The 205220-nt window shown below is 47.3% G+C and overlaps 48 protein-coding genes and 2 non-coding genes across 50 annotated transcripts; 21 read left to right on the forward strand and 29 right to left on the reverse strand.

Moving 5' to 3' along the window:
- Nucleotides 1–45021: 45021 nt before the first annotated feature.
- On the forward strand, nt 45022–46299 carry N0V89_002544 (uncharacterized protein; the record flags this gene model as incomplete). The annotated part of the gene is made up of 1 exon (XM_056211353.1): nt 45022–46299. The coding sequence occupies one exon, from the start codon at nt 45022–45024 to the stop codon at nt 46297–46299; it is 1278 nt and encodes a 425-aa protein (XP_056074826.1).
- Nucleotides 46300–46975: 676 nt separating this feature from the next.
- On the reverse strand, nt 46976–48232 carry N0V89_002545 (uncharacterized protein; the record flags this gene model as incomplete). The annotated part of the gene is made up of 3 exons (XM_056211354.1): nt 46976–47412; nt 47465–48090; nt 48144–48232. The coding sequence occupies 3 exons, from the start codon at nt 48230–48232 to the stop codon at nt 46976–46978; spliced, it is 1152 nt and encodes a 383-aa protein (XP_056074827.1).
- An 815-nt stretch (nt 48233–49047) lies between these two features.
- Nucleotides 49048–51356, forward strand: N0V89_002546 (uncharacterized protein; the record flags this gene model as incomplete). Its single annotated transcript, XM_056211355.1, has 2 exons — nt 49048–49402; nt 49462–51356. The coding sequence occupies 2 exons, from the start codon at nt 49048–49050 to the stop codon at nt 51354–51356; spliced, it is 2250 nt and encodes a 749-aa protein (XP_056074828.1).
- A 3827-nt stretch (nt 51357–55183) lies between these two features.
- Nucleotides 55184–56005, forward strand: vps29 (Vacuolar protein sorting-associated protein 29; the record flags this gene model as incomplete). The annotated part of the gene is made up of 4 exons (XM_056211356.1): nt 55184–55240; nt 55301–55315; nt 55411–55824; nt 55889–56005. 4 exons carry the CDS (start codon nt 55184–55186, stop codon nt 56003–56005), a joined length of 603 nt encoding a protein of 200 aa, XP_056074829.1.
- Nucleotides 56006–56481: 476 nt separating this feature from the next.
- N0V89_002548 (uncharacterized protein) lies at nt 56482–57594 on the reverse strand (the record flags this gene model as incomplete). The annotated part of the gene is made up of 1 exon (XM_056211357.1): nt 56482–57594. The coding sequence occupies one exon, from the start codon at nt 57592–57594 to the stop codon at nt 56482–56484; it is 1113 nt and encodes a 370-aa protein (XP_056074830.1).
- A 3065-nt stretch (nt 57595–60659) lies between these two features.
- Nucleotides 60660–61124, forward strand: N0V89_002549 (uncharacterized protein; the record flags this gene model as incomplete). The annotated part of the gene is made up of 1 exon (XM_056211358.1): nt 60660–61124. The coding sequence occupies one exon, from the start codon at nt 60660–60662 to the stop codon at nt 61122–61124; it is 465 nt and encodes a 154-aa protein (XP_056074831.1).
- Nucleotides 61125–64165: 3041 nt separating this feature from the next.
- N0V89_002550 (uncharacterized protein) lies at nt 64166–65505 on the reverse strand (the record flags this gene model as incomplete). Its single annotated transcript, XM_056211359.1, has 2 exons — nt 64166–64471; nt 65209–65505. 2 exons carry the CDS (start codon nt 65503–65505, stop codon nt 64166–64168), a joined length of 603 nt encoding a protein of 200 aa, XP_056074832.1.
- Nucleotides 65506–67384: 1879 nt separating this feature from the next.
- Nucleotides 67385–69133, reverse strand: N0V89_002551 (uncharacterized protein; the record flags this gene model as incomplete). The annotated part of the gene is made up of 2 exons (XM_056211360.1): nt 67385–68876; nt 68964–69133. 2 exons carry the CDS (start codon nt 69131–69133, stop codon nt 67385–67387), a joined length of 1662 nt encoding a protein of 553 aa, XP_056074833.1.
- A 787-nt stretch (nt 69134–69920) lies between these two features.
- Nucleotides 69921–73666, reverse strand: PBP1 (poly(A)-binding protein binding protein; the record flags this gene model as incomplete). The annotated part of the gene is made up of 5 exons (XM_056211361.1): nt 69921–70129; nt 70180–72621; nt 72672–72945; nt 73004–73190; nt 73494–73666. 5 exons carry the CDS (start codon nt 73664–73666, stop codon nt 69921–69923), a joined length of 3285 nt encoding a protein of 1094 aa, XP_056074834.1.
- Nucleotides 73667–74611: 945 nt separating this feature from the next.
- On the forward strand, nt 74612–77844 carry BUD6 (Bud site selection protein 6; the record flags this gene model as incomplete). The annotated part of the gene is made up of 4 exons (XM_056211362.1): nt 74612–74785; nt 74878–74911; nt 74962–77430; nt 77474–77844. 4 exons carry the CDS (start codon nt 74612–74614, stop codon nt 77842–77844), a joined length of 3048 nt encoding a protein of 1015 aa, XP_056074835.1.
- A 1651-nt stretch (nt 77845–79495) lies between these two features.
- On the reverse strand, nt 79496–80638 carry LST8 (TOR complex subunit lst8; the record flags this gene model as incomplete). Its single annotated transcript, XM_056211363.1, has 4 exons — nt 79496–79942; nt 79991–80486; nt 80536–80557; nt 80617–80638. The coding sequence occupies 4 exons, from the start codon at nt 80636–80638 to the stop codon at nt 79496–79498; spliced, it is 987 nt and encodes a 328-aa protein (XP_056074836.1).
- Nucleotides 80639–82849: 2211 nt separating this feature from the next.
- On the reverse strand, nt 82850–84682 carry PTC2 (Protein phosphatase 2C 2; the record flags this gene model as incomplete). Its single annotated transcript, XM_056211364.1, is given in 8 exon segments — nt 82850–83169; nt 83189–83290; nt 83363–83623; nt 83673–83879; nt 83926–84010; nt 84061–84134; nt 84191–84503; nt 84647–84682. 8 exon segments carry the CDS (start codon nt 84680–84682, stop codon nt 82850–82852), a joined length of 1398 nt encoding a protein of 465 aa, XP_056074837.1.
- Nucleotides 84683–85945: 1263 nt separating this feature from the next.
- N0V89_002556 (uncharacterized protein) lies at nt 85946–88196 on the forward strand (the record flags this gene model as incomplete). Its single annotated transcript, XM_056211365.1, has 4 exons — nt 85946–86308; nt 86353–87327; nt 87379–87450; nt 87510–88196. 4 exons carry the CDS (start codon nt 85946–85948, stop codon nt 88194–88196), a joined length of 2097 nt encoding a protein of 698 aa, XP_056074838.1.
- An 887-nt stretch (nt 88197–89083) lies between these two features.
- On the forward strand, nt 89084–90334 carry POR1 (Mitochondrial porin; the record flags this gene model as incomplete). The annotated part of the gene is made up of 6 exons (XM_056211366.1): nt 89084–89167; nt 89229–89262; nt 89312–89400; nt 89454–89481; nt 89626–90134; nt 90185–90334. The coding sequence occupies 6 exons, from the start codon at nt 89084–89086 to the stop codon at nt 90332–90334; spliced, it is 894 nt and encodes a 297-aa protein (XP_056074839.1).
- Nucleotides 90335–90654: 320 nt separating this feature from the next.
- N0V89_002558 (uncharacterized protein) lies at nt 90655–91886 on the reverse strand (the record flags this gene model as incomplete). The annotated part of the gene is made up of 2 exons (XM_056211367.1): nt 90655–91357; nt 91840–91886. 2 exons carry the CDS (start codon nt 91884–91886, stop codon nt 90655–90657), a joined length of 750 nt encoding a protein of 249 aa, XP_056074840.1.
- A 1-nt stretch (nt 91887) lies between these two features.
- On the forward strand, nt 91888–93427 carry MAP2 (Methionine aminopeptidase 2; the record flags this gene model as incomplete). The annotated part of the gene is made up of 4 exons (XM_056211368.1): nt 91888–91927; nt 91988–92991; nt 93060–93308; nt 93371–93427. 4 exons carry the CDS (start codon nt 91888–91890, stop codon nt 93425–93427), a joined length of 1350 nt encoding a protein of 449 aa, XP_056074841.1.
- A 482-nt stretch (nt 93428–93909) lies between these two features.
- MPP10 (U3 snoRNP protein) lies at nt 93910–96170 on the reverse strand (the record flags this gene model as incomplete). Its single annotated transcript, XM_056211369.1, has 2 exons — nt 93910–94668; nt 94722–96170. 2 exons carry the CDS (start codon nt 96168–96170, stop codon nt 93910–93912), a joined length of 2208 nt encoding a protein of 735 aa, XP_056074842.1.
- A 3077-nt stretch (nt 96171–99247) lies between these two features.
- N0V89_002561 (uncharacterized protein) lies at nt 99248–100333 on the forward strand (the record flags this gene model as incomplete). The annotated part of the gene is made up of 1 exon (XM_056211370.1): nt 99248–100333. The coding sequence occupies one exon, from the start codon at nt 99248–99250 to the stop codon at nt 100331–100333; it is 1086 nt and encodes a 361-aa protein (XP_056074843.1).
- A 1276-nt stretch (nt 100334–101609) lies between these two features.
- Nucleotides 101610–103287, forward strand: N0V89_002562 (uncharacterized protein; the record flags this gene model as incomplete). Its single annotated transcript, XM_056211371.1, has 3 exons — nt 101610–102236; nt 102285–102869; nt 102916–103287. The coding sequence occupies 3 exons, from the start codon at nt 101610–101612 to the stop codon at nt 103285–103287; spliced, it is 1584 nt and encodes a 527-aa protein (XP_056074844.1).
- Nucleotides 103288–105067: 1780 nt separating this feature from the next.
- Nucleotides 105068–108224, reverse strand: N0V89_002563 (uncharacterized protein; the record flags this gene model as incomplete). The annotated part of the gene is made up of 7 exons (XM_056211372.1): nt 105068–105483; nt 105538–105721; nt 105775–105900; nt 105958–106189; nt 106362–106672; nt 106848–107794; nt 107978–108224. The coding sequence occupies 7 exons, from the start codon at nt 108222–108224 to the stop codon at nt 105068–105070; spliced, it is 2463 nt and encodes an 820-aa protein (XP_056074845.1).
- A 3110-nt stretch (nt 108225–111334) lies between these two features.
- Nucleotides 111335–111903, forward strand: N0V89_002564 (uncharacterized protein; the record flags this gene model as incomplete). The annotated part of the gene is made up of 2 exons (XM_056211373.1): nt 111335–111442; nt 111493–111903. 2 exons carry the CDS (start codon nt 111335–111337, stop codon nt 111901–111903), a joined length of 519 nt encoding a protein of 172 aa, XP_056074846.1.
- A 1612-nt stretch (nt 111904–113515) lies between these two features.
- On the reverse strand, nt 113516–114304 carry SIW14 (tyrosine-protein phosphatase siw14; the record flags this gene model as incomplete). The annotated part of the gene is made up of 1 exon (XM_056211374.1): nt 113516–114304. One exon carries the CDS (start codon nt 114302–114304, stop codon nt 113516–113518), a length of 789 nt encoding a protein of 262 aa, XP_056074847.1.
- Nucleotides 114305–115641: 1337 nt separating this feature from the next.
- On the forward strand, nt 115642–116916 carry N0V89_002566 (uncharacterized protein; the record flags this gene model as incomplete). Its single annotated transcript, XM_056211375.1, has 1 exon — nt 115642–116916. The coding sequence occupies one exon, from the start codon at nt 115642–115644 to the stop codon at nt 116914–116916; it is 1275 nt and encodes a 424-aa protein (XP_056074848.1).
- A 5224-nt stretch (nt 116917–122140) lies between these two features.
- Nucleotides 122141–126433, forward strand: N0V89_002567 (uncharacterized protein; the record flags this gene model as incomplete). The annotated part of the gene is made up of 1 exon (XM_056211376.1): nt 122141–126433. The coding sequence occupies one exon, from the start codon at nt 122141–122143 to the stop codon at nt 126431–126433; it is 4293 nt and encodes a 1430-aa protein (XP_056074849.1).
- A 1870-nt stretch (nt 126434–128303) lies between these two features.
- On the forward strand, nt 128304–129541 carry N0V89_002568 (uncharacterized protein; the record flags this gene model as incomplete). The annotated part of the gene is made up of 3 exons (XM_056211377.1): nt 128304–128544; nt 128594–129028; nt 129216–129541. The coding sequence occupies 3 exons, from the start codon at nt 128304–128306 to the stop codon at nt 129539–129541; spliced, it is 1002 nt and encodes a 333-aa protein (XP_056074850.1).
- A 206-nt stretch (nt 129542–129747) lies between these two features.
- On the reverse strand, nt 129748–130176 carry N0V89_002569 (uncharacterized protein; the record flags this gene model as incomplete). The annotated part of the gene is made up of 1 exon (XM_056211378.1): nt 129748–130176. The coding sequence occupies one exon, from the start codon at nt 130174–130176 to the stop codon at nt 129748–129750; it is 429 nt and encodes a 142-aa protein (XP_056074851.1).
- Nucleotides 130177–130451: 275 nt separating this feature from the next.
- Nucleotides 130452–132315, reverse strand: N0V89_002570 (uncharacterized protein; the record flags this gene model as incomplete). Its single annotated transcript, XM_056211379.1, has 2 exons — nt 130452–131695; nt 131742–132315. 2 exons carry the CDS (start codon nt 132313–132315, stop codon nt 130452–130454), a joined length of 1818 nt encoding a protein of 605 aa, XP_056074852.1.
- Nucleotides 132316–132998: 683 nt separating this feature from the next.
- Nucleotides 132999–133781, reverse strand: N0V89_002571 (uncharacterized protein; the record flags this gene model as incomplete). The annotated part of the gene is made up of 1 exon (XM_056211380.1): nt 132999–133781. The coding sequence occupies one exon, from the start codon at nt 133779–133781 to the stop codon at nt 132999–133001; it is 783 nt and encodes a 260-aa protein (XP_056074853.1).
- Nucleotides 133782–134998: 1217 nt separating this feature from the next.
- N0V89_002572 lies at nt 134999–135100 on the reverse strand. The gene has a single exon. It is a non-coding gene; the product is annotated as a tRNA-Pro (tRNA).
- A 1074-nt stretch (nt 135101–136174) lies between these two features.
- On the forward strand, nt 136175–137023 carry N0V89_002573 (uncharacterized protein; the record flags this gene model as incomplete). Its single annotated transcript, XM_056211381.1, has 3 exons — nt 136175–136375; nt 136433–136744; nt 136802–137023. 3 exons carry the CDS (start codon nt 136175–136177, stop codon nt 137021–137023), a joined length of 735 nt encoding a protein of 244 aa, XP_056074854.1.
- A 6362-nt stretch (nt 137024–143385) lies between these two features.
- Nucleotides 143386–144555, reverse strand: N0V89_002574 (uncharacterized protein; the record flags this gene model as incomplete). Its single annotated transcript, XM_056211382.1, has 2 exons — nt 143386–144240; nt 144295–144555. The coding sequence occupies 2 exons, from the start codon at nt 144553–144555 to the stop codon at nt 143386–143388; spliced, it is 1116 nt and encodes a 371-aa protein (XP_056074855.1).
- Nucleotides 144556–145637: 1082 nt separating this feature from the next.
- Nucleotides 145638–147229, reverse strand: FOL3 (folylpolyglutamate synthase; the record flags this gene model as incomplete). The annotated part of the gene is made up of 2 exons (XM_056211383.1): nt 145638–145781; nt 145952–147229. The coding sequence occupies 2 exons, from the start codon at nt 147227–147229 to the stop codon at nt 145638–145640; spliced, it is 1422 nt and encodes a 473-aa protein (XP_056074856.1).
- A 776-nt stretch (nt 147230–148005) lies between these two features.
- N0V89_002576 (uncharacterized protein) lies at nt 148006–149256 on the forward strand (the record flags this gene model as incomplete). Its single annotated transcript, XM_056211384.1, has 1 exon — nt 148006–149256. One exon carries the CDS (start codon nt 148006–148008, stop codon nt 149254–149256), a length of 1251 nt encoding a protein of 416 aa, XP_056074857.1.
- Nucleotides 149257–153151: 3895 nt separating this feature from the next.
- On the reverse strand, nt 153152–155187 carry CHS3_2 (Chitin synthase, class 3; the record flags this gene model as incomplete). The annotated part of the gene is made up of 3 exons (XM_056211385.1): nt 153152–154262; nt 154305–154478; nt 154535–155187. The coding sequence occupies 3 exons, from the start codon at nt 155185–155187 to the stop codon at nt 153152–153154; spliced, it is 1938 nt and encodes a 645-aa protein (XP_056074858.1).
- A 66-nt stretch (nt 155188–155253) lies between these two features.
- CHS3_3 (Chitin synthase, class 3) lies at nt 155254–155964 on the reverse strand (the record flags this gene model as incomplete). Its single annotated transcript, XM_056211386.1, has 1 exon — nt 155254–155964. One exon carries the CDS (start codon nt 155962–155964, stop codon nt 155254–155256), a length of 711 nt encoding a protein of 236 aa, XP_056074859.1.
- A 3896-nt stretch (nt 155965–159860) lies between these two features.
- On the forward strand, nt 159861–161087 carry N0V89_002579 (uncharacterized protein; the record flags this gene model as incomplete). Its single annotated transcript, XM_056211387.1, has 2 exons — nt 159861–159864; nt 160396–161087. The coding sequence occupies 2 exons, from the start codon at nt 159861–159863 to the stop codon at nt 161085–161087; spliced, it is 696 nt and encodes a 231-aa protein (XP_056074860.1).
- A 4970-nt stretch (nt 161088–166057) lies between these two features.
- N0V89_002580 (uncharacterized protein) lies at nt 166058–167498 on the reverse strand (the record flags this gene model as incomplete). The annotated part of the gene is made up of 8 exons (XM_056211388.1): nt 166058–166185; nt 166241–166352; nt 166405–166550; nt 166603–166788; nt 166843–167061; nt 167116–167189; nt 167241–167275; nt 167325–167498. 8 exons carry the CDS (start codon nt 167496–167498, stop codon nt 166058–166060), a joined length of 1074 nt encoding a protein of 357 aa, XP_056074861.1.
- An 894-nt stretch (nt 167499–168392) lies between these two features.
- Nucleotides 168393–168878, reverse strand: N0V89_002581 (uncharacterized protein; the record flags this gene model as incomplete). The annotated part of the gene is made up of 2 exons (XM_056211389.1): nt 168393–168710; nt 168765–168878. 2 exons carry the CDS (start codon nt 168876–168878, stop codon nt 168393–168395), a joined length of 432 nt encoding a protein of 143 aa, XP_056074862.1.
- Nucleotides 168879–169698: 820 nt separating this feature from the next.
- On the forward strand, nt 169699–171296 carry GLR1 (Glutathione reductase; the record flags this gene model as incomplete). The annotated part of the gene is made up of 3 exons (XM_056211390.1): nt 169699–171057; nt 171195–171224; nt 171282–171296. 3 exons carry the CDS (start codon nt 169699–169701, stop codon nt 171294–171296), a joined length of 1404 nt encoding a protein of 467 aa, XP_056074863.1.
- A 3106-nt stretch (nt 171297–174402) lies between these two features.
- Nucleotides 174403–177247, reverse strand: N0V89_002583 (uncharacterized protein; the record flags this gene model as incomplete). Its single annotated transcript, XM_056211391.1, has 7 exons — nt 174403–175090; nt 175138–176185; nt 176242–176420; nt 176474–176638; nt 176695–176944; nt 176998–177064; nt 177113–177247. 7 exons carry the CDS (start codon nt 177245–177247, stop codon nt 174403–174405), a joined length of 2532 nt encoding a protein of 843 aa, XP_056074864.1.
- A 1177-nt stretch (nt 177248–178424) lies between these two features.
- On the reverse strand, nt 178425–180467 carry N0V89_002584 (uncharacterized protein; the record flags this gene model as incomplete). The annotated part of the gene is made up of 1 exon (XM_056211392.1): nt 178425–180467. One exon carries the CDS (start codon nt 180465–180467, stop codon nt 178425–178427), a length of 2043 nt encoding a protein of 680 aa, XP_056074865.1.
- A 2060-nt stretch (nt 180468–182527) lies between these two features.
- N0V89_002585 (uncharacterized protein) lies at nt 182528–183656 on the reverse strand (the record flags this gene model as incomplete). The annotated part of the gene is made up of 4 exons (XM_056211393.1): nt 182528–182765; nt 182930–182974; nt 183027–183524; nt 183574–183656. The coding sequence occupies 4 exons, from the start codon at nt 183654–183656 to the stop codon at nt 182528–182530; spliced, it is 864 nt and encodes a 287-aa protein (XP_056074866.1).
- Nucleotides 183657–184479: 823 nt separating this feature from the next.
- On the forward strand, nt 184480–184568 carry N0V89_002586. The gene has a single exon. It is a non-coding gene; the product is annotated as a tRNA-Arg (tRNA).
- A 1199-nt stretch (nt 184569–185767) lies between these two features.
- Nucleotides 185768–187501, reverse strand: HXT5_2 (hexose transporter hxt5; the record flags this gene model as incomplete). The annotated part of the gene is made up of 2 exons (XM_056211394.1): nt 185768–187171; nt 187220–187501. The coding sequence occupies 2 exons, from the start codon at nt 187499–187501 to the stop codon at nt 185768–185770; spliced, it is 1686 nt and encodes a 561-aa protein (XP_056074867.1).
- A 1056-nt stretch (nt 187502–188557) lies between these two features.
- On the reverse strand, nt 188558–189831 carry N0V89_002588 (uncharacterized protein; the record flags this gene model as incomplete). Its single annotated transcript, XM_056211395.1, has 4 exons — nt 188558–188671; nt 188726–188850; nt 188904–189473; nt 189528–189831. The coding sequence occupies 4 exons, from the start codon at nt 189829–189831 to the stop codon at nt 188558–188560; spliced, it is 1113 nt and encodes a 370-aa protein (XP_056074868.1).
- A 1870-nt stretch (nt 189832–191701) lies between these two features.
- N0V89_002589 (uncharacterized protein) lies at nt 191702–193006 on the forward strand (the record flags this gene model as incomplete). The annotated part of the gene is made up of 3 exons (XM_056211396.1): nt 191702–191789; nt 191854–192099; nt 192147–193006. The coding sequence occupies 3 exons, from the start codon at nt 191702–191704 to the stop codon at nt 193004–193006; spliced, it is 1194 nt and encodes a 397-aa protein (XP_056074869.1).
- Nucleotides 193007–193648: 642 nt separating this feature from the next.
- KEX1 (Cell death protease) lies at nt 193649–197984 on the reverse strand (the record flags this gene model as incomplete). The annotated part of the gene is made up of 6 exons (XM_056211397.1): nt 193649–195016; nt 195064–195150; nt 195203–195461; nt 195946–197351; nt 197402–197762; nt 197815–197984. The coding sequence occupies 6 exons, from the start codon at nt 197982–197984 to the stop codon at nt 193649–193651; spliced, it is 3651 nt and encodes a 1216-aa protein (XP_056074870.1).
- A 1091-nt stretch (nt 197985–199075) lies between these two features.
- On the reverse strand, nt 199076–199930 carry N0V89_002591 (uncharacterized protein; the record flags this gene model as incomplete). The annotated part of the gene is made up of 5 exons (XM_056211398.1): nt 199076–199132; nt 199183–199301; nt 199352–199462; nt 199519–199536; nt 199600–199930. The coding sequence occupies 5 exons, from the start codon at nt 199928–199930 to the stop codon at nt 199076–199078; spliced, it is 636 nt and encodes a 211-aa protein (XP_056074871.1).
- Nucleotides 199931–201058: 1128 nt separating this feature from the next.
- N0V89_002592 (uncharacterized protein) lies at nt 201059–201637 on the forward strand (the record flags this gene model as incomplete). The annotated part of the gene is made up of 3 exons (XM_056211399.1): nt 201059–201094; nt 201196–201279; nt 201335–201637. 3 exons carry the CDS (start codon nt 201059–201061, stop codon nt 201635–201637), a joined length of 423 nt encoding a protein of 140 aa, XP_056074872.1.
- A 1657-nt stretch (nt 201638–203294) lies between these two features.
- GLE2 (RNA export factor gle2) lies at nt 203295–204457 on the reverse strand (the record flags this gene model as incomplete). The annotated part of the gene is made up of 2 exons (XM_056211400.1): nt 203295–204140; nt 204191–204457. 2 exons carry the CDS (start codon nt 204455–204457, stop codon nt 203295–203297), a joined length of 1113 nt encoding a protein of 370 aa, XP_056074873.1.
- Nucleotides 204458–205220: the final 763 nt, after the last annotated feature.

Here is a 205220-nt window from a genome sequence, read left to right on the forward strand (position 1 = left end):
TAAAGGGTATTAATTCCTAATACTTTCTACCTTTAGAATTACTTAGCTCTATTTATAGAATAGTAGTTCTATATATTCTAAGTCTAATACTATTAGCTACCTAAGTTAGTAACTTCTCTAATAGTTCTAGTAATCTACCTACTTTAATAGCTAAGTCCTAAGTAATTAGGTTAAATGCTAAAGTAGAGTCTATAAGGGCTTTAATAGTACTAGACTATAGCTTTATAGAAATTATTAGTATCCTTTCAGGGTAATAGTATAGCTAATTAAATAGGCTACCTTAATTAATTACTTCTAGTATATATTTAATATAGCTTATAACTAAATAAATATAGGTAAATAGAGTAACTATTATACCTTTTATTTTTACTCTTTTTCTAACTATTCTCCTTTATCTTATAATTACTTTATATCTCTAGAATTTAGAGTAGCTAGCTTCTCTAATATTAGGTAGTTATATTAGAGGTAGTTTAGTTTCTTATAATAGTAATATACTAAGGGACTAGTATTTAAATTTATACTAGATTACACTCTTTTAGTTCTAATTAGACCTTTACCCTACTTATTATATTTCTTAAACCTCTATTATAGTCTTTTACTCTTTTTAATATTTTTCTTCCTCTTTTAAGTCTATCTAGCTTTTCTTATTAGAGAGCTATTCTTAGGAACTCCTTTAGAAAGTTATTCTATATAATAAATAATTAAGGCCTAGAATTTAATATTAGTAACTATTTTCTTTAAACTAATAGGTATAGTTTATAATCTTTAGTAGATTTATAGGTATAGATATTCTATATAGTCTAACTTCTACTATTCTATATCTATTATTTCTAACTCTTCCTAATAGCCTTAAATATAGTCTAGAAGATTTAGTAGACTCTAACCTAGATACTAGTAATAGTATTTTAGCTAGGTATATACTAATTAGTACCTTTTCTCTAGAAATTCTAGTACTCTAAGTATTTTTAACTTAAGTACCTTTTAGGTCTTCTTCTATAGTAGGTCTTTTACCTATCTAGACTAGACTTTAGTTTTCTAGTTAGTTCTTAGAATATTACTAGTAAATTAGAGAGTATAGTTAACTTTTAACTATTCTATAGTAAAGTATATACTAGAGGACTAAAAATATAGTTTATAATTATCCTTCTAGTAATTAAAGTTATAATAGTCCCTCTAATTATAGTTATATAGCTATTTCTATATTAGTAAATATAATAATAGAAAATTATAGCCTAAATATAATAGACTTATTATCTTTATTAGTTTAATAAGAGCGCTTAGGTCCCTAGCTTTAAAATAGGCCTATATAGCATTAATATATTCTAACTTAACTATATTTCTTTAATTTTTAAGCTATTTTTGGGTCTGAACCCAGATCCAGGCCTATAGGACCATATAGGACACTTATAATAAGAGAGAACCTTTTATTCCTTTTTATACTTTTTTTATTCCTTTTTATACCTTTTCTATACTAACGTAGCACTAACTAGTAGTAAATTAAATACTAACATACCTCCTTAATATTCTTATAGTATGCCTAGCGCTTTCTAATAGTAACTTAATCTCTCTAGGTAGACTAATAATATCTCCTATACTTTTTATTCTTACCTACTAATACCTTATAACCTAAGTAATATACTATAGCACTCTTAACTATATCTACTACGTCGTTATTAATAGCTAGTTAAAATATAGTAACTACCTTAAAAATATAAGGCTAAGTAAAAAGCTAGACTAGAAAAATAGAAAGTTTATTATAATGAAAGTAATTAACTTATATATTATAGAACTAAATATCCCTAGTAGTATATACCCTAAGTTTTATATTAATAGGCTAAAGTTATTACCTAATAACCTACTACCTAGCTAAATTACTAATAATGCTTAACCTAAAGCTATAATTACTAAGGAAGGTAAGGAGGAGTTTAATATGGTAGATATTTATAAAGAAAAGTAGTTTTAGAATAAAAAGAAGGTTAAATACTTAGTCTAGTAAAAGAACTACTTATAATAAATATAGAAACTTTAATAGAACTTTAACTAAGTAACTATACTAAATAGGTAAAAGAAGTATACTAGACCTTATTAGAATAAAGCTAGATAGCTCCTACTAAGGTTTTAATAAGAAATCCCTTAAGTTTTACTATATTAAAATAATATAGAATATTTAGTATCTAAAAGTTTAGTACCTAAGTAGGTCTAAAATACTAAACTTAAGAAGAGAGTCCCTAGTAGCTATAATAATAGAGAATTATACTAATAACTATAATATACCTACTAGATAATAAAACCCTAACTAGCTTCTACCTAGAAACTTAGATAGAAAAGTTAAAAAAACTAGCTTAGAACTCTACTATCTACTTTAGATATAATAAATACTAATTTTACTATTTTAGTAGATATACTCTAGATAAACTATACTAGGAATTCTACTTTATAAGTTATAATATTTATAGGTAGAGATAAATTAAAGTAAAAGAGTTTAATTTATAAGCTTAAGCTATAAGGCTAAAGGCCTTAGTAGTAAACTAGAAAAAACTACCTAGAAATTATTTACTACTTCTTATAAATTCTAAGATATAAAGTAAAAAAGCTTATAGAAGAATATCTATCTAGAGTAATAGATCTTCTTTTTACTATATAAAGATCTATAAAGAGTGTAGAGTACTCTAGCTAAGTTAGAAAAAATTTAAAGTTATAAACTTTATAGAGTAGTATAACTTATACTATTTAATAAAACTATTATTAGTAGGGCTAGAGCACTAAAACTTCTTATAAAAGTATAATATATTTTCCTAAAAGCTATAAGATATAGTAGTAATATTAGTAGGTAACCTTTTAAGAGTATTAATAAGTAGGTAAGTATTAGAACTTAGAATTTAGAATATTAGTCTAAAAACTATAATAGATAACCTAAATACTTACTTTATTAGGGATAGAAGCCTTAATCTCTATAAAATTACTAATAACTTAATCTAGTAAAACTTAAATAGGCTCTAAAACCTTACTTAGAATCTTCTAAATACCTACTAGAGATATACTAGTACTTTTTAACTTTTTTTTAGCTAGAAAAGCTTTCTATATACTAGGTATAATACTTTTAAGAAAGTTATAGGTAGTAAGTAGATAAATAAAAGCTTTATACTCTTTAAGCTTAGAGTATAAGAGGCTAAAGTACTAAATATAAATATTTATAAACTTAGTAAGGTCCTTATTCTTAAGGTAGAAATAAAGTTAGAAAATAATATTAGAAACTACTCTAGATAGAGTTAAAAAGCTCTAAAACTTATAGAACTAGTATATTTATTAGTGCTACTCTTAGTAGTTATATAAGAATAATAAGTAAAAGTATTCTTAAAGTAAAGCTAATAGGCTTAACTATACTTAAGGTAAAGACTATAAACCTAATTAATATAACTAATAAGAAACTTAGAAGTAGTCTTAATATTAAAGTAGAATATAAAGTTTTTAGAGAGACTTAGCTTCTTAAACTACTAAAAAAAAAAATTAGAAAGAACCTAAAAAGCTCTAAGAATATAAAAACTAATTTTAATAATATTAGGTACTAACTCTACTACTTTAATAGATACTATTTTAACCTTTACTACTAAGTAAGTCTTAGACTTCTTCTTAGGTAATATACTAAACTACTATAAGCTAGGGTACTTAGCTACTAAAGAAGAATAAAAGCTAGCTATTATAAAGTAAAGTAGAAAAGCTATAAAGTAGCTAAAGAAAAGGTAAAAGTAGATAATATAAATAGAAAACTAAAGTAGAAAAGTTATAAGCTACTATAGAAAGTTAAAGTTATAGGTAAAAAGAAGAGAAATAAGAGTATGAAGTAGATTTATTATAGTAATAAATTAAGTATTTACTCTATAGTAAGCTAATTATAATAAGACTAGTAAATAAAGATAACTATAGAACTTCTTTAAGGTAAATAATCTTAAAACCTAACTATAAAGTAAAGTTTAAATACCTACTTAGAGTTATAACCTAAGCTATAGTAGTAAACTATAAATAGTAACTAAAAACTTAGAATATTAGCTCTAGAAGTTAACTAAGTAAAGTAAATATATTATAAGAGTTTAAGGGTTCTAGATATATTTAAATTTATCTATTAGATAAAGTTTAAATATACTAGGTAAAAGTAAATAAAACTTAAATAAATAAGTTACTATATAAACTAGAAACTTAAAATATTAAACTAGAATATCTACTAAATAAGATTAATATACTTATAAAACTTAGGGAACTAAATCTCTTATACTTAGAATTATAGTTTTTAGCTAGAAATAGGCTAAGGGTTTAGAGACCTTAAACCCTAAGATCTTAATATAGACTAAAAATAATATAATATTAAGTTACTCTTCTCTATTCTTAGACTATTTATATAACCTAGTTCTATATAAAAAAGTAAGGAGGGTATATAAGAAGCTAAGAACCTTATTTTAATACTTAGTTATCTAACCTTTAAACTTTAGTATAAGGTAACTAAGCTACTTTTAAAATATATAACTTAACTTAAAGTCTATTAGAAACCCTATTAATTTATAAAAGTATTCTTTTAGTATATTTAGCTTACTAAGCACCTAGCCCCTTACACTTTACTCTAAAAAAAAAAAAAAAAAAAAACTAAAATAAATATTAGAATTAAATTATTCTAGAATACTAGACTTATAGAGTATACTTTTTAGACTTTAATTCCATTTTTAAAGTTAAAATAGCTCTAATATTAGGCTAGAAATAATTTATTTAAAGTTATTTTATTTAGACTTTAAATGTTAGGACCTGCGGTGCATAAGCGTTAAATACCCTATTTAGGTGCTAACTAGGCCTAGAAGGTAGAGCCTAGCGTTTATTAGCCTATCTTAAGGTATAAAGGATAGTAACCTATCTAAGAGATTTAGATAGTAAATTATTTATCTAATTATCTACTACCTACTTTAGACTTTACTAATATCTATATTACTATATAACTATAAACTTAATATTTAATTTACTCTCTTATATGATATAAGTAGCCTAGATATATAGGTAATTATAGAAATAGGATTCTTAGGCTATAGTATTAGTAAGATTTATCTAAATAAGGGAGTTATTACCCTAAAAGGAGAAGGGGAGTTACTCTTTTCTTCTATTTCTAGTAATTTAGATAAACTTATATTAAATAATACCTATTTAGACTAAACTATACTAGAACCTTTTAAAGAGCTAGTAGATATATAAAAAGCTTTTTTTTTTTTTTTTTTTTTTTTTAGAGTAAAGCTACTATTATAACTACCTAATAGTAAAGAAATAGCTAGTTAGTACTATATATTAACTATAAACAGCTCTCTATTATATTCTATATATAATAAGATAAGAAAAGAGATAAGAAATAAGAAAGGTATACTTTATAAGGTTCTAGCTTACTAAGGTAGGTTACTAAGACTAACTAACCTAAATACTAAGGCTTACTAGCTTAATAGTTTCTCTACTACTACTAGAAGGTCTAACTAAGTTACAGCTCTATACCTCTAGAAAGCTATAATAAGTAGTATAGTATACTTCTTAGTTAGGCTAATACTAAGTATATATTTATATAGAGGTCTTGTAATATTAAGATTAGTAAAAGGAGATAATAGAGAGGCTCCTACTATATCTATTAAGTACCTTAGTAGTAGTAATATCTAGTTATTAGGAAGTAACTTATAAGATAACTAAGTAGAAAAGGTATATAATACTTTAAGTAGTAATAGATATTCTATTCTATCTATAAATATTCTAAATATAGTAACTAGATAACTAATTAAGGGTAAAGGCTTTAACCTAGCCTATACTAGTAAAGAGTTTATCTCTATTAATAATGTAGATCTAATAAAGCCCTACCTATATATATAGCTTATAAGTATTATATATAGCCTTTAACTCTAACTCTAATAACCCCTTACGCTTAGTAAAAGGATACTAAAGCTTATAGTTTTAGAGAACACTTTTATAGAGCTTATTAGTAAGTTAAGTATACTATTATTATATAATATATTACTAACTACTTATATAGGCAAGCCTCTATAGTAGACGGCTAGGAATAAGGAATTTATTACTAACTAATAAAGGGAGATTATAGCGTTTCTTTTAAGTCTAGAAAGGGTAGCTAATCCTAAATAGGTTAAGGTTAGTTCTTAGGTAAGACTTACTAAGGAAAGGAGAAAGGGTTCTTATTAATATAGAAGTATCTTATAAAGTGTAATAAGTTAATAAGGGAGGCCTAAGTAAATCTAAATAATAGATTAAAACTTAGGTTAAATATAAGTATAAGGTCTTTATACTTACGCTCTTATATACTTAGCTTAGGTAGTAGTTAACTATTACTTATTAACTATTACTTATTAACTATTAGTTACGTAATATCCTTTTTAGCGCCTAGTGGTATAGTTAAAACGTGTGCCCTACCTAGGTAAGCTAATAGTAAGCATTATTATAATATAAAATAAGGTTCTAACCCTTACTTAGGTCTGGATCCTAACAGTTTCTTAAGAACTAGATAAAAGGCTATACTAGCTTTATAGTATAGGTAATAGTATATAAGGCTATAAAGCTAAAGTGGCTTATTAATATAGAGGCCCTATTAAGGGTATTAGTATAAGTAATTAGGTATACCTTATTTTCTACTCTTAGAATAGAAGTATTATAATAGTAATAGTTTACCTATAACTCTTATTCTTATTAGGCTAGAGCTAAGTTAGCCTATATAAACTTAAAAACTTTTATAAACTTCTATACTATCTTTTTTTATAAATTAGAAATCTCTTTATTTAGTAGTTAGTGCTCTAAGCTCTCCTTTATCTAAGCTCTTTATAGGTTCTATATTCTAACTATAGAAGAGAAAGAAGGGGCTTATTTTAGTTAAAATAGCTACCCTCCCTTTAATTACTATTTAGGCTAGGGGTAGCTACTTTATTTAATTAGACTATTAGTAGTTATAGTAGGCTTATAGGTAGGCTTCTAGTATAGAATTTATTCTCTTAGTCTAGCTATTAGTCTAAAGGTATTTAGTAGTTAATAGTTTCTAATTAATCTTTATAAGCTTATATAACTTTATCTAGAATAAGCTTATAAACTATCTACCTGTATTTAAGGTTATAGAATCTAGGAGGAAGTAGTTAGTAACCTAGTATTTTAAGAAAGCTACTATAACTATTTTAACTTAGCCCTATAAACTTAGGGTCTTTACTAAGCCTATTAACTATAACTATAATATTTATATAGTTATTACTATATAATAAGGTAATAATAAAGTGTATAGTAATATATTTCTAAGCCTAATTAGGGAAGAGTAAAGGCTTTAGTAGTTTTTATTTTACTTTCTTTTAAGGTTTTATTCTTCTATAAATATTATAGTTCTTTATATATTAGTAGATAAGGTTAGATATACCTAGAAAAAAGTAGTCTTAGAAAAGAATCTTATATATATTCTTTTTTCTAAGTATTCTAAAGCTAGGAAGTAGTATATAATAGTAATAAAATTAGTTTATAATAATTCTAATTTAGGTATCTACCTCCTTCATAAAAGTATAGGTAATTTTAGGGCTTAACTTTATACTTTTTAATACTAACTAATAACTTCTAACTAGGTTTAAACCTCTAGGTATCTTCCTTAACTACTACTTTTATAGCTTAGTAGATTATATTATTATCTAACTCTTCTATAGTTTTTTATATAGTAAGGAAGTTAGGTTCCTTAGGTTATTATATAGTTAGCCCTTTAATAGTTAGTATTACTAGTACTAAAAGTTCTAGCTCTAACCTTTTAGCTTTTTTATCTTTCTATAGTATTAGGTTCTTTAGGCTAGGAGCTAACTATATATACCTCTAGGTAGTTTTACTTATTTAGGGGGTTAGAATTTTTAGTTTTAAGTTCTTAACTTCTACTAGTCTCTAGGAGTACCTTAATAGATATAATAAAGTAGTTTAAACTAGGTCTTTAGAGTTATTACTAATTACTATAAATTTCTAAAAAACTAGGGTTTATAATCTATTTACTATAGAGATTTCCTTTAAAAGTATAAAGTATCTTAACTTTAGTCTCTTATTATTAGCTTCTAATAATAAGTTCTATTTCTTCTATAAAAGAGTATTTATTTATAAGTTAACTACTCTAAAGTAGTATATAAATATTATATTCTATTTACTAAGTATATTAGCCTAATAGACATATCTCTTATTAAGCTTCTATTACTAGGTAAAGTATATAAGGTTCTTATAGTTAGTATATACTATAAAGTACTTTATAGCTTAGTATATATAGTCCTATTCTTTAATATACTTAATTACTATAAGTATCTCCATATTATAGATAGTATAGTTATACTTAGTAGAGGTATTCTTAGCTAAGAAGTAAGCTACTAGCTTTAATATATCTTTATAGCTATATTAGGAGAAGTAGCTACTAGTTAACTATTTTAAAGTATTAGTCTTTAGAACTAATTCTAGTTTAGGGTTAAAATAGGCTAATACTAGCTTAGTATAGAAAACCTTTTTTAAGAAATTAAATACTTTTTATTATTCTTATTTCTAATAAAACTCTACGCCCTTACCTATAAGTTTTATAAAGGGGCTTATAATAGTAGAGAAGTTTTTAATAAACCTCTAATAGAAGTTTATAAACTTAATAAAGCTATAAACTTTTTATAAATTAAGGCCTTTTTTATTTAATAATTACCTTAACCTTTTTAAGGTTTATACTTACTCCTTTATTAACTTCTATAATAAACCCTAGGTACTTAGTTCTCTTTATATAGAATTTAAATTTCTTAATATTAAAATAGAGTCCTATAGCTTCTAGCTTCTAAATAACTAATTAAACTTTCTCTTTATAGTCTTAGTAACTTCTATTAGAGAAAATAAGTATATTATCTATATATACTAAATAGAAATTATCTAGGTATTATTATAAGGTCTAGTTAATATAGTACTAGAAGGTATTTAGTATATTAGCTAAGCTAAAAGGGACTACTAGCTACTTATATAGCCTAAACTAAGTTTAAAAAGCTATTTTTTTATTCTTCTCCCTTAGTAATTCTAAGCTTATAAAATACTTAGATTATATTAAGCTTAGTAAACTACTTAGACTTTACTAGAAGCTATAAGGTTTTACTAATTAAAGGGAAAATATATTAGTTCTTTTTAAATAATATATTAAGTACTCTATAGTTTATATAAAACTATAACCTACCCCCTAGCTTTTTAGTAAATAAAACTAGTATAGCTATACTAAACTTACTAACTTAAATAAACCCTTTATTTAAGTACTTAGTAAGTTTCTTATAGAGTACTAAAAGCTCTTCTTTAAATATATTATAAAATAGGCTATAAGGAATATTAGATTATTTCCCTTTAATCTTAATAAGTAAAATAGTATAGTCTACTCTTAAGCTATATAGGGGAGGTAGCTTATTAGCTTATTTCTAGCTAAAGACTTACTAAAAATCTTTAAAGGCTTTAGAGAGGGCTTTTTTAGAAATCTACTTTTAGTTTTAGAATTAGTACTTTCTAAATATCTTTTAGTAAGGCTAAAAAAACCTATAATCTATTTTTTGTTTTTTATTTCTCTAGTTAAGAGCTATAAATACTAGTACTATAATCTCTTAGGTTTTATACTTTAGTCCTTTTCCTTTATAGTTTCTAATATAGGTACCTAAATAGCTAATCTAGATAGACTTCTTTATAGGGACTAAAGTTATAAAGTTCCTTTTTATTTATAAAAGCCCTAAGATTAGGTTATAGGTATTATTATCTAGGGATATATATACCTATATAGTTTATATATAGCTAGCTAAGTTAACTTTAAACTTTACTATTTCTTAAATTTATAGGCTTATACCTTTAATTTCTTTTACTTCCCTAGGCTTAGGTAGAAATATATACTATAAGTAAGCTCTATTTATAAACTTATTTAATATAAATTTAAAGGTTAGATACCTAGAATTAATTAAAATAGATATAAACTTAATATTATTAATAAGTAAGTAGTATTAAATTTAGCTATAACCTTTAGAACGGGTCTAGACCCAGATCTAGGCCCATAGGACTATATAGGATACTTATAATAAGAGAGAACCTTTTTCTATTCCTTTTTATATATTTTTTATTCCCTTTTATACCTTTTCTATACTAACGCAGTACTAACTAATAGTAAATTAAATACTAATATATCTCCTTAATACTTTATAATATACCTAGCGCTTTCTAATATACCTAGCGCTTTCTAATAGTAACTTAATTTCTCTAAGTAGACTAATAGTATCTCCTATACCTTCTATCCTTACCTACTAATACCTTATAACCTAAGTAATATACTTTAGCACTCTTAACTATATCTACTATATTATTATTAATAGCCTCTCTTATTTATATAAATTCCTATAATAGCTCCTCTATGTTAATAAGCTACTTTAGTTTTATAGTCTTATATATAATTACCTATACTATAAAGCTAGGCTTACCTATTATTCTACCTAGAATAAAGTCCTTAATCTTCTCCTACTAAGTAGTAATAAACTTTCTATTCTTAGACCCCTACTATAGAGACTTACTTATATATTCTATATTAGTTAGTAATATATTATATAGTAATAGTACACTTAACTTACTAATAAAATCTATAAATATATTCTCTAGGACTATAGCTTTAGTATCCTTACTTTAGGTATAAGGTTAGGCTATTAGAGCCTAATATTATATATAATACTTCTAAGCTTTTTATAGAGGTAGTAGTCTATTAGGTCTACTTAGTTAATAGAGATAAATGTTTTACTAGTATAGGCTAGGTTAAATCTACTACCTAAAATTAGTTATCTAGTTACTATATTTAGTTATAGATAGAATAGAATATCTAGAGGTATTTATAGTATCTTAAGCCTTTTCTACTTATCTATTTTATAAGTTAATTCCTAATAACTAGATTTTACTATTATTAAGGTGCTTAGTAAATGCCTTTCTTATCTCTATTTATAATCTTAATATTATAAGGCCTCTTTATAATAGTATACTTAGTATTAGGTATAAATAAGGAGTAGCTATAACTTAGTTACCTAGTATAGTAGAGAAACCTCTAAGCTAGTAAGTCTTAGTATTTAGGTTAGTTTTAGTAACTTGCCTTAGTAAGCTAGAACCTTATAAAATATACCTTTCTTATTTCTTTCTCTTTTCTTATCTTATTATATATAGAATATAACAAAGAGCTATTTATAGTTAATATATAGTACTAACTAGCCATTTCTTTACTATTAGGTAGTTGTAATAGCAGCTTTATTATTAAAAAAAAAAAAAAAAAAAAATAAAAACCTAAGTTAGTAATTACTAAAAATTTACAAAACTAAACCTAATATATAAATCTTAATTAGAGATTATAACTATACTTAAATTTTTTAAAATAGAATATAGATAAAATACAGCCTTAAGATTATAATAATATATTAGGATAATAATCTAATAACAATCCCTTAGTAGGGATAATTAAGATATTTAATTTAGGTAAAAAATTATAGTATAAAGCTTATAACGCCTCTATTATATATATATAAGCTAAATAGGGGTACAGAATAAGTAGGCTAAGAGCTTATAATAAAAGTACTTAAAATAAGGCTAAGTGTAAATCTCTTAATTAAGCTTTAGCTAGAGATCCTTAATATAGTAGTATAGTTATATAGAATAAGTCTAAGTATAAAATATAGATATTAATTACTAAAAGAAGTTCTCTATAACTAGTTTTATTAGTACTTTAGATACTTTAAACTAGCTTAAATTAGAGCTTTAATAATTAATTTATACCTAGACTAGAGTAGAATTTATATATATAGCTATTAAGCTTACCCTCTAGATAGAGATTAAGTAGCTAGTTATAATTAAAAAGAATTTAAAGCTAATCCTTAAACTTATATTAGATACTTAGTTAGCTATAAAGTATCTAATATTTATAAAATATAGGTTCCTATACTTAACTAAGTAATTATAATATAAAATTTAACTTTTAATAAGTTATACTTCTATAAAGAAAAGGCTAATTAGGGTATTTCTTAGGAAGAAGCTATAAAGAGTATTAAAATACTCTATACAGAAGAAATTAATAATATAGAAGAAGTATATAAAGGTATTCTTAATCTTTTTTCTAAACTTAATAAGTAAGTAAACTAGAATTACTAATTAAACCCTAATAAAAATCTTAGAAGTAATAAATCTAGGTAACCTAAAAGCTTACATAAACTACTAAGTATTTAAGAAGCTAATAATTCTACTAATATATAAGCTACTAGCTAGTCTAGTAAGTAGCTAAAAAGTTATATAGATTAGAAAGAGATTACTAGGCTTATAACCCCTAAAGTAATACCTTAGCTAGTTACTTTAGGGTATAATTAATTAAGAGATTATAAGAATTTTAATAGCTACTAGGAAGAGCTATAGCCTAGAAGAGCTAGCTAGTTAAATTCTAGGAATATAATATTCTAGAGCTTCTAGAGCTTAGTCCCTACCTCTTATACTAACTATATTAACTTAACTAAGCTAGATAAAGTAGGCCTACTACTAGTTTACTAAAGGTAATAGTAGGCGTAAGCTCTATAATTAAGAATAAGTAAATAGATATAAGAAGAAGTACTAAAAAGAGATTTTCTAACTAGTATATATCTACCTAAATAAAGACTAAAGAGAAACGTAGATCTAGATAATTAGCTAGGGGGTAGAATATTAGGGGTATATATACTAATTATAGATTTAATATAAAAGAATAATCTATAGAAAGACTTTAAGTATACTTTCCTACTAGAAATAGAAAAAGTATAGAATAAGTAATACCTATATATTATAGTTAATACTATTTTTATAGTAGTAATACTTAATAAAGGATAGGAAGTAAAGCTTTCTAATTAAATCTATAAAGATAACCTCCTACTAGAGCTTATATTATAGAAATAGCTCTATATATATTTATATAGATAGCTCTTTATCCTTACTACTTATAAGGAGATTAAAACTTTATAAAAGAAAGGAACCTAGACTAAGATTAATTAATTAGAAGTTAAAAATAACTACTTCTACTAAAATAGGTATTTATATATAAATATAATTAAAATAGGTAGTTTAAAAATTATAAAGCTTAAATAGTTATAAGGGGTAATCTCTAAGAGAAAGATATAATAAATTTAATATATATAATAATATTAGTAGCTTAATCTTTTAGATTAGTAATAGCGATTATAGTAGAGTTTAATATAGAGATTATCTAATATAATATAGTTAGAGTATTTTTAAATATAAAGATTATAATAAATAACCTAGTAGTCTATAAAATACTAGATAGATTTAAGAAGGATTAGAAGTATATAAAGCTAAAATAAGCTTTATATAGACTTAGAAACTTACTACTTCTATAGTATAAAGAGTTCTTAGAATTACTAAGAGCTTAGGGGCTTACTATTTTAAAAGAAGAGCTATACCTCTTCTTTAATAAGGATTAAAAGATCTTTATTTTTTATATTAATAATATTCTACTACTCTACTATAGAGAGTATAAATAAGAGGTTTAAGAGCTCTAGATAAAGATTAAATAAAAATTTAAAATTAAGTATTAAGAGCTAGTTAAATAGTTTCTTAGAGTAAGAGTAATTAGAGATTAAAAGAATTAAACTATTATACTTATTTATAATATATATATTAATAAAATTATAAAGAAATTTAATCTTAAAAATTAAAAAGCTTTTTAGAAATACCTCTACCTTTAAAAGAGCTTATAAAAATAAAAAAAAGTAACCTTATAAAAAATTAAAGTATACTAAAAATATATAAAATTTGTACTCTATATAGTAATTATACTAAAACCTAATATTATATATATATAGTCTTAAAGCTCTCCTACTTTCTAATAAATCTAGGCCCTAAATATATAACTACTATTAAATAAGTAATTATATATCTTTAGAAAATATATTAGTAAGTAATCTAATATAGAGGCTATAATAGCCCTAACTTATTAATTTATAGAGATACCTCTTTTATAGATAACTAAGAGATAAGAAGATTATTATATAAGTATATAATTTTACTATTTAGAGAAGTAATTATCTAGAAAGCTATTTATTAAAGTACTATCTCTATAACTAAAGCTAAACTCCTAGCCTTAGAGTATATAAGTAAAGAAGCTATAATACTAAAGAGGTTTTTTATAGAGCTTACTTTTAATCTTAAAGAGTACGCTGGTTAGCTAGGTTAGGGTTACTAGACGTAGGTCTAGGTTAGGTTATAGGTTACATAGACACTAGGTTAGGGTTAGGGTTAAGTTATACTAGCGTAGGTATAGGTTAGGGTAGGATTACTAGTATACTAAGTTAGGGTTAGGTTAGCTTATATAAGACCTAGCGCTTAGTTATCTCTATTTAAATATATACGCTAACTAAATATACTTTAAATAATTATATTATATAATAGAAATATTATAAGATTTTAGATATATATATAAATAGTAAAAAGGCTTATTAATTAAATTATAATAGATATTAATTATAGCTATAGCTCTAGCTCTTAATAATATCTAGGCCTTTTTTACTTTAAATAAGAAACCCTTCCCCCTACTTCCTTATCTACTATTATATTAAGAGTTATTATAGTAATTAAGATAGGTGTAACGGGGCCTCTAGGACTCTATTACTAGCCGTGGCCCTATTGGGGTTCTGGTGAGAGATGAGTAGCGTGTAGGGTAGTAGAGATTATATATAGTATAAATATTAATTAATTACTACTATAAGAATATATTACTAAGGACTTAATAGTAATCTTCTATAAGGAAACTAGATATAGAGAACTATATTATAGATTAATAATAAAGGCTTACCCTATAGTAATCTATTATCTCTATATACTACTATCTAATAATGGCTCTATAGGCTCTATCTATAGATCCTTATAGATCTATAGATCCTAGCTCTATAGCTCTATATTCTTAGTATCTATAGATCTATAGATCTAATTACGTAACCCCTTACGTATTTATATTATACTTAGCATTTAACCTATAATTATATTCTTCCCCTATATAATCTAATTAGTTACTACTATTATTAATATAATTTCTATAGTTCTATTATAGCGTAGTAGCTATAACACTATTTCCCCCTTTTAAGTCTTTAGCCTAAAGATTAATCTATTATAGGGGTAGTACTATATTAGTAGGGTAAGCCCTATTATAAGTTAGGTTATTATTACCCTCTATACCTTCTTATAAAACTAATAAACAACTTACGCTTACTAATAAAATTAGTTATTATAAATTTCTTACTATGCCTTACTCTTACTATAACTAGTTAAAAATTCTATATAAGCTTTCTTTACGTAATATGCGTAGGCGTTCTACTTATAAAGCTTATATCTATTTAAATATCTATAGTTCTTATAATATTAATAGTATTTTAGTAGCTAAAAGTATATTATCTACTACTATTATTCTATCTATACTAATTATTTATAGTGTATAATACTAGTTATTCCTAAGCTAAAATTTAAGCTAAACTTATTAAGGCTAAGAAGGCCTAGAAAGACGCCCTAGATACTACTACTACTACTACCTAGCACTTAGCTAATACTTATTTAAGGATATTATAGTTATAGAAATAGAAGAAGCTTCTTAATAAGTAGGAGGATTATTAGTTAGCGTTCCTAGAGGCTAAATTAGATTAGAAAGAAGTAGAGCTAAAAGCTACTAGTCTATAGAATAGTTTTAAGGAGGGTAAAGTAGTCTTTTAAGATACTACTTATACCTTCTCTAATAGTAGTATTCTTTATAATTTACTATAAGGTAGTCTAACTCTTAGTCTAATATCTCTAGGCTTTCTTTAAGAGATTAGTTTAACTAAAATTCTTTTAACTTTTTAGGGTAGTTAAGATTACTTTCTAGTTCCTAGGTATTATTCTATAGGTTCCCTTTCTTATTACGTCCTAGCTATTTAACTTTATAGTAGTTCTAACTATTTACTAGTTAGTATCTATTAATACTTACTACTTCCTATTCTTCTTACTATTCCCTATATATATCTATTTTATAAACTATAGGTTCTACATCTTATAGTGCTTTTTCTAATAAGGCTATATAGAATACTAGGTGTATTTTTATATTATTTAGGAGGCATAGTTTAAATAAAACTAAGGTAATCTACTTAAGGACCTTATATAGTCTAATTTTTAGATAGTCTAGTTTATTTAATAGTTATTTACTAGTAATATTTTTTTATAGTAGCTAGACTTTCTCTCCCTTCTCTAGTATAGGCGTAGGCTTATACTTAAAATTATAGTATTTACCTATCTTTCCCTATAGGAATATAGCATCTTACTAGAGTTAGGTATAGATTTATATAATTTTCTTTACCTAATCTTCTCTATCTATACTCTAGGATCTTATTATTCTAAGCACTTAATAAGCTACTAGGTTAAATCTATAGTTTATAAAGAATAGTAAGACTCTAGTAGTACTATATTATAAGCTATTATAGGCTAACTATACTATAGGGAGTAACCCTACCTAGTTATTTTATTAGTAGTTTAGGTAACACCTAAGAAACTATTCTACTATCTAGTTTATTCTTTTAGTCTAGCTATCTATTTATAGATAGTATGCTATAGATATACTATATTTAATACCTATAAGGGTAAATACTATCTACTAGAACTTAGATATAAAGCGTATATCTCTATTAGTAATAATTTTATTAGGGGCACTATGCTATACTATTACTATAGAGGTAAACTAGAATACTATATATTCTACTTTACTAACTTCCTTATATAGTAAGAAGTAAGCATACTTAGTTATTTTATTAATAATAACTATTACTCTATTATATTTAACTTTATTATCTAGATTCTTAGACTTTAGTAATCCTATTATAAAGTCTATTATAATAACTCCCTATAGTCTACTTAGTACCTCTATAGGTTATAGTTACCTATATAGTGCGTACCTATTTAGTTTATTTCTATAGTAATCTACGTAATCTCTAAGGACTTCTATAACTATCTACTAGGCTTAAGAGAAGTAGTAGTTCCTTATTAGTTATTCTAGTGTTTATTTAATCCCTTAATAGCTGTGTGCTAGCACCTTATAGAATTATTATATAAATTCTCTCTAGATTTTTACTAGAATAAAGATCCTATTAAAGACCTTATATATATTATCTTTATACTTTATTCCTACTAGTAAGTAGCTTATACTTTTCTTATTAATTATAGTTTCTTTCTAGATCTAATTAAGCTATACACTAGCTTATATTTCTACTATTACTATAAGCTTAGGCGCGTTATATATAATAGTACTATTAGCGTTAAACTTAAGTAAGGCCCCTAATACTTCTATCTTTCCTTAGAGGTCTAGTTATCTACTTAGGGTATTAGCTCTAAGGTTTTCTATTCCTCTAGTATATATAATCTTAAAGTTATATATTAATAAGGTCTATGCCTATCTTACTTATCTAGGGCTAAGAGCTTTATTAGTTATAAATCCTATTAGGTTCTTATAATCTAAGAATATAGGTGTCTAATATTTAGCTCCTTAGAGATATATTCTCTATTCCTTAAAGGCTTTAACTATTACTAATATTTCCTTATTATAGATATTATAGTTAAGTTCTATAGTCTTTATTTTTTAGGAATAATAGCTATATAGGTATTTTTTATCTATTTTTAGGTCTTACTAGAGTAAGTATACTCCTATAGTAAAATTTAATATATTAGTTTTAAGTATTACTAGGTAGTGTAGGTTAAAGATTTATAGAATAAGTTCCTTTATAAACTCTTCTTTTAGCTAATCTATTACTTATTAGTACTTATCTATCTACTTAAAAGGGACTTCCTTCTTAGTTAACCTTATTAGTAGTTCTATAATCCTAGTCTACCCTAGAATAAACTTCCTATAATAATTATAAAATCCTAGAAAGGACTAAATATCTTTAATATACTTAGGGGTTCCCTACTTAGAGACCTCCTATAGTTTAGTTTATTTAATTTTAAGTTTCCCTAGTTTAACTATAAACCCTAGGAAAATAGTTTAGGGTATATAGAACTTATATTTCTTAAGCTTAAGGTATAACTTAGCCTTACTTATTTATTTAAGCACTTTCTTAATATGCCCTTTATATTATTATTTATTTATTAAATAGATTAGTATATTATCTAGGTATACTATTATATATTCTTCTAGGCACCCTCTTAAAATAGTATTAATTTATTATTAGAATACTACTAAGGTATTAGTAAGCCTAAAGGGTATAATTTTATATTTAAAGAGTTCTAGCTTAGTTTAGAAGACTATTTTCTACTCCTTACCTTTCTTTATCCTAATTTAGTAGTATATATTTTTAATATCTAAGTGTATAAAGATTTTTATATCTTATAACTAATCTTATAGGTCTAAGATTAGTGGTAGTGGGTATTAATCTTTCTTAGTTATAGTATTAGTTTTTCTAAAATCTATATAAAATTATAGTTTAGGGTTATCTTTTTTCTATAAATATAACTCTATAAGCTATAGAAGATTTAGAAGGTTAAATATACCCTTATTTAAGGTTATTTTTAATATATTATTTAGTAACCTTAAATTCCTTTTCTATAGTCTTATAAACTAGCCCCTATATAGGTTATTTTCCTTCTTCTAGCTTAATTTTATAATCTTAGTCTATATATTCTAGTAAGTAACCTTCTAGTTTATTAAAGATATCTGTAAACTCCTAGTATTATACTAGAATACCTAGAATTTATTCCTTACTAGTGGCTAGCTAATAGGGGTACTTAATTCCTTTAGTTCCCTAATAGATAATTAGATTAACTTACCTTAGCTATAGTATTCTAAGAATTATATTCTATTAGTTATCTATTTTAGCTAAATCTATAATAAAATTATTAATTACTAATCTATCTAATAGGAAGGTTCCTAGCGTAGTTTCTATATTAATTTACTCCTAGAATAGTAGCTTCTTAATATTATATAGGGTCTATTATTCCCTTTTATTTATATAGTAGAGCCCTTCTTCTTCTATAAAGTCTTTTAATATAAAGTTCTAGGTAGCTCTACTATTAATTATAGCTTAGATAGGTCTCCCTTAGTATTCTCTATTAAGTATTATATATAGCCTAAGTATCCCTCTAAGGGCTTCCTTACCCTTTAGCTAATACTTAGTCTAGATTTTTATTACTATGTGCTTTAGGCACTTATTTTCTAGGTATTTATATTATAGTTATCCCTTAATATACTTATATAGTAGGAGGGGTCCTAGAGCTAGTACTAGGTATCTACTAATTTTTTTTTCTAAATACTATCTATATACTTTATCCCTTTAGATAAGATTATTATAAGAGTTATCTATTATTTAAATTAGAAAGGCGTAGTGTTTCCTCTTTAGTACTAAGTATATTAAATAATTATCTACTATATATAATATCTATAAGAGTTTATAATGCGCTAGATATTTAGTTAGTATTTAGGGGTTATCCCCTTTTATAGGTTTAATCTTATCCTCTAAACGTTATTCCTTAATTAGAATCTAGTATTTTATTATAATTTAGGGTATATATACTTTGTCTACCTACCTAATTTTATTAGCTATTTAAGTCTAGATTTAACTATCTAGTATCTCTACTACTAGAATTATATTCCTTTTAACCTACTTATTAAAGCTAGTAAACTTAGTATTTCTTAGGAACTAGATCTTCTAGCCCTTATAAACTTTATAGATTATTTCCCTATATAAGTTTCTATAAAAAAAGCGTATTTCCTTAATTTACTATCTAAAGTTAGCTAACCTAATTATTTTAGCTACCTTAAGGGCTAGTTCTTCTAGCTAGAAGTATTCTATTTCTCTAATATAGATATTCTTTCTAGGAGATATAGGTACTTCTGTTACGAACCAGATAACGGTGGGGAAGTTCAGGCGCTTATAAAGGTAGAAGATGCAATGGCTAGGGTTATAATAAGATAAAGACACGCTAAGTCGCTTAGATAGTAGTTACGTAACTTACTTAGCTACTTAGGGTTCCTAAACACCTAAGTAGCTAAGAGCTATTATATAACCTACTTAGTTATTTAGGGCCCCTAAGTAACTAAGCAAGATCCCTATATAGGAATATAAGGATAAACCTTTATACTTATATTTAACCTAAGTTTTAATCTATTATTTAGATTTACTTAGGCCTCCCTTATTAACTTATTATACTTTATAAGATACTTCTATATTAATAAGAACCTTTTCTTCCTCCCCTTAGTAAGTCTTACCTAAGAACTAACCTTAACCTATTTAGGACTAGCTACCCTTTCTAGATTTAACATCTTAAACACCCTTAATATAACTATAAGGACTCCTACTTCTTCTACGGCTTTAGATAATAATGCTATTACTCTAATAGGCAACTCTAAGAGTAAAGTATATAAACCTAATTTATATTATAGTAATAGAAAGCATACTAATATCTAGCTTCTTTAGTTAGACCTCTATTTCTTTAAACTTAATAAATAACCTAAAGACAAACAAAAGGTTATCTTCGTAGCTACTTATATGCAAGGTAATACTAGAGAATAGATTTAACCCTATATAACTAAGTATCTAGAAATAGACTATAACAACAAAGATAAGAAATATATAGATAACTATACAGACGCGGTTAACATTATTAAAGACTATACTAATTTTAAGAAATACCTTAAATAGATGTTTGGAATTACTAACAAAATACCTATTACGGTACGAAATATTTAAACTATAATATAATAATAATTAGTAGCCAAGTATGTAGTAGAGTTCTATAAGAATGCTGTATAACTTAACTAGGATAATAAGTTACTAATAATAATATATAAATAAGGTCTTAAGAAACCTCTATAAGAAGAACTTCTATGTAGTAGAGGAATTATTAGAACCCTTAATAAATTATACGACAAATTAATTAGGATTAATAGAGAATAGTTCGCACTGTAATAGGAATTTTAATATAACCTAAGGAACATTAGTTTTAGACAACTAGCACCTATAGTCTATAGGGTGCTACTAAAAGGACCTTAATGCTAATTACGAGACTCCTATAGATACTAGCTAATAGAAGATGTCTAGTTTAACTACTTAGGCAAAGGAAAAGGAAAAGGACTAGGCTTTTATAAGCCTAATACGCATATCTTAGATAGAACCTAACACTAGGGGACTAAGACTTATACATATTTTATATATAGCAAACTAGGCCATATTGCTAGGAACTATAGATCTAAGAATAAGGTTATTAGGTAGTTAAATATACTTACCGTCCTAATAAAGGAGATTAAGGACGAAGAATAGACTATTATAAATGCTATTAATAACCTCGCACTTAATAATAAATCTAGATTAGAGTTATTAACTAATTCATAACTCTATAAGGACACAGAAGAAGAATAATCTAAAATAGTAGATAAGGAAGTTAAGTGGACACTAACACCTTACCTATAGTTTAAAGGTAAAGAAGTAATCTTTACTAATAGAGTAAACGTATAGGAATACTTAGATAAACTACTAATCTAACTATAAGATAGAGACATATTATTATTACCTATAATAATCTTACTATTATTCTCTATACCACTAGAAGCTTATAATAAACGCCGACTAGAAATTATTATAAAGGAAGATAGATAATAGGCAGATTATAGATATATATAATAAGACCCTAGTAAACACTTCTATAATAAGAACCTAAACTATTTATAAAAGTACTACCTAGACTACTAAAACCTATAGCACTCGAATATCTAATAGATTAAATATAGATACGACTAGTGCCCAACCCACTATAGAGCTAAGGAACTATATAGAGGTAATTAACTACTAAATAAATAATAATACTATTAGGAATAGTATAATTACCTAATTAATAAATGCAATAAACATTTATAGAATAAGTAAGAAAGATTATACTTTCTAAGTATAAATAATGCGTAAAATGTAGTAACTAGTACACTCTATAATAGAACATACACCTAAGATAGATGGCAAACTTGCCTAAATATTAATTATAGTAGATACTAGGACGATAAGTGTATCTATAGATTTAGTAAGAACCCTAACTAACTAAGGATAGTTATTAACATTTATATAGAAATAAGTATAGTATAGAAAGGTGAAGCTTCTAAAGAGAAACTATAGTAGAAGAATAACTATAGTAGAAGAAGAGAAGGGCAGGAGTAAAAGAAATAATAAAAAGGGAATATAGACTATCTAGCTCCTAAGAATAATTCTTTTTTAGACTAAATCCTAGCCCCTAAGGCCTAAGAAACCCTTAAAGACCTATAGATAGGCAAGGAGACGCTATTAGAGAGTTAAATACTATTAATAGTAAGGTATTAATTAAGCTACTAGTTTAGCTTAAGGAAATATAGATTAAGGTACTATTAGATTTAGGTATATTAGAAAACTTTATATCCTAAGAAGTAGCACTATAAGCAGGACTCTAGCTAATACTTAAGGACAAAGCTTATTCTATCTATATTATAAATAGAAGCTAAATACTAAATACGCTATATATTACTTATAAAGTTACTACTATACTTTAGATCTATAGATACAGGGAGACAATCACACTTAATATACTAGATAGATCTAGGTATAATGTTATATTAGGATTACCCTAGTTAAGGAAGCATAACCTACATATTAACTAGGGTTTAAGAACGCTATCCTTAGAATGCTATAAATGTATATTATAAGCTAAGCCTACGCAATAATAGAGATTAATAGTAGATAAGAGTGTTATTAATAATATAGACTTATAATAGAAAGTTAAAAAATAGAAATTACCCTTAGTAGACGCTAGTAGGAACTACTAGGTTATAAAGTATAAGAAGAAGAAAGAAAGCACACCCTTAGAAGTACTAAGAGAGTATAAAGCATAGACATATATATTTATAGAGAAGGAAGAAAAGGCAAACCTACTAGAATATTAACCCTAGAATTATATAATTAACCTAGAAGAAGGGAAGACGCCACCCTTTAGACCACTATATAGTAAAATAGGAGAAGAACTCTAGAAAGAATATAAATTTATTAAGATAAACCTAGCAAAAGGATACATTAGACTATTAAAGTTACTAGTAGTAAGTCCTTTTATATTTATTAAGAAAAAGGATAGATTAGACAGACTATATATTAACTACTAAGTAATTAATAACATAACAATTAAAAACAGATACCTATTACCTAATATCTTAGAACTTAGAGATAGACTCTCGCAAGTAAAAGTCTTTATAATAATAGACTTAAGAGACGGATACTACCTAATTAGAATAAAGAAAGGTAAAAAATAGAAGATAGTGTTTTAATTACGCTATAGACTCTTTAAGTACCTAGTAATGCCTTTTAGACTTACTAACGCACTAGTAACCTTTTAAGCACTTATTAATAATATACTCTATAAATATTTAGATATATTTATTATTATATATATAGATAATATTCTTATCTTCTCTAAAAATAAATCTAACTATACTAAACATGTATAGATAGTACTAAAAGCACTAGATAAGGCACACTTAAGGATTAAACTTAAGAAATACTAATTTAACGTTAAATAACTTAAATTCCTAGGACACGTCGTTACTATGGAAGGAATTGAGATGGCACTAAGTAAGATAGAGAGTATTAGAAACTAGCCTATACTAAAAACTATAAAAAATATCTAAGAATTCTTAGAATTCTATAGATTTAATCAATAATTTATTAAGGATTATATAAAGGTTACAATACTATTAATAAACCTTACTAGAAAGGATACGCCTTTTAAATAGATAGATAAGTGTGGAATGTTATTCTAACTCCTTAAGATAGTATACATTATAGAACTAGTTCTTGTTTATTTTAGGAACGATAAACCACTATAATTTAAAACTAACGTAAGTAATCTCGCACTAGGAGCATGCGTAAAATAAGAATAAAATAGTAAATAGCACCTAATAGCCTACTACTTATGCAAATTTAATAACGCAGAAACATAATATAACGTATATAATAAAGAACTCTACGCTATTATTAAAGCCTTAAAGCACTAGAGAATATACGCTCTTAGCTATTTAACACTAGAAATCTACATAGATTATAAAAACCTACTTAGGTTTACAATAATAAAAGAACTAACACTATAATAGCAAAGATGGTTATAGACTACTAGATAATATAAGTTTAAAATTATCTATATAGTAGGAAAGGAAAATGGATGAGTAGACGTACTTAGTAGATAAAGTAATCTAGTAGGAGAAAAGGTTAAGACCTACTTAGTAATCCTTCGTAAAAATAAAAACGGATCTCTTAAACTAATAGTAGAACTTAACTAACTTTTAGTTATAAACTAAGAAGTACTAAAGTAACTACAAACTAAGATTATTAGATAATACCACGATAACCTAACGTATGGACACCTAGGCATTACGAAAACATTAGAATTAATTTAGAGGAACTATACGTTTAGAGAAATTAAGGAAGCTGTAATAGTATATATCTATAAATATATAGACTACTAGAGAAACAAATATGGCACACACCTTAAGTATAGAGAAATATAACTAATTAGGATACTAATAGTACCTTTTAAAGACATTACTATGGACTTTGTTATAGGAATACTAGACTTAATTAACCCAGCCACGAAAACCTTGTATAATAGCATTTTAGTAATTATATATTAATTTATAAGCTATATTAAATTAATTCCATGTCTAAAGAATATAATAGCTAAAGAACTAGCTTACCTCTTTTAAGATAAGTGGGTTAGACACTATGGTATTCTAAAGATAATTATTAGTAATAGAGATAAGCTCTTTATATTAAACTTTTAGATAATGTTTATAGCACTTATTAGAATAAAATAAAAACTATCTATAGTATATTATCTACAGATGGATAGAAAAACAGAAAGAATAAATTAAACTATAGAAATATATCTGCAAATATACTATAATAAATAGAAAAATAACTAGGTTTTACTACTACCTATGGCACAATTGGCGCATAATAATAAGGTATTAATAGTAATAAAGCAAACACCTTACTACGCTATACATAGAAAATATCTAAATCTCTTTAATTAATAACTACTAACGAATATCAACGCAAAAGAAGCCATAGATATAGTAGATAATATAAAAAAAATACATAATAAACTCTAAGGAAACCTTAAGAAAGCTTAATAGTAAAGTATTTTATATATAAACTAGAAACGAAAAATAGCACCTTAGCTAAAGAAAGGGGATAAAGCATATCTACTTATAAAGAACCTTTAAACTTAAAAGAAAAAGTATAAGAAACTAGATTATATTAAGGTTAGACTATTTTACATTTCTAAATAAATATTACTAGTAAACTATAGATTGGAATTACCACTAGATGTAAGAATACACCCTATATTCTATATATTACTGTTAGAACTAGTAGACCCTAAGACACTAGTTAAAACTACCTTCTATTATAGAGCTAAAGAAGAAACTAAATTTAAAGTTAAAAGTATTATACACGTAAGAACCTATAAAGGAAGCTAATAGTACCTTATTAAATAGAAAGGATACCTAGATAGCGAAAATACTTAGGAACTAAGAAGTAATCTAGATAACTATTAATAAGTGGTTAAAGAATATAAGTAAAACTAATAGAACTAGTTGTATAATAGAAAATGTAGAAAACATACCTAGCCACTAGAGATAAGAGGAATATTTTCTTAGAAATTAGAAGGAAGATTATCTATTACTAACTAAATAGAGGGGCGAAGCTCCGCAGAACTAGTGGGCTAAGTAGGCTAAATAGGATCTTTATTTAACTCTACTAACACTATACTTTCTACTGTAATAACTTTACTAGTACGCTTCTTATTCTATAATAACTACTTCTTTAACTAATCCTCTTTCGCTTAAGCTATATATATAGCTTTAAAAGTAGTATCCTACTTCTTTTATACTTTATCTAACTGCGCTTCTAACTTCCTCTTCTTAGTAACTAACTAAGAAAACTTATTCTAAGTAATAGTAATATTATACCTTAAACTTTACTTCTAACACTTACTACACTTTCCTAAACTAATGTAGACCTTATAAACACAGGCGTATAACTAATAGAATAAGCACTTTAATACTATAATAATACTATAGTTTTTAATAGTAAAAATAAGGTTATAATAACGCTTTATAGGATAATAGTTAGTAGGCATAATTCTTTAAGGGCGAAGAATAAGAAGGGGAGGGATAATATTATAAACTAGATAATAGTAGGGAAGTTTAGGCGCTTATAAAGGTAGAAGATATAATAGCTAGGGTTATAATAAGATAAAGATACGCTAAGTTGCTTAGATAGTAGTTACGTAACTTACTTAGCTACTTAGGGTTCCTAAACACCTAAGTAGCTAAGAGCTATTACGTAACCTACTTAGTTATTTAGGGCCCCTAAGTAACTAAGTAAGATCCCTATATAGGAATATAAGGATAAACCTTTATACTTATATTTAACCTAAGTTTTAATCTATTATTTAGATTCACTTAGGCCTCCCTTATTAACTTATTATACTTTATAAGATACTTCTATATTAATAAGAACCCCTTCTTCCTCCCCTTAGTAAGTCTTGCCTGAGAACTAACCTTAACCTATTTAGGACTAGCTACCCTTTCTAGATTTAATAACTTCTTATATAGGTAATAAGGAGAAGGGTTTCTCCCCTTAGAGGGTTAACTAGAATAGGGTATTAACTAATTTATCTAAACTACTCTTCTATTCCTTATTATCTAACTTACTATTTAAGTCGCTTATATTAAAGAATCCTAGGACTTAGGTATTTTATTCCTTAAGCTATAGAATTATTTATCCTTCTTAGGTTACTACTAACCTTTTATTTATTAGCTAGTATCCTATATCTTTCTTTATCTTTATATATAATATATATATATCCTAGGAGTACTTAGCCTAATAGGTAGCCTTATATTCCTTACTATTAGCTAGTTTCTCTTTAGTATTCCTTAAGGTTTATTATTTCTTTAGTTCCTCTTTAGTACCCTTTATAGACTTATCCTAGCTTTTACTTAGGTAGTTCTTAGCTATATAACCTTTTTTACTATAGCTAAAGTAGGTACCTTCTTTATATTACTTCTCTTTTATTATATCCTAACTTAATCCCTTTTCTTTATTAGCATTTAAAACTATTAGGTCCCCCTTATTATAGGTTTTATAGTTTTAGCTATTTATACTATATCTACTTTCTCCCTTATTATCTTATTTCTATAGAAATAACTTGTCGTCTACTTAGATAGCTTATTTAATTATTATAGGTAGAGTTATTAGCTTCTCTATTCTAATTATTTTATACCTAATATCTAACTTTAGTCCTTTATAGAACTTTTATATTAGGGCCCTTTCTCTATAGTCTAAGACCTTATTAACTAGCTACTTAAATACTAATATATAAGCTGCTACTATTTTAGTTTATTAGAGTTTTAAAAGCTTCTATTTAGCTATATATTCCGCATTAATATTACTAAAGGTTAATTATAGTTTTTCCTTAAAGTAAGTATAGCTTATAAAGATAAGGTTAGTTTCTATTTTCTAGTTATTAACTTAGCTTATTCTCTAATCTATAAGGTAACTATTAAACTAGTCTATTACTTTTCTAGTAAAATAGGTAGCTATATAGGCTACCTTCTAGTCTTTATCCCTAAGATATTCTTAATTTAGGTCTAGGTAAAGAGATATTAAGGCTAGGAATCCCCTAAGTTTAGTTTAAGTACTATTAAACTTCTCTAGATCTATAAGTTTTAGTAGTCTATTCCTTATTCTAAGTTCTATATACTAGATCTATTTTTTTATTATATTATTAGCTCCTCCCCCTATTCCTTCTAATATAACTCTAACTTACTTAACTAATTACTTATAGGCTTCCTTAGCCCTAGTATTTTCTTTATTAAGGTAGTTAAGTTATTCCTTTATCTAGACTAGGTCTATTAAGTCTAATAATATTAGTTAGTTTACTATAGGAGCTATTATTAATACTAGTAATCTAGGTATATACCTATAGAGACTCTTAAGATATAATTATTAAAGTGTAATAGGGCCTCTAGAACTATATTACTAGCTATAGCCCTATTAGGGTTCTAGTAAGAGATAAGTAGCGTATAGGGTAGTATAGATTACGTAGGGTGTAAATATTAATTAATTACTACTATAAGAATATATTACTAAAGACTTAATAGTAATCTTCTATAAGAAAACTAGATATAGAGAACTATATTATAGATTAATAATAAAGGCTTATCTTATAGTAATCTATTATCTCTATATACTACTATCTAATAATGGCTCTATAGGCTCTATCTATAGATTCTTATAGATCTATAGATCCTAGCTCTATAGCTCTATATCCTTAGTATCTATAGATCTACAGATCTAATTACGTAACCCCTTACGTATTTATATTATACTTAGCGTCTAACCTATAATCGTATTCTTCCCCTACATAATCTAATTGGTTACTACTATTATTAATGTAATTTCCGTAGTTCCGTTGCGGCGTAGCAGCCGTAATAATAGGTAAAGAATTATTCTTAGTATATATATTTATAGTAGGCCTTTTATATCTTATCCTAAGTATATAGTTAGTATTATACTATAATAAATAAATATAATAACTACCTTATATACTATTAGTTTCTATATAGGATTAAGAATAGTTATATAGTTAAATAGATACCCCTACTTATTATTAGTCTTAAAGTAGTATTTACTTAGTTTAGCTCTACTCTACTTAGCTATATTCTTTACTACTATAGGCTATTCTATATATTCTACACTAAGTAGGTCCTTATTATCTAAATTAACTACTATCTTATCTAGAAAGTTAAAAAGGTAATTATATATAAGCTAAATGTTACGGCTGCTACGCCGTAATAGAATTATAGGACTTATATTAATAATAGCAGTAACTAATTAGATTATATAGGGGAAGAGTATAATTATAGGTTAGATACTAAACATAATATAAACACGTAAGGAAGTTATATAATTAAATCTATAGATCTATTAGATAGAGCTATAGAGCCTATGTTATGGCTACTATACTATAATAGAATTACGGGACTTACGTTAATAATAGTAGCGACTAATTAGACTATATAGGGGAAGAATACGATTACGGGTTAGATACTAAGCATAATATAGATACGTAAAGAAGTCACGTAATTAGATCTATAGATCTATAGGATAGAGCTATAGAGCCTAGATCTATAGGATCTATAGGTAGAGCCTATAGAGCTATTACTAGATAGTAGTATATAGAGATAATAGATTACTATAGGGTAAGCCTTTATTATTAATCTATAATATAGTTCTCTATATCTAGTTTCCTTATAAAAGATTACTATTAAGTACTTAGTAATATATACTTATAGTAGTAATTAATTAACATTTACACTATATATAATCTATACTACCCTATACACTACTTATCTCTTACTAGAACCCTAATAGGGCCACGGCTAGTAATAAAGTTCTAGAGGCCCTATTATACTTTAATAATTATATCTTAAGAGTCTCTATAGGTATATACCTAGATTACTAGTATTAATAATAGCTCCTATAGTAAACTAACTAATATTATTAGACCTAATAGACTTAATCTAGATAAAGGAATAACTTAACTACCTTAATAAAGAAAATACTAGGGGCTAAGGAAGCTTATAAGTAATTAGTTAAGTAAGTTAGAGTTATGTTAGAAGGAATAGGGGGAGGAGCTAATAATATAATAAAAGAATAGATCTAGTAGATAGAACTCTAAATAAGAAATAGACTACTAAAACTTATAGATCTAGAGAAGTTTAATAGTACTTAAACTAAACTTAGGGGATTCCTAGCCTTAATATCTCTTTACCTAGACCTAAATTAAGAATATCTTAGGGATAAAGACTAGAAAGTAGCCTATATAGCTACCTACTTTACTAGAAAAGTAATAGACTAGTTTAATAGCTACCTTATAGATTAGAGGATAAGCTAAGTTAATAACTAGAAAATAGAAACTAATTTTATCTTTATAAGCTATACTTACTTTAAGGAAAAACTATAGTTAACCTTTAGTAATATTAATATAGAATATATAGCTAAATAGAAACTTTTAAAACTCTAATAAACTAAGATAGTAGTAGCTTATATATTAGTATTTAAGTAGCTAGTTAATAAGGTCTTAGACTATAGAGAAAGGGCCCTAATATAAAAGTTCTATAAAGGACTAAAGTTAGATATTAGGTATAAAATAATTAGAATAGAGAAGCTAATAACTCTACCTATAATAATTAAATAAGCTATCTAAGTAGACGACAAGTTATTTCTATAGAAATAAGATAATAAGGGAGAAAGTAGATATAGTATAAATAGCTAAAACTATAAAACCTATAATAAGGGGGACCTAATAGTTTTAAATGCTAATAAAGAAAAGGGATTAAGTTAGGATATAATAAAAGAGAAGTAATATAAAGAAGGTACCTACTTTAGCTATAGTAAAAAAAGGTTATATAGCTAAGAACTACCTAAGTAAAAGCTAGGATAAGTCTATAAAGGGTACTAAAGAGGAACTAAAGAAATAATAAACCTTAAGGAATACTAAAGAGAAACTAGCTAATAGTAAGGAATATAAGGCTACCTATTAGGCTAAGTACTCCTAGGATATATATATATTATATATAAAGATAAAGAAAGATATAGGATACTAGCTAATAAATAAAAGGTTAGTAGTAACCTAAGAAGGATAAATAATTCTATAGCTTAAGGAATAAAATACCTAAGTCCTAGGATTCTTTAATATAAGCGACTTAAATAGTAAGTTAGATAATAAGGAATAGAAGAGTAGTTTAGATAAATTAGTTAATACCCTATTCTAGTTAACCCTCTAAGGGGAGAAACCCTTCTCCTTATTACCTATATAAGAAGTACCTATATCTCCTAGAAAGAATATCTATATTAGAGAAATAGAATACTTCTAGCTAGAAGAACTAGCCCCTTAAGGTAGCTAAAATAATTAGGTTAGCTAACTTTAGATAGTAAATTAAGGAAATACGCTTTTTTATAGAAACTATATAGGGAAATAATCTATAAAGTTTATAAGGGCTAGAAGATCTAGTTCTAAGAAATACTAAGTTTACTAGCTTTAATAAGTAGGTTAAAAGGAACATAATTCTAGTAGTAGAGATACTAGATAGTTAAATCTAGACTTAAATAGCTAATAAAATTAGGTAGGTAGACAAAGTATATATACCCTAAATTATAATAAAATACTAGATTCTAATTAAGGAATAACGTTTAGAGGATAAGATTAAACCTATAAAAGGGGATAACCCCTAAATACTAACTAAATATCTAGCGCATTATAAACTCTTATAGATATTATATATAGTAGATAATTATTTAATATACTTAGTACTAAAGAGGAAACACTACGCCTTTCTAATTTAAATAATAGATAACTCTTATAATAATCTTATCTAAAGGGATAAAGTATATAGATAGTATTTAGAAAAAAAAATTAGTAGATACCTAGTACTAGCTCTAGGACCCCTCCTACTATATAAGTATATTAAGGGATAACTATAATATAAATACCTAGAAAATAAGTGCCTAAAGCACATAGTAATAAAAATCTAGACTAAGTATTAGCTAAAGGGTAAGGAAGCCCTTAGAGGGATACTTAGGCTATATATAATACTTAATAGAGAATACTAAGGGAGACCTATCTAAGCTATAATTAATAGTAGAGCTACCTAGAACTTTATATTAAAAGACTTTATAGAAGAAGAAGGGCTCTACTATATAAATAAAAGGGAATAATAGACCCTATATAATATTAAGAAGCTACTATTCTAGGAGTAAATTAATATAGAAACTACGCTAGGAACCTTCCTATTAGATAGATTAGTAATTAATAATTTTATTATAGATTTAGCTAAAATAGATAACTAATAGAATATAATTCTTAGAATACTATAGCTAAGGTAAGTTAATCTAATTATCTATTAGGGAACTAAAGGAATTAAGTACCCCTATTAGCTAGCCACTAGTAAGGAATAAATTCTAGGTATTCTAGTATAATACTAGGAGTTTACAGATATCTTTAATAAACTAGAAGGTTACTTACTAGAATATATAGACTAAGATTATAAAATTAAGCTAGAAGAAGGAAAATAACCTATATAGGGGCTAGTTTATAAGACTATAGAAAAGGAATTTAAGGTTACTAAATAATATATTAAAAATAACCTTAAATAAGGGTATATTTAACCTTCTAAATCTTCTATAGCTTATAGAGTTATATTTATAGAAAAGAAAGATAACCCTAAACTATAATTTTATATAGATTTTAGAAAAACTAATACTATAACTAAGAAAGATTAATACCCACTACCACTAATCTTAGACCTATAAGATTAGTTATAAGATGTAAAAATCTTTATATACTTAGATATTAAAAATATATACTACTAAATTAGGATAAAGAAAGGTAAGGAGTAGAAAATAGCCTTCTAAACTAAGCTAGAACTCTTTAAATATAAAGTTATACCCTTTAGGCTTACTAATGCCTTAGTAGTATTCTAATAATAAATTAATACTATCTTAAGAGGGTGCCTAGAAGAATATATAATAGTATACCTAGATAATATACTAATCTATTTAATAAATAAATAATAATATAAAGGGCATATTAAGAAAGTGCTTAAATAAATAAGTAAGGCTAAGCTCTACTTTAAGCTTAAGAAATATAAGTTCTATATAACCTAAACTATTTTTCTAGGGTTTATAGTTAAACTAGGGAAACTTAAAATTAAATAGACTAAACTATAGGAGGTTTTTTAAGTAGGGAACCCCTAAGTATATTAAAGATATTTAGTTCTTCCTAGAATTTTATAATTATTATAGAAAGTTTATCCTAGGGTGGACTAGGATTATAGAACTACTTATAAGGTTAACTAAGAAGGAAGTCCCTTTTAAGTAGATAGGTAAGTACTAATAAGTAATAGATTAGCTAAAAAAAGAGTTTATAAAGGAATCTATTCTATAGATCTTTAACCTACGCTACCTAGTAATACTTAAAACTAATATATTAAATTTTACTATAGGAGTATACTTACTCTAGTAAGACCTAAAAATAGATAAAAAACACCTATATAGCTATTATTTCTAGAAAATAAAAACTATAGAACTTAACTATAATATCTATAATAAGGAAATATTAGTAATAGTTAAAGCCTTTAAGAAATAGAGAACGTATCTCTAAGAAGCTAAATATTAGATACCTATATTTTTAGATTATAAGAACCTAATAGGATTTATAACTAATAAAGCCCTTACCCCTAGATAAGTAAGGTAGGCATAGACCTTATTAATATATAACTTTAAGATTATATATACTAGAGGAATAGAAAACCTTAGAGCTAATACCCTAAGTAGATAACTAGACCTCTAAAGAAAGGCTAAAGTATTAGGGGCCTTACTTAAGTTTAATACTAATAGTACTATTATATATAACGCACCTAAGCTTATAGTAATAGTAGAAATATAAGCTAGTATATAGCTTAATTAGATCTAGAAGGAAACTATAATTAATAAGGAGAGTATAAGCTACTTACTAGTAGAAATAAAGTATAAAGATAATATATATAAAGTCTTTAGTAGGATCTTTATTCTAGTAAAAATCTAGAGAGAATTTATATAATAATTCTATAAGGTGCTAGTACACAGCTATTAAGGGATTAAATAAACACTAGAATAACTAATAAGGAACTACTACTTCTCTTAAGCCTAGTAGATAGTTATAGAAGTCCTTAGAGATTATGTAGATTACTATAGAAATAAACTAAATAGGTACGCACTATATAGGTAACTATAACCTATAGAGGTACTAAGTAGACTATAGGGAGTTATTATAATAGACTTTATAATAGGATTACTAAAGTCTAAGAATCTAGATAATAAAGTTAAATATAATAGAGTAATAGTTATTATTAATAAAATAACTAAGTATGCTTACTTCTTACTATATAAGGAAGTTAGTAAAGTAGAATATATAGTATTCTAGTTTACCTCTATAGTAATAGTATAGCATAGTGCCCTAATAAAATTATTACTAATAGAGATATACGCTTTATATCTAAGTTCTAGTAGATAGTATTTACCCTTATAGGTATTAAATATAGTATATCTATAGCATACTATCTATAAATAGATAGCTAGACTAAAAGAATAAACTAGATAGTAGAATAGTTTCTTAGGTGTTACCTAAACTACTAATAAAATAACTAGGTAGGGTTACTCCCTATAGTATAGTTAGCCTATAATAGCTTATAATATAGTACTACTAGAGTCTTACTATTCTTTATAAACTATAGATTTAACCTAGTAGCTTATTAAGTGCTTAGAATAATAAGATCCTAGAGTATAGATAGAGAAGATTAGGTAAAGAAAATTATATAAATCTATACCTAACTCTAGTAAGATGCTATATTCCTATAGGGAAAGATAGGTAAATACTATAATTTTAAGTATAAGCCTACGCCTATACTAGAGAAGGGAGAGAAAGTCTAGCTACTATAAAAAAATATTACTAGTAAATAACTATTAAATAAACTAGACTACCTAAAAATTTAACTATATAAGATCCTTAAATAGATTACCCTAGTTTTATTTAGACTATAACTCCTAAATAATATAAAAATATACCTAGTGTTCTATATAGCCTTACTAGAAAAGGCACTATAAGATATAGAACCTATAGTTTATAAAGTAAATATATATAGGGAATAGTAAGAAGAATAGAAAGTAGTAAGTATTAATAGATACTAACTAGTAAATAGTTAGAACTACTATAAAGTTAAATAGCTAGGACATAATAAGAAAGGGAACCTATAGAATAATACCTAGGAACTAGAAAGTAACCTTAACTACCTTAAGAAGTTAGAAGAATTTTAGTTATACTAATCTCTTAAAGAAAGCCTAGAGATATTAGACTAAGAATTAGACTACTTTATAGTAAATTATAAAGAATACTACTATTAGAGAAAGTATAAGTAGTATCTTAAGAAACTACTTTACCCTTCTTAGGACTATTCTATAGACTAGTAGCTTTTAGCTCTACTTCTTTCTAATCTAGCTTAGCCTCTAGGAATACTAACTAATAATCCTCTTACTTATTAAGAAGCTCCTTCTATTTCCGTAACTATAATATCCTTAAATAAGTATTAGCTAAGCGCTAGGTAGTAGTAGTAGTAGTATCTAGGGTATCTTTTTAGGCCTTCTTAGCCTTAATAAGTTTAGCTTAAATTTTAGCTTAGGAGCGACTAGTATTATATACTATAAATAATTAGTATAGATAGAATAATAGTAGTAGATAATATACTCTTAGCTACTAAGATACTATTAATATTATAAGAACTATAGATATTTAAATAAATATAAGCTTTATAAGTAGGACGCCTAGGCGTATTATATAGAGAAAGCTTATATAGAATTTTTAACTAATTATAGTAAGAGTAAGGTATAGTAAGAAATTTATAATAACTAATTTTATTAGTAAGCGTAAGTTGTTTATTAGTTTTATAAGAAGGTATAGAGAGTAATAATAACCTAACTTATAATAGGGCTTACCCTACTAATATAGCACTACCCCTATAATAGATTAATCTTTAGGCTAAAAACTTAAAAGGGGGAAATAGTGTTATAGCTACTATACTATAATAGAATTATAGGACTTACGCTAATAATAGTAGTAACTAATTAAATTATATAGGAGAAAAATATAATTATAGGTTAGACGCTAAGTATAATATAGATATATAAGAAGTTACGTAATAGAATCTATAGATCTATAGATGCTAAGAATATAGAGCTATAGAGCTAGAATCTATAGATCTATAAGAATCTATAGATAGAGCCTATAGAGCTATTATTAGATAGTAGTATATAGAGATAATAGATTACTACTAGATAAGCCTTTATTATTAATCTATAATATAGTTCTCTATATCTAGTTTTTTTATAGAAGATTACTATTAAGTCTTTAGTAATATATTCTTATAGTAGTAATTAATTAATATTTACACTCTATGTAATCTATATAACCCTATACGCTACTTATCTCTTATAAGAAACCTAATAGGGCCTTGGCTAGTAATAGAGTCCTAGAGGCCCTGTTATAGAAAGCTTATATAGAATTTTTAACTAATTATAGTAAGAGTAAGGTATAGTAAGGAATCTATAATAACTAATTTTATTAGTAAGTATAAGTCGTTCGTTAGTCTTATAAAAAGGCATAAAGGGTAATAATAACCTAACTTATAATAGGGCTTACCCTACTAATATAGCACTACCCCTATAATAGATTAATCTTTAGGCTAAAGACTTAAAAGGGGGAGATAGTATTATAGCTACTATACTATAATAAAATTATAGGACTTACGTTAATAATAGTAGTAACTAATTAGATTATATAGGAGAAGAATATAATTATAGGTTAAATACTAAGCATAATATAGGTATATAAGAAAGTTACGTAATTAGATCTATAGATCTATAGAATAGAGCTATAGAGCCTAGATCTATAGAATCTATAGATAGAGCCTATAGAGCTACTATTAGATAGTAGTATATAGAGATAATAGATTACTACTAGGTAAGCCTTTATTATTAATCTATAATATAGTTCTCTATATCTAGTTTCCTTATAGAAGATTACTATTAAGTCCTTAGTAATATATTCTTATAGTAGTAATTAATTAATATTTATACCATACGTAATCTATACTATTCTATACGCTACTTATCTCTCACTAGAACCCTAATAGGGCCACGGCTAGTAATAGAGTCCTAGGGGCCCCGTTATAGTAATATAAGAATAATAAGATAGTAGTTCTATTATATTAGATTATTTAGTAGTAGTAGGAGCTTATAAAAGTTTAGGTATATAAAAGGCTAAGTAGGTAATAGTAATAGTAATAGTAATAGTAATAGTAATAGTAATAGTAATAGTAATAGTAATAGTAATAGTAATAGTAATAGTAATAGTAATAGTAATGTAAATCTATATAAAAGAAAAAGGGTAACTAGTAAGTTATAAAGTAAATAAAACGCTAGCTATTACGGCTGCTACGCCGCAACGGAATTACAGGACTTACATCGATAACAGTAGCGACCAATTGGATTATGTTAGAGAAGAATACGATTATGGGTTAGATGCTAAGCATAATATAGACATGTAAAGAAGTCACATAATTAGATCTATAAATCTATAGATGCCAAGGATATAGAGCCATAGAGCCAGGATCTATAGATCTGTAAGGATCTACGAATAGAGCCTATAGAGCTACCATTAGATAGTAGTATATAGAGATAATAGATTACTATAGGGTAAACTTTTATTATTAATCTATAATATAGTTACCTACATCTAGTTTCCTCACGGAAGATTACTATTAAGCTTTTAGTAACACACTCTTATAGTAGTAATTAATTAACGTTTATACCACATATAATCTATATAACCCTACACGCTACTTATCTCTTATAAGAACCCTAATAGGGCTACGGTAAGTAATAGAGTCCTAGAGGCCCTATTATACTTTAATAATTATATCTTAAGAGTCTCTATAGGTACGTACCTAGATTATTAGTATTAATAATAGCTCCTATAGTAAACTAACTAATGTTATTAGACCTAATAGACCTAGTCTAGATAAAGGAATAACTTAACTACCTTAATAAAGAGAATGCTAGGGCTAAGGAAGCTTATAAGTAATTAGTTAAGTAAGTAAGAGTTATATTAGAAGGAACAGTAGGAAGAGCTAATAATACTATAAAGAAATAGATCTAGTGGATAGAACTCTAAATAAGGAATAGACTACTAAAACTTATAGATCTAGAGAAGTTTAACGGTACTTAAACTAAACTTAGGGGATTCCTAGCCTTAATATCTCTTTACCTAGATCTAAATTAAGAATATCTTAGGGATAAAGACTAGAAGGTGGCCTATATAGCTACCTACTTTACTAGAAAAGTAATGGACTAGTTTAATAGTTATCTTATAGATTAGAGAATAAGCTAAGTTAATAACTAGAAAATAGAAACTAACCTTATTTTTGTAAGCTATACTTACTTTAAGGAAAAACTATAGTTAACCTTTAGTAACATTAATGCGGAACGCATAGCTAAATAGAAACTTTTAAAACTCTAATAAACTAAGATAGTAGTAGCTTACGTATTAGCATTTAAGTAGCTAGCTAATAAGGTCTTAGACTACAGAGAAAGGGCCCTAATATAAAGGTTCTATAAAGGACTAAAGTTAGATATTAGGTATAAAATAATTAGGATAGAGAAGCTAATAACTCTACCTATAATAATTAAATAAGCTGTCTAGGTAGACAACGAGTTATTCCTATAGAAATAAGATAATAAGGGAGGAAGTAGATATAGCACAAATAGCTAGAACTATAAAACCTATAATAAAGGGGACCTAATAGTCTTAGATACTAATAAAGAAAAAGGATTAAGTTAGGATATAATAAAGGAAAAGTAATATAAGGAAGGCGCCTACTTTAGCTATAGTAAGAAAGGTTATATAGCTAGGAACTACCTAAGTAAAAGCTAGGATAAGTCTATAAAAGGTACTAAAGAGGAACTAAGGAAATAGAAAACTTTAAGGGATACTAAGGAGAAACTAGCTAGTAGTAAGGAATATAAGGCTACCTACTAGGCTAAGTGCTCCTAGGATACGTACATATTACATATAAAGATAAAGAAAGATATAGGATACTAGCTAATAGGTAAAAAGTTAGCAGTAACCTAAGAAGGACAAATAATTCTATAGCTTAAGGAATAAAATGCCTAAGTCCTAGGATTCTTTAATATAAGCGACTTAGATAGTAAATTAGATAAAGAGGAATAGGAGAGTAGTTTAGATAAATTAATTAATACCCTATCCTAGTTAACCCTCTAAGGAGAGGAGCCTTTCTCCTTATTACTAGTATAGAAAGCACCTATGTCTCCTAGAAAGAACATCTATATTAGAGGAATAGAGTACTTCTAGCTAGAAGAACTAGCCCTTAAGGTGGCTAAGATAATTAGGTTAGCTAACTTTAGATAAATTAAGGAAATACGCTTTTACTACAGAAACTTATATAGAGAAACAATCTACAAAGTTTATAAGAACTAGAAAATTTAGTTCCTAAGAAATACTAAGTTCACTAGCTTTAATAAGTGGGTTAAAAGGAATATAATTCTAGTGGCGGAGATGCTAGATAGTTAAACCTAGGCTTAAATAGCTAATAAAATTAAATAGGTAGACAAAGCACATATACCCTAAATTATAATAAAATACTAGATTCTAATTAAAGAAGAACGTTTAGAGGATAAAATTAAACCTATAGAGGGGGATAACCCCTAAATACTAACTAAATATCTAGCGTATTATAAACTCTTATAGACATCGTATATAGTAGATAACTATCTAATATACCTAGTACTAAAGAAGAAATACCACGCCTTCCTAATCTAAATAATAGATAACCTATATAATAATCTTATCTAAAGGGACAAAGTACATAGATAGCATCTAGAAAAGAAGGTTAGTAGATACCTAGTACTAGCTCTAGGACCCCTCCTACTATATAAGTGTGTTAAGGGATAACTATAGTATAAATACCTAGAAAATAAGTGCCTAAAGCACATAGTAATAAAAATCTAGACTAAGCATTAGCTAAAGGGTAAAGAAGCCCTTAGAGGGATACTTAGGCTATATATAATACTTAATAGAGAATACTAAGGGAGACCTATCTAAGCTATAATTAATAGTAGAGCTACCTAGAACTTTATATTAAAGGACTTTATAGAGGAAAAAGGGCTCTACTATATAAATAAAAGGGAATAATAGACCCTATATAATATTAAGGGGCTACTATTCTAGGAGTAAATTAATATAGAAACTACGCTAGGAACCTTCCTATTAGATAGATTAGTAATTAATAATTTTACTATAGATTTAGCTAAAATAGATAACTAGTAGGATATAATCCTTAGGATGCTATAGCTAAGGTAAGTTAATCTAATTATCTATTAGGGAACTAAAGAAATTAAGTACCCTTATTAGCTAGCCACTAGCAAAGAACAAATTCTAGGTATCCTAGAATAATACTAGGAGTTTACAGACATCTTTAATAAACTAGAAGGTTACTTACTAGAATATGTAGACTAGGATTATAAGATTAAACTAGAAGAAGGAGAATAACCTATATAGGGACTAGTTTATAAGACTATAGAAAAGGAATTTAAGGTTATTAAATAATATATTAAAAATAACCTTAAGTAGAAGTACATTTAACCTTCTAAATCTTCTATAGCTTATAGAGTTACATTCGCGGAGAAGAAAGGTAACCCTAAACTATAGTTTTATATAGATTTTAGGAAAACTAACGCTATAACTAAGAAGGATTAATACCTATTACTACTAATCTTAGACCTATAAGATTAGTTATAAGATATAAAGATCTTTATACGCTTAGATATTAAAAATGCATACTACTAAATTAGGATAAAGGAAGGTAAGGAATAGAAAATAGCCTTCTAAACTAAGCTAGGACTCTTTAAATATAAGGTTATGCCCTTTAGGCTTACTAACGCCCTAGTAGTGTTCTAATAATAAATTAATACTATCTTAAGAGGATACCTAGGAGAATACGTAATAGTATACCTAGATAATATACTAATCTATTTAATAAATAAATAATAATATAAAGGGCACATTAAGGAAGTGCTTAAATAAATAGGTAAGGCTAAGCTATACCTTAAGCTTAAGAAATATAAGTTCTATATAACCTAGACCATCTTTCTAGGGTTTATAGTTAAACTAGGGAAACTTAAAATTAAATAAACTAAACTATAGGAGGTCTCTAAGTAGGGAACCCCTAAGTATATTAAGGATATTTAGTCCTTCCTAGGATTTTATAATTATTATAGGAAGTTTATCCTAGGATAGACTAGAATTATAGAACTACTTATAAGGTTAACTAAGAAGGAAGTCCCTTTTAAGTAGATAGATAAGTACTAATAAGTAATAGATTAGCTAAAAGAAGAGTTTATAAAAGAATCTATTCTATAGATCTTTAACCTACGCTACCTAGTAATACTTAAAACTAATATATTAAATTTTGCTATAGGAGCATACTTGCTCTAGTAAGACCTAAAAATAGATAAAAAATACCTATATAGTTATTATTCCTAGAAAATAAAGGCTATAGAACTTAACTATAATATCTATAATAAAGAAATATTAGTAATAGTTAAAGCCTTTAAGGAATAGAGAACATATCTCTAAGAAGCTAAATATTAGACACCTATATTCTTAGATTATAAGAACCTAATAGGATTTATAACTAATAAAGCCCTTACCTCTAGGTAAGTAAAATAGGCATAGACCTTATTAATATATAACTTTAAGATTATATATACTAGAGAAATAGAAAACCTCTAAGCTAATACCCTAAGTAGATAACTAGACCTCTAAGGAAAGGTAGAGGTATTAGAAGCCTTACTTAAGTTTAACGCTAATAGTACTATTATATATAATACACCTAAGCTTATAGTAATAGTAGAAATATAAGCTAGTGTATAGCTTAATTAGATCTAGAAGGAAACTATAATTAATAAGGAAAGTATAAGCTACTTACTAGTAGAAATAAAGTATAAAGATAATATATATAGAGTCTTTAATAGGATCTTTATTCTAGCAAAAATCTAGAGAGAATTTGTATAATAATTCTATAAGGTGCTAGCACACGGCCACTAAGGAATTAAATAAACACTAGAATAACTAATAAGGGACTACTACTTCCCTTAAGCCTAGCAGATAGTTATAGAAGTCCTTAGGGATTACGCGGACTACTATAAAAATAAGCTAAATAGATATACACTATATAGGTAATTATAACCTATAGAAGTACTAAATAGACTATAGGGAGTTATTATAATAGACTTTATAACTAGATTACTAAAGTCTAGGGACCTAGATAATAAGGTTAAATATAATAGAGTAATAGTTATTATTAATAAAATAACTAAATACACTTACTTCTTACTATATAAGGAAGTTAGTAAGGTAGAATATATAGCATTCTAATTTACCTCTATAGTAATAGTATAGCATAGTGCCCCTAATAAAATTATTACTAATAGAGATATACACTTTACATCTAAATTCTAGTAGATAGTATTCGCCCTTATAGGTATTAAATATAGTATATCCACAGCATACTATCTATAAATAGATAGCTAGACTAAAAGAATAAACTAGATAGTAGAATAGTTTCTTAGATGTTACCTAAACTACTAATAAAATAACTAGGTAGGGTTACTCCCTATAGCATAGTTAGCCTATAATAGCTTATAATATAGTGCTACTAGAGTCTTACTATTCTTTGTAAATTATAGATTTAACCTAGTAGCTTATTAAGTGCCTAGGGTAATAAGATCCTAGAGCGTAGATAGAGAAGATTAGGTAAAGAAAATTATATAAATCTATACCTAACTCTAATAAGATACCATATTCCTATAAGGAAAGATAGGTAAATACTATAATCTTAAGTATAAGCCTACGCCTACGCTAGAGAAGGGAGAGAAAGTCTAGCTATTATAAAAAAATATCGCTAGTAAACAACTATTAAATAAACTAGACTACCTAAAAATTAGACTATATAAAGTCCTTAAGTAGATTACCCTAGTTTTATTTAAACTACGCCTTCTAAATAATATAAAAATATACCTAGTATTCTACGTAGCCTTATTAGAAAAAGCACTATAAGACGTAGAACCTATAGTTTATAAGGTAGATATATACGGAGAATAATAAGAGGAATAGGAAGTAGTAAGTATTAATAGATACTAACTAGTAAATAGTTAGAACTACTATAAGGTTAAATAGCTAAAATATAATAGAAAAGGGAACCTATAGGATAATACCTAGGAACTAGAAAGTAATTTTAACTACCCTAAGAAGTTAGAAGAATTTTAGTTAAACTAATCTCTTAAAGAAAGCCTAGAGATATTAGACTAAGAGTTAGACTACCTTATAGTAAATTATAAAGAATACTACTATTAGAAAAGGTATAAGTAGTATCTTAAGAGACTACTTTACCCTCCTTAGAACTATTCTATAGACTAGTGGCCTTTAGCTCTACTTCTTCCTAATCTAGCTTAGCCTCTAGGAACACTAACTAAGGATCCTCCTACTTATTAAGAAGCTCTTTCTATTTCTATAACTATAATATCCTTAAATAAGTATTAGCTAAGCGCTAGGTAGTAGTAGTAGTAGTATCTAGAGCATCTTTCTAAGCTTTCTTAGTCTTAATAAGTTTAGCTTAAATTTTGGCTTAGGAGCGACTAGTGTTATATACTATAAATAATTAGTATAAATAGAATAATAGTGGTAGATAATATACTCTTAGCCACTAAGATACTATTAATATTATAAGAACTATAAACATTTAAATAAACATAAGCTTTATAAGTAGGACGCCTAGGTATATTACGTAGAGAAAGCTTATATAGAATTTTTAACTAATTATAGTAAGAGTAAGGTATAGTAAGGAATCTATAATAACTAATTTTATTAGTAAGCATAAGTTGTTTATTAGTTTTATAAGAAGGTATAGAGGGTAATAATAACCTAACTTATAATAGGGCTTACCCTACTAATATAGCACCACCCCTATAATAAATTAATCTTTAGGCTAAAGACTTAGAAGGGGGAGATAGTGTTATAGCTACTATACTATAATAGAATTATAGGACTTATATTAATAATAGTAGTAACTAATTAGATTATATTAGAGAAGAATATAATTATAGGTTAGATACTAAGTATAATATAGATATATAAAGAAGTTACGTAATTAGATCTATAAATCTATAGATACTAAGGATATAGAGCCATAGAGCTAGGATCTATAGATCTATAAGAATCTATAAATAGAGCCTATAGAGCCACTATTAGATAGTAGTATATAGAGATAATAGATTACTATAGGGTAAACCTTTATTATTAATCTATAATATAGTTACCTACATTTAGTTTCCTTATGGAAGATTACTATTAAGCTTTTAGTAATATACTCTTATAGTAGTAATTAATTAATATTTACACTATATATAATCTATATAACCCTACACGCTACTTATCTCTTACAAGAACCCTAATAGGGCCACGGTAAGTAATAGAGTCCTAGAGGCCCCATTATACTAGCCATTAAATTAATTATATAAGAATACTTAGTATAAGTAAAAACCTATTTTAGATTATAAGTACTTATATATATTACTAATCTAGTATAGTCTCCTATATAGTAATTCTAATTAATTAGCTTATTTACTAAGCTTATTTTCTATAATACTATCTTTATTCTATAATTACTTAAAATAAGCTTAGTAATTTTAGAGGCCTCTACTCTTACTTTAATAATAATTATAATAGAAAGCTATCTAGGGTAGCTAGGAGTCTCTATAGAGATATATAGCTACTAAGCCCTAAGTAAGGTACTAGTCTTATTTAGAAAGTACTAAGGTCTAAGATATCTACTAAGGCCTCTACCTTAGCCTAGTAACACTTACTACTACGCTAACCTACCTATAATCTCTTATATAGTAATTCTATTTAATTCGCTTACTTACTAAGTTAATTTTCCTTAACACCTATTATTAAATTCGACCTTAGATATATTAATATATCCTATTTTAGTGGCCGTTGCTAGGTGCCTAAGTATTTGGCGATGTTAGCTTACCTCATCGCGCACGAATTATTTCCACCCGTGTTAACGTCCTACCCGTCGGAGAAGTCATAGTGGGGAGCGCTAATGTTGTATAGGAAGGCGTTCCCTCACAACGTAACGTCACCAGCGCATATATACTTTCGTAGTATCACGAAGGTGGACGTTAACCTGTGTTCGACAAGATGGTGTCTATTTCCGATCTTCTAGCATGCAAACCTCTTGACTTGAAACCTTATGAGGAGTTGTACAAACATTATCATGCCAACCCGGAGCTGTCCAATCAGGAGAAAGAGACGGCAGCAACCACAGCAAAGCATCTTTCGAGAGTCTCAGATATTAAGATTACGACCAATATAGGCGGCTATGGCCTTGCAGGCGTTTTCCATAATGGTTCTGGTCCAACTGTCCTCCTTCGCGCCGATATGGATGCACTGCCCGTTAAGGAGCTGACGAATCTTCCCTACGCGTCTACAGTGACACAAGTCAGCCAACGAACCGGCGACGAATTGCCCGTAATGCACGCCTGCGGCCACGATCTCCACCTCACTTGTCTATTGGCCGCTACCGAGCATCTCTGCGCCGTGCGCTCTTCGTGGTCAGGCACACTCGTTGTTCTCTTCCAGCCTGCCGAGGAACGCGGCACTGGCGCTCAAGCGATGGTTGACGACGGGCTCTACGACAAAAACAAGCACAACATCCCAGTACCTGATTATGTCTTAGGTCAGCATGTAATGGCGCTTCCAGCAGGCAAGATCGGCAGCAGGGTAGGCACCATTATGGCAGCAGCAGACAGTTTCAAAGTGACCGTGTTCGGCCGCGGCGGTCATGGCAGCATGCCGAACCGCACAATCGACCCCGTTATGATGGCGTCGAACATTGTAGTCCGACTGCAGAACATTGTAAGTCGAGAAACGGATCCAAGCGACATGGCGGTCGTAACGGTTGGATATTTGAGAGGCGGGCACACCGAGAACATCATCGTCGACCATGCTGAGCTCGGCATTGACATCCGAACTATCAACAAGACCACGCGCGACAGAGTCATTGCATCTATCAAGCGCGTTGTTCATGCGGAGTACATTGCCGCTGGGGCGCCCAAGGAACCCACCATCGAAGAAACGCGGTTCTTCCCTGCGACGGACAATGATGAGGACATGGAAAACAAGCTTGCTAGCAGCTTTGGGGATTTCTTTGGCGACGCGTTTGATCCGCGAATTGCGCGGACGAATGCAAGTGAGGACGTCTCAATTCTGGCTACCAGTCAGGGAAAGCCCAGCCTGTTCTGGTTCTTTGGAGGCTGCGATCCTGACCTTTATGCGCAGAAGGAGAGGGAGGGAAGGTTGATAGAAGATATTCCGCAGAATCACTCGAGCGGTTTTGCGCCAGTCATTCAGCCCACGCTGAAGACGGGGGTGGATGCGCTTTGTGTGGCTGCATTGACGTTTCTTGCGAGGAAATGAGTATAGTGATAGTGAAGTAATGTTACATCATGGAACAGCAAGTGGTAACTCGCGCTACAACCTACTGTAATCTTAGCGGCACCGGGCATCTCCTACAAACTCGCAAAGCCTAGCTCCACCACCCATCCCATCAAGAACCTCGCATGCTCCAACGCATGCGCAAAATCCACACGATCAATCGTATCCTCCGCAGGAAGAACTTACAAACTCCCATACGCCATCTCTCTTTCATTTATCATAACACTTGGGAACCCAGCACGGTTCGCATTCGTATGATCACTGCAGGCATACCCACACGTACCATGTCTCTCTGCTTACGGATTATGGAATTTATGAGCAAACAATATTTTCCTAACTGAGATTGATAGTAGACTACGTAGTCATCTGACTCTATCTCATCCATGGATCTAATTTGGGATGATAGTGACCAACTCATCTAGGATCTAGGAGGGAATGCTGTTCCCCAGGTGTGTCCTAAAATGGCAGGTGCTTTAGACTGACTCTGACGTAGATGAACATGGAACTGTTCTAACAATACGAGAAGCTGCCGACGAGACGAATGATTGCCTATGTGAAACATGAGAGAACCGATTAAGACGAGCAATGTACAAATGCTGGCTATGTTCGAGGTCGATGTCTATAATGTTATACACAAGCTACTTCATATGCAGATACTCTATGCCTTTCCAACCTCAGCGAGCGACTCTCTCAACGCATCAATGGCCTTGGTGAGATCGCCGCGGTTTGGATCCGTAACACTGACACCCATATGACCTAATCGGATGTACTTGGATGCGATCTCCTTGTGCAGACCACCGGCGAAAACGACACCCTTCTTTAGCAGGCTAGGGACCACATCCGGTGGGGTGACACCCTCGGGCAGAACGATGGCCGTCATTGTATTAGCCTGGTTCTCAGGCTTGGTAGCAAGCTGCTTCAAGCCGAGGTCTGCAATTGCCTTCTTGACCTTCTGGGAGGCGTTTCTGTGGTCGGCAAAGCGCTGGTCAAGCGGCCGCGACAGGATCTGTTTAAGGGCTGTGTCGAGGGCGTGGATGAGTTGAGGGGAGGGTGTGGCGAAGTAGGAGGCCTTCTTGGCTTCGTAGTTTTGCATGACTGCAAGGCTGTTAGATCGCGCTGAAACAGGTGTAAAGTGAGTTTGTCTTACTTGGCAGCCAGTTCTTCCACGATCCAAAGTAGGAGTTGGGCCTCGTCTTCCTTGCTTTGAATACCTCAATGGCACGGCCAGAAGCCATGAGCACACTGAGACCGGCAGGGCAGCCAATGGCCTTTTGTGTAGCCGTAAGGACGACATCGAGCTTCCACTCGTCGAACTTGATCTCCTCGCCACCGACACTGCACACGCCGTCAACCACGACCAATGTGTCCGGGCTGACTCTGTGCACAAGCTCGCTCAGCGCCTTGACCTCGCTAAGCACTCCCGTGCTAGTGTCGACGTGGGTGACGGTCAAGACCTTGTATTTCTTCTCCCTCAGTGCCTGCTCGACCTCGTCGAGCTGTGGCCGGTCCCCGATGGCTGCCTTGAGCTGTGTCGCCTTCACTCCGTATGTCTCGAAGCAGTCGGCGAACGAGTCGGCAAAGTATCCAGTATGCAAGACAAGCGCTTCGTCGCCAGGCTCGGTGAGGTTCGCAGCGACCTGATCCCAGCCGAGCGTACCCGAACCGGAAAGGACGAAGGGCTGCGAGGCGGGGTCGGTGGTCTGGAAGAGCTTGCGCAGGTTGGACAGAACATCGCCAAAGGTGCTGACGAAGGGTGCGCCGACGTGCGATTCACTGCAGAGGTCAGCATGTCAATGACGTAAGTTTGAGTATGGTGCCGGGCGTACCTGTAATGGCTCATAGACTGAAGGACAGCATCGTCGAACTCGATTGGGCCCGGGATGAGCAGGGCGGGATGCGGCGGCTGGCTAGACATTTTCTTTGGTGTTCCCTCGTCAATTGGTTGCTCAGGCTCAGGTGGTTTGCGTGCTGTGTTTCCTTGGTCGTCTTCGAGATGTGCACTTCGCTCGGTAGAGAAGGGTGTGTTGAGCTCGAGGAAAGGTCTAGCGTCGAGATGAGCAGAAAAGAGACTGAGACGAGAGGTTGGGCGTGAGGGAGCCACGGTGACGGATGCGGAGTTAAAGGCGCGGGAATGGATGTTGCGCGAGGGGTAGAGACGGGAATTCAAGGCTCCCAGGATACGGCGCGGGGCAGCCAGTTTGGCGGTGCGAGAGGGGCAATGCGGCGAATGCTCGGGGTCGGGAGGGATGCGATAGGTCGGAGCGAGCGATTGCTTGCAGAGACGTCCTGTGTGCGGTATTGGTTGTGCTGTGCTGCTCGGTGTCTGCGCAGCTGGCTTCTAAGTTTTCTCGACCAGGTGCCGGAGCGTTCCCGCGGGATGTCTGGGAGCAAGGAGCCGCCGGCCGCTTCTGTACCGGTCTGATGTGCCGCCGAATTTTCCGTCGCAATGCACGCGCAGTTGCAGATGCGGTGGGGCTCCGCGACGCCTCGGGACCATGCTCAGCGACCCCGGACGGGACCTCGGAGCCGCATGGGCACGTGACTGTCGACGGCGACGCGCGCTGATTGGCCAGTGCTTTGTTTACGGAACTTGCAGCCATGTAAACATCGAAGACCCTGGCCGTCCACACATCTGAGCGGCACGATAGCGCCCGCACCACCGTCTCGTCCATGCGCCCCAGCATTGTATAACTACACACCATCCTAGCACCACTATCGAACGCTCCCGCAATGCGCGTCACTCGAGCGGCGTCGCGCGTGGAGCATGCGCAACACGCCGACGGCGACATTGAGACCAACGACGCGTCAATCACGCGTACCGATGTTCAAGACCGCGTTCCATTGGGTCATGTCTCCGCTAACAACGTCCTCGACCCCGACTCCACGGACGCGCCGGCTAAGAAGATGGCAGTGAAGAAGGGCAAAGCAAAGGGCACTGCGCAGAAGGGCGCAAAGGGGAAGAAGGCGAAAGCTGCACAAGACGAGGAAAAGGATGGGCCCCTGGTTCCGGATGACGGGCGTCAAGCTGCAGGTAGCCCCGCGAGCGATGCCGCTGTCGACGAGCTGGCCGGCCAACCCATCGAAGGTGCGTGCCAGCAGCGCTTGCGACCTGTCTTAATGTGCGCTGCTAATTGTGGGGTATAGATACGGCCCAAGCTCCTGTCGGCGAGGAACAACCTGCAAGTTCTCCGTCGCGTGCGGTACGCATGACCCGTCGTCAATTGGCTAAGCAGGAGGAGGACTTCTCGCGTTCACTTCGCTCTAGTGGTCCACTCCAGTCAGAGGCAGTCGAAGTAGACACAACTGCTACTGCCCAGGAACCTTCGCCATCCGAAGTACAAGAAAAACGAGCAGAGAAACTGGTGACAGAGGAAGCTACTAGACGATCGTATGCAGAGATCGTCCCCGAGTCGGCCGAAGAGCCTGCCGAAGAGCCACGTGCGGCTTCCGACCTCAAAGCATCACAAGACCTGATGGAGGAATTCTCACAGGCGCAAGAACAAGAGAACATCGATGACCAGGAAGGTACGGTCGGGCCACAAGTGGAGGTTGTTCCAGATACTGTGGAAACGGAAGTAGAAGAGCCAGCAGGTACAATTGCTGATGACCCCGAGCAAGAGGTTACGACTCCCTCTCTAGAAGTGACTGAGCCTGAGCCAAAGGTGTTGACATCCCAGAAACCTCTTGAGGACGCTGTGACCCCAACGACGAGCGTTACACCTAGCCGAGCTATCTCCCGAAGTTCTACCAGGTCTGCCTCGAGGACACCTATGCGCTTAGAAGAATCCATCGGTGCGATTGATGATCTCGAGGAGGCTCTCGAGAACGTCGGAAGGTCTCTTCCGTCATTCGACCAATTGGCTGACGACAAGTCTCCCAGAAAGGCAAAGTTCACCAGGACTGCAACTCCTGGCAAGTCTCCACGGCAGACAGCTCAGAGAACTATAATGAGACCTAAGGACTCGAAAAGCCCAAGCTTGACGGCCAGGTCATTGAAGCCAACTGGATTATCGAGAGCATCTAGTGTACGCGCACCTCCCAAGGAGAGAACGGGATCTGAAGGGGCCACGGACTACTTGGCTTCCAGGCGTAGGCCCATCATCATGACCTTTGCGCCTCCGCCACCTCCGGCCAAGTCGACCAAGGCACCCACAACATCTGAATTCCAACTTCCGGGGGAAAGAATAGCTGCAGAGTTGAAAGCCAGGAAAGAGGAACGCCTCAAGAGAATGGCTGAGGCAGGAGCACCGAGACCACGACTTATCAGCATGCCGCCGCCCCCTAAATCAACTAAACCACCGACCAAGTCTGACTTCCGACTTCCAGGCGAAAGCATCGCCGCAGAACTCAAAGCGAAGAAGGAGGAACGTCTCAGACGGATGGCTGAAGGTGAGGCCACCACCTCTCGTCAGATCAACCTTCCTCCGCCGCCAAAATCATCAAAGCCTCCCACAGTACCAAAGTTTCAACTTCCTGGCGAGAAGTTCGCGGCAGAGCAAAAAGCACGGAAAGAAGAGCGGCTCAAGCATGAGGCAGAGGAGGCGGGAGCCGCGACAAAGGCTGCATTCAAAGCCCGCCCAGCACCAGTCCGGAGGTCGGTCATCGCGCCCGTCCGCCAGACCGCAGCAAGCCAAGCACGTGAACGGTTAATGAGCAAAGAAAACATATCTGACCCGACTGTCCAGCATCTGCAGCGCTCAGGCTCTGTAACAGCCAACAAATCTAGCAGCATTGTCCAGGCACGCTTGGTTTCCACGTCTCCTTCTAAGCGCAACAGCGTCAAGATCAATCCCGATTCTGCGAAGTTGGGTCCTGCAGGTGCTGCGGCGCCTCAGAAAAATAGGGGCCGCGAAGTCTTTAATAGAGACAAGCTCGAAAAAGATGCACGTGACAACGAGCGTAGGGTGAAGGAAGAGTCGGCGAAAAAGGCACGCGCTGAGGCGGCTGAGCGCGGACGTATCGCTAGTCGAGAGTGGGCAAGAAAGCAGATGGAGAAGAGGCAAGAAGCGGCTAGGCGAACGAGGGAGGCTGCAGCGTAGGCAGATGTACCTACTAGTTTGTGCTGAGGTGTTCACTGTTTTCAAGAGGGTTGGACGGATGTTGATCTGTATTTGTGTTTTGATCAGGCGTTGCACAGCGCTGGTGTTTGACTGGCGTTATCACGGTTTTGAGCATGGGACTTGTATTCCTTCCGACTCGCTTCTTGTCCAGAGCTCTAGCTGCTTTGATCGCCATCGGGATCTAGGACTGACAGATTGAATAGTTCGTTCAGGTGCTTGGACTTCGATCAAGAGACTTTCTGATGATGTACAGCGATTGTACGATGAGCACAAAGCTTGACAGAGGCTGTCGACTAAGCGATCCTTCAAGATCTACAATTGTCATCATAGTCCAAGATCGCCGAAGACCATCCGTTGTGTGTGGGTCCTTCACATTAGCTAGCTTATCGGTTGCTCTTACCCTGTGCGCGCAGATTGAGCGGTAGACATGATAGCACAGTAAGCTCACTACTCGGATCAACGAAGGAGTGAATGCGCCTAGTGTTGTGGACAGTTGAGCCTGGTAGTAAGTTTGCCGCGCAATCGAAGTAATCCTCGACCTCCCGCAGAGCAACCGTGTTTTTGCATTGGGTGCACTACCAGTAGCCGGCTTAAGGGTCGTCATGAGCGCCGGTGAATGTGAAAGACGAACCCCGCACCTTCTGCTGCGCGCTCGCGCATTCTGTCGCGGGGGCCCCTCGACCTTACAAAGTTCTTCATGAGCCCTCTCAGCACCTCACAAAACAGCTCGACTGCTCTGGTCTTGAGATGAAGGTTCCCGTTCGCGGCATTCCCCTTGCAGAATGTGACCACTGCGGAAATCCTGCGGATCTGAATTCGGTCGTCAAGTTTGTGGAGGCAGTGTTCGACGCGAATTCCAGCATGCGTTCCACTGTTGAAGCTGGCCTATCACTGATGTATGGCATACGCGGCTCGTTCCCAATGGACGGAGAACTTGCCGAGCATACGATCGTTCAAAATTTACACTTGGAATCTCGAGTTATTCTGCGGCGCTCAGATGTTGTATCGAGACTCAAGGGCGTGTCCACTGTTTCACTTTACAATTCTCAAGTCTTGTGACCAGTAAGTCACGTAAAAATCATGTCTGGTACCACGTGTGGCTAACAAATCCTCATAGGTGAAGAGACCAGTTCTTCCAGCCAAAGGCCTACAAAGTCGCTTGGCCAAATTCTCTTAAGTCTAGTCTTTCGACAGCTTGGTGCCCTATTCTAACGTCTAAAAATGTTGGATTTAATATAATTAAGCTAATAATTGGCCTCCATAGTACATACAATGGCTGAAAATACATGAGAAGGTATCTATGCAATAGGAATGCGATGGAGGAACATCTTCAAGGCACCGAGAATGGTATAATTGATATCCTCTACATACTCTAGGTCGTCCTCAAAAAGGAGCTTTAACGGCGTGGCGGGGTCTTCATATGTGACGGAAGTACAATCTTCCGAGGACATCCCTAGGACGCTAGGCCTTGCGATAAATATGCGCAGTGCTCAATCGAGTTCTAGACCATTCCCATGTACCTTGTGCGGATTACATAGTAGAAATGCTCAGTCAGAATAAACTAGGCGAAACCAACAGTTACGGGATACTCCAAAGCCGTCTCGGAGCAGACGAGACCCATAGTGGGAGTGGAGGTCGACCAAAGGTTTGTGTACTGGATTCAAAGCGGATGAGCAGATACCAATTTGGGGAGGTGGTGGTGCGGACCGCAATGACGAGCTGCTGTGAATCAATGGGGAACCGCTCAGAATGCCACCCAATTAAATAAATTCCGTAACAATGGCCACGCATGCGGCTCTGAGACAGAAATACCATGGTCTTCGACCTTCGAACCGCATCCGAATTTCCATTCCTACAACATTAGCAAGCGAGATTTTCGTTCTTTCTGCGCCCGATGATTGGAATATGCATCAAGGACCGCACAGCGCCTGATACTTATTCGCTACACGGTCAGATCGTTTCATTTTGTCCTGTATGTACTAGCGCACACTGCGCTATGTTCACCTGATCCGGGCAATGATAGCCAGTTTCCCCACATCCATGCGACTAGACACGATCCGGTTCGTGGGGCACCTCACTATTCATACTCGCTCTAGGCATGTGTTGATCTGAAAGGTCACCCGAACCTGTGACTTTTCTAAACCCCACACTATCTGGTCGCAAGCTCTTCTGAGCATACCCAAGAAAGACCCTCTAGGACACATCGACAACATGGCGACAGACAGCCATTGGCTTGCGTTCAATGCTTTCACAAAGACCAGACACTCAATCTCATAATCGCCATGGGCAAGGCGCCGACAAGAATATCAGGGGAGGCGAATTAGGACCCCAGGTGACAGGTTCTCGTCAGTGTTCTTTTTTTGGAACATTAGCAATGTATTTTTCTTTCATATCCCGAGGCGAAATCCACCTTGAACATGTCTCAATAGCGAATTGCGCCGACATCAGTAATACCGACCAATACCTCTTTCACTGACCCAAAATATGCCTCAATAGAGCGACAACCAATCATTTCGGACAACACACAATTCAGCCTCATTGTGACGCCTCTTCCGCTTAGTTCCCGAGCGCTATTGTGGCTCTTCTCACTGTCACCTCCTCTTTCTATATAAAAGGGCCTCTGGGTCACCTCCTGTCAATCACCCACCTCCCAATATCCATTCCATCGTTTGAGATCTCAACAAAACACTCATTCTGAGAAGCTCAAAATGCATTTCCCTATTACTGTTCTGGCACTCGCTGCCTTTGTGTCCACCTGTGTGGTCGCTGCCCCCGTCGCTGAGGCCAGCCCGGTCGGCAAGCGCGAGGCTGAGGCCGAAGCCAACCCAGCATGGCACTCTGGTTTTCGTCGTCTTCCAGGTCAACCAATTGGCAAGCGTCAAGTCGAGGAGGATACCGAGGATGTCGTCGAAGACGAGTAGATCAACCCTGTACCACAAGGAAAGCTGGGCAGGATAATCCGCCAGTATGCGGGAGGAAAGTTCACTTGCGGTGTTCTAATATCTGATTCATAAAGTATCTTCACCTCTTACTGTCATTTCCATAGTGATCTTCGTTGTCACCTATAACAGCATGTAGAGATAGACCATGCAAAATTCAATAAATAGCATGGTTTTACTTTCCCAAAAGATTCCAAGAAGGTGATAATCTTTGGAGCGGCGTAATCGTCTACAGTGTAGCACAATGAGCAAATAAAATTTGGGAGGTCTTCACAAGCGTACACTCTGTGTTAATCCAAGACCTACAATACCGACGTTCTCGTTGAATTGTGTCAGATCTTGAGTGATACCACGGCTCACGCTCACCCATGGCCTTTGTCACTGACCCATGTATGGCCGACTCGGCTTCATAATCAACATAGGCTCGATGGTACTGAAGGAGACAACGTTTCGAACGCGCAAACAGCTGAGAGTGCACTTGCAGACTGTGCACAAGCTGACCACCGAGGAAACAGAGCGCATACTCGAGCGCATGCTGTTCCATGTTTGATCAGAAGTGTGTATCCTGAAATCCATATGAAACGAAATGTATGTGTTAGCAGATTCGAATCGCCAAGTTTGCAGTTGAAGATCCAGAGTTCACACATGGGGAAAGCTGCAGGCCATTACTAAGCGAATATTCTGCCGTGCCATACCGCCCTAGGTCGACCGCATAGCTCCAGCCCGAGGCATCTCTCCGCAGACACACTTCGAGCTTCCCGACCCGGACTTCGGTTTCGTAGTTGTCATAGTCTCAACTTTCATTCTTTGAGTTCAGTCTACCTCCCGATCGTCCGAGCGCCGCCCATACCACGCGGAGCTGCCGCAATGGCTTCGCGACTTGTGTTGGTCCTAGGCGACCTCTTCATACCAGATAGAGCTCCAGTAAGCTCTCCCATGTGCGCGCGCATGTCGCTCGACCTCACAAGCTTACAGGGTGCATAGGATATACCTGCGAAGGTACGTTGAAGACCTTACCCAACCACAGGTCCACACCAGAAACCTACAGTCTAGCGCCGCTCCCGTGAGCTCCAGCTAACAAGTCCCCACTGCAGTTCAAGAAGCTCCTCGCTCCAGGGAAGATAGGCCAAATCCTCTGCCTCGGCAACATCACCGACAAAGAAACCTACGAGTTCCTCCGCGGCATCGCGCCCGACCTACAAATCGTCAAAGGCGACTTCGACGTCGAAGCACCCAACCTCGCCCTCTCAAAAGTAGTCACACACGGCAGCCTACGCATAGGTTTCACGCACGGGCACACAATAGTGCCGCCTGGAGATGGCGACAGTTTGCTCATAGCAGCGCGGCAGATGGACGTCGATATTCTGCTGTGGGGCGGCACGCATAAGTTCGAGGCATATGAGATGGAGGGCAAGTTCTTTGTGAACCCAGGGAGTGCGACGGGGGCTATGACAACGGGGTGGTGGACAGAGGAGGAAGAGCCTGTGCCGAGCTTTGTGCTAATGGATGTGAGTTTCCCCGATTGCTGGTATGTGGAGGGCCTCCCGAGGATGGAGACTGACTGCGGAGCAGGTGCAAGGGGACGTTCTCGTGCTGTACGTGTACCAGTTGCGTAAGGATGGAAACGGCGTGGAGAACGTTGCTGTGGAAAAGGTCTCGTTCCGCAAGAATGGCGGTGGGGCGTCATGATCGTTTACTAGATCTGGCTTTTTGCGGCACTGGCTGTGCATAGCACATGCATACTTCATGGAAATGATGAATTGAGGGTCAACTCTGTCTGTTGTGGGAGCGATTCACAAGGGCTTCGGCGGCTAGAAGCAGCATCTATGCGGAACGCTACCGCATGTTTGCGTTTCAATTAATTATCAGGCTACACAACTCGGTTGCGGCTGAGATCTACTAGGATCTAGTGAGCATGACATGCCGCTGGAGAGGCCGTCACGACTATGCACGCCGCCGAATTGTCTCAATTCCTCGTGGGCATGCTCGTCCGCTTCTCGTTTACCCCACATTCTTTCCGTCTTGTGCGCAAGAGTTGTGTCACCCGCCGGTGAGGCTCTGTCACACCGTCTTTCAGGCTCTCGCCTTGCACCACATCTACAGCCCAAAGGCGAAAGTGGCCGTAATGTCGGCTTACCCGTCTTGGGGTGTTGCAAGATACCCAACTAGGTCCTCCGAGCTAGCACGGCCTTTACAGCCTCGTTCACCTTGTCGAATACTTCGGGCTGCGTGGCGATCATGCCATAGTTCTTGTCGCCCAATATGCGCCTCCCGTGGGAGAAATCTATCGATCCTCCATTGATGTCTTTGATAATACCCCCTACTTCGGTGAACAGAAGCTGTCCACCAGCATGATCCCAGACATGTGTATATCTAGACTTGTCAAGAGGCAACCGCAGCATGACGTCTGTAGCACCTAGTGTCAGGGCAATGTACTTCATCTGCTGGCTCCAGATGACGGTACCAGGCCACTTCGCACCGAGTGCTTCAGCGACGGTCTTGTGCTCGGCTTGTGAAAGTGACGTCTTGCCGAGCGTGCTTTCGATGAAGTCTAGATCTTTGTCGTCGTTGCCGCCGGCGTTTGATCGAAAATCAAGCTTGGAAGGTTCGCCGAGACCATGGCTAAGTATGCTTCGGACGTGGGCGCCCTCATCGCGAATGGCAGAGAGCAGGACACCAAAGCCGGTCTCGTCAACAAGCTCTTCGTGGACCTTGAGGTTGACTGGATTCTTAGGGTCCAGACGTAGGTTGGGGCACCCTATCGCAGCAACCTGCTGCACGCCATCCACGAGCAAGCAGAGACAGACTGCATACTGATTCCCTGTCATGAAAGTCGCGGTCCCATCAACGGGGTCCATGACCCAGACGCGCCCCTTTAACTGCGCGTTGGTTCCGCGGTCAATAGCATCCAGCATCTCCTCCTTGGTGGCGGGAAATATCAAGCTCGCATGACCGTTTTCTCGCTGCTGCACGTGCTGCACGTCGCTGATTTGGGCTTGTTGCACGAGTTGCCAGACGCGGTCCGCGAGGCCTTCGTCCTCCCTGAGCTGGTCGGCGCTCTCTTCGCCAAGAAAGGCGTCGGCTGGGTACACAGCGTGCAGGGCGGAGATTATGATTGCTTGGGCGGCAAAGTCGGCGATGGTGACGGGAGAGTCGTCGGCTTTGGTCTCGGCTGAGACGCTGTTCTGCAGGGAACGCAGCACCGACTTTGTGAGAACCGATGCGGCGTGGACCACACGCAGCGCAAGCGCAAGCTCTTCACTGTATTCTGCAGGCATTGTGGGCGGTTCGTGCGGGACGTGGAGAGATAGGCGGCCGCCTGGCTTGCGTGCTGTCCGCTATCGTGGCCTTGAGCTGGGGTGGTCAATTGGTGCAATTCGTGTGAGGTGACGTTTAGGGCCTTCGGTAACCGAGTCGTGGTGTTGAAGCCATTGTCGGAGCGGGAAGGCCCGACCCTGATGCACCTGCCAGCGGTTCTTTCTCCACATGGGCTCCGAGCGACGAGTTCTGTGGGACATGACCACACCTGTCGGCGGAGAGCCTGCTTTTCAATGGGTTTCGTTGTATCATGTCATCGGAGTCCGAGTAGTTGAGGTCGTCGGACGTCTCAGCAACCAACGCCCGACAGACGATGCGGAGGAGGCTCACACATGTCGCCATCAACCGGCGAATCAGACCTTCCCGAGCACTCCCATCCGTCGTTGATCGCACGGCCGACGGGCCGACTCGGGAGATGGCTGGCCCAAGCACAGTTCACGATTGATTGCCCATGTTACACTGCGTCAACGAAAGCTCCCGGGCGCTTGCATACGGCGCAGACATGAATAGCCAGGCTGTGTGCCTAGAACGACATGTTCTCCTTTGCAGCAGGAAGGCACTCTAAGGCATACAGCGGGCGGCACGCAACACGGCCCCAGCGTTGAGCATTCCGTGCCGTTATGAGGTCCCTCATGTCGTGCTTACGACCCTCTCCCCGCACCGTGGAGCGCTCCTTTGCGGAAGCCGGCATCGCGACGCCCCGCTCGGGCCCATTGGCATGTACGAGAGGCTCCTCCCCTTCGATCGTCGAGGATCCTCTGCGTGCGCGATATCGACTCGAGCGTGTATGCACCTTCGAGGCACGCAAGGTGCTGTCGCTGCGGGATAGCCACGGCACCCTGTCCATGTCCAGTGACCGCAGCGCTACTTCGGACACGGGCTTGACAACGAGGCTGGTCTGAGGTTTCGCAAACATTGTTGGTTGACGCTCTGTCCTCCCGCTGGCGCCGACTCTCTCCGCACACGGGGCGTGGTGCAAATGTGGGGAAGCTCAAGCCTTCGGACCCCATGACACGCTTCGTCATTCATTGGCCCACGACTCGTAGCCCTAGGCGTCGCACAACGACTCCCCTTCGTCCACAATGCAACCAACGGCACTCTCCGCAAAAGAGGGGTAAGCAGGGCGCCTCCAGCACGCTGAGATAAGGTATATTGCACGTCATGTTCCTGCGCATGGTGGGCCAGTTCTGGCTCTCCTTCACAGCTTGGAGATGTGGAAAGAGCAGCGTGGGGGTCAGCAATGCGTCGTCTGTGCCACGGTGCATATCGAGTCCGACTGCCATTCGCCAGCGATATGCAAGTCACTCGAAGAGCGCCCAGCACTGGCGGGAGGGCATGAACTGCAGCGATAGCGAGCAGGCATCCTTCATTTCGCTTGTTGGATGCAGAATCGCTCTTGAGCAAGATCCACCGTACCCACCACGGTGCTCGCCACCACGCGCGCCAGGGGACCAGACGGTACGAACAGTGGTTCTGTGCGCTGCCAATATTTGCTCGGGCCTGGCCAGCTGCAAGACGAGTGCATCCAGATTTGATGTCGTCCGTCGGTCCCGAACGAGAGAGGCGAGCTGCCGCGCCCGAAGCGAGCCACTGAGCGCCCCGTATGGTGGCCTGCCTTGATTGTCGCCGTCGGATCAGTATATCGAATCGAGTCGGAGCGCCTCCATTCTGCAGCAGACACCCTCCACGGTGCTCGCTGTTGAGAGATAGCACCAAAGGAGACAGCCAAGATCGTCACGGGTGTCGCGGGTATCTGATATATGGAGATAGCACGCAAACAGTAGCAGTGAAGATATGGTGTGTGAGCATGGCCATGGAGCTAGATAACGTCGCTTGCGCTGCGCGATACAGTTCGTGGCCATGCTGGTTCGGGTTACGACGAGATCATCCGGGCCCAGGTGAAGGTGTTCGCAAAGATAGCGATGCCTCGCACCAGGCGCACGAGGCGGGAATCGCGCCTGACAAGGACACGATTTGCCTTTGCAGCCAGCGCCCGTGGGAGACGGACTTGGTACGTACTCTTTCGGCACCGCTGCAGGGCTGACACGGTATAGCACAGCGCAGTACAGTAATCAGTCGGACAGTCCCTGCACGCACGGCTTGCACAGCGTGCGGTCATTGGCCTCAGGCATGGGGCAGCGGTGGCGAGCTCGAGCAGCGTGAAGCGTTGGCTGGGGGTGTGTGCGGTCTGGCTGCCCACTCAGCAGGCGAGCGACGCGCACGGCAGCAGCGGGGCTCTGGCATTGCGCAAGCCATGGCAAACATGGCTCATGACCGATGAAACCGATGCCTTGCTCCCTTTCTCGTTGGGGTCACGCCCTGGTGGACTCGCCGTGATTGCAGCTAGTCTGGGTACCTACATTTGCAACTTTCCGTCATCTGTCCGGCGCAGGGCAGGCCTGGTGACTAGTGCTGCTCTTGGACATGTCGTCAGGCCGGGAAAGGCGTGAGGCCGCGCAGCTACCACACGTCCTGTGTCACAAGCAAAGTCTCCTCGTCGTCGATCGGCTGATGCTGCCATGACGGTCCCCCCACGGCCACACGCGCTGCATGCCAATCTCGCGGTGCGGGCGAATGGGCAGCGTGCAATCGTGGACAGGCTGCTGCTGCTGCTGCTGCTTGCTGAGGGGGCCATGCGTCAGTTGCAGCGTAGCGCGCGTACAGCAAAAAGACGGCGCGCGGTCCACGCTGCGGTCAAGTGCGGAGATGCTGGTCTTGCATCTCGGGTGCGACAGGCCCTGTCCATGCTGCATGGCACAGGCCACTGATAGGCCGACGTGGAGCTCTGTGTGCCTGAGGGTCCGCCATAAGACCATCTCTATCGCCCGCTCCCGTTCTCCACCGAGCGACACACCATCCGTGCATCCTCCCGCTACACCCCTCTGACTCTTGTTCATAGTCTCCCAGCTCGCCCCGAAACAGTCACCACCTGTCCACACCCGCCCCTCAGCCAAGCGCCCTGCCGCCTGCCAGCCGCCGTATATAGCTGGCCTCGTTGCCTTGTTCCCGCAATCACGCCCACGAAATGGCTTCCAACATGGAGTGGTCTCCCGACTTCTGCCTCTCCTGCGACCGCCAGATAGCCGAAGGCGGTGCCTACTGCTCGCAAGCATGCCGACTAGCAGACCTGGAGAAGGCCAAATCACCCTCACAGCTGTCTTCGTCAGCCTCCTCGACGGGCTCGTCAACCAACGGCTTCTACCTCCCACCCGCAGTCAACTTCTCCGCATACAAGACACCGACACCGTCGAGGGGATTCGACACATCCTACCACTATTACCCCACCAACAACGGCACCTACTTCGCACCCACGGCGTCGGCATCTCAATCACAGCATCAACAACGCAGCCTCACACCCTCGTCTTCACGGTCGTCGTTAGCGTCTGCTCACTCCCAGACGACGGGCATCTCCGCTCAAGCAGCGAGTCAACTCAACTATTACGCCCGAAACTTCGACCAGGTTCGCGAGATCAAGAGAAGGATGACCTAGGGCAATCCACCGCCCACCGCCATCCACTGTTCTGACGGCCTTTGTTTGTGCCTCGTGGAGTTTCCGAAGCACTAGCCTGGGAGGCTGCTCTACTCCCTCAAGCTATCATCGTTTGCGCTTGCTCGCTTTACCACCGCATATCCACACCAGCGCGTTACCATGACGCTGGGACCCGGCGTTTGTTTCCCACTCGGAGTTGGGCTTGTGCATGGGCCACGGCTATGCAGCATACAGTTTCGTCTGCAAGTTTCCATTTGTTATCCATCAATCTGCTTAAGGCAGTGTACCAAAAGCATTATTCTGGTGTTTGTGTTGGTTGGCTGGCTTGGGCCGCTCTCGGAGCACAATCTGAGGGAGTCATCTAGCCTCTGTGTTATTAAGCGTGTGTCGGATAGTCTAGGTCTGGGGGTCCTGCTGGCAGCTGTACATGTAACGGACAGCACTCGGACATGGAGCCATTGGCGCAGGATTGGCTCCCACCACTTTCCATTATAACGCGACGGCGTTTTCCTGTTCTACATACCCCATAGTCTTAGGCAGTTCTCGCCACGGCGGCAATTGAACAACCAGCCATGGCTGTAGTCATGGCTAACAAGACCATGTTAGCTCCTCCACGATGGTCTGCGTTCTGTTACCAGAACCGTGTCCATGTATCGTAGTCCAACAGCAGTGCTCCCGAGGTCAAAACGACGTCACGTGAAGAGTGACGCGCACCCTGTCTTCGGTCCCGTCTTCTGGGCAGCTACTGTATGGAGGTTTGGGATGGCGATAATGCAACCTCGCACACTGATGCGCCCCTTGCACGCAGGGCCCAGACGCGCGCAATGCGTCTACTGTGGCGTCTCCAGGCTGCTCTACTGCGACTCTCTCACCCAAAGCGGGCAAACGGCGCAGGGCGTCGGGCGCTTCCTCCTGCTGGGTGTTCAGCCGCGTGCAGAGTTTTCACCAGCATCTGGTCAAGACCCAAGCAGCGCGGTGGTGTGAGCGGCCCGCAAGAGGCAAATGTGCAGATGGCAGATAGGCAACTCCTCAACGAAAACGAGGGTTCATCAACCACTGCGACGGTTCGTTGGAGGACCTCTGCGGCGGGCTCGTGGTGCTTCCGCGCTGCACGCCCCCTGCGCTTTCGCCTCTCTGCTGCGCGCCGCGGTGCCCCAGCATTGGCTGCGTGCGGTGCATTCGTCGTGCGGTGCATGGGCTCGACAAGAATCCTTCGCAACCCTTGGCCTTCCCCGCACGCACGACGGCCCGAGACGAATCGCGACGGAGCAGGGGCAGCCAGCTTGCAAGCAGCCGATGCAAGCCCTTCCTCTCGATGCTGCGGCATGGGACGCCAGACATGGACAGCAGCACTCGCCAGAGGCCATGTCGCAAACGACGCACGCCCGAGGCAGCGCCTGCTCGGAACCCGACCACGGCTTCGTGCCGTGGCTGAGCACCGGACTCGACGGCAAAGTGCTGTGCGACGGGATACACAGCACGCTGCCCATGCTGGCGTGACTGAAGTCTCCGAGATGGCGCCATCAAGACGATCCGCAGACGGTCCGCTTGTCCACGACCACAAGAAGGGCCGACCAACGGGTCTGCCCGCCCAATCCCCACTTGCAAGCCGACCCACCCCAGGGTCCGTCACTCACGACTCTTGCCCAGCACACGTGTTCGTCTTCTACACCGGACATCCAACGTCGACCACACTGTCCAATATTCGAGTGGGTTTGCACGGCAACAAGGGCAAGAAATTTTCTTCCACACCGGACGCACGCGTCGGAGGCCCTGCGCGCTCCGTGCTCTCGCTTGTGTTCCGGTGCAGGATGACTCAATGGTGAGCGCTGGCCCGTCGCCCGACGCACAAGACCTGGTCGTTGCATGCTCAGCGGACGGAGCATCGGCGCCTTGTTTGCAACAAGGGACCCCTCCGGCCCGTATGCATGTTGAAGAGCAAGTTGCAATCTTTACCGTGACGGCGGTGCGGTCGCGTGTCGAGAGTACTTGGTGACAATGCATCTGTCGTCCGGAACAGGCCGGATGCCTTGAACATCGATATCGGCCATGCAGCATGTACAAAGACAGCCAGTGAAAAGCAGCTGGTGGTATCAATGTAAAGGCTCCTGCATCATCGGAAGATTCCATACATCATCAGCAATCTAAAAGAGTATAGTCGGCGCTTTTCGATTGGTCAATCCTCCATCGCCCCGTGCCATCGATACTCCCGCTCGACTGCAGGTACAGAAACCTCAGGGCAGGATTGTTTCTTCAGCGATCGGTCCGAGTGCCGGATCGGCAGGGTCTGAGCCTCTTGCAGAGAACGTCAACAGAGACACACAGCCTTGGCTCAGCATCCCCAGCAACAGGTGCTCTGAGCAGAAGACCGAGATGGGTAGCACGAATTGACTGGCAGGAGCAGCCGAGTGCTGGCCTGGCCTAGGTAGCGCTTCGGCATTGCACAACCATGTTGTCCGCCTTTAGGCTGAGTAGTTCTTCAGACTCGAGCTCCGCTGTTGGAGGAGGCTCTAATTACCATCCTACCAGAGCAAGGACACGGCAAAATCGAGCATCGCATATACTCTGCGCAGGATGCGAACATGAGGCTCCAATACATGCAATGATAGATTCGGAAGCAGGTACGCCTAATTCGAGAAATCACTGACATTGCTAGCTTGCGAAATGTCAACGTAAAGACATCCACGGAGCCCATTTCGAAGATATACACGGTTGAAGAGATCAAGGCAATTTACATGTCGATTATTCAGCATGACACGTAGTACGGTGGATTAAAGCTTCAATTATATCTCGGCTTGAACATTCATGGTACACAACGTCTACCACTGTCAAACACCCGATACACAAAAGCTACGCATTTCGGCTTAACAAGAAGCAGATAATGCCCCACTCCCAAATTCAATCCATCACTGGGGGTAATAGTCGAAGCATTTAATAGCTCTGAAATCGTCTGGCAACATGTCCCTGGGTACGCCCGGGCAGATGATTTTACTGTAATACATTAGTCTTGTCCACCATCCCTCGCTAGTCGAGTCTTTGACTTACTCGGGATAGATCAGGTTCAGGTGGCGCGGGTTGGGAAGCCTCATGACGGAATTGCCCGCACACTCCTCCGTGGAATACAGCATGCAATGTCCACCGAGGTCGGGGCTAATGTTGGTGACACTGGCCTGGTTCTTCTGGCTACCAGCTGCATGCTCCCTGAGATAGTCGGCTGTGAGACATCCTGTAGCCTCTTGTGCGGAGTATGTGCTGTCGTAGTCTGCTCTGGGATAATCTGGCCCTTCTCCAGGCGTGAACACGTGGATGGAAATGCCACCGGGTTCTCCAACATGGCACAATGCCATCTGACGGGATGTCAGGCCTGCGTTGTGGAAAGCGCGTGCTTGGACGAGGCAGGTAATGGTTGAGGAGATCAGGAGGTAAATGATGGTGTACATCTTGACGACGTTTAAAGGTAATAGGTCGTTCGTCGAGTGTTTTTGAGTATAGCAAGGCAAATGTGAGAGCAGTATTAACTTGTGCTATGGGCATATGGAGTACACAGATTTATAGGTAAGGAGGGATCTCTTAGTAAAGAAGACCCTGTGCGACTCTTGGAATTACTCCGCAATTCTGAAGTGAAGAGCGAACGTTAGTCACATTACAATGAAGAGCGAGCGTTTGTCACATTGAAGTGAAGAGCGAGCTTTTGTCACATTAAAGTGAAGAGCGAGCTTTTGTCACATCAAAGGGCCCACTATAAGCTTCGCACCCCCAACCTGAAGGAATAATTCGCTCTTGTTTGATTGAAACAAGGGCTACTTAACTCCACACGTCACACCGCTGCGCATGAAAACCTACATGGCAACCGGCCTCTCTGCACCGCAATTTCACAATCACTCTAACATGTTTAAAGCGAGGTAAACGCCGTCTAAGCTTTGTGATAAGCGTGCCCTGCGAGCAGGTACTGAGTCAGAAGATGGACGGCGATGACTCACAGCGTCCCAAGCCCTGAGCACGGAGCTGTATGATTCAACCCGAACATGTTGTCCCTCCTCTCCACATAGGCCTCCAGTTGTCCATCCGCAGTATATCCTTTCACAATCTCAGGGATGCTAAGGGAAATCGAGCCGTTCTTCGACCTGTATGGCCACGTGTGAAATGTCTTGCTATGCATGTTATCGAGAATTTTCATAACCTCCTTATCGACATTGTCAGGCATGCCAGGCTCGACTAAGAGCCCGCTGGTGACCTCGTACTTGTGCGAGTGCCACAGCTCCCTTTCGCTTATCGGCAATCCCTCGAAAGCTTCGCCTGAGATCGTGTTCTCAATTCCAGCGAGCCGAGTGGGGTTGGCGTCCGGCACCTGAAACGTGCGCTGGATGATATCCGCAGACATGATGCTGCAGTGGTGGTTCGTGTGCAACACCTGATCGAGATGTCCAGAAATAAAGTGAAAGTCCTCCAAGAAGAGCACGACGGATGACGGGCCGATCAAGCCGAACTGGTTTGCTAGCTCTGTTCCGTCGGAGACGACTGTGCCCGCGAAAGTGAGGAGAGTGGCCGCAATCAGCAGAAGGGGTTTTGAGCAGTACACTGTTAATTTGAAAATTGCGGAGATTATTGATGTCTTGTGCGACTGAATCAAGCTGGTCCATGAGTATCGTGCAACCAACGCACGCTTATACATCCACCCTGTTCACCAGAATCTGTACTTCGGTCTCTCGCCGGTGATGCGAAGTTTCTTCGAGGTGCTCCATATTGTTATCAGCGAGGTCGCGGCGACGTCACCATACTGCGGGACCTGGCAGCGCTGATCGGTGATGGTAAGCAGAGTGGTCGTGACCTAGTGAGTGGATAGAGAGGTAGGTAATAGATTTACGTCCAGCTATAAGCTTCTGCTCTTAGTTACAAAGCCTCCCATGGGACATAAAGATGCGCCGAGCACCTAAGGTGAAAACGTGTTCTACGTAAGCTGCTGCCAACCTGATGGGCAGCCTGTCCAGGCGTCCGTCCTTGTCCGATCAAGGATCTCTACGCTGTTTTGTCTGTGAATTGCTTCTTGCTTTCTTGCTTGTAAATCGATGTGGCCGAAAGCCATGTGCTGCGTCGTGCGCCTACATGCCCTTGCTACCTATGTAGTGAATGGAGAGCCGATGGCGGTCGCATCACATTCAAAGGAGACTTAGCTAGTCATGCGAGCCATTGAATATTTCAGGGCTGTTGGAAGCACATGGGTGTTGATTCCGTGTTCTCCACAGCGTCTCGCCTTGGTAATGCAGCTCTCTGCGTGCTCATGTGTTGTCCGCAGCCACCCTCGCTCAATGGTCAAGCGTACGGGATGTGTTGGCAGCAATGTTTCCAGAACATGAATATATCATATTCCCACGCCTGAATGTTACTGGTGCTGTAGAATCGAGCTTTTACGATCGCGTAGTCCAGGCTATTCTCTTATGGACCACCCGAGGAGTCCAGAAAGATAGGTACAGGAAGGCGAGACGGAGGCTTCGATTAGAGATCATCCTGTCTGATCGGTCATGAATGCCATGCCCGAAACATAGAAGGGCCATCGGAGATCATTGCGTGCAGTAAGCTGGGCAACGTTACCTAGGTAGATATGCTTGGCGAGCACGTTAAGAATTTAACCTCCTGGCTTAACCCCATCTGCAGAACCATCCAATCTCCATCACTCGCATACATTGACGGCCTGCGCTACAACTCCGAGGCCATAAAATGCTCAAGTGCGCGTTATTGGTGGGATCAAGTTGGGTCAAGGGTAGAGGAACTCACTCTTTAAAATCCAGGTCGTCGCCGATTGCGATGGGGGAGGAGCATCTTATAGATTGATTGAGTACCGCATTCACGTAAACTTGCGTGATTGACACCATACTAGGCACCTTTTTGGCTAATGTAATTCTGATGGAGTCTGCGTCGGCATACTGTGATTATATGGGAGAGGAGTGCTCTCACTGGAAGGTAGAGTTCCCCTGAAGTATGTGCTATGTCTTGATAACCTTCTGAACAGCCATGTTCTGACCCTTCGAAGGCTTTGAATTTATTAAAGGGAAAGGCATAGGATTATCTCTTTTTATCTTATAAATGAGGGGAACGCTACCTGAGTCGCAACCTACCTCAATACACGTCCTACTAAATCAAGATCGTCTCACAGTCAAGTTGGGAACTATGATATAGGCATCCGAGTTACCCTTCCTTCCGCTTGACCCCACCTCGCCCTCTCTCTCACCCTTGTGACACTGTCCTCGATCCCCACCCATCCCTCAAAACCTCCCCACATCTTCCAACCCCAACCCTGCAGTTTCAGGGTAAATCCTCTTAACACTTACCCACGCACCCACACACACTAGCGCATACAGCGCAAACGTCCCCATTGGCGTGAAGAACTGCATCATAGGTAGGAAAGTAAGTCCCACGAGTGTGTTGGAGCCCCAATTCATCGCTGTCGCGAGTGAAGAGCCCAGCGAGCGCACGGAGAGTGGGAAGAGTTCGGATTGCTGCCAGGGTACGTTGCCCAGTCCGATGGCGTACCCGGCCACGTAGATGACCATTGCGACGAGGATCATGAGTGGCCAAACCATGCTTCCCTCGTCTCGGCCGCGCAGGCTGTTCGACTCCATGGGTACATCGAGGAAATTAAAAGCCACGGAGCAGAGAAGGAGACCGAGGACCATAACGGGGATGGACAGGAGGAGGATGCGACGGCGGCCAATGCGGTCGATGTAGTAGAAGGCTACGAGGGTGAAGAGGAAGTTTGTGAGCGCGATGGAAAGGGAGGCTAGGGTGGGGGAGTGAAAGCCAACGAGGGAGAAGATGGTGGCGGAGAAGTACATAAGGGAGTTCTGAGGGCGGTTAGTGTCTGAATTTCTTAATTGTTGCAGGGTGCAAGGATCGAATATGCCAGGAATGGTTGCTGTAGCACCACAATAGCGAGGAACTGGAGAACTTACAAACCCACAAAGCTGCTGAGCACCCTGAAGCATACATGCGATGATGAGCGCCCTCCTGTTTCCTCCGATGCTAACTAGCTGCGTGAAGCTCTCCTGCACTCTCTCGATCTTTGCAGCCCACCCTTGCTTAGCAGGCCCAATTACTCTTCCTCGGGTAGCATACTCCTCTTCCATAATCTCCCTCTCCACTCTCCTAAGCACACTGTCCACGAGCCTGTCCGCGTCCACACCCTCACACCTCTCATACACCTTTATCAACACGCGTCTAGCTCTCTCTCTCTGCCCACTTCTGGCAAGATACCTTGGTGTCTCAGGCATGAGGAATAGCAAGCTAAACTGTACTAACGCGGGTAATGCTCCCAGCCCCACTATCCACCTCCAGCCATGGACTTTTGTCGAGAACAACCAGCCGACAACATACGCAACCACTTGACCGCCTGTAATAAATAGACTGGCAATAGTCACCATCCTCCCCCTCCACGGCCCCGGTGATAGTTCCCCAATATACAGCGGCACGACGAACGAGGCGCTTCCGACCGCCGCACCCACGACACTCCTCCCCGCAACCATGCCCCACACACTGCTCGTCCAGGCCTGCCACAGCGCACCAACGACGAAGAGAATATCTGCACTAAGGATAATTGTCTTGCGGCCTAGCGCATCGGCGAGGACGCCCGTGAGCGGGGAGACGAGGAGAGCAAAGAAGGACGTCGCGGAGGTGATGAGGGATTTGTCGAGGGTAGTCAGGAGGCGGGAGGAGAGGTCTGATTTTACGGAGACGAGGGTTGAGGATATGACACCGGTGCTGCATCCGTGCTATTAGCTTCAACTTCACCATGCCGCACTTAGCGTCGCAATACAGTATGTAGTTGAGGAAATATAGAGCACATACTCATAACCAAACAACAGGCCCGACACCCCAGCGCAGAACGTAAGCACCCAGATAAACCTCCCCGGCTTCACCAGCGCACCTTCGTCCACGTCGACCCCTTCCTCAAAATCGTCATCTCTCGGAATGTCGGGACCGCCGGCAATGAGCGGTTCAGCAGCGGTATCGGCCATGCTCGGGGAAGCCAACGCTACAGACGAACTCCTGCGACTACATCCAGAGAAATGTCATAAGAAAAAGTCGTGCTGTGGTCGCGTGCGTTGGGGAGGACGTCGGAATGCCATCGTCTCGGAACCGCGTGGTCAGGGTCTCACGCACGGCCCTAGCTTTTCTAAAATGGCAGTCAAAGCCGCCCTGAAATTGCGAGCATGCCCTTTCGTGCACACCACAATCATAAGAACATGACACGGTGATTGTACACTTCAGTGCGCTTCACAAGATCTTCAATTTCCGACATGTTGGTTGGCTTAGTTATATTGCTATAGCAAGACTTGAGTGACTTGGATACGATCCTGGGATGGGACATCCGCCTAATCGCAAGCTCCTACCCCTTGCTATCGTACGCACTGAGCTGCCATCTCCGTACGAAAACGCCAAAGCGATTCTTTGACCCACCCGCCCGTGGCCAGTGCAGGTGCGGTCGAACGAGCTTGAAGTTGATGCCGTGAACAAAAAGAAGCCTGGTCCAAATGCTTCCCATGAGCTGGACTCCCCGTCACTGTGATGAGTCCGAGGCGGTCTTTAGACGCTGCCATGTGCGCCCAACGCCGGTCGCTTATGCTTGATTTTGTAGCCAAAAAAAAGTCGGATGTCATATCGCCTACGCTAATGCAGACCCAAAAGTTCGGTGAAAGAGCCATCGTACACGAGCGGGATAAGACGACGCCAAGCTGCGGGCACCTTCGAAGTCGTTACAAAGCGCGACTCTTCAAGTGGATGCCGTGCGATTCAAAGGGACATTCACTTAACCTCCTCGCTCCCCTCTGGACCATGATTAGTGGGGCCAGTCGGAGGACCTTGAGGAGGTAGCGAGTGTTGAGGAATCATGGGCTGTGAGTAGCTACCGCTTGGAGTAACTCGATGTGGTGCTTGAGGGAACTGGTGATGCTGATGCGGGGATCCATAGTGAGGCTGATGAGATTGAGGGAAGGGACCTCGCATGGGTGTCACTGCAATTGTGTCAGTTGTTGGTCGGAGCGAAAAGCATTTCATCACATACTGGAGCCAGGCGGGACTTGAGTGAACATCGGCGGTCCCTGCGCGCCATGTTGCATGAACATCATTTGCTGCCCAGTATGACCTTGCTGTGACCCCTGGTGAGCCATCATGGGAGCTCCTACCCTTGGGCTATTAGGGTACCCGTTCGCACCAGGACCCGTTGGCATCTGACCAGGGTATTGATTGAAACCAGAGGGCGGGGCTCCTGGATACATCTGCATCGGTGGATTGGTAGGCATGCCCATGTAAGGCCCGTTTGAAGGCTGATTCGTCATCATTTGTCCACCCATACCAGGGCCGGGAGGAGTAACAAATTGAGGACCGCCGTGTCCAGCCCTGAGCGCAACGTGCTGGACATTCGGGCTCATGCCGTAGGGTTGCATAGGCACTTGCTGCGGATAACCTGACATAGGCTGCGGCTGAGAACCGTACATATACCCAGGCATGGGACGAGGTGACGGGTGTACCGACGATGTTGAATGAGAGAATTGCATGTGTTGAGCCTCGAATTGGTGTGGACCAGGGGCGTGGTGTGGCTGCACAGGTGGATGGCGAGGGGTGTGATGTGGCGTTTGACCTTGAGGGACACCCTGGGGTCCTTGGAATTGAGGAGGCAATTGATGCTGGTGAGGCACTGGACCATTGCCAATCATGTGTGGGGTGGACAGAGGCTGGGTTGCGGGGCGTTCGAACATGTCTTTGTAGCCCTTGTCCGTGTTCGCGGTAGGGAAGTCCCAAGTAGGTGGAGTGTGGTACGTGGGCTGAATGCCGCCGTTGGTGGCGTACTGGCGGGCTTTCTGTGGGTCCTCAGCGGACTCCTTGCGTAAACGCAAAATGGGATTAAAGAACTCGGCAAGATCCAACGGCTGCACAGTCGGATGCTTGCCGCCAAAAAAGCTCGTAAGTTGGACCTTGCGGGGAGGCTCCTGTCGCGACGCTGAGCCTGGCCTGGGACTCGAGTGGTTGCTCGGCTGTCCACCAGGCTGAAATGCATTCGCGGTGGGCCTGAACTCGGTCGCCCGGACGTTGAACTTTGGGGTTGCACTCGAAGAAGTTGGCGTTGGTACACCGCTAGACGATGCGGATGGGCCAGTAGGAGGGGGTATGCGCATGTCTTGGACGGGAATAGGTTGAGGGATGCCGTTATATGGCACATTGCCTTGTTGCTTGTGTTGCTGTTGGTTCAATTGTAAGCGTGTGCTCAGCAAACCATGGTTTCGCGGTGCCATCTGGCTGATATTCTGTTGGTGTCCAGTTCGCTCGCGCATCGTCGCGGATCCGAATGGAGCCTGTCCTGGTCGAGGCCTCTGGATTTGCTGGCGATCAACAGAAGCGTTAGATGATGGCTGCGGTACATCAGCCTTGGCGTTCGCAGGTCGAGGTACTGATTTCGGATCAACACTAGCGGCCGCGGGTTTGGGAGGAGTGGCCTTGATTTCCTGCACTGTTTTCAGAGCCTTTTCGACGATTTGTGCCTGTTTGACCTCGTCTTTGGCAAGTATAGGAACGAGGTCTGATGGAACAGGGGTGTTCAGCTTGAAGTTCTGGGAGAACTTCTTCAGATCGTTCAGCTTCACAGCCTTGGACTCGCGCTGTATGGTACGTTGACGCTCGGACATGCGCAGCTTTTCAGCAGCAGAGAATTGTTTGAATGAATCCAGGACTTCGTGCTCAACATTCGCTGTCGCGTTCTGTGGTCTACGCTGAGTCCCACCCACGGTAGACTTTAGCGTAGTGCTAGGTTTCTGTGCCTGATCAAGGGCGGGCTTAGTTGTGGGTGGGGCTTTTGTCTCCGCTTTGGAAGTTGCACCACTAGAGGGCTCTGCCTTAGGCACGCTTGGTACTTCGGCAACTTTAGGCTCTTCAGTCTTTGGGGGCTCAGTGGTGATGGGCTTCTCAGTCGTAGGACCTGCCGTCCGCTGTGTTGACTTCGTCTCGGGGCGAGCCAATTGAGACGATATGATGGCAGGATCGACGGGAGCGCCAGAAACTGTAGGTTGGCCGGACGGAGGCTGACGCCCAGGCGGGGTGTACTTGTTCGACGTTCCGCTGGTGAGAGGCCTGTGTACTCCACTGTACAAGTCTTCTTCGTCCACGCCCTTGTCGCCGCCAGCCACATTCTGGCTTCGCTCTTCACGAACGTGCGCATTGAGAGCAGAACTGCCCTCAATCTCCCGAGCCTTCTTCTCGGCAAGTGCCGCCCTTTCGGCATATTGCGGATGGCTGCGGTCGATGGTAGTGGTATACAGGTTCTCGTCATAGTCGCTCCGAACGCCAAAGAGCCGCTCGTTCGTCGCGAACTGATCCCAACCGCTTGATTGGCCAGATGACTCAAGAGACAGGTTTGCACTGGCATCTGACGACGGTTCCCATTTCTGAAGAGTCCTTTCGCGGAAGGCTGCGTTACCGGAGATGTCCGTGTCGGTGCGGAAGCTAGATGCGCCTGATCATGGTGTCAGCAGGCTTTGGCTGGTTTGTCACTTGCTCACATACCGTTCTGGCCCTTCGAGTGTGTCTTATCAAGGACAACGCCATTAACGTGGAAATCCGCAACGTCTCCCATATCGAAGATCATGACATGGTCATCGCCTGAGCCGATGTAATCGTCCGATGGCTCGCTGTTACCGTTCACATGCGTGTCGTTTGCTGCTTGGACCTTTTTGACCATCTTGAAGACATAGCGCATCTCGGTCGGATCGAGATTAGTCCCCGAGAGCACGCCTGTGTATGTCTCGCCATTCTTCAGTGTTATGTTGCCCGGAAGCCCCTGGACGCACTATATTAGATCTTGCCCTTAGCGCGATTGCCACCAGTGTGAAACGCACCGAAAGATTCGCGAGCAGGTACATCATCCTGTCATTGAGATGTCTCATGGGTGTGATGGTCTCGCCGGAGAGCGCCGAAGCGGGTTGCGACGGTCTAGGAGCGTTGACCACACCGTTGGTGTTCTGGTTTGTAGAGCGTTGTGTAATGGGGTTGGTGCCCTGCCATGCTCTGGGTTGTGATGGTTTCCTGGAAGAGGGGTCTCGAGTCAGCGCCGTGGGCACGAGCAGGGAACAGGGATTGGCACGCAGAAACAGAAGGTTGCAATGGCAAAAGGACTGCGGCAGTGCGAGGGTATACTGTGTGCGGGATGAGAGCGTTGCACCGTGGCTCCATGTGACTGATTGCACGTCACACGAGTAAGTACCGCTGGACGCGAACTTGAACCGACGAGCTCTCGAGGCGTGGGAGAGAAAGCGGCAGGACCCGTGGGTGGCCGCGTGCAAAGGGGAAGACAAAACACGGTCGGGGTCGAATACAAGGGGAGCTTACTTTTGAGCGGCATCGACAGGACTGCCAGCCTGCTTGCGCGCGCCGTCGGGGCCTCTAGCCGAAGTGTTCATTTTCAGTTGTGCTCGGCCTGCAGAGGAATTCGAGGATGCGGGGTTCAGAGGAGCGTTGACATGGGCGCCGTTGGTGGACGTGGCCGCGGCGGTGCTGGACATGGGCGTGCCGGCGTGAGGGCAGCGTGCCTCTCCGGGATGGGGAACAAGGCGCAAGGCAGCGCAAAGGGCCCAATGCTAAGAGGGGCACTGGCGAGGAGGAGAGTCGGCGAGTGTGTGCCTGCGATGGACGCGGTCGGGCAGCTGAGCGAAGGGGCGGGCTGGTGTACAGTGCACGGGTGATGCGAGTTGCAGTTGCAGTTGCAGGAGAAGGCGCGGTTGACGCTTGGCGCTTTCGAAATAGCGGAGGCTTCCTGTAGTGCGCGGATCGACAATGGTGAAACGGCGCGGCCCCCAACCCAAAGGTCAAGACGCGGCGGGCGGAGCGCGGAGCGGGAGCTAATGGCCAAGCACTCGCGGCGACGCAGAGCGCGATCGAGTGCAATTGCGCGCTGCAGCGGGGACTGTTTGGGCTCGGTCGCGGAGGCGCAGGTGCAGGCGCAGGCGGAGGCGGAGGCGGAGGAGGAGGAGGAGCAGTGGTAGGAGAAGTGATAGTGGTAGTGGAGGAGTTCGCGATAGCTTTACACAGGCAAACGTCGAGAAATTGGGTACGCTCGGAAGCTAGCAGTTCCCAAGCCACACTTTGGCCTCGTACCCCGAACTGGTCTTTTGGAGATGGTGCGTGCTTAGGATTGTGCCGTCCATGACTTGTACGTATTGTCTTGGGTGTGTCGCAGCAGACTCCCGGGACTAGCCATCGCTCCTGCCCGTCACACAAACAAGCACCTTTCGCACGGCCTCCATCTTGAAGCACAGTCGAAGTCTGCGCCCCCAGCATCCATCTTCTAGCACTGACTGTGCAACGGCGTCTCAAGCATCCTTTAGCAAGAACCAAGGCGAACGTGCGTGCAGCGACGCTAACATCACCCGCCGCCTGCCAAGCCATTTCACGTCCACCTCACCATCACTCGCGTTACATGCTTCCCAGCACCGCACGCCACATCGCCCATGCAGTACGCCTCGTCCAGTGCGAGTACAACAACTCCTTCGCGCGACTCAGAAGCCACGCTCTACCCACCGTCCACAGCCTCCAGCATGACTCTGAGCGACGAGTATGCACCTTCCCAGGGCTCGAGTAAGGGTTCGTCGCGCGGAGCACATGCCCGGCGCGGCCAACAGACTGTGAGTACTCTCCTGCCACGCGCCCGATTGCTCCGACATTCCTGTCGAGCCCCATGCAGGACTTCTGTAGCTAACCTCTCCCCGCTATGCAGCCCCAACAGCAGCTCAGCCAGATCGAGAAGTCAGGTAGCTTCACCCCATTCTGCTCGCCTCGTGTCACCGCTGACTGCTTGTAGTCACACACCTCCTCGTCGCAACTAAGCAACTACTCGAAACCCTCACACTATGGTCCCGAGGAACTGCCACCGAGAGCGAGGTCTCGGATGTCTACGTACGCCTGGGCTATGAATTCAACATCGCATCCCGAGCGTTCAACGCTATTGGAGTCGACACACAAGATCTTGGAAATGTTCCAGAACTGCTGCGCGGTATCTTGGAGGAGACACTTAGCCAGGAAGCGTCTCAGGCCAGCCTCGATAACTTCCTCCCACGCATACGAGACATCATAATCAATCTGCTACATGGCTTGAAGAAGAAGCAACAGCGCCTCCGGCAACGAAATGGCGCCCCTATTGGAGGTAGCCCGCGGCAAGGAAGCGTTGGCAGTGTGGGAGAGGTCGAGGAACCTCAGCAGGCACGCGCGGCCAGCACTCGTCTGCCCGCGCGCCAAGAGAGCGACTTGATTGAAAATGGCCCAGACCTGCCTCCGCGATCGTCTTCTGTACCCGGAAGAGCGTCGCCGACCAAGTACGATGCCTTGCCCTCGAACCCAAGAGCAAATCGCACAACGAATGCCAGCCAGCTGTCGACCGATTCTTCTCTGTCTAGCACTACCGCGCAGCAGATACCCGTAATCGCCCCGTACCCTTCAGAAGACCCCATGCCAAAGTCGCCCGACCCTCGACAACAGCAAGATTGGCCGGCCAACTTTCCTCCCCCTCCGCCGCCTCCGAAGCAACAAGATGCGCTGGCAGCGCTGCAGCGAGGTGGAGAGTTGGAAAGAAGAGCTTCGCGAAGGTTCTCGGCATATCAGATTCAGAAACATCTGGGCACGAACGGGATACCCATGCCGCCTGTGCAGAACTCTCCCATACCCAATCGCGGAAGAGACGTTCGGGAGTCTATGAACGCTGTTCGTGTTAGGGGATCAGTGCTTCACAGCCGGCAACGATCCAACGCTCGACCCGCTGTTGAAACCCAGTTCGACAGAACCAACGATGTATCCCGGCGTATTTCCGAAGAGAGTTCTCGAAGCTCTGCACTGAACGTTCAACCTCCACAAGAACCTGCGCCTGAGGACAGTCCTGTTGCAAAAACACCCGAGGACAAGCTCGGTGCCCCAAAATACCCTGAAGGCGACACCCCTGAGCTTGGAGCCACGCTCAATGGCCCCTTGGTAGAACCTGCGGGACTACCCTCGGAATCGCCAGTCAAAGAGCCACGAAAGGCCTCCAGTATACCCGCTCGAATGAACTCGCGCCGAACGAAGACCCCATCTCCATCGCCACAGCCGGAACCATTCGTACCAGAGCAATCGCCACAATCCGGCAAGGAGCTCACGATTTTCTTGCAGTATAAAAGTAAGATCCGGAAATACGTCTTTTCGGACGGCGCAGACCTCAACCCTGGGAGATTACAACTTGCATTCATTGAAAAGTTTGCATGGGATACACACCGTAATGGCGAGCTCCCGGAGATTCATATTCAAGATCCTGTCTCTGGCGTGCGATACGAACTTGAGGACATGAACGACATCAAAGAGCGATCAGTCCTTGTCTTGAATGTCGAACAACTTGACGAGGTGAAGAGTCATATTGACGACAAGTTCCACGGTCTGAACCGCCTCGTGGAGAACATCAAAAGCGTTGTCGAAGACCAACAGTCGGCAATTCAGCGCGTCGCGGAACGTCAACAACAGACGTCCAAGGAACTTGCGGGCATCGCTGCTGGTTCCACTTTGTCCTCTGCCCGTGCTTCAACATTGTTGACTCCCAGCTCTCCCATGCCGACCGGAGGCTCTTCGGAAGTATCACTTTCGTCCGCAGCTCAACTCAACGAAGTCCAGTCACTGCGGAGAGATCTCGCTGTTGTCAAGCAGACATATTCGTCTATGGTGGCCGATATCGAAGCAAGCATGTCTGCCATCCGGACTAAGGCCGCCGCCGTGAAATCCACCGCCGTGAAGGCCGCATTGCCCACACTTGAGGGTGACACTGGCCGTGCGTATATCAACGATGGCAAGAAGACGTTGCAAGAAGACTCGGAGAAGATGGTCACTCGCGTAGACGATATTCAGGATCTTATTGAAGACTTGCGCAAAGATGTCGTCACTCGTGGTGTCAGACCGTTGCCGCGTCAGCTTGAAATCGCTGCCAAGGATCTTTCGAAGGCCACTTCCGAGCTCAAGAGGCTGCAGGATCTTCTGGCGAAAGAAAAGCCTTTATGGACGAAAATTTGGGAGCAAGAACTCCAGACTGTCTGCGAAGAGAGAGATCTGCTCTCAATGCAGGAAGACCTGGCGGCTGACTTGCAAGACGACCTTGAGAAGGCAGCCGAGACCCTTGAGCTTGTGGAACAAGCGACCAAGCAACAGAACTTGCAGACTGAAGATGGTAAGGGGCAGGGCACGCGCTCGGCCTCTGGGCGTAATTTGCTGCATGCGGTCGCCTTCGATAAGGCTGTTGATCCCCGTCAAGCTCGAGATGGTGTGCTAGGAGAGGTGAAGGCTTTGCAACCAAACCACGAAAGCCGACTTGAAGCTATTGAACGCGCTGAGAAGGCCCGACAGCGCGAACTTGCAAACCGGGATGGGGGGAGAGTTCAAGAAGGAACTTGGCGAGTTTGTCGGAGAAGGCAAGCTCAAGAAGAGCGGCGGAGTCGAGGAAGTAGAGCGCCTCCGTAAAGCGAAAGATGAGCGCGCCCGCAAGGAAAACCACGAATTGCAAGCTGCGCGAGCGAAAGCTCGGGCCGAGAAACAAGCCGCTGAAGCAGCAGCGGCTGCCGCGGGTGCAATGAACGGAGACGGCACAGAAGAGAAACATGGCGAAGCTGCGACGGAGGAGGCAGACCAAGAAGCAAACGAGGAGCGGTCACCTACCCCTGAAGGTGGCGGCGCATAATCTCTGAGCTCAACAACCTTGCTTCGTGCTAATACGATGCTCGATAGATTCCCTACAACCCACGTACACGGTCCGTCCTTGGGTAAAGACTGGCTTATCGCTCCACGGGCTTCACAGTCCTATCCTCGCCGACCTATCGAAAGAGAAGCCTAGCAGCTCAACCATCTGCCTCGTAGACTCCATACATCACGTCGACTCCGATAGCCCTCATACTTCGAAACCTGGCCCCGCACTCAGTACGCAGGGCACCCCTACACCATCCGCGCTCTCACAGGTATCTACGTCTGCTTCAACGACCCGCCCGGAATCGAAGCAAGAGATGCCTGAGCATCGCATTTCCCGCGCCGTGCTCTTCGGATCCCGCGATAAAAACCAGCCCAGCCCTCGGACACCGTCGTCAGGCCGCGCGAGAGGCAAGACTGTGCCGCTCCTGGGGAGCAGTCCGAAGACACCTGAGAGTAGCGGAGGCAGGACAAACAGCGCGTTGAGCTGGACGCCAAGTACGAGCTCGAAGCATCTTACAAATTGGTTTTCCGGGCTCTTGGGACGGTGAAGAAGCAAACTTATATTGCGTCGGACGGGAGTAGTTTCGGGTTGTATACTTTGGAAGGTTAGTATTAGACTTAAAGTGTGTACTTCTCGCATCAGTAAGTGTCTTGTTACAAGTTAGTAATTTTTTCTCTCCTCCTATTATCTCTTGTACATATTTGTTTTGTTGTCATGCCTGTAGCTTGTTGCTTGGCTAGACGATGCACGGAGTTTGTTCACTGCGAGCGTTCTTGCATGGCGTTCTTGAGGGCCCCTATCCTTTGGACTTGCATGGTATTGTGAGCGTCTTATATACATTTTGTTTTGTTCGAAATTGCCCTGTGCAGGGGCATGAGCATGTGTATATTTAATGGTGGCAGCATTTGGCGGTAGTGTTTATCAAGATGAATGGGCTGGGATGGATGATGGGGGACGGTAAGCGATCAGATCAGAATGTACGTGATACGCCCTGCTGGTGGAAGGTAATCATGCATTCTAGCCTTTAGCATTCTTTTACTCAGTTTCGGAGCAGAGAACTTATTGCTAAATGCAGCCTGACTGGGTTTAAAAAACGTGTATGTGTATCGCTATACTCATACATTGGTCATAATATGCACAAAACTCAGAACTCCTCACGAAAGCTATCGTTGATTGCATCATCCTGATCTCATCACCATTTCGCTCTGCCTAAGAGTACCAGTGTCAAATGCCATGCCGAAATCGCTCTTATCTTCTCTGTCCGTTCGACAACCGCCATCCCTACGCTAAACCTTTCCATCAGGACCGGGGCGGTTCGCAATGTGGCTGTGATATCCACAGCAGAATGTCCTTCCACCCTCTCTTCCTGGCCAAACGCACGTGGAAGAACGAGCCATCATTTTCGGTCCCAAATCGTGGTCGAACGCATAGCATCGAAGGATTTTCGGAATTTTATCATTGATGCCCCTCCAATCAACGGGCTCCGCACGCATGACAGTCCTGTCCAATAAGCCACAAGAATCTCGAAGATGGCATGGAAGACAAGTTGTAGTGCAATGTAAAGGCCAAGAACAAAGGGAAGCGATAAGTAAGGAATTTGCACTTACACTTCCTGTTCCTGATCGTCCACTTTCTGTTCGTACTCCTAGTTACCAACAGCTGTATCGTTCAGCGCGACGCACACAGCGCCCCTGTGATGTCCATTGTACTGCCGAATGATGCTCTGGCTGTTCAGCTCCCATAACCGCGCATAGTGGTCGGAGCATGCAGTCACCAGGTAAGCAGAATCGGCGGAGAAGGCGCAGTCCCAGACCCAGCGCTGATGTCCGTGGAGCGTCGTCTCAAGTGGGAAGGCGTTGGCGTCACGGTCGGCGGGGCCCGGGAGGTTGTCCTGTACGGTCACGTTGTGCGGCTGCGAGGTGTCGATGGACCATATCCTAGCTGTATGGTCGGCACTGCACGTAGCTAAATGGCGCACGTCGGGCGAGAGCAGCACGCGCGTGATGTAGGTCTGGTGGGCGACGAATGTGCACACGGGTACGAGCGAAGTGACTTCGCCCCGCTGGACCATGCGCCAGACGTAGACCTTGCCCTGGTGAAATTAGTACACCAAAGGGGTGTATGGAACAAGGAGACGTACGCTGTTATTACCAGCAACCAACATTGAGCCATCGCTCGCTACTGTCACGCTAGCGACGGATACATCGTCCTCGGGAATCAGCTGGTGTGAGCACTTGTTCTCGCCTAGGTCCCAGATGCGCACGTTTCCTCCACGATCGCAACTAATTAGCTCACCCTGGTTCGGGTGGATGACCACATCATTGACCGGGACGCCGTGTGTATAATTGCGCTGGACGCTGCCTGAGCGGGTATCCCAAATCTTAACCGTGCCGTCCTCAGAGCTCGTTACCATCCATTTGCCTTCGCAATGGAAAGCGACGCCCGTGATGTTCGATGTGTGGCCCTCGAAGGTAAGCACCGGATTGGGGTTCGTCGATTTGATTTCGTACAGCTTGACCGTGTGGTGGCCAGCTGCGGCAAGGAAGCGCTTGTCGGGCGAAATGCACAAGCGGTTCACTTGCGAGTCTGGGTGGGGGATCGTTCGTGAGCAGATGCCGGAGAGCGCCTCCCAGAAACTAGCAGGTCAGTACCTTGCGCGGGCAGCTGGTTCGTAGCTTTCCGTACCGAATTGTGTGGTCATACCCCGCTGTAAACCGTCAATACCGCGGTCCCCTGAGGTAGAGACGAGGTTGAGAAGCTACTCACCAGTGCAGAGGATGACCGACATGCTGGGGGACCTGGTGGAAGGTGGGCGCGCAACGGCAGAGGTGCTGTGGACAAAGTGTCGGTAGGCCTAAGCCGACATGGTGCGCAACGACGAGAAGATGTTGTGTGTTCGATGGTTACGCGGTCGACTTGCGTGAAGCTGTACTGGCTTGGCGGGGTCTTGGAGATTACACGTGCTCCGATTGGTCGAAGCGCGTCCACTACGGTCAGTTGCTTTGGGAATGTGGACGTGTATTGGCTGCGATTTCACAGCGCGACCAGAGTGGGAGCACGTTACTCTGTGCCAGTCATCTACGTGCGGTAGTAGCTGGCGGTGAACATTCCTAGAGCGCATCACACAGCTAAGCTTTTGGAGCCCCACATGAGCCATTAGCTTGGGCTTCAGCCCAGTCCGCATCGGGGCGAACCTTTGGACGACACCTCCGCAGCGGAACGTGCCTTCCTTTTTCCACTATATCTACTTCGTCAGGATGATTTTCGCTTTGCACGTTTATATTCGAGAATATATCATGCATCCAGGAGTGATTCCAAACGCATAAACGACGGCTCTGTGGCGCAAGATGCCGGACATTGACGGCTATCGGAACAGGGTCCAAGCTACATAGCTATGACCAAGTGTTGAAGCGTCACCATGGCTCTATGCGCTCCCGTTATTCCCGATGAACCTGAAAGCCTTACACAAAGACTGTCGTTATCTTGATATCCGCATTGACCGAGCTAGAAGCTCAGATACTACTACAGTATCCTCAAATTTCCGTTCTCGATACCAGACTCTTCTCGCTATCTCGTTGCTAGTACTGTTTCTCGGGCTATAAGAAGCTCTTCATATTTACTGCGTTCTAGCGTCCCAGAGCCGCATGGCTGCACTTTCAAAGACGCATTGAAGAGCTCATTTACACGCCTGCAGACTCATCAAAAGCTTCAACTCTTACCGCGATGGATCCCAACAATTCCAATTGCGAGTCCCGCTCCACACCTCAATACGCCTTTATCAACGCGAGAACTTCTGGAAGTCGAACGTGGGCGAAGTCCCCCCATGCAACCCTTAGCCCGGCGAGCTCGAGCGCCGAGCCCAGCGTAAGCTCATGCAGAATGGCTGGTACTATGCTTCCAGCAACGCTGGGTATTTAATTTCCTATCCCACTGCATCTTCCGATCCAGCCATTGCCCACTATGACATATTTACTGATCGAAATATGCACAGGCAATCCCACACCCACACTGCCAACCGCCAATCCTTCTACCGGCACCGCATAATCCCCCGCATGCTCGTCGACACAAACCATCGCGACACCGCGCACTCCATCTGGGGTCACTCCGTCTCAGCCCCAATCGGCTTCGCCCCCATAGGCATTAATAAAATCTACAACGACGCCGGCGAACTCAATCTGCCATACTGTCTCAGCACCGCTGAATCGCAGCCCATCGAGGACATTGGGAAGGCGAATGATGAACTGGCAAATGGACGGAAGGGAGTGGGCGTTAGGTTTTTCCAGTTATACATGCCTCACGATGACGAATTGACGAGGTCCTTGCTGCAGAGGGCGGTGGACAATGGGTTCACTGCGTGTATTTTGATGCGGTCCAAAGAAATACCCACTTCAACCTAAGACGTCTAAGCTGTAAGCTGCTCTGGATTGTCTACATATATGTATTAGCACGAACCCTAAGCTTTGGTATACTGCTGTGACCGGCGCCGCACTTTTGAAGGAAATGTAATTCATTGCATCCTACCTGCCCGCCAACGTACATTGCCCATCGATGTCAATTCGCGATCTATGAAAGAAGTGCATCGCTCTCATACCCTCAGAACAGGGAAGGCAAGTCTCAAAGAGTAGTATAGTAAGAAAGAGGACGACGACATGCGACGCCAGGTATCAATTCGTGCTGAGGCCCTGTTTGGATGAGGTTGTTCGTACGCTCATATCTCATGCATCGGGAGCCTTCGCTTTGATCGGAAGACCCCGTCAGTGACTCTGCCTTGTCCATGCCCGTGTATGCTTGCCAAGTCAAGCCCAATCCCCGGCCCAGAAAAGCCCGCCACCCACCGCATTAAAGTCATAAAGTGAACCATAGTTACCGGAAGCCGAAGCTCTCCCCAGCCCAAAAGCAACTTCAAGCCAGGTATGACCAAAACCACGGGCGCGTACAGTGCGCGCTCAAGAGCTTCTCAGCGGAGACTTGCTCAAGAAGACCGTGCAAGAATAGTTGGTTACTTTTCACTTACATCAGTGAGCTTCTCTGGCACAGTAGTATCCTTTTTGTCGGCAGATGGCTCCTCTGACTTTTCTGTCTTGACAGATGAAGGTGATTCCGTGGTCTCTTTCGCGGAGCTGCCTTGCGGCCCGGGTGTCTCTCCACGTGCATTCTGTGCTGAACCGTTAGACCGGTCGACTTGAAAATCGCGGTCTCTATCTTCATCGTCATTGTCGAACATGTCGGCGTCGGCAGCTTCAGTCGTTATCTCCGTACCATCACCAAGAAGAATGATGCGGCCGCCTCCGCCTGAGGAGTCAATATGAGAACCGAGACCTAGCCTAGGGTAACTCACCACTCAATCCACGGTTGCCCTGAAAGCGACCATCGAGGTCCATGTCGATGTCATCGGGGCTATCATCAATCCGGTGATGCACTCCTGGTCCGCGGAATTCGGCTAAGACTTTATATTAGATAATGTGCTATTCCCTGCCTTCTGAGGCAGGAGAGGCAGGATCTTCAGACTTGCCATATTCTGGCGGAGCGCAAGGTCCCTCTCCATTTGCAACTCTCTTTGCGATATCTTCATACCACTGCTCCTTCGTCCGTCCATGCAGAAGACCAATGACGATCATTGTCATGTTGTCGCAGCCAACACCGCCAGTGTCACTGTTGCTTGCCAGACAGTTGTCCATCATGTTCTCACATATAGATGCAAGATCCTGCTTCGCAACGATACCGCGTCTAACGAACTCGATAACAGCTTGCGAAGACTGGCAATCCCAGATACCTATAGAAGTGTAAGCAGCCTAGCCATAAGAGGAGATGGGAACCCTTACCATCGCAAGCAATGACCAGGAACTCGTCGTCTTCACTAATGTCGTGGATTTCAACATCAGGGTAGGCGGTGACTATCTGTTGTTCGGGTGGAAGCTCGGCGCTCTTCTTGAACTCGAAGTCTCCGATAGCTCGAGAGAGAGCGAGGTTGCCGTTGACACGTCCAAAATCGACAAAGCCCCCAGCAGCCTGGATGCGTGCTTTCTCGGCTGCCTATCATCAGATGTGTCCTTCATAGCAGCGAAATCAACGCACCTTCATTCTGGGGCTTGTGGTCGTACGATAGGGGCTTTGCCCGGCCTTTGATGCCCAGTACACTTCGTGAATCACCCGAGTTGGCCTGGCGCTGTCAACTTTCGCTGTGCAGAGGAGCTGCGATATCTCACATACCACGTAGATCTTGTCTTTGGAGATGATGCCGACCGAAGCGGTACAACCCGAGACTTCTTCCTCGTACTTTGGGTCTATTGCCAGCGAGTCAGCGCAACCACTCGAGGCTGAAGATGTTAAGTCAACGTACCGCTGAGTATCGCCCGGTCCGTCGCTAGGAATCCGTCTTGCAGGGCCTTCTTTACATCGCCTTCTTTGAACGCTTCCTGCTTCGCGACGATCTCGTGCAGGTGCTCGCCTGTGTATATCGCTACCTTGTCGCCGCCGTGACCATCGTAGACGCCAAAGAAACTCAGTCGCTTGTCTGCAGGCGTGGGCTTACCCTCCTCGCTGAGGGCTTGCAGGTCTAGGATACACGCGTGGGCATCCTCCATGCTGATTCGCCATCCCTGCATCGAGGACACACCCCAAATCAAGTCGTCGCCATCGCCGCTTTGAGATTTCTAGTAGACTATCAACAAATGGTCCAGCAAACCACAGAGAAAGGCCCTCGGCGCGCACAGTCGCGCCGACGACCGTTGCCAAGGCAGGCGGTAGGGTCAAAGTGCGCAGTGCGGGGGCGGGGAGGGGCATTTGGCAGACATACCTTCTCGACGACGGGCTCGGAAAGGGTCTGACCCATTCTGTCCGCGGCCTACAAGGACGTGGAGGAGTGAAGGAGGGAAATGTCAAGGCGGAGCGTGAATGGCTTCCCGGGCATAGAATTGTGTAGCGTCACTGGATGTGGGGTATCGCGACGGGTAGAGGATGGGCGACGCGGATATATGTCAGGTCGGCGAGCGGACCAGACGAGGAAGGCGGAGACGGAAGGTGTCAGGGAGAAAAGCAACGGTCTTTGCGGACCACGAGGGGGTTTGCGAGTGCAGGTGTCTTGTGTGATGGAACTCTGCTCTCCGAGAGAACGAGACCACTCGCACTAGTCCGCCTTGGGCGGTGCAGTGTGGCTGATCGTCATTGCTCTGTGCTCTGCACGCTGTGCTTCGAACGCTCCAGGGCGCACTTGTCGGTCCAACTTTGTCCCAGAGGTTCTCCACCCAAACAGTACCAGTGAACTTTCGGTCTCTATTTTGATGCTGGAGGTACTCTGCAATACGTCGAATCGCCACAGGTTCCAGAAGAACCATCTTCTCGGAGCGCGTACACCCAAGTCGGCTGCTGCTGCCTAGGACGGCCTGCCTCGCATTGCACTCTTTCAATTGCGCCTCAGGCCGTGTATTTTCACTCGCGTGCTTCCGGTCAGACGGGTTTCACAGCGAAGCGCCCCGGCGGCGGGTGCGGCTGCGGCTGACAGACGCGCAGAGTTTTGCACCGCACAAACGTCCTGCGTCTAGTCGTTAGCGAGAGCAGTGAGAATTGTCTGGGCGCCGCATAGCGCCATGTGAGCATGCAACTTGAGACTTCTTCGGTAGTCTCACAAAAATCTACAAGTTGACATAGCTCGTCTCAATGTTGGTACAATTGCTTTGATCAACAACCGTCACCAGGTTATCTTGAAGAGCGTCCAAAACCCCCAGTCACGAGGAGATGCAGCTTCCAAAATTAGCTAATCCCTGTGGCCTATAACATCTCTGCTCCATCTCAACATGGCCACGTGCAGCGTCTATCATCTATCTCTCGGCTGCAAAGCATAGTGACGCTTCGACCGCCAAAACCAGAGAGCCCAGGTTCATCTGCAGTGGCTGCTTGCGAGGTCGGCGCTGTTCAAGCTTCTGGACGCGTTGCGTTGTTGGCATCAGTGCGTGCCTCGGGACATTCACTAGCGTGGGTTGACGCCGCATCATTGGTAAGAGCGACCGAGGCAATGCTATCATAGATCTACTTGGGCCTCCGAAGCTATCCGTCTTGTCCATCTCTCCCATTACTTCTACTTTATCAAGAGATTACAATGGCACCGACACCAGACTGGGTGAAGCAATTGAAGCCTTCGGGTCCGCAGGGGTCTGAATTGCTCGCCGCCGAGCGCGGCAAGAGCGCCATACATGTAGAGATGCTACAGCAGTTGCTACTCACACAAGATGTCATTGAGAGGAGGAATAAGATTCTAGGCATCCTGAAGTCAGAGCCGGTCTTTGACAAGTCGTCCAACTACTTCTCCGGAAGAATGGAGCGTTTCGAGCGAGCCCTCGCCCGCGAGAAGAAGCTCCAGCTTTTGAGGCGGAAGCACAACTGGAATACAGACGAGCTCCGAACTGCTTACGAAGCTGTTGGAGAGCCTGGCCCCTATGCCTTACACGAATCCATGTTCAAAGTAGGTAATGCACACCCTTGAATTGCCCAGGGCTAACCAATCAGATCACCATTGGCGAGCAAGGAACACCAGAACAGCAGGAGAAGTTCCTGAAGCCTGCCACAGACTACAAGATTATTGGCTGCTATGCCCAGACAGAACTTGGACATGGATCTAACGTCCGTGGGCTGGAGACGACCGCGACTTGGAATCCTGAGGACAAGTCCTTCACGATCCACTCGCCACATCTCACCGCTTCCAAGTGGTGGATTGGATCTCTTGGTCGAACTGCCAACTTCGCTTGTGTCATGGCACAGCTTTACATTGGCGGTAAGAGCTTCGGCCCTCATCCTTTTATTGTTCAGGTCCGCGACTTGAAGACACACGAACCGCTGGAGAACATCCACGTGGGTGACATCGGGCCTAAGTTCGGTTACAATACGATGGATAATGGTTTCCTACTTTTCAACAAGGTCAAGGTGCCGCACTTCAACATGCTAGGCCGCTTCTCCAGAATCGATCCTCAAACCAACAAGTACGTCCGGCAGGGCAGCCCATCCCTTATTTACGGAACTCTCACTTGGGTTCGGTCGACCATCGTCATGCAAGCTGGCTCCGTCCTTGCCCGCGGCGTAACTATCGCAACCCGCTATTGTGCCGTCCGACGCCAATTCCAGGACCGTGATGCACCGCAAGGGGAGACGGGCGAGAACCCTGTCCTCAACTACACGATGGTACAGATCCGTCTACTTCCACTCCTCGCTGCCACTTTCGCTTTGCACTTCACTGGGAAAGGCATGATGAACCTGTATCAGGAGAACCAGAAGCGGATGAACGAGAGTGGCGCGAAGCGGGAGTCAGACAGGCGAGGTGCTGGACCTGAAGAGATACAGGCAGGTAGTGATATCCTCGCAGATCTGCACGCTACTTCCTGCGGACTCAAGGCTCTCTCGAGTACTATTGCTGCTGAAGGTCTTGAAGTATGTCGCCGAGCTTGTGGTGGTCACGGATACTCCGCCTTCAGTGGTATCGGCTCTTGGGTAAGACGCTACATCAACTCACTTCAATGACGGTCAGCTGATCGCGAATAGTACGCTGATTATCTCCCCACCGTAACATGGGAGGGAGACAACTACATGTTGACCCAGCAGGTGGCTCGTTATGTGAGTCGCACAGCGCATCGCCTCCTTTACGTTCGCAATACTGACGCTGTTACCCCCAGCTTCTCAAGTCCGCCCGCTCCGTCCTTTCCGGCGCAAAGCCAACCAATGACACCACCCGCATCCTAGGTGACTTCTGTGCTCGCTCAGAGATCGGATGTGCATTCGACATCCTCGGCTCCGACGAAGACCTTGTGTCGGCCTTCGCCTGGCGCACCTCCTTCCTCACCTTTGAAGCCCTAAAGCACCGCGACGATCTTAAGAAGCCCTGGAACGACCTTCTTGTCGACTTCTACCGCCTCTCCAAGGCCCACTCGCAGTATCTCGTCGCTAAGAACTTCTATCAGGCGCTCAAGCACGGCAACATCGGCAGAGAGGTTGACGCCACGACCCAGGATGTTCTCTGGAAGCTGTTCCGCCTCTGGGCGCTGCACACCCTTGAGCAGGAAGGCTCCGAGTTCTTCGCTTCGGGGGCGTCGTCAAGGCACCAAATCAGTCTGGCTAGGACGAATGCTGTGATGAAGCTGTTGAAGGAGATCAGACCGCATGCGGTGCGCCTGGTAGATGGTTGGGGCTTCGATGACTGGGTATTGGATTCTTCGCTTGGAAGGTTTGATGGCAAGGTCTACGAAGACATGTTCTACAGGGCGAGTGAGCTAAACCCGTTGAACGGGGTGACTGTGGATCCGTACCCGGAGAACGAGGTGTTGTTCAAGAAGGTGGAGCCGTTGGCAAAGAGCAAATTGTAAGGATAGGACGACATGATGAGGGAACTAGATTGGCGGCAAGACACGAGCATACGCAGTAGATTGTACTATAGCGGACCAAGATGGTAGTAGAGCATTGCATGTAGAGTAATTAAGGAATGAGTTACATCCACGGGCCTATCTTTAGCTACGCATGCTTTTATAACTCAACGACTTTACTTACATTGGACATCGTAATGACCTAACGGCGGCATGTTTCGTTGGAGGACAAGAAGACGACGTGCCGAATCGCTTTTCTCTAGATAGGTCCAATAGTGGCAAACCGTTTGTGATGCTCCACTCTCTCGCCTTCAGTCTATGTTTGGATGCTTTGAGCGTTGGTACCGAACCATAATTTTCGATGATCTCAGAATATCGACCTGGGATAGATGTAGCACCTTTTCCTCGCCCACGTTTCGCTACGACAGATGGCTGCAAGCAATGCCAGCTAGGCAAAGAGCCAGGCGCGTCACGCGGGGGGTCTGGTAGGCGAGTAGGTCCGAAAAGGGGTCGGCTGTTTCATGGGCACAGTAGAGCAGCTTGCATCGCAAGGCGTAAACTGAAGGGTATGTGGGAACAATGAGACGATAAGTGAGAGAAAATGGGGTGATAATTGTTGACGGGTTGACAAGCAGTAAACGACATTTCAGAGAGACCGGTATTGGAAAGTAAGAGGGAGCGGGTACGCGCCAAAGCCTGCCCTCCACGTTCTCGGTTGTCTGGTCGCGCTTGCCCGAGCAGAGACCGGAATTATCCGCGAGCGCCTCCTTAGTGCGCGAGGACCTACCTCATCTTGCGTTGTTTTCCCTCCCAAGCTCCGCAAAACTTTACCATCATCAACACCCTCAAACCACATCTTTCCCCACCTCTCTCTCCACCACACATCCATCATGGCCGATGCCTACGTTGCACAGAAGATCGCTGCGGTCCTCCCGCCGCCCGCTTTCAGCGACATTGCGAAGTCATCCAACGACGTACGCTCTCGCTGAGACCGGACAGCTCACAGATGACACAATTGGCTAATCTACTGCGCAGCTCATCAACAAGGACTTCTACCACGCTGCTGCAGGTCAGGCGCATCGTTCGAAGTCGCATTGCGCATGCTAACGACCGCGCAGCCCAGCTCGAGGTCAAGCTCAAGGCTCCCAACGGTGTCAACTTCACCGCCAAGGGCACGTCGGCGCATGATGGACCCGTCTCTTCCTCGGTACGTTGCAAAACATCCAAGACCTCAGAAGCCAATGCTAATCGTATCAACAGCTCGAGGGCAAGAAGTCGCTCTCCAACGGTATAGACCTCCCATTTTTCAATATTATGATACCTGTCGCTTTACCCGGACGCATACCCATGTATATCTTTCATTCGTGTCGCCCTCCAGAAGCAATGTCAACTACGGGCTACTCAATACACATGCTGACGAAGCGCCGGACAGGCATCAGCATCACCCAGTCGTGGAATACTGCCAACCTCCTCGCCACCAAGGTTGAGCTCAATGACACCCTCGCCTCTGGCCTGAAGACTGAGATCCTCAACAACTTCAAGCCTGATGCCGGCAACCAGGGCCAAAAGGTCAACTTCTTCTTTAAGCAGAACAACTTCCACGGCCGTGTCTTCGGTGATCTCAAGGCCTCTGGCGCCGTCAGTGCCATCGCCGATGCTGTCCTGAGCCACGAGGGCTTCCTCGTCGGTGGTGAGGTCGGCTACGACGTCCAAAAGGCTGCCATCACCAAGTACTCCGCTGCCGTCGGTTATACCACCCCCATCTACAACGCCGCCATTACCGCCACCAACTCTCTCAGCGTCTTCTCCGCTGCCTACTACCAGAAGGTCAACACCGCCGTTGAGGCTGGTGCCCGCGCCACCTGGGATTCCAAGGCCCAGGGTGCCGTTGGCCTTGAGCTTGCTGCCAAGTACAAGATCGACCCTGCGTCGTTCGCCAAGGTTAGTAAAACATTGAGTGTTCTATGTGAAATCTCTGACACTTTCGGCAGGCCAAGATCAACAACCTCGGCATTGCGTCCCTCGCCTACAACACCAAGGTCAACAGCGGCCTAACCTTCGGCGTTGGTGGCTCTTTCGATACCCAGAAGCTCAACGAGTCTGGTCACAAGCTCGGCACCAGCTTTACTTTTGAGGGATAAGCGCGCCGCGTTAGATGGCAAAAGTGCGGAGTTTGGGTTAGACGAAGATGTTTGGCTTGGTTCTATAGCGAGTCGCTTCTCTGGCTGGCCGTACAGACATGAGCGATGTATTGTGGCTTTTAGCATGTAAAACTATTTGTCTCAATGCATCTCTAATACTTGTTCATTTCCAAGACCTCTGTCTTCGTACCATTAATGTGCACGCTACTTGTACAGTATGTGATATAATATTTACAATTACAGCGCGAATCAAGTTACCTCGAAACATTATGCGCACAGGAGGGCTTGATTCCGCACCTTGGGATGGCCGTCTTCTCATCTCATGCGTTTGCCTTCTTGTTTCCTTCGGTACTGTTGCTGAACATCTTGGTGGCAGCGGCGGCAATGCCCACGACAGTCGAGACGATGATGAAGTTGGCTAGCATGCCGCCTCTATCAAACTCTTGGGGTATCTCGGCATCCCGCGCCCTCCGCTTCCTCGCGCTGATGTGTTCATGAACAGTGTCGTGAGTCTGTTTGTGTTTCCTGTCATCGAAGTGCGGGACCTCGTTTCCTTGGCCTGCTTGGCCCGGCCCAAACCCTTCTCCAAACGCGCCGTACGAGTCAGAGCTGGTATTTTGTTCCGTTTGATGCCCCGCGTGCTGGTGCTGGGCGTACTCCGCGCGTTTTGCGGAGTGTCGCCCGTAGCCGCCGGCTTTGTAGAAGGAAGGCGGGGGACCGCGGAAGGTGCTGCGCTTCTTGTTCAGACCGCTGGCGGGGCGCGAGCCTGCGTAGGACGCTGAGCTGTAGCTGCCCTGCGGGTGGTCGCCGGCGTGGGGACCCCAGCGCAGCGAGCGGGAGGAAACGTGTGACAGCTGGGCATCATATTGAGCGCGTTTCTCGGGGACGGAGAGCACATGGTAGGCCTCGCTTATTGCGACGAAACGCGTCGAGGCGTCGGGGTCAGAGGCGTTGTGGTCGGGGTGGTGTTTCTTGGACAGTGTGTAGAATTGGCGTTTGATCTCGCCGGCGGATGCATCCTGTCTAATCTCTAAGATATGGTAGTGGTTGGGCGTCTCGGCCACGCGCCGTCGCGAAGAGACATGGAAGGCGGCGGTTTGGAGGGGAGCGGGAAGGCGTAGGCGGTTGCTGCGACGGCGGAGTGGAGGAAGCGTGTGTTTGGTGCGCGAGGTGCGCGCAAGGCATGAAGCGCAGATCCAAAGGGCTCTAGGTTGCGGGCGATGGAGGAGGGAGCGCGGGTGCAGAGGCATGGTCCATGGCTTGACATTCGTGGAGGAACTGGAAGTGGGCAGGGCAAGTGTTTTGTGGGCGTTTGAAAGCCAGCCAAGCCCCGTACCTTCGGGACATCTTCGAGACGTCATCCAAAGGCAGGGATCCAGAAGGCTTGTATCAGTTTAGCGAAAGGCAATTCGAGGCGAGGCCAGAGTGCTGGGCCAACTGCGCGACCGCCCGCCCAATAGAAGCGGGGCCCTTTTTGACTGCATATAGAGCCCTGGGGCGCCGACTTCTTTTTGTTCTTCGCCCTCGCCCGCGAACACGAAGCAGACGACATCATGGCGGCCACAGCAGTGGAGGCTCTCGACAACCTCAAGTGTAATCCACCCCTTCCCACAAACCCCGCGTTGCAAGAGGAGCGCAACTGACAAGACGCAGTGGACGACTCTAGCATCAAGGCCCCCAACGGGGTCCTCAAGAACGGCACACATAATGGCGATATAGACCACGAAGACTCGGACGACGACGCCGAGGCCGACGACGGTGCCCCCGAGGCTACCGCAGAAGGCGCCGCAAAGAAAAAGAAAAAGCGCAAACCACGCAAGAAGAAGAAGGCCGGCGCATCTTCAGGCCCCAAAGTGCAGACTTCCCCGCCACGCGTTCCTGTCCACGAGATATACCTGAACGACTCCTACCCGGCGGGAGAGACGCACGAGTACCTCAACGAGAATGCGTTCCGCACGACTAGCGAGGAGAAGCGCCACCTCGACCGCATGAACCAGGACTTCCTGACCGACTACAGACGAGGCGCCGAGGTGCATCGCGAGGTGCGGCAGTGGGCGCAAAATTGGATTAAGCCGGGCATGTCACTCACCGAAATCGCTGAGGGCATCGAGGACTCGGTGCGCGCGCTCACAGGACACCAGGGCCTGGAAGAAGGTGATGCGCTCAAGGCCGGTATGGGCTTTCCTACGGGTCTGAGCATCAACCACTGCGCCGCACACTACACGCCCAACGCAGGCAACAAGATGGTCCTCCAGCAGGAGGACGTCATGAAGGTCGATTTCGGTGTGCACATCAACGGGCGCATCGTCGACTCAGCTTTCACTATGCACTTCGACCCTACGTACGACAATCTGATCAATGCGTGTAAGGACGCGACCAACGCTGGTATTAAGGAAGCTGGTATCGACGTGCGCATGTCGGATATTGGCGCCGCGATCCAGGAGGTCATGGAGAGCTACGAGTGCGAGATCAAGGGGCAGACGTACCCTGTGAAGTGTATTCGTAATCTCAACGGCCACAGCATCGGACGGTATAGCATCCACGGCGGCAAGACGGTGCCTATCGTCAAGGGTGGCGACCAAACCAAGATGGAGGAGGGTGAAACCTTTGCCATCGAGACCTTTGGCAGCACGGGCAAGGGCTATGTTAGGGACGACGTACGTTTCCCTTCCCAAATTCCTCACGCCCTCCCTTCTGGATGGTACTCCCACTAACGTTCCAACAGATGGAAACATCCCACTACGCCAAGCGAGAAGACGCACCAAATGTCGCCCTGCGCGTCTCCTCCGCACGCACCCTGCTCAACTCCATTAACAAGAACTTCGGCACGCTGCCATTCTGCCGGCGCTACCTTGACCGCCTGGGCCACGACAAGTACCTGCTGGGCTTAAACAACCTCGTCTCGGCTGGTATTGTCGAGGCATACCCCCCACTGTGCGATATCAAGGGAAGTTATACCGCGCAAAGTGAACATGTAAGCCAATCCCCATTTCCCCGATCAAACGACTTGAAAGGAGTGAGCTGACTCTAGAACAGACATTTATCCTTCGGCCGACGTGCAAGGAGATTGTGAGTCGCGGCGATGATTATTAGGATATGAGCATATGGGGGATGTTTGCAGAAAGTGTTTTCATGGGAAGTTTGAGGTCAAAGACGACGCGATTATACGGGGTTGGTAGTATTCTCAGGAAATATACTTACTATATCACAACACAATGAACCACGATCTTCTACAATTCATTTCCTGTTCTTCGAATCTCTTTGTTGTATGGTTGAGGTGCGGGAATTCCGCGGAGAGCCTCGTTGAATTGGACGTAGACGCGCAAGTCCACTTACGACAAGTTTTGAGAATACGAGCCTTGAATTGCGCCGTGTTGAGCTAGACCACGATGCATGATTTTCATGCGGATTAGTATCCGCTTTGCATCCTGAAGTACCGCTTACGCTGAGGGTGTGATCAGAATGCCGATCGTCTAGAAATCTTGATACGAACCAACAGTTCCGAGTGAAGCTATAGACAAATGCAATATGCTTCCAACATTTCAACGCCGTCAAACGCAGCTCTCCCTCTATGCTCAAAGCTTATAACTCCCCGCTCCCCTCTTAGGACCTTCCTTAACCTCCTTACCCTCAACATCAGTAACAACGCCCTTCTTCCCAATTACCTGCACCCCGCCCTTTTTCAAATCGCCCAATAATTGCTTCCTCTCTTTCGACTTCTCCTCTCTACCAGACTTCTCCGAGTCCTTCTTCTCCGGCTCGTGCAGACCCGCCTTCTTGATCCTCTCCTTTTCTCTCCGTCTCCGGCGGAGCTTCTGCTCCCGTGTCATTTCCTCGCGCGCAAACGGTAGGCCACCCTTCGTGACGATTTCGGTTTTGTCTTCCTTGTCCTCGCCCGGCCTGTACAGCTCCTGAGGCGCGAGCATGCTGGCAGAAGCGACATCGCCGCCAGCCGTAGGCCTTGCATCTTCCATCTGTATAGCGGGCGCGTCGACACGGATCTCCAGGTTCGCAGCCACAGGCTTAGGCTTGAAATTACTGCTCGCTAGGGAATCCAATTTCGCACTTATGCTCTTCCACAACTCACTTATCTCTGCATGCTCTTTTTTCAGCTTCTCATCCCTCGCGTCGACAAAGTTGGGATCTACAGCTTTAAGGTGCTCTTCTTCGTATATCTCAGCAAGACCCTTGGTATTCTTCGCGTCGTCGAGTTCGAAGAGGCCGCGGCGCTCGCGGGGGCCAGTGGCAAGGTCGTCAGGGCGGCGGCGCGGCACTTCGTCGAATTCGCCGGCAAGGATGCGGCGTTTGATGAGAGCTTCGATGTCCTCCGATACCTGCGGGTCCGAGTTAACATTCAAAGGAGAATCTGGATCTCCTTCTTCCTTACCTCTTGAGTGATTACAGGGACGGGCTTGCCCGCTCTCTCGTATTCTAAGTCTTCTTCCAGTAACGAATTGACGGGTCGGTCTGAAGCTCTGGCCTCTCCAGAGAGCTGCCACCCTCGCTTTGCTACATTGGCAGCTTCCAGCTTTCGTATCTGTTCCGCGAGCTTGGCCTGTCGACGCTCATGAGTTGATCGTCTTGATTTGGGGTCGCTGGGATCGACGTCGCTAAGGTCGTGGTCCGAGCCTACGTCGTCTTCATCGGAGAACAGGTCGCCATGAACTCTTGAGATGACGTTCTGTATGTCCTCCTCGTCTGGCTTGTTATTTTGAGGATCATCCGCAGAAGGGAAATTGTGCGGATTGGGACGTCCTCGTTTCTTCTTGTTCCTGCCCACTTTGCTCGCAGGAGGCGCGAAGAAGTCCGCGTACATGATGTTGTTTGCGTTCGCTCCCTCCTCCATACCGTCCATTTCGCCATCTTGGAGCTCCTCGTCGTCACTTTCACCTTCCGGTGCATTGAGATCGACGTTGCCGAAAGTTGGGCCTCCTTCTTCGTCCGAGCCTTCATCCGGCATGTCTTCGTTATCGCCTGCAGCCTCGTTTTTACTTGCGTTTGCGAAATACGGATCGGCTTCCCAGTTGATCTCGTCTTCATCGGTATCCGCAGCCTCGCCTTGATTATCTCGTTGCTCGAGGAAATCCGTTTGCTTGTTGAACATATCTATGTCGAAGAATGGATCGTTCAAACCATGTTTATCTTCTTGATAGGTTGCTGCCGGCTCGTCTAAATCGGACCTCGCATCGGAGAACATACCTCCCTCGTCATTTTCCATGTCGACATCTTCATGATCAAGAGCTTCATCGTCCTCGTCATCTTCAACCTCTAGCCCTTCGCCAGATACATCCTCGCCATCGTATTCCCAGTCTACACCTTCCTCACCAAGATCGGAACTTTCCTCTCCTTCTTCCAATTCTGCGCCACTGCCCTCGGAATCTTCGTCATCCTCGCCCGCTCTGATTGCCAAGGTATCAGCTTCATCCTCGTCCTGAGGTAGCGCCAGTTCAATCTCCTCTGTTGCAGCATCCAAGATTTTCCTGGCCTGTTCGAAGACCTGGTTAACATCAAATCCTTGCAAGTGCACTTTTTTCAGATGCAGAACGCTGATATCGCCATCATAGCCTTCACCCCGCTTCCTCTTCTTCCTAACCTCTTGCTGCCGCTGGGACTGTTCTTCGCTCACTCCCGCTGCGACCGGGTCAAGGAATTGTTTGGTTGCGGCGAGGAAAGCGCCATTCATTTGTGTGGTCGGCTGCAAAAAGGCGAGCGGGCTTGTCAGAAGCTTCGCGGCTGGGTTCGAGGTGTTGAGGTCCATCGGTGAGGGCTGGGCGGAGCCTGCGGAGAGCGTGTGGGATGAGATTGAGTTGTCCGGCGAGAATGACACGGGCGCCATGCTTGTCGGATCTGTGAGTAGGCTTTTGACGTTTGAACGTTTGTCAATCCTCAAGAACGGTATTGCGCCGAACTTCAATGCGGGCAAGAACTTTTTTGGTGGAGAAGACGCGGCCAAGATTTCGGTGGTCTGTGCTCTGCGCTACCCACCGACCCGCGTCGACTTGATGCCTGGATATTCCTACTGGGCATGACGTTCGACATACAATGATGGGAACAACGTGACAGCCTTGGCTTCAGTAATTTTACAGGCTTAGGTATCTATCACTCATTCATCACTGTTGTCGTAGCGTTATTAGAGATGTCAACAGGTAGGCCTCGCCGTCGTCGTGGAAGGTAAAGGCAGTATTATAATGTTCGAAATCAAGACACAGTTCTACCCGGATGATCAAAACAAAGAAACGAAAGCAAAATAGGGAAAGAGAAAGGAGGACCAAAACCTCCTCCACTTCCACACGAAGCCATCCTCGACAAAGAGACAACTATCAATGGGTACCTCTGCCTCTTTCTTTCATCGCCATCCCAACATTAATCAGTCTTATCCCCATCCAGTTCCGCAAAGCTGTTCTCCCTCCCATTCGAATCAATAATGTGGTTATAATTATGAAAGAAGCAGCGCGTCGAATCCGTGAATCGCGTCAGCTGAGCGGATGTACCGACGATGGCGTCGTGGATGGCAATAGCGCTTCCGTGGAAGAGACCGGTCAGGTTGCGCGCCATGCCGTCGCTAGGGACGGTGGCGGAGGCGTGGGCGCCAGTCGGGTCGTTGGAGATATTAGTGGTTGATTGTTTGTTTAGTGGCAGGGAGGCGATTGTGCAAATACTAATATAGCGACGTGTTACATCAGCCTCAGTGTCTTAATTAATGACTAGAGTTGGTGCTGATGATGAGTTTTAGGATGTATCAAAGGCGACATTCAGAAGTCTGTTTCACCGAAGTTTTCGAAGAGGCAGTGCTCCAACAGTGAGCTTCAACATCATGTTGCTCAGCCAGACGGAGCTCTCCATCCCAACTGTATAAGTATCTGAGCTTTCCTACGCTTCAGCTCAGCCATCGCATGCCATTATCAGGCTACTCTTCTGGGCAAGTCCCTATGCATAGGATACCTCTACTTAACCTCTTTACCAGCCACAGCTGGACCAAGGCACGTTCTCATAACTCAGTGCTCGACAACACGTTCGCGATGATAAGCTATCACCAACAGGCGTAGCGGTGGACGTGTTGCTCCAGTAGTACTTAGCGCTCTCAGCTCCGTGACTTAGCATTCCTATCATCAGCGACCACACTGACGAGCTGCAACAATTTCTCACCACTAGGAAATGTTTTAGCTCCCTAAGTTAATGTGCGTATTCTATTCCCACGTTTAGACGGCCTCTGGACAACCGTAAACAAGCACAGCAAATATCAAACAGATTTGAATGTTTTTGTCGATTGTTGTTTCCATCGGCTGAGTGAGTCGAACATAGTCGCCCCCTCGTACGGCGTTGGCCTTGCTTTCATAGCAGGGTAGTCCAATCTTTCAACAGGTCAACGACTTCCTTATTCAAATTATCTCGTTCAGATCCGGACTCATTCCTTGGCCCTTTTCCAGTTCCGCTTTTAGCAGAAAATTGGCCGGGTGCGATGGGCATGTCTTCATGCCGAGACTCAAGTCGCTCATGGACTGACAGATCAATTTTACCTCGATACCTCCTTTCGGTGAAATGAAGTGACTCATCTTTTTGATTGTCTCTGTACTTGCAGAGCTCCTCGTCCTCCGCCTCGTCCTCCTTCTCCTTCTTGGCCGCAAATCGCTTTAGAGCCAGGCCACGGATTGATTGTGTCGTGCCCGTTGCGACCTCGGGATTGTCTGGGCCTGATCGCACAACTGCTTTGTCTAGTCTAAATTCTGTGACAGTTCTCTTGATTTTTGGCTTATTCATCTCTTTTTTTACCTTGACAGGCGGAGGTAGCGGAGCCTTAAGGATTTATCGTCAACATCCAGGAACGAATCGAAGTCGAAGTTCTCTAGAGCATTCGCACGATCGACCCAAGACCTTGTTTCCTAATTGAGAGCTGGCACATCATCACTTGCGAACTCCTAGTGAAGAGCAGGGGAGTTTACGTCTTCATACAGTTGGCCAAATGCCACGGGAATGATTGGGGTAACATATATATGCCTCTTCCATCTCTTCCTATACTCTTCAGAGATCGGGCCATGATCATCTTCTGCTGCTTTCGAAGTAACCGCTCCAAGTGGATCGATTCTGTTTCCATCGGTATCATTCCTAATGGGGGAGGCCTTGAGTAAGAGGCAGTCACGATCACGGACCTTGACTCGTCACAAGGGAAAAAAGAAAGTGCCCCAACAGGCTCGTACTTCATCCCTTTCTGCTGAGCGAGAACGTATGTCATTTAGAGTCTTTCTCTGACCGATGCACGGATCAGTCCACTTCTGCAGACTGCATAGGCCCCAGATCTCCGCCCAGATGTATCCTGTAAGCTCACCAATGATATTGCGTCCGGTTTTTCTTCAGAAGGGTGGTGATAAGTGGTGGACTTCTCTTGATCAGGTGAGATAATTTAGCTGTTCGTCGGTACTACCAACCACTTCTTCTCCGCCCAGTCACTACCGTCCTGCAGCTCTTTACCGCCTACCAAAATTGACTCGCACACATAATCGGCAAGAACATATGGTAGTAGCACGAAAGGGTGTAATGGCACTTGAACATATTCGTCTCGACGGAAGCCTTGCGCCTCTCTTAATTCGTTCGGGTGTTGGCTCTCCGCAAGTTCGACCTCTGACAGGTGTCAAACATACCGAGGTCGGGCAGAGAGGCCACGAACCACCAGTTATGTGGCGGATGATGCACATGTAGTAGCGCCGCAGCAGGACCGGAAATGGCGCCGGCCGCAGATCTTAGTTCGTGAGTTCGGCAGAGATGGGAGATAAGCCTATGCAATTGTTTGGTTCACGCGGAATGCTTCCGAAAGGGAAGCTCTGATTTAATCGACACAATTTCGCTTCAACGATCCAGCGTTAACATCAGCATCCTTCAGCCAAGTTATACTATTTATCTTTCCCCAAATACATAAACATGGAACTGGACACAGCAATCCCCCAACATTTGCGTTGCCCACGCTCGCAGCCGACCAACACGCCTCCTGGTTGGGTGCCTCCAGTACCGGCATACACAGCCCGCTTTTCAGACAATACAACAGAGATAGTCATTGCTGTGTATGGTGTGCAAGCACAGACATTGCCAACGTCTCCGCTAGCTCCGGTGATAGCATTTGTTGAGCGCAAAGATCCGCATGCTCCGCACTTCTGGGACATGGCATCGGCTATAGATAGCCAAAACTATGAAATGCAGACACTTATATCCTACTGGAACAGCAACGAGGAATATAACAAGTGGTTGATCTCAAGTGGGTTCGAAAAGTGGTGGACGAGTCTCAAGCCGGGGTCGGAAAAGGTTGGATGGTTCAAAGAAGTCTTCTTTCCGCCTATAGATCGCTTCGAGACGGTCTTCTCAGACAAAGAAGTACCTGAGGGATGTGCTCATATGCGCCAGGGTATGAGTGGGCAGATACTGGAGCACGTATACTGGGGTTCGGCGCGTGATAGGCTGCCGGCTGCTCAGACTGAAGCGCTGGATGGCGAAGGCTCACGAGCGCCCTCCAATGACGACGAAAGAGACTCCATCAACCAGCGCATCAAGATCAAGGGCCAAAAGAACCTTTGCGTTATCCGATCAGGACAGGACTGGTCAGCTACGAGACCGGAGGAACGCAATCTATATCTGAAAACCATGCATCCTGTTCTTGAGAAGGGCATGTACTTCCTAAGAGACGAAGGTGAAGAAGTTGGCTGTATCGAAAATCGCATGATGTCTGTGATCGACCCGAAAACCTTAAGCGCAGCTACAGACAAAACCTTTGGCCTGGGATTTTTTGACAGTCTTGGATCGCTGGAGAAGTGGAGCAAGATGCATAAGACGCATCTCGCTATCTTTAATCGATTTCTCCAGTATACGAAAGAGCTTAACAACGACTATACCCTCCGGCTGCACCATGAGATCATGGTTCTCGAGCCCGAGCAGCAAGACTTTGAGTATATCGGATGCCATTCTAAGACAGGTCTGCTTTCGATTGGTTCTGGTTGTTGGAAAACTGTGGCGTGATTGGGATGGCGATGATGAACTGATTTGAATACTCTTTGAATTAGTGTTTACCGCATAGCAATCATTGTCAAAAAGACTCAGGTATAAGCAATCTAATTGGTCTTTTGTTTGGTGCGATCCTACGGCGTCTATTGTCCAGTTTACAAAGTCATCATGTTAGTCATTTTTACCATTTATCGATCGAAACAAACAGGAGGCAATGATGCGAGCCTACCAAAGTGAAGCACTGTTAGCGCAACGTTATGACATCAGAAGATATCTGGAATGCTTACCACCTAGCATCTTAAAAAGCTCATAATTGGGGGTGAATCGTTGGAGTGCACCTGCACGATGTCGAACCCTTCTAAGGTCTACCCACTTGTGACATGATTTACCTCTGAGATTGACAGAGAGCAGCTCTGGAACGTGTTATTATTCGTGGGGAAATAGCCCCCCCACTTTCCCCATCTTCACCTCGCTCGACCACAGCATCCCAGAAATTTCGTCTCACCTGCTCATTTACGGAATCTTAAAGATTCCCTTCTACGACTTAATTTATATGCCTCTTTTGTATTATTGTATGTGAGTTCGGCCGTTTTCTTTAGCTTTCCTGAGTGCTTTTCGGTTCCCCTCAGGCCTGACCTGGTGTTAATCCAGCACTCAATCAGACCGTCTCTCCTACATTCCAATGGCCGAGACACTTGGGCTTGTCGCTTCTATCATGCAGATTGCAGGTGTTGGACTCAAGCTCTGAGGGTCACTTTATCAGTATGCCGAGAGTGTAGCCTCTGCTGAAGAGGATGTCGCAACGGGAACCAGGCGTGGGTATTTCTTGAGTCACGGATGGGTCGTGAGTGTTATCAAGGTAAAACAAAGCGGATATGAAGAGAAATGGATAAAGCTTGACGAGTTCCCAGAAACGAAAATGGTATTGGTCAATTCTCGAAGGCGAACATGTTCGTGCTCGTGTACCTGGTCTAACCATGAACCGTTAGACTGGCTCGCAGAAACAAGTTCACTGGTGCAGAAGACGATCCTTCCACCGACGTCAAGCCTCACGAATCCCCTGCGATCTTCCCGTTCCCCTCGCGTGTGGGATCGACATGGTGGCGAGTGATGATTGGATCGTGGACTTGTGCCGGCGCCAGATAGCCACAAAAAGCGGTGCACAGTGTGGCTGACCCCGACCATGATGTCATCCAGGTTAGATGTTGGAGGCCTGCTTATGATGGCTTTCCTTCAATGTTCCTACAACAATTGACTTCATCCTGTTTTCCCACGATAATACAATCGAAACATGGCAGAAGCTCCACGACAAGGTGGAAGAAAATTGGTCAAAAGACGCACCGGCAGTGCTGGGCCTTCTCCTAGCCGCGATCGCGCTCAGTCCGGAAACCGACATTCGCAACAGGATACACCCGCCGTCCCCCAGATAGATTTGGAAACTGACCCGATGCCCCAAGAAACCGGCACGTCGCCCGGAAAGGAGAAAAGATCGAAATGGCGCCTCTCAAACCCTTTCCATTCAAAGGACAAGGAGCGCCCAGATGCAGTAGCAGTTACAGCTGGTGACCCCGCCCCGATACAAAACCCAGCCGAGAACCCAACAGCTGCAGAAAACTCAGCGAGAGCCGGAGACTCCGCCTACTTTAGCAGTGAGCACGTCAACAGCTCAGACGAAACAAGTGGACACCCGAGCTTCTCAAGCGCCGAGAGACGAGGTTCGCGTGGTGAACAGTTACAGGCACCGACTGCGACACTACAGCCACCGGCTACCAGTGTCACTCCACCCACCCCTTCTGCATCGCTCAATCATGGTCAAGTTACGCAACCGCCAGCGCCAGCTCACCAAGACGCGGGCGACGTGCAGAGAGAGTCGTACACCGATCAAAGAACCGGGAACGTGGTGACCACGACAACGACTGTCAGTTTACCCATTCCCTAGTAATGTTTCCTCTCACAGTATTGATAGACTACGACTACAACTACCACAACCACCGGACCAGGTGGGTCTACAACCGTGCAGCAACCTGCAGGGCACGACGACAGGATATCGACCCACGCTAGCGTAACAGGCACTTCTGGACCCAGCCCACCATCCCCAGCTCCGCCACTGCCAGCGGAGCACCAAAGTGTCACCCCACCTAAGCAGTCGGGTCCAGCTGTTCCTGGTCCAAGCTCTTCACCACCCATTCCCAATAGGAACAACATGCGCAACCGTGTCGAATTAGACTCGGTCTCGCCAGGAATCGAGAGACCAAATCCATTGGTCAGCCCGATTAGCCCTTCGAGTCCGTCGCAGCTACATTTCTCATATCCCGCACGAGCACCACCAGCTGGCGTTCCGCGTCAAGTTCCCTCTCAGGAATTCAGCTCTCAGCAACCATTTGATCATTCTCAGCAGCCGTATGATCATTTGCAACAGCATCAACCTTATCCTCAGGTGGGCTACGGGGATCGTGCTCACCCTGCACCACTTCGGCCTGGGCATCAACCCCAGAATCAGCAGAAGCAGTCCACTTTAGCAAATTTAAAAACGGCAGCTGCTGGTATTCATGTAAGTTCACTTTTTGATTTCGTGAAATCGGCTTACGTTGTTCTAGGGCGCCGGCGAAGCACTCCGCGGTACGCTCAACCAAACCGTCGACAAACGCTTTGCGAAGCCCGACTCAGCTGTTCACGCAAAGAACCAAGCCGTTATCGACACAGGACGTTCGGAAGTTGAGACAGGGTCTTTCCATCACTACCCGCAGCAGCCGCAGTATCAACCTCAGCCGCAATTCCAGCAACAGCATGGCCCGCAAGTACCGCCGAAAGTCACTCACGACAGTGTCGGCCCTCAAGATGATTGGAAGACACCATACGGTGGCCCACCAATATCTGGATCGCAAATAGAGGGGAAGGGTGGGGGAAAGATGAGTGGTTTCATGAAGAAAATGAAGAACGGTCCGATGGCATCAGATAGGGGAAAGTGAAAGCAGACTTCGCTTGACACGAAGAGCATTGCCAGGTTGGATGGTGTACGATCATGACACGTTGACAGATGACCTCTCCTAGCATCATATCTCCGAACGTATAATGAAATGAGCAACTCATAAACCTTTCATTGAAGAGCACTTTGGTGCTTGTTACTCTGCGGTGACATCCTCGAGACAGAGCATCATAACACCCTGAAAACTGTCTTTCGCAAAAATCTTCAACGCCGCGTGCGCAGCGCATCCTTCATCGTGGTACACCGTGTCCTCCCTGTCTTTGAGCTTGCTGATGACGTCCTGGCTTATTGCGTCTTCGAACGTAGGACCGGCCGTAACGGAGTGAATGTAGGGTTTCCCATCTTTGAGTGCGTTTGTAGACATGCTGCGGTAGTCCCGAGGAGTGTTTGGGCATCCGAAGGAATGGGGATCCTAAAGAGCGTTACGCGGGTCATGGGTCTAGTGGTCGTCATGTCCATCTCATAGGAGGGATTGCACATTCCTGAGCTGCAGTGTCGGGAATACCAATGTACGATCGTGTCTGTCGGAGCCTAGAAGGGTTACGGGAGTTGTACGTGTTTACAAAGCAACGTCGGAAATCAACGTCATCCAAAGTGCATGTGTGGAGCAACCGTGTCAGCTTCCGCGACTGGCGCTAGACCGCTTGCTTCAAGCTACGGCCTTGGGAGTCCTACATGTTTGCAATGTTTGATCGCATCTCAAATTATCAAAGACGAAAATGTCAATCTATGAACCAGTTTGGTAAAGGGGCGATGCCGGCCTGACACGGGGTGCAGCATGGAGGCCACCATTAAGGGGACAGTGGTTCCCCAGCCTTGCATACAGGGTTGATCTTTGGAACACCGAAGCGCAATCCCCTTTAACCTCTTCGAACGACATATTGGCAAATTTTTGAGAGCTCTTCGAGGTTCCAAGAAGTAACAGCCTAGTCGAAAGCATCGATAACATGGTACCACCACGCGATTTGCCCGAGGGTTTCCTCGACGGCCCACCACATGCCCTGAACAAATTCCAGATCGAATTTGTCAAAGCTAGATTACATGACTACGACAGCTCGTACGCAGCGATGCTCAATGGTGTATTGGCCAAAGGAGAATGCAGTTAACTGGTGGCAGCTGCTAAAGCGACGACAAACGGCGAGTGAGAAAGAGCAATGATCAACATCGGACATGGGGCACAAATGTTGTCTGGAAGGATACGGAAGTGTGGTCGCATCATTCGGGATAGCTGGGAGTCTATGGCAAAAGTTTGGGCAAGAGTCGAAGGGGCTGTGCCTGATTTTCACAAAATCAGGGACTGGCCGGACGTCACAATGGGTCGCTAGGAGGCTGAACGAGCGTGCTCTGTTCCTGAAGCACAATGGTGGGAAGTACTTTAAAGGTATATGGTCCGTAGGGCGATCTTATCCAGGATGATGATCCCGCATCTGGCAGCACATTGTGATGGCATATATAAGGCGCCGGTCGGCACCGAGCGATATTCTTTCAAGATTTATCTGTACTTCAGTGAGGCGGCGTAACCTCCTTCTACGCCTGGGATATGCATCACAGCATGTACGTTGAGCCAACATGTGGTCGCGTCCTACTGTTTAGTAAAAGGTATGAAGTTCACTATGAGAACTGGTCTTATGTATGCCGTAGAAGGTGGATCTGGGGAGGAGCCGGAAGGAGGATGGTGACGGGCTGTAGCAGAATCACCGAATGTGCGAGAATTAGGTCTTTTGTGCGAAACTAACATGTATCTCGTACTTCTCCCGTCCCCATCAATCCATATAACCTACGCTCCCAGTCGCGTCCGAGAAGCTCGGTGGTCTGTCCTCCACTCTAGTTCCCCACGAACTCTCTTCCCTCCCCAGTACCAACTCGAGTGACCATCCTTCGGTAAAGAACTCGTGTCCGATCCAATTCTTGCTATACTCGTCCCCGTTTAGCTTGGCGCTCTGAATGTAGATGTTTTGAAACCCCCTATCAAAGTTGACATTCTTTATCGTGGCGGTCTTGTTCGTGGCGGGCGAGGTGATGCTGACAGATTCGAAGAAGGGTGGAATGATGAAGTACACGTTTTGACCAGGATTGGGAAAGAGGCCAATAGTTGAAAATAGAGTGAAAGACGCCATGGCTCCCGAGTCGTCGTTTCCTGGAAGCCCGTCGAGCGAAGAGTTAAAGTGGGAGGGTATGTCTAAACATCTCTTAGATAGCGAAACTTCATTGATGCGGACATGATTGAACGTACAGTAGTGCGCTCTTCTCGCACTAAGTCCTGGACGACCCGCATAGTGCGGCATATAAACTGTAAGAAAGACAGGCTCGTTGCCAATATCTGCGAGGCCGGATGTGTGGAAGAAGTCGAGTCGCTCAAGGAAGGTTTCTTCTCCGCCGAGTAGCTCGATAAGTTTGGCAATGTCGTGAGGTACAAACTATGCCAGCACTTTAGGACCCAGACGTGGGGTATGGGCGTTGGTTTACTCACAAACATGTATTCCCATGCACTACTCTCAAAAGTTTCACTCGGGTTACTTGTTAGGGAGCAGAAATCGGCAAGTGGAGAGCAAGCGATCGGATCCTGGTAGCCCCAGGTTCCGTTTAGGTACCTGGGCTGACAAAGGATCAGAGTTTTTTACATACAGATTGTCTCCGTTACGTGAGTGCTTACCTGAAAGAAGCCTGTGAAGCCTGTGTCTGTTCCGTTGATATCCGATGGCTGATCAGCCTTGAACAGATGTTGCCAACTACCCGCACGTGCGATGTATTTCTTGTAAGTATCTTTTCCAAGACTTTTTGCAAGAGTGGCTAGGTTGAAGTCATTGTACGAATACTCTAGTGTCCGCGATATACTCCGCGAGTTTGTGCCGAACCCGTTGGGATCAAAATCCAGGTATGGTACGCTAAAGATCGGGGTACAAAGTCAGTGTAGTGTCCGTAGATTAGGGAAGTGGTTGAAGTAGGTGTTCTAGCCTACTACGAATGTCTGAAGATTGCAGACCTGGAGGTGTAAGGCCTAGAGTCTTAGACAATCACCTAGCCTGAACACCCACTTTGTACCCCGGCATTGCGTACTAGTTTAGTCGCTTCCACGAGGCAAGTCCGCCACGTCCCTCGACGCTCCACTCGAGTGGCTCGTTTTCTGCATCATTGACTATCGCTTCGTATGCGAGATTCCAGTCGATATTGGTAAGATTCTTCACGTACGCATCGACAAGTACATTGTCTGCGTCAGACCCACCTTGCGTCCAGCCTTTGCAGGTGCTCATACTACAGTCGGGTAGCCAACCACGATGCTTGTAAATATCTAGGAGGCTCCGAACGATGCGCGACTGTTGAAGAGGGTCCAGTATGGTAAGGAAAGGGAGTTGCACGCGCCACATGTCCTGCAATGCCGAGCGATTAAGTCAGTGTAATGATTACAGAACAGGGAAATTAGGGTTGAGCAGGTGTCTTGGCTGGCCGTTCATATTTAATACTCTCGCACGTTGGAGAAAAACCTGGATGTCCAAAATAGCGGCAACAGCAAAAACACCGACTTGTTCCCTAGGGAGTGCTCACCCAAAGGCAGTAGAAGGAGTCGAAGTACGGTTCCGATGAAGTCCAGTGTGGGTTTTCACCTGTGTAATCCTGCGGTGATATCATGGTGCGGTAGACGGCAGTCCAAAAGCTGACGAGCATATTTTCGTCTACCCCGCCAGATTCGATAGAGATTGGAGCGAGCTTCTTTCTCCACGCGTCCTGCGCTTTGCTCACAAGACCATCGAAATCATAGTCTGGCCCAGGTATCTCGTCCTGTGCAGACTGGCAAGCCTGATCAGTGCTGATAAAGCTGATACCCATTCGTGCGGAGATTGGTCCAGATATCGGTCCTCTGAATCGAACAAAACCTCCAGCTTCGAGGTAGAACAGATTGAAGCCACGTGTGACGTATAGATCTTTGGGTTCGGTGCCAGCCCGGTTGTTCACCCATACGCCAGAGTCTTTCACTGTACCGCCGCTCAAATCCAGACAGAAGTATGCGATGTAAGATCCGGCTCCGAAGCTGGGTAGGAAAGTTCCATTTCCCTTGATTCTTCCGCCTTCACTTCCCTCTTCTGCCTCAATGTGGATAGATGCGTTCTGCCGACTAGCCCAGAGATCAGTGAGATCGAGCATGATCAACGGATCCGCGCTTCCATTTCCGTTCGAGCCCCTAGAAAAGTCAAATTCGAAAAGAGCGGCATGCTCAGAGACTGCTATCTCAGCCTTGATGCCGTTTTCAAGAGATACACTGAAGTATCCTGGTTTTGCAATGATGGAGTCATTGGTATAATTGGTAGCTCTCGCTCCCAAGGGGAATTTGCACGTGTTGATATCGTTACTGGGGCATATTTGAGGAAAGATAGGGAAGTTGCCGAGACTAGGGTTGCCGCCCGTTCCGGAGTCATGGAGAGCTGAGAAGCCGGTGATTTGAGAGCCATCAGTGGAGAATCCTCCTGTATTCTCGCCATTGACGTCTGGGGAAGCTGCAAGGGGCGTTAGCTATCGCCCCTGAATTCCGTGGTTATTTGACATATGGAAGGGTCAAACATTGTATCGCCGATACCCACAGTCTACAATCCTAAGGTGTTGCGACTATTCTCGCACCAATCGCAGGTATGGGGCATACTTCATCCACATAATTTCATGTCACCTGGTTGTGCACTCACCTTTCACCATGCCATAGGGCAACGTAGCGCCGGCGAACACGTTGCCTCCTGCCTGGCTTCCAATCAAAGGATTGACATATTCCAGCACTTCTGAATCATTGGCACTTTTCAAGGATGTGCTCGCTGCGATGGGTAAGGTCGTGCACACCGCCGCTGCGCTCCAGCACCAGAAATGAACCATTGCAACAGTAACAGTCGCAAACAGCGAACGCGACGACAGATCGAAGACAAAGTATTCAGAAGCCATTGTTGTCTTATTAGGGATCGGTTCTTGCGCAGTACCGTAAGACGTCACGTTAGATGTAGCTCCTGCCTGATTGAGAGGTACATTGCGGGGTCGTCATTTGTGCCAGTAACCCGACCCTGTCGATCCTGCAACACCAACGTTACATGAATTTTGACCCTTGAGCAGCTTGTGAGATAACAATAAAGCTCTGAACATGTGCGAGCTTCGCTAGGAATTGTCTCTTTGATATGGCCGAGAGAGAAAACAGGTGGGTGGAGGTATTACACCACCACGTTGAGGTATAACAGACTTGGTACACAGGAAACAACGACACGTCGGCACTTTTGTAATTTTCCTGGGGCCGATCCAGCATAGATCAAGAAACATCATGGTGAAGGGCGCGCGATGCGGCGTCGAATCTACAACATTGGGCTTCTTGATATGCTTCCGAACAACGATTTCCTATCATCTCTGCACGAGTGATCGTTGACAAGCCAGGTGATCGCGGATCTAGATCAGAATACAAGAATGCATCGAGCGTCTGTATATCCCATCCAGGTGAATCATGCGCAATCCGTAGCTACACCAACTTACCATTATCGAAGGAGACGAGATACATACCACAACATCGATATCGATACTCAGGCAGCGCCGGGACGCGCACGTATACCGCCTTAGGCGCTTGGAAGCGAAGAGTCGCCGAAAAAGCTACGTTCTGGAATCGAGATAGATGTGAGAGTGTGGAGAAGGGGTAGGCGGCAGACATCTTTGTCATTGCCACAGACTCATGTGCGCCTTTGACATGGCCTCTCGTAGTCACGTCTAAGCTAAGCATAGAAACCTCAATGTAATCATATGAGCGAGATGCAGGCACTCACATGACCATGGAGACCGCTCTATCGCGGTAATCATCTCCTTCTCTGCGGGCTGTGGCAAGCCCCCGCAAGCCCAAGCATGTGGAAAACCTGGATTTCTGGCGAAGCGTTTCGCATGTTTAAAGAGCAAGGCCAACGGGAACCTCTCAGATGACAAGGCCATCATCGATGGATGGGTCATGCAGGTGCTCATGCATTTGGTGTCTATGGCAGCTACCGATGGTCGCACGACAAGCTACTTGAATAGCGATAGAGACAATGATAACACGTGCAATGGCGGAGTCTGGACTTGCCTGTCAGAGTATCGGATTCTGTCTATGAATAAGGTTATGTGGCTTGGATTGTGCAATACGTTCGAGGCGCAGACGTCTTCGAAGGTGGATTAATAAGACCTAGTATTCAAATGTAGCAAATCCAAACATGCAACTATTGGAGGCACAATCAGTAACGAGCGCTTCGTTGTAATCTTGTCTTTCTGGTCTAAGCGAAGTCCGCATGGCAGTGAGTCAGGAAGACGGCCTGTATCCATCAACCCCGCTTCGATTCCAGACTTGCCCTCCCCTGCTGTGCAACCACTCGCCCAATGGCATGCGACCCACAACAGGGTCTCCGATCCTGCGAAATGCAATACGACCGCATGCATTTTCTCAGTGTATATGCCCAGCATAAGACATGACCTGATACTGTGAAAGAATACGCAGCTAGCTGTTGTAAAGGGACTTCCCTAACCAGAAGACCACTGGATGATATCACGAATATATTGCTGAATGTGTCGATGCCATGACTCTCCCACGCGTGTGTGACTTTGCGGTCGCTATATAGATTTCCATTTCCCGTCTTCTTGTTGCAGGTTCGGACTGCTCCACGTTCTACGCACTGTGAATAGCAAGCTCGTATTGCGATGGGCATTGTGGCAGTGCTCCCGACTGGCCTGCATTGGAAGTAGCATGAGGTTCTACCAATGGTGGGGCTGCAAAGATGTCGAGGCGGTGTATATCTGGAAGGGGTCGGACATGTTGATGGTAACAACAACTCCTCGTATCGGAAGCAGATATAGCAACAACATCGGCAGCACGTAGGCGCGGCAATGAGGGAGCGTTACGCCGTCCACGTCAAGAACGGTCTAGTCCGCTTGGCCATGTCCAGACGACGCGTCCCGACGCAGCGGAGATGCGTGATTTTCATCTCGACCATGAGATATAATTGATTCGTGCTGGTCGTGCCAATCCCACGGATGGCTCATCTTTTCGTCGCGCGCCCATCGAGGATGCGGAGTCGCGCCCTCGGACGCCTATCACCGCACATCTCCCAGAGCTTGGCAAGGCTTGTCTCCTGAGGAGCGCAAAAATAGCCTGCGGTCGTCGGACATGGGGTCCGCCTACTGAAACTGCCTTTTTGTTGCACAGTGCTATTTTCAAACGGATTATACGATTGCGACCGTGAAGAGAGAAGCGGAAAGTCGTGTGAAGTGGCAACCTAGGCTTCTTCCTCTTCGTGCTGCGGGTTGACCGCACAATCGGCTCAGCCTTCAAACCGCCGGTGAGCTTCATCCTGCCGTGCCAACGGCCGCAGGCACGTCGCGCGGCCGACAGGACTGTGGCAGAAAGGCTCCTATTCGTTGGGATACGAGCAACGCTGTGACTCAGCTGGACATTACACCTCATCTCTCCTGGCCGAGCAGGACCACCTACATCCTCGTAGAGAGGTGCTCCCCATTCCCGGTCTAAGGCCCCAAATTCGCTTTCGAGCCAGTGTGTACCAGCCGTGCGGGTTGTATATATCGCGCAGGGGAGGCTATTCGCGGCACCACGCATGTTGACATCTTCCATGTCGCTGCCATCGCTGCCTGGTCGCCAGTCCACGGACCATTCCGACGGCTCTACCAACAGTTCGCCCGACACTTATCCTGGGACGTGCCCTGAGAGTCCAAGTCGAAGCCACAGCCGGGCAGAGAGCCAGCAACCGCCCCCTCAGCCTCGCAAGCCAATACCGAGGAAGGGGCACACCAAATCACGACGAGGCTGCTATAACTGCAAGCGACGTAGAATCAAGTGTAATGAAAGGCACCCGGAATGCAACCACTGCATCAAGGCAGGGTTGCGCTGTGAGTATCCGGCAAATATCATCCAGACAACGCAGCCATTGCCGTCATCTCCAAACCCACAGGAGATGGTGAATCTGCGCTCAACGCCTGGCTTGTTCGTGAGTGATCCAGATGTCTAGCGTTCCCCTGGCAGCATCTGATGTCTATAGACCATGGCGGATATGCGCCTTTTCCACCACTTCTTGATCACAGCATACCCTCATCTGCCGGTAGGCGCCGACAAAATATGGATCACTGTGATACCGAGTTTCGCACACAATGTAAGTCGTGTCTCATAAGGAGAAATTCTGCATTTGCTTCCTACACAAAGTCGGACTTCGATGCCATAACCAAACACGCAATCTTCGCAACATCATTAGCCGGTACTGATCTCTCCCAGTACAAATACCTGATTCATTCAATCCTGGCGCTGGCTGCATCGCACCTGGATGCAGTTTCGAGCGCCAATGTAGCTGAAGAGGCTATATCGCACAGGATACTAGCAGTAAAAGCTTTGAACGATGCGTTATCAGTGCCACCAAAGACGAGAAATGAACGTGATGCAAGAATGGCGGCGGCACTGGCACTCGCATTCCAATCGAGTCATCTCCAGGATGGTCTACTAGAATTTCTGACGATGGTGAGAGGTTGTAATTTGATTGCCTTGGAGGGCACACTGGACAATGTGGACTCGGCCTTTCATGTACGTACCTTTGCCATGCTTAACCGGCTTGCAGAATAGGCGGAGGCTGACGCATCTAGGCATTCCGTGAAGATGGACATCTTGCGACGATGCGAACACGCATGTGCGCGTCACAACAGAGTTTCGTTAATCGAGATGACCTGGATCTGGCCGCTTTATCGATCCACGACATCGAAATGCTCAGCATGACAGAATGGGAAAAGACTTTCTGGGGCACATTGTCCCGAACAGTTGAGAATGCTTACGACAGACCGATCCAAGCGTATACGACTTTCGTGCAACTGTACAATATTCCATCACGATGGACCCACGACGAATTCCCAATCTTTTGTCGACCCGAACAACACGGTTGCTCAGGTTCTGTTAGCTCATTTTATCGCCCTGCAGGCTGTGCTCACGCCAATCTTGATGCTCGAAAGGGTGGGCTTCCCAAGGTGTTGATGCGCCGACTTCAGTGCTAGGATGGGTTGATGGCATCTACAGGAACATACCTCCAGAGTTAAGGCATTATATGGAGTGGCCGAGGCAGGTGGCGCGGTACCCAATCATGAGGTTCTATGGGCAGAGACATCTAGGCTATTACGAGTAAGCGCGGAAGGTGACCATGGCTCTCTATCGATGGTGTACCGGTGACACGACTTGGAGTGGGGTTGTGGAGGCATGAAGTCTGTGGCTGACAAGTGGAGTTGTGATAAAGATACCCTGGCGGTCTTCGCACCTGCCGCTGCACTCGCTTTGATAAATAGAAACGTTCGCTGAAAGCAGCTGTCTATTAATCTGGTCTATTAGAAATTAATGTCTTCCCAGCAAGGATGAGGCTAGCGAAGCTCATGTTGGTTTTAGAATGAAGTGAGCTTGTCGTCAGAGTGTCGGATCCGCGTTCGAGAGAAAGACTAGCACGCTACTGCGTTCGAGAGAAGGGACTACGCGAGACCTCGTCGCCGTTGGCAAGCGATTGCTTCCACCACTCCTACTATACCTCCAAATATACATCACACGCCACTCCTTCATGCTGTTCGACGCAGTGGAATGCATCAACATTGCGGAATCAGGCCACGACTTCCTTGAATGACTAGCTACCACCGGTATGACGCGACCTGAAATCGACGGCATGAGGACGGAGGCGAGTTTGCAGCTGCGTGGAATTACTGTGAGCATATGTGATACCCCTTAGGGCTGTATTCGGGCGTGGTGGCAATTTTCGGTCGTTCAATGATGCCAGAGGATATCGGAATTAGAACTGCACACTGAGATGATGAGTTGATGGGTGGTGATGGCGAATGTAAAGCACATCGCGGTGCAGCCAGTAAAATTTTCGGAATAAAAATACATATTTAGTGAACACAACACAATACACAGTTCGAACAGGGTCCGAGGCCATGATAAGCCTTTGCTGCCACTAATGGGGGCTGACCATAACGAAGAAACGCCAGAAAAGATGCGTAAAACCCGCCCCCGGAAACTGTCCTATGGGTAGGTAGACAGCTCTTGTACAAAACGCCCCCAGAGCCCAGTTCTTTTCGACTTGATGATAGTCTTTTCCTGCCCGACGCCGCCGCTAATGCAAGATAAGTGATATCCACTTTATTTCTGGAGTGATCTATGAAAAAAACATAGGAAATCGCCCGCATTGAGGTTGACCTGGCGGGTGTTATGCCAACGGCTTCGCGACGGCCAGCGACGAGACGGGTGAGGGCGGAGGCGAGATGGGAGCACCATCGACCTCGGGAAGCACCCAATTCTCCTTCCGCGCAAGCCACATGACCGTGTTGACATCGAAGTGCTCGAAGAAGACTTCGTCCCAGAAACGGGCCTTCGGGTCGGCATACGTGTGGTACTCGTGGCGGATGGCCTCGATGTCGAATCCCTGGATGCGTCGCATGGTAGCAACAACACAGCCAGTGCGATGCTTGCCCTTGTTGCAGTGAATGAGGATGGGGTGATTGGTGCGATCGAGAACAATGTTCAGAGCGCGGTTGATATCACAGCTCTGGACGCGCACGGCGCCCTTGTTGGCGTTGATGTGCACTTGGAAGTGCTGGATGCCGGCCAACTTCATGAACTCTTGATAGTCTTCCGGAATCCCCTCAGGCACGAGGGTGATGATCGTCTTTAGCTTCAGGCTCTGCAAGAAGTCGAAGTTCTTTGCCTGGGGATAGCTGCTTCGGTACACACTGCCTGGGACAACAGCACCATAGTTGCTTGGCGGAAACAGAGAACGTAACCGTCCGGGAGCAATGGTTTCTGTGATTGGGGAAGGGGTGCGTGTCTTGGCTGCGTCGGCTCCATCCGAACCGTCAACGAGGTCTTCGTGGTGGGTGCATGCAGCGTGCTCGGTGAGCAGATTGCTGGTAGACAAACCAAGATTGGCGAAGTAGCTCTTGACGCTGGTAAAGAGACTGTTTCTGGCTGTAGGCTGCTCGACGTTGGTGGTAGACATGTTGGCGAACGCGTAACGGTGCGACTGGAAGGGGGGTGTTCTCAACGGCGCCGCTGGTCTAACGTCTGGCTGGTATTGGGCGACGGTTGAGGCTTCTGTAGGCTTGCTGTGAATTCGTAGCCTACGGCAGACGTCACGAGAAGCAAGTCCGCTTGTTCCGGCGCTCGGAGACCTGCGTCTCGCGTCGGAGGATTCGGTGTGAAGGGTCGGGTGGTGTAGACTTTCCCAAATGCGCGTAAACTTGAATTTGGGAAGTCGATGGAGGCGTTCCTCTTTTAAAGGAGGGCAGCCACCTGCGGAGCGAAGCCTGGTTCGTTGTGAGTCGAGAATGGAAAAATCGCATTATGGAACCGTGGTCGTCACAATGTTGCGTGCCTACATGCCAGCCTCGAGTGCGGCGGGCTCCCGGTGGTACTGCACAGAAGAAGGTGCTGGAAATGTGACTTACTTCGCGGTTACCGGTGGTTTAAAGGACGCATGGTGTATTGTGGGCGCAGACCGTGAAGTTGGCAATGTGCATGGTCGTCAAAGGATGGAGGGTGGCGGAGGGTTGAAGGTCGAAGCGCAGGTGTGCAGAGGGATGTCTGCGTGAGTGTGAATGTGTGTGTGGAGGCGCGGGTGACGGAGGTCAGGCTAGACTACGCGAGGTGCAAACTGGTAGTGGTAGTGTTGAAGAGGATCAAGCCGCGAGCACAACCGTCCCAGAAATTGAAGGCTTAGTCAGGGGACGCTCGGAAGAACGAGGACTTTGACGGCGCCGAACTTCCCCCGCGGCAGGGACGACGTCACCGCCCGTTGGCATTGCCCGCGGTCGAGCAACATCGCAGAGCCGCATGAGCATTGTCGACTCTTCGTGGGGGTTACAGCCGTCCTCAGCGTTGCTTGCACCCAAGCAGTCTGATTTTGACCGGAGACGCCCCCGCTCGCTGGTTCCGTCTAGCTGAACCACCGTTGCCATCGGCTCTCGCCAGCACCTTGGCGGCGCTGTTGAGCCCCGTTTCCTCCGACGCGAGCCCCGAGGACACCAAGCCTGTTTGCTGATGCTGGTGCTGATGCTATTGTCGTTGTTTGCCATTTTCCCAGTGGAACGATGCAGATGGCACAACTGCGAGAACAGGGTCAGCATGTGACGTCTCCCGATGCCCGTTTGGGCCTGGCGCTCCCGTGTTCAGGCCGTGCCCGCGGGCGCGCTGCAGTGCACGAGCTTCTGAGAGTTGGTGGACCTCGGGGGACCAGCAGTCACGTTGTCTTGAATCACTCCATCACCCCACAGACAAGCCAGCTTCTTGATAGCCTGCACCAGAGCAAAGCCCGCCCATCGCCATCATCGAAGCACAATGGACCCTCCACGCTCGCAGTCCACGCGCCGCTCCTACCCCAACCTGCACAACCTCTCGCTGGCCCCACTAAGCAGCCAGTATCCACTCGATGCCTCCGCACCCCCATCCCCAGACGAGGACCGCATCTACACCCCGCGTACCTCGTATATTGCGCAAAAGAGCGCGCCCACCACCCCGGGAATCCTCAGCCTGAGCCAGAGCCGCAGCAGCTCGCGCAATGGCAGGCGCAATAACAAAGCATATGCCTACGACGGCTACTTCATGAACCCGGATGTGCCTGTAAGGGACGCGGGCCATGTTCCAAAGGCGAAGAGCACCACCGCGCTCCTTCCAGGCGTGAGCTTTGCGGACCAGCCCAAGCTTCAGGGCCGGCATCACGCGCGGAAGGGCACCGCGCCGCTGCCTCTACGTCCCGCCCACCTTCGACACCACACCGGCGAGTCAACGAACGAGTGGTTCCATCGCGCAGGCATGGTAATAGCTGGAGAGACAAGAGACTCCAAGGGACAGGGCTGGCTGGTGCGCAGGGAGAGCTCCACGAGTTTGGTCCACCAGAGCGACGGCTACGAGGAGTATCCGTCCCATGAGGGTCGGCACATGGCGTTGCTGTCTGGCGAGCATCTAACCGACGTCGAGTACAGCATCTTCACACCGCGCTACTCGAGGGCCGGCAGCCGTGCTCAAAGCCGTGTGCAGAGCCGTGCTGTGAGTCGTGCACCTAGCGCGCGCACAAGTCGAAGAGGATCCCGCGTGGGCAGCCGCGCCGATCTCACCATGACTGCCGGCCTGCGGACACCCAGCGCGCGCCATAGCCTGGAGATGGAAGACGCCATGTTCGAGGAGGGTCCCCTAGAAGCGGACTTCGTCGAGGCTGATGAAGAAAACGAGGGCGACGAGGAGGAAGTTGCTCGTTTGGCGCGCGAGCGTGGTTTCGGCCTTGGTACCTGGGTAGACAGACTAATGGGTTGGACGCTGTTCAGCGTGGACGAAGATGGCGAAGAGTCGTCTTCAGAAGATGAAGAAGAGGGCGAAACGCCCCGACCTGAGAACATGACGAAGGAGGAGCTGAAGCTCAGGCGGGAGGTCGAGGCCAAGCGGAGGAATCTTGAGCGTGAGGCTATCATCGCGGCAGCGGCTGTTCAGGCGCCGAATGACAGAGATAAAGCGAGTGATGAGGCTGGAGCTGCTGTGAGACCGACTCTGGGTGAGGAAGGTGGAGGCTGGGCCGATGCAGCATGGCTTGTCAGCGTTGCCGCGAAGGTTTTGTTGTAATCTAGGACCTCTTATGCATTGCGTTGTATATAGCGTCATCTCAACGCATCGAGCGGTCAGTCCGCAGTACTTGAAATCCTGTTTCGTTCGAGCTGTGCCTAGACATTCACGCACTGTCTACATCCAGTTTTTGTTTTTTTTTTAAGTTTTTTGAAAAAGAAACAAAAGAGAAGTATTCACGCGCGCTGGCGATTCAGCATCGAAAGGAGAACTTGTACCCTTCAGGTACTGTGCTGACGGATTCTTTTGGCTTCGGCTTTATGTCGTAATTTCTTCGCTTGTGGCTGATGTGTTAAGCTGCTTGTCATTTGGTTGGTAACACGGATCGTCCATAATAGTGTTCCTGCAGCCATTCTACTTCAATGCGCGTTTCGGACTGCAGTTTGCTGGTTGCAAGCATGTCAGTCATCGTTAGTAGTCGACATTGCAATCGAGTAGGAACCGCATGACGCATTAGAAATTGTGTTATGGCCGCTTGCCGTGACAAGTTTCGGCACAAAGACTAAATTGAAGCCGCCAGATATGGTTTTCACCTGGGGTGGGGTGAGCTTGGAGTCGCGCTCTAAAATCCTAAGTCCAATCCTCACGCCCCTCGAACCACTGGCAGTTCATTTATATAACATGGAACACAGTATGATCGAGAGTCAAATGAGTATGACAGGTGGGTGTGAGAAAGTGGCTTTTTTTTATTTTAAGAGGAAGGCATGCGGGCGTCGCCCCTGGATACTCCGTTTGCACTTTGGAATACTTATGTTCCTGGGGATGCACGATGGTCTATAGAGCTTCAGAAAGGTGAAACACTGAAGCAATACATATCAGAATGCGGATATATTTGAAATGCGCTCATGGAGGAGAATAAAGAGCGCAAAGGAAATGGGATACATTGGAGATGTTGCATTCTGGCAGTTTGCTAGATGGTACATTATGCTCCGCTCCAAAGCGCTACGATGTTGCTGTACAGATTCTGCAATGCAAAACGCAGCGCAGCTCAACGGACAGCCAAGCCAATTGTACACGTCGGCAATTGCAGTGGGCGTGCAAATTTTCACCGCTCTGCAGGATCGGTATCCGCAGTGAGCTGTTGGGTGGCGTGGCAGTTTCATCCTTCGAAGGACCGGCCCGTCCACTAGCTCCCCGTTCGGGACCGGCACGCACTCCAAGCCTGGAAAGCTGTCAAACACCACAATGCAGCAGCATGTCCATGCAAGGCACAGATCAGATCGTCTCAACTCAGTCTAGGCACCACACCAACACATCACCCTTCCGCCGCCAATCATCGTGCCAGTGCGAATTAAACCCGCGCCAGCACTCTTTGTACCTACTGTTCCCCAGGTACTCCTTCAACGCTGGCTCGAGCTGTTCAAAGAAGACCAAATGCTGCGGCCACGGCCTCTTGCTCGCACGCTGCACATTAGGATCAACACGACCCCAATGGCGGCTCGATCGCGAGCCGCTCGCCCCGACCGTGTCGACGTATTCCATATTTTCCCGCAGCCAACCAGCGGGCCCGGGGGTCAGGAAGAACTGATCCGCCTCGTCTAGGTAGGCGGCTCGGTCCGGAAGCGGGATGTTGAGTGGGGGCTCGCAGGTCAGGGCCCAAGCGTTAATAGAGGGATGTACGAGATGGGAGCGCCAGGGCGTGCTGTGACAGGGCATAAGGAAGGCGGCTGTGGTGTTGGCCGCGCTTGCGCCGGTATTGGATGTAGGGTAATTACTTGCTTCGTGTATATGGCGGAGGTAGGTCAGAACATCGATGACGCCGCGCTGATGAACCTGCGATGCATAGCCGGCAATGAGCAGATTGATAGTGAGGAGCAGGGTAAGGAATGCCTTGCGAGAGATCGACAGCTGGGAAGGGAAGAACGTGGTGAAGGGCTTGGCGGCGAGTACGTGGAGGAACGGTAGGATGGGATACAGAAAGCGGACCTCTTTGTGGGCGATCAGACTCAAGGAAGTGGTAATGATTAGCGATGTCCACGCAAGTTGGGTGAGCACCGTTTGGGCTTCCACGTCCCGAGGATCTCCGGATCGCTTGGAGGTGTTCGTGGACAGTGCGTGCCAGAGCCCAACAACGGCGAAGGGCAGTGCGGTGGTAAGCAGAAGTGGTAACCCTTCAGTCAGATAATAGTCTGGGCGGTTTCTACCATAGAAAACGGCCAATGACTGGACGATGTTAAAGTGAAGGAACCGGAGAGGCGGGAAGGTCCATGTCTGGTAGTAAAGCCTGTCGGAGAGGACAGAACAGCCGATCGTGGCAGCACTGATGTTATCAGTCGATCGTCGATTGAAGTAAAGGGACCAGCGCAGGCGGATGTATGGGGACTTACCCGCAGAGCGAGATCTCACGGATCAGAATGTACTGTTGCCGGTTTGAGGCGTGCCAACATGTTGGCAGCGATAGAGTGATCCAGACGAGGGCATTGGTTGGACGTAGAATGCAGGCGAAGGCAGCTAGGAGCAGTGACAGGCGCAGCCTGCAGCAAATGTATCAGTGCCGGCGTTAGAGAGGGTTACTCGGACAACATCTCAATGTTCCCCATCACACTTACTGAAAGATGAAGGGTAAGGACGAGCCTCGGGAGGCGATTCTGGGTTGCTTCTCATCGTCGGAGCGAAAATCACCAGGCAATGCTGACCCCAGCCAGTGCCAAGGCCAGTAATAAAATGCAACAGCTGTTATGGCCGTCTCAAGACAATTGGACAAGGTCCGGGTCGAACAGAACCATTGCCAGGGACTGCATACGGACAATGCGAGCTACAGTCGCGAAGCATCAGAATATATGAGGGACGGCTGGAACTTGACAAGCGGGCTACGCACAGTAGTATATGCAGTGCGACTGCCACGGCCGTAAGCCTTTTCACTAAGTTTCCAGGTGTAGCAATCTAGCAAAGCTGCAAATACCGCTTGAGTAAGTTTCGGCGCGGCCAAGAGCAGCTCGGCTTTTGCAGGAAGGCTAAAGCGACAGGTGTCTGCCAGCGTTGCCGCGCCCTTATAGACGAGGGCAAACAGCTCGGGATGCAGGGACGAGCGCAGTTGGGCAGTCCATTCCTGAACAAGGTGTGAGATATGATGGGAGTCTACGCGAGACATGCGACGGCATGAGCGGTGGGGGGCTTTACCCATGTGATCCAGGCTTGGGCGTGCTGGCCAAAGGCCAGCTGCCATGCTGGCTCGAGGGACTGGAAGAATTCGTCGGGCTGGAAAAAAAGTGCGCAGCGTCAAAGCGTTGACGATGCGGAAGGCAAGCAGCAGGGCGAATACGCTTAGCGTGGAGTCACGATAGCTGGTGGAGGATGGGGATGGAGGTGCAGCGCCAATCTGGGACGAGGGCGTGGCCTCCTGGGCGTGGCCGGTGGGCATGGAGCAATCAAGCGGCGGTTGGATTGAAGACGATGACGAGGATTGGGAATGGTCAAGACGGCTGCAGATGGTGACGATGGAAAACAGAGAGTGCGGGACGGCCTGGAACGTCGACAGGCCGCGGTCCGTGTGCTGGCGCCGAAGCGGTGCTGCACAAAGGCGCAGGGTGTGACTGCAGGCGAGGGTTTTGGGCCAGTGCGGCAGCCGCAGAGGTGCGCTCTGGCCAGGCACAGCGACTGAAATGAAGCCGTAGTCTAACGCAAAAGGGTATTTCACGATAGCTCATGCGTGCTGCAGTCGCAGCTCGGTCGCGGTCGACCGGCGCGGGCGTCGGATAAGGTATGGTGACGACGGCCAGGCGAGTCGTGGTGGTGCAGCAGCGCAACGCTTGGGAAACCGGCGGCTGGCAGCGGGCAGGTCAAGTCTTGACTGCTGTGCAGAGACTGGAGCGGACTTGGGGTGGGATTGCGATGGGCGGGCGGAGAGGAGAGACGCTCCACTCGGGACTCTCGGGCTCGGCGGGTGCAGCAGTGCGGGAGCGAAGAAGCAAAGACAGACGAGGGGGGAGGCGAAAATCTGGGGTTGATTGCTGCCTCGAAAGCACATTGGTCAGGATTGCTTATCGCGGCTAGAGGAAAAGTTGCATGACGGCAGCTGGGGTGAGGGTGTTCAATACACGCACAGGCCTACATAGCGCACAGGCGTCCCCATCCACGACCATCGGCGTCTGCCCAGGGCCCGTCGACCTGCGTCGGCAATAACCATGCGCTGGTGCGGGTTGGCCGACGCTGCGCTGGTGTGGGTTGGCCGCCAATGCGCTGGTGGTGGGCTGGCCAACAACGCGCTGGTGGGGAGTCGGCCTGCCTCACGCCGCGGCGGTGACCCCAAGCACCTCGTCGCAGGCAGGCAGGCACGCAGGCAGGCACGCACGCAGGCACGCACGCACGCAGGCTCACGCTCGCCGATCAGCGAACACCTCGCGAGGCATTGGGAACGCCACACGCATCGTGTTGGGATCCCTAACGAGCCCTGCACAGAGCGTGTCCGGGATGCTGCAGCGTGCCCAGGCGCTGCTTGTCCGCGTCGGGCTCGCGGCTGGGCGCGGCAGCAGGGAGGTTTGGCACGCGGCGCTGCATTCTTACGGGCGCCCGCGTACCGAATCGTCAGTGGGCGGCGGGCGCAGCAGACGCCATTGGCCGCGCGCCGCAGCACGGGTAGACAGGATTCGCGAGGTGGGGCGTGAAACGCTGCAGCGCATTGGCATCGCTCGAGCCATCTGCTCGCTCGCTCTTCGCGGACGACAGACGAGCAGATCCCCAAGAAGCGTCCGAGAGACAGGCCCACTTCCTGCCTGCCCTTCAAAGCGTGCTTTGTTCGTGCTCTGCCCGCCTCCTTGCTCGTTCAGAACCACGCAGCTTCCGGCCTTTGTCGTCTCTCAACCGGCCTGAAGTTCTGGCGCACCTCCGACGACCCACCTAACCGTCTTTGCCCACCTCAGCGTCATATACCGCCGTCCACACTTGCAGCTCTGCGTCCATCGTTGCCCGTAGTGGTTACGTCCTGCTTTTTGGCTGCTCGGTTGAGCTGCTAGCCCGCCTCCACGTCGGGCCATCGCTCGAGTGCCTCGAGTGCCTCAACATCACGGCCTGTCAAAGACATCCAGCGCCCCGCCAGCCCGCAGTCTCAGACACTGCCCAGCACCACCCGCCCGCTGCACTCGCATCGAGCCTGCCCGCTCCAGAATGCCACGCCCGTCGCCCACGCTCCCCTCCCATCACGAATAAAACAACGCTGCACGACATGGCTGTGCCATCTGCCTAAGGGAGCGAGGCGACGTCGGCGCCATCTGGCGCCTGATTCCGAATGAATTCAAACCTGCAGGACGCGGAACTTGCGGCCGTCATGGCCGACGACCCGAGTACGAGTCTGACAGCGGAAGAGGTGGAACCGAGGGCAGGACTTTTGCAATCCGACTCGCCCTCGTCCGCCGTGTGTTACGTGGACGCGAAGGAGGCGTCTGTGCCTGCCGTTCACGACTTTGCCCCTTCCCGCGCCGACCCGAAACAAGAGACGCCCACCACAACTGAACATGAGCGGTCCCAGGTTCCCGCCTGGCCAGAGGGAGCCGAAGCGGACAACACGCCGCGCTCAGAGGTGCCTTCGGTCTCAGATGCCGTGAATGACACGCTGCTGCACCACACCTCTCCGCTCGACGGAGAGCCCAGCTACTTCTCGCCTCAGCCGCTCCGCGTGCTGCCCTCTAAAATACCGCACGCCAACCCCTCCACCGAGCCGTCGCCCACGGGCAGCGACGCTGCATTAGATCCGACGAGGTCGAGCAGCTTTGCGTCCTCCTGGCGGGCAACTGGGCCGTCTCCCGTCCCTCCTCCAGAGTCTGACCGGCCGCCGTATCAACGCGACATCTCGAGTACATCCACAGCCAGCGTTGCCACGGTGCGAGCGAACTCTGTGGATGCGGCCCATGGCTATCCCCCTCCACGACCACGGGATGGTCCGGTCTACCCCAACCAATCTTATGCCGCGCTCCAGATGCAGCAGCACTCGACGCATGCCCCTTACATCCTGCGTGCGAAAAGCTCGCAGCCTGCCCATCATTCAGGCTATTCAATGTCGCATATCTCCACGTTTGGTCTGCCTGGTGAACATTACCGCGGTGGCCTTATGGACACAGGCTCTCGCACCGTTGGCAACTCTCCAGCGAGCAGCCCTGGTCTCTTCAGTCCGAACGAACCTCGACTTCGGCACAATGAACAGTCTGACGACAACCTCTACTCGGGTCCCTGGCTCCACTATACGCACAGACAAGCACCAAAGGAAACGCACGTGGCCGATGTCGATGTGGACCCAATGTCGGGACGTAAGATCATCAACCATTATGAGATCTTGGATGAGCTTGGCCGCGGCATGCATGGGAAAGTCAAGCTAGGGCGCGATCTTCAGAGCGGTGCCACGGTTGCCATCAAAATCATCGACCGCTATTCGAAACGTCGTCGGCTCGGGAAGAACACGAGCCACGAAGACAAGATCAAGCGAGAAATCGCCATCCTCAAGAAGGCTCGTCATGAGAACATCGTCGGTCTGCTCGAAGTCATCGATGACCCCTCCAAGAAGAAGGTCTACATCATCTTGGAGCACGTCTCACTCGGTGAGGTCAAGTGGAGGAAAGAGGGCGCCAAAGAGATCTGTCTAGTCGAATGGCGCCGCATCCAGCGAGAATCTGATGGCATCTTCGACAACGAAAGTGCCAAGATGGAAGATGATGCCATCATCAAGCTAGCCCACCAGAAGCTTCAACGGCAACAACGACGTCAAGCAAGGAAGCGCAGGCTCATGAAAATGCAACAGAACGGCAACGAAGCCTGGAGTCTTGAACTTGGTGGTGACTCGGAAGACGATTACTCCGACTATGAATATAGCTCTCGTGCGTCAGCACGCGGTGGGGACAGGCCTGCCAGTCGACTGGAATATTCCCATCGTCAAGGATCAAGCATCAGCCAGGATGCCAACATGGAGACTGCTTTCCGCGCAGGTACACCTTCGGCCAGCGCTCGAGAGGAGACCTCTTGCTCGACCGGCTTAGAAGGAACAATGTATGGGGCCTACGACACGGAAGCGTTCCGTGGCCGCACCCCGAGTATCGCTGGGAGCAGTTCTTCTCACCTTACAAACGGCGAGGACGAAATTCCAGAGCATTTCCATTACGTGCCCGTCATGACTATTGAAAAGGCTCGTCAAGCCTTTCGAGACACCGTTCTCGGACTGGAGTACCTTCATTTTCAGAATGTCATCCATCGCGATATTAAGCCCGCGAACCTACTAATGACCTCTCAAGGTCGTGTCAAGATCTCCGACTTTGGTGTATCGTACCTCGGAAGCGCACCTCGCCAGGACAGCAATGGAGACCAGTCCGAATCCGATGCACCAGACGTGGACGAGGCCATCGAGCTGGCAAAGACAGTGGGCACTCCGGCTTTTTACGCACCCGAACTATGTCAGACCGAGTTAGACGCTGAAACTTACAAGATCGACAAAGCCATCGATATTTGGGCACTTGGTGTCACATTGTATTGCCTTATCTATGGGCGAGTCCCGTTCCACGATCAGAACCAGTTCTTCCTGATGAAGCGGATCACCGACGATGAGCCGTACATCCCCCAGTATCGGCTCAAGCCTGTAGAGGATAGTCCAAGCTCTCGCCCAAACTCGCATGGTCGCATGTATCTCAGTTCCGGCGCCAAGAGAGCAGACCACGATCTCGATTACGAATGCGTCGATGACGAACTTCGAGACCTTTTGCAAAGACTTTTGATCAAAGACCCGCGGAAGCGAATCACCATCCCAGACATCAAGCGTCACGCCTGGCTTATGCAAGGCATCGACAACGCCGACAAATGGGTGAAAGAGACCGACAAGCAACTTGAGGGTAATAAGATTGAAATCTCGAAAGAAGATATCGAAAAGGCCGTTGTTCCTTTTGGTGCTCTGTTTGACAAGATGCGATACACAGTCGGCAAGCTAAAAGATCTTACCCGGAGCTTGACCCGTCGAGAGTCGAAAACACGTAATCGGGCTCAAAGCACCGCGAGTGGTCAAGACGGCCCTCCGAATCTCAGCGCGAACTCGTCGAGCAGTACCATCAGCCAAGAAAGTCGCCGGCCAAGTCTAGGCCCAGGCATGTCCATATACGAAGCGCTCAGCAAGTCGAGGGAATCGGAACATCCGCTTTCCCACAGCGTAACCGCAAGCCCCGACACGAGCAACAGGCCCCGGTATTTTGAGGACACCAACTCTCGGACCGTGTCGCCGGCTCATAGTACTGAAAGTCGTGAGCATCCGTCCCCGTTGGCATTGGGTGGTCGACCACGTCTTCCAGACCGTGCGCATTCCGCATTGTCGTCGGCCGCCTCGGTTCGTACTGTCCGCCCATCGGACAGGTCTAGCCATGGTTTTCCTTCCTCTCCAGGCATTCCACCAGCGCTACCTGGGACACCAACGGCTCTCGATACTCCGAACGGTTCCAGCCTCAGTGGTATCTACGGCGGCATGCCAAAACGCGCCGTGCATAATGCAAGGTCTGAAGAGAAGCGGCTGAGACCTCCCCGCGAAGTCAGTCGTGCAAAGTCTATCGACAGGATGTTTGGTTCAAACGATGACCCTCACGCGACGCCGAGTCTAGCAGTAAGCACTGCTTTCGCTTCCGGACATGTCGACCAGCCAGACCTGCTGAAAGAGCTCTCTCCGACCATCCTGGGCTCGTCTCCTCAATTCTCGGACTTGTACACGCCCAGTCACATTGAAAGGGCATCGTCCCGGCAGTCTTCATTATCGTCAGTCTCATCACGCCTACACAAGACTTGGATTACACGTAATGAATTGGAAGTCGGGCCCTCACTGGAGCTACCTCCTATCCCCATAGCCCCGCCTGTAGGCCGCGAGACGTCGGAGGACAGGTTCAGCAGGGCGAAAGATGAGTTCGTCCGCAGAAGGGTCCGAGAGGTAGAGCTTGATCGACAAAGAGCAGATTCGAGTTCGTCTCAACGACCTCCATCTGCCCTCAGCCAGCGCGAATGTCCTCCTAGCCCTGACGACGAAACCTTCTATCAGCGCCACCAGAAAGTCGAAGAGTTTCTCAACCAGCAGCAGCAGCAGCAACCGCCTTACGCGACTAGTCCAGTCACCAGGCCAGTTATCAGTCAAGCTCGGCCAAGGCCCATCGCATCCAGCTCGTCAGAAGAACAGTTCACCTGCATATCCCAATCAACCTCGAACCCGTCCGTGCCTTCTGTGGCTTCGGCAACGTCATCGTTGGCGCTTGATGAGTACGCGGTATCCAAGATGACGCCGGCAGCTTCTGGCAGTTCTATACATCTCCACCAGCAATTCAACACGCCCACTGATGATCCAGCCGGCTATGATGGAGATCATGCCGTCGAAAGCGAGGACGAAGATTCGGAGGAGGAGTTTCTCGTGATGGGGAAGAAGAAGCCTGCAACGAAGCTTTCCCGAAGTGAGTCGATCACCAACGCCGAACTCGCCCGTTCAAATGTTCGCAAAGAATTCGGATATCGACGTCGCTCGAACCGTAGCGGGAGTAACGGCACGGTGAAGAAGGTCCCACCACCGGGTGAGGACTGATCCACTTGGGCTGTTGCGCTACCATTCATACTTTTCAGTTACTGATCTACATGTACGACTACCATCTCATAATGTCCTGGTAACAAGCACGCATATACCCGTCAAGTTCGGTTTCTATCATAGTTGCATATATCAGGAGTCAGGCAGTCGTCGCATGTACCAAAACAACATCATGTCAAGTGCCTCTGGGAGGTACTGAAAATAGCAGGGGGAATTTCTATAAAACATGGGCGGCGCACTCATCTCTTTGTCGCACTTTGTCGGCGGTCTGTAACGTCTGGTTTTTCTTTGGCTTTGCATGTGCATAGGACGGGCGTGGTGTTTCATGTTGTCATGTCGGGACGATGTGCTTTGTATACCTTTGACGAGTGGGGACGAGGACGATTTGACGATGGGGAGAGGGATAGTGAAGGTGAAGTGTTAGATATGAATTCGACGACAAGTCTCTACTTTCATGGTGTGGAGATGTGCAATAATGGGAACGAAGAGCAATGTTCTAGCTGTGTATATGCGGTTCTAAGTGAAGTCATTGACTCTCCTTTCTTAGTGCGCCTTTGACCAAAGCAACCCGCAGCCGTATTGGAACGACATGTACGTCACCGCACTTCACCATAACGGTCTCCCGGCCTGTCTGACGGCTCAACGGTCTTCTTCCATGGCGGCCTCGCGTAGCTTCACGAGTGCTGCTCGCACCTTCCCGATGAAAGAATGCGCCGTGCCCATATATCTTGCATCGTGCCTTCCCGGCTAAGAAGCTCTCAACAAACCGGCCAGCCCTCGCGAGTCATGTCTGCCTCTGGTTCCGCACTGGCCGAGTCGCTTGTGATGCAGAAGTGCCTTGAAACAGCATGTTGTTGTGCTCCGTAGCGGATGAAACGAAGACAATCCCATGGCTCCGCCAATCGCATGTCCATGGCCGCAAACAAGCACGTCGTCAAGCGTCTGGCGCAGGCTTGCTTCCCGTGTCGGACCCTTGGCATACGCGAGCTTCTCGAAGCACGCTGCACATGGTACACGTGCAACGACTGCTTCCAAGGTGGGAGACACGGAACTCTTGCTTCTGCTCTACAGCTAACTGTTACGCTGCACCGGCACACAAGCAGGCGTCGATGGTCCAGCAGGACGTGCGATGGTAGCGTGCGAGACACAGAGAGGCGTCGTGGCCTTGCCGGCGACTTATCCAAGTGCGGCAATTATGGGTGCCGGTATACACGAAACAGGCATGGCTTCAACAAAGGACGCGCAATGGCTCCAAGCACAGGGCCTGGCCCATCTCCAGGGTGCGGCCCGCAAGCTTCACGTTGAAGATCTTGGCTGTAGATCTGCTGTGTAAAGCGTCGGATTCTATTCGCCGACATGCAGTCGCCGTGGGCGCCCGCTGCTTCGATTCAGGGCCGCCCACGTCGGATGAGGCAGCTCAGGGACCGTGGCCTGAGCCGTAGTAATCGTTGTTGCCCATTGGCCGTCGCGTACACTGCTGGTTCGGATCCTTCCAAGGAACATGGGGCGAACCGTCCGCAACCCTAGCATTCACTCCCGCTTATGCGGGCGCGAAACGACATCGCAGAGACACACACGCTGTCCTCGCTCGACAGCATGTTGTTTCTAAATGAGATGGGTCCTGCCAAGTCGGGGGACAGAGCGGTTAAGGATATTCTGTTGCGCGTACGCGTTGACGAGATGCTTGTTGTCATGTCCAAGGCGGTTGTGTGCCGAACTCCTTGACAGACATCTTGTCTTGGGCTGTATAAAGGGTGCTTGGAGGCTCTCTGTTGAAGCACCACCGCTCCGTCCCACTGTCCACCCACTTCAACCATCCATTCGTTCCGGGGCCGCTCTGCTCATACACGCCTGCTCTTTGACCGCCAAGATGAAGTTCTCCACCATCCTCAGTGCTGCAATGCTCGCCCAGCAGGGCATGTCCCATCCGGGACAGAGCAAGGCTGAAGCCCTACAGGAGCTTCAGCAGCGCCGGGAATACCGGTCAATGAACAAGAGAACTCTGGCCGACTGCGCCGATCAGCTCAAAGCGAGGGGTAACGACGCCCTCCTCCAAGCTCGCCGTTCGGCCAAACTTGAGGCTATGCGCAAGAAGCGGTCAATCAGCACCGGTACGTTGATAATCATGGTGTGCACAAGACCATGGCTTACAAATCTCAGACAAGCCTCTGCTCAAGGCTCGCTCTTTCGACGATGTCCTGAACACCGACCACCACTCCAACCTCACCGTCACTCCCGAGACAGCTGACCCAGCTACCCTTTTCACAGGGAATGCCAGCTGCACTCTTACTCCTGAGACGACCGAGGGCCCATACTGGGTGGCTGGCGAGCTCGTCCGCGAGAACATTGTTGATGGCCAGGCCGGTGTGCCCCTGACGCTCGACATCCAGGTCGTCGATGTGAACACCTGCGAAGTGGTTCCTCAGGCTTACACCGAAATCTGGCACTGCAACTCGACTGGTGTGTATGGTGTTGTTGCTGGCGGAAACGGCAACCAGGCCGACCTGGCCAACATCAACAACACTGCGCTCCGTGGCATTCAGCAGACTGACAATGACGGCGTGGTTGCTTTCGAGACTTTATTCCCCGGCCACTGTAAGTTCTTGCAATGAAGATTGGCGATGATGATTTCCTGATGAAAATGAATAGACACCGGTCGTACCACCCACATCCACGTCTTGACGCACATCGGCGCTACCCTGAATGATAACAACACCGTCTCCGGGGGGTAACATCACCCACGTCGGCCAGTTCTTCTTCGACCAGGCCCTCATTACGGAAGCCGAGAAGGAGGCGCCCTATAACACCAACACACAGGCACTTACGGTCAACAAGGACGACTTCATCTTCGAGGAGGAGGCTGCCAATGTTGATCCGAGTGTCGAGTATGTCTACCTTGGTGACAGCATCTCCGAAGGTCTGTTTGGTTGGATTGCTTTCGGCATTGATACTGCTGCTGCCCGTAACGTTACTCCTGCTGTGTACCTGACCGAGAACGGTGGTGTCGCCAACCCCAACGCTGGTGCTGGTGGCCCTGGTGGACCCGGTGGACCTCCTCCTACCGGCTCTCGCCCAACCAACCTGCCCACTGCTACCGCGTCTGCTTAGAATGTTCCGGAATGTGTAGTAGGCGACGGCGCGACAATCAATAGGAAAGATACAGGCAGGACAGGCATGGGGCTGCGCTTGGGTACCTAGCCAACTTTAGCCACTCGTTTACGAAAGAGTATGATGTTTACCTGCAGATATTGACCAATACGACAGTAACATATTATCCTCTGAGCGTTCTTGAGTTTCCATGGCACTCATCTTTTTTATTCACATCCCCTCAGCCCTTCAAGTAACGTCCCAAAAGCCTTCTTGCTAGTCCCCTCTTTCCCTTGTTCTTTCCCCCACCTCAACCTCTTCATCTCATCATCCGCCCCCGTACTTCTTCCAAACTCCTCCCTCTTCAGCACCGCCCTGGCTTCCTCAAGTCCCCCAATGTCCCTCACATTCTCGTAACCCAGATCCCTCAGCGTCTGCAGCGCAATATTAGATCGCCGCCCCGACCGGCAGTACAGCGTGATGTTGTCTGTTTTGGAGACTTCGGTGCCGAGAGCGCGATAGACGGTGGAGAGGGATGCGATAAATTGGTATTCGATGTTTGTGGCGGTATGGAGGTCATTGGAGAGAGCGCCGGTGGAGAATTCGGTGCGTGTGCGCACGTCGATAAGGAGGTCGTTTGGCGCGGGCGGAGCCATTGTGTTGTGGGTCATTGCATTGTGTTGGTGGAAAAGGTGAACTGGTGGGTTGGAAGATGGGCGCAGGATTTAGCTTCCGAGGTTCGGAGTTAGTGGATGGAACTAAGAAAAGGCAAATCAAGGGCTTCCCATCACAGAATACGGCAACCTCATAGACATAGATGAATCGAAAATGCATTTGAATTTTCGGGCTGTGTGTTGACTTTTGAAGCAACATGCACTTCTCGGAAGATCCGATCCGGTACCGATCCTGCACGTACATCGTTCTTTAATGCTCATGAATCCTTGTAGTACCTTTTGTTCAGGCCCAGCTCAACGGCGGCAATCTGCAGCGCCAAAGGGAGGGAGAATTGTCGGCAGTACATGAAGCTTCCAGTCATAAACCAGAACCCTGGAAGTCCCGTAGATCTCCACCACCCAGATCTCTCTTGCTCTTCATCCAGCTGCCCAAATTTGTTGTGCAGCCTCTTTAAAATATCCGACCCCATCAGCTTCTCTATCGTCGTGGTCTCCTTTTGGAACCCAGTCGCAAGCACTACAACGTCGGCTTCGAGCTTCGTCCCATCTGCGAGAACCAGTCCATCTTCGGTGAACTTCTTCACACCTTCCTCGCATTGCTGGATCTTGATACGGCCATCGATGATCATTTCGTTCGCGCCCTGGTCAATGTAATACTGCCCACCCTTGATCAGCTGGTAATCTGCCAGGCCACACCCATCATCACCCTCTTTGAGCGCCAGGCCAGCTTTCTTCAACCCATCATGCACGTCTTTGTCGTGCTCAGCCATCATCTTCGTCAGCCCGACACTCATCGTTCGGATGATCGCCAAAGGGAATGAATTGCCTACGATATCTGCCTCCTCCGTGCTTAGACCATCCATTTTCCATAACCCGAGCATGAACGTCTCCCATGACTCACGCGAAATGGAGTAGATTGGGTGTCGCTGCATCATTGTCACCTTTCCGGCGCCGTGGGCGACGAAGTCGGCGGCAATGTCGTGGCCGCTAGTCGCAGCGCCGATGATGACGACTTTTTTGTTGTGCGTATCCGGGATGTCTGCAGCCGACCTATGGTACTTGGAATGGTAGATTTGACCCTCGAAAGAGTCCTGGCCTGGGAAAGTTGGGAGTATGGGTTCGTCGCCAAAGAGGCCGGTGGCTAGTACCAAATGCGTGGCAGAATGACTCCGCATTCCCTCTGGTGTTGCCGATTGAATTGTGTACTTTCTTGTAGCTTCGTCGTAGGAGACATTCTTAACGTCAGTGTTATACTGGATGTCGAGACCCATAAGCTGTCCATAGTGCTCCATGAAATCGGCGACTTCGTCCCCTACGAGAAACCTGGGCCATGTCTCAGGTATCTTCATGTAAGCCCAATGATCTGTATAAGATGGCGTGTGGAGGGTGATGCTCTGGTATCTCTGTCTCCACGAGTCGCCGAGTCGTGCATTTCGTTCGAGAAGAAGCGTCTTGATGCGCATGTGTTTGAGGCGTGCGCCGAGCATGAGGCCAGCTTGAGCTATGACGTATTAGAATTGAAGGAGAATTGTGAGCGGTACACTAACCAGCTCCGACAATTATGACCTGATTATCCTCACTTTCGTCATGTCCGGCCCCAATCATAGCCGGCACCGAAGTCGGCGGTACACAAGCTGCCCTCTGCTTCTCTAATTCCTTCATGTAGTCAAGCTTCTCTAGCTGCGTAAACACAGTCCAAGCCTTCCAATTCCCAACCCCAACGTTCATCAACTTCAGCAGCCCCTTCCCGTCTCCGTGTGGTGTCCGAAACGTGAAGCCAGATTGGATCCAACTCTCGCCTCCAAACTCGACCAGCATGGGCTGAAGCCCACCGAAAGTGTTAGCTCGGATATCTGAAAGTCCATGAGTCGCAGAGACCAGGTAGTTGCGGATTGCCTCCTGGCCTTGCTTGCAAGAAAAGTCCCAAGACAAAGCGACGATGTCTCGCCACCAGCAGTTTTCGATGAAGAGATTCGAAACGAGGTCAATACTTCGTTCAGAAAACGAGCGTTCTAATTGGGAAAGCCAATTAGCAGTGACTTGTTTCGCGTCAATATCCTCTTTCTGGACGCCTTCTTGGAGCTTGAGTTTTGGCAACTCGGGCAGCTTTGTGTTATCCATTGCGAAATAGCAACCAAGAGGAAGTGGAGCTTCGTACGTATCGGGGTCTTCGATAGAAGAACAAAGCCAACAGGGGCTAAATTATATCGTACTGTTGCACAGATGGGCGCATAGTAAATTGAGAGTAGCCTTCTGACTTGGACGCCTTAGGGGTACCCATTCTGGCGGTCGGCGTCGCGCAGATTTGCTCATCACAAGGAAGCAGATTTTGTTCACCGACTTCGGATGATCTGCAGTAGAAGGCCTTGACATTGATGCAATGCACGATAGAATGGGGTGGAGAGTCCAATCTAATCTTATCTGATGATCTTATCTGATGATCTCCGAAAATGATCGCCGAAACCATGCTCCAATTGGACGTTCTTCCGGGCATTGGGCGAGTAAAGACGCAGTGTTAGGCGCTTTGTTTATGTAAAACAATGCATGAGATTACAATTAGAATTGCCTCGTAATCTCTTCCTACTGTCGTTCGCATAGGCAAGCAAGAAAAAGCGTTGGGGGAGCGCGGCCGAGGCTCAGGCTTTTGTGGCTCTACAACAGCCCAAAAATCCTCTTCTATGCGTTATTAGGAACGGCTTCTCGAAACATTTCACCCATTCTTGACTGTTGCTTCTTATTATAGCATGGTTGGGGCATCGGATCTGTATCCACGTATACAAACGGCATATGTACGCGCGGGCAGGTTATCTCGATCCATCTATCGCTTCGCAGGATTTCTCTCCCGCAGCGATCGTACCATCCAGCTTCGTTCCGTTGCGGGTGGCCGTGTCTGTCTCTTGCGAATGATCGCATTCAACCGCAGCAAGCACTCCGGATTGATATCGAGTGGAAGCTAGCGACATTTTTGAGATACCTTCAACAAAGGACAGCGCTTCGAGATATGCCGGATGATCCGTCCCTAGGCAAGCCTTTTCAAGCTTTAATCCCGCATCTGCGGTAGCCACCGCTGCATCATAAGAACCGGTGCTCTGCTGCAGTCTTGCAATACAGTAGTACATACTCGCCACTTCGCGTCCAACTATGCCTTCCGCCTGGTACATAGCAATCATTGCGTTGAGGACCTCGAGCTCGCGGTCTCGGAGCCGAGTCTGGCGATCCTTCTCGGGCATCATTCTCAGTGCATCTATCTGCTGCTGTTCCTCATCCGAAAGTGCGTTGGGAAGTCTTTCCTGCATGCCATCTGCGCCGTATCCCGCATTGGCCGTTTCTGTCGCACTCGTACTGTCCGCGAACAACGCTTTGGTCTTCTTCATACTGTTTTGCATGTCCTTCCGCCTCTTCTCTACTTGCTGTCCTTCCTTTGTGTCGATGTTGCAAGCAGGGCAGTTGCACGTAAACCCATAGCCTTCCTCGAGCTTCGCGACGCGTTGATCCCGCAACTGGCCGTGCTCGGGAAGGTAGTTGATGCTGACTTCCTCGCCTGCGGGTATGTTTCTTGTGGCATGAATATTGAAAGTCTGATGCATTGGATGATAATTTGCCTGCGCGTTCGGATGACACGAGTGATTGATACGTGCGATGGCTGGAAAGAGAGCGAGTTCAAATACTGGCGAGGGCGATGGCATTCTTGTATTTGGTGCCGGATTGGTGCTGCAGGCCGCTGCATGTGTTGCTGGAGTTTCTAGTGAGGTATTTGAGTCTGTTGACCTTGACAGTCTTGGGAGAGGTATCTGCGATAAAAGAGTTGCTGATGAAGCTAGATTGAATGAGTTGCTCCGGAAAATGCTCAATATCCGGAAGGCCTCATCTAAACCTCTCGCCATCTCGCTCAAGCGCCCATAACCGTTTGGCGATGATTTCTCAATGCCATCTTCTTCTCTTCGCGAAATAGTATGACTTATCGTCACTCGATCTCTCACCACCCAACCCAATGCTTCGCACCATCTTCCCAGCCTCTGGATACCATTTCCAGGATGCCAGCTCAGTCCTAAAAGCTTCTCCCGGCTTTTGCTATCTAACTGCTTCGCATAGCTGAGGATGTCACTCGGTCGCTGCCCCGGTCGCAGTGCAATGAGCGGCTTCTCGGCGAGGATCCGCGTCCCCCGCGGTATAGTATGTTTGGAAAAGAGTCCGAAGCCTTTATTGGCAACAGCCCGAACCTCGTAAAGCATTCGAGCGCGTTTGTAGGTCGCTCACTGAGGCGCAGAGATCGACCAAGGGGCGCGTGAGTTCATGCCTAAGGTGGTTAGTGCAAAGATCTCTTTGCTTGGAGCTAACCTGATACGGTTCATATACTTCTCGTTCGGCAAGGCGTCGTGTGCGCTCGAATACTGATGTATTCTATGTACTATACACGAGACATAATGTATCTCATGTTTCTCGTGGCTATCTCCGCTTCATCTCAATAAACAGCAGGCTAGAGATCCACGATTGGCTCTCGCACATCTCGGCATGGACCAAGTCTTTCCTTCGACACTGAGTCCTTCCTTAAGGGCCAGAAAGATTGCAAAGTGGTTACACGCATATTTTGCCAAGTCTTGAAACCTCGACATTGAGGGCATACATCATTGCAAGTTACGCTCGACGATCATCAGCACGGAAGCAACAGCCTCGATACTTCGATCCCTTCTTCTGGGGAGATGTTATGATGCAGTCAAGAAGCAATATCGAGAGTCGACTAGAAGCCAAAAAGATTAGCGTGCTAAGGATGCTGCACAAGCAAAAGGTAAGAGCAAAACAAATCGGGCTCAACCGGGATTCGAACCCGGGGCCTGTCACATTATAGACCTAATTGATCCAGGCGTAAAATCCCGAAGCGACAATCATACCACTAGACCATTGAGCCGATGAACTTCAACTAATTTGATGGCAAAATTGTAAAGTTTGTCGTATATATCGCAAACGATATTGTTCTAACGAGAAACCTGGGTTTTCGAGACCTACAAGCGCATGGACTTGACTTAACCGGAAGGAGAGGACCTTGCGAGCACCCTAGTGCACGCTTGGAACAGTCACTGCAAAGCGCGACCTTAGCCCTCGTTGAACGGTTCTAAATACCACGTCTATTCCAACAGCACCCCATGATGTCGAAACCCCGCCGGCTTATCTCAGTCAGAAAGTCTCCGTGTCATGTTTCGGACTCTGCGCATGCACTCCAGGCGGAGAACCGATCAGGCACAAGACGCACGGCCCTTGCTTCCCGATGTCGCTACCAGGGCGGGAGCCAATGCGCCTGTGCATGACTGTGGTGCCGCATGCGACACACCGACTCTGGGTTGCTTTGGAAGGATATCAGGTGATGAGGTGCTCATCACTCCACCGAAGTCCGCACCATGTGTCCGCAACACCGTTCGTCTGGTCAAGTTTTGTATCGTGGACCCGAAATCGAGTCGGAAGCAGACCCGTTGCACTACACATTGTCACGCGACGATCGTTTCCAGTGCGGGGAAGCCCCTGTGTGAATGGGTCGGGACCGCTCCCGCGGCAGGGCGATTGCGGTGTCCTTCCCGCGGGAATGTCCTGATCTGGCCGCCGTACAATGGTTGAACTGCGCGACAGCATCAGCCAGGCCCCTTACGGCTCCAATTGTGTGAGTATATTTGTGGGCGGCTTCGAATTGTGCATGCCGCGCCTCAGCACGGATTCTGTACAAATCCCAAAAGCTTGACCGCCTTCCCGAGTGCGTCGTATATATCCGCGAGCTCTAAGCTGCAAGGTTGCGGTCCCATTGCCTCAACACACACATTCCTCTCGATCAATCAGTGACCAGCGGACTCCGGGGACTGCCGAAGCAAGCAACCAGAATCCGCCCATTCCTTGTTATCTTATATTTAATCTCATAGTAATCGCCCAACTCGTCTTCTCTCGTCGTTGAGTTAGCTCCTCGTCACGTCGATCCATCCTAGACAACTACTTCAACATGCAGGCCGCACGTCTCTCGTCTCGCGCCTTCAAGGCTGCTGGCAGCAAGCAGAGCCGCAGCCTCCACATGACGGGTCCCGCAACCTACTCAAATCTCCTCACCTCTGAGCGTCCCGCAATGAACCATCCCCAGAGCCTCGCTGGTCTGCGCTACGAGTGCCAGGTGCTCAAGCTCCCCACCACCGGCTCCAAGGTAGAGGTACGCTCATAGCTCACCACGCTTATGCAAAGAGCCCTCCTAACGTGATCGCCATAGCTTCAATCCCGTCTCTCCGCACACGAACTCACAAACGGCGCTCGCACCTTCAGCACCGCGGGCAACGACTCAAAACGACCGCTCGTAGGCGCGCCCGTCACCGGCCACTCCTTCCGCCACTTCAACACAAGCCGCGAAATGAAGTCACCCAACGACAGCTCCACGATCGACTTCGCCTTCATCCCCGACTTCGACCCTGATCTCGGAAGTTCCCCCGTCGGTATCCGGGTACCCATTCTCCCCACAACCACCACGCCGAATCCGAGCTACACGTTCGCGTCTGCGATCGAGGCCGCGGAGGCAGAGGAGGAGGTGAGCACCTCCTGTGGCATCCTATACCATAGGACTGGAAATGCTAACAGATCCTAGTACTCTACGAGGCTCCCCATGATCCACACCGTGTCCGCACACGTCCACGCCCCCGCTGCCATGTCTGAAGTCCACGACAACAACACCATCGATTTCCAGGGCATGGCTTTCGAGGTTGCGAGCAAGCTCAAGCGCCCCGTAGAGGAGGGTGCCTCGATGGCGCGCCAGATTTGGGGCGGTCTCGTTGATGACGTTCTAGGCCCCAAGGGCAAGCCCGCTTAAGCGTCGCGCGTAACTTTCTTTGATAGGTCTGTGCGGTGGCGTTCTTCACGGTACCCTTGTCAGCGATGAAGCGCATCGGATATTTCTGGACGGTTGCGGTGTCAAGCGCGTGCGTGTGTATACAAGTTGTAATTTCCTTTTCTTCTCGACGACTTTCGACGGGTCTGTGGGAACGCAGTTATGCTGCTTGCTTGAAGTGCTCAAGCTCACGAGGAACGAATCTATCAATTTTCAAAATTGAATCCGTGTTATTGGAAACCGTATCTTGTATGCGCGATGTTGTTCGTCCACGAACATATCCTGGATGCTATTTGACTGTTGTGATCATTTGGCCCACGTCGATATCAGATGCGTGACACCCGAAAGGAGCGCTGAAGGCCGGCTCGAACTGACCGTACCCTCAGTGGAGTTTCGGATGATGACCGAGCTCCGTCTTCTCATTGCATGTCATATGCCGTAGTCCACATCACTCTGCTTCGCTATCGGTATGGTCGCGATAGCACCGGCGGGGATTGCTGACAGGTTTACCGCCTCCCTGGTCTTGTGCTCCTCCACGAGCTCCCGAAACCGATGCATACACCTTGGACTTTCACATGCTTCTCGATGTCCTCCGCATTGTCCCTGGTCGCATTACAACGTTCATATAAGAGGTGTTGTAGGATTGGCTTGTGCGACGGAATATGCTTGAATGCATAGATAATCATCTCGAAGAAGTATGACAGCACAACTTTCCGCAGCGGAGCAAGACAATAGCAAGGTCGCTAGCCTGTCGTCGAGAGCAGTCGGGGGTTAGCCTATCTTCAAGGACATATGCCTTAAGGGCTAGAAGACATTGCGTAAGGTCGCGGCGATGAGCATCTCCAGCGTCGCAGTACATGCAGTCATTCATCTCTCATTGCTCGGCTTCGACGAGTTTCTTGATATAAAGCTATTGGACGAAGATCTCAACTAAATGCTCTATTGGTGCAACGCGCATATTTCCTACTGGAAGCTGACATTTACAGGGCTCAGTCTCTACATCACTGAGTTACATCATGCCTTCTTGTGCCTCATTCCAGATCCCAGTCAAGGCTTTCTTGAAGGAATCTGGATTGTGCTTCAAGAGAGCTTTGTGTACGTAGCATCTGGGCCAATCTCAAGGATGAGACTAAAGACTTAGCAGCTCCCTAATTTGCAAGCCTTTGTCTGGTTACCCTAGGACTGGCGACTCCGTTGCCATGAGTGCGGCCGATTGCGTCAAGCTGAAGCCGGACACAATAGGTTATTGCTGGAGAACGACAGAGTATAACAGTGGTGGGGTGGCGACGGAAAGAGAAGAGGGAGAAAGACAAGCTCGGCCGTGCTGCGCAACTCTGGAGGTAGTATCAAGGAAGGAGCACCAAGACCGTTTCGAATGATCGAATGATGAGAAGAAGGAAAGAGCGCCCTCGTAACTCCGATCTTCGCATGACTGCTGGGAAACCTTGGAACCATATTTCGCAAGCTCGAGAATATCACGAGTCTGGGGTAAAGAGAAAAATCTCACCATTTTTACCATTGTTTATGCCTTTTGCTAACACATCGCAACCACAGCTTCCACAAACGGAGTGCTCAGTGTAAACAGTGAACCTCGCACCGCCCTTGCGGCACTCATAGGTACCCGGTACGTAGGTACCTACCAAAACCATCGATACTCGGTAAAATATTCTTGAGCGGACCCTTAATGTACGCAAATCTTCTATAGTGAGTGCCATTGAACAATCGTGCCGATTACTGCTAGCAATCGAGGCGATAAACCCTCATGTTGAATGGAGGTATACCTCGAACGCCATACTCGTACATTTTATCTGCATAATCACAATGTGTCGTTATTCTCTTCGGAGTCGAGGCGCCGGGATCGAGAGGTGGGATGAGCAATCTCGTGTGAACGCGGCTCTAGGCGGGTGATGTCCGGGGGCTATGCCCAAGTGAAAGCCTGAAAGCCAGCCTGTCCCTGTCCAATTGTATTCGGTCTCATAACATCCATGCGAAGCATGGCCGTATCGACCGTTTGAGCCATCGAGTGTCTGGGAGCAATAGTCTGACCTCATGAAACGCTCACAGAGGACGGTGAAGAATTCACAGCATGGGATCGGGAGGCAGGAGTTCTATGAAGGGATGATTTCGAGAGCACGAGATCGTGCCACGAGTTCCGACTTCTCTCCTATGGCTCTTTCGCTCATCCTATCATCCTCTTATCGCGGTACTATTTTACATATACATTTCACCAAAAACTGTACGGAAGATACCGAGCATGGATACCCTTCCCTTCGCCTTCTTTAATCGTACATTCTACCTAGTGTAACGAACATTAGGGCAATAGGTAGCTCCCATCCATTCAACCTTTTACTAGTAGTCCTTTTGCTGTCCGAATCACGCTCCCAGAAACCCGATATATCACCCTTTATTCATCCCACCGCGAATGACAGGCGAAGCTCCACTGGAACCCCGAATAGACAGCGCAATCACAACATCTGCCATCAATTGGAGGATAGAAATTTGCTCTAAAAGCATGTCGCGGGCGTAGTCAACATGCTGAACAGTGCACGGTGTTGGCGAGTGTTCCATGAAGTGGTCAACGAGCGGGATGCTGGTAGCATTTTCGAGGTCTGTGCGGACAAGTAATCGATCCCATAGCGTGGGGGCTCCTTTTATCGATAGTCCGCAGGAAATTAGATCCCAGCTATGCTCATGACTGTCTCCAGCGTCGTAAAGATACTTGACCGTTTTCTTCTTGCCGTAAATCCAATTGACGAAGATGTCGAAGGCACGGGTTTCGACAGTCTAATAGCACGCAGCAATCTTCAGCCTCTGTCCATATCGGGTTTCTGCAATCCAGACAAGCAACGGAATAGACTGAGTAATACGCGGGGAGTTCTTTGTACACGAAGTAAGATTTGTGGTCCGAGCCGACTTCGACGGTAACAAGAGACTCGAGGCCCTGTTCGGCAAGGGTGCTGAACAACATAAACTGATGTATCTCTGGATAAGGAAGCATCGTAACGTGTTAAAGCGGAGGTGGCTACTTCTTAGACATGACGACTTTTTCTGGTTGAGCACTGTGGTCCGATTGAAGATTATTTTTTGTTGTATCATCTCTGTCTTCAATTAGCGCGCAAATTGTTGCCTCGACAATATGCGCAATTTATAATCGATGCATTTTTGGCTAGAAAAAATATGAATACAATTGTCTTGAAAGGCGAAGGTGCGACCTTGCATCAGCCTCCACTGTGAGAGAATATGGTGTCGCTAGGAGGAAACTGAACGTAGATATTGATAGACAAAACCCTTTTTAGCGCTCGCTAGCCGAAACTATGACCCATCAATGATCATAGACGAGTTACTGGGTGAGTTTGTTTCGTTTCTAACTCTCTCCAGAGAATCATGGCTGAGCTTTCCCGCATAACTCGCAGCCCAAATGAGCCTGAAGGCCGAGTACACCGGACAGTACTCTGCCATCGTTCACAATCACCTTACTTCAAAGAGGTAACTATAACTTAACCACACCGATACATGCGCTTTTCCAGAGAATGCGGGACAGGTGCCAGTATGCGTATTATATATGGTGCTGTCTGCAGTGTTTATATTGATTATTACCAACTTAACGCCCTATTCAGCTTAGCCTTTTTTCATATTGAAGGTACAGCATTGGCCAGTGCATGGGGAATTGGCTGGTGCAATGCATTGCGTAGCCAGGTTCACAAGTGATATTCCCTACTTGGCATTGGACAGTTTAAGGCAACTTACGATCAGTGAGCTGAGACCGAACACATTCATGATCACTGGAGGACCCTTTTTATCTTATCTAGCTCATGCTGGACTGTGGATTGCTCATGGAGAATCACCGATCGATTGCTGTTTTTCGCCACAGAGCAATCCTTTCGTCCTCCGCTCATAGCAATGAGTGCGTCAGGACATAGGTTGAAGCTGCAGAGTGACCAATCTCGTGTCCTGTTTCTCACGTTTGAGGTATTGAAGGAACCTAGGATAGATCAAAGTCGCCAAGATCGTCTTATATCCCACTTGCGCATGCCTGTAGCGCCTCAATCTGCGGTCTCATTTCCTATGAGATATTCACATGCGCTCGTGTTGAGCAACATTCTTAGCAAATTTACAATCTTCAGATGCTGCCACTTCACCACAGGTCACGACTTAAGACTAGTGGATTGGCTATCATTAATTTGTGTATGGATGTCACAAAGAATATCATTACAACTACTTGTATTCGCATTTTTCATACCTCAACTAAGCTCTGCGACTTCTGTAGAACTCATTCTCTACAATGGGTAATTCACCGTCTCGTGAAGAACAACTACTACGGAGAGCGGTTCTGAACATGTATTACACACGATTTAACAATGAAATTCCATGAACGGTACGACCTTGAACACCCGCATACCATATGATGAGTATGATTTCCTAGAAGTCGAGATATCGTACTGTGGAGGTCGAGTCCATGCTCCCTAAGAACAGCTTCCACGCGTGCACTGGGCATCGTAAATTTCCGCAGAGCCTCCTTAGCTTTGCCTGTTTAGATCAGCACAACCGTCACAACCCGTCAGGCACATCCGTCGGCTGCCGGTCCCGCCCATAGCAGGCCTGACGGTCACCTTCAGTGGTGGGGATTTTGATAATCACATGGATCTAGTTCATTCTTGTCCTTCCCGGTAGAAAAGGCACGGGAAACCCCGTCAAATAGATCCGACGGGCAATTTTCACCAAAGCTCCTCATCTAGATATGTGTTTTTGAAGTATTCCCATCAATGGCAATGTGTAGCGAGAAGCACCTCCAGCATTGGGTGAACTTCGTTCGTCTCGGGGATCATATCGAGCGCGTACGTACGTTCTGGAACATTGCAGGCGCATTGGCGATGATGTACACGACGTAGTAAAGAGTAATCGCCCTCCTGAACTCTGGCACTAGGAGGCAGTCGCCAAAGGTCCACGCCTTGAGCAGAATGACGCATGCCGCGTCAAAATCATTCAGGCCCTCCAGTCCTCTATACCGGCGGGGGACATGTCACTCCAATTAGATCGATTGGCTTCTCGTGCGGCGGTTGTATATATCATCCCGTTCTGTATCCGGTTAAAAAACAGCTCAAAGGTCGTTGCGTTTATTTTGAACAACGGCAAATTCACAGCCCGATCTCCTGCTTCCTTTCACAGGCACTTGAGAGCTTTGTCGAGGTATTCTGGGTGATGGGCGAGCATGTCTGTGTGAAGCGTATGGGTCTTACTATCAGGGCCAACCTTGACAGTCATGAGGCCGGACGTGCCCTGCACGGCAAGGGTGCTGCGAAACGTAGCAAAAGAGCACTTCAAGCTCTGGCTATTTATGTGTTGCTTGTAACGCATACCAGAAAATAAAGAAGTGATGAGATTCAAGCGATGTACCTGAGCAGTGGCGCTTTCTGAGGACCTGCCGTTCCTGTTATTTACTGCACACGCGCTCTCGGTGATAGATCGGTTGCGGAAAAGTATGAAAGTATTGAGATTTTTTTTGGGTACGGTGGAATGCGTGCGAAACAGATAGAAGCCATACTAATGCCGTATTGGAGCTAACTGCAAAGGCCTGGGCCTGGGCATTGGTGATTGTCCCCAAAGGAACAACTTTCAAACGAACGCCTTCCACGAAGAACTACTCGAGTGCTTGGGGCGCTGAACCGTCAGATAGAGGCATGGCTTACTTGCTTTATTCTCGAACCTTACTAGCGCCACTATGTCGATCTGATGAGTCTCCGCGTGCTTTTGCAAGCCACAGCGCAACGGAATCCAGGGAGCTCAATAGGATACCAAAGTGCCTGCCCTCGTCTGTGTCGGATAATTTCACTTATTCTGAATTAGTGTCTGGCCCAAGCAGTTCCTTCAGCATAGCCTACCATTGATCGACAAACAATTCCCAATCAAGAGCGCTTTGGAGCTATTTTTCAGTGAAGTGCAGAATCTTGATACATATCCAAAGCCAATTGCGTGACAAAGGAATAGTTTCACACTATTGCATAATGTAGAGCGATAGTGGACGGGACAGTGCATATGAAAACCAAATTGAAACGCGTGATCAAGGCTACGAAATCCGTCCGTTGTGCCTAGATCGAGCCTTATTCTTAGGGACACATCAGCATATTAGAAATAGACGGACAGTTGAGCAATGTGTCAGAGCACTCACCGTACGTCGTTCTACGCCCTCTCGTCTGACCAAGGTGGCTTCCAAAATTATCCGTACGAAGCATTTAGATAGTTGTTCTGCTCACGATATGCACCTGTTTTTGGTAATATCCACAGTATCTCGGACTCCACCCTCCGTGCCTACCTGCACCACCTTTCCTGCCTCAACATTGCAACCCCTACGCCGGCCACACCACACTCTCCCACTGCCTCCCTTCCGCCCTCAACTTCGCATCCAATGTCTCCCTCCCCTGTCCCACATACAGCACCTTCGAATACGCAGCCTCCCCCCAAAAGCTCCACGTAGTATTTCCTGGAACAAACACCACGTCGCCCACACTCAAACTCAGTTCCTCCTCGTACCCCTGCACCTTCACGCAGACTAACCCATCTACCACCTCCAGCGCTGTGTGACCCGGCAGCGACCACTCCTGGGGCTGAGAGGAGGGAGGAAGTTGGGACAACGTAATCGTGCCCTCGGTGAAGTTGCCATCGGACTGCGTGGCCGTGATAAACGGCTCTACGACGTAGTAACTCGTTTTGTCCGCAGAGGAAGAAAGTACCTTAGGCCCATACCCCTTCGCCACAAAAAATGGCGTCTCGCTATCCTTCGCCAACTCATTAACCCCGTTCTTCCAAACAGCACCCCCATCCCCACTCGTCCCATTGGCATCGAAATTCATCGGCGGAGTAAACTGAACCTGCGCCCACACATCGAATTGCTGCAACTTGCTAATGGTGTCTGCGTCTCCGCCGGGACTAGTGAAATTTCCCTGCGGGAACGGCGCGTATGTCGAAGATGAGTAGTTCGCAGAGGCGAGGAAGTAGAACAACTCTTCGAAGCCGCCGGGCTGAATTACGCCGACCATTTCGGTGAAGGGGTCGAGGATTTGGAAGGAGTGCGTGGTGTTGTGGGGTACGGCGCCGTAGTCCCCGGGTGTGAAGATGCGGCCAGAGGTCGCGTTGTCCTTGGAGGCCCAGAGGGCGAAGCGGCCGCGGAGGTTGTAGAAATTTTCGTAGTGGGCTTGGTGGATCTGATTAGGCCGTCAGTATGTGTATGGCTGGGTCGATTGGAGAGTGAGACACACGTGTGGAAGCACACCCAGCTCGCTGCTCGCGGGAGCAGCGGTGCTGATTAGCGTGAATGCATTGTCAGAAGAAGGCCCCGTGACTGGGAACCGGTAGATCTGGGAGCCGATGCGGACGCCATCGAGGGTGTATGCGCGGACGACGTAGGGACGGACATGGTCTGGTACTTTCGTAACTACGAGGCTGCTGTTGTCGCGCCTTGCAGCGCCTTGCCCAGCAGCGACAGCCCCGAACAGCGTAACGAGCGAAAAGAAAAGCATTTTGTTCTTGTCTACTCACAGTTGAGAAGCTGATCTTCAACTCCCGGGGCATGTAGTCACATTAAACGCATCTTGAAATGATCGCCGTGGAAGATCCGGCTCGCAGCAAAATCGACCGAAACGTTCCGAATCCAGTTACCGACAACTACGCAACGCGTCAAACGAGATTGTCTTGGGGGATCATGGTAGGAGCGGGGTGGGGTTGAGTGCCAAAAAGGTCTACATTTCCGGCTGTAAACCCTGTCGCCGACAAGGGTCGGCCCGCTTCATAATTCGGCGCTATAGGCTACGTGTTTGAGCACCCGGAAATTCCGAAATGTATGGCGGAAATGCCGGATCGCTATGCAATGCTGATCACAATTGGTCAATCGATCTCCCCAGGTCGAGATGGGAGATTAGGGATGGTGGGTGGTCGTGTGCAGCCCCGTTGTGTTGCGTATTCGAGGTCTGTGCAAATTTTCCTCTATCTGATGGATCTGTGCAGAAACAAGAATCGACGAAGAATGTGCCGGAGACTTCGACTATCGTGCGTGTAAAGCGCTTGCGCTGCTCTCCAATGTAAGATTTTTATGGCGAGCAGTTGCCTGACATGTACATTCATAGCCAGTGCGAATCGTTTCTCCTTGTTGTCTATTCTGACCATCCTTTGGCCCGGCACGGTACAGAAACAAAGAGTGTTATTTTGCGTTGTCTGAAGTGTCGTGTCCAACGTCTCGTCGATGTCGCCAAGTTGATTGGAGATGGAACCACCCACGGCGCCGATGCTGTGCTGCGAAACACCCAACCGTAAAGGACTAATCCAGCAACCAATATCTCAAGACGAGTTCGCGCGTGCCCAGGCTTAGTCCAAGTCCTGTCCGCCTCCTTCTCCCCCCTTTCCACTACATCTTTCCAAGATCCCGATCGTATTCCATCATCATCCCTGGATTAAGAGCGAAACAAGTTGAGCTTCTCGTTCCGTTTGTGTGTCTCATTGGGTTGTTGCTTATTCAAATCCAACCACGAGGAGACGTCGTGGTACCGAAGTTCCAGCGACGCTTATGGGCGCATCGCCAACAGGCTTGAAACTCTTCTCCATCGGCTCATTTCCGCAAACTTTTGTGCGTCAAGTATTGGCTGATCCTGGCCTTCGAAGACTTGGGCGGTAGGTTCTCTAGATGTGTCCGAATGTCCTCAAAGTCTTCGAAAAACTTCTTCGTGGATGGAATGCTTGACACACTCCTGAACTGCGTCGTTGGAACGACTGCAACTCATTCTCCAGCTTTGAAATTTCTAGTTGCAGCTTTCTGGCATCTTCACACTCAGTTTCCAAAGGCAGATGCTGTGTTTTCAAATCTTTGGATCCGCAATCTACAGGTAAAAACGCCCATGACGATAATCACAGTGTCATACGTACCGAGTTGCGAACACCATTCGCTTGGAAAACCTCTTCATCTGCTCCTCGTGCCGCTTCATCGAGGAACTCATTCACTCGGGCTCTCTCCTCTAGGTCAATTTCTTGTATACTCGGAAACTCCTCTGAGTCCTTGTAACATCGTTGCCCAACTTGGTGCTCGCGAAAAAAATCTCCAACGAGATATAAGCTGCCCGTCAAAACGATGTGTGCGGATTTCGAGATGTATTTGGCGGCGCACAATGCCCGATACACACCGCGCTTCGATATAGCTAAGCCTCTGATGCGAGGGCAGACTTCGTGTGCGATACTCAATAGCGCTTTGGGACCCATGGGTGTCACCCAGGGCATGCCGTCCACGGGACCAAAATCCGTAGTGAGGACATAGTCTCCGGGCCTGAGCAGCGTCTCCAGGACTTGACGAGGGTCCTTTCCCTCTGTCATTGCCAGAACCCACGTTATGTGATGTGTGTTGTCCTTGTTTGGCGGGTTGTACACATTGTTAGGACTGTTTGCCGGTCTCGCCCTCAGGTTCTTCTCCACATATGCTAACAGACTTTCGGCCGCATCTGGGTTATGAGCACCATCGACTAAAACATCTTTCCTGTTGCCAAATACAACGGGGACGAACAACCTTTGTTGGCGTCCCGGCAGGGTTTGCTTGTTTCGTATCTTGCTGAGCATCTGGACGGCTTTATGCATGTTTGAGTTTAGCTTGAGGCTTTTGAGCACTTCGATATATGCGAGAAAGGCCAAAACGGCGTTATCGCGTTGAAAAGGCAGCAGTCCATCGGCGAAGTCGCGCCAAAAGCTAGTGTTGAACACATGCTCTCTGAGATCTACAGTGTCCACAAGGAGTCGGGGTCCGGCTCCAATCTCTTTCGCATAATCTTCGATGACCTCGTGCACACCGAAGTCGTTCATAGGGTTGACGATGAATGGGACATTGGGTCGCAGTATACCGGCTTTGTGCGACGCGATCTCTTCGAGCGTGTTGCCCAAAAAGCCTTGGTGATCGCGAGCAATCTTGGAGATGACTGAGACGACCTGGTTGTTCAAGATGTTGGTAGCATCGAGCTTGCCGCCCATGCCCACCTCTATGATCCCAACGTCGACCTTCTTCTCGTTAAAAAGCGTGAAGGCTGTTGCGGTGAGGAGCTCGAATTCCGAGGCGTTGATGTTCTCCCGCTCGCTTAGCTGTTTGTAATGATTCTCGACCCTGAGAAATTCCTTCTCGGAAACAGGTTCGTTGTTGATGTTGATACAGTCCCATCTATTCATGGTAAGAGGAGGGTCGGGGACAGGCGATCACGTGATTAGCATACCTGTTGACTATATGAGGCGATGTGAAGCGGCCATTGTTGAGATTTCTACACGTCAACAGGTTGCTCGTGTAGCCACATATTGAGCCTTTGCCGTTAGTCCCCGCGACGTGTACGGCTTTCCAGGGGAACTGGACGTTCTGGAGCAGACGGCCAATGCGCTCGAGCCCCGGCTGGATCATGGGCACGGGTTGTGAACGACTAGAGCCACATGGACGTTTGTGGGCAGTTGCGGGGTGTTTTGGGAGTTTTGAAACGAAGAGTCACAGTGTCCTGCAGACGGTGATGAGTCGAAGGCTTCGGTGGACGAGGACGCAGCTTGGCATTTTCGGGGATTAAGATGCGGCCAGTGCGCGGTCCGTCACGTGATTTCCGCAGCCCCAGGCCGTCAGCGAGCATCAAACAAGAGGATACAGCAACACAGCGCGCAGCCCGAGACGAGCATCTATCCTGCCCATCTGGTGCGCTGTCGTGTCGTTCCCAGCCACTGCCCGCCCGCCGTGCGATACATAGCCGGCGTGCGCGCACATTGCGCCATTGCATTCCTCCCACGACTGCGACCATTCTTCCTCAGCCTCACTGTTTAGGCAGGGTCCGCTCGGCTCGCGCCCGCCGCCCCCGTCTTCATCCTCAGGCACCTCGCCGAGTCGCCACATCAACAGCAGCATCTGCCCCCATCGCCCATCGCGCATCGCCCGCCGTCTACCTCTGCCTTCGTCCGCTGCCCTGCACACAATGGGCCTTCCAGTGTGGCGCGCGCCGTCCCCCGAGGCTCCATCGCATGCGCTCAAGGACCCCGCCAGCCTTTCGCGGTCGCCCATCAGAAGGCGCCGGCCCACGCGTTCGCCCAGGTCGCGCGACTTGGACGTGCAGACGCTGCGATCCGCAACGCGCCCTGCGAGACCCTATCCGCCTGCGCCAAACGTCCCTGCGCGCAACCTCCAGCGACGCGAAGAGCTCACGCCCCATGACGATGGCTCGTCTTCGCGCGCGTACTTCCGCCTCGTGACAGATGCCGAACGTCGCACGACGCCCGCACTCACCCCCAACTTTGCCCCTGCCATACATGTCGAACATCGGCGGAGCGGACCGGTCCTGCGTCGACATGGGCTTGCCCGGACTCACACCCTCGGACGGTCCGGCAATCGCTCGCCTGTTCCCTTTGGGCATGTGCCGGCGGATGCAGACGAGGACAGCAGCGACAACGCAGTAGGCTTCCCACCACTACGTCGAATGGGTCGCCGCACCATCGCAGATGGTCCATTGCCTTCCAGCTCTTTGCGGGAGTCCTGGAGCCCCGCTACGACCCTCGATGGCTTGGGTGATCGCGAGCGCAGCATGAGTCCGGTAGTCGACGATCACTGGGAAACGATGCTCACCAGCGTCGCGCCCGATCCTCTGGCTCCCACTGCAGAATCCTCCTTCGCCTCGGCCGCAGCATCTGCTTCCTTCTCCAACCCTAGTTCGCGCGCCGGAAGCTCCAACTCGAATTCAGCCTCTTCTTCACGGACCCACCTGACGGTACCTTCGAGGCGTCAATCCTGGTCGGCTGACTTTCTGCGCGCGTGCGACACATCTGAAGATGACAGTGCGTCCGACACAGAAGCAGAGGATGATATCCTCGATTCAAATTCGATGCGCCCAAGACCCACAGCGGGCACCGCATCGAACAGGCCGCCTCCCCCACGAGGTTTCTACTCGCGTGTCATCCGTGAGCAGTCGCGGGAGTCGACGGGCTACGTGCGAAGCTTCTACGGCGAAGTGCCCTTTGAGCACGCTCGTCGGATGGAGGAGCAGCTAGCGGCCGAAGAACGTGCCACCACTGACGAAGAGATGCCGCTGGACCAGGAGCTCCGCGATGCGCGAGCCCTCCTGGAGAGACTTGCACGGAGGGAAGATGTCTCTGACGACTTCTGGGCCTCCGTGGGCCTGCGACGACCCGTTGCTGACCGCGTGGAGCGGATCCAGCAGCGCGAGCGCCTGTAACGATATCCTATCATGACATGATCTTGGACCTGCTGGCCGGTCTGACACGCGATTCTTTCTTGGAGCGAGATGCACTCGCTCTCTGTACGAACACAGCGTTGGTGTTGTGTCGACTTTTCGGTATCATCTTATGTTCATTCTCTTTGGAATGGGTGGCTTGCAAGCTTCACTCCTAATGTGTGCATTTACAAAAGCTATGGGTGGGGGCGTTGAACTGTCATGTTATGTTAGTATGTGTGCAATTTTCCGTTGGGATCGGTCTGGGCTGTATTCTTGACAGGCGGAGGTGGGTGTGGATGGCCACGTCCGGTGTTGCCTCATATTCCTTTTCAAACTTGTTACGAGACATGTGTATTCCTATCTAGGCCGGATGTGCTACCCATGGTAGACGAGGGGCTATTATAAGGCAACGGATCGAAATAAAAGTGTCGGCACCTCATGCTTGACTTCAGATTATGTGTCCTCACGCTTGGCATTATTCTTGTCATGGTTCGCTTGATTCTTCCAGTATTTGTCTCCATCCGCCGTGTAACATGTCTCAAGGCTCGTTTTCGCTCCTGCTTAGTTGGTGCCCCTTCAAATGTAACTTCAGGTGGGTGATTTATTCCCTCCCATCTACAAGCGACAAAGTCCAGCCTCTACATACCATGGGTAATCGTCTGAATCGTCGTCTCTTTGCAGAGAACGGAGTTTAACAGTTGACCATCTTAGACCTGGTGTGGATACTGATTGTTGAGGAATAAACTGACAGTGCTTGAACTGGCAGAGCGACGGGAGCGGCGCCGTTGTACGTTAACATACGCCTTCATCCCGGATATCAAGGCCCCTTTCGAAAAGAAGGTCCAAAGCTTGGGTCTGGCACTGCAAAAGTCGAGGTCTTTTCGGTTTGCGAGGTCCTACATGAGGTGTAATAATTGTTAGCTGGCTGTGTATGAACGCGGCATTGCAGCACCAGCAAACGTGGCGATACGATAGGGCACTAAGCGGCGTGTAGTGCGTGGGACGACGCTGAGAAATTGACTCATATTAGTCGAAGTGATTTTTGGAACGTACTGCTCTTATTCTGACTATGTCATTGCTGTCCTTGAAAGAAATAAAGTGGCGTAAAGAGGTTAACGGGATGGAGACAAAAAGTAAGCCTATATCCCCTTCAAATAACAATGCAAAATTTTGCAAGCCAATAGGAGGGCTTCTATCAGACACAACGTGGCGAAGCTGGTGAACAGCATTACACATATACGCGCTCATGGTGTGTGATGCACGTGGCGCCGGAACATGCCACCTTCTACTTTAACTCGTCCCATTACCATGGGCACCACACAGTATCAGCGCGGCACTGGGATACTTGGAGTTTAGTAACGACTGCAGGATTCGTCTCCAAAGGAGCTGTGGTGAACTTTCGAAAAGTCTTGGGGGTGATGGGCTTTAGTGGTTTGACTTAAGGAAATTTTGAGAATGGCTTCAGTTGGACATACGAACAGTATTCGCTGTGCTCGTAAAGTCAAGTCTTTGAGCGACAGAATTTTCTACCGACCCTTGCTAAAGGATTGAGAAGACAGTTGGTAGAGGACAAACCCAAGCACTAATATTATATGGTCATGTCAGCCCTCTCACCTTCATCAGGATTTTCTCCCAATACATGCTTCAAGTCTCTACTTCAGGTGTACCGCGCCAAAGCCGTACCTACTCAGGCCATTTTCTAGTCTCCAATCCTTCGGGCTCATAGTGTCGATATCGAATTGGTCCACCAACACAGCAAAGCTAAGAAGCATCTCGTACTTTGCGAAGTGTCGACTAGGGCATATATGCTCACTCTTACTATAGAGCATATACTTACCTTGTAAGCTAATTAACGAAAAATCGCCTTCTTAGATGAGGAAGCATTCGGCTCAGAAATCGTCTAGTGCATGTTTGCGCCCGGAAGAGTCCACAGAGTTCTAGTATGGTTAATAATACTAGATATGGCTGGATACCATAACCGTCTGATCTCTCTTTAAGGCCAATAAGTCTAGGTCATGAGGTTTCTTAACAGTCCGAATTAATAGAGAAGCTGTGTGCAGACGCAGCACCTCATAGACTAAAGGAGAGCATGATTAATTATCTTTAATATAGGGGATGAGCCATAGGGGCTAGGGGCTGTGTTAAGTGCTACTTTTAACTGCTTGTAGAGGTCTCTATTGCGGATAATCTTGAAAAGAGACCAGAAAGTGGCTGGTATTACGTTTAATGTAAAGCTGCTTCTTGTTACGTAATGCTCCCTAACAGCAGACAGAGTCACAGGGTCACAGGAACGACTTACGCCCACATAATGATCAGGTCACTAGCCGCTATTACATCCTCATGGAATAGGCCTTCGGTTGCGTTGAACAGCTTGTTCCTCCTCTTTATTACTCCCAGTCTCTATGCGGGCCCCCATTCACTGTCCTCTTCCTGCTTTTCCTTACTTTTCCGTACAGCTTCGTTTCTCCAGCGCTTGACGGCAGCTAGACATTCTGAATTCATGAACCGTGGTAACCCCCGCGGTCAGGAACGGGACATTATCGTCGGACTCTGTGAATTTTTTTTCATGTCTGGTTTCAGGTAGAGCATTTTGTAACAGTAGAAAGAGACGATACCGCAACGGAACACAAACTTACGCAGAAATATATAAAGATCGGTAGGTCTACCCAGTCCTCACTATCATCGAAGTCTTTGTATCTCCCTTACCGATTGCGGAGTAACCATGGGACCAACTCATCCATACTCTTCTTTAAGAATGTATCGTTAAAGAAAAGAACCTAGTTACGGATTAGGCACTGCGCTAGGTAGACATTACTACCCGGATATAGTCTTAACCCAGCTCCTAAGTCGTTAGCAATATTAGTATCGCAGATCCTCTTTAGCGCCTTAAACAAGCGCCCGAACATTTAAGCACTCACGTGGTTCCAGTTGAGGTGGCTATCCGTCGTCAAGGCTTTACGTATTAGATTCGTGCCAGAGACTAGGATGAATCTAAATCCGATTCTATAAAACCAGACCTGTATATTTTCCCTATCTTACTTTCTAGGGAGGCGTTAGTCAGGGTCTCATACAGCGTAGGTAGAGGGCAATACACATATAAGAAGGTAGAAGCTAGCTTAGTGTCGCCCAGAGCGAATATTCACGTATGTGAGGTTACCAGAAGTTCTTTCGCGCCAGTCCTCATTATTAAAAGGTAGTACGCGATAATAGGTATAAGAATAGCGATTATAATTATACTAAAGGTATAGGTAGGCATTATAACAAGGCTATCTATCTGCCGCAACCTTGATCGCTGCGGCTGCAGGTTTTGATGCCGTCTTGTTCCGGTGGAGTTGATGAATCGCAGCTAATTTCTTCCAATTTTTCATCATAGCGAACGAAATTGCTGAGCATCAACAAGAGCACTGTGATTCCTGCCGACGAGAGCATGCTTTGTGGATAGAAACGGAAGGATTATGTCTGAATTACAGGATCTGTACCTGTATATCTCGGGAAGAATAAGGGAGTGGGAGGAAGAAAATTGATGATGATAGAATGGTATCCGCGAACCAGCAGCTACCATAATAAGAAGACTTCGAATATTGCCGTTCGAAAGCGTCGGGGGAAGCTTAGGTCCTGGGTTTGCACCACCAGTTGATTTACATTCTACATGCAAGAGCTGAGTTCCCTAAGAACTACGACAACATGCAACTATTGAGAATTCATTGACGAACAATGACCTTTTCTATGAGAACGCCAGGCTATATGCCGTGGTTATCTTTTGCTGACCAGCCATATCAGACCTGTCCTGCATAGGAACCAAAGGAAGCCGAAAAAGCGTATAAGCGACAGAATTGCCGTGGCGTAGAGTAGGATACGGAAGTAAAGTGGCGTTCTCGTCGTTGATGCTTCCTGTTCAGTTTGTCAGCCTCTTCTTGAAGTCATGCAAAGAGACACGTACCCCAACGCCCACAGATAAAAAGTCATCGCTGGTTACGCCAATGATCAATACAATGTTGGATAACAACCAGGAATATACGAGTCCAGTGCGAAAGCTCTTGTACGAGTCTTCGGTATCTTTTCTCTGTGACCCGCCATCATGGGGTTTACTAGGAGTAAGGGCGCGCTTAACCACTTTCTCAAACTTCTCATCAATGTCTTCTGGCTCTTGCTCTACTTCCTCAACGAGCGTCTCTTCCCCTTTGATAATGGTAGCGGAAGGTAGGGATTCTGCGACATCGGATCCCTTCGTGCCCCAACTGACGTCGTGCCAGTTGTTGAACGCGTAGACCATCAACACGTTGATGTAAGTTGACATGAGTATCAGGTACTGCGGAAAGGAATGGAACATATGCCATGGATCGAGGTACAGAAAACTCGCAATAAAGTTCAGCCCGTATATGGTTATGAGGGCAATCAGGATCAAGCCTGCTACTCCGGTTTTGCCGCCGAAGAAAGAGTCGAAAAAGGCTTTCCCGGAATCGACGCTGATTTGATCCTCGATCGGCTTGGTGCTAAAAGCACGGTACACTAGATAGGTCGTCAAGACGAGGATGTATGCCTGTATGGCACCGAAAACGACGAACGAAGCTAGGTAGCTCTTTCGGGAGCCCTTGGGTCGGTTGCCCAATGCAAGGATGAACTGCAAGATAAGGAAGGCAACATATATGTATCCGATGACAACGTTGAGTATAGGAGTCACTTTGTCGCCGAATGGCCAGCCGTGGTAATCGGCTTTGGGCTGTGGAGTGCCAACCAGATTCATGATGACAGTAGTGGTGAGGTAGTAAGAGGCAAGGGAGAACCAAGTGAAGATGACTTGGGTCACATTGTAGATGAGCTGGACGTGCAGGAAGAAAAGTCGCACGATACCGTGGCCGGATTGGTAGAGTCGCCCGAAGTGCATGATCGAATACAAAGACGCTGCAAAGGATCCATTAAGCCATCTTCGTCGCTGCCCAATAAATTCGGCTGCGCCATCGGGAACGTCGGTCTCGCCTTTCGATGCTTTCACGTAGGACAAGTGCCTACCCAATCAGTATTGGACAAATGCCAAGAGAAATACTTACCAGCTTTGCCCGGCTTTCGCCACGAGCTCGAAGCACAATATTCGATCCTCGGCCATGAACATGTTCTTTTTGAAGATGTTCATCCCGTCGATGCCCTTTGGTCCTAGCAGCTTGGACAGAGTGTGGTCCCCATGAAAATACTGCTCGAGAGGACGTCCCATGATCGCTCTGAAGCTAAACAGCAATGCGAAATCAGTACGACTCAGAGTGAATTAGCAATAGGTACTCACCGGTATGCAGAAAAGGCGCCAGGCAGAACACTGACGTAGCCGAACGCACTTTCGAGGGGCTTGTCGAGGACATTAGATATCTTGTACTCAAAGTTTTGGACGGCGACCAGTGGGTTGAGCAGCGCCTTTCCACCTTCAAGCATGGCATGGATTTCGCCACAGGCTCCCCCCAAGTGTTTGTCGTTATAGAAGGCTTCCCAAAGTGCGAGTAATGACCTCGGACCTGGTTTAGTCCCAGCATCAATCAAAATTGCAACTTCCGGGTTCAGTATCCTACCAAAAGCGTTGAACAACCAGCGATGAGAGTTGATCTTCTTGCTATTCTTCTGTTTGAGGCAGAAGATGAATTGTACAGGTGGAAGGTTGGCCGATGATCCATCATTGGCATTAGGCCGGACGAGATTGTGCTCTGGCGTGACAGAAATCTGGCTAGTGTATTCGAAGATGTGTGCGACCGTCTCCTTGCCATTGACATCCTTTTTGAGGATTCCATCCTGATAGATGCCAACAGTGGCCAGGACATCAAACACATCTTTATCAACATTGTCAATGCCGTCAAAGACGAGGCACACAACGATCTTCTGCCACGCTGGGCCACCAACATCCCAAAATTGCGAGCGCTTTAGGTTGGCAATGTCGCGGATGTTGCGCATCGTGCCGTGTAACGTACGAGCAAGGAGAACCTTCAAGTTGTCAGTGTCCTCAGGTCTCAGATTGATCTACTGGGATGAGAATTGGGCTGTAGAAGGGTCCTTTCTAACCTTATCTTCGTTGTAATACGTGATGGCGATAAGTAGCTCTGTGTGTCGATTGAACATGGCTGGGCGAAGATTGTAACCATTGGCGAGAGTGAAATCGTTAGGATCACAAGTGGCTGCAGTATAGCGTAGCTTAGTGAACTCTTCATCATATGTTCCTTCCGCATTACGATGGTGCGGCTCTATAGCATTCTGCACAGCGCTTGGGACGGGATAGTCGACACTCAAGATTGAGCCCTGGACCAGCTTGATCTTGCGAGTTTTGGACCGTTTGACACCTTGACGAACAGTGTGCTGCCGTCGTACCCAGCTGTTATCCGTGAGTGCAGGCTCATGGTCATAGCCGTAGTCGTGGGCTTCGTCGTGAAAATCGCCGCCATAGTCGGCGTTTGGAGGATGCGATGAGAGAGCCGTGTCCGTAAGACTGTAGACAGAAGATGGGGGCGGAGGTGGTGCGTAATACCCCGGTTGCTCGTAAGGGCCATCGTCCAGCAGCCGGTGATCGGCTTCGTCTCTAGGCGAAGTCAAAGGCGAAGTCAAGGGCGGGTCATGTAGCTGATGCTGTGGATAATGCTCCGCATCTCTTTGGAGACCATCAGGTGGATCCACTGGATTCGCAGCGTACTGAGGAGTAGCAAGGTCTTGCAGCTGATACCCGGGAGGACGCTCCATGCCTCTCGTAGTCCAACAATATCACGTGTAAAGCGATTCACCCAAGGAAATGTAAATATGAAGCAAGAGTCCCAACGTAAGCAACGAATGGATTCCAAGTAGTTGCGAAAAGCTAGATGAGACGAATAAGTTCACATGTTCACACCTCTCCTAATCTTCGATCGCCCTTGCTGTCAACGAAAAGGGTCGGCGTGCGCCCGGCTAAAAATAGTCGGCTACAACAGTTGTCACGGTCAGGTCAGGGACCCGCGAAACAGCGGAGGAGTGAAGTGCAAGGGAGCGGAACCCATGGTTAGAGCGCCGATGCAGCATCGCATCGTCTTTGGCTGGGGGAAAGATCCAAGGGTGTTGGTGACGGGGTCCTTCTGGGCACCTGGGCATCAACGCGTTCCTGGCGCCAAGTCCAGAAAGGTACCTAGGTACCTGCACCGCCACGAACTCAGCGCAAGATGCTTGGCTGCCACCACAGATAACGTCTTTGATCGAAATTGTACAGCTTGGCTCTCAATGACTTCAGCCACCGCAGCAGACTACGTGTGGCTCGCGTGGCTGTGGGCGCTACCCCTTTTCGGCACCCAGTAGTTTTCATCGCCTTCAATAGTATGCTTGGCAACGCATTTTGTTCAGCCCTAAAGGTCACCATGTCGCGACAAGACCTGCGCGCGGCGGCCTTTATACAAGGCCTCGAGTTTGTCGTCGGGGTTCATAGTTTGTTTAGATCTTTACGCAAACGACGGGTAAATGACGTCTTATCAAAATACTGTGGTGAGTTGTTGAGTAGCAGACCATCACAACCCGCGTTACCTTACTTATATTGTCTTAGTGCGACTCTTGCAGAGTGCGCAAGGTCCGTGTCCACCTTGCTTTTCGTATGCACACCTTTGAACAGATAGCAGGTCAGATGTGATCGTGACGACCCTTGCGGCAATTGTGTCGACGGCAACAGTGCATGCATACGCACAGCATCTTCCCTTCGACGAAGTCGAAATGCTTCCAAACGCCGAAGAACCACAGAGGGCACGCCAGCACAGTCAAAGAAGAGCAGCCGGCGGCATGACTTTGACCCCTCCACATCGCCTTCTACGTACTCTCCGACGGTGTCCGAATCGCCGTCCGTCATTGGAGCTCAGGACTTCATTCGGTGGCAAATCGATTCCGCTCAGTATATGTCTTCGGAGAGACTTGGAGTCTTGAACTCTGCAATGTCCTTCGTGAACCATCTTCTCCGAGCCAGCAAACCCAACACCTACAATGCTCATGCCGGTCGAGTCGCCAACGTCATGGAAGGCATTACGTATCCATCAATTGAGCTTTTGTACTGGATGCTTCGCGGTTCGATGTTACTCCTCCTCCAAATCATCTTTAGTCTAATCATTCGAGGTAGAATTAAAAGGCAACAACATCGGGCCGCACGTGTTGGATTACTTCAAGCATGTCTCGCCGAGGTCTCTGAAAGCTATGGGCCTTGCGCTTATCAATCGATCTGGAAGCTCCGAAATCTTACTTCTCTACTCAATCTGCGTCAACTCAGCCGCATTCAAATTCATAAATACCATACTCTCAGGTAGTGATATCGGACATGTCGAAGACGGGGTGCGCTCACGCGCAGCAACATATCACAGCAGCGTGAAGCTGGCCATGGCTCGTATCCAACTTCTGTCTACTCCTTCGCTGGTCTTTCTTCAGGCTCTCTTGTGCAGTGTAAGCTCAACGCTCGAATGTACAAGCTGTACTGACGTTATCAACAGGCCTTTATTGCGCAGGGTACAGGAGATTCCACATCTTGCTGGGCTTTTATTTCCGCGGCATGTAAAGTATGTGAGGATCTTGATCTACGCTCTCGGATCGAAGCTTGTCGCACCGAAACAGAAGACGATGAAGAGGCCTTCTATTGCTATATCTGGTGTCATATCCTAGACAAGAATTACTCCATGATGCTCGGGAGAAGTCGCTGCCTCTTGGAGTCTGATGGGGTAGACTTGGCCATCTCTCACCCTCTCAACCGGTCAATGTCGTCGCTGCTGACGACATACCTCCATTTTGTGCCTATACAGGCTTTGTTCATCTCTGATCTTCACCCTTCAAAGATAGTGAACGATAGCTCACTTGTGGCAGGCGTAGAATTCGCAGTGCATGATCTCCTAGACAGACTACAGCGCGTGCATGCACGCATTAGCGCGGTGAGCTACTTCAACTGCAGCTTGCAACTTAGGATCTAATAGTGTGCAGTTACATGGACCTTCGAGCTCATGGGATGGTCTACATACCGCAAGTGAACTGAATGCCATTCAATTCTCATACCATTCCTTGCGCACGTCCATTCTTCGTTCTCGACAGATTTGTTTGCCAACAAAGCCTCATATCGACACCGACTGTCTGGAGTCTGCGCGCATGGCGATGGCAACTTTGCGCGCAATTCAGGAGTCATCCATGACTATTACCGACAGCCGATGCCACATCGCATACATGCATTGGTATTGGTCATGACACACGCTTCACGTATCCTTACTGACCAAGCCAGGACCGCGTTATACCACCCACTGACACCATTCTTTGTGTTATTCTGCAACGTCGTTGCGACTTCCCACAAAGAAGACTTCGAGACACTTGAGCTTGTCACATCGCAGCTTGACGGCCTTGCGGACCGGAGCCCGTCAATTGCCAGGCTACAAGCTCTGTTCAAAACCTTCGTCGGCCTTTGCAAAGGCCTAATTGTGAACGACACGGACTGTCGCAGCCCAACTACGAGGCAAGGGGACTACGGAACGCATGATAAATCCACGCGAGACTTCGTCGTCACCTCGCATCCCTCTCTTCCTCTCGTCACCGAACAGACGTACACTGACCGACTTGGGGAGGCTCTTTTGCCACAGCAATCGTCGTCCACTGCGGCCACTCCAATCGATTTGACAGATATTCATCATGACATTGTTACCCCCCTTGATCCAGGCTGGGAGCTCTTCGATATCCAGCCTACCCTTGACTGGCTGGATGCAGACTTCTCTTTCTTCGATAGTGCATAAAGATAGTGCATAAAATAACTCCTGAAAAAGGAGAGCTATAACTCTTGTCCCTTTCGCTACAGTGAATTGGCGTGAATTGTTTTAGGGCTTTTGGACGCCAAGAGCACTTATCGGCTTGTGTGCAACACGATCAGATAGCTCAACATCGATTCGAGAAACAAAGTCCTTGTCTCAGGCGAAGAGCGGCACGGAAATCCAAGGATTGGAATTCTGGCGACTTGTCTAGCCAAGCCAACTAGCGCCTCTTGCACAAGGGTACCGTCCCCTCATCGAACATGCCGAAACACTCAAACTGTGTCCCGCGGTGTTATAGGGTGTCGGACGCGCCGAAAAAAGTTCAAGAGGTACACTCTATCGCTGGCAAATTTGTGGCCGACTAAAAATAGCCGGGGAGCTCGGAGCCGGAAGCTCAAGTGTACGATTCGCGCAAGATAAACACCAGCACGTTGTATAAAATTTGTCGAAAGAGCTACCATGTTTTAACAAATTAATCGTTTCAGCTTAGCTTCAACCTTTATTATCGTTACAGTTTCATTTCTCACACATTCTCATCTCAGTACGTCGGAACCATCATTTACACATCTTTGATATCACGTGCCGTTCCGTTCAGTCCGCGTGCTGCTCCTCGAAGGCTACTTAGTAGCGACTATGAACGTCTCAATTGAACTCGATCATCCCGATGCCACATTTACCAATGGGGACACGATATACGGGCGCGTTGTTGTCTACTGTCCAAATACTACGATTATTGTCTCCAAGATCTCAGCCAGTCTCACTGGCGAAACCACATCCGTCCTCACAGATACGACTGGGCTGTTCATGAATCACAGAGAAGAAGAGAAGCATTGCGTAGGTTCACACATTACATTCATCATGGGTAAGCTAAGGATTCGAAGCTTGTACATGAAAGCCAAGTTCTGCTCCCAAATTGGAACAGAGAGGACAACACAAGGGTAGAAAGTCTAAAGCTTGGATTTGGATATCATCGCTTCGAATTTGCGCTCAAGGTATTTATTCTCGATCCCGAAGATTGAAACCAGCCTCTTACCATGACTTCAGCTTCCTTGGTTCCCGGAATGCCCAACGTGTCCTCCAAATTCTCCATTGTTCGACGATGGTATTAGAAACTTTGGACCGTCGAAGCTTCCACCATCTATGGAAGATCTTGTCAGGGGGGCCAATACGTCGTATCGGGTAGATGTGGCAGTGACAACTTACAAGAACTTGTTCAAGTCAACTACACGAAGGGTATGAACTGTGGAGTTCTCGTCACTTCAGTCGTATACTGACATTCAATTCAAGTGCACACGAATCAACGTATGGCCAATTGATACAAGTCCCGATTCTGCACTTATAACACTGCCACACTCATTTCAAAGCACAAAGTCTGTCACGGCAAGCATCCTAGGACCTCCCGAATTATCCACACCTACGAGCACGCGCAACGCTATGCAGCTTCTGTCCACCGTCACGGAGCCCACACGCCTCCTCATCACCGCGAGCTTTCCTCAAGATTTTTGTCTTTCAACTGGAAGCGCTCGCAACGTCGCATTGCGCCTCACTGCCAAGGGGTTGAACAACAGCGCACATTTCCTTTTCCTCTCAAGTTTCCAGCTACTGCTCTTCGCGTATACCGACATCCGTGCTGGTTCAGCTTCAAGCGGTCAGATGAGCTGCTGGACGATACAATCGCTCAGTAACCTCAACTTGAGACTTGCGCTGGGCGACGAAGAAGGAGAATGCGACATCGACCCCACGCTGTGGTGCGATAAACGCGTTCCAGAGACAGCGGTACCCAACTTCGACGCCTGCAACATATCGCGTAGATACGAGGCCGAAATTCTGCTAGGGCTGCAGTGTAGGCATGCAGGAAAGGCTGGACGCGTCTCTGTCGTGCAGTTGCGTGTACCTGTGCGGATCGGATCCGGTTTGATGCCAGGGAGAAAGCTTGAAGATCTGGAGACTATGGAGATAAGGCTTGGATTACAGAGAGAATCAGTGGTAGGGCAGGTGTCGTCGATGGAAGAATTTGGAGAGAAAGAAGCGTTTCCGGCGCCGCCGACGTACGAGGAGGCGACGCAGAGGCCCGAGGAGAGGTGACATAGAGAGAACCCAGTGTACACTAACGACAGCTTATGAATCTAAATATGTGATGTCCCATCCAGTGAATATGAGTCTACGTCTTGGTATGTATTGCTTTTGTACCAAATCACGAGCCTGCGGTATTTCATAGGGTATCAATAGCCTTAGGTATTGAGTGCTGACTCAGAACAAGGGCAATTGCTTCGATGAACATAATCCAGGGTAAAGTCCGAGCAGTAACTAGGATTGCAATCCAATGGACCAGAACCCACCACAGAAATCTAAGGTTTTATTTCCTACACGCGACTTGAGGTTGCGAGGTGCTAATCTTTGTATTCTGTGGCAAGTTTCCAAGATTACTTGACAGGCAGTGCGCAATGCACACGAAGGTTATGCGGGAAGCTCCGTTTGCTTTCCTCTACAAATCACCATTTGTGGCTTGAACAAGCACGTTTCGAAAAGCTCGTACCTGCTAATCCATTGTACATAGTAGTCAGCATGGGAAATCGCCTACCGATCAGCAGGCAGAGGCACTTTTCAAGCCAATGTACGTCCAGGAATTATCGTGCGTTCACACCCATCTGTATGGGCTGCACCGACCTCTCCGTGAATGCTGAACCGCAGCCAGAACGTCCCGTGGGCATCTTGGAACGTTCTTTTTCTTGGGACGAGCCATTATGATGACGTGAGCAGCTTGCAACCGCACAAAATGTTCACATACTATCGCTAACCAGCCTCCAAAACCCCTTTCTTCGTCAGGATCAACTGAAGAAGCCCTCGTAGCGAAGGTCGGCAGCCTGTCTAACTGAGATTTGGCTATCTCTGTCTACTCCGGTACAGCTCTCTCAAGTTTGTTTCTGGTCATCGCGGCCGTCGGTATGGACATTATGTCGCCCTCTGCAGCGGCTCATCTCACAGAATTTCTGGTGGAAACAATAGAAACATCATCCGCGACCGTTGTCTAATCTTCATGGGCCAGCACCTCTCGCGCGATGCGATTTCGCCGAAATGACCGACACTAGGAAGTATATCAATGCGATCATGGATCCTATATGTGTCCTAAATAATGTAAAGTCTAATGCGGACTGACGTGTATGCTACGAGGTAGTTAGCTGGTAGACTGTACGTCACATTGGATTTAAGTTTCTGGGCTACCATTCCCCCACTTTTTTTTATTATCGTTTGTGAGAGGAATATGCCACCTCCTAGGGCGCTAGAATTAGAAGGTTAAGAATTTTTAAGCGATGTAATTACTATAGGGTGTAAAGTATTAGTCTGACTACTCTAGTGCACTTATTCTGATAGTTCAGTACCCTATTTTAGGCTCTACTAGGCCTAATAGATAAGTTCAACAAGATCTAGCTAATACTTCAAGTTTCTTCCCTACAGTAACTATGTCGCTTAGAAAATCTTAATCTTCTAATTCAAGCGCCCTAGGAGGTGACACAGTCTTTCCACAAAGCACTGATATACTGCTAATGCAAATACACTAGGTGTGCTAGTTTTGCGATGTGATACGTTCTTACTCTGACTTTGGGTAGTTCATCCCCACATCCGAGTTCCACCTGACCTAAAATTAACTTAAGCTGCTAATGTGAACATCGACTTCTTAAGCATCACGGAATATCGAGTGAACTGTTAGAAAGCATGGCGCAATATGCCGATACTCCATCCTATGACAAGCAGCCTTATGTGCGTGAGCACCCAGACGGCATCCACATGTATGTACTTCTCCAAGTAACGTAGTCTCGAAACTCTCAACAGCTCCATCGTTGCTCGCATACCCGTTTTTGCCACCGTCACTTTCACTACTGCTTGCTTGGATCGAGAGCACTCCCTGGGCCACACGAAGAGAATTTGAAGAATCGGTGAGTGAATGATGGGTAATCGTACAGCTGTCATCCTACTGAACGAAGCTAGTGAACATTGTTACTGTTACTGTTACTATCCTGCACCGTAAAGTATAAAACGTAGTCCAAAATACCAATCGCTTGCTTCAACCTGAGGTCAGCATCGCCTCTAGGGCATAAAGTTAGGCTGATCTGTCATGGGCATTTGCGAATTAACTGTTGCGGTATCAAGTATTGAGTTGAATTGCCTTTGTGTGAATGCGAACTGTGACGGTGTTGCCATTAGTCTACGAAGAGTGGTCTAACACACTACCTTTGACGACACTTTTTCTGCTACATACGGTATCATTATGTGGCCATCAGCCGAAGGCAAAACTTACAGCAAGGCCACAATTTTAAATGGCTTTGGATCGGGGAAACTAACCTGATAAGGTTCTCCGAGCGGATTTCGAAGATCTCAAGCACGCAAGACCTAGCAGGTGTAGACTTTAATCCAATCCACCGCTCGCTAAATCAGACCCTGGGCTTTGCACGGGTCCTATCACCAGGGGATACAGTAAGTCAGTGTTCTTCGCACCAACATCCGAACGCTGACTCATTTGCTAACGACTCAAATCAAAAACCACGCCTCACACCATTGGGGGAGAGCTCAGGTCTAGATATCTGGTCAGGCAGACAACACCCCACAGGATGGAGTAGAATATTATGTGCGTGCAATGCAGGCTGGATTAACATCACGATGCGTAACACATTACAGTGTCTCCTCTGAGGGCCAACGGATCGAAGCTCTTTGGGATCGGAGAGCTCGTTGCACGGTGTATAATCACATCAACATTAGGCAGACAGGTAGGCAATTTCCGTCCACTATCACATTAACACCAGCACTGTTGAAATATCAGCTCCGCCAAGCTAGCATGACTGTAATCAACATGATTTTACTCTGCTGCTTCATATTATTTCGATTTTGTCTGGTTACTGATCTTGCGAGCCGATCGAACTCTCCTTGTTGGGTTATTGGGCTATTTTTGAGGATTTGTTTAATGGACTGACAGAAAGCGGCGGCAACAAGAAAGATACCACGATGCATGAAATTTGAAACAAGTCAACAAGGACTTGATACTAGAAGAACAGTCGATCAGAAAAAGTAGGACCAATTTGTTCGGTAGAGTTTGGATAAACAACAATAATGAAAATCACATCGTTTGAAGCAACGATACCGTTTCTTAGACTGTTCACTCATTCGACAGCTTTTTTTTACCTTATTAGTCTCCATCTGCTAGTCATGACTGCGCTCTCAGCCGTCTTCATGTGTCATAGACTTGACATGGCATCAACAAGGTGATGATTATTGAAACTGCTGAAGACTTGCTATCGTCCAGCTGTGGTTTGCGGAATCATTGCAACAGAATCGATAGCCAAGGAAGGAGGTCGTCCATACCACTGTATGTTTTCCAAGGTTAGGGACAAGACATCGGGCGTGTTTAGTCATGTCGAATAAGAGTGTTTGCGCGCTCGAGTACGTCCTTGTCTGAGCTAAGACCAAGGAAACCAGCCCAAAAGAGCCATTGCACGATACAAAGCAGGACCTTGATCCCGATGGGGATAAGTTGTAGTTTTTCCACTCAACTCTTGATGACTCCATTATGGTAGCTTTCGGTATGGACAGTGCCGTAACCTGTGTAGGTACGTTTCCCACTACTCCTTCAAGATGTCTACTGCGGGTCCCTACTCTTGCCTGTTCAGTGACCTGCTAAGTTCTCTCCTAATAACGCCTGACGCTCGTTCAATGATCCCCTTGGAATCTCCGTAATAGTCTGCGATGGACTTTTGCGTTTCTAACATTTCGATGATCCTCTCACTCCAGTGTCACTCGCTGACGTGGTTGTTCAATGGACTGCTTGCACCAGGAGACACAGCGCCACGATTACGACAAACAACCACATCAGTGCTCCAGTGTGCATATGCTGCGCCGATGACGATGCCTCTAGTCTTTCCATACCATCACCGTAGCAGCTGTGTTTTCAACCATAATCAGCGATTGTAAGCATATAAAATACTTACAGGACTTGAAGGATGGTTTCCGCGACTCAGCACGAGGACACCGTAGAGACACCCTCCTCTTTGAAGAATGGAGCGTCGACTATGAATAACGTTGACCAAGTGGATCGGGGCATCGAGCACCAGAGGACCAGCTGAAGAACGCGAACATCTTCAAAGCCAAGGCTTGATTGGATGAGAACAGTATTGAGACAATTAGCGAGAAGTTGAAGAGCGGTTATTACAAGGCCATCAAGCACCAAGACTATGAAATATTTCGCGCAACAAGACTTTGACCTGTTCTCGGGCCAAAGAATCCAGCAAACAGTGTGACTGCATTGGGCCAAGCAACGCTCCCAGGCTTCCCGTCGGTAGAAGCACATGTCTGTGTTGATTTCGTCATGGGTTCCAAATCCTCGGGTTTGTCCCAGCCGTTGCGATGATGTAGGGGACCTAATTTGCCCCCATCTCCGTTGAAATGAGCGAATTGCTGCGCTTCTGTAGTCCTCTTCAGCGTTACACGTGTAGAATGTCGTTTCAGGGGGAGGCGGGTAACTTGCGCATCTACCCTGTAAACACTGACCGCCAAAAGTAAGAGAAGGTACCGAATGGCCTCATTGTATTACAGCGTTCAGATATTCGATCTTGGAGTTGACCGGGAACAAGTGTCGCTCTCATCTATCTCATCCGCTTTGGACCCGATTGCGGCACGTCAACAAATCATCCCTTGCATTCAATGACCGATTGACAGGCGCTCGTAACGGCTACCGTTCAGACTTTCTGGAGGAAGCCAAAGACCTGGAAGAGTTGTGGCATGTACGTGCAGCAATGTCAGCAATCAAGCATGCCACGATAGCCCATGGCGTAATCGCAAGTCGCGAAGACGAACCCGTATAGTATCAGCCGACACGGTGCATGACTTTCATACTGCGTGAGGTGACATGCGAAAGCGCACGACATGTCTGCATGCTTATTCAATGGCATACTGGTAGCAGCAGCAAGATCCAAGACTACATGCCGATTCCACCAACTCCATGCCCTATGCAGCCAGCCATAATCATGGACAGAAGATATTGATATCACAAGTCGCCAAATCGATTTTCATGCTCCGTGCGCGCGCAGGAGCTCCTCGTCGATCGTCATTCGATTGATGCGCTTCTTGGTGAATTCAAACGCTGTAAAGAAAATAGCATTCACGACACATGAACGGCCCATTGAAACACCAAGGCCTAGAATCACATTAGCAGAATGTCCACAGTATGTCGAGTGTCACTGGAAGCATACCGCGATACATCCGCGCATTGAAAAAGTGTATCCTGGGCCTCTCCGCTTTCTCCTTTCCACCGACAAGGCAATTCCGCTGATAGATGCTTTTGGCGGTATCTATCGGGAAGATCTGCATTGCACATCAGCACGTTGTTTCTCTGAAGCAATTACCAGTGACATACACAAGCCCAGCTGACAAGCCCACACATGCCGCCGGCAACGACGACAGCCAAGGGACTTGTGGGAGAGCTTCCGCGGGCGTTCGCCAAAATCTGCTTCACGCTCTCGTACGTTACGAAATATATCCCAGTGCCAATGGTGTCGCGGACTGAAATTGTCAGTAAAGCTTAGACATAGGCGTTCACGTCCAAAACACATACGCAGATGCAAATGGAAGCCGGAATATAGGCCCATCAAGCCCCGATGCCTAATAAGATTCTGTGCTGTCCTGAACGTCCCAAGATTTTGATAGCTCTTTCGGACCGCGTCGTTGGTGCCACTGCCGTCTTTCCGATCAGCCATCAAAACCGATATTTGCGCGCTCAGCTTGGTCAGCTCAAACGGACCTGTACCGCAACATAAGTATCACGATATGAATAGGGTGTGGCAATGTTCCATACAAGCGATAGCCGTGATAGCAGCACCCGCTGTTGCCCCCGAGAGTCCAAAGCACGCGACCGTCGATAGTGTAGGAAGTGCATCCTTTGTATTTGCAATAACGAGGGGAGAGCTTCCCGTGGCTCGGAACATCCAGTCATCGATCGCATACTTGGATCTCTGGTAAATCGAGAACGAGACCGTCCGCACGAGTGTTATGCTTGCGAGCGGTGACCAAACGCCTGTGATGCGACATCAGCTGATGTTTCGTGCCCAACTATACGATATGAGCGCACCCCGATAGAAGCCGTGGAAGCCCTCCGTCTTGTATGTATGGAGAACGCAATCGGTGAAGGACTTGAATTGGTAGCTGCTCATCGTCAGGTCTCATGCAGGAAATAAAGGAGCGATGTACACGCACGCTTGCAGGCGCGTCTTCACGGAGTCAAGAGGGTACTGGGAGCTGTCAGCTAGAGCGCGATTGATGGCCACGTTCAATACGCACCGCAACGAAGGTTGAGAGCAGACTGCTGGAGCTCGCAGCTACCTCGGTACGATATCGCTTGGTCCACCGCTTCGCCTGCTCGCTGCGCAACACGGCTCTCGAAACGTCGTGGACATCGCGGGGGCGGGTATACGCAGGCTTTAAATCTGTCCTATCGGGGCCACGCTCGGGCATACTGGCTATCGCTAGCTGTGGAAGACTTTACGTCTTCCTACGGCAATCGCGATGAGGCCAGTAGCCGGGCAAGCTCCATCAAGGCGTCGCCCGAGAGATCAAGCTGGAGAGTATTGGATGGCCCGAGGGTCCTGTCGAGAAGAAGTTAGAGGATGGACGTGTGGCCGGGCGACAATGGCAACGCGAGGTTGAGCTGGTGGTGATGAAATGGTGGGGTTAAGCTCGCGGCTTTGTGCAACGTGCAGCCCCAAAACGGTCTAAAGCCATCTTGGAGGGGCTGCAATTGGCCCACCGCGGCGATCAGCGCGTTCAGATGCGCTTTTGTAGCTTTCCTGCGTGCCTGATATTCGCTCATTCATCTAATCAATGCCTGCAGCGCGCAAGCAGAGAGCAACAAGCAGCCGCAGAGCCCCCTCCCTCACTTCTATGTACATGGAAGACTATCATGAAGCGCAATGGGCCATGTTGCAAATGCGGGGTTGGGATTACCATGTGAAAGCTTCATCACCACCATCAGGAACGTTTAGCGAATCACATCTCGACGAACAGATGCCTCGACATATCTTGAACTGTTTACTACGCCGCTCGCATTGCTTACCGTTTGCACAAGCAGCCAGGTAAAGGGCGCCGCTACACAGCAAAGTTCGGTCTCATCAGCATGCTTGCTAGAAAGGTCAAACTACGAAGCGGTTCTTGTTCGAATCTTTATCTTTTCATGACCATCTGCATCATCGACATTGATGTGGATTTCCGACCAACATCATCGCTGTTTCCCATCCTATTTTTGATACCCACGAATTGGTGTCAATCCAGAAACATGTCCAGTTGTGCAGCGCGGACCCACCCCGGCCGAATATTGTGCCATGATCCAGTCCCATGTTCCCAGACTGCTCTTCAGTCGTCCTTTCCCATCATCTTGCGCAATCTTCCCTCCTCAGCCGATCGCTCTGTCCTGACCTTTGTCTCCTCCTGCGCCACCTCTTTCTTCGACCGCGAGAAATCCGCCTGGAGCGCCTCCTTCAGCGTACTCCGGTCATTGTCCACTCTCTCCAGTTGTCCATGCCTCCGCATGCTCTCCTTGTGCCAGCTGATCTGCCCGCCATCTGCCTCGCGATGTTTTTGCGCGTTCAATTTCGCTGCTCGAATCGACGTCCTTGCGTAGACGAAGAGGAGGCCGGCCATGGTCAATGCCGCCAAAGGTGCCATGACTGTCTGCTCATGGAATCAGTATGCATGCGCTCGGTAAGCAGAGCGTTCAATCCGTACTCGCCCATTAATGATCCCCCGATTCCGGCTCAACCGAGCGGGCGTAGGGCCAGAGGTAGGCTTGGATGCGTTGACGCCATCTGGGCCACGGGGCATGGATAGCCTGCCGCCCATGGTGAACTACTGTTTTTTGGCAGGCCTCGAAGAGGAGTGGTGCAGGCGATGGCTGACGAGCCCAGTGAACAAGAGGAGTGCGTGCACGGTCACTACGAATGTCGTACGATTCGGAGGCAAGCTACGATAGGCGGTTGCTCTGATTCAATTTAGCCGACATGCTTCGGCACGCTGTACTCGAGTTCGCCTGTCGTGGAACGGTTGAATGCACGTGTGATATGGAATCAGTCATGACAGAGAATGGTGTTGAGGCCGCGATGGAGGAGATGATCGCGAGCTTAGCTCTCAGAGAGGCATAGCGCCATGCAGCTATCCGGAGCACGAATTTCACGCTTCGTCATCACCAGCCTTGAAAGAAGTCGATTCTCGATCCTCACGCTCAGCCTCCTTTACGGAGCTTAACGCCGCGAGACCGCTCACTGCTTCGGAAGGAGGTTGCACAGCTGCTGTTCGCCTAGCATCCACTCCTTTGACAAATCCTACACGGCATCCCCCCGGTGAACAGCTTCAACCGTCGCTCGTTTGCTGAGGCTGCACAGGATTACTAACCCGTGGTTTTCCACTCCCTTCTGGGCTCGGGTGCAGTGGCGTCATCGTATAAGTACAAGGTCTAGTCCACACTGCTGCCTTCATGCGTAGAACACTTGCATTAAGACAGTTGCAAAGGCTCATTCCGAGACCCGCATTCACTGCTCCTTGCTCTATTGCCCCGCGCCTGCTTGCTTCGGGACGCCCCGCTCTCGCAGCCCCCTCAAGAACAACAGTGGCCGCTTCTCGTTTGTCAGCTTTTTCTTCTCACTTTTCCTCTTCCACCCCCACCATGGCTCCCGTCACGCAGACGGAAGAGTGCGACTATCTTGTCATCGGTATCGGTAGTGGAGGGATTGCTTCAGCCCGTAGAGCAGCAAAGCATGGCGCCAAGGTCATTTCCATTGAGTCGAAGCGATATGGTGGTACCTGCGTGAACGTGGGTTGCGTGCCTAAGAAGATTACCTGGAATGCGGCATCTATCTCGGAGACCTTTAAAGATGCCAGGGCATATGGATTCGGAGGATACGACACGCCTACCTTCGACTGGCCGTTATTCAAGAAGAAGCGGGACGCGTACGTCAAGAGGCTGAACGGCATCTACGAGAACAACCTGAACAAGGACGAGATCAAGCACTTCAAGGGCAGAGCTAAGTTCGTTGCGAAAGACGAGGTCGATGTGGCACTGAACGAGGGAGGCACCCAGAGGATAAAAGCGAAGCACATCCTAATCGCCACAGGCGGGCGTCCCAATGTACCTAAGATACCTGGAGCCGAGCTCTGCATTGACAGCGATGGCTTCTTTGACCTCGAAGCTCAGCCCAAGAGCATCGCTACCAGCGGTGCAGGGTACATTGGTGTGGAGATGTCGGGCATGCTGCATGCACTAGGAACGGACACTCATTTCTTCATTCGGGGCCAGAAACTTCTCCGCACGTTTGACCCCATGATTCAGGACACCGTAACCAAGGAGTACGAACGTCAGGGCGTCCACTTGTACAAGGGTGCGCAGATTACAAAGGTGGAAGACATTGGTAATGGCTTGAAGCGAGTTACCTATCAGGAGACCGAGAGCAAGAAGGAGGGTACTATCGAGGTCGAACAAGTGTTGTTCGCCACGGGCCGCTCCCCGGAAATCGAGGATCTGCACGTGAAGGACCTTGGTTTGAAATTGAACGACAAAAACCACATCATGGTCGACGAGTACCAGAATACCAACATCGGCAACATCTACGCAATCGGCGATGTATCCGATAGCGGCTTCGAGCTGACCCCTGTCGCAATTGCCGCAGGACGCCGGCTATCAGACCGTCTCTTTGGCGGCAAGTCTGACGCTCATTTATCATACGAGAACATTCCCTCTGTGGTGTTTGCTCACCCGGAAATCGGGTCCATCGGTCTCACCGAACCTGCGGCCCGCGAGAAGTACGGGGATAAGGTGAAGATCTATAAGACGGAATTCACGGGCATGTACTACGCGATGATGGATCAGGAGGACAAGGGACCAACAGCTTACAAGATCATCTGCGTCGGCGAGGAGGAGAAGGTGGTGGGCTTGCACATTCTCGGGCAGGGCTCTTCAGAGATTTTGCAGGGCTTCGGTGTGGCGATCAAGATGGGCGCCACCAAGAAGGATTTCGACAACTGTGTGGTAAGTAAACCGTCCGTCTTGATGCCTACTCTGGGTTCAGACCTGATTGCACATGTGCATCAGGTGGTTGCGACCCTGTGTTATGTGGGGAAACAGATCTGGAGTTTGAACCAACGTTCGCTAACGTACCGTCCCAGGCTATTCATCCCGTTTCAGCAGAGGAACTAGTAAGTCAGGTCCAGCGCGTCTACGCTCCTTTGGTCTCGTGCTAACACCATTTCCAGGTCACCATGACCTAGTCTCATCCCCTCACCCGGATCTGCGACTAAAGTACCGTAATTTACACACAGGGAGCGTAGAATAGATTATTCCAGAAAAATCAGACGCGTCTTCTGTGCATCGTGCACTTCCGCTTTAGGCCACACGGACCGCATGCTCCGTGGAGCTATGACCTTCTTGATTGCAAACTAGCCATCCTTTGCCGTGAATCTGGGGTTCCGTTCGGGGGGTGCTCTGCAGTAACGTCGGGCCTCGGACTTAAGCTGCGGTAGGAGATATTCTTGCGCATCCTGATGCTGGTGGCGCAGGCTGGGAACGGGCATCGGTTGGGTAGCCTTCTGGGCGGTCTTCTTCATAATGCTGTTCATGTAGTCACCGCACAGATGGTTTGCGATAAGGACTTGCACTTGGACGAAACTGATTGGATTGTGCATGGATGCGGCACACTGCCCACGATGTCGTCAATATGGGATGCTGGGGTTCGTGATCGCATGTGGAAGCTCAGCATCACGTTCGCTCGCAGCGAGGCTCTTTGCTGGATCCATCCCCCAGCCTGCAAATCAGGGTCTTCGCACGCCCATGCATACAGCGACAAAGTGCGGGATATTATGCCACCAACGATGATGCCTGTTCCCTTCCTGAGTCAGCAACTACCCAACGGCCTCGCATAGCACGAACCTGGGGTCTTACCCAGGATACCTACTATACCGTCCTGTCGCGACCAGGATCCATCGCCTCAGGTAGAATCACCCGTGTAACCTCGTAGATTGTTGCACGCTTCTGGTGCCCGTAAGAAGCACTGTTGGGAAAAGGATACGTAAAAGGTGAGCACCGCTTAGAGCGTACCACGTCCCACGGCAGCATTGAGCGTGACGAACCGCCGTGCTACGACAGCAGTCCAATTGCGTTGCGTGGAAGCCAGGCGGACTGAGGTTCGCACTACAGCAGCTTGCGGTGCGGGAGCAACAAGCCGCAAAAGAGCTCTCGTCTGTCGGGCGCTCGGGACTGCACTCCAGGTTTTGCTACCATTGCAATTTGCCTGTCGGCGTCGTGTCGGGGTCGGGTAGTAGTGAAGCGAACGCGAGGACGCGCACAACTCCCGACATCACATCCAGCATCCCGGCACGCATGGTCTAAGATCAGAAGCTTTCTGTGGCTGCCTGCTATCTGATGTTGCATGTACCTCGGCGGCACTGTAGGCGGTACGTACTCCGGGTACAGTAACGCACCCCACCCACAGGTGCCGACCGCTCGTTCTCGCCAGTTGTACCTGACTCATGTTCGCGCCAAAGCAACGACGCCATGCCCGTCGGTAACAGAAAAGAAGGTTTGAGCAGCGCGATCGGTGGAGTGGAGTCGGACTGTGGACCAAGGTCACTCCCGTGTCCAAGCTCGCCATGACAAGGTGACAAGCCAGCCAGCCCCTTTGCTACTAGCCACCTAGCAAAACGATAGCCGCCCCTTGTTCAAACGATAGTCGACACCGTGACTAGTTCCAGTGGAGCTGCGTGGCGCCACCGAGCATTTCCCTGCGCTGTTGCCCACAGTCATGTCACGTTTTGCTTTTGGTCAACATTCTGCGCGGCGTGGCAGCTACGGGAGCGCGACATCGGGCTGCGTGACTGATTCGATCGCTCAGCGGTCACGGTTCCCTGTCCGCCCCATTCCTGGTCTTCCTCGTCCATCCTACCGCGTACTGTCCGAGGGGAGATGACCAAGTGTTCACGAAGGCGAGGCTAGATGAACATGGACATGTTGTTGACTTTCTAGATTGAAGCGTCTGATCCCACCTACTATGGTATGTCTCCAAGCCACCCACGCACACCGACACGCCACCTTCTCCGCATAACCCCCAAACAATCCAATATCTACAATGCAAACGCCGCGGGGTACAGTGCTCGACGATGCTTTGCGGCCCATCTCATCCCAAACCCAACCCGCTCACGTGTCTTCCGAGCGTCAATGCACTGCAGGTCAAGTCGCACAACACACCCCGCACTTCCATACCTCCCATGCTCTCACCCTGGACCCAGCACGCATGCACATCTGCGTCTGCAATGCAAGCACGGGGCTCAATCCCAATCAGCCCTTCTCACTGCCGGCCGCCCGACCCCTTCCCTCCCAGGGCACACCAACCGCCGCATGTGCGATCCGGAAGCCGGGAAATGCGCACCCTCCCTCACATCCATCACGCCTGCGAGCGGCTAGCATGCCCTCCTGGGAAATGTGCGAGTGCTGCAACATGCTGTGCATGCTAGGCCAACCTGTTAGGATTCGTTAGGTGTGCCTGTCGCTGGCGCAAAGGCAATCTGCCCACCGTTTGATTTGCACGCCACGCGCGGGAATTCCAGGCACAGGCAAGCCCGGATAGACGTGCCACGGGTGCGCCACTGCTGTGCCTAGAGGTCTTACACTGCGACTGCCTGCGTCTATGGGCGTATCGCGACGTATCCGTCAACGGTCTGCGCAGTTCGGTTGCAGTTCTGGGAACGGCTGCTCGCTCTACCCAACCAAGTCAGGCTCCACTGTTCCTGGTGCGATGTGCGCCTATGGCGATCTTAACGCTGCCTGATAAGCGGAGATTGGAGGAGGTGAGCATCTCTTAAGCGATGCGTCACGTCCGCTCATGGTAAACGGCGAAGCACTGCAATGGACGTGTGGGTGGAGAATGCGCAATTAGCAATGCAAAACGCTATCATGGTATTTGCCGTGACCAGATTTGGTGCTCCGTGGAATATTTCGTACAATAGATGATGCTAGTGCAAGAAATGCAGCGATGAGACGCAACGAGACGAGACGGCCGTGACAACCCAAAGCAAAAACACGACTCCTCCTTCCGGTCCAGTTTCGCGTCCCAGAAAGGTTCCGTGCCGTACCCATTCATCCAGACCTGAATGATAAATTCCAAACTCCCCCCTCCAGCGCCGCGCTTTCGTTCCGTACCTTTTCCTTTTTTAAAAGAAATATATTCGCGATTCAATATGCATAGAGAAGAGAAGTTGATTGTGAGGACCTTGATCCGAAGGTACGCATGCGTAACGTATACGCGACGTTACACAAACAGGCCAGAGCATTCCTTAAGCTCTGACCAGGTGGTTGATTGAAGCGAGATTGGCGAGCGACATGTTATCCGGTCTGTCCGCTCAAGAAGTAGTCCAACTCCGACGGTCCTCCGCGGCTGACTTCATTCTCAGCAAGCTGTTCAAGCAGGCTCAGAAAAGGGTCTTTGTCGGGATCCGTATGCACAGATCCGCCCGATGTACTCGCAGCTCCAGGTGTAGGCTGCTGGTCATATGGTGTTGGCATGCTGAGCATGGGATCAAATGCACTGTGCGGCGTATCCTGAGCCTGCGGCGGCGGTGGATGAGCCTGTGTCTGACCAGGGGTCGGCGTTGGCGCTAAGCTGGGTATCGGAGGCAACGGTGAGAATGTGAAATTGGGCGAGAACGGAAGATTGGAACTGTTCATAGGGGCGTTGTTGCCTTGTGTGCCATTGGTGGAGTTGTCTGGCGGCGGTGGCAAAAAAGACGGCCCTGAAGTGGCGGGAGATGGAGCTCGGTTTTCAGCGATGACTGGCTTTGCATCTGAGTTCACAGGATGTGTCGATGACGTCGGTGTGGAAAGTGGAGCAGGAACAGCTGGCGTAAGAACTTTCGCGGAGCTCATGGTATTCGATCGGCGTTTCTTATTAGGATGTCCATTCGAATACGTGGTGCTGGACGGTACCGTTGGAGATGGGTGGTACACGTTCGGATTGCCCATGCCAGTGTTCATGTAGACGTTAGTGCGCTGGTCAACATTGTATGCTGGCAAGCTGTCTTGGATTAGCTATTGTGGTTTTCGGGTATGAGAGTATCACACCTTTCGTGAATGATCTCCACTGGGATGTCTGTGAAGATAACATGCGAACCATCAAAGACGTGTCCCGGATACCGGTCGAAAAAGTCTTCCAGTTGGAAGACGGACGAGAAGCGCATAGGGTTGGTCGCCAAGGACTTGACGAGTTCGGTGTGGCTTCCATAGATGTTTTGTAGAGTCTCCCGTTGATGCTGCACGCTCGCCCAGACGAATCGAAGTTCGGACAATTGATGCATTTCTCGCGACAGGAACTCAGGACTGACGGAGAACACTTCACCCTCCTGTCCACGATAGTGTGCTCCATGAATATGGATCGTACCAGCAGTACAGACGCAATAGCCTACAAACGCAGGCCAGTCGATAATGGAAGAAGCCCTGCCAATTTCGACTAGTTCCGCGATGGCGTTCGCATGGAGGAAGCACAAGTTCGTCGCTTCGATTTGCCATGATTGGTGTTGCGAAGATCCAGAGAGTTCGGCAAGGTCCACGGGTAAAAAGGGGCGATAGATCAGGCAATGTATCAGGTGATATACGAGTTTGCTAAGAACCAGGATCGTGCTGTCGGGTTGGCCAAAAAGGGCGTCAATTGAAGTGAACGTGTCCTGTGTTTCCGAAGCCCAAATGTCGAGTTCTTGTCGGATCTTGGAGAGGTTCGAGAGGGAATGCCAAGGGAAGTGCGAGTCGCCTCGTACTCCACCAGCTGCGAGGTACCGGTTCGTAATGCCCAGGATTTTTGCTATGCCGATCAGCATACCCATGCTACCCTGCCCAGCGCGTCCGCCAGCCATGTATTGTAGATTTGAACCATTAGGAAAATAGTCGCCTTCGAGCAGCATGCCGCCCGGGTGCAGCTGCCATGATGGCAAGCGAAGAACGATGGCTTCATCCGCGACCAACGATGGCCGCTTGGAACCTGCGGCTGCGAAGCGGTCCATGAGGTAGCAGGACCAGAACAATCGTCGTCGACCTTCGCGTTCACCTTGCGACACTTTGAGGGCAAGTGGCAATTCACGATGGAGGTCAAGCGCAAATGCCATGCTGATTGCAGAGGCTGCGACACAAGATTAGCGATAGGCAATACTCCGACGTCCGATGCAGATCACGTACTCAGCAACATATAGGTTTTCTTGCCCTTGCCCAATTGGAAGTTCGCTTGCGCAAGGATCATCAGGGCCTGTAGGGCTTCGATAGATGGCTCGTCAATATCGAGCTCCATGCGCGCTCGGCGTGCATATTCGTCGCTGACCCTGACTGCGGTATTGTACCCACCGAAATGGGGTGTGAATCTACAGGAGGAGAATTAATTGGCGATGCGAGAATCATGTGACGTCTGACATACCGTGCACTGACTGCGTAGATGGCATAGGCTAAGTAGGAGGGTAGCTGATTGGCTTGCAGTCGTTGCCTGGTCGTTGTCTCGTCCAATATATGGTATGGCTTCCCGTGGAGCCTGGCAAAATAGGTGTCGAGTAGAAGATCCGGGGCCAAGCTGGGAGTTTGCAGGCTGGCGCGCAGTTAGCTACTATTCTGGGTGCTTGAACAGGCATTGTCTATAGGCACCTTGGCTCAATTGGGGACATCAACTGCTTTGCAGCATTGGCGGTGTTCGGAGTAATCTCGAGGATGGGGCGGGATTGCGAGGACGCTGCTGAATTCTTGCGCTCGAGTACACCTTCTTGGCCGGGGGGCTCATCCTCAATGGCGCTTTCGCTCTTGCCTTCTGAATGTAGACGCTTCTCCAACCCATCTACGCGCTTAAGGAGAGCTTCAAGCACGTCCGTTTTGGGCCCTCTCTTTTTGGGAACAGCATCTGGTAGGGCGGGTCAGAGCATTACTCAAGCGAGACCGGAGGCGAATGCCTACCGTAGACACAAGGGCAGTTGAAGACTTGACAGGCCTCGCAGGTTGGACGTGTCCTATTGCACTTGATCTGGTAGAGTCAGACGAGGGCTGCAACGGCAATGCGGTCTGATGATACCTTTCGCTTGCGGCAGCTCTTGCAGTTCATGGCCTCGCGCGGCTCATTGGAGACACGGCGGGTCGGCAGGCGGTCGATGCCGATCTGTGGCCTCGACATGGCAGAGACCGGAGAGTGTAGGACTTGGGTGGACATGAAGTGTGCTGGTGCAGGCACAGAGGGACAAGGCACATGTCTGGCGGTTGGTGACGCGGGCAGCAGGGCAAACCGTCTAGAAAAGAGCGGGAAATGCAGAGCGTCAGATGGAGGTCCAAATTAAGGCCTCTGGCGTCCGCACAGGCAGTGGGGAACGGCCAGGGTGTGCTCACGAGCGACCAGGGCCCTCGAGCTGCGGGAGTGCGGGCGCCGATACGAATCAGTAGTGTGTCCGCGACCAGGTTCTCTGAGGACGCAGCGGCGGAAAAGCTGGGACGAGCACATGACGATCTCGGTCTATCTTGATGCGGCAGTTGGGGAGCAGCGCTGGGCCGGCGACGCTGGCGTCCTAGGGTGCGGAGGGCGCGTTGGCGACGCTCAACGGTGTGTGGAGGAGACGGCCACGAGGGCAAGGGTTGCGCCTAGCGCTTCATCATGGGCTCGAGATGGCGCTGTACGGGACCATCGCCGTAGGCCTCGGTTAGAGCCCTGGCGCCGCAAACCTGGCAGACGACGGCAGCCGCTGGCAATTTGCACATCGGGGCCTTTTAGATTGCCTGTCGGACCACTCGCGACATGGCGCTCGGAGCTTGCCTTCTAGACGCCTTCGAATCTGGGGTAACGAGCGAAGCGGGCGAATGCGGCGCCTGCGGTGCTCGCGCTGTACCGGGTTCGCTGTCGACACACCACGCGGGCGCTGTGGCCCGTCTGAGAGCCGGGGCGTCTGCTGCTCCCGGTCCGTTGCCAGATGGCCGAATGCGCGCTGTACTTGTGTGTATGTGTGTGTGCGTGTGTGTGCGTGTGTGTTGCTGCACTCGATGGATGCCAGGCACGCTGGCCTCGGAGCGTCGTCTTGGGCATCCCGGCGTGGCTCGCTCCCCTCACCTCACCTCACCGACTCGCGCCGGGCAACAGAGACGAAACCGCAGACAGCGGACACGGTGCCCGGGACACGCTCGCAATTGATCGCCAGGGCTGAGGAAAATGCATCTGAGGCTGGTGGTGTGGTCAATGCCGCCGCTGAGCTAAGCCCACGCGGTTCCCAGCAGCAGGTGCAGCCGTGGCGCATCCGCCTCATTTCGGCAGGGGCGCCCGCTATGCTGTGCACGGCGGCTCCACGTTAGAGACGTCTACCAAGAAGATGAAGGGTGTGCGGACGACGAGTAGTTTGCAGATGTTAAAACAAGCCCCTGCCCACGCCAGACGCTAGCTGAACGAAGTCGTAAGGTATATTCTGTCCCACCAGCAGCCGTATCATTTCCACCGTGGTCCATGCCGACACGTCCGCGCTCCCGTACGCTGTCCAGCCCGCTGACGTCGCTATATCCAGTGGGTCGACCTTGCGAGGTCCACTGGCTAGGTCCACAAACACCTTGCCCGACAGCTTCATGCCGTGCCCGCCTGTGCCGCTGCCCTGCTTACCGTTCACCCGGTAGTGCTTCAACAGTGGCACCACCACCAGCGACTTCTCCGCCGGCAGCGCTGAAATAATCACAAACGGCTGCTCCAGTCGCTTCATGTCCTCGACAGACCGCACCGGCTCCACCTCCGTAGAAAGAGAACCCTTTGCCCTGAAGCCAATCGTATAGACCGGGCCAATCCCCAGGCTCTTCAACGCGAATATCGAAGCCGACGCGTCCGCCTCGGAGCTTGCCAACAGCAACGCTGCTCGTCCGCTGTACGCCGACGGCACAAAGTCACGGCTAAGTGTCGCTCGAATGCCCTTCCACGTCGCATTGTCGCCAATGAACACTTGCTGACCGCTCTCCTGCCGCACCAACACGGTATCGACCTGCCCAATTGCGCGCGCAGCATTCGACAAGGCCGGAAGATACGGTGCAGATGCTGCTACCAGGGGAGGGCTGACGTACGCTCCTCCAAACTTCGGTCGCCGCAGGATATACTCGATCGAGGCTTTGGGTGCACGCTCCGCGAACATGAATTGGTGTGGCAAGCTCAATTCGTTGAAGCACTTCTCGAAGAACATGGCCTGCGACGTCGACCTGAAGCTACCGATACCATAGATGTCTAGCTTTGGCATTTGACCCATGCTGTGAAGAGCCGAGTTGATCTGGGCAGCACTTAATTGTCCAGGAGCCGCGATCATGGGTAAAAGTGGGTGCGTTATCGGCGTGAAAATCTTATTCATGGTCCTGGTAAGTTGTCCTGTGGGGCCCATGTTCAGACCAGAAAACGGTGGGTGCGGATACTTCGTCTGGATCGTTGTCCGGAAGTACTCAAGCTCCATGTTTTCTTGCATCGAATTTACCAGCACGTACATTTTTACAATGTCTCCGTACACCGCTCCCCGTTCGAAGAGGGTCTGTGTCTCTGGTGCGAGCCACTTGAAATTGCCCGAGAAGTCATGGAAAGCGGAGATTATTTTGCTGCATCCTTTTCTCTCGGACAATTTCCTTCGGATATCTTCGGGAAGCCAGAGCTCGACGTCAATATATTCGCAGCCCCACTGGATGGCACGGGTGAGGTATTTGAAGAAGAGGTTAGGGTCCTCCATGGGAAAGCGACCGTTCTCCTTGGTGCATCTTGTTGTATAGATGATTGGTAGCTCTGTCCGCTGGCGCAGGAGCATTAGCTGTTCCCCTACGTACTTGAGGCTGGGTACTTTGCTGACGCTCCCATCGGGCAAAGGCTCCTCCAGAAGGTCTACTCTTATCTCTATCGCGTCTGCGCCCACTGACAGTATATCAAGGTTTGGAAGGGCTGCGTGGACATCTGGGAAGGTGGTGGAAATCAGTGTGGTGCGCGCTTTCTTGGTCAAGTCTCTATGAGGACTGATCTGACCCAATATAAGTGACAGGAAGCGCGCAACGTCCCTTCGAAAAAAGGTCGACACAGTGTACAGGTACTCGAAATCGCAGCTCTCGGTGATGCTGTCGTCGCGCGGGTGCGGTCCGTCCACGCAATGGGTGTTTATGAGGATGCGTGACCGATCCCAGCTGCCGGCCTGCGACACGGCCAAGCTACTGCGCATGCCATAGATTGTTCCTTGAGACCCTGCCTTTACATGTTCAAGCGATGTCGTCGTCTCCCATGGCTGTCCCAGCACGTCCGCAAAGATACTGACGATGTCCTCCTCCCCTTCGCCGTGCAGCAGCAACAAGGCTGGCTTGTCGCCGCTCGGTATCTCCTGGACCTGTACAGTGCCGACCTCTTTGAGCTGCGTTGTGGATACGCTCTCTGCTTGTATCATGGTCGCCATATAAGGCGGTAAATCGGTGTGGCGGCGGTTTGCGCGCGGGGGTCTTAGCCGTATACGTTGAAGCCGTTGATGCGGAGCTGTACCTCAGCGAGGATGCGACGGGAGGTGTTCAGAGTGCAGCAGTCGCGGAGAGCTTGTACCATCTCCGAATTTGCGTGTGAGCCGGGGGAGATGTGGGTATCCAGTGTCAACTGGGTTGTCTTGCGCGTCCTCAGACGTGTGGTAGGGGTCGGGCGGTCCAGTGACAACGAGGAGGATATAAAACAAAACGCGATTCTGATCGACGTATAGAAGATGGTTGCGATAGCGAGGATGCACCAGGTTCTGCCATACGGAAAGATCGTAAAGTGCCGCACGATCCCGCGCGGTTCTTGCGTTCAGAGCCGTCGTATGGCTGGACTCTCAAAATGCCGTCCGCGGCTCCGCCAAGGCACGCACGTTGGGCAGTTTGTGCAATGCGGAGCGGCACCAAGCTTTTCCCCATATAAATCTGGTTCAACTGGGGTACGAGATTATCCGACGCCATGCAATATATTTCGCACCAATAGGAGTGCCCAGAGAGGCGGCTGTCGCTCACCCGCAATCGACCGCTCTCCATGGCCGGCGCCGACAGTGCGCTCTGGACGCGGGCAGCGAGCGGGCGGGGTCTCTGGATTGGTGGAGATATGTGTCGCGCCGTCGTTTCTGTTACTTGAGCCACGAGCTGAGGCATCCAAGCAGGCGTCCTGAGGCACTGCCTCGGGTGCGCGACAGAACTCTGCCGAGCCTCCACCATCGAGTCCGTCCAGGCTTCAGAATGGTAAAAGATCGCAACAGTAGCCGGGGATGAGCCCAGGGATAATGTCCATGTCGGGTTTGAGTGAGCGTGCTCGACGTCTGTTAGTAGCCGAGGATTGCTGGAAAGGCAGCCCCAGTCCCCTTGCGCACGGCTCGATATGGTAAGTCAGCCCTATCCGGCTCTCTTGGCTGCCACGTTCGGAAAGAACCGTAGATGCGAACCACTCAGTGGGGTCTCCTTTACTCCTCGATCCACTGTTCCGTGCTACTGTGTACACCGCGGTGGACCTCGCTGCGCTGTTTCCGAACGGTCTCCTCCGCAACGTGGTGTATTGCCTGTCCGCGATTTAACCGGCTGCGACTGCCACGAGGCTGTTTGTAGATGAGGTTCACATATCCCGGGAAGAATTCCTCAAGCCGCTCCACCGACTACCTGTGACGGGACACCGCATCTTCGAGATGCGAGATGGCTACCGCTTCGATTTTTGCCTTTCATCTCGGATGGCCTCGTTCTTCTCTCGGCGGCAAGGAATCCACAAGGCGACATCGCTAAGCTTACGCGAGCATCAGTGCATTGGAAAACTCTTCTGGAGTCTGTCGTCTCCACGAGTAGCTTACCTGATGCTTATCGCGACTCCGCCTCGCACATTGTCTCGAAGGATGAAGTGGCTTTGCGAGATTCTCCGTCTACTCTGTCTGACACCAGCTGCGCGGCAGGCGTTTCACGACTCGATGGTCACGTCATCTCAGCAATTTACATTTCCCCGTTGCACCACGCGATACTAGCAGACGAGCAATCAATCTGAATATGGATTACGTCTACTATCGGTACGATCGCTCGGCATCGCCCGCCCGCTGACTGTGACCTCCCGTGACTGGTAGTAATGTATCCTTCATTCTCGAGACGGCAGCGCCTCAGAGGTACCCTTGGAATGGATATCTGCGCTGAAGTGCGACTGAAGGACTTGAGAAAAACCCACATACTGTGGCCTAATTAGACTCGACGCACGATACACTAACCAGTAGTCAACCTAACCATTGAGTTTACCCCAACGTGGGCGTATCCTTTTCGTCGACAAGAAGCTCTCCACCAGAAACAGGAAACCCAGGCTAGCACCTGGAGGAATCCGGGTTGCGTAAGATCGAAACCATGTCCACAAGATACCCACATGATCATGACAGATGTATGGCAGAACTACAAAATCTTCGCCTTACCACCGGAAGCATCGACCACACTTCCACTAATCCACTGCAGACCATCAGCGCCGTAAAAGACTCACTCATCACATTTGACTCACCTGCGCTTTCTCACTGACAAGCAGACCAACCACTCCCGCGACGTCTTCGACTTCGCCGATACGGTTCGCAACTGCCACTTCAGCCGCATCAGACGTTTCAAGCTTGTCTCGAAGTTCGGGAGAAATTTTACGATAAGCCTCCGTCTTAGTGAAGCCGACGCTGATCGAATTGAAGGTCGTGCCTTCCATCCCAGGTCGATTGCCTAGTTCATCCGCCCACTTCCTGTATGCATGTCAGACTGCAAGGCCAGAGCAACCCTCTCGTTGGACATTTCCATGAGGCAAACCAGAACACTGCGGAGCTAATTAGGATAACGTACCGCAAGCTTCGTGACAAAGGGATCTGAAGCCACGCACAAGAGCAAAGGCACAAAACTTTCGACTTACCTCATCAGACACTCAAGCGCAGCCTTCGTAGCCGCATAAATTGCACTACATGTCCATCAGGTCTCTTCCCTACTCTCCTTCCCGGTCGGAAACTCACCCGCCATCGGGTCGCCTCGCCCTAACCCCCTCACTGCTAACAGCAATCACCCTCCCTTGCTTCCTGAACACATTCTCCCGGAGGAGATGCTCCACCAACATCACCGGGAACCGTACATTGCCTGCCAACGCCAAGTCCACGACATCCTCTCGTACGCTGCCCTCGCCCATCTTTGCAAGCGTCATCACCGCGGCGTTGAAGATCACGATGTCGATCTTGCTGGAGAAATGCGTGGTGAGGGCTTCTAGGATGTTGGCAACCGCGCCGGAGGAGTCCGGCAGAGCGATGTGGAATTGTAGGCCTATGAATTTGGGTACTAGTGTGGTAACAGAGCTAGAAGAGTAGAGGCTGCTGATAGTTTGTGAGAGGGTGGAGAAAAGGTGTACGGATTCGGGAGAAGAGTAGGTGCCTATGATGGAGGCGCCGCGGGTTGCGAGTTCGATGGTGATGGCGCGGCCTATGCCTTTGGTTGCCCCACTAGGGTAGATGTCAGAGCGGCTGCGCTTCTATAAACTTGATGCAGGGCCTACAAGCAGACTATACTCACGTTATTAACGCGACTTTGCCCTTGAGGTCCTGCTCTTGCAGCCTGAGAAACTGGGTATGAGCAGCTTCGTCAACAATAGACATGGTGGGCAGCCGTCTAGTAATTGTTTGGTGTAAGACTATGAATGTAGTGAGCGAATGATTTGGCAATGAAGATGTATGTCTCGACTTTACACTCTCGCGCGTTGTTTGTTGCGGTGCCCCTCACCTTCCTGACCCCACACAACGCACCCCATCAGATGATGGTAGCCTAGCCGATAATGGCAAACGCGTCTGCTACTCTATTCTCATCCCATCTCGGAGTGACCTTGCTGTCTTGTTCCTTGATAAATGTGATGCCCTGCGGTACTAATACTATAGCAGCACTGGCGTAGATATTTCAAGAGATAGCAACTGTTAGGTCTCACATTATTCTGTGAGCATAGAAACTATTGAATTCATAAAGAGTAGGTTTTCCTCTCTCTGTCTCCCTGCTGCAAAGATTGACGAAAGTAGAAGGCGAGTACTCTGTGGCCCGTTGCGTGACGTTCCGTGGAGAACCTTCGTCGCTAGGCCAAAGGAGGTATCCGGCCCCACACGCTCGCGGAAAGGCTACGGAGATTCTGGGAATTGGATTGAAGTTTGCGATGTGTTGTCATGCTACAAACGTCACACGTGGTAGTGTTCGTGGGTCGTCGTTTCGGACATATCTCGGAAACATGCAGACCGTGCTTCGCTCGTTCCACAGCTCCACATGCTCGATGACGAGTCACTAGCACTTGCTTATCTACCGAAACCAATTCGCGAACGGTTGCGCCAAAGTCTATCTGTGAGTACCCCATCCCATAGAGAAGTTGCTTGGCATCCGCTATCTAATGTTCTGTATCCCAAAATTTTGGCAAATTCGTATTACTACAAATTTTCCACCGTCGGCGTGGCGCAATGGTAGCGCGTTGGACTTCTACATACGCAGTGTGAGACATCCAAAGGCTGTGGGTTCGAGCCCCACCGTCGATGCTGAGTTTTTGGCGATTCCTCAGGCTCCGGAAGCCCCCACCGAACTTTTTAGTCGTATGCATACGGCTAGGAGCGCGCCACAAAGCGGACTGTGTTGCGGGAAGGTGAAGCAAGGACGATAGCATGCTGGAGCAGCATGATGACCTTATAGAGCTCAGGAGGTGGGGTATTTTTGCCACTGTGTGCGATCCGGATATCGGTCCCTAACGGTTTGAGACTACGGATGCACCCGCACCCCAAGAACAGCTCTCTTCGCAGCGTATCTGTGTCTGGTACCAGGTGTGTCGCAGCTGTCAGGGGGGTTAGTAACCGCAAAAGCGGGTTGGGGGAGGGTGCAACGACTCACGACCTAGAGGATATGCAAAAGCGGGGGACCCCCTCCTGAATCGCGCACGCAGAAGAAGGGAAGCCAGTTCTCCTTATTTCACGATTCCGGGTTTATACATAGGATTAGGGCCAGCACCAGGAGATTTTGTACTAGGGAATGAGGCGATATTTGGCAATGGGAATGGTGCAACAAAGGCTGGAGGGAACAAGGGATGGCGTAGCGCCTTCCGCAACATCGTAATTCCCTTCTAACGTTCGGCATTTCGAGCTGCAGCGTGTAGGAGCTCTTGACTTCCCTTCCGCACCTGTTGGCGCCGACCGCACACATCTGTGAGTCTATCTATACCAACCTACATTCAGATCCGCCCAACACCGCCAAACTCGCGGCTTTTTAGGCGGGCTGCGTCCAATCCTCGGCCCTTACCCTGGTTGCCGCGTCCGAGTACAAACAAACAGTATGCCGATTGTGACAGACACTTCCTGGAATGTCGGACCTCGACGGCCCCATGGTGCCTGCCAAAGAAGCTGCGTCGGTGTGGTCATCTTATGTTTTTGTCGCACGCTCCTCCAACTACGAAAGGATCTTTCAAACCAAGCGACGAGGTCCAACCGAAGATTCCAGAAGATGACAGCGGCAAAGGCGTCGCGGCGCTCCTCGCTCCACCCACGTAAGTACCAGATTAGGAATCGTGAATCGCAGCGCTGATAATATATCTAACTTGAAGAGGTTACCATGGTCACGGCTGCGAAGAAATCTCGCTAATGCGAACACATCGCTATGGTGAGATCATATCGTATGTGAAAGGGCTCAAGTGATAAACAAAACGTTCTACCTTGCTTAAGTCTATAACTATCGAATGGCGCCTGACGATTCAGGAACAAATCCCGGCGAGACAGGCACAGCCATACGCTCCTGCCTCATCTGCTCTGGCGCTCTGGCCTCCTGCTTCTTGTTGATACCCCTCGCTCCAGGCGTCAAATAAGTGTTGTCCAAGTTTGGGAAGCTCGTCACCCTCCGGTGGCTGCCAGTGCTTGCTCTGCATGGGGTTGACACCCAAGATGTACATGGTATCAATCTCCTCAAGAGTCCTTCCGTGGCTCTCGCAGACGAAAAAGAACACGACAACCGCACCCGCAAAGCAGCATGCGGCGAAAACGTATCCGTAGCGGTAGTCAATAGAGCCAGTGATGTACGGCGTGAAGAAGGAAATGAGGAAGTTCCATACCCAGTTCGATGCGGTGGCAAGGGCCATGCATTTTGCTCGGTAACGCGAGGGGTAGATCTCTCCGACAACAGCCCAGACGATAGGACCCCATGTCATAGCAAAACCAGCGATAAAGAAACAGGCGAAGATGATCATTGCGTATCCGATGCCAGGCGTGTTCTGTGGCGTCTCCTGGTCAAGAGCAAAGTGGCCGAGCGATGCAAAAACGAGGAAGCACATGAACATCCAGAGACCACCAAAGATGAGGGAGGGACGGCGACCGAATTTTTCGACGATGTAGAGTCCAGGGAATGTCGTGCCAAAGTTGACAGCACCGAGAATGATGGACGTGACGTACGAATTGGGCAGGCCAACAGAACCGAAGATGGTGGTACCATAATAGAAGAAAAAGTTCGCGCCTGTAAGCTGTTGCAGGGCTTGAAGAGTGATTCCCAGAAGGGTACGGTATGCCATGCGCGGTCCGGTGAAGATCTCGTACCAAGGATGCTTGCCTCCGCCTGCGCGCTCAGCTTCGAGCTTGCTTTTGATCTCGCTGATTTCCCGATCAACTTCTGGATGGTCTTCAGCGACGCCGTAGCTAAGTGCTATTGTCTTACGCGCATCCTCGACTTTGCCCTTACGATAGGCCCAGCGGGGTGACTCGCGCAGAGTGAGCATACCGAAGCCCATGATGACGGGCCAGATGAATCCAATAGCCATGGGTAGCCTCCAAGCGCGCGCACTCCGATCATTATATGTTCCGAAGTTGATGCAGTAGGCAGTAAAGATGCCGAGCGTGATGAAGAGTTGGTAGCAAGAGACGAGAGCACCGCGTACATAGCGAGGGGCAGTTTCAGACTGGTACATGGGAGTCAATACAGAGAGACCTCCAACTCCAAGGCCGGCAACCCATCTGCCCAGAGCGATCTGATACCATGTGCTGGTAGTAGCTATTTGGACAATGACACCGACGCAGAAGATGATGTTCCAGAAGCAGATGGAGTATTTACGGCCGAACTTGTCTGCGACGGGCGCAGCGACGAGGGCACCGAGCAGTGTGCCGATGGACAACTACGATCGTTAGATTCGACAGTCATCCCAAGGTAGCGGATAACGTACCAAGCCCACAATGGTTCCACTCCTTCCATTCGTGAAGGCAGGGTCTCCAGTTTCGGGGTCAGTAGTGTCATGGAACCTTTGGAGGAAGTCGGGCATTTCCAGAAAACCACTAATCTGGCCTGTGTCGTAACCGAAGATGAAACCGCCCATGGACACCAACACTGCCATAAGCAAGATTCGCGGTCGAAAGCGATCCTTTGCGCTAAATTGCAGTTGCTGCGGCCTCTTCTCCGGATCTGCTGTGGAGGGTGGGGGTTGGGGAAGACCCCTAAAACGACCCATAATCGCCATGTTAGATCAGAGACCTGGCGTACTGTAGGTGAGTCCCGGATTTCTGGCTAAAGTTTTGCGAAGATGGAGAGGATGTATCGACGAAGTCCTTTCGCGCGGGGATCCTCCGGCCTTATAAACTCCACACGCCACCCCTCCATCACCCACTCCCACATCCCCAAGGCTCCAATTCTTCGGCCCCGGCTTCTCCTGCCTTCCGCAACTCCAAAGTTTTCTGAACACGACGTCATATTGAAGGTGGTCTGTTCACCAACACGTCGGGCGCTACCAGTGGATTAAGCCTAGTCAAGAAATCGGCCGTAGACCGCTTCCATCCTATTGGTACGGCCAGTCATCGGCGAGATGAGGCTCTGATCTTTGCGCCTTCGACGCGACGTCAACCTACATCATCTTCGCCTCTGTGGGGCGTTCTGAAGACATCCGCTGTCAGGCTAGCATTGCGCGTGGCAGAATCTGCAGAACGTGCCGTGGTCCGTTCACAACAAAGGCCAGCTGTAGATACGGCGAAAAGCGCTGAAGGATTCACGATCAGTGATGAACAGGTGCAGTGCGCAAGGCTGACCCACTTCTGCTTCGAAACGGCTTCTGCAACGAGCGGGCTGTGGGGGTGCAGCGGAGATGGATCAAGACTATGACGTCGGAGCAAGAGGTTGCACACATCTTTGTTAGTCGGTATCAGGTAACAATTCGTTTGTCATTACTCGGGCCTCGTACGGCGTATGATGTTACAACAAGTACCGTCTATATCTGCCGCTCATCACAACAATCAGGCGCCGAAGGCCGTGCTCGGCGTACTTCCTTTATCAGGACCCCAGCATACTTTCTGACTATCCTACCTTGCATCGCCGTCCTGATTCGTTCTGCTTAGTCACGACAGCGTAGACTTGACACCCAGAGTCGTGCGCATCTTGCACATGGGAAGTCCTGTCCGTATCTGTCCGAGCGCGCACAGCGCCGCTAATCTCACACATCGTGTCGCGCATTCTTGCTCATATGGCGGATTTTCTCTCCGTACTGAACCACCATCAGATATGCGAAAGGTCTAGCTTACACGGTACTTACACGGTACAACACGAACGTGACGGGGATGAAGCATGTCGCAATGCCTCCGAGAAGCGAGTTACCGGCACCAATGCCGAGCTTCCTGAAGAACGTCCGAGCCTACATGCCAGTCAGTCCCATTGCTCATGGGACGAGCGTAATAAGGAAACATACAAAGAGAGGAAAGCTTGCGCCAAAAGCTGCCCTAAAGAGCGCGTTTCCTGCGAAGATGGATGCTGACTCGGATGGATACGACATCGCCAGGTAGTTAAACACTGAGTTGAACAGAGTGACAATACCTGAGATACGCTGGTGAGTAATTAACGCTAAAATGTTATAGAAGGGTACGTACCGATTCCGAAGAAGCTTGTGCCAATGATGGGCATGATCCAATGTATGCTTGGTCGGGCAGACCATCCGTACCAGAAAAGACAGACAGGAAAAGCTAGGCAACCGGCGAACGCGGGAGGCAAAAGCATTTCAGGCTTGAAGGTCGGACTACTAACCCTCGGGACGATCCTCACTCGGAGCCAGAGGATGACCAAAGGAGCGGTGATGAACGAACCCACGAAGATGCCGAGAAATACCAGGCCTTGCTCTCCGACGTCGAAGCCGTAGATCTCACCAAAGACGATGGGGAATGATTCGAACCAAATGAAGAGGACTCCGTACAAAAGACCTGTGTAAAAATCCATGAGCAGAACGATTGGCTCCGTGAACGTCAGCGTAAATGCTCTCGCGAGCACCATCAGGTGGTCTTGCATGGTGTAGTTGGTGGCGTCGATCTCGCTCTGGCTTCTGAATCGCTTGTTTCCGGTCAGTCGTCTCAAACGCTTTGCTCTGTTATGCAGTATGTTTGCTCCACTCGTCTCTGGAAGGAAGAAGAACATCACCAACAGTACGAGTGCGCATAGCCATGTGACTATAGTGTCAGAGTCAGCATATCGCTGGCATACTACGAAGGAGAGCGACCCACATATCCATATCGTCCACGACCAGCCTTTGACCGGAGCAACATAACCACCGATTATAGGTCCAAAAATGGGACCCAAAATTCCAAAAGAACTCCATATGCAAACGTAAACAAGGATTTGGTCCAGAGCGAAGATGTCGGTAACGGTGCCTGCTCCCGTGGCCAGGCATGGGCTGCCGAAAAAGCCCGTCAACGTACGGAAGAGAAGAAATGTTGCTAGATTTGGAGCAAGACCGACTCCGAGCTGGAGTATGACGAAGACAAAGAGCGTCCAGACAAAGATACTGCTGCGTCCGATGACTGGCATCTCAGACAGCGGGGACCACAGCATGGGTCCTAAACCATAGCCACTGTTCAGTCTTAGTCGTTGTTCCTACGAGCAAGGGTGGCGATTCAATAGCACTCACACCGTATACATCGACAGGCCCAGTGTCGCCACCGTTTCGTTCACTCCAAAATCAGTCATGAGCCCAGCCTCTCCTGGAACATAGATGGAACTCCCAATGTAAACGCCAAAGTTGAGTATGAACATTTGCGTCAACGTTAAAAGCTTCCACTTGATAGGCCAGTTCTGGGGATTCTTGTGCAAATTTTAGCGATCGCATCTTGAATCAAACGCGAGGTTACTCACTTCGGGGTCATCCGGGCCGTACCAGCCTACGAGAATGATGCCACCTTCGGTCGTCGAGGCTTGACCCAATCCACCTGGAGCGGATGCTTCAGTCGACGATAACCCATCTTCGCTAAATTCTTTCGCCTTTGGCAACGCTTTTGTTACGTTGGCGTGTTTAACGGACGCTTCCCAACGTGTTGCATCAGTCTCGTCAGGGTATGGAAGTAGCGACCTCCTAGAAAGGAGTCGTATCATCTGGCCACATACAGTAGTGCGAAAAAAACCCTCCATTGCAGAGCGCTCAGAGAAAGTGCAATTGATGGCGTTCGAGGCAAGTACCGCCCATTGATGTAGCCGCCATTGGCTTATCACAGCCGAAGGCGAACGCTCCACCCTCACATTGTGCTCCGGTGATAACTGGATACTTTCGAACAGCGTCAACTGTACTCATACAATTCTGGATTGTCTGCGAGATGTGCAAGATGCTTGGCCAGTATTCGATGCCCCCAGGAGAAGGGTTCGGCAATAATCATGTTAAAGCCGGGGTGCTTCGGAAATAGCTGTTTAATCCATTGCTTGCTGCCGCCCGCCCGCGCCTGCGGTATTGCGCTCACGTGCTTGATACTGAGAAGCTGCAATGTTGCAAATGACGATGCGGAAGAGGAGGAGTCGCTCGAATCGCACGCATTATGATAGAGGGCTGTCAGGGTCGTTGTTTGCTAGCGCTCTCAACCCCTACGGCTGACTTCGCGGTTTTCCGCGACCTTTACGTCCTCTTATTCACCTTTGTAACACTTCATAGGTCGTCAAGTCTTGTTAGGGTGCATGCCGACATTGTCCATTTCATGATGTAGCCCTTCTTCCCCAGGATTGAACGTCCGCCCAATCTCCAACCACATCTCTGCACTGGTCCCCCGGGGGGTCTCGTGTGCTCTGAGCTCTCTGCATTCTATTAGCGATGGTCGATGTCGAACTCGTTTACAGTGGGGCGCAGCTGGGTATTGAAGTTCTTGTGTGCACGTACGTACTAGCTCTTTTAGTCTGCTATCCAGGCTTAGAAAATCTATGGTGGAGCGCGAGGAAACGGTTAATTCGTTGTAAGTTAGGAATTGATGAAATCAATGTAATGTCTTCCTAAGATTGGTATCCCACCGACTGCCGTTTGTTGTCCTTACGTAAAAGCAGGCTCTCTCTTCGCCTCGACACTGGATCATTCGAAGAGCAAATATTTTACCGATTATTGATGACCTTAAAACTCTGGTATATCTCGTTGTCTATTCAAGTGGTCGGAGTAATCGGACTGGATATTTGGAGCTTTGATCTCGGAATTGCTCCACTAGCCTCAGCCTTGCGCGAAAATAGGAAGGTGGGGATGAGACTTTGTTCACCTCGGACAAGCTTCGATGTTTTTGCAAGCTTATACTTATGACACATCCACTGACACCCTGCCGATGTTGTGCCATCCTACTGTGCTTTTGCATATATAGTGCGGATAATTATATGTGTTCTAGGTTTACTCTCGGCGAAATCGTGTTGTCCAAAGAACTTGAAAATCATCGTCATCATGGCCGGTGAGGGTAATCTCTCACGCGGCTCATGGCGAGCCTCAAAGGCTCTACTAGTCTTCACAGCCACGCTTGGGCTTTTCACTGGTACGAATGCCCACCTTCTAGGATATCACTATTCTTTCGATAGTGTGCTAATCCTTCTATGCAGAGAACTTCCTCTACGGCTTCGTCGTCCCAATCCTACCGTACATGATCGAAGTACGACTAGGTCTGGACCCAGCATACACTCAACGATTCACAACAGAGCTTCTCTTTATCCTGGGCCTCATCTCGGTACCTTCAGCGCCTATCATTGGACACTTTGCAGATAAGACAACTAGCCGCAAGGTACCGCTTTTGATATCGCTCGTGGGATGCACGATTGGCACACTCCTAGTTGCATTGACTCCATCAGGTGATCCTAATCCCACCTTTCCGGCAGCATATGCTAATACTGTACAGTATGGGCAGTATACGTGGGTCGAATGCTTCAGGGGATCTCGGGGACTGGAGCATGGATCGTCGGATTCGCTATGTTGACTGATGCGGCAGGATCTAGGCATCTAGGCAAAGCTCTGGGGTCTGCTGGATCCTTCATCACCGCGGGAGTGCTGACCGGGCCGGTGATTTCGGGAGTGTTGCTGCAATGGGCTGGCTACTGGGCTGCATGGTCTGTGCCTTTAGCACTCCTTGCGATCTGCTTCGTTGCTCGCTTGACTATGATCGAAGAGAGACCGACAGATGAGTCGAAGACGTCGACTAGCGAAGCTCAAGGTCAAGCTGAAGACGAGAGATCACCACTTCTGTCGTTAGATGTCCGCACTCACGATGAAGCGGCGGCAACTCTACTAGAAGAGGCAAATGTGCCATCTTCTCGCGGATACTATAGCATCATGTTCAGCAAGGGAAGCACATACGCCGCTCTCTTCAACGTCACGGCTTTCTCAATGATCATATCAGGTTTCGACGCGACTTTACCTGTGCACCTCAGAGACGAATTCGGCTGGCGTCCTGCGCCAGTAGGTTCCATATTCCTCGGCATCCAAATCCCCAGTATGATTCTCGCACCATTCGTGGGCTGGTTACGGGATCGAATAGGCCTTCGCTGGCCTACAACGCTAGGGTGGGCACTGAGCACCCCGTTGTTTTGGTTCTTGGGCGTGCCTGGCAAAGATAACTTCTTGGGAGTCGGGAATGGGCCTAAGGGGCAAGCAGCTTTTGTTGCGGCCATCATTGGGTTGGGAATCATCTGGTCGTTTGTAAGAGGGGCAGGAACTTTTCAATTGACAAGTACGTCTTCACTTACCATCTGCCCTACCTGACCACTTGCTAACGTCTGTGTCTCAGCAATCATGCACGAGTTGAAAGCTGAGAACCCCGCTCTCTTTGGACCGGGCGGTGGTAGTTCTCGGACGTTCGCGATGACCGAGACGTCTTTTGCAATCGGGCTTGTACTTGGCCCTGTTGTCACCGGCTACTTGGCGGACGCTTTTGGGTTCTATTATTCCACGAGTGCACTTGGTAAGTCGTGCTATACACAGACTGCACATTGCCCAAAGTAATCACTGACTGGGAAACTCAGCATGCGTGTCGGTCTTGGTATCGATATCATCGTGGATAGTCTTCACACACAAGTCGCCACTGCGGGAGCCTGAAGCAGCCGATGTAGCATAAGTATAATGTTGAAAGTTGCCTTGCATAGCAAACATTCATCGTCTTCCACTCGACATGATAAGAAGAAACGCCTCGCTCAGAACGAGCACCTAATCCCACTTACAAAACGCCAGTGTCCATCTCGTCCCATTTTCGCTAGAAGAAAACCAAGGGAAAGGGACGTTTCGCTCTACGCCAAAGTTCAAGTGGGTGAAAATGCTAAACTCGTAAATCCCGCTTGTGCATGCAATTCAGTGATCGCATCGCTAGCACCAAATCAAGCTTTTGGCCTCCAATCGTCACAAAGTGGTTTACGAACTGCCCAAAGGTGCACCTCCCGTATTTTCCGATCTAGGCGCCTCAACCCTCTGCCTCTTTGCTTCGGGCTCACCCGTGCCACCGCCCGCAGCACCTTGGTTACTTACATCCTGCAACGGCGGCCTCTTTATCGGCGGCCTATACTGTCCCCTATTAATTCCCCCAGGACTCATGCCCGCACCCGGCATGCCAATCCTCCTGTTCGCATCCTGATGTGGATTCACGAAGTTGGAGTTGCCACGTCCTCCTACACCTGGACGATTGAAGCCGCCGGCAGGTGGTCCGAGGTTGGGAGGTGGAGGTGCTGGAGCGTTGACTGTGTCGCGCTTGATGGGTTTGCTGGAGGCGTGATCGATGCCTGGAGTGCGCTGTTCTTTGGGTATGGGGGATTCGACGTTTGGATTGAAGGCAGGGAGGTTTGTAAGAGAAGCGGGGGGTTCGGGGTTCTGTAGGAGTTCGGCGGCGCGGGAGGTTACGAAGCCGACGGGTGGACGGTGATTTGAGGGTGGGTTTGCAGCTGGCGCTGCGGACGGGTGTCCGGATGGTTTTGGTTGCTGTTGCTGTGCTTGCGGAGGAATCGGGCGGTGTGGTTGGATTTGTGGTGCTGGGCCTGATGATTGGTGGTTTGGGTTCTGAGGTTTCGGGGCGGCGTGAATGTCCACGGTCGGTGGTTGCATGCGTGGTCGGTTCAGATCAGGTCGACTGTTGCCGTTCTGCTGTATAGGGGTCTGCGGTGCTCTCGCATTCGGAGGCACAATAGCTGGTCTGCTGGCACCGTTCTGTATGTTGTTCTGAGATTGTTGTTGTACAGCATGAGGGCCTCTTGCGTCTGGTGCGTTCTGCGCTCTGGGATCTGGTTGTCGTGAAGGACCACCATTTGGTAGAGGTGCATTTCGGCTGGGGGTCGCACCGTTGATGCCGTTTACCGATCCTGCAGCGGCTGACTCGAAACTGAAGTCTTCACCAGTATTCTCCATGTCCACTCCATCGAACAAATTCCCGTCGAACTCGTCATCAAATTCGCCCGATATCGATGCCCCGAGATGGTCGGTACGCGTTCTTAATATCGGGTTGGTCCTAACCGGAGTGTGATGCGGCTCCCTCTTTACCATCGCCATCTCCTGTTTTACTTTGGGAGCAAAGTCCGAATGCCGGTGTAAGTTGTCCTCCTGGAACTTGACAGGCTCAACCTTCATTGACTGAACCTTCTTGAGGTATGCCTTGTCATATAGACAGTTGCCCAAGACGTTGCCGAACGTGCGTAACGCGCGCTTCAATCCATCGGTAGCTGCCTCTTTCTTTGCCTTCTCGAACGAAGCTGCTTTGCCTTTACCATTCTCAATTGAACCATAGCCGATGTCCTATGCGTTGTTAGGTAGATTAATACGTGATGACGCGAGATATTCACTTCGTGGTATGTTCCATCCTTGAGCGTGATCCTCACTACAATAGATAGTCCAAGGCTCACTTTTCCGTTCTGAGAGTTCTCGTCCACCTGCGTGCATCAGTGTTGCCCCGTGTAGCCCGTAAGCGTGGAGCCGACCTACGTAGTCGATCTGCACCTGCCCTAACGAACTCGACCAGCCATTGAACCCAAACACCTCGTTCGCAAGCGCTATCGCCTTATTCCCCTCAAGGTATGCAACCCTGCCCCCTCCATTGCCTGGTCGTTGTGATATATACTCTGGTCCGAGCTGCTTGTTCAGGCGACTTTGTAGCGTGGCAATCTCTACTGCCGTGAAGCCGTTCACGACGCGTTCTTCGAATGGGTTCGTGACGTTGCCGCTGTTGTACTGATCGCCTGGTCTGCAGAGTGTCAGAACAAATTTTGTAGGGAACATACCATATCGTAGTATTTTCAGGAACCACTTACGCAGGCATTGTCGTAGCTTCAGGAGAGTGCGGGCATGGGGATGTTGAAATTGAAGGTCGATGGCTGGTGGCGTATGACGCGAGCGCGCTGGATGAGACATCATGGAACGCGCCAAGTCACGTGGGTTCGCCCCACCCGCAAATTGAGCGTTGTGGTGGACAGGCAACACTGCAGTCCTTCAGGATTTGGTTCGATGAGTAGAGTTCTAGTGACGGTAATCCAGATTCGTAATGGGTATTCCTACTCCATATTTTATACAGCGTGTCGTCCATAATTGACAGCACATTGAACCCAGATAGAACAGAAGAAGCAAACGCCCGGAGATGCTCTGCTGCTCTCAAGAAAAAAAAAGCCTTCAACATATCCGCAACCGTGATAACAGACAAACTCAGATCTGGGGAACTCAGGTTACCTCACGATTTTTCCCTCGCCGCGAGTCTGCGATCCTTCTCGCTTCCGCTGCCCTCGCCATCACTGCTGGCTCCACCTAGACTGAACGTAGAGTCATTTTGCGGGATCCTATCTTTTTCACCTCTGCCTTTGGCGCGCCCATTCGAAGGCTTCCTTGCATCACCATCTAAATCGTCAAGCTCACGCTCATCGAAATCAGCTGCCTCAACATCTCGGCTTCGGTCCCTTCTGCGGAAGTTGTCGAGCCCCATGCCCATGATCAATGATTCGCGGCCCTCGTCTCCATCCACTCCTTTGTAGCCACTCGCGGCTCGTCGCCGGCGGTCGCGCCAGATGAAGAATCCGAAAGCACCAGCGAGAATTACAACGACGACCAGAGCAACCTCTCCGGAGCGGTAGTAAGCTTTCCATTGGGCCTCCTTCAATTCTTTCGTCTTATCTTCCTCGGCCTTGGTGGAGTTCGGATGGCCGCCCACGCTCACCAGCGGTCCCTTCTCTCCGTTGAGGAGGCTTTCAGATGGAGCGCCACCAACGGCGCTGATGTCCACACCAATGAATCGGTCGAGCATGTCGCGAGTACGCCTCGGGTAATCGAATGGAACCATGTGGCTGGAATTGTAGAAGACAACGTAGGTCAGATTTCTGGCCTCTCGGTAGGTACCCGCTGGCTCGCCCTCGAAAACCCAGTCGCGCTTGGGGGCTACGACACCTTGGGAGATTTCGAAGCCTTTTCCGCCATTCCAAGTCATTTTATCAATCAGACTCTCTGTACCAATATGGTTACAGATAAGGTCCTGGTCTCCTGAGAAGAGGACAACGTTGATCTGCGATAGAAGTTCGGGCAAGAAACTGATGGAAGGCTTGCTATTCTTAGCGCGGAAATGCGAGGATACGGCACCGTTGCATTCAGTCCAGCCCGTCTTCTTGTCAGGGTTGATGTGAAGGGCAGCAATAACGTCTGGTTGGCGCAACCAGGGAGTGACTGTGGCAAGATCCGGAGGCCAGTTCATACCGCAGGAACCATCGTCTCGCAGGCGAATGTCGTACATGTTCACGCATTCCTGTCGCGGATCGCCACCCTTCAGTTTTGTCTCTTGGAGGATCGTGGTCATGACAGACTCGCACACCGCATTGTCCACATGGTCCGCCGCTCCCTCGTTCAGCACCTTCAAACAATTAGATTGGAGCGACTCGACGCGTCTAGCCTCAGGGCTGTCGCCCTGCAAGAGGCCTGTCTGGTATGCGAAGGGCAGATATGAGAGGTAATGGTCCACTGGCGATATCCATCCATTACCGATAAGAACGCCTTTCAGCGCCCAAGTGTGCTTTGGCCCTGTTTTATTCCGGTTGAGGATAGCGCGTGCGATGTATGGAATGTGTTGCCCGGCGTATGACTCTCCGGCGATATATAGCTGCATACTGTGAGTTTTTGTGCAGGTGACGATAGCTGGAGCAGACTTACATCGTCATGCTCGTACTCGGGGAAGAGCGCGAACCACTTTTCTAAGAAGATCATAAATTGTTCGGCCATCTGATCAAGCTCGCTCAGGTAGCTGTCCGTATTCACATAACTGAACCCAGTACCGACTGGTTGATCCACGAAAAGTAAGTTTGCGAATTCGTCCCACGAGCCGTTGTTGTACTCCAGTTTGCCACCGTCCCGCACACGATATGGACCAATCTCCATCAGAGCGCCGTCCATGCTGCTGCAACCGGGGCCTCCGTTGAGCCAGATGACGGTGCGTTGTCTGTTGGCGATGTGGCGGTTCTCGTAGTGCCAGAAGAACAAGTTGCCGTTGTGCTCTGCATCGACTTCGATGTGTCTGGGGATTCGTCAGCTGCTTGTGCACATCGTTCCTACAGGAGAATTCTCACCCTGCATGCATCTTCAATAGTGGTTCCGGTGCTCCTGGCAGCGAATGTACGAAGTAGTCGGCCTGGGTCTTTGCGTCTGCTGCGGCACTTCCTGGCAGCCATGACAGCGAGGTCAGCAGCCCGCCCAAGAAAGCTGTCCGCCATCGCGACGGCGCGGTTGTGAACAACATGGTGAAGAGTGCTGAGCGCTAGCCAAGCAGGTGCGGTGGATATCGCTATCGCATGGGTCTCTCGCGGCCGTCGGGGGCGCCAAGTGTGCTTTGTTGGGCGCGAACGAGCGTTGCAGGTGGGAGCGAGTGATGGTACCAGTCGCAAAGTGTCGCAAGGGATGGTTAAGATAGTGTCGAGTTCGGGCACGAAAGGGATTAGGTGTCCCCGAGAGCTTACGACGAGGCTGCAGGGATGCGCGAGAGGCGGAGCGTGGGCGGGATCTTAGAGATGGCGCGCGAACGGTGCCGAGAGCACGTCGGACATAAGATGGGGAAGTGATGAATGATTGCACGGGACGATCCGACTATGCAACACGGAAGATCAGGAGAAGCATACGAATGTCGCGTTATAGACAAGGGCATCGAGAAGTGCTCCGGAATTGAGATCTTGATCCAAAACGTCCGCAGCGAAGCGCCTAGATCGTCACGCGCTTTCGGTTGCAAGTCTCTCCGCCAGCAACGCTCTAACATCTCAAACCACCATGAAGCATACGGCTGCGCATCACGGCTGTAACAGCTCATCGTTTGGGAGCCTGAGGCCTGCGTGTGTGCTGGTCAAAACGGGGTACCGTCCTGAAGATCTGGATTTCATCTTGCTGTTGTCTGCCACCTGGCTACCGCCGCGGATCCTTTGTATGCGCAACTAGCTCCTAGTCGGATAGAGCTCTGCCGTCACTCACCATGTTTCGCACATATGTCATTCATGTCTAGCCTGTACAGCCTGGTCGTTCGATTTAGCTACAGTAGCATGCTCGTCGGGCATTTGTTCAATCTACATATCCGTTCGTAGTCCACCGTTGTGGGGGCTAGCCGACGTTACTGCCGTCCTCGGCGACCGTGAACGGCTTCAAGTTCCCTCGAGCATTCCTCGCACATGGAACACTTTTGCCAAAACCATCCTCACGATCTTGCCCGAATAGGTATGCTTCGAGATGCCATCAAAGACGGGCTGCCCTAATGGCGCAACCCCTTTCTTTGCTCATAGCATCTGCGACTCCACGCTCAGCAATAAAGCATCGAGAACAAGGTAGCAAAGGCTATTAGTAGAGGCTTCACAAGAGGTCGTCAAGTCCCTTTGCGGAGTCTTTGATAATCAAGTCGACCATGCCCTACTCTATGGGTCAGTCACCAGAGTAGAAGAAAGAGGCCAGGCGCTTACCTCCGGCATGATCGGACGCCCATCCTCGCCCTTGACGTATCGGAAAGGCATCTGCGTACTTTCGTTGTTATTGATCTTGAGCTCGGGGTGGTCGAGATAAGGGACCTCATCGACAGGAACTGCAGCTAATTAGGACTTTCCAGGGTATCTTCGAGCACACGACGCGTACTTCTACCCTGGACCACAATCCTCGTGACACGCACAGCAGTGTCTGTTGTCATTTGAACAGGTCCCAGTCGGCGGCCCTGATAGCCCTTCTTGCGCAGCTCGGAGGTCCGGTCTGCAATTACTCTGCGTCAGCAGACATGACTGGCAGTGTCGCAGTGTAGCACCTACCTCGGGGAGGATCGTCGCCTTTGCAGAGTCAGCTATATTCGAAAAAAGACATAATTGGAAGAAGAGTGCCTGCACACTTACCGAGGATGCCGCCGAACAGGAAGATGTCGAAGGCATCACCGTCCTCTGGGCTAAGGTCCTTGGAGGCGGAGGGGTCGAGTAGGCATACTTTGTCCTTCTCAGCAGCGTAGATGTCCTCGATGCCTCTTGTTTCAACGTTCAGGCCTTTTGCTCCTTGCAGGTTGGTCGGCAGCTTCAGCGAGGTGGGGACTGAAGACAGCAAAAATTGAGCACCAGTAGCGTGGCACTCAGACGCAATGGCCGAGTACTCGAGCGACGACCATGCCTCGAGCTCTGGATCCAAATGCTCGACTACAAAGGTCTTGCCCGGCAGTGGATTGATGTCTGCCATGTGGGTTGAGTCTGCGGGATATGCGCCGGCGTGCCTTTGCTCGATGTGGGAGGCAGAAGTCAGCTGCACGCTACGAACTGTGCAATTGGCCAATCGCCGGCCTTTGTGTGCCTACGACGGCCGCCTTTGCGGGACACCGACTACAGGCGCGTCTTCGGTGGTCCAGCTGGGTATGCAGTAACGATGCGCAGGGCAACCTGAGGCCACGCGACGACCAGTCCTGCTTGCCGGACCAGCTCCGCGCAAGCCAGCACAGCCGGAAATGCAGAACAGATGTTTGTCTCGTGCTGCTGCTGTGAAGTGCGCGGGCACACACTCAAGCAGGCCCTGTCGATCCGTGGACGAGGATTGGTACGATTGGAATGCTGCCAAAATCTAGTAGACCGCTTCCACCAGCACAATCCTGCCTGACTTGCATTTGTGAGTGAATTAACTCGCACAATAAGCAATAGCGTGACTGCTGCTGCCGGCGGCCCACTTGCTTGCTCTGTTACTTGTTTGCTGCATTACCCCTCCTCCAGCACCCTACCAACGACAAACTCACAGCACCTCTCCTCTCTGCCCGCCACAAAGCAACATCCAACTCAGTCAGTACCGCTTCCTACGTAGCACTGTTGCAATGTCCAAATACTAACGGCAGCCATGCACAGCACGTTACGGTACTGCTGTGGGTGCGGCCCGATTACACGGAACCTCGGGCGCATCTTATCGTAGAGGGGTCCTCGTCCACGAACAACGACTTTCGAAGGCTTCACGTCGCCCGCCCGCATCCCCGCCCGCAACTGGCAATTCTGAAACACAAGAGTCATCGAGCTGTTCATGTGAGCCGGCAGGCAGCAGCAGCTTTCACACCCGGCCAACCACATTCCACCCGCCCAATCGCACGCCGGTGCGGCGCTCGGAGCCCATAGCGACGAGACGTTGTTCACCCTGTCCTTGTCCCTAGGCCCCCTCCGCAGCCCAACGAGAGCCATAACACAGGCCGAATCCATCTTCTCCCTGGCACTGGAAATAAGGAGCTAAATTACACGCCTCAGAGCTCTCTGCCTCCAGAGCAGTTTCCTTTGCCTCTCCAGAACACGTCATCTACATTCCGAACCCACTGCTTCCAGCAGATCGCCGCCCAACATGAACCCGCACCAGCAGAACAAAGTGGACATCAGCGTACGTCACCGGCGCGCCCCTTGCGACCCTCTCCAGCTATAGGGGATGTTTCCTACGCTACAGCGAAGCAAGAAATCATGACATCTGACATTACGATACAGAAGCTGTCTCCGGATGAGGCACGGCTCTTCCGCCTCTACGGAAAGCTGCCCAACAAGAAGGACCTTTTGCAGAACAAATTGAAGGTACGCAGCATAAAGCATAAAGCTCCCATACTCTTCGCTAACAGCTACCCCGCAGGAGCGTAAGTACTTCGACAGCGGCGACTATGCCCTTTCAAAGGCCGGCAAGGCCTCAGATATCGGCGTCACCTCCATCGGCCGCGAGCATCCCGTTCCCGAGAAGATCCCCCACATCGCCCCGCCCGCGCACAACAGTCAAAACGGACAGAACCAGAACCAGAATGGCCAAGAGAAGGGTCACACCAGCGGCAGCCCCGTCAAGGAGAATACCTTCCTGCACCGCGAGACGAGTTTGAACCGGGAAACGTCGGCCGAAGACTTCGAGAGGGGCGATGATACGGAGAAGACTGCTCAGGCATAGTCTTCGTGACACGCTCTCTTTCACGCCGTGAGTCACGTGATAATTTCTGTCCACGAGATCAGCGCTTATTACCGGTAGTCTTGGCCATTTTGATCGATCTGACTCCGTTCGTCATCAAGACTGGTACCAAAATATGGTCTCTGTCGCAGTCTGTTGCACTCCGTCACGGCCTTGCTTACTTTGGCGTCTACGGACGGGAATCGGCGTTCTGGCTTGACGTTCAGTGCCTAGCGGACGAAGTTCGTCCATGCACGTAGCTTTTTCTTTTGTTCCCCCAACCAGGTTGCCTAAAGCATGCGCCGAGCTGGCCATCATCTACCTCCTTGTATTCGGTGTGTTGGATCCAAGGAATGCGAATGGTGTAGCGCGGCGTGGCGAGATCTTCCCTATTCTATCCTTCATGTATAGTCATGTTTCGCGGCGGTGGGGAAGCGAATTCGCTTGGATAGATGGTTTTCGGTGCGTTGAAACGGCGACTATATGCTGATGGTGTGGATGATGAGTGTATAGGTATACATACTGAATTGTTTACCATTAACTACCTGCGTCTGCTCCCTTCCGGCATGCATCACTTCGGTCTTCACCCACTCATGAACGCTCAGGTCGTTCGATCGTGATGCAGATACATTAAAGAGCAATTATGTTTCTAAACTGCCCGCTATGCCATAAGTGTAAACCACTAAATAACGCTGTCAATCGAAAAGCAGAGCCCGCAACAAAGAGCTCAACGGGACAGCCTGTCCAGGTTCTTCTTTGTGCTCGTTGAAATATGTTGCTTACTGCGAAGTCATTGGAAACTGTTGCAGGTCAATGTCATCGCGGCTCAACGTCGAATTAAACGTCTGTAGACTGTTGAGTTGTCAGTTATCATCAACGTCCTGTCTCCTGACTACCCTTGCGTAAGCACAGAAAACCCCACATCAGGACGACTGCTTGCATAGGCTCTTCCAAGCCACTTCTCTTTTAAGCTAAGTTTGCGCGGGAAAAGTGAGGACATGGCAGAACATGCTCGGTGAAATGTCGCTAGTGAGACAATAGTGTGATAGACCAGACGGCCTGATATCAGCATCAGGAGGAACTCATTGATTGGGTTGGGTTTATCCAAATCATAGACACTGCACTCCATGCAGCATAGTATCCTAGACTACGCCCGTCCTCTAGTCCCTTACCCCCTCTATATAACATAGGCACGGCATCTACAAAACAACAAGATGGACACCCACTAAAAACAGCTTAACGTGCTATGATGCCAAATTGTGAAGCTTCGACTTTCATCACTCACTATGACACTGCAGGTTATACCCCAGGTGCCTCATTCCGAACACTCTAATGAATGTGGAAAGAACTCAAGCACCATGAAAGCTTCCGATACATTTCATTGCTACCTAACCATCCAGCCCTTAGGCATGATTCAAGATCCGAAAATTTTCGCGCAGCCGTCAAGTAACGCCAAAAAGAATCCCTCGCCCGCTAATGCAGAGTCAACAACTCCATCTCCCTATTACTTTGCGTACCGGAAATTCGTGAGATTGCTTTTCCTGCCATCCCACACAGCGCGTGTACCGCTGTCCTCCGAAAGAAGATGATGCCCCCCAGACTGTGATCCAGCAGAGCTTCACTGACATACGTCTAGCACACTCATCTTCGCTGAAGTTCTTTATCGCTTCTTGCTGCCCGGCCGAGGCTTGCATTCATCTCCTATGATAGGGTGCAGCTTGACCTGCAGCTTCTGGCCCGGTACCGACGCAGCGTAGCCCTTGCTCCAGTCGTAAGAGATGGCGTAGGCGAAGATGTTGCCATCCTTGTTGAAGGCGGTGGCGGTGATGGAGCCGCCGACGTCCGGATAGCCCTTGAGACGGTGCTTGGCGTCTTTGTCCCAGAAGTGGAAGGTGCCATCCGAGCCGGCGGTGCTGAAGGTGCCGTGTTGCGGGTGGAAGGAGATGGCGTTCACCGAGTAGACGCGGGCGATGTCGCGGTTGGAGGGGTCTTGTTGGCGGTGGCACTTGAAGGAGAAATTGAGGCTGGTGTTACTGTCATCGACATACTGAATCGCGCATCGGCCTTCAATCGAGCCTACAGCAAAGCCCGAGGCATCGCTGAAGCAGCTGACCACCCTAGTCTGCCACTTCAGCGGACTTGAGATGGTCTTGTGGATCTTGGCGGGGTCTTGCAGGTTTACAATGTGAATGTGGCGCTCGGCGGTCGCAATCACAAGCAGTTGGTTGTTCTTCACATCCATGCTGTAAACACGTTCCTGGCACTGTAAAACACCCATAGGTTGCGTAGGGTCTGCTGCGCTCAGATCGAAGTATTTGACCGTCTTATCCCAGGAACCGGTGATCAAGACCTGCTTTCCTTGAAATGTAAACCAGCGAATGCCCTTAATGCCCAATTGATGCGGTTGCCACGTAGCCGTGGGATTGAGTTCGCCAGGACTTGCGGATGCGAGGTCATAGTAGAAGATGGTTCCGTCTGCGCCTCCGGCTGCGATTTTTGTGCCGTCCTAGACTAAGTGAGCAAATGTACGAAACGGAGCTATCAGAAGCTACTTACATTTGACCATGCCAAACAAAGTGGAATCTCTTCTTTCCCTTGCTGCGTCTTGCACACTCCCTTCCACTTTCCCTGCGCGCCATTGTTGTTAACTTCGTAGATGGTGATACTCTTATCCCAGGAGGTCATTGCGAGGAAATCGTGGGTGGGCGAGAAGCTTAGGTCGGAGATGCTGTCCGTGGGCATTCCATCCTTGACTTCAACGTCTTTGCTGATATCCCCAGTGGTAGACGTGGCGGCGGGCGCCGAGCTGCCGAAGAGCGCCATCGCGGTCGCAGATACTGTGCTGCATTAGCATGTACACTTGGTTACTCCGGATAGTGTAGGTAGCTCCTTCTATGTACGTAGTGCTCTGAGCCACTTGCGTAGGAACGGATCACCAGATACTTGCCTTTATGATTGTAACTTGCCTGGTAGACAGTCAACGGTCGAGCGAGCTGTGCGCGTTGGTGTTGTAAAGGATGTGCGCCGAGACGTTGTCGCGATGCTGGCAAGGTCGCAGTGAACGGAGCTGTCTTTGGAACGGGGGCAGGTCTACGACACCAGAACAAAGCGCAACGGGCGCACTATGTCTTTAAGTGCTGTGTTCGACGCAGCGTGAAAGAAGCTCTTGGACACCGCCAAGACCACAGCTTTCGCGGAGGCAGCTGCAAGGCACCAGCCGCTTTCTGCCTAGCGCCACCCGCGCCTGTCGTCCGGCGAAACTCGCGGCCCGGTTCCAAACAAAAAACTCAAGTTCGGACCACGGCCTTCTCTTCTTCAACACCCCCCGCTCGAAGAATCGCAACGAAGCACACATACAGAGCGTCTCACCACGTCTCCGCTACGCATGCTTTGGGAGAAAGTCCCCGGACATCGGGTCTAGCGATCCGCACTTTCAGCAACGAACCGCCATAGAAGCGCGGCCTCCCCATATCAACATCCGCCTGGCTCCTGCACCCGTCTGTACTCTTTTTCTCTTGCGCCTTAGGCTCGTGTAGACGAGCTGGCACCTGGACGACGATACGAGTCCGCTGGTTTCTGAAGCATG

This window comes from Didymosphaeria variabile, assembly GCF_027946475.1.
Source record: "Didymosphaeria variabile strain IMI 356815 chromosome Unknown scaffold_2, whole genome shotgun sequence".
Lineage (NCBI taxonomy): Eukaryota > Fungi > Ascomycota > Dothideomycetes > Pleosporales > Didymosphaeriaceae > Didymosphaeria > Didymosphaeria variabile.